The 288,358-nt window shown below is 32.0% G+C and overlaps 12 protein-coding genes and 2 long non-coding RNA genes across 18 annotated transcripts; 3 read left to right on the forward strand and 11 right to left on the reverse strand.

The window, feature by feature from the left end:
* Positions 1-1,811: 1,811 nt before the first annotated feature.
* LOC134689921 (VWFA and cache domain-containing protein 1-like) lies at positions 1,812-32,799 on the reverse strand. The gene is made up of 22 exons (XM_063549886.1): positions 32,785-32,799; positions 32,119-32,280; positions 30,769-30,977; positions 30,207-30,366; positions 29,550-29,772; positions 28,460-28,585; positions 27,564-27,643; positions 26,037-26,172; positions 24,300-24,579; positions 23,369-23,480; positions 22,625-22,790; positions 21,005-21,144; positions 20,251-20,423; positions 19,341-19,451; positions 18,429-18,542; positions 15,154-15,259; positions 13,559-13,654; positions 12,426-12,551; positions 11,523-11,632; positions 7,317-7,442; positions 6,198-6,340; positions 1,812-4,812 (listed from the first exon to the last, which is right to left on the reverse strand). Exons 1-22 carry the CDS (start codon positions 32,797-32,799, stop codon positions 4,403-4,405), a joined length of 3,324 nt encoding a protein of 1,107 aa, XP_063405956.1. The 3' UTR covers positions 1,812-4,402.
* Positions 32,800-33,347: 548 nt separating this feature from the next.
* Positions 33,348-40,223, reverse strand: LOC134689640 (uncharacterized). The gene is made up of 3 exons (XR_010101884.1): positions 39,990-40,223; positions 37,287-37,464; positions 33,348-33,410 (listed from the first exon to the last, which is right to left on the reverse strand). It is a non-coding gene; the product is annotated as an uncharacterized LOC134689640 (long non-coding RNA).
* A 37,187-nt stretch (positions 40,224-77,410) lies between these two features.
* Positions 77,411-80,827, reverse strand: LOC134690397 (uncharacterized). The gene is made up of 3 exons (XR_010101924.1): positions 80,731-80,827; positions 80,243-80,407; positions 77,411-77,648 (listed from the first exon to the last, which is right to left on the reverse strand). It is a non-coding gene; the product is annotated as an uncharacterized LOC134690397 (long non-coding RNA).
* A 1,460-nt stretch (positions 80,828-82,287) lies between these two features.
* On the reverse strand, positions 82,288-91,624 carry LOC134689922 (uncharacterized). The gene is made up of 7 exons (XM_063549887.1): positions 91,514-91,624; positions 88,221-88,289; positions 87,794-87,862; positions 85,682-85,753; positions 85,149-85,220; positions 84,618-84,677; positions 82,288-82,442 (listed from the first exon to the last, which is right to left on the reverse strand). The coding sequence occupies exons 1-7, from the start codon at positions 91,578-91,580 to the stop codon at positions 82,288-82,290; spliced, it is 564 nt and encodes a 187-aa protein (XP_063405957.1). The 5' UTR covers positions 91,581-91,624.
* A 2,042-nt stretch (positions 91,625-93,666) lies between these two features.
* On the reverse strand, positions 93,667-104,962 carry LOC134689641 (uncharacterized). Its single transcript, XM_063549608.1, has 5 exons — positions 104,934-104,962; positions 98,166-98,575; positions 97,447-97,524; positions 96,657-96,838; positions 93,667-94,827 (listed from the first exon to the last, which is right to left on the reverse strand). The coding sequence occupies exons 2-5, from the start codon at positions 98,478-98,480 to the stop codon at positions 94,395-94,397; spliced, it is 1,008 nt and encodes a 335-aa protein (XP_063405678.1). The 5' UTR covers positions 98,481-98,575; positions 104,934-104,962; the 3' UTR covers positions 93,667-94,394.
* Positions 104,963-109,100: 4,138 nt separating this feature from the next.
* On the reverse strand, positions 109,101-131,082 carry LOC134690955 (hydroxyacid-oxoacid transhydrogenase, mitochondrial-like). Of its 2 annotated transcripts, none has more exons than XM_063551130.1 (14): positions 130,885-131,082; positions 129,621-129,661; positions 129,004-129,047; positions 128,420-128,473; positions 127,236-127,390; positions 126,285-126,481; positions 125,449-125,526; positions 123,164-123,269; positions 122,682-122,837; positions 118,809-118,907; positions 117,932-118,010; positions 116,187-116,283; positions 110,943-111,100; positions 109,101-110,034 (listed from the first exon to the last, which is right to left on the reverse strand). In XM_063551130.1, the coding sequence occupies exons 1-14, from the start codon at positions 130,938-130,940 to the stop codon at positions 109,951-109,953; spliced, it is 1,404 nt and encodes a 467-aa protein (XP_063407200.1). In that variant the 5' UTR covers positions 130,941-131,082; the 3' UTR covers positions 109,101-109,950. The 2 variants fall into 2 exon arrangements, with proteins under 2 accessions (XP_063407200.1, XP_063407201.1); XM_063551131.1 differs by lacking the exon at positions 118,809-118,907 and adding an exon at positions 121,961-122,059 and having other exon boundaries at positions 109,104-110,034.
* Positions 131,083-133,779: 2,697 nt separating this feature from the next.
* Positions 133,780-147,366, forward strand: LOC134690956 (uncharacterized). Its single transcript, XM_063551132.1, has 9 exons — positions 133,780-134,048; positions 135,073-135,125; positions 135,750-136,444; positions 136,795-136,929; positions 137,634-137,764; positions 138,200-138,292; positions 138,773-138,985; positions 139,990-140,058; positions 147,065-147,366. The coding sequence occupies exons 1-9, from the start codon at positions 133,914-133,916 to the stop codon at positions 147,161-147,163; spliced, it is 1,623 nt and encodes a 540-aa protein (XP_063407202.1). The 5' UTR covers positions 133,780-133,913; the 3' UTR covers positions 147,164-147,366.
* Positions 147,367-154,289: 6,923 nt separating this feature from the next.
* On the reverse strand, positions 154,290-165,130 carry LOC134689642 (uncharacterized). Of its 2 annotated transcripts, none has more exons than XM_063549610.1 (7): positions 164,928-165,130; positions 163,484-163,637; positions 162,829-162,930; positions 161,204-161,236; positions 157,593-157,721; positions 156,609-156,737; positions 154,290-155,030 (listed from the first exon to the last, which is right to left on the reverse strand). In XM_063549610.1, exons 1-7 carry the CDS (start codon positions 165,003-165,005, stop codon positions 154,663-154,665), a joined length of 993 nt encoding a protein of 330 aa, XP_063405680.1. In that variant the 5' UTR covers positions 165,006-165,130; the 3' UTR covers positions 154,290-154,662. The 2 variants fall into 2 exon arrangements, with proteins under 2 accessions (XP_063405680.1, XP_063405679.1); XM_063549609.1 differs by having other exon boundaries at positions 163,484-163,673; positions 164,928-165,128.
* A 13,573-nt stretch (positions 165,131-178,703) lies between these two features.
* On the reverse strand, positions 178,704-183,734 carry LOC134690957 (large ribosomal subunit protein uL30-like). 2 transcript variants are annotated; one of them, XM_063551133.1, is made up of 6 exons: positions 183,673-183,734; positions 182,217-182,313; positions 181,284-181,450; positions 180,406-180,543; positions 179,465-179,574; positions 178,704-178,954 (listed from the first exon to the last, which is right to left on the reverse strand). In XM_063551133.1, the coding sequence occupies exons 1-6, from the start codon at positions 183,681-183,683 to the stop codon at positions 178,746-178,748; spliced, it is 732 nt and encodes a 243-aa protein (XP_063407203.1). In that variant the 5' UTR covers positions 183,684-183,734; the 3' UTR covers positions 178,704-178,745. The 2 variants fall into 2 exon arrangements, with proteins under 2 accessions (XP_063407203.1, XP_063407204.1); XM_063551134.1 differs by lacking the exons at positions 182,217-182,313; positions 183,673-183,734 and adding an exon at positions 181,778-182,099.
* Positions 183,735-183,903: 169 nt separating this feature from the next.
* LOC134690958 (epidermal retinol dehydrogenase 2-like) lies at positions 183,904-213,930 on the forward strand. Its single transcript, XM_063551136.1, has 5 exons — positions 183,904-184,322; positions 198,148-198,313; positions 202,634-202,878; positions 205,476-205,601; positions 209,561-213,930. The coding sequence occupies exons 1-5, from the start codon at positions 183,970-183,972 to the stop codon at positions 209,712-209,714; spliced, it is 1,044 nt and encodes a 347-aa protein (XP_063407206.1). The 5' UTR covers positions 183,904-183,969; the 3' UTR covers positions 209,715-213,930.
* Positions 213,931-226,578: 12,648 nt separating this feature from the next.
* Positions 226,579-228,437, forward strand: LOC134689643 (neuronal acetylcholine receptor subunit beta-4-like). Its single transcript, XM_063549611.1, has one exon. The coding sequence runs from the start codon at positions 226,674-226,676 to the stop codon at positions 227,928-227,930; it is 1,257 nt and encodes a 418-aa protein (XP_063405681.1). The 5' UTR covers positions 226,579-226,673; the 3' UTR covers positions 227,931-228,437.
* Positions 228,438-235,624: 7,187 nt separating this feature from the next.
* Positions 235,625-236,912, reverse strand: LOC134689644 (neuronal acetylcholine receptor subunit alpha-6-like). The gene has a single exon (XM_063549612.1). It carries the CDS (start codon positions 236,843-236,845, stop codon positions 235,670-235,672), a length of 1,176 nt encoding a protein of 391 aa, XP_063405682.1. The 5' UTR covers positions 236,846-236,912; the 3' UTR covers positions 235,625-235,669.
* A 32,185-nt stretch (positions 236,913-269,097) lies between these two features.
* On the reverse strand, positions 269,098-280,390 carry LOC134690959 (uncharacterized). 2 transcript variants are annotated; one of them, XM_063551138.1, is made up of 2 exons: positions 279,364-280,390; positions 269,098-269,249 (listed from the first exon to the last, which is right to left on the reverse strand). In XM_063551138.1, the coding sequence occupies exons 1-2, from the start codon at positions 280,388-280,390 to the stop codon at positions 269,104-269,106; spliced, it is 1,173 nt and encodes a 390-aa protein (XP_063407208.1). In that variant the 3' UTR covers positions 269,098-269,103. The 2 variants fall into 2 exon arrangements, with proteins under 2 accessions (XP_063407208.1, XP_063407207.1); XM_063551137.1 differs by lacking the exon at positions 269,098-269,249 and adding an exon at positions 269,270-274,223.
* A 5,237-nt stretch (positions 280,391-285,627) lies between these two features.
* LOC134690960 (neuronal acetylcholine receptor subunit beta-4-like) lies at positions 285,628-288,025 on the reverse strand. Its single transcript, XM_063551139.1, has one exon. It carries the CDS (start codon positions 287,937-287,939, stop codon positions 286,764-286,766), a length of 1,176 nt encoding a protein of 391 aa, XP_063407209.1. The 5' UTR covers positions 287,940-288,025; the 3' UTR covers positions 285,628-286,763.
* Between the last annotated feature and the right edge of the window lie 333 nt (positions 288,026-288,358).

Below are 288,358 nucleotides of genomic sequence, written 5' to 3' on the forward strand. Positions count from 1 at the left end.
ATAAATGTATTATAACACACGTGTAAAAACCAACAAAAAACTGCTTTTTTTAATAATATGCAAATTGTGTAAATAATCAAAGCCAAAAAAAAACTCTTCAAACTAGAAAACTCATAGGTAATTGTATAAAGAAATTCACAACGCTTGATAATATTTGATTTTTTGCTTAAATAGATAAAAAAAAATCCAAGGAATCCATGAATCCTAATAACATACAAAGGCATAGAAAAATAAAAAAAATCCAAAGACTAAACTAAGGCCAGGATTTTTTAATTTGTTGGTTTACGGATCCGCCGACCCGATTTTGCCGGTTTCCAGAAAAGAAAAAAAAAATGACTTTTCATGCTTTTTTATTCCCGCCGACCATATCAAATGCATTATCCCTAAAAATAATAATTAAAATATCCTTTTTTTATGAAATGAAATGCATTAATCACTTACAGAAGTGATGACACTTTCTGTTGTGAAAAATGAAACTTTCAGGTTACGTTTCTAAAAATAGACAAATCAATTATTAATGACCTTGAAATGTTGTTTGCGAATAATTTTGCGGAACGAAACCTGTGTTTAAAACCAGTTACACAATAAGTTCGTTTCCTTCATTTGTTACCAGTCCGTAAGATGTCTGTTCTCATAGAAATAGACTTGTCCAAATGTGGACAGGTGGAAGTTCAAGACATCGAGTTAAAGTACTGAATTTTAAAAATCATTTGAAGTTTTCTTGTTTTCATAGATGATAAAAATATATCGTCAATTTTGATAAAAAACGGGAATGCATGACAATGATTATTTAACCCGATATAATTTCTGTTTTTTACCGACCCGACTTTTTCATGGAGAAAATCATCAAATTAAAAAACCGTGGCCTAATTTACATTATTCAATGCATTCATCATGTAAATTCATACTTTTCTTTAAATCTATTTTTTTATCAAACAATTAAAACCTCTGTAAAAATGTTGATGGAAATTGTATTTTAATTTTTTAAATTTGTTTTAAGAATTTAGATTAGTACTTTATTAGTAAGTCTAGGAATTAAACATAATGGTAATATTCAATATGCTATATAAACTTATAACAAGAGTGCACACACTGAAATGTCTCGCCTTCTTTACTAATCCTTGATACTATCTTGATAGACCTAAATATAAAGCTTTATTACAACTGTAACATAAATTCAACATTAACCAAGAAAATGAAACATTGATCAATGAACCATGAAAATGAGGTCAAGGTCTGATGAACCATGCCAGGCAGACATGTTCAGCTAACAATTCTTCAATATTACAAATATAGTTGACTTATTGCTTATAAATAATGAAAAACAGACCAAAACACAAACACTTAAAACTTAGCAATGGACTGTGAAAATAAGGTCAAGGTCAAATGAAACCTGCGTAACCGACATATAGATCATAAAATATTTCCATATACCAAATATAGTTGACCTAATGCATAAAGTATTAGAAAAATAGACCAAAACTAAAAAACTTAACTTTGACCACTGAACCATGAAAATGAGGTCAAGGTCAGGTGACACCTGCCTGTTGGACATGTACACCTTACAGTCCTTCCATACACCTAATATACTAGACCTATTGCTTACAGTATCTGTGATATAGACTTGACCACGAAAACTTAACCTTGTTCACTGATCCATGAAATGAGGTCGAGGTAAAGTGAAAACTGTCTGACCTTGCAAGGACCTTGCAAGGTACGCACATACCAAATATAGTTATCCAATTACTTATAATAAGAGAGAATTTAACATTACAAAAAATCTTAACTTTTTTTTCAAGAAGTCTCTGAACCATGAAAATGAGGTCAAGGACATTGGACATGTGACTGACGGAAAGTTCATAACATGAGGCATCTATATACAAAGTATGAAGCATCCAGGTCTTCTACCTTCTAAAATATAAAGCTTTTAAGAAGTGAGCTAACACCGCTGCCGCCGCTGCCGCCGGATCACTATCCCTATGTTGAGCTTTCTGCAACAAAAGTTGCAGGCTCGACAAAAATAATATGTTTTTAATAGAAATTCTTTCTAAAACATGCACTGCATGTTAAGCAATGAAATAATGGTCCTTATCTTATTTTAATTTAGAATTATTCTGATATGATTAACATTTCTATAAATACTTGAATTAGATTAAGATTGGTAAATTATATTTTTTCTCTTGGTTTACATGTGATAAATCATGTTTCCCAAACTACTTTCATATTAAACCTCTGACTTTTATTCAGTTTGTGAGTTAACCTCCCCAGTTTACACATTAATAACCTCTAGAAAACATGTCTTTAATCCTTTATTAAAAAAAACATGCAAATGAGAAATATTTGTAGATGCATTTCTGCTTAATTTAACATGACTATACAAAAATTATCAAGTAACACATATCATAATTGTAGGTATTATATAATATTCTTCACAAAAACAACATTTATATCACAGTTCCATGTAAAAGAATTAAATATACACTCTTTACTTAATAATTGTGTCTATTTAAAACAAGGCAAATCACCAGTCAATAAAACATGAGAGGGGAAAGGACCTTTGAAGGGATTTTGTGATCAGGTGTTTTAAAGCTTGTGATTTCAGGATTGACCCGGTCGGGATACAGGATTTCTTTTTTTAATTTCAGGTTGTCTGGATTTAATATTTCTTAAATGTTGGATCTCTGAAATCCATGTTTTTTAAGCCCAGAATTTCCAAATCAGGACCCCTCAGACCCCCCTCAAACATATCTACAACAAAAATATTGATCCGTAAACATTCCACAATAATATTCAACTGTAGGACAAAAATATACACAAATCTAGATTAAGGTGGTACCTAACACTACATGGAGATAACTCTATAAAATCAACTAAATGTTTTAATTACGTTGTGTTGTTAAGGGTATATTAATTAAACTTCTCAATAATCAAAATAAGTGTTTGTCAAACTGCTATATAACCAGTGTTATTTTTCTGATAAAAAGTTTGGTTCAAATTTTTTGAATTTTTTATATTTTTGTCAATTAGGATCAAAGTAAATACTTTTTCAAAATTTGATGAAAATTAAACGAGCCAAATTATTTTTAGTTAAAGTGTTGGGTACCACCTAAAGTGTACTTTTAAAGTACAATTATGGTAAATGAATATACATAGTATATATTTTAGCAATTGTGAATATTTATTTTCAATCTCTAACATTTGAAAACAAACCCAAGTTTTATCCTTGTTATAATATTTATTTCCAATGGGGTGGGGTCTCAACATACAAAGTTGGTAAAGACATTTGGCTGCGGTTTAATTCCCCTACTTCCAGTTTCTATATGTTAATGGGAAGATCCTAGCCATCAATTTTTGTCATCATATTTAGAAGTATCATGAATTTGACATGGAAAACCCCATATCATCAATTAAATGTTTCAACATATTATGTCTTTTTGTGGACAAAGGTTAAGGTCAAATTTCAATCTCACCGAAGAAAATTCATAGCAAAAAGATGTCAATACTCTTAGTCAGATGCAGATTTCTTTACAGTGATAAGTATAAAAAAAAGAAGATGTGATACATTTTGTTGTATAATTGCCAATGTGACAACTCTCCACAAAAGACCAAAATGTCACAGAAATTAAAAACTGTAGGTCACTGTACAGCCTTCAAGAATGAACAAAGCCCATACTGCATAGTCAGCTATAAAAGGCCCCGAAATGACAATGTTAAACAATAAAACAATTCATACGAGAAAACTAACGGCCTTATTTATATAAAAAAATTTTTTTAAAGCTCTGTTGTGTCACAAGGCTGTGTATGGCATGGTGAGATCTATATAAAGCTTGAGAATAAATGTACTGCACATGTAAAAATGAAGTCTATACAAAATAAACATTGCACAAATTTTTCTTAGTCATTTAAAAAAACCCATCAATAACAATATTGGTGATAATATCAACGGACAATAACATGTAACTATCACATAGTTTTATCTAACATTACATTTTATAAATCAACAAAATAATTTTGTTTGAAATATATAACTCATCTTGAAATAAACAAAAAATCTGTCATTGTGTATACATGTACTCAATGTACTATCAAAATTTGAACTAATTTCAAATGAGAACACTGTGTTATTGTTTGTATGACTTGAGATTTCTCTATTAAACTGGTAACTCTGCAGGTGGACAGTGGAATCTATGTACACCTCTTTTCTTGATTTATAGAGATATGTCATTGTTTAATTAAATAACCACCCAATGAATAATCCACAACCAAATTACATCAAAAGATATCAAAATACTAATTTTACAGTATTCTCATATAAATGTCCATTCAAATATACAAATAGTGACTTGATACAAATTATATCATTTATTACATATATGATCTATTTTCCATTCCTGAATAGGAATTATTTGGATAAATAACCATGCTGTGGCTGACCTCCATTAGAAACCACTGAATGATATGACGGAGGTTGTTCTGTAGGGGCTGTTGGAACAGTGTACTCAGCACTTTGATTTTGAGGATAAAACATGAGATGATCCTGATTATGAATTGATGATTGCTGCTGAAGTGAGGGTCTCCCTGATGAACTTTGATTTTGGTGTCTAAATGCTGGATTGTCATGAGAATTTGTTTGTTGTGTATTGGTAGGTTCCGTTGAGAAAGACGATCTTCCATTGGATGATGACTTACTGGACTTGGCTCTGCTATGTCTAATAACACAAAAGGCAATGATGACAACCACTAACAACCCAATGACAATACCAGCTATAGCTCCACCACTTATGCCTCCTTCTTCATCAGTGTTACAGTTATCTTAAAAAAATATAACAACAATCAATAAATAAATTTGGTGTATTAACTATCTTCTAATTGGTTAAAAATATAACCTTTATTTTCAATGTTGTCAATATTCATGGCGAGACGCCCACTTTGATGTTATGTATTCATACACCAACATGTGTGTACATTGTTATTGTTAATATAAATAATATAAAACATTCACTGGGCCTTATTTTTTATAGAAATTTATTCATAATGAATGGCAATAATTTATTGAAACACTTAGTGGATTAGTCATTGTGAAGAGTCAAAAATGAATTTTATGGGTCAATAAATTCAAAATAATTAATAGCCATTCATTAAATGGCCCTGTTTTCCTGTAGGCAATAATATATATGTTGATGTTAAATGTGAACATTTTTCATATGCATGAATTATTTAATTTTGGATGTAACACGTCTTCTGATTGGCTGACGCTATTTTGTTATGAGCCCATAGACATAATTTAGTCATGTGACCGTGACGTCATCAACGATTTTCATGGTTTTCTACGGTTTAAAATGGATATAAGAATTAAATTATAAAGAAATGACTAATATTTTTTCTGTCTATTGGAAATAACATAAAAAATGTGGTGCACACTGTTAAAAACTCGCTACGTGCGTTATTCAGTGTGCACCAAATTTTTTATGTTATTTCTTCATAGACAGAAAAAATATTACAGTCATTCCTTAGATAGATATTAAATTACACAAAATCTCTGTTTTGCTTAGAACTGATTGCGTGTTTGATTTGTGTTTGCTTTACATGGCATTAAAACACAAAAAGGGCACTTAAAGGCTCTTGGGACTGATGGGACAGTAATAACAAACAACAAAAATTAACTTACATTAAGGATGGTGATCTAAGGTGATCTAAGGTAAAATTTTATGAAATCAAGAATTCAAAATTAATACTTTAAGCTTAAGGAGTATTAGTTTAGTAAAGGATCAAAATAAGCTAAAAACATTGATAGGTCATGGAGCTCCTTTTTGAGATATTTGATTTATAAAATATGGCAGGAACAGGCTGACTTGGACCTTTACCTTATATTTGCATTGGTATTATTTGGGTCTCAAATCAAAAGAAAGAAAAATCAAGAATCTGCTTACAATTTGTCAAATGAACTTTTATGAGATAATTAAGTCTTATGTTAAAAGACAGATAGGTGTTATGGGGCAATATATTTTACCTTGTATAGTATGGAAAAGCACCAAGGATTTCGAACATTTGACACTTATTCCAAAATCTCACCTTAGTACATCCTTAAGCTGAAGTGAAATAAATAAATGAGAAGTAATTTGAATTTGTCAGATCTATAAAACATAAACATAATCTTTGAAAGGTGAAACGTTTTAAAAATTAATATATGACATTACCTCCAACACAATTTTTATATGGGTCTTTAGATCCAACTTGTCCAAAGTAACAGACACTCTGTAAGGCACAATATGGCTGTTGTAGTTCCTTGTCATTGGAATTTTTGACACACCAACTACATTCTGCCACACCAAAACAATCACTAGAGGGAGTAGTAAAATAACATTTAATGTCACTAAACACTTCAATTTAATACACTGTTTCAAAGTGTTTGTGCAAGGACTTTTCTGTCAGGAATTAACATTCAATAAAACATATGAAACAAGTGAAACTGCAAGCTACTGTTCACTGATGATACCCCCGCCGCAAGTGGATAATATTAATAGTGTAAAATCATACAAGTGTTCGATAAACAGGAAGTTGTCAAGTGATCAATCTGAAAATGCATCACACAGTAAAGCTGACTTAAATAAACCGTGAAACCAGACATTGGAACCCCCCTTTTTTTTGGCCGATCAATGCATTTGAATGGGGATATATAGTAACAACCCACCCACCCTTTTCTCCTGGGTTGGGACCCCCCCCCTTTTTAAAATGGCTGGATGCGCCAATGCCTCATTTGTTGTTTCTTTTTTAAATTTTTTAATAAATATCTTACTAGAAATGAAGATGACTATATTGTAACATAATTGTTGAAGGCCATACTGTTTCTTATAATTGCTTACATACACTTTATTTGATTGTGGACAGTTGTCTCATTGGCAATGATTATTTTTATATTGAGACCTCTAACAATGACATTTTCAATATAATTACATTTCAAAGATACATAACTCTAATTCTGTTGCATTTCACAATGAATATTTAAATCCTAATAAATTTCAAAACCTCAAAATGACAAAAGTATGATAACATCTTTTCACCCTATCCCAATTAGCCGTCTCAGAATCTAATGCATCCTGGGTAACATTTTCAAAAGCGTACACCAAAGCGTTTTGATTGGTTTAATACTTTATAAACATTGGAAATTCAACCAATGATGTAACGTTATTTAACCTTGGGGTACAAACAATGAAATTACCCATTATGCTTTATATTCTGAAACAGCCAATTATACCAGTAAATATTGGAATTACTGTAGAGTAAAGGCAGATAAGCCATTTTTAAAGAAAACTTACGATTTCTGTGTTCTTGTTGAACATTTTGGATCAAAGCAAAATTGAAGATTTTTAATCTTTTCTGCGTCATTCAGATTTTCTGTCTGTAGTTCTGGGTCTCTAGGACTACATGTTTGTGCAGCATCACTGTGAAAAAAATCAGTAGAAAACTTTACATATCAGAGTTGATAAATACAGAAATATATATAAATAAAGTCAACCTATGTTTAAGGAAGCTGGCTTGTCATGTTTTGGAATTTTGGTCAGATTTTTGGAATCCTTTGGTATTATACATTGGAATGCATATATATTAAAACAAATTTTGCCTAGTGACCCTCCTTTTTCTTTTCATATGTATAGTTTTAAGCTGTCTGTTAAAGTCTTTTAAAATTTTAATTACTTTTTAATAGTTTTTGAGGACTTTAACTTGTCAATGATAAAGCTATGAAAAGTCAAGAGAGAATATTTTCCCTCCAAAATTTCAATGGCTTGACATATCGAAAACGAGTAAGGCGACCTATATATTCTATAGATTCCTTTATTAATCCCCTATCAATATAAACTAGTCTTTTGAAAAGTTAATTCCTTTGAAACTGAGAAGCGAACTCCCTTAAATAAAAGAAGAATGTGTCTGAAGACAAGAATGCTTAACTCAAGCTTGCATATATGCACAATATGAGTAAACTAATAAGCTAGAGTGTGGAAACAAAATATCTGCAATTCTTAAAGTTACTCACTGACTTTATATGAACTTGGTCTGGGATTTTTGTTTTTAGGATAGTGTATGAATTTCATAAAATTTGGATGAAAAAACTTTAACTTAGAGTTACAGCCCTTGGATGGTGTAAACTTCCCAAAAAAACGTGTATGGTGTAATGGTGTAATGGTGTATGGTGCAATGGTGTATGATGTATGGTGCTATGGTGTATGGTGTAAGGGGGATGGTGTAATGGTGTATGAGGAATGGTGTGATCGTGTAACGTGCGATCGTGTATGGTGTGAATGAATGGTGTACGACATTTGATTGGTTGAAACCGAAATTCGTTTTCTTTTAATTTTTCGGATTGTAAACATAAACAAAGATGGCGATAGAGCGCGTAAGTCGATTATCTATACAAGTAAGACATTTAATTTTGCAATACGCAGCAGCACTTTTGTCAACAGTAAGAATTCAACGTGTTTTGGAAAAAACTCATAACATTAAGACATCTAGACAAGCAATACGGAAGGTAATTATCACCATTAAAGGTGTTGCAAGAGTCCCATATTTCCCTACATGATTGTATTCCGTCATCATGAGGTATGTTGGTATACAAGGAGGTGACAAGGAGGTGACATCTAAAGTGACAAGGAGGGTTTCCGGAGGAAGAGGGTTCATGGATTCCATTTTGCGAAGATAATCTGTAGTGTCTTGAATGTGAGAAGGAAGATACTCAAACATTCACTTGCCACTCCACTATGCCAACAAATAGTGAATACTCAAACATTTACTTGCCACTCCACTGGGTCTGTGTACACAATATTTTGTAATGTAACTTGCAAAACCCAGAATGTTGTATACATTCTTCAGTGTCGATGTGGCATGCAGTATGTTGGCGAGACAGAACAGCCATTCAACAAACGCATGAATGGTCATCGTAGCGACTACACATGCAAGCCCGACCTCCCCGTAAGTCGTCATTTAAGATCACATGGGCACGCCCAAGCTGATCTTAAAAAACTTACCATCACTATCATAGATCACAACGAGGATTGGTCAAAGGCCGACAGACTTGCTCGGGAAAGTTTTTGGATAAGAAAGCTGACAGTTTCCCCAGAGGGCATTAATGAAAAAACATAGAAGAGTCACTCATTTTTCCTACCATCACTAATTTCCTGCCATCACTTGTGGCCAGTAACTACGGCTTCCGTACTGGACCCTTACACTTTTCAGGAATTTTTTAATTATATTAGTTTTGATAACAGTTGGCAAGGATGTGTAAGTACTCAGCCACGTTCTATTACTTAACCTTAGTAAAAATTTATTACTCAATTTTCTTATCATCAAGTTACTATATTTTTGGGATGTTTAAATATGCAGTCTCTGATACTACTGCCTTACCGTTGTCATATTTTAAATATCATACCAGTTTAGATCCGTCAGGACTGTTTTTTGGGACTGTATTTCCACGCAGTTGTTTAACATCTCAACTGTCAACACCTTTGGGAATTTAGAGTTGTGCCAGTTCACATCATAAATAACTTTTTTTATTTTTGGCATATTTTCGTCTGGCGTACTAAATTATAATCCTGGTACCTTTGATAACTATTTGCGGTGTGTTTGGAAATTTTAAAAATTGTTCCAGCGTTTGCTTAAATTGTATAAATCAAGATTTTGATAGAGTCTTAATTTGAATTGACATGATTCATTTTTCATCGTGCAATTACCAAAGAAGGATATCTGTTATCCGAAATATCTAACATATTGTTCGTTTTATTGTGTTTTTGGTGATGTTGTATTCTTTTAGACGTGTTATATATATATATATTACAGTGTAGCAGATTTGGACCCATCACCTATTCAACATTATTCTACTAAGTACACATGGTTGCCTATGTTTTTTTTCAAATTTCATTTTAGTGAAATTCGGGTAAAAAGTAAGAGAAACTTCACAAAGAACAATTTGTCCCTAATCGCAACCAAAGATAGTACTCCTTTTTACAACTAGTGGAGTAGCTATTAAAGGTAAAATGAAGACACTTTCAGGGGCAGAACTTATTTTTGATCTGGATGTTTAACTTAATGCTATAATCTGTGAATTGATGATTGATGCCGATTTATTTACGAATTGCTTGTGATTTGCTTGAGGTAGGAATATGATTTACTTCTGATTTGCTTGACGTAGGAATATGATTTACTTCTGATTTGTTAAAGATTTGATAACAATTTCTTCACGATTTGAAAACAATTTGCTTCTGATTTGTAAATGATTTCAAAAAAATTTCTTGGCAATTTGTTTATGATTTGCTTATGATTTGTAAGCAATTTGTTCATGATTTGTTATTGTGATTTGTTAGATCATTTGCATGTGAAATTTTATCACTTTCAAATCACAAAGAAATCATACGATTTGTTTATCATTTGTTACCATGATTTGTTTGGGTTACTTTTAAGAGGTGATATTTAAATGTTTGAGACACTGGCTCTGCAGCCTTAAAAAATATCAACACTTACATTAGCAGGAAATTAAGACTATAATAAAATATAGTAATACAGTTAAAGGAAGTATAAATGTAAAATATATTTTACAATTTTTTTTTTTAAATTGTATAAAGGTCTAAAAATAATGAAAAGTTATTTTTCAATATGTATTTAAATTTTATATTTCCATGATTTAATCTTTTTCACCCATAAAACGTAAATATAAGGAATAATTTTGAATGGTTACAAATAAGGGGAAGTTAAACTGTCTAGTTGAAATATGTTTGTTTACACACCAATAATGCAATTTATTTACAACCTAAAGCTAAGGTAATTGGTGTTAATTAACAGTGTGTTTGACACCAAAGCTGTCAAGTGAAGCCATGCACTTAATGGGTCACTTAATTTGACAGTTTAAATAGCTAGATGATCTTCCTGTTCATGGAAGAATTACGAATTTGACGATATTTCAAAGAAATATTACTTATGAAATCAATCTCAAGGCTAAGAAATACGGGTGAAATCGGGTCATTTTCAGAATTCCCGGGTCATTGAAATGACCCGGTGGGTGTTCAGGGTGATTCCCCAGAATTGTGAAAATCTCGTGTCACACCCGCAGAAAATGGGTCACTTGACAGGTATGATATAATTCTCTTTGAGTCTATCTCCAATTTACAAGTAATTTCATCCCTGTTTAGTTAAACAGGTTCTAGTTTATATGTAAATTGCAATTGTCTCCCTTTATAGATTTTCCTCGAGTCTACCTGCCAACTGTCACTATTTGTGGGGGATTTCCCCCATGGAGGCTCTCAAATTGAATTTTTTAAAGAGCAATTATGTCCAGAATTTTAACAAAACAATAATTTTTTCAATGAATTGAGGCTTATAAAAGTATGAAGAAGCCAAAAATACAACATTACACTGCCCCCTTGAAGTTTATTTTAGGAGTATGGCAGCCATCTTGCACACAAAACCCCCATGGGCATTTTGAAAACTTGGCAGGTATGATTTACAAGCAATTAAGTCAGGTTCTACTGTATACTTACCCTAACAAAGTGTATGTATTGTTGCAATAATCAAAATCGGCATCTTTATAACACAAACAATCACATGATTTAGAACTGCATTTATAGGAATCAGGAGATATTCCATAAGTCTATGAAAAATAAAAGATAATTATGTTAATTTGCTAATAGGCTCTACTGAACTAGTTCGAAAGTTTTAAAAGTACACATGTTGACCTAATATGAAGTCGTAACGTTTAGACTTACATTTGTAAGGGAGATAACTCTTGTTTAAAAAAACACTGGGCCAGCTGAAGGACGCCTCCAGATGCAGGAGTTAATCGCTACATTGAAAACCCATTGGTAGCCTTCGGCTGTTTTCTGCTCTATGGTTAGGTTGTTGTCGCTTTGACACAATCCCCATTTTCATTATCAATTTAACTGATATTGACTGATGTTTCAAATTTGTCAACATTTATTATGTTTATCTCATTTAAATCTGAGAAGAAGTGTGACTTGAGTGTGCTCAAAATATAGTTTCCATTGACATCACCAAGCCAGTGTTACGAGGACGGAACAAATTTTTAATTTAAAAGATTTAGCTTTTGCTCATTTTTGAAGGCTGTACAGTGACCTTTCGTTGTTTAAATTTTAGTAATTTGATCTCTGGTGAATAGTTTTCTCATCTGCTATCATACAACTTCTGTACATACTGTGTAGCGGGTTATTTTCCTGGGGTGTAAATTTTCACTTATTTTCACAAATAGAACTCAATGGCCAAAATAAATTTCGCCCATTTAAAAGTGCACATGCAAAGGTATTGTTAAAAGTTTTAAATGCGCCTAAATAATAACTGCCAACATATTTCATATACCTTATTCAATGAAAATCGCGAAATTTTACACACGCGAAAATAACCCGCAATACAGTATGGTACTGACTTACACTGCAACACCTTGTAGACGTTGTGTAGACTTTCTGTCTTATTACAATAAATATATTGCTGTTAGGAACTGGATCTATCTTGTATTTGGTATTTGAATTCATTCTATCCTTACCATTCGTCGCAACCTGAAACAAAACAATAGGTATATATAAAATTAATTCACTTGCTTTATTGTAGTTTTTCATTCATTAAATGCCACGTAAGCTTTCAGCACTATTGGCTATTTTGTGGCAGCCATTTTTTATTGGTGAAGGATTTTTTTAGCCTAATTAGTATCCAATGGGCAGAAAATTTAGACATCCCAGTAATTTAACCATAGAGTCAAACACAACTGCCATGTGTGGTGCTTGATCTCACTATCTCAATGTTGACAGGCTAGTGTTGCAGTAGTTGACATCTGGAACAAATCCACGGTAATTAAAGAAATACTACCATTGTTACTGATTCTGATAAATGAGATTTTCTTCAAAATATTACTTTATAGATGCTGTTTTTTTTGCTATATTTGGGAAACAATAAGCCTTCCACATCTTACTGAATACAGGGACATTTTCTCTGCCTATTCATTTTAACTATTTTCAAAAGATTGATGTATGAAAATAAAACTACAGCAATTCTCCATGTACAGTCAATTCATTGTAAAAATATTGGACGGGAATAAATATCATTTTGAAGTTCTTTCATTCATATTCATTTTTTAGCCCCTATATTAATGGTAAAACTAGAGGGATTTTTTCTTAAATGAAATATCTTGGCATTTGATATTTTCAAAAAACTTCTTTAAAATCATACTTAATATGGATAACAACAAAAGAATTGAAGACAAACACGAATATGTCCATAGTATACAGATGCCCCAATCGCACTATCACTTTCTATTTTCAGTGGACCGCAAAATTATGATCAAAAGTCTAATTTGTCATTAAAATTTGAAAGATCATATTCTACGGAACATGTGAACTAAGTTTCAAGTTGTTAACACTTCCATCTCAGTTAAAAACTACCTTGACCAAAAACATTAACTTGAAGCAGGACAGACGCACAAATTTACGAAGGAACAAACAGACAAACAAACAGACGGACAGACCAGAAAACATGATACCCATAAATGGGGAATAAAAATAAAATTTACCCGGTATGTAAACTGCTCATTGATAGTTTCAAAATCAATGCATGAAGCTTTATTCATCATATTCTGGTTTATCAAGTCTTCAGCTATTGCTCTTTCCTACAAATAAAATAAAAAAATCATTCATACATGTGTATGTAAAATATATACTTAAATATCAGGTAAAGTAATTCAATTTCTAATTATATTTTTTCATAGATGTGATTCTTCCAGCGGGAGTCAAAATCTCCCGCTTTTCAGACCCTCTTCCGTCCCTCCCGTTAAAATTTGAAATCTTCCGCTTTTTTAAAATGTAAACATTGAAAATTTCAGTAGACATTTTTGTTTACAAAATTTGGATACAGACAGAGAAGAAGTCGAAAAAACTCGAAATTGATATGGGAAATGTACGAGAAAACCGGAAGTCACTATTTCCTGTTTTGATTTTGTTTCAAAGGTAAAATGCAATTAGCGTCCTGTAATCAATGAAGGTGTTAAGGATTACACTGTGTATACAACAACAAAAGACAATTGACAATACCTGGTGATAACTAGCTAGTTTAAGACACATACCAGGATGATTAAAAGTGAAATACTGACAAGAGATTAGTTGTATAAACAACGACTTTATGCTTTAATTAATTTGATGCTGTTGATATCAATTCTGCAAGGATCAGTTACTGAATCTCAGAGACAATTGAAATCAACTCAAATATGATATTTAAGGCTTGTATTCCACCCAAGCCAATGGAATACCAATATGAGTATGTTTGCCTTGGACAACTCTAAAATTTTAATATTTGACAAAATGCAAACCATATGTTATCACCAAATACTCCAGCAGCAAATTAAAGAAGACCAATTATATAGTAATCAAATTCAACTCTGCCTGGAGATCTGAGTTCAAATGGTGCAAGTCCAGTGCCTAAGGTTAAGACCATGCTTACTACACATCATGCAAAGCTGACTGTGGTTGCCCTAATGACTTGACCAAATATGGAGACAGCTACCCAACAGAAAGCCCACTACAAGTTTATATCATTTCAACATCTTCTGTTACTGGAATGTTGTGGTACCAAAAGTTGACAATGTAGCTTAAGCAGAGATATGTTTTGCCAACTAGGTATCATGGCTATTCACTTAATCTTGAACTATACATAGTAATAAATATTTGAAAACCCCTTATCTTCTAATTTTTCAATTAAAAATGGCTATTCAGGTATTGAAGGGTATGGAATTATTGCTTTGTTAACAAAAAAGAAAGATATGCAGTTTGAACACACAAAAAAACAACATTGCGTAAAAATGTATGTCGATAAAAGGTCGATAAAAAATCTCCAGTTATGAAGCCCAAACTCCAGCTGAAAATTTCCAATTCTCCAGTTGTGGCTTGACAACTCTGTCACAATTCTGTTTTTTATATTTTTTGAAGGAATCTTTCAAATAGTTTTCAAGAATGATCCCAAGTTCTTAAATTAAGCTTTTATTTGATATCCTGAATAACCCAAACAATTTGAACGTTTATTTACAAACTTTATTGAACTATTTAAAGTGTGACACTTTTTTGCATGTTCTTTTCAACAGTGTCTGAAATTGTTGTTCTATTCCTATTAGTTTACCTTGTATATTACATGAACATTTTCTATTTTGGGTGAGGTAGAATCTGCAGGACTAACAAAGTCTTCATGTATAACTATGTAACCACTGCTGTCCATTATAAAACAACTGAAAAGTAGAATAAGATCATGATATAATTTGAATAACCACAGCTATCTTCTTCAATGATAATGATAATAGAAGTTTTTAGTGACCTTGACTGCATGGCTATACAGCCCTTGAACAGGCTGAATCTTCTGCAAAAATAGCAGTGGTTATTTTCACCAAATTTAATAAGATTATAAAAACTTGTAAGTAGTACACATTTTAATATAACTTATGATCAATTTTAATTATATAAGATAAAGATTTTTCAGAAATTTGTTTCTGGAAAAGTTACTGCAAAATTCAAATTAAAACAGTAAATAAGGGAGATTATCCATAAAAAAAATCTAAATTGAAATACGATAACAAGATATAAAGCATTTTGATATATCTGCAAAATGCCTTAAAGGATTAAGTTTATTAATCAATACATGAGTTTTACCAACAATATTCTTGATGACCTAGGATATTTCACAAAAGTAATCCTAGGCCACGTTTTTTTAATTTGTTGGTTTACGGATTTTTCCCATAAAAAAGTCGGGTAGGTCGGTCGGAAAAAAAAAGAAAAAAAAATATCTTTCAAAACGGAGAAAATATGCAAAATAAATATATATTTCACCTTACTAACAAAATGTTTGTCTTATTTGCTGTTTCTTAACATTTAGTTCAATGAAATATTATTAATCAGTGAAAATGAACATCGCATGGCATCGTTTAATTACTTCCTGTAAAAAAGGGGGGTTGCACGGACAAAGACGAAATTAAATCGTCATTTAACAAACAAGAAAAACAGATTCGCGTAGCTCTCAATCGATTCCAGAAAAATTGGTAAATTATGATCTTCAATCACAAAAACTAATAAAGAAAAAAAATGTAAAAACGTCGTACAAAAATAAGTTTAAACACACGTGTCGACTCGTCCACTGGAAAAACAACAATATCGGGTTAATCAGTTGTCATGCAATCCGGTTTTTATCCCAATGATTGATATTTATGAAACAAGAAAATTTCATAAGAATTCAATGGTTAATATTCAGTTCTTTAATTGATGTTTTCCACCTGTCAACATTTGGACAAGTCTATTTCTCTGAGATGATGCATCTTACGGACTGATGACAAATAAGGGAAACGAACTTATTTTGTAATAGGTTTTCAACACAGGTTTCGTTCCGCAAAATTATTTGCGCAAAAGACATTTCAAGGTCAGTTAAATTGATTTGTCTATTTTTAGAAACGTAAATTGGAAGTTTTATTTTTCACAACAGAAAGTGTTATCAACTTTGTTAATGATTAATGCATTTCATTTTATAAAAAAAGAAAATTTTAATTATTTTTCAGGGATATTGCATTGATAAGGGTCGGCGGGAATAAAAAAAAGCATGAAAAGTCAATTTTATTTTTATTCTGAAAGTCGGCAAAATCGGGTCGGCGGATCCGTAAACCAACAAAATAAAAAACCGTAGCCCTAGTATCCATGATGAGTTTATTTACAACATCTGGGTCAATGCTACTGCTGGTGGAGTTTTCTCCCTGAGGGTATCACCAGCCCAGTAGTTAGCACTTTTGTGTTATCAATGAATTAAAATTATCATTGAGATATAGTTATAATTATAAATTGACTGTTAACAAAAATTTGAAAGCTTCCAAATAGTAATACTCATGTTTTTGTACCAGCGGAGGGTCCAAGGGTTGGAACCCCCTTTTTTGGACAATTAATTAATGCATTTGAAATGGGAGATAATTGTTAAAACTCACCCTATATCCTTGGTTCCCCTTTTATCCTTGGTTGGGCCCCTCTTTTAAAATGGCTGGATCCACCCCTGTCAACCCCCTTCTAATAGATTACCTTAGCTGTATGTGTTACAAGCTTTTGGAAATTTGGGTCCTCAATGCTCTTGAACTTTATACTTTTAAATTTTTTTTAATTTTTTTTTAATTCTATTTGAGAGCGGCCACACACCAATGAGTGTTTTGTAGATTAAGGATTTTTCTAAATTAACTGTTTTGTTGTATACTGTTGTTAATTTTGACTAACCTATACTGATGTATACTGTTGTTGATTTTGACTAACCTATACTGTTGTATATTGTTGTTTATTTTGTTGTTTATTTTGACTAACCTGTACTGTTGTATATTGTTGTTTATTTTGACTAACCTATTCTGTTGTATACTGTTGTTTATTTTGACTAACCTATACTGTTGTGTATTTTGACTAACCTATACTGTTGTGTATTTAGACTAACCTATACTGTTGTGTATTTTGACTAACCTATACTGTTGTATACTGTTGTTTATTTTGACTTACCTATACTGTTGTATATTGTTGTTTATTTTGACTAACCTATACTGTTGTGTATTTTGACTAACCTATACTGTTGTATACTGTTGTTTATTTTGACTAACCTATACTGTTGTGTATTTTGACTAACCTATACTGTTGTGTATTTTGACTAACCTATACTGTTGTGTATTTTGACTAACCTATACTGTTGTATACTGTTGTTTATTTTGACTTACCTATACTGTTGTATATTGTTGTTTATTTTGACTAACCTATACTGTTGTATACTGTTGTTTATTTTGACTAACCTGTACTGTTGTATACTGTTGTTTATTTTGACTAACCTATACTGTTGTATACTGTTGTTTATTTTGACTAACCTATACTGTTGTATACTGTTGTTTATTTTGACTAACCTGTACTGTTGTATACTGTTGTTTATTTTGACTAACCTGTACTGTTGTATATTGTTGTTTATTTTGACTAACCTATACTGTTGTATACTGTTGTTTATTTTGACTTACCTATACTGTAGTGTATTATGACTAACCTATACTGTTGTATATTTTGACTAACATATACTGTTGTTTATTTTGACTAACCTATACTGTTGTGTATTTTGACTAACCTATACATTTGTGTATTTTGACTAACCTATAGTGTTGTGTATTTTGACTAACATATACTGTTGTGTATTTTGACCAACCTATACTTTTGTGTATTTTAACTAACCTATACAGATATGTATTTTGACTAACCTATAATGTTGTGTATTTTAACTAACCTATACTGTTGTGTGTTTTGACTAGCCTGCTGTTGTGTTTTTTGACTAACCTATCCTTTTGTGTATTTTGACTAACCTATACTGCTGTGTATTTTGACCTACCTATACTGTTGTGTATTTTGACCTACCTATACTGTTGTGTATTTTGACAATCTGAGTAAGTGTTCTGCATCATCTGATAAAAATAGTTGATTGTAAAATCTGTTCCAATCACTGCTACAGTCTGACCAGATGTTGATCCTCTATAAAGATTAAATGTATAATTCACATTGTAATACACATTGTAATTCACATTGTAATACACATTGTAATTCACATTAAACCAGAAGTCAGGGGCTTTACGTTGTTGAAACAAATTTGTGTTTTTTCTATTACATCTTTGGAAAAAAAAGGGTAGGTGGGTACAGATTTTTTTTTATTTTATAATTATTTTACTCTATTGTAGGGACATTCTGACTTATAAGATAAGAAAATGTATTCTAAGTCAGGTTACATGAAACACTATACAGTTTTATCCTGAGCTCTGTAGAGCTTTTTGTCCACATTTATAACAGAAACAATATATACAAATATAGACATATGATATAGAACATTTAGGACATATTCAACATACACAATAGACAATATATATAAAGACATCTATATTGCATAAGCTAAAAGTTCATATATACTTTGACAGTGCTTATTGTAATACGAAAAAAAAAAAAACATAAGATTAGGCTATTTTTGGCTTAAAAATGTGGGGAGGGAGGGGGTAGGATGATGGGGAAACACTAGACAGACAGACTGACAACTATTTGTTTTTGTTATCTAGTTATAGACTGAAGTCATTGGGTTGCTGTCAAATATCTATACTACATTGGCAATCATACCCATGTCATCATGTCTCCTTAATTAAATAATGGACAGACAGACAGACAAATATTTGTGTTAGCTATTTAGTTATAGAAGTCATTAAATGCACTCTGAAAGTATTGCCTTCTATATTTTGTAACAGTTTAACAATATAATTAATAATAGACTAAGACATAATGGCTTACCTCCCTTCTGTGATAGTTTTACTAAGTGTTATCAGGTACCCAGATCCCCAAAGATCCAGGTACGGAGCAGAGACCACATCCTGTCCTTTCAGTGCTATAGTTCTTTTATACCTTCAATAATATAATAATACTGGAAATTCAGAAATTATTTTGAGCTTTTATTAATGCCAATAATGTGACTGGAGTAGTATCGCAATATTTAGAACTCACATTTTAGTAACCGAAACATAGACCTGTGTATAGACTTTTCAAAAGCACATTGATTAAACTTGGAATTTTGTCCATTCATAAAAAATTGCAATTATAATAAAAGCATGCAATAATTTCAGCTGTAGACATAGTGTTGTTTTCTGTCAGTTGATCCATGCAGATCCAGGGTTCAAGGAGATAGGTATGTCAAAAATATTTGCATATATAGAGAGACCTTTTATAGCTGACTTTGCGGTACAGGCTTTGCTCATTGTTGAAGACTGTAGGGTGACCTATAGTTGTTAATTTCTGTGTCATTTTGGTCTCTTGTGGAGTGTTGTCTCATTGGCAATCATACTACATCTTCTTTTTTATATATGAACATCATGGCCCCACTTTTAAAATATAGGTTTAATTTATGTACAACTAATATATACAAATCGTACTTGTAAAATACAAATTAAATTAACACTATGTATTTGGTAAGGGTACATTTTTGATGATAAGGATAAAGTAAAGGTTATTTTTTGTAAAGTCTAAATTCAAGATGTATGTTTTATCCTAAAACTTAGCAATTTATTAAGAAATAAAACATATTCAACTATTCTTTAAATTTGAAGTATAGTATGAATTGAAAGGAAAAGGCAGGTTAAGGACAGTTAAGAAAATCTATAATGCAATATGATAACTAAACTCATATCTTCCTACGATATCAACGTACCAGGCCCTTCTTGTGTGGTCATAGTTTTTAGGTAGTTCAACACCAGGATATAGCCTCATCACTCCATCTGCTGTACCGATATATCTCCATACAACAAACTCAGATAACTCTCTACTAGACTTCCAGATACTTTCAGCAGGGTATGTTGAGGAAACAGAATTCAATATGGATTCCTGAAATATAATGTATACCTACAGTAATTTCAGAAACTATTGTAATGTTTTTATTGTTGGGAAAATTTTGACAGGGTTTTAATTGCAATAATTTAAACTCTAATATTTTGATTTTTTTTTTATATGAATTAAACAAAATTTTTATCAATATTGGAAAAAAACAAATCTCATTAGTATTTTAGTGGTGAATGACAAAATAACAATAGAAAATGCACACAATTATTTCTGAATCTACAGTAAATAAAATAAAATAAAATTGGTTGAACATTTTGGAATGACATGAACTAATAAAAGTATATATTTTTTCAAAAGAAAAAAGAACCATAATTCCTGAACAGCAAAAGTGAAATGGTAATTATTGATATTGACATAATTTTCCTTATTAGGAAACAACATACTGTATAAAAAATGGAAAACAATTATTAATTGAAAAGTTTAAAACTATTGACTGGATTTTATGGGAAGCCTCAGGTGACCAGCCTGTCTAGCCTTCTACTGTACTATCAAAATTTAATAAAGGGGTTTCTAACAAAACAATTACATGTACTTTAATTTAAAAACAAATGACTTCACATACAAACCTTTAACCCTGGATTATTCACGACATTTTTCCCTGTTAAAAAGTCTTCATACTTTGTAATCATTGGTTTAGTTTCATCTATATCCAGATAATTAAATGGCTCTAGAAATGCACCAGGGGTCAACATAACAACAGATTTATCTGTAACATAAAACATATTATTTATGCATCCTTCAAATACAGCTATAATATTACAGGTAAAAATAGAAATTTGAAACAAATAAATATTTTACTCAGCCAGAACAAATTGCCTAAAAGAATCATTTAAGCAATGACTGACATTTTAGTTAACATGCAACTTGCCATTTCCAAATCTAAAGGATCATGGTTAATTTGATTATTCTTTCCTAAGAATGAAAACACCTCCAACCATTGGTTGAATTTCCTTATTATTTGTTCTAAAGCATTCACATTGTTTTGGTAAATGCTTTTAATTTTTTTTACCGAGAAAGCACTTGATTCGGAAATGGTTAATAATATTGACTAAATGCTATTTAAATTACCAAAGAGTGTTTGATTAATACTCAATAGCAGATAACAATATATTGAGGAAATATCTTGCTGTCATGTAAAGATAATAAAACAGAATATATATATGGAAACAAGCTACACTTTTTTTGTGAAATAACAAGACAAATGCATTATTTGTCATGTATGCTACATTTGATAATAAAATCTATGATTTATATTCTCAAGCAAGAAACTATTGAAGATATGCCTTTAAATAAAGGGAGATAATTAAACTGGAAACTGAAAATAAGCACACTTTTGCGAAGCTATAAGAAAACAGAGCTCTTTTTCCTGAAAGTACCTAATATAAATATTGATTTATCATTCATATACTTTTGCTTATATTTGCAACAGGGACCTTTGAGAGGACTAGATATAATGTTTTTATTATCATTTGCGGTCACAAAAAGGCCTTTAAAAATAGCTTAGAACTAAATTACACCTAGAGAGATGGTAAGGAAAGGGAGAGCTACTTTTAAATTACAGAGAGTTTTACACATCACAAAACGAATGAGTTTTTATTTTCTGATCAGAAAGAAAAACATCAATTTTACTTTTTTTTTTGGTTGAAGGGTTTTTCTACAAGTTACCATTGTCAAAGATTCATGAGCCTTTGACCCTTCTATTGTGGTATAGTGGAATCAATGATAAAAAAAAACCTGTCTTGTGTAACAGTCTAATAAGGGGAGATAATTACCTTTTGTACCCAACCGTGTAAAATGTTGACAGTTTGACCCTTCTGCTGTGGTATAGTCCAATCGATGATAAACAAAACTATCTTGTCTAACAGTCTGGGGACCTAGTAAAGGCTGTTTAATAAGGGGAGATAATTACCTTTTGTACCAAACCTTGTAAAATGTTGACAGTTTAATCATTCTGTTGTGGTATAGTCCAATCAATGATAAACAAAACTATCTTGTCTAACAGTCTGGGGATCTAGTAAAGGCTGTTTAATAAGGGGAGATAATTACCTTTTGTACCAAACCTTGTAAAATGTTGACAGTTTAATCCTTTTGTTGTGGTATAGTCCAATCAATGATAAACAAAACTATCTTGTCTAACAGTCTGGGGATCTAGTATAATAGGCTGTTTAATAAGGGGAGATAATTACCTTTTGTACCAAACCGTGTAAAATGTTGACAGTTTGATCCTTCTGTTGTGGTATAGTCCAATCGATGATAAACAAAACTATCTTGTGTAACAGTCTGAGGATCTAGTATAGGCTGTTTATCATTATCACCAACAACAATACACACGGAAAAATTACTCTGACTGACCTAAAAAAATAGAGATTGATGTTTGTGGAATTCCAATATCAGAGCTGTTGTTGTGTTTTCTTGTGGCTGCTTGTAACTTTCAAATAAAAGTATGTACCTGATGTTTTTTTATAAATTTAAAAATTCATAAACTGGAGAGAGAATTTCTGAATAAGATTGTATGAGATAAATAATGTCCATGACAAAGCATGTAAGACCATTAAATTTTGTTTTACAAACTTTATTCTGTATGTTTTTTATGCCATGCCTATTTGATGCATGAAACTGAGATTTTATTGAAGTGAGCAAACTTATAGTTATAATACAAAGAGAGTCTAAGTATATATTTTCAAATAGAAATATTTCTAGCTGTAAAAGCAGACATTTTTGTGGAGGATTTAATTTCATTTACTTCCTGGAAAGAATAAATCCATGAAATTAAAAATCCCAAGATAATTCAACCTACAGTACATATATTAAACGTTCAATTGACTGGAAACCGCGAAACTAAATTCCAATAAAATCTTATATAAACACAAAACCACGAAATGTTAACCCCACAAGAAATTAATATTTGTTCAGTATCATAGATGACTTACTGGTTTCCAATAATAATGTGATAGGACGTCTTCAGTTTCAATTCCCTCGTACAGCATGTTACCCCTTGGAACTGTCCTTTTTGAATATAGTGTTTTATTTCCTGTTTTTCCACTGCAAAAATAGAAATGATAAAATTTTGAAATTTCTCCTGCCAATGGACATATTTGATCTATGCAAAGACAATATTACTCTTCAATACATTGTTTGGTTGTTTTAAACTTGCCATAATACACGTACATGAAATGTAGGTATTATGACATGAAATGTAGGTATTATGACATGAAATGTAGGTGCATATGTCACTGAGAACGCAATTTTCAACTTCTTATTTTTACGAGCATAACTTCTTTTAAATTGTTTAAAAAATTTATGAAAATCTGACACTGAATGTGCAAATGTAATGCAATTTTCCATAACGTACACAATATCTGACACTGCCCTGCTAGCTAGTATCTGACTCATGATACATGTATATTTGACAAAATAGTAGCTTACATGGGATAGTATCGCACAGGACATTTTCTGACTCAGGAAAAGTATCTTATGCAGGATTTTTTATCCCATAAGTTGAACTATAAAAATATGTAGATGTGGTATGATTGCCAATGAGACAACTCTCCTCAAGAAACCAAATGACAGAGAAATTAACAACTACAGGTTACTGCATAGCCTTCAACAATGAGCAAAGCCCATATTGCATAGTCAGCTATAACTGGCCCCTAAATGACAAATGTGAAACAATTCAAACAAGAAACTATCAGCCCAACTTATGTACAAACCAAGAATGAGTCCAAAGTACATGGATGCCCCACTCACACTATCATTTTTCACGAACAAAATGTTGTACGAACAGACTCACAGACCAGAAAATATAATGCCCCTAGTGAGGCATAAAAATGAACCTAAGAGAATTATGTTTATTTAACTTACATTTTCATAGATTCTATAACATTAGAAGCTGATGAGGAGCGTTCTAAATGTTCAATGTTTACATATATTGGGTCGTCCTTCACACTATCAGGTAATGGTAACAATGGATGAATGAGAGTTCTTCCTGTTCCATCAACAATGAATGCATATGATAGCTCTCCTTGTCTGAAGTATGAAATGTCCGACATAATGTCACTCACAGTCGCATCAGAACAAGCCACGCCCACCAACTCTCCACCACCAGGTCTATAGACAGGCAGGCATATAGAAGAAATCAAACCTATAATTGCAACATAATTAAAAATAATTATAACTACTCGATAGAAAGGTTGTCATTGATATTACACTTAACTTTAGTGGGTCTAACAAAAACCAACTCATTTAGCATTCTATTTTTTCTAAAGTTTACGTTACTGACAGTCAAATCAGAACAGGCCACATCCACCAATTCCCCACCATGTCAAAAGACAGACATACAGGCATATAGAAGAAATTAAATTATGATTAAATCATAATTTATTTAGACAAAAATAGTAATACAATAGAAAGGTCATTATATTTTTACAGATGAAGATTGGCATATTTTTTTTTTAAATCGTCTTAATCATTATTCAATACTCCTTTTCCCTGAACGTCATGAATGTGAAGTTATTATACTAATCACAGAGTTTGTACTTATATTATAAGCAACACATAAGGGATCACATGTGAAGCTGTTTATGTTTAGTACCCTTCAGGGGCACATTATTGTGATCCCTGATTTTTTTTGGGGGATCACATGTGAAGCTGTTTCTGTTTAGTACCCTTCAGGGGCACATTATTGTGATCCCTGATTTTTTTGGGGGGATCACATGTGAAGCTGTTTCTGTTTAGTACCCTTCAGGGGCACATTATTGTGATCCCTGATTTTTGTGGGGGGATCACATGTGAAGCTGTTTCTGTTAAGTACCCATTAGGGGCACATTATTGCTCTATCATTAGTTTTCTATCTTTTGTTTTGTATACTGTTGTTTATCTTTCAGTCTTTTCACTTTTATCGCCATGGTGTTGTTATACATTCCACATTTGAGTTTGAAAAATTTGTTTGGTAGCTTTTGTCTCTCTTCCAAAGACAGCTTGGTACCGGGTAAAATAACTCTAATATATATAACGCCAAAGAAAATGCAATGGAAAGTTTTTGTCTAAGGAAGAATATGTGAAGAACAAACAAGACTGTATCCGGCAAAAACTAAGGATATATTAAGTGTCAGATCTGTAATTGTGTTTCACAGTATAGCTTACTGATAAAAACTCTTTGTTTTGGTAGTTGCTTTTGAAAATGAGAATGGAATGTACAACTGACAGACAGGCAGTTAAATCATACAACTCTTTTGAGATATAAATAATGTCAAAGAATATTCAAGAACAAGAATGTGTCCATTCTACCACAATGTCCAACTCGAACTGTAATTCTCTATGTTCAGTTGGAAATGGGGTCACAACGAACTCTAATTTGGCACTTAAATTAGAAAAACTATCTTGACCAAAATATTTCATCTAGGGGGGTGCAAATAGACTGATGAAAGAACAGACAAAAGAACAAACAAACAGACAATAACACAAACATAAAGGGGGCATAAAAATATAAGTATAACTTTAAAAGTAATATATACTGTTGCCATGCATGGTTGTGGTAGTTATAAATAGTTTTTTAGAAGTTTTACAAACATTATAATTGTTATATTAACAAAAACATACCTATCCCAAATAAATCTTGGTATGGTACAGAAAATATTGGGTTCTGAATTTTTTCACTGCTACTGAAACGATTGTAATATGATGCCATTGAAGATCTCAGGAAGTCAGGATTAGAAATGTGCTTGAATTCACCACTCTTTACACATGTGAAAAGAAAAATACAGATGTTGGAATTTTAATAAATTTGGCGATAATGTAGGCTGTAAAAAAATATAGATAAGAACAATTTTAGCAATTCAATGTTGGCAGATGATTTCTTTTGTTTGATAAGTTCAAATGTTCAAATGTCATATCATCGAATACCAATTTAATATCTGGTTAAAAGATGGTACCTTGCATAACTGTTAATTCTCAGTATGTTAATTTGTCTTAAAGTAACAAAATAAACTCTATAAGAATGATATAGTCAAAACCTGTTTAACTTGCCACAATTTTGCGCCTGTCCCAAGTCAGGAGCGGCAAATAAGACTAAGACTACGACTCTGGCCTTTGTTAGTCTTGTATGATTTTTAATTTTAGTTTCTTGTGTATAATTCGGAGTTTAGTATGACGTCCATTATCACTGTACTAGTATACATATTTTTTAGGGGCCAGCTGAAGGACACTTATGGGTGCAGGAATTCATGCTACATTAAAGACCCATTGGTGGCCTTCGGCTGTTGTCTGCTCCATGGTCGGGTTGTTGTCGCTTTTGACACATTCACCATTTCCTTTCTCAATTTTATTAAACCCAACCTCAGTGGGACTTAAGATTTTGTTCGGTTTTGGCCTATGTTCTGTTTTATCAGGTTCACAAGACATACAATTTGAAATGGCAGTGCTTAAGAACATGTTTGGTTTATACAGGTTTTTGGTTTATGCCAGATTCCGCTTTGCCAGCTGGTTTTCTGTATTCATTTTATTCAAATCTGAAATTTGGACAAAAAACTATAATAGTCAATGAAGCCTAAAAATAAAGGTTAAAGCCATCCTATCATTAAGTACTATTTTGCTAATTCAACCAGCTACACCATGATAACATGGTAGGTTTTTCATAAAAATTACCAGTTTCACTTTAGAGTCTTTCATATAACTGACTATAAGGTATGGGTCTTTCTCATTTTTGGAGATCAAAATGAAGATGATGATAACCAAGGTCGTAGGACATTGGGCAAATACCAGAGTGCAGTTTGATATGCATTTTAAACCAAATGACCATGCAGTGAAGTTTTGTCTAAATGATATAAGTAAATGTTCTGTCAGTCAAGAAGAATGGTTTAATGGACAAATGTCCAATTGCTTTCCCAAAGACTTGTAAACCACTAGTACTCCTGACTTTTAATTGAAATTTACATCATAGTCATTTGAACTCTGGTTGGTATCAGTTGTTAATAAGTAAGTTAGTCAACATAATATACATGATAATAACAAACAAAACATAAGCTCTGGTTAGCTCTTTAACTGACTAGTTGTCTTGTTGGCAATCATACATACATACTCTATCTTCTTTTATAAGGTATCCCTAAAATATAAATAGCAATATAATACCTTTATTTCGCCATAACTAGCATCAGTCCTGGTCTGAGCGGCCATATCCTTCAACTTCTGTATGGCATTAACATTTAATTCTAAAATAAAACTATATAATGCAGTAAATTATACAGTTATATGCAGTATTTCAAAATGTTTGCTGAGCTGAATATATAAGATTTTGGAATAACATATACATATTAATGAAAATATTGTGATGTTTTTATCACTGCAAAAAATGCATAATTTACTCGCATTTTGAAAATTTTACATGAATTAAACAGGATTTTTCTCAATGTCACAAAAAATCAAAATAGCAATTTAGTATAACATGTATAAAATGACAAAATCGCAATGAATGCATGCAATAATTTCTGAATTTACAGTAAATGGTCTCCATTTGTTTTTTTAAATTATTCATTTAGAAGTCTACAGAACTCAAGTGACTCTTACCAGGTATTATACATGTTATACATGTTATATATGCAGTTTTAACATTTGTGTGATGTTGATTACTAAAAACTAAGCGTATTTAACAGTTAAAGTTTAGGTAAAATACTCAAACTTCTTTGCACAGATGCTTTTTCAGGAAGAAGCGATTGAGCAAACTAAATATCTGTTTCCAAAATTGGTGTTGAACTGAGTATATTTAGTTTCAAAGTATTTTACTGACCTAGGAACAAGTTTAAAGTTTATATTCTCTAAATTTAGAAATAAAATGTCAAAGTAAATGTCAGAATGATGCTACTGCATCTTACAATTTTGTCAATCTCAAGACTGCTTTGACGAGCTCATAAGATAATGATAGATCTCTTCAATTGTGAATTTTATTTTCAATCTAAATAAAACCATTTCTGGTAAAGTAAAGCATGTATCACAAAAAGGGATAGTGGTAAAATTGAGCCCATACTTACGTTGTCCCAGACCGTATGTTAATATCACCACACTGTTATTTATCTTTCTATTTTCTTCCTTTATAACATCAAGGGGTTCTCCACCAGCTGTTTTTTCACCATCAGTTAAAAACAAAACTACTTTTCCTGAAAAAGTAAATTTATAGGAATTAAAAATTTGCATTTTTCAGCGCTAAGGCTAACCTCCTCGACATTTTTGATTATGGCGTTAAATACTATACTTAATACCATCCTAATTTTCCTTATTTACCAATACATATTTGGATAAAGAAATGTATTCTACTACAAAAATATACCTTTTAGAATTATTTCAAACTATACATGTACAGAATAATTCTCTAATTTTTCCAAATTTTTTGACATTTTCCTACTGATTGTCACAAAATTGTTCTCCTCACTAGTGAAATATCTGTTCTCAGCAAAGGATTGGTCAAATTTAATTATGATGTAAAATTTTCTTGGCTTCTTCTGAGTTTCCTGTTGCGATGTCAAAAAGAAAGGCGATCCTGAGATAAAAAAATATCATACAAAAAGATCAAACTATCTATAAAGAAAACAGCAATTTGATAATGATTCATGATTCAGATCTGTTCAAGAAGGTTTTTTATGACATATTTAAAGTAGATTCCCCCATCTAGGTTTGTACAATAGTCGTACACAATCAGTTTTATTCTTTGCCTAATTACTTTCAAATTTTGAGACAGATTTGCAAATTTATGTGTAAGACTGCTAAAATTTGTATAAAGAGAAATTGATGACATTATATTATTCAAAATGTTTATGCTAAACCAAAATGTTTGTTTTAAGATTTAAGATAACTCACAAAGTAAAAGAAATTATATTAAAATGATAGTGAAATTTTCATTTTTTTGTCACTATAAGCAAGAAAATGATTTTTTTCTTATTATTCTCTTAGCACAAATCATGTTTGCAAATTGTGAAACCTGTTAAACTGAAAAACACATATTTTATTTCAAAAATTCTATAGCATAGATTTCTTTTGATTCACTAGAATGTGCTTTTTCATGTGCTATATATGAATTTGGGCATTATTTACTGATGATCCACCTTAACTTATATTCTTTAATACCTCTATCATCAGACATATCCGGCTTGTTCACAAAAAAATTGAAGGCTGCTTTCATTGCTGCTTCGTAATTAGTAGATCCGGCACTTCTGATAAAACTCACTTGACTCTTCATGAATTTAATATTAAGGGGTGTGGCTTTTGCTAATTCTGTTCCATGACACCCTCTGCCAATCATGCCAGATCCTGGGATGTAAGCAGAGGAGCTGAAAGATACTACCCCAAACTGAAAAAAGTAATGTTCATAATTAGGGTATAAAAATAGGAAGAAAAATATAACAATAGGGAAAATAAGTTTCATAACATTTGGTCATTTGGTTGTTTGAGGCAAACAAAATAATTCTAGCAATTTTTCCATTTTTCAAGGAGCATAATACCTGAAAGGTAAAAGTGAAAACACCCAAATTCACCATTGATCTGTGTTGTGTTGTAATAAGCATGTATAACATTCATAATATTTGGTTGAGAACGGAAACTAATTTTGGGACAGATATATAGCCTGACAAGGGTACACATGGTAAAACTTTATGTACCCTCTGTTACAGCTTAGGCAATTATTAATATTTGGAATAAGAGGTAGGAAATCTTTAAAGCTATCTCTCTTTTCCTTACTGGCTATTCTATGGTCAGTTCTTCCTAATCTTATCATTTCTACATTACCCTGTCATTTGGATTAAGTGTTTCCAGGACTGAGATGGCAGCTTCTTTGGCTATCTGCAGTAATGTCTTAGAATTATGAGTGTCACTCATGGATCCAGATTTATCAATAACAACCACTACATCTTTCTGAACAGGGGTTGCCGTGGAAACATAAAATGGTCTAAATTAAAAATATTAAATGGTATTATAAATATTATATCTTTCTAAATTTTTCAAGTTGTAGATGAATCTATATAAGAGGGTAGGAATGGTATCCCACATGACAGTAAAATATTAGTTAAAATAAAATTAAGGGAGACAAATCCTAAAACTTATGTGAGTCAAAAGCAGATTCAGACTTTTTTATGTCAGAATGTTCAAAATCTAATGCATTCTGGGTAATATTTTCAAAGTGTACACCAAAGCATTGTAATTGGTTAAAAATGCTTAACAATTGAAATTCAATCAATGAAATGAAGTTAATTTCATTTTTTGGGGTATAAACCAATAAAAAACAGTCCTTTATATTTTGAAAGAGCCAATTGCTAGAATAATTGTTTCAATTGATCAATAATTTAATTACCTGAATCTTGGATCATAATTGGAACAATCATTTAGTTTAAAGGAAGGATAGTTCAAAAATGTTCCATCTTCCTTCCCAAAGTACTGCCATTTTAGGTTTGGATTACGATTATGGTTATCTTTCATCACTTCTTGTATTTTAGTTGTTGGGAATGTCCGTTCTGGTGGGGAATATGATGATATTGTAACACAGGCTTGGTTCATGTTAACCTATCATTGAAATAAGAAAATAACAGATCAATCTTGAATCAATGTTGGATATGGTTGATAGGGTGAGAGTCTCAGTTTCAGAATATTAGAACTTCCCTTCAAAAAATATTTTCTTTACATTTGATATGTTATTTAACACTCAAAAGTAATTATACATGTTATATGAAAACTTTAAATTCTGTAGAAAAAAACACTAAGATATCACTGGAAATTTTAAATCAGTGTGCTAACAAAATGTAAACCTAGACACAAGAGGTAGATTTATGGGAGCGAACAACTTGTGACAAGGTCCTCACCCCGCCTTAAGGTGGTACCCAACACTACAGGGAGATAACTCTGTAAAAATGATCTAAATGTTTTAATCACTTTGTATTGTTAAGGAAAAATATTAATATATATTAATGATGAAAATTAGTGATTGTCAGACTGCTATAATATAACCAATGATTTTTTTCTGATAAAATGGTAAGTTCAATTTTTTTGAATTTTTTTTCAAAGGTTCAAAATAAACATTTTAGGAAAATTAAACAAGCCAAACTCATACCTGCCAACTGTCACTATTTGCGGTGGATTTCCCCCATGGAGGCTCCCAAATTGAAATTTTGAAAGAGCAATTTTGTCCACAAGTCTCAACAAAACAATTAATTTTATAATGACTATACTAAGGCTTATAAAAGTATGAAGAAGCCAAAAAACACCATTAAAATGTATTTGAAGGCCCCCTTGAAGGTTTTTTTAGGACTATGGCAGCAATCTTGCACGCAAAAACCCCATGGGCATTTTGAAAAGTTGGCAGGTATGCTGAAACTAATATAGGTCTAGGGGTTAGGTACCATCCTTAAGTGCTACATGTATGTTTAATCCATAGACATTTTACATATCTCACTTTAAATGTCGCCTACTTTCCCCACCCCCTCCCCCAAACACCACCAATATTTGAGAGTCCTGGTTTTGCAGCTAGACACTTAGTAACTATCTATCAAGTTGTAAATATTATGTTGTATATATATGTCACACAAATATAAAAAAGAAGATGTGGTATGATTGCCAATGAAACAACTGTCCACAAGAGACTAAAATGACATAGACAACAACAACTATAGGTCACAGCACAGCCTTCAACAATTAGTAAAGCCCAAACCTTTGTTCTGAATTGACTGTTGTTAGTTAGTCCTGTTGCATGACAGCATTGAGGTATTGATGTAAAACTTGGAAAACTGTTTATGTCCTCTTCAACAGCTTGTTTAATTCTCATCAAAGCTTGAATAGGTCCATCAAACTTGGTACCCAAAGAAGCTGAAATCTACAATATATAAAACACTTGTATTATTACAATGAAGTACATAATATATGACTTCAACGAAATAGCACAATTTCTCATTGAAACAGGTTGTTAACTGTTTTTACAAACATAATAAAATGTTATAAATTAGTATGCTTATAAATAAAACACTATACATTTGTATGTGTATGTGCATCAGTAACAGACTAAACGACCTAGTTTCCATCTGTAAAACTTATTTTCAGGGATACTTTATTGACTAAGACATGTTTCTCAATATTTTGCAGCAGTCTGTTTCATGATTTTCTAATTTTCTTGATGCATTTCTATAAACAAATATTCAAATTTCACTTAAATCACAACAATTTATGTTCATGTTATTTCTGTTTTCCCAATTGTGGGGAAAAATAAAAAAAATAGTTGGTATACAGTTTTTTGTAAGACATATGTAAGAGCCAGTCTTTTTAAGAATTGCTCAATTTAGAAGATATAAAAAAAAAACATGGCAGAGACCTGTTGACCTACATGTAACCTTCCCATTTTAGAGTAAAAATTAAAAGAAGTCCACCCTTAATCTAAGTTAATCTCATCCTGGGTTACTAATAGTAGGTCAATTGTTTCTTTGTGTCTGGTCATTTGAGAAATTTCAAAGTTAAAATAAACTTGTGGTTAAAAGATAGCAAAAAGAGTTAGTTCCCCTTAATTGTTTGTTTCTAATGCATTTTAACCAAATTATATCTTGAAATACCAGAACAGGTAATCAAGAAAACAATTATTATATATGTTTGATATAAATCAAGCATTATGTTACCGGTAACATTTAAAAAAGACAGGTATAAGGTTTGTGTAAATATCATTATGTAAAAAATCTACAAGAAAATCTGTATTTTGGTGACATAAATCATTTTTTGTTAAAAATCATATGTCTTATAATATCATTATTTGTTTCTGTATGTACCATTGTATCAATATAGTGGGGTTTTTTTCAGAATAAAATAAAGTATAAATAAACAGGTTTTTGATTGTCAAGTTTTCAGCACTGCCTATAATTAGTCTCAGGCTGATCTTGTCAGACTATTTTAGATTACCTCTGTTACCAGTCCTTCTCCATCCAATAATGAGTTTGTGTAACGTAGACTGTTATAATGTTCCTGAATAAAAATAAAAATATAATTGAGTGTTAATAAGAAAAAAAAACAGTACAAAGGAGTAAGGGCTATAATGGCCTAAAATGGCCCCAGATTTACAAGATAATAAAAGTTCTAACAGAGCAGATTTTTCTCCATAAATTATTAGAATATGAGTCAATGACTTGAAAAAAATGTTTTTATTTAACAAAAAAAGGTTCAATAACGTCACAATGGTAGGTGCAAATGACGTCATAATTGGGAAATAAGCAAAAATACAGAAATTTGGATGTTTTTTCTAAATTTTGACCACTGCACCATGCTCACTCAATTTGCAACAATAACAAATTTTAGCATTTTGACAAGTTCATACATATCAAATTTCGGATAAAAAATCTTTTTGGTGCAAGGTTGGTGCGATAGTTTATTTTATATTTTTCATTGCCAAGGGGAGCAATAAAAAGCAGGAGAGCCGTGGTGTAGTGGTTAGTGCATCGGACTACTAACACAAAGGTTCCTGGTTCGATTCCCGTTTGGGATGAAAATTTCAGGAACTCAATTTTCGGCTCTCCCTTGACACCATTTGGGAGTATGGTCTTGAGGAAACGATGATAGTCCGTCGGAAGGGGACGATAAATGGCTGCCCCGTGTTAAGAGAGAGCCATATCTCTTGCACGTTAAAGAAACCCTTGAAGATTTCGAAAAAGAGTAGGCTAATGCCGCTACAAGGCAGCACTCGCACCCGCAAAGTGGAGAGGGATTAATATAAGTTGCAAAACTTGTTTCCCAATCCACTCTAAATAAATATGTTTAAACTAATAAAAAGCTGAAATATGACGTCCAAATTGACCATAATTCATTTGACAAAGTTTAGTTTATACATTCTTATGCCTATAGGAACTTTATTTTTTTGTTTATGAATGTACCGTGTATTCCTAATATTATTTTCGTAAGTATATCTAGTTAAATGTCTTAAAAAAAAATACAAAACCAATGAACTACATATTGGAAGGGTCGAGTCAATAACATTTTTGATGACATTTTTTTTTAATTATGAAATTTTAGATAGACCTTCAATACAGTATCAATAATTAATCTATACATTTCTTATGTTTCTGCTAACTATCAATTCAAAATCTGGTGTTTGTATGGGGCAATCTTCTTCGGGATTTAAAAAGATTAGTTTCCTTTAATTTACATAATTGGCAAGAAACCCGAAATTTATTTTGAAAATGAAACTACAATGTGCCTATATTCCAATGGGTGTGTCTTTGTTGATAATGAGCATAGAGAAAGAGCAAGTTCTATAAAATTTGATGGAAAGAGAACGGAAACAACATAAGGTAGACTATCCATATATCAGTATATATACATGTATATATAATTTTGGATAGTTGAACTCGTTTCCCATGCATAGAAATAAGTGCATGAAGTCTGTTACCCTTATACAGGTTATGTTTTGAATAGTTTTATAATCATGTGTATAAATAAAGTGTAATTTAAAAAATTTTGTTATGCCCCATTTGTCGGCCTGTGTGTCTGTTTGTCTGTTCGTCCGATCGTCCTTGTGTCTCGCTTCAGGTTTAAGTTTACGGTCAAGGTAGTTTAACCTGACATCAGACTCAGACTTCTTCTGAACTAAGTTTTATTGTGCCTATTGTTGTGTGGTTTTTTTTTCTACTTTGGCTAGAGGTAAAGGGAGAGGGGGTTTAAGATTTCAAAATAACATTTTTAAGCCCGCCGATTTTTGCGCCTGTCCCAATTAAAGATTCTCTGGCCTGTGTAAGTCTTGCGATTTGGGCATCCATGTACTAAAGATATATTCTTGTTTTCAACTATTTTGACGTAATATATATATTGTATAATGATATTGTCATGATAATCAAAGACCAAGGTCATACGACACTATGGTTAGTGAAGGCGAAAGATAAACTATAAAAAAGAAGATGGGGTATGATTGCCAATGAGACAGCTGTCCACAAGTGACCAAAATGACACAGACTAGTCACAGTGACAAGCACTACAATAAAACAAATATATATATAATGAATATAGAAAAAATTTAAGAGTACAGATTTGTTTGAGATACAAAATGTAGTAGCATGTACAAGTTTTGCAATGCTAATAGAATGATATGGTTATTAATCTGGACATCTGAAATATATAATAAGAATAAGATGAATTTCGAAAAAATCAACCTAACGATCCTCTATATATGTATAGATGGGGGTGGGGATGTACTTTAACACTTAATTGATAGGGGTATACATGTCACTGTTTTGTTACCTCACCCAGATTACATTTTAAAAAAATATATACGTTTTCATATATATATATATTGCGTAGGAAAAAAGTTACCTTTGCCATATTGATTTAGTTTCATGTGGTTTTATGTAAAAGAGGAATACTTAAGTGTCAAAAGAGAAAAATTGGTTGACAAAGACACAGCGGGAACACCAAACAAGTTGACAGTCAATGAAGTTATGGGAACTTTATTGTCCTTATCTTATATCTGATAGTTTTCTTAACTTTTCACTTATTTTAAGCTTAAAAAGGTGAACTATTTCAGAGGCACGTCCTATCTCCTTGTTTATAGAAGTGGCCCCTCCAATCCCAACCCCTACCTAAAACATCACTACTGTAATGGAAATACGCCGACATTTAAAACACCATTTAATGCATGTGTCTGTATCTATTTATTTTTATATCATAAGTATTAAGATTTCTTAGCGCTATATATGTGTTCTTGTCTTTGTATTATTCTTCTTGTCGCTGATAAGTGAGACCACACCCAACACTAGATGCACAATCTGTATATATATATCAGCAATAACCGGTGTTTTCTTTTGTTTGTTGATGTTTCAATAATGCTTTCCCCCTTAACATTTACTTTGGAGTCTGTTACTTTTTACAATTTGCATCTCAAACTGCCATGCTGTTGCAACATATTTAAAATTAAACCTGGTAAAATAGAAAACTTATTGCGGTTGCCATGGGCACAGATGTGTTGCTAGGGAGAAACAACAGTGAATTTGGCAAAAATGTGCATTTAATTATGTAATACTTAAATAGTGTACATGTGTAAAGTTCACTACATGCTAAACAGGTTTAATATCAAATATAGATAAATTAAAGCTGTATAATAATCATATTTGATGAGTTTAACTCCACCATTATATATTGGTTGCTAGGCAACAGAATAAACAAGCTAGTCCCAAAATTCAATTATTTTCTCAAGGTCTATGGTAAAGACTTACAACATGACCAATTAAATAAAATTTGGGGTTTGGGCCAAAAATGGCCCTTATAGCCCCTATAGTCCTTTATTTTAAAAAATATAATGCTAAACATGCTAAATTTTACAAATATTTCAGCAAACTTAATTCTTAAAATTAATATTTGGCACTGCTGTGTGATCAAGTATTGACGGATCAAATATTATTTCTAGTTTATCCTGCATAATGATCATCTGATCACAGACGCTTGATGAACTTTAATAATGCAGGGATATAGGTGATCCCCTCTAATTGGTTAATGAAGTCACGAAGGACATAACTCGGAAGAGGTGTATTGTATCTTAATTGGTAAATCCATACAGTCTGCACCAAAAAAATGTTCAACTATTAATCTGAAGACCCATATTTTGCCATTCTTCTTACATGTCTTAGGTGCCTGAGACAACAAAGTTTGGCAAATACTTGCTAAAGTCTAAATAAAATTTTACTAGTCCAGGGAATCGGATAAGTGGCCAACGGTGCAGGCTGTCCATATGTACTTTACCTGTTTACTTTGTGGTTTTGCTGCAGTCTGTGCATAAAAGCCTATAGAACATTTGTACTAAAATCTAATACATCATTCTTAATCCACCCTGTTAACAATGAAACAGATTCATCAACATACCTGTATTTTATTAACTCCTAACGCGTTATTGGCTATGTCTGTAAGAACCTGTGAAAAGCTACCTCCATCAACATTTACCGCATGGCTGACACTACTTATGCACACTAATATAGACAAGTATTTTGTCAGGTATAAAGCACTAATTTTCATTATGTCTATGAGTAGCTGACTGATTTATCTAAAAATAAATATAATAACAATCTTATTTAAAAAAAAATCAACAAATACAAAATGAAGAAAATGTTATTAACATTTCAAATGCCAATTTAGGGAATAACAATGCTGTATATTTTATGACGAGTTGCCTCGACTACAGTTGGTGATTCGACAGGCGTATAAGCAGTTTTAATGGCAACTTGTTGCAGAAACGGTAAAATAGATATTTGGGACCATTAAATCAAATTGAAGGGGACAACTTTTTAACTACAGTACTGTTAATCTGATTCTAATGCATTACAAACAGAAATAAAATGTTAGAGCTTGGAAAAGTGTGCAAAAATCTTAAATACAAATTAAAAACTGTGAGTATATATTACTTTATGAATGATTTTGCCCTATAGTCATGATAGTGTTCCCAACCCACAATATTGAATAAAGAGGCCGTTTCAACAATGTCCCCATTCAAAGGCATTGATTGTCCCACCCCATCCCCCCTTTTTTCTGGATATGGCCACCACTTAGATTAAATTGTACATTTGTGCTGCTATCTAACAAAATTTTAAATTCTACCAAAAACTTCAAATAATCAACTGTAATTATTTGACTTTATTCAATTCTTTTTCTTACTATTTAAACTATTTTGTCCCTATGTAGGTCGTTTTCAAAAAATGTCGAATTTTCAGTACACCCATGCTAACTTTTTTATTTCTAATGGAAATTTCAGTTGTAATGGTTTAAATGAAAGCTTGTCGGATTTGTGAATCAGAACAGTAATAATAAACACACCTTGCATCTATTTTGATAAGATTAAACTGCATTTAAGACCCATTTTGGGGGTATTTGTCTGCGTACAGTGTCAGAAAAACACATTTCAAATGATTTTTTTGCGATTAACTGATCGCCTTGATATCTACAAAAGGGACTTTTTAAGAACGTTAAATATTACTCTAACGAAAATTCGTAGCTTCTATATCATTGTATGTAACATATTATCTACAAACTAAATTGTATCTGCGTACAGGAGGTTCATGTCTTTCCTGTTACCGCTACTTAAATCAGCCGTGAAATTATTCTCCCTATGAATATTGAATCAGTCAGTGTTGATTTCAAAAGTGCAAAGTAATCTTTACATTTAAAACGCCTCGTTTCTTGAACGACAGTGTAGAGAAAAGAAATTTCAAGACATTTAGTGAAAAAAATAGAGAGTATGCTGTTACCATCAATTTTGATTAAATACACCAACAGTATATTTGTAAAAAGTGCAATAACGTGTTGGAAACCAAATTCACAATAGAAAAACATAATCACTTCACCAAAGGGAGTAGTTATTTCACAACAGCAATCAAAAACGAAGAAATTTGTCTATCCTGTTATGTCTATCCTGTTACCATGGTTGCTATGGTTACAGTTAACAACATAGACAATTGTAGACAAAAACGTCGTTAATTTTTTTATCTTAACATATAGGTGCAAAACGAATGAAATATTTCGTTGTTTGAAGTCATCTTAAGGTTATAACGTCTTAATCTTCCCAATTAAGCATTCGCAGGTGCAATACTGATATCGGTAACAGGATAGACAAAAAGGTAACACGATAGACTTTTATATAGTAATATATCAGAAACGTACGTTCCTGTTACCAATGAAATATAGAGAAAAGTAAACTAACTTATGAGGGATTTACTTGATGTTGGGCTTATTTGAAAGGGTGAAAAAATGACGAACAATATAAATTGCTATCTTAGACTTGCATTACTGGTGGTAATTTTTACAACCTTTGAAAACCAATTTTTAGAGGCATTTTTCAGTACAACCTGGAAAATTGGCAAATAATCTATTATATTACAGAGTGAATATATATAGAAGTTTATTCTCTTGAAAACCATCTAATTGTCTACGTAAAACAAGCTTAACATTTTATCTAAACCTTTTCTTAATAACCCAAAATTTCTTTTGAAAATGGTAACAGGATAGACAAAATAATGTACCACTGATCAAAAAATGTTTCAACATATTCTTGTATGACATCATTAAGATTGCATCTTTTAATATGTTGTTCTTAAAGTACTGTTTGTTATGATTTGCTTATGTAGAGGATTGTTAGAATTTATAAGTAACTTTTAATATTTTTTTCAATTTCAAAATTCGACATTTTTTTAAAATGACCCATATTTGTCTTCTTCTCTTTAGTTTCCATGTTGCTAATTAGCAAATGATTAGTGAATACTGATAACTAACAGCACACGTACATCTTTAAAATGAGAACCTCATGCCCTAAACATGCTAAATAAACAAATTTTAGCCTGGAACATGTACAACGTAAAAAGTCCATGTATGAACCTATATACCTGTAGCTCACAGGCACTTGTTTCTATCCATAGGAGTAAATATACGTTGATAGTGGTTCTTCCAATGGATAGAAACAAGTGCCTGTGCTGTAGCTCCAGAAGGCACACTGTCACTGACTGAGTGACACCCCCCCCCCCTTTTTTTCCCCTTTAAATCAACCTATGTATATATTATATAAACAATATAAATACAAACCCTTATCTCGGTCTGTTGATATGTCGCAATGAATGAACGTTCTTTCTCAATGATTTGGAAATTTCCATGTTGTTTGACAAGTGCGATGAACAAACCGGATACGTAAAAACATGCAAAAAGTTATTTGTAAACAATTTTTCCACGACAGGCTCCAGTAAGTAATGGAAAATAACTCCGTCAAGCTTTTCAGATGTCTTCTCAGGAATGGCTTTTAAAACGCAATACCTGATCATATTTTACGCCAGGTGCTCGCGGTCTCAGGTATAGAAAATGATGATATTAAAGTACATTGTCAAATCTTACATGCATGTCGATAAGATATTTAAACAAGTTTATGAAAATTATGTTCGGTTAAGAAATCAAAGTACTGACATACTGTCTACTCGATGTGCTCCCAGTCTCCGCCGCGGATATATATAGAAAACCACTTGATAAAGTAAAGTTGCAAATCTTACATGCAAACATCGATAAGACAAAAAAAATCTTACGAAAATTTTTTCGAGCTGATAAATAAAACAAGGTACTGACACACTGTAATCCTCGGGAAATCGCGATACCGGTCTACTCGTATAATCCAATGTGTTTTTGTTTTATTTTCATATAGGAGTTGCATTGTGTCCATCTGTGTCCGCCTGTATAGTCACTTAAGAGATAACTGTATTGTATTTGAAGCTTATTAGGAGAGAGAAAAAAATAAGACTTTTGCTCTTTTTGCAGCTCTAATGACTGATACTTTTAATGTGTTGCATGGTAGAGGGAGAGCATTTCTTTTACTTTTTTTCTTGGGTAATGGACATAAAATTATGAAATGGTAAACATTTTTATGATAGATTGTTTATTTTACTTTAAAGTGTTTTTCATCCTCCAGCAAGTGCATAAGTTTAAATATATTCTATCCTTTCTGTGAATCTTATAATAGCGACCCCTGTGATTTCTTTACCAAGAATAAATACCATGGGAGTCGAGCTGTTTTGCCAATATGAATGCGCTTTGAAGTTAAGGATCTATATTTTCAGAATTTGGTCTTGCTAGGTAAGATAAAGACTATGAAAAAAATAAAATGTTCGAGGAGGAGTTTTTCTTGTTTTGCCCGGAATGCCATGTTTGATGCGGTTTTACTGGTACCCAGCAAAAATTTACAAAAAATAATGTTAACTTTTTTGAATGGAGTTGTATCAATAAACGAAAGTTTTTTTCTATAATTTCAATCAGTTCTAACTTAATATCTTAAATCTGTATCTTGTTTTATACAGCAATCCATAGACTAGTGGAGATCTCTGAGCTATTGTGATTCAAGGGTTAAGTTTGGTAGTTTTGGGTAACAACAAATCACTATCATACATTGAGTAAACCTAGACAAGTCTGAATCCATGTTAATAGAAAATAGAAGGTTTATATTAAAATATGCTGGGATTGGTCTTCTTCGGTCCCGACTGATGTTTCATTTACTGTTATCTGTTATTGTCCCTTTTCAATTCTTTGTTATCTGTTTTAAGCCATATCAATTTGCTGCTTTGCTGTTATTGGCACCATCTTGCCCCCTCATTATAGTTAGCATGCATTTTGTGTCCGGACACATGGACACAACAATAAATTACAAATATTGAAAAATTAATAGTAATTCAGTTTAAATGCTTGATTTCATACAAATGACCAAATGACAAATGATACAAATGAAAATTCAATTAGATTCAATTTTCTTAAATATAAATTATACTGTAAATTCGTTTTTCATTGTGTATAGGCACCGGACACATCCACATAGAACACTAAAGGCAATACTAATATTTAATATTCAAATCTTTCCTTGATAAAGGTGTGCAATATTCAAGATATATAGAGTGAACTAATCGTCAATATAATACAATACTATACTCTTATATGAAGTATGTGAAAGGACAAACTTGTGTTGACTAAATTCTTGAAAATTTTACTCTAATGAACTTAAAATACACAATGCGCAGGCGCACGTACAATTTATTAGTCCAGGGTATAGAGAAACCACTTGAAGGTTTAGATCCGACTTTCAAATTGGTCTTCATGACTATTGATAATAAAATCGAATGGCAATGCAAGTATTTCAAAGTAAGAATATATATTATATTCCTAGATAATTATCAGAATCTATAGAATGACAGAACAAAATAGTACTAAATTTCATTGACTCCCAAAAACCATTTGACAGTGTAATTAGATAATATATCTGGGACATCCTAGGAGCCTATGGAGTACCATCAACATTAGCCAAGCTGATAAACATATTCTACGACAAGTATGAAAGTAGACTGTATTGCACAATGGACAGCTTTCTGATTGGTTCTCGGTGTATACAAGCGTCAGACAAGGATGCGTAATCTCTCCTTTTCTCTTCTTAATAGTTGTTGACTGGTGTATGAGATCAACCTTAGGAAATGGAAACACTGGAATAAGATGGACAATGAACTCCTTTCTGTAAGATTTAGACTACTTTAGAATACTATGTCAAACAAACTTGGCCTCAACCTAAACATCGAGAAAACGAAAGTCATGTCAATCAAAGACCAATCAAAATATAATTCCAATACAGATTAGATCCTTAAAAATCGAGGAAATAGAAAACTTGTCATTCCTAGGCAGTGTAATAAGCAGTGATAATGGGACCACCAAATTAAGACATCAAAGCAAGACTGAGTAAAGCTAGAACATCCTCCTGTCAACTCAGACCAATCTGGAAATCGTCATCCCTTGCCAGAAACAAAAAAATAAAAATCTACAACAGTAATTCCTTCAATAATGAATTCTTCTCTGTCCGATCAGGTACTTCGGATGGAAATTTTTCAAGCCAAAATTCAAATGTACGAACGATCCAAATTACAGTTCGGTTCCCATTTCCACAAATATATTTTAGATAATTGGAAACGTTACTTAGATGACTGTTTTATATTGTGGACTTCAAGTCAAGAAAAATTAAATGAATTTAAAAATTTAATCAATGATATCAACAAATTATTCAGTTCACTATGGAATTTAGCGATAAACAATTACCTTTTCTGGATATCATGATAATTAAAAAAGATACAGAAATTGAAACCGATATTTACTTTAAACCCACAGACTCTAAACAATACTTACTTTTCAATTCTTGTCACCCAAAACACACAAGAACAAACATACCGTTCAATTTGGCGAGAAGAATTTGTACTATTGTCTCCAGTATTGAATTGAGAAATAAAAGACTCGAAGAACTTAACGAAATACTATTAGAGAGAAAATATCCAAAAACTTTGATCAATAATGGAATAAAAGGTGCAAAGGCTATAAATATTCAAGAACTAAGAAGACCGAAAAACACAGTAATTGATACGAATCAAATTTTACCATACGTCTCATCATATAACCCTAGAAATACAGAGGCGTATACCGTAATATATCAAAAGGTACCAACTTTGATGAAAGATCAAAGAATGAAAAGAGCCCTTGCTACACAGAAAATAATTAAGAGTAAAAGACAGTCAAAATCCTTGAAGAAATTACTCACCAGCGCGAAATTAAGCAAAGATGATACAATTCCTACTGTAAAAAAATGCGGACGTTCAAGTTGCGGTAATTGTCAATATATTATGGAAGGACAAACATATGAATTTAAATCAGGAGAGATTTTCACTTTCAAAAACTCTTTCACGTGTGCATCAAGCAATTTGATTTATGTCATCAAATGTAATGGGTGTAAAACAAAATTTATTGGACAAACAGGAAACCCTTTTACGGAAAAGATTTACTGTTCACCGACAACAAATCCGACATAAAGAAATTAGGATGATTAACGTAAGTGAACACCTGGATTTATGCGCTAGCAGCAAATCACCCAAATACTATGTTTTCCCATTTTACCAATGTGACGACCAAATCACCGAAGAAATGAGAATCAACAAAGAAAATATGTTTATACAAAAGTACAAACCAAGCCTAAACAGATAAGACGTTACTTTTGTAAGGGTTACGTCCCTTTAATGCATTGTTACAAACTTAGTATCGTGACGTTACGTTACCGTTAGTTACATTCATCCATGATTATCACAAAGATGTGAAACCGGTTGGAGAAAAATGTAGAGAATTAAGGACTTTAAGAGCATTTCGAAATTTAATTTTATTTATATATATATATATATATATATCCATAGTCTGCACTTTCTACAACCATTTATGGAAGACAAGGGTGGATTACATTTGTGTTTATAGCTAGCTTAACCTCCCACTTGTATGACAGTTAATGTCTATGTAAAGGCAATAGTATTATACCGCTGCTCGAAAGTCATAAATCGATTGAGAAAAAACAAATCCCGGTTACAAACTATAACTGAGGGAAACACATTAAATATAAGGGGAGAACAACGACACAACAGAAACACTAAGTGTGTCCTTTTTTTATAATATGTATGTTGCAGTATTGAAAAGGGAAAAGTAACATATTTCTTTCATTGATTTTGCTATTTGAATATTTTCAATGCATGTTCTTGTGATGGCGACTATTTGGCGTTCTCAAAGGACAAGGTATGAAAAGTACTTTTTTTACTTGTGTTTTGTTATAAGACAACATAATTATGTACAGCTGGTCATAAAGACGTCTAAATATAGTTGATTAATTCATTTTTGCAACATATTTGTAAATAATAACTTTGATTATGAATTTGCGTGATATTTAAAATTTGTTAAAAAGTAGAAAATACATGATATATTTTTTGGCCTTTATTAAGTTTAAATTGAGTCAATATAAGTATAATCTTTATTTTTTCTTATTTGGAGGCATCTCAATAAAAACTAAATACTATATATATATATAAAATTGAGGAAGGAAATGTTGAATGTGTCAAAACTTCCTGACCATAGAGCAGACAACAACCGAAGGCTACCAATGGGTCTTCAATAAAGCGAGAATTATTTTATTTTTTTCCATTTCTAAGCTTCATATTTGTTTTTTGGTATGTAGATTTATTACAAAGGAGCAACGACTGGCGTCAATAATATGAACCAACACACAATAAATTGAATTGTGTAAAAATGTTAAAAAAAACCTGTTCCGATAAAGACGTCAAACGCTTTTTGTCATAAATTATCCGACAAATTTAACAAAAAATAGGTTATATCAAGGTAGCGACTGACGTTGAATAAATAGATATTGGGCTAAATATCAAAATACTACTTTTTGATAAATATTCCTAAAGTAATGAACATAGAGAAGTTCTCGCTCGGACACACACTCCATACTCTAGTATAATATAAGAGCAAAACCATTAAGCATAAACCTATAGCATTATAGAGAGAGAGCCGATAGCCCAGAAAAAATGGTGGACCCCATATTATATTAACAAAATATACATAAATCATGAGTAGCAATGCGCAGTAAATTATCTTTCATTTAAGAAGTCAATAGGAAAATTAGTAAATTGTGTACAAAATTATGTTGCTTTGTCATCAACGGTCCCGCTGGCCAACAAAAAACCCGTGTCCTAACCCAAATGCTCGAAATACCGTCTTGACAGTTATAAGTGGAATGTATATAAAGTAAGTATACTATATGAGATAAGTAATACTAACATTAACGGTACCAATTTTCCTGCACCAGAGGCGCATTTGCACAAAACACGTCTCTTCAGTGATGATCATGGCCAAAATATTTGAAATCCAAAGATTATATGAAAGATGAAGAGCAAAAATCCAAAGGTCCAAAAAGTATATCCAAATCCGTGAAAGGAATAATAAGTTACTCTTTAGTAGAATGTTTAGTTCCTACTTAACAGAAATTAAAATAACAATTTGATTGAAAATGAACTTTAGTTCACTATTGTCGAGTCTCAGCTAGAAGTTACCAACAAGGGAAAATATTCCTACTTAATATTGATATCACGTGACATTTATACATCACCGTTATTTAAGTAATTTTCCAACATAATATCAAAACGTTGGAAATTTTTAGTACAAGGGTATACAAAATGGAAACAAAACTATAAAATTCTCTTGTGGCTGAATCACGAATCAGGTTCTTCCTGAACCAAGAACGCCCATTGTCAAAACACAATACCGGGATGTACGTTTTCTGTGAAAGTACACCTTCTATCAATAATTACTTGCACTTTGGAAACCTTTCAAGTACATCCTCCTTCAATCCATTCTTTAATTCTATTAATACAATAGAATATATATCATTTGATTGTCATTAAGATGACTGTCCTTCAGAAACTACCTGTTCAGAATTTAAGCATGTGTAGGTCACTGTCCGACAGTTTAAAGTCTGCACAGGCGATACCATTTAGTACATGCATTACCTAATAAAATAACCCGTAAAATATCTTAAAATTTCAATGAATTGATCTAAGTTTTGTCCCAAAAATAGCATAGCCAAATGTATACAACTGGGTATATTAACATGACCGAAGTAGATTTTGTTTCCTGTTTGTGACACATCCCTTACATCAGTATATATTTGTCTGCAAAATTTGTTGAAAAATTACAATTTCTAGTGTTCATTAGAACAATGTATATGTTGCAGTAACGAAAAGGTGCATTTTACCTTTAAAATTTGTAAAGATTGAATAATTTTCAATGCATGAACTTGACATGACGACCCAATGAGGTTATCACATGTCATAGCTTGTTTGTGTTGACTGGTACCTGTACTTCGGTCTTTGATTCTGAATATATCTCTCTGTTTTAAACTGCAATTTTAGTACCAAATAAAGTATACTTTGAAAACTCGTTTATTTTACTTGCGTTTTGTTATAAGACAAGCTAATTATGTACATCTGGTCTTAACGACGTCTGAACATAGTTGATTAATTCATTTTTGCAACATATTTGTAAATAATAACGTTGATTATGAATTTGCGTAATATTTAAAATTTGTTAAAAAGTAGAAAATACTGGATATATTTTCTGGCCTTAATTTAGTATAAATTGAGTAAATATAAGTATCAACTTTAATTTTTCTTATTTCGAGGCATCTCAATAAATACTAAATACTATATATATATAGCATTATAAAGAGAGAGCCGATAGCCCAACAAAAATGGTGGACCCCATATTATATTAACACAATATACATAAATCATGAGTAGCAATGCACAATAAGTTATCTTTTATTTAAGAATTCAATAGGATAATTAGTAAATAGTGTACAAAATTAAATTATGTTGCTTTGTCATCAACGGTCCCGCCGGCCAACAAAAACCAACAAAAACGATATACCTTGATCAACCCTCATGTAAACTGCAATCAAAAGACTATATTTTAAATAAAGTGTAACATGTTGGAAACCTGTGTCTAAACCCCAATGCTCGAAATACTGTCTTGACAGTTATAAGTGTAAGTATAAAGTAAGTATACTCTATGAGATAAGTAATAATAACATTAACGGTACCAATTTCCTACACCAACGCATTTGAACAATACATGTCTCTTCAGTGATGCTCGTGGCCAAAATATTGAAATCAGAAGCTTATATAAAAGATGAAAAACAAAAATCCAAAGGTCCAAAAATTATAGTCAAAATCCGTGAAAGGAATAATAAGTTACTCTTTAGTAGAATGTCTAGTTCCTACTTAACAGAAATTAGAATAACAGTTTGATTGAAAATGAACTTTATTTCACTATTGTCGAGTCTCAGCTAAAAGTTACCAACAAGGGAATATATTCCCGCTTAATATTGATATCACGTGATATGTATACGTCACCGTTATTTGAGTAATTTTCCAACATAATATCAAAACGTTGTTTCTGCACCAAGAACGCCCATTGTCAAAACACAATAACGGGATGTACATTACTGTGAAAGTACACCTACTATCAATAACATCTTGCACCTTTGAAACCTTTCAAGTACATCCTGTTTCAATCAATTCCTTAATTCTATTAAAATTAATAGAAAATATTATTTGATTGTCATTTAGATGACTTTGTTTGTGTTGACTGCTATCTGCACTTCGGTTTTTGATTCTGAATATATCCCTCTGTTATAGACTGCACTTCAAATAAACTGAAAGCAGTAACTCAAATATAAAGACAAATTGAAACATTATACTTGCCAACACAGCTGAAGCATTTCCAAACAAAAATCCTACCTAACACTCTACCCTTCCAAAATGTGTTAGTTTAGCCATCATGCCATCATGGAGTTAAATGAAAGACAGACATACCATTGTATTGTAATTCGTTTTTTAATTTGCATTGCATTCACACAGGATATCCGTCTTAGGTAATTGATTCATAATCACATATAACAATTATTTCGTTGAATAAGTTCCATAAAAGTGGTAAACAAAAATAAAATAACAATAAAAATTTATCAAAAACATAAAAAAAAAAAACTTAAATGTCAGTCTTGCTCAACAAAATGCAAATTAGAATAAAGTAAATAGAAACGAATACCATCACGCAAATGAATTAACAGCCTAAATAATTAAGTTATAAAAAGGGAATCAATCCATTCTTATTACATTTTTCTCAAAACACAAACTCGAACCTAATCGCTTTATGAATATTATCATGCACTCACATTATTCAAGAGATCGAGCATGTGAGCAAGCTGTCTCCTCAAAATGTCAAAATAAGGAGATGTGGTTTGATAATCAATGAGACAACTACCCATCTGAGTTGAAATAAAATTGATGTCACCAATTATAGGCACCATACGGCCTTCAATGGTTTTATTCAACAAACAAAACGAATAATTTGATTTACAAGACCTCGAAAATAGGAATCAATGTGGCAAAAAACATATGTATCTCCTTGAGGTGGTACCCAACACTTACACTTAAATTAATTTGGCTCGTTTAATTGTCATTAGTATTAACTTTGACCCTTTAACAAAAATATAAAAAAAATCAAAAATTTTGAACCAACCAAGCAGTTTGACAAACACCATTTTTTTATCACTGAGAAACCTAATATTCCCTTTGGAACACAACGTAACACAACGTAATTAAAACGTTTAGCTGACTTTACAGAGTTATCGCCCTGTAGTGTAAGTTACCACCTTAAAGTAAGATGAATATGAAACAGTAATAATCATGGTTTTTATCAAGAACAAACTATTTTAACTGTCACTTCTATTAATTTTTACTTTTTCTCGTTGTAGTCTTTATATTCCATGCTTTGTTTTGTTTTAAAGTACTGATAAGTGATAAATTTTGACAAGAATGACTGGAAATTGATCAAAGCATATATGTAGGCGGTGTTTTATTCGAATGATTTAGAAAGAAAAAAAATAATTATCATGTGAAAGTGTTTACGTCAATTTGTGACAGCTCGTACGTTGGTGTAATATATAACTACAATATGGCTGGTAGCTTGAGTATTTACTCTTACACCATTACTAACCAGCAGTTAGAATACAGTATAGTAAAACTAGAACGACATGAATACACCATTAGTCTTAATACTTTGCATTTTATTGGTAGCTAATCACTCAGTTGAAGGTAAGAATCCTAGCTAACATTATTTTTTTCTCGGAAATATAGAATTATGAAATTTTAAAGGCCAAGTTAGAAGTCAATATTATTGTGTGAATCTGAGATGAAATTTAAACCACGGTTATTGCAAATGACTATAGAAACTCATAAAATGTTTTTGCACAAACGACTTCCTTACAATTTGGTGTATCACAACTTACATAATGAATCGTTTGCGTCGATAAATTCTTTTTTTTTATTAGCATACTACATACTTTTTCTTTTTTTTCTTGGCTAGAAATTAAAATGTATGTGTTTTGTTTCTTTTTCTTATTTACAAACAGCTAAATTAGCAAACCATTAAAGAACATTGATTTATTCTTTTATAACCTTAGATCGCTGCCCTATTGACATTAGCCATTATCTTTTTCAAGTACGTTTGTTTAAATGATATTAGAACTAAACAAATGATATGATTAAATACAATATTTTAGGTTGTATTCCTGTCATGTGATGTTGTCATTTCAGCGATATATTTAACATTTCCATAAAACGCAACACACAACACCATTGGTTTCATGAAATATCCTGTTTCAAGTCAAGAATATGGCAGTTGATATAAAAATTCCGGTTTTTTTGTATGTTGGCCTGTTTGTTTTTTGTTTTTTTGCACCTCATAGCTTCTGTTTTTTCTAAGATTGATGTGTTTCCCTTGGTTTTAGTTTAAAACCCTGATTTGTTTTCTCTCTATCTCAATTTAGAACTTTTTAACAGCGATATACTACTGTTGTCTTTATTAAAAATGACAAAAAGTTAAAAAAAAAAATATAGTTATAGGATACATTTTCTAAATAGTTTAATGCATTAATTTTTTCTCGAAATTTGAAAGAAAAAAATACTTCTGTTTCCGTAGACTGTTATTTTTATCTAAATGTTACAGGTGAATGGAAATTATTTCATCATTCAAATTCCTGCTCTCATAAAAAACATTCGAGGACAGGTATGTACAAAACTATATTTAATTGACTGTTACAGGATCTGCTCACCCTTCTGGAGCACATCAGATCATCTTCAGTTTTTTTTGTGAGGTTCGTGTTGCTTAGTCGTTAGTTTTCGTTGTTGTGTTTTTGTACTATTTTTTTCCTGTTTATTTTTAAGCCAAAGCGTTGTCAGTTTATGTTCGGTTTATAAGTGTATGACTGTCCCTCTTGTATCTATCTCTCTTTTACAAACCCTTTTTTGACTTCAGTGACGTTATTTTATATTTTAAGTTGTGGAGAGACTAAGTGTTTAACTTTTTAAAGGTTAAAGGTGGTACCTAACACTACAGGGAGATAAATCTGTAAAATCAGCTAAACGTTTTAATTACATTGTGTTGTTAGTGAAATATTGAGTTCTCACTGTGTTTATCAAACTGCTATATAATCAGTGTAATTTTTCTGGTAAAATTGTTTAATTTTTTTTTATTTTTGTCAAAGGGTCAAAATAAATACTTTGTCAAAATTTTAGGAAAATTAAACGAGCCAAATTTATATTAGTGAAGCTGTTGGGTACTACCTTAATCGTTAGATTTTAAAGTTTTGTGTGTTTTGATTAATACTTGACAAGACATCTTTAAACTAAAAATATATATTTGTATCGCATACCCTCTATCTCCATAAATATAGAACCGTTTGACAGAAGAAATAAATATTTACAAATATTGAAATTTAAGCGATTAGTGACGACAGAAAAAAAGATCTTTAAATGAAAGTCATTATTTAAATGGAGGATATTTCTGATTTAATTTTAATACGAACAATTGCGAACCAAGATGGTGTTGATAACAATATCCTTGCAACATATCACTGTAGAACAAAATTATTTTAGCGGAAACTTTAATCCGGGTTTATCTCTTTCAATTCCACTTAGTGGCGATTTGATTTCACGACTTTCAAATTCACATGATGTAGTTAGAAAAGGACAATTTTAAGTAATTTTCTACTCGCGAAAATCGCGAAAATAAATCGCAAACGAAATAAGTTGCTTAACAGTATATGGAATCATTGAGATCCAAGATATTTAGCTCAGGTATGACAAAATTTGTTGTATATCATATTGGTTTTATTTCTTTTCATTTTAGATTCACCAATATCATCGTCTACCACAATGCCTACACCAATAGTATCAACACCACCAACAACACCACCAAAAACAACAATCCCTAGACCTGGATAAATATAGACGACTTCATGTTAATGACCGTAAACATTAAAGAAATAGTGTTAACAAGTTACAAGCGTATTCAGTTCGCATAAGCACATTGATTCATAAATTAAACAATGTTTTATTTACCGCCATATTCTGTATGTGTTTGCCTGTCCCAAGTCAGGCGCCTTTAATGCAATCGTTGTAGATTGTTTATGTGTTGAATATTTGTATTTGTTAATATTTAGTTCATACATTAGGTCGTTCGTTTTCTCGTTTAAATTGTTTTAAATTGTCATTTCGGGGTAATTTATCGCTGACTATGCGGTATTGGCTTTACTCATTGTTGAAGGCCGGACGGTGACCTAAAGTATTTAGTGTTTGTGTCATTTGGTCTCTTATAGATAGTTGTCTCATTGGCAAACATACCACATCTTCTTTTTAATATCGATATCATGAATTTAATCCCTGTTTATTGGTTGTATAACACAATTGTAATAAATTTCTACATGCTTTTTTCGAATAAATATTGTTTACTGTAATCATACATTTCAAATAAATTTTTCATTTTCTAATCAAACAAAATTTGAAAGATAAGCACCATTTAATTGTACACCTATGTGTTTATTAAATATTTGTAAAGGCCATGTTTTATATTGCCAATAAATGTATTCATGAAGTACTGTTTTGGCATCATATTTATATATTATTAGTTTTAATCTGTTTCTCATTTTACGTTTGAAGTTGGATTTATAACAAACTGGACATATATATATATATTACAGTTAATTGCTATTAATAAGTATTGCAATATGCATTTTGTTTAAATGAATTATCAGTATTTAGTTCTAAATCAATCCTAATTCTATCTCATTTTTGAATGATAGTTTTTCATATGTGACGTCATGCTGTTTCTAAATTTCATAAATTCAAATGTGGCATAACGTTTCTGCCTTTTCGCCATCGTATGTGACGTCACATTTTTTTAATTACGTTGACGCCTGGACTGATTCGGACGTGTGTCTATTTTTTGATAAACTCGGGTTTAGTTTTCTGTAATTAGTTAATACTTCAGTTTCATTATGTATATCTCTTTCATATTCATTTGTTAGAATTTACTGTTTGCAATAGCATTAAGTGTTCTATATAATAAGGATGTTCTTATCCCGTGCATAAAAACAATGCCGTATTTGTCAAAACCTTTTCAACTTTTGATCTTCAGTGCTGTACAACTTTGTACCTTTTTCACGTTCGATCTTTTATACCTAGGCGTTATGTATTCAGGTTTAGTTTTCTGTAATTAGTTAATACTTCAGTTTCTTTGTGTATACTCTTTCATATTCATTTGATAAAATTTACTGTTTGCAATAGCTTAAATTGTTCTATATAATAAGAATGTTCTTATCCCGGGCATAAAAAACAATGCCGTATTTGGCAAAACCTTTTCAACTTTTGATCTTCAGTGCTGTACAACTTTGTACTTTTTTCACTTTCGATCTTTTATATCTGGGCGTCACTGGTGAGTCTTGTGTGGACTTAAACCTGATGCTTTTTGTTATCTATTAATCATGTTTTTCTTTGTCTAATATGTTCTCCTATTTATTTGTATTGTAGTCCTGTAATATTATGTTTTCATTTCAATGTTATATTTAACTTTGCCATTAAAGTGCGAGGTTTGGCATGCCATAAAACCAGGTTCAACCCACCACTTTTATACCCCTTTAAAAGTGTCCTGTCCAAGTCAGGAAGATGAGCATTGTTATATTATTGTTCGTTTCTCTGTGTGTTGCATTTTAGCGTTGAGTCGTTTGTGTTTCCTCTTATTTTTGAGATATTGAGATGGGACGTGGCACGGTACTTGTCTATCCCAAATTCATGTGTTTGGTTTTCATGTTGTATTTGTTATTCTCGTGGTGTTTTGTCTGATGCTTGGTCCGTTTCTGTGTGTGTTGCGTTTCGGTGTTGTGTCGTTGTTCTCTTATATTTAATGCGTTTCGCTCGGTTTTGGTTTGTTATCCCGATTTTGTTTTTTTGTCCATGGATTTATGAGTTTTGAACAGCGGTATACTACTGTTGCCTTTATTTATCGCCATGTGAAATGGTCGTTATTATAATCAAAATAAAGTCCCGATTGGAAACATGTTATGCAGACAATATTGTGTTTGCATGTGCTTTTAGACCCCTGAACAGTGATCTTATTGGGTTTTTTTTTATTGTGGGCGAAACAAGAAGGTTACAACATTTGCTGTTAGGACACACACAATATGTCATAGTTTAATGACATATGACCAACCGAATGTGACATACCGAATTAGACTATTAACTGGGTTTTTTTTATAACATAAGCAACACGACGGGTGCAAGATGTGGAGAGGAATCTACTTACCCTTCCGGAGCACATAGAATCATCCCCAGATTTGTTGGTGCTCGTGTTGCTTAGTCTTGCTTAGGCTTGCTTAGTGTTCCATGTGTGTCTAGTGTACTCTATTTGTCTGTTTTTCTTTTTCTTTGTTAGTCATCGTTTTGTCAATTCATTTTCGATCTATAAGTTTGACTGTCCATCTGATATCTTTCTCCCCTCATTTTTAACAGTTTTCAGCAATCTTTATTCGATACTTCAATGTGAATTGATAGAGATAAAGGAGGGGAAAAATAGAATGAAAATAAAATAGGGTACAGCAAGTTTTATGCTTCTTTTGTCTGAATTGGTTTTACAAAAAAAGTTCCTCGTGAATAGACCTAACATAAACGCCTGATAATAACAATGAAGAGATACAATGATGCTACAGTAATGAAAATGAATATCATGTACTCTTTTAACCTTTAACAGATAGTTATAACAGCCTCAGCTCCGTCATTTTATATCAACCAATATACAGAGAAAAAAACAGAAGAAGAAACGAAACAATCACACACAAAAAAGAAAAACGAAATATGTATCTAGCGTTTATTCTTATCAAAAGTCAGCAACAGATTCATCAACTTAGAATAGAAGAGCCAGAACATACTTCTTACATGTTATTATCATAGTTTTAATAAGCAAAAATTAAAACGCCATCTAGGACGGAAAAACATTTAAAAAAAACATACGTTTAATGTTGATGTTACACATGAGGAAAAATGCAAAAAACGAACATAATTAATTATCCTTTTACTTTTCAAAAATCTTATCAAAATTAGTCCGTTAGTGTATCAGTTCATTTAGATATACATTGTTTATTCCATCTACTAGTATTTGTGTATGATTTCTAAAACGATTTTAATAGCGAAAGGTTACAGATAGCTATTATAAGTATAGTTGCCAATTGTCGTTTTCATAAGTCCGTCTTTCTTTTCCAAAATGTGATCTACTGTGTAAGACTCATTCATGGAATTGTACTTACAGAAATCACACAACGGGTTCCACATATGAAGATGCATCGGTCACTTTTCTCGAGCACATGAATTCAGAATTGTTTTGGGATGATTTCGAGTTGCTCAGTTTCGCGTTTCATACACGACACGCACGTCTTTTCCTGTTAATAGCACCAGAGACATATACTAATACAATGATAGCACATCCAACAAAAAGCGTGCTAACCTAAACTGTCCAAACTGTTATAATTCACAAGACTATTCACAAAACATTCTGCTACTTATACAAAACTTTAGTCAGGTTCAGTATACCATATTTCTCAATCGTCTAATGCTCCTGTAAAAATATCGTATACACATTAGGAAAACCGGTTTTGTTAAGATTTGTATGCTTTTGTTTCTTTTTCTTTCAACATGTTCAATTCTTACACATGTTACATGTATCATATTTTTTGTATGCTACACATGTTTATATTTCGTTCTTCTGAACTATAGTATATCATTGTAATGGTTTTTTTTTAAATTAATTATTGTTTGATATGATTCCTAAATAAACAAGTCTCCATTTTGAATATATCAAAAATGCAGGGTTGATTGTTTTGCTTCCTTGTTAATAAATTGACAAGAACGCACCATTGTGTGAATAGTCTTGTGAATTATAACAGTTTGGACAGTTAAGGTTAGCACGCAGGTTGGTTATATATATTTCGTGTTAACATCTTATTTTATTTACTTGAATTTTTGTAACAAAAAAACATTTATGAAAACTGATTGGCTTAACAGTATAATAAAGTACTTTTCGGAATTTGCGATTGTTGATTTAGCCTATCAACTTTAAAACTTTGAATGTATCTGGTTAGTCTTGTGTAGATGAATAAAGCGTATTGCGTATCAAATTAAAATGTTGTGCCTTTTCTGGCAATACGCACAATCTTAAGACGGAGAGATCATAGAATGATTTGAAGATATCTTATAAGATTTTTGAATGATCATAGTAGGTGTTTGATGAAAAGCTAACATTTTACGTTTTCGTAAATTTTAAGGTAATAGTCCGTATAATTAGTTATAAAAGGTACCAGGATTATAATTTAATACGCCAGACGTGCGTTTCGTTTACATAAGGCTCGTCAGTGACGCTCAGATAAAAATAGTTGTCAAGCCAAACAAATACAAAGTTGAAGAGTATTGAGGACTAAACATTCCAAACTGTTGTTCCAAATGCGGCTAAAGTGATTTATTCCTTGGATATGAAAATACAAAGTTGTGTAACAGGAAATTTATAAAAATGATCATATAATTGGTATTTATATCAACACCGTAGTGCTGACTACTGGGCTGGTGAATATAACCAATTATATATCTCCATTAAAACAATATGATAAATAAAGTAGAGAAGACGAATCCTTGATCGGACATGAAAGTGATAAGTCATAGCCAAAATTTAGTTAAAACGATATTTCATAAATGATATCTTAAACTGACCATGGTGTAATGAAAACTCATTATGGGTTATTCATGCGTAGAAGTTCCTTTGGATGCATTCAATTAAGACTAGGATATAATGACAAATCATTGATTTGAAATATATACAATAGTAGAACATTACCCGCTTGACAAACAATTATGAATGCTATACAATATACAATTACACATTCACTATTTAAAGTATGTCTTTTATCAAATGGAATTATTAAATGGTTAACTAAAAATGTCATACCCTCACTAGACTCAATACACAAGTAAATATCACATGCTTCAAGACATATGTGGTTATATTTATATTTATGCCACATTGATTTTGATATCATAGTGTATTTAAATATAATTTGCTTTGATAATGAAGGATATTTTTTGCAAGCTTAATCAATATTGGCTAAGTATATTTTTTTCTAATATTTTGATCTGTGATATGAAATTATTTTTAGCTTATCTTATCCAAAGCTCCAGGCAAGCATTTCTCATCAACAAGCGTCCGTTGTCCGTCCTCGTCGTCAACTTTAAATGACATTTGAAGCAACTTGGCAAAATTTAACCACATTTGCCCACGATCGTCCTTTGGGTATTTATGGTAATATGTCTAAGTGTAAAATCGAATATACAACACGGCTGACATTATTAACAACATTAATTTAATAGATTGAAATGCAAGGCTTGTCTTTTCATCTAAAATATATAGAGAATTTTTATCCGCAGCACAAATGTTATAAGTATTGTGACCTACATAATGTCTTTCTATGGCATTTAGAGCAATAACAAGTCGGGCAATACAAGCATCTTCTTTATCATTATAATGTAATATAATTACAATTTAAAATACTATGTATATGCAGTCTTCCGAAAAAGATTTTTTTGGCATTCGGGATTGAGATGGGTGTTGGAATGCGACGATGTTAGGTGTCATTTATATACAATGAAATTTAGTGAATGAAAAAAAAAAAAAAATGCTAAACATATGTTAGACGTAATCTAATAGCTTGCATGTAACACGAACAATTATCATGATTATGGAATATGTTTTATTTATGATATTTCAAAATGACAGGATATGAAAATAAGATTTTAAATTTCATTATTATTGATTTCATTATATAATTCAACATCCTTTGAGTGTATTCATTAGTATCCAATTACTAGAATATATATATACAAATGACAGGATTATAAAATTAAACAAACTTTAAATTGACCAAAGCTTTGATTCAACTGCTTGATTTACATGGTTGATATTTAAATAAGTGAAACATACGCAAACTACACTCTTACTCAAGTTGATGTGTTCAATGTGAAAGTGTGTAGAAATTATAAGATGATAGATATGACGCTTTTGTTTTAGTTATCAGCGGTTTGGTACGTGATGTTGTCAATTATCGTGGACATAATTGCAAAAAAAATCGAATGATTAAATATGCAAATGTAAACAATTAGCAATAGAAACGTTTCGACACACTGTCTCTTAAAACAGGAACTGAATGATTGTGGCGAGAATTAACATATCTTTGATGAATGACCTACATCATTTAAAATGTGCTTGACTAATCAATTTAGTACAACATGTTCTAAGAGAAACACGATTAGAAAAAAAATAAGACACAAAGATTAAGAGTGATTATATAGCAGTTAAAGTAAGTGGAAGCTTGTTCAAATTGTACAGTTTAAATTATTTTTATAGGCCCTGGTTTCTTGAACCTACCCATTTTGCATTAGTGAAATTATTGTGATGTAAAGTATGTCTGTCATTTTAAATATTTGGAATAGTCGTTGAGAACAAACACGCAGGGCATCATACATATTTAAAAATTCTAGAAGTAACATCGTTTCACATCGAACAGCATCCGCTGTTATAGTTCAATTCGACGAACAAAATTGAAAACAACACGTTTAATAATTTCTTGGTTCGAAACGCTTTTCTGGATTTAACTTCATCAGGAACGCTTAAAGCCAAACATTTGAAATTCGACGATATATACATGTTAGTACCGAAACCGTTGAAGACCTATATGTCAAAAATACCAAAAATAAAAAGCAAAATTCAACTAAGGCCAACTTTGCCTGAGAGAGTTAAAACCTGAGTTTTTTAATAATTTCAAAATTTATAAACGAAGAATTTTAGTAAAGTTTGTTGAATTATGTAATTACCGAAGTACTCACTATGTACTGTGCTGATGATACTCTCGGGGACTGATAGTCCACCAGCAGAGGTATCGACCCAGTGATGTAAAAAAAAATGAAAACAACACGTTTACTAACTTCATGCGTCCGAAGCGCTCTTCTGGATTTACCTTCATCAGGAACGCTCGAAGCCAAATTGTCAAAAATACCAAAATTAAAAAGCCAATGTCATCTAAAGCAAACTTTGCCTGAGGAAATTGAAACCTTACTTTCTTAATAATTTCAAAATTTATAAACGGACAATTTAGTAGATTTTGTTAAATCATGTCAGAACAGAAGTACTGACTTCTATGCTGATGATACCCTCGTGTCTCATCGGTCTTTGTATGATATTCGGCCATATGAATTATAGCAGGTTTGAAGTAGCCAAAATTAAGGTCAACTAACGTTGAAAGAAAGTAAATGCATGTCTTTCTGAAGGGTAATGTAATTTAAAAAATAATCGATGATGACAAACTTTTTATGTCAAGGCATTTATTATATTCATTATTAATTTAGATTTACGGATTATAAACCGCTAAATATTTTAAAAGATTTGTATCACATAGATAATACGATTAAAAACGGAGAATCTATATTTATTTTGTAACAAAAAACATATGCATTAACATATTGATGCTTTGACCTTAAACATATGTGTTGCAGACAGGAGAAAGGTTTAAAAGAAGAAAAAAATAGACGAAGTTATGGGAAGATGCCATGGACATCTGTATTGTAATAAATGTCATAAAGTATGTCAAAGATGCTTTCCTAGAGAACTCTCTCGCACTGAAACTACAATATGTGACGAATGTTACCTTACTGGTACATGCAAATTGGGTGATCATTGGTTGATCAAATGTGAACCTGGTGAGGGATACTGTAAAGGTTCTCAAGGAAAAACAAATGGTGGTAGTTCAGGGTGCGCCATTATATAACCATATGGAATTAAAATTATGTTTGTGAATTTCCTACTATTGTTTATAACGTCAAACAATTAATTAATACTACACTTATGTATACAAATAAAGGCAACAGTAGTATACCGCTGTTCAAAACTCATAAATCCATGGACAAAAAACAAAATCGGGGCAACAAACCAAAACCGAGGGAAACGCATTAAATATAAGAGGAAAACAACGACACAACACCGAAACGCAACAGCACACAGAAACGGACCAAGCAACAGACAATACACCACGAGAATAACAAGTATAACATCAAAACCAAATACATAAATATGGGATAGACAAGTACCGTGCCACGTCTTATCTCAAAATAAAGAGAAAACAGAAACGAATCAACGTTAAAATGCAACACACACACAGAAACGAACAATATTATAACACTGACCATCTTCCTGACTTGGTACAGGACACTTTTAAAGGGGAATACAAGTGGTGGGTTGAACCTGGTTTTAAGGCATGCCAAACCTCGCACTTTAATGGCACAGTTAAATATAACATTGAAATGAAAACAAAATATTACAGGACTACAATACAAATAAAAAGCAGAACATATTAGACAAAGAAAAGCATGATTAATAGATAACAAAAAGCATCAGGTTTAAAATTCAATACGCCAAAAACGCGTCTAGTCCACACGAGACTCATCAGTGACGAAAAAAAATTACAAAATTGTACAGCACTGAAGATCTAAAGTTGAAAAGGTTTTGCCAAATACGGCATTGTTTGTATGCCCAGGATAAATCCTACTTTGTAAAAATTCACTCTGATTCAAACAAAAAATTCTCTGAAACTGATATTATCAAGATGCTTGATTTCTCGATTGACAACATATTTGTTACGTTCGGATGACATGTTTTTTAACAGACTGTCGGCATTCCAATGGGATCAAACTGTGCCTCTCTACTTGCCGACTTGTTTCTTTATTACTATGAGTCTGACTTCAAGTCACATTACCTTTACTACACATTACTACAAGTCACATTACCTTTAGATCTGTGTAAGCAGTGAAGCGCTAGTAAAAGTTTTGAATTGAAAGACTAGTGTTATTATCTTTTATTTATATTCTTAGATGTTACCAGCATACTGAGTCTACTTGGGTTTTTTTTCTTATTTATATATATTTGTGTTTATGGATATAAAAGTAACAAGCATAACAGTACAATTTATTTATTGTTCTTATATCTTCTTCTGTCTGTATAAATAAAGGCAACAGTAGTATACCGCTGTTCAAAACTTGTAAATCCATGGACAAAAACAAAATCAGGGTAACAAACTAAAACCGAGGGAAACGCATTAAATATTAGAGGCGAACAATGACATAACACTAAAATGTAACACACACAGAAACGGACCGAGCATCCAAGATGTTTTGTATCAGAAAAAGTATAAACTATTTACAGGTTATCGATACGTCCTCGAAAGGGTATACTATACATATATACACGACACAATAGTCAAATTGGTAAATATTATCCTTTAAAATCTAAAGCTGGTCTCATCACTCGTCTCAAACTTGGTTTTAATACTCGAAATTGATGATGATTCGAATTATTCTCGTTGTCTTAAATTTTGCTCTATATTAATATATGCACTTCTACGCATGATGAGTCGATACATAATAAACGGTGCTAATGTTAATAACTGAGTACTATAACATGGTGTTATAGTAGCCTTATATACAAGCATTCAAAATTCTTTATCTATCTCTATCTTATCCACATATGTTTAAATGTGACCTTGGGGATTTAAATGGATTGCAGAGTTTATCTGACAATACATAATTTTGTGTGATTAAATGTAAGGTCACTGACCACTGTATCAATCTATAATATTCTTTGTCCAGGAGCTTTTAATTAAAATATAGTTAGTTATACACCGTGTTTTTGTAGTCTTGGATAAATGCCACAAGACCAAGTCCAACGCAACATTTTTGTTTCTTAAAATGTTCTGTACCAGGTCAGTAATATGGCAGTTATTATCTTACATAGACAAAGGGATATGTGGTATGAGTGCAAATGAGACAACCCTCGATCCAAGTAACAATTTAAAAGTACACCATTATAGTTCAAGGTACGACCTTTAATACGTAACATTGGCTCACATCGAACAGTAAGCTATAAGAGAGGGACGAAAAATACAAAAGGGACAGTCAAACTCACAAACTAAAACAAACTGACAACGCCATGGCTTAAAATGAAAACGACAAACATAAAAACAATAGTACACATGACACAACATAGAAAACTAAAGAATAAACAACACGAACCCTACCAAAACCTAGGGGTGATCTCAGGTGCTCCGGAAGGGTACGCAGATCCTGCTCCACATGTGGCACCCGTCGTGTTGCTTATGTGATTACAAATCCGGTAAATAGTCTAATTCGGTAGGTCATATTTATAAAAGGGAAGGAGATTGTAGTTACGACGTAAGGAACATATCATTTGTGAAACGGTTACAGCTACTGAACCACTCAAGTTTCCCGTTTTTCCGTTTTCGCTCCGTTTTTCATTCGTTCCGTTTGCGTGTTTCGTTCATTCCGTTTCCGGGTCATTCATTTCATTCATTTCGTTCATTTCGTTTGAGTTCATTCCGTGTTACATTCCATGTTCCATTCCGTTTATACACGACATAGAATGATATCAAGCGTGTTATTCGGTAAACGCGTGAAGCTAATCAGTTTGTTTTAGAACGTTTACAGCGTGTGTGAACGATTATATCATTCTAAAGCGAAGTATAATTTGGTTCGTTTCACAGTCAAATTTCGTATTTTATAATCACATCATCACATGTATTTTCTTCATCAACAAAACCGACGACCACCACAATGTCAACGACCATAATAGTTTATTCATTTTAAATGAAGCCATTTTTGTAACAATATGATTATTTAGTTAAACAATAAAAGCGATAAATATTGACTATTTGTATTAAAAAAATATTGATTAGAATCAGTTAAAGACTAAAAACGACTGCACACAATCTCTTTGGAGCACTAGCTTTTGTAAAATATAATACTTATAAATAATAAACAAAAACTTGAAAATTTTGCATGCCAAAGAATTGGTGTTCATTCCGATATCATGAACAATGTATGTTGTAGCTTCTGCTGAAATTTAAATGAATTGTCAAGGATGTATAATAAACTGTGGACACTTGTCTATATCTATTGGTCAAACTTGTCGTATAGATTTCTATTTTAACGTTAAATGTTGGATTGCTGTCTCTGCATGGAATGTTACACAGTATATCTTTATGGGATTGTTGCACATATTCATGTCAATAGGTACAATGTAGCAATGTAATATTTGTCACTGGGTGTTCAGATAACACCGTTAAGGATGATGATTAATTTATGTTTGATGTCCAGTGGCAAATATATATATAAATCAACGCGAAAAAAGTCGATGGGTTATAAATATGACTTCTACTTCTATAGGTTCACAAAAAGTCATACCAGTCATTTTTTTTTTTATCAATTATGATCAAACCCATGATTAGTAACTGAATACAAAAAAAAATTAACACGATCACAATGTATCAGTCGCCAATTAATCACACTGGTAACTCCTGACATTATAACGCAAACATATTACGAAAATTATTTGAAAACACATATAAACTTATATACTTGCTTTCGTATAGGTTCTTATACATTTTTCCGAGGTTTTCGTTAATTGCGGAAGATGTGTTTAGCAAAAAAAGAACCCTTGTATTTTATATTCTTATTGCAAAATTATGTGTGTTATTTTTCTTACTATAAAAAACTAATCTCAAATGTATGTCCATTGTTCAAATATACTTTAGACTACAGTATACTTTTCTGATAAAGATTTCAGTAGTTTGAACAAAAACACAACTCGATTTCTCTCTACTGTGTTTTTTGTCTCTCTCTCATGCACTTATCTAGCTCTTCCCATACGATTTATTATTGAAAATGTTTATCACTATCCTCAAATGTATATGTCACGAAAACACAAAAGTATAAAGAACGTGAAAGAAAAAAATCTAAGAACGTGTCTAAAATGAGGATGGGATTATAATTAAAGATTGGACAACGAAATTTCATTACAGTGAAAATGATGGTCACTGGCTCAGGTCTGAATAGACCGTTTATTATAATAAAATGATGTGAAATTTGGTAAAACTTTTTGATTCACAGTATAGCCATTAAAACTTGTTGAGACAAGGAAATATCTCGAGGGAAATATTATATATTTTACTTTCATATTGAGATTAAATTATTCACTGGTTCCTTTTTTTTTGGTAAAAAGGATGTTTTAAAATATCTTAAAGTGTATTATAAACATGGCTTATTGGATACGCTGAGTTTCAGCTATGGCTGTCTAACTAATTTACAAAAAAAAAAATGTACAAAATTGCAGTGTGGAAGTTTGTTTATTTTTCTTTCTATTTTAAATGAAGTAAATGCTAAATAAAATGTATCTACGATTGCTTAAAAAATAGGGACAATATTTCAGTAAGTCTGTGTTTCGTTAAATTAAACAAGGTAGATCATTTTTTTTAACGGAGTTACTGTTATCTTACTGTTATGGGAAAGTGTTTTTTATTTACCTATTATAAATATCATGCATATTATGAAACAAGTATATGCAGCATTGTGTTTGGGTTTAGTGGACTATTAAAAATAAAATATTTTTGGAAGGCTAAAATTACTCAACATGGCTATAACAACATTTTATTGCAACAGTTGTGTAATAATTAAAGTGTTGACAACGCTTTCGAGGTTATAATGCATTTTTGAATAAATCTAAATAACCAGCGGGCGAACTCTGCAGGACATCTTTAGAAAAATTGCCGGACATTTCACACATAGTTGTTAAACAGATAATTATTCTACCGCCAATCATCTTAAATTTCTCTTATCAAGTGGATCTTTTATTTTTGTTATTTTTAGCAAATGAGATATATGAATATATACGGATTTTGATTGTTTTTTGGTGTTCAAAATGTCGTTCAGTAATATGATTCAGTATTTTAATTTCTTTTATTCAAATTTTTTTAGCTTTCAGCCTATCTGACAATAACAGTGTAGTTATATAACGTGATACCTGTCAAGAGAACGGTAAACGAATAAAAAGTCACACAAAGTCCCTAAAATGAAGTCACAGGAAAAAAAGCCACAACTATAGAAGTCACATGAAAAATAATCACCGGGAGCTTACAATGTGTAATGGGTTTTGTTCACTGTCGAAGGCCGTTATATATATTATAAAATTGTAAATTTCTGTGTCATTTGGTGTCTTTTGGAGCTCTGAATCATCTCACTGGCAATCATACCACATCTTCTTTTGATATATATATATATGCATGATATGTGTTGTGTAAACAAAAAAAAAACATAACAAGTTGTCGATTTATTAACTGGCAGTTGCTTTTTCAGTTACTGAAACCTTTACTATAACCGTAATTTGACGCTTAAAATTAATTTGAATACGCATAGCATACCTGTAGATACATGTATGTAAGGGCTGTATAGCCAGTCAAGTTCGTTAAAAACTTCAATCATCATTAATGGGGGGGATTATAGCTTATGATGATTTTTCTAAAAAAAAAAATGATATTTTACAAAAAATTCCCATAAACCAGAAATTAGTATTCAGCCCTAAATTTTAGAAAACCATGAATAATGTAGTGTAGATATTTCAGCTTTGTCTTTAAATTTTTAATAAAAGAGTACCTACAAATAGTGAATCAAAATTGTTTGAAACAAGGAACTGGTATAAAAAAGAGTTTTTTCCTTTTCTAATCAATTGTACTCATGACTTACAGCAATGTGAAATTTACAACAAATCATCTCAAATATTGCACTTGTGTGTCAGTAAGGACACAAAGTCATATTTAGTGTAAAGGTCACAGTGTATTTAGAGTTTTGAATTTTCGTTTATTCATATATCATATATTATATAAGTAATATTAAGATTAAACCAGGATAACAAAAATCGCAATAATAGCGTAGAAAAGAATATTCAATGAATATGAAACAAACTGCGTCGTCGCAAATTCGTAAAAAACCGTAGAAATATACTACAGTTGCATTTTATCGACTGGTCAATACTCAAAGTGTATTGAGGACGAGAAAACGAATAAAAAAGCTATATTTTGCACGAAACAACTACCCAACCAGTGGCGGATCCAACGGGGGGGGGGGGGGGGGGGGGGTGGTGTTCCGGGGGTGGGAACCCCCATTTTTTTGGACGATCAATGCATTTGAATGGGAGCATATACATGTAGTTGGACCCCCTTTTTTACTCTGGGTTGGGACCCCCCTTTTTAAAATGGGTGGATCCGCCCCTGTCTACAGAGACCAAGCAAATGACTTATAGATATTAAACTGGTCCGCAATTCCATCTACAGCTTCATACTGTTCGTGTTGAGATAAGTGAACACAACAGGGATACAGTTTTTTTTAGATGTTAGTTGTTATAGGTCACCATCTCGAAATCCTACGCACGTTTGAGTTGAAATCTCGCGGTAATTAACTATATTATAGTACGTGACAGGGGTACATCAAAATGATATACAATTAATATTCATTAATTGTATATATATTCCGAAGGAATAGTTTAATAGTTTAATTATACAGAGAATGACATCAATCTAAAATAAAAAGATTTTGTATGATTGCAAAAGAGACAACTATCCACAAGAGTTGATGACAGATGAAAGCAACCATAAGTCATTATACAGAAAATCCATACCGAATAGTAAGCTCTAAAAAGGTTCTGACACAAAACGATTCAAACCAGATAATAAGTCATCCTGTTGCTGTAAAGACTTCATAATAGTTTATGGATTAAATGGTTCAATTAAAGTATCAATCTTTCAATTGCTTTCTTTTGCTTACTGCACTGCATTGCTGTGTGTCCAACTTAATTTTTCGCGAAAAGAGAAATATTTTGTTAAAAAAAGAACAGTCTAAACATCAGAGATAGATACATTTAATTTCAGTTCTGTTCCAGTATCTTTTCGCAGTTTTTCTAATGTTTTTCTCTTTTTTTTTCTAATATGCAAGGTGTTATTCAATAAACTCCCTGTTTTGAATATTTCTGTTTTTGTTGTCTATAAAACTGATGTTTTTATAAAATGCGAGAGACATATTTTATGAAATATGAAACGAAATGTTAATTATCTTCATTGGAGTTGTATACGTAGCACGCTTAAAATTAATTCCTGTCTCGCACGATATTTGGTCTATGGTCCATTCTATTTTCCACAAAATTATTCTTAACATTTAATAATAGTTTTGCCAAGTTGTTTTTCAATAATTTTGATAACCAAATGCATATAAAGTGTTTTGTGCTAAAAAAAATATCTTATTTATTATTATAAGTAAGTGTTTATATGACTATATCTTTTATTTCGAGTCTGTTTCCTCATTATAAAAAGAAGATAGATCGTTGATGATACTTGTCATGGAATTTGTCCCGAATATTTAACAAAATCTGTTAATTGGTCTTTGATAAAAGAAAACCGCCATTTGACAATTCTGAGAGCACCCTTTCCGCTTTATTTTGATAAATTATTATGGCTTAGATTTCGTCGTCTTCATAGTACATGCATGTATGTATATGTATAAAATGAAAAACATCATCGAACCTTCCAACTAGCAGTAAAACCAAATGCCGCGAACAGAGATATGAAGAGCAGGCAGTATAGACATCCATGTTTTGTTGAAAACGGACGCTAAAACCGACGACTCGTGTAACATCGAGTAGGTACATTACTGTGCACTATATGAGTTAACGAACCATTACAACAACACTTTGAATGGTCGTATATATATATGTGGCCTGTTGTACTCTCAAAATGTATGCCCCTTTATAATATTTCTCCAATGTTCAGTAGCTGTAAAATTCTTACCCTATTTTGATGAACACATTTTAGAATTGTAAGATTTTGTTATTACCACTATTTGATCCGAATTTACGTGAAATATTTGCCACTGTACGTTAGGAAAACGTAACAAAATAAGCTAAGAATCGATTCACAAAGCTATCATGCATTATGTTACATGATAAGAAAAAAAAGAATTGATAATTTGTTATTATTATAATTAATTTTTTTCGAAGTAATATGTTTTGAATAAGTTCCTATCTGTCGTAAATATAACGGAGTCTTTCAAATCTTATTCAGTCGGGTTACGGGGGTTGGAACCAACTTTTTATGACGATCAATGCTTTTGGATGGGGTCATATGATTGGAACTCTTCTGTATCCTGTGTTGGAACCCCCCTTTTTTAAAATGGCTTGCTCCGACCATGACTATTTTCTATTTTCATCATAGATACGTGTATGTAAATGACCATGATTTGAACATCCTGGATATTTCCAACTTAACATGACGTAAAATTGAGAATGGCAATGGGGAATGTGTCAAAGAGACAACAACCCGACTAACGAGTTGAAAACAGCCGAAGGCCACCAATGGGTCTTCAAGACATCGAGAAAATCCCGCACTCGGAGTCGTGCTTCAGTTGGCCTCCATAAAAATGTGTACTAGTTCGGTGATAATGGACGTCATACTCAACTCCGAAATATATATAAATGAGCTATTATTGAAAAGCATACAAGACTAAGAGGGTCCTGACTTAAGACAAGGGGCTAAACATGTTTCATATTAAAGGTACATATTAGAATGTCAAAGCTTACGACATGACAAATAACATACTAGTATGCATTCTATCTAACGACCAAAAAGACTTAATGTGTTATTTATGTTCAATTTCAATTTAGACTATATACAAATTTGCGAAAGCAAATTTACAGATCTTACATTGTTGGGTTGATGTTTAGACGAGTTGTATATATATATAGATCTGTAAATTTGCTTTCGCAAATGTTTAGTTCTCCCCTCGCCGGGATTCGAACCCATGTTACTGTGATATCGTGACACCAATTCGCCTGCACTGCAGCCGTCCCGCTAGACCACACGACCACCTGGGCTCTACAATAATAAAGCTCTCGGTGGCCGTGTGTTACCTTTCCTCGTCAGTTTTAATCTAGCGGCGTACTACAGTACATGATATATAAGGCATTGAGATGGTATTGTTACAAATCAGCTCAATTATCTATAGTAAATGATCTTACAAATTAATGTAAGATACAGTCACAATAAATAATTATATTCATAAGTACGTCTGAGTCAGTGACAACTCTACAACAGATTTAACCATTGAACCGCCATCAATGATGGAGAAACATGGCTGTGTATATAATGTATATACAACTCGTCTAAACATCAACCCAACAATGTTAGATCTGTAAATTTGCTTCCCTCGCCGGGATTCGAACCCATGCTACTGTGATATCGTGACACCAACTCGCCTGCACTACAGCCGTACCGCTAGACCACACGATATAGGAAGATGTTGTATGAGTGCCAACGAGACAACTACATGTATCCATTCTAATAACATTTTTTTTAAAGATAAACCAGTATAGGTCAATGTACGGCCTAGCTTCAACACGGAGTCTTAGCTCACACCGAATAACAAGATATGAAGGGCCCCTTTATATATACATGTATTGACATTTTGGCAATTTTTAAGTTTGCTATTACAATTTTGCAACGATTAAATCTTAATGAAACAAGAGTAAAAAAAAAAATTCAATTTTCTGATTTATCACAGTTTAAACTAAATCATAATATTGGTAAATTATCGATGATAAACGTGATTAAACTGTTACATTATTCCGATTTAAGTTCAAACACCTAAAAGTTCCCAATTGTGAAATAGATAGCGACTTGTTATTTCTCTCCCAAGGTGGGAAACTTCAAAGATTGACGATTTGATAGACGGATGCTAAAAATCAACATGTACATTATATGGACGAGAAATAAAAAGGTGTTACATGTATGAAGTTATTCTGGAAACTGTTATCAATTAGCGAGATTCCGATCAAAGCTTTGTATTTGCGGTCGGCGAAGAACGCAAAAAACGCACAATTAAAGAGTGATGTTATTAATTTAAAAGTTCATAAAGTTTATTTTAAACATGATTATTTCTATTTCCAAGCCAATCGTCACTTACTTGCATCAAGGAATTGTATATTTAAATATACAATTCCTTGCTTGCATATTACATAAAAACAAATATCTTATAAGAGTATATTTTTTCATATTTGGTATTTTTTTTTACTATCCAAGACAATTCCAATATTTTCATAGTATTTTTAGATATTAAAAGCAGTTTTATTTCTTTTTCAAAAACTTTTAGAATGACTCCCTTCTCTTGTTTCTGGTTAATTTACAGGTTGTTTCTTTATAGACGTCTGTTTTTAATTTCCGTTAGATAGATTTTCTAATAATATCAACCGAATAATTGTTTTGATCCATATAAGTAAACAGAAAGTACTATATATTGAATGATTATGTTCTTCACTGAATAGTCTTTCTAAGTATATCAGTGAGCGTAATTCGTCCTGAGCATGCATGATATATGTGCCACTGGACGTTAAGAAACCAACAACTAATCATTACCGGTGATTGTACTTGAATAAAAACAAATACATTGTATATTTAGATAATACTGGACTTGGCCTGCTTATGCAGATATATTAACAGAATTTGGTTAATGGTTTAATTGAAAAATGCAGTTTGCAGTATATTGTATTAGGTTTGAAAACGGTTAAATACATGTATACCGTTCATACGCTAATATAAAAAATGGGAGATGTTTTCACTACAGTCATCGTAAGACATGGTTTCCCTACGTGAAACGAAACAAGAAGATTTTTATTTTATTTTTTGAAAAACCGTAATAGGCGTTAGTTTAATTACAAACACGAATTCGGTCATTCATTTCTTTAATAAAGAAAACTATGCAAATCGTTTGACGTTGAAATCGAAAAAGATTGACACACAAATGTTTTGAAAGCTTAATATAATAATTTCTATTTATTTTAACCAGAGAGAGAGCGATTGTCACTAAATTATGTTTCTGAGATACTCTTTAAATTTGTTCACGTCTTTTACGATGTATATTTCACTAACTAATATGAAGATCCCTAAGCAAAAATAAATAGAAAAAATGACAACTTTAATAATAGATGTGAATAATGAAATAAAGAATGTTTGCGTTCAATTTTTTTTACAAGTAATATGCATTTTTTTAAGAACTTGTATAACAAGCCGGCAAAATAAGAGAAAGTATTTTAATATTTTAATTAGATTGATCTTGTTAGCCTTTCATAATTTAAATATTTTTTATGTTACTTGTCTTTTTATACATTAATTTCAGACTTATTACTTTTATTTTAAATGCAATAACGAAATAATGTAATGAGTAAAACTATTCATAAATAAATATAATGAGTAGTATAATATACCGATTACTTTTAGTATATTTATTCGTTTCATTTGGAAATTTGAAAACTAGCATAATCGCCAAACAACCAATCAGGTGAGGTAGTATCGTATCTGAACGGAATATGTTTGTTTACACGGAATATACTGATCGTTTCGTTCGTTTCGTTCACACACGACTGTGAGCGGAAAAACACGATTTGACTTCTATGAATGAAATGAGTGGAGAAACACGATTCTGACTGATTTAACTCGTTCGTTCTCATTCCATTCCATTGGCGTGTTCGTTTCGTTTTCGTTCCGTGTAAGAGGGAACGTTGAGTGGTTTAGTAGCTGTATTCCATAACGTTCAACCAACTCGTGATGGCGTCCGTAAAAATTACGAAGGGATCATTTCAACTTCACCATTTGGAACTCTTGGTGTAATAGCTTCCTTGTGAGAAGCAACCCTCTTTCAAGAAAATCATGATAGAAAATGCAAGCACGGGGATATCGTATCAATTCGGAGATATATACCCCGTATGCAGGTGCTGCTGGAATGTTCTTACTTAAAAATGGAAAGTTCACAATGGGAAAGCTGAAATCATCTTTTTTGTCGTAAAGTTTAGTTTTCAACCGACCCTCATTGTCATTTTCTAGATGTAAGTCAAGATATGAAGCCGACGTAACTATCCTTTATCTCTAGTTCGATGGGATAGATGCGTTCCACATACGTGACATAGTCACCAAATTTTGAATTGTTTAGTGAAAGAACATCATCTATGTAGCGGGAAGAAGGGTTAAAGGATATTGCTGACTTCTAATCTTTCTTCCTAAGAAATTCCTGCATGAAGTCAGACTCATAGTAATAAAGAAACAAGTCGGCAAGTAGAGAGGCACAGTTTGATCCCATTGGAATGCCGACAGTCTGTTATAAAACACGTCATCCGAACGTAACAAATATGTTGTCAATCGAGAAATCAAGCATCTTGATAATATCAGTTTCAGAGAATTTTTTGTTTGAATCAGAGTGAATTTTTACAAAGTAGGATTTATCCCTCCATAATGCGGGGTCGATTATTTCTCCCGTTTGACATCAGACAGCGATACGACACGAAAAGTGAAAAAGTCGGATAAGTATCCTCAATTATCTGGAATGTCCTATTATTGTCTGAACGCAGTCGTTTTGATCGTAACAGATTCCTACTGGTCGGGAAGGGTTCTTATAGTTCGGCAAAGCACCCCGACAGTTAGGTCCGTCCCGTAACATTCAGGAAACTCAGCCGATTTTGTCAAGTCGGATTACAATCGTGCCTATGTCGTGACAGACTCTGCTGTATCGGATCGAATTCCTAACAATGTTCTGTGTGTTTGGGACGGTGTCCTGTGGAACGGGAATGATCTGGAGAAATTTTTCATTGCTGTTTTTCTGCCGATTGAGTCCAGATTGCATCCAGATCTTGTCGATTGCGAACCGTTTTTGCCGAAACCGTTCCGAAACAGTCCCGTTCCGTTATTAATTCTAAATTCGTCAATGATACCCACGTCAGAGTCCCGACAAATACAGAATACAATACGACTGAGACCAGCCAAAGCCGTTTGTAATACGATAGAGCGGACCGTGATAGGATTACGTCCCGACAGTACCTGATCATCCCGAGTATGCCGACAGTTTTCGAACGGATAACTTCCGTCAGCGTCGGTTCACTGTCTGTCTCTGTCGGATTACATTTGGTAGAATCAGGACGCAGTCGTGACAGACTCGGTCGAATTTTACCTGGCGAAAGATACAAATCGGATTAGAAGCGGATTGAGAACGGGATTATCGGGATAAATTCGCTTGGAATCGGTTGAATATCGACTCTTCCTGAACAATATCTTATTGCTGTCGTGATTAAATTAATTTATTTTACAAATTTTAATTAAAGTTTGAATTTCCATCCACGATTCATAGGATCTTGACCAGACTTTTAATAAATTTTAATCGGGAATGGTCCTGTTAAGGATGGCAGTAAAAATCGTGAATGTGTGACCCCAGCTTAAATCAAGATACTTGTATCTACGTTGGCCATTCTTTTTTATGGAGCAAAGTAATACCAACTCTTTCAATTTGTCTTTTAGTTTGAAATGTGGAATACTTTTGTAAAGAGTTATTAATCAAATGTTTTAAGGTGGTACCCAACACCTGAACTAAAATTAATTTGGCTCGTTTAATTTTATTAAAATTTTGACAAAGTATTTACTTTGACCCTTTGACAAAAATATAAAAATTTCAAAAAATTTGAACCAACCATTTTATCAGAAAAATTGCACTGGTTATAAAGCAGTTTGACAAAAACTTATTTTGATCATTGAGAAGCTTAAAATTCCCTTAACAACACAACGTCATTAAAACGTTCTGCTGATTTTACAGAGTTATCTCCCTGTAGTGTTAGGTACCACCTTAATACTGTTACAAGATGAAAGAGAGTTAAATTGCATGTACTCTAAAAGATCTTTGGAATTTTTTAAGTATCCACATCTAAATCACGCCACCTCTAGAATAAGCAGTTTCACAATAACTTTGAAGCCCGTCTTTGATTGCTGATAAAAATAGATTTTAATCATTTATAAAGAGGCTTCTAACATGTACAAAGGGTCACACAAATGACTAGGGTAAAACCATTCAAACGGGAAAACCAACGGTCTAATCTATATAAAAATGAGAACGGAGAAACACTTGTGAACCACATAAACAGACGACAACCACTAAACATCAGATTCCTGACTTAGAACAGTTCGTTTCTGTTTGTTTTACATTGTCGTTAAGTTTATTGTTACACTTTAATGTAACTGTGTTTTCGTTATTCTCCTGTTATAGTTGGTATGTTTTGGCTTTTAGTTTGTAACCCGGATTTGTTTTCTTTCATTCAATTTAAGAATTTCAACCACAGCGGAAAACTACTGTTGACTTTATTTACCTAGGATTATCTTCGATCACAATCATAAATTATTAATTATACATATTTTACAGTTAATAAAAAAAATATGTTCTACTTGTAAATGTTTTAAAAACACTCAACTGCAATCATACACTTGTTAGTGTGGGTGTGTTAACATAAGACTTCTGTTTGTGATTAGCTGACACTTCTTTATTATATATATTTTGTAAATAGTAATTAAAGGTACCAGGATTATGATTTAGTAATACAGACTCATCGTTGACGCTCATATCAAAATATTTATAAAGACAAACAAGTACGAAGAGCATTGAGGATCCGAAATTTACAAAAATGTGACAGATACGACTAACTTAAAAAAAGGTAATCTATTCCTGTGATAAAAAAATCCTTAGTTTTTCGAAAAATTCAAAGTTTTTTAAACAGGAAATTAAAACAAAATGACCCCATAATTGATATTTACGTGAACACCGAAGCGCTGACTACTGCACTGGTGATACCCTCGGGGTTGAAACGTCTACAAGCAGTGGCATCGATCCAGTTGTGTAAATAGTTATCAAAGGTACCAGGATTATAATTCAGTACGTCAGACGCGCGTTTTGACTTCATAAGACTCATCAGTGACATTCATATTAAAATATTTATAAAGCCAAACAAGTACGCAGTTGAAGAGCATTGAGAATCCGAAGCTGTAAGCTAGATAACCCAAAGCTGATTCGACAGGCTCATGTTAGAGACAGTTGCATTCAAGCATGTTAAATCCCGTAGTCATTGCTTCGTGTCTGTCATGTTTAATAATTTTGCCGTTATGTGTTTCAAATTAATTGTTTCTTATTTTTCACGTCGAGGCCTTTTAAAGCCGACTATACGGTATTGTTTCTTTCGTTGTGAGGGTCGTCGTACGATTCACTATAACTGCTTACAGCCACTTCATTTGAACTTTGGTGAATAGTTGTCACATTGGATTTCATACCAAATTGCCTTTTCTTAATGTGATGTAAAGAATGATTTATTTTGATAAAAAGAAAGATAAAATATGAAGGAAAAGAAATTCCTAGATCTACCTACTGTCTTTTTTGATTCAATCTGGCTCTGTTAAAAGGAAACTGTACAATCTTGTTTTTTTGTGTCCCGATGGGTCATGTTATCTTTAACTGAATTTTAAATTTGGTTCTGATGTTGTGAAGTTGTGATGGTGTGATGTTTCACAAATATCCCAGTGGGGTTGAGTGTTCTATAAATTATTAACCCCATGTCCCAGTCTCTATATGGCTGTCACAAATCAGGAGTCTGTAATTGAGTGGTTGTCGTTAGTTACTGACTTTTATTTCATTTTTATAGTCTATTGTTTTGTTAGAAATCAGGCCGTTCATTATTTTTGTTTAAAGGTTCTCATGTCGTAACTTGTCACACCTGACTACGATATATGTGTGTATATTGTGTTTAAGGCCATACGATAATCTTTAGTTGCTTAAATATGCTTTGCTTGAGCATGTTGGTTATCTGAGACAACGTGGGGCCAAATGACATACATATATAAAGTAAGATATGTTTTATTTGGCAAAAGAACAAAATTGTACGGCCATGGCTTGACAAAGAATAGGACTGCCGATGAACATAATTGGCGATCCCTAGAATGTATTATTAAACCTTATTGTCAATTCCATATACCTAATTTCCACATCATTGTCCATTCCGTATTTCTTATTTCCACATTATTGTCCATTCCATATTTCTAATTTCCACATTATAGTCCATTCCGTATTTCTTATTTCAACATTTGTGTCCAATCCGTATTCCTTATTTCCACATTAATGTCCATTCCATATATCTTATTTCCACATTATAGTCCATTCCGTATTCCTTATTTCCACATTATTCTTATTTTTTATTTCCTCGTTAGTGTTATTCCTTATAATGGCATTTCCTTATATATCAACATAATATCCTTATTAATATTATAGCTAAAATATATCGGATGCTGGCTCTGGGAAACAGAAGGTTAGTGGATACATAATTCCATCATAAGAAGCATGATATATTTGTAGATTTTGTATCGCTATTTGAACCAAACGGTCGAAGACTTTGACGAAGGATTTGGTATTACAATCAAAATATTCTATCAATCATTTCAACCTGAAATATAGAAAAAAGAACAGCAGAAAATCGAACAACATGATATAATAAATTCGCATAGATGGATTGGGTATCTTTTAAAACATCATTTGTTAATTCATACAGAATCCAATTTTTTACGTCTTTTTCTCTCTATTGCAGCGTGGGAAAAAAAGAATAATATCACAGTTATCAACGTTATTTTGTGTTAACCATCCCATCGCCTGTCCCAATCCAGGAGCCTCTGGCCTTTGCTAGTCTTTTATGATTTAAATTTTAGTTTCTAGTGTATGATACGGAGTTTAGTATGATGTCCATTATCACTGTAAAAGTATACATATTTTTTAAGGGCCAGCTGAAGGACACCTACGGGTGCAGGAATTATCGCGTCATTGAGGACCCATTGGTGGTCTTCGGCTGTTGTCTGCTCTATGGTCGGTTTGTTGTCGCTTTGACACAGCATCCTTTCTCAATTTTATAGCCAAGCGGCAATGTTGCTCATAGTTGTGGCTGCTATGTTCGTTACTTGTTGGTGTCTACTATTTCTCCACTTAAATCGTGGAAGAATCTGGGACCACACAATGTTTGTTTTATGTAGTGTGTCATGTATTTTCAAAATATTAGACACCAAGGTTTTCTAAAATCGAAGAGTGATACAGCCCCTATATATTAACCAATGTATAACGAAAATTTAGAATTGCCAACTCCCAAAACTTGAGCCCACTTTCCTACAATAATCGGTTGTTCATAGAAATAAATCTTACTATTTGTCTCATTGGCAATCATACCATGTCCTCTATTTTTTTTATCATACTGTATCTAATATCTAACCAATTGTTTTTATTTTTGAATAATAAGTATGGGCACAGATCAGTGTGCATAGTAATAGTTGGTTGGTTGGAGTAATGGTACTTTTGGATTTTCAAGCTTTCAAACTGAATTTGTGAGTGATATGCATGATTCAAACAGAAACTTTTTTTTATGTTAAACCCTTTATTTCTTCCATCCTCTAGTATAATTATTGCATGCTATGTGGCTTGCATGTTTTTCTCGTTGGGTTCTATGTTTAAATGTGTTCCACTGGACGACAATCTTAGGTTTCTGATTGGCAAATAATACTCAAAATTGTATATTGTATTCAAGATTTGATTAAATGTTTGATATAAATAAAAGAAGATGTAGAATAATTGCAAATGGGAGAACTCTTCACAAGAGACCAATTGTCAACGAAGATAACAACTATAACTCAACGTACGGCCCTCAACAAGTAAATGTTGCTTATTTTATATTTTTCGGTAGTTTTTCACTCACTCAGGAAAAACATTTATCAAGAAAATAACTGAAGTTTAGGTACCTTTCTTGTGAGCCAAAACATTAGTTATCTTTGATAACTTCTATTATATAGAGAGTCTATAAAAGGGAATATACTACAGATGTCCGAAAATTATTTCAAATTAAACTGAAGCTTACAAATATGTTTCAAAGTGTTTTTATTTATTGGAGTCAAACTATAGTTTCCTAATCATCATAACTGAGGTCTTGGCCTTGTGTTTCCTGAAATGAGCCCAGTGTAGTCCCTTGCCGAAGCTCCCGTTAAGAGCACCATTGCAACATACTGTAAGCCACCATGGTCCACAATTATTTAGACATTTTTTCCACTTCGATCACTATTCTTGTCTTTTGTTGAAAACACCTTTCCGTTATGGTTGACCATATTATTCCCTACATGTATGAAAAATATTTGATTGATAGTTTATATATTAAGATAAACAGTGATCATATTGACCATTTGAATTGTATTTCTTTTTTCCAAGATCAAAACCTTGACAATATATCAACTCCGTAGTTTGATACTATTTTTCAATAAATGATATTTTTTTTATCTGTAAGGCTGGTCGTCATTATGAATGTCATGTCCGTATTTATGTGAACTTTAACCCTTAACTAGAGATTTGTACGGTCATTTATATTATATAAGATCCGCTTCATTTTTACTTAATGACGCTTAGTTGTATTTTGAAAAACCTGTCAGGGTGAATTGCTGTAAATATTTACAATGCACTTTCCCATAGGAACTCCTTTTACGGCTAAAACCGTACCACTTTACTAAGAAGATTTGGATTTTTTTTATCCTAGAATTGAAAGTTCATATGCACTACAATGTTTTCAAAGGCTAAAATATAGGGCTGCACGGCATATTTTCAACGTTTATATACCCTGAACTTTTCAGGGTTTAAACTAATACTAATTCTCTTAACTACTCCTACCTTTAATGAAGGGTTACCAAAGATTTTAATGTGGACAATACGCACATGTATATTTACTGGTAACATTCCCAAGTTATGTCTCTATGCGATGGAACACAGAGAGCATAACTGGGAACCAGTATGTAAACAACAAAATTTTCTATGAAGATTGAAAACCTCCCCAAAAGAGGCGTGGTTTGAGAAACAGCTGTATTTACTGAGAATAACGACTCGACAGAACACACAAAAATGCAACACACACATTAAATTTTACGGACGCCATCACGAGTTGGTTGACCGTTATGGAATAACCGTTTCACAAATGATCCCGGATATGTTCCTTACGTCGTAACTACAATCCCCTTCCCTTTCATGAATTTGACCTACCGAATTAGACTATTTACCGGATTTGTAATCACATAAGCAACACGACGGGTGCCGCATGTGGAGCAGGATCTGCTAACCGTTCCGGAGCACCTGAGATCACCCCTAGTTTTTTGTGGGGTTCGTGTTGTTTATTCCTTAGTTATCTATATTGTGTCATGTGTACTATTGTTTTTCTGTTTGTCTTTTTCATTTTTAGCCATGGCGTTGTCAGTTTGTTTTAGATTTACGAGTTTGACTCTCCCTTTGGTATCTTTCGTCCTTCTTTTAAAGAACTATAAGATATCAATTTTCCTATCTCGGTATAGGACATTTTAAGAATAATGGTGGGTTGAACCTGGTTGTGTGGCTAGCAAAACCTCCCGCTTAAAATGATGTGTGTCTTGCCAAACAGAAGCAATTAAATGAGTATTAGGTATCTATACTGCACTGAAAGTATTAGCTAGAAGATTTCCGAACATAATATAATATAATCTTTGAACTGTGGATCCGTTTTTGTTACTATGAATATACAATATGTTGTGTGTTGACACACTTTATATTATGCATATACACTTAAGTATTCTTCTATTTGTGTCCAAAATCAATTAACAATCAGAAGTGTACAGGACACCACATGTGACACATACAAATTGCATAATGGTACCACTACGTCACTACCGACTCTTTCGAGCTTTTAGCCAAAGAATATTATCTGCTTTATACGAAGTATTGTAGTACTGACATTAATAAGTTAAGGTGGTATGGGTGTCTTCCTCCATCTTGTATTGTAAAAAACAGTGAACCAAAGGTCAAGATTTTCTATCAAGTAAGCAAAATTTGATGCAGGAATGCAGATATTTTATATGAATTTTCATTTAAAAGAACAAATTTATAAGAAGATAACTTATGAATGTTGATTATTTTTGCTTGTTTTTTTTTTTTTTTTTTTTAATTGCCATTTTAAAGGGAGGTAACTTTAAAATAGTGCATTTTTTTAAGGATTCTACATGGAATTTTCCTATTTTGCGTTTTAGCCGGAAAAAACTCACGGTGACACTATATTTTCTTTTGAAATTCTCAAAGCATTGTTTAAAAGCTATCTTTTCCTTAAGTATTTAACAATTCTATCATTTACCACAAAATGGTGTTTTTTCCTGTATAATCCTTACAAAATGTGTCGTTTTGTCGCGTTCTGAAGCTTAAGAAAATGTGCGGTGACCTATCATTTTTATTATATATTTCAACATATATCAATAGATACTACGATTTGGCAAAGTACAAAATGTATGAACGAAACCTATCATTTTTAATTTTAGACTCCCAAACCACCTTAATATACTATTATTGAATCCTTTAGTTTTTCAAATTTTCTGTAAAACGGGCTAAAAGTATGTTGCAGTTTCCTTAGACACACGACTAACAATAATCCTAAGGCCGTCTAATATAAGATTTTGAAGCTGCATTTTTTCTGTAATCTTTTCAGTGTTTGACAAAGACAATAAATGTAGAAGCATGTTATATACACGTTGAACCCAATTTTCATTTCATATACTGTTATTACAAGCGTAAGTTGCTAGAATAGGAAATTCGAGAGATTAAAAAAAGTGAGTGTAATCATAATTGATATGAGTAGTACATATCCAACTAAACTGTTTTTCTATCCATTAAAATTCTCACAGTTCAAGGATGTGATAAAATGATTACCTGCATTGCCACTGTAATCACCAACGGTCAATTTATACTTGGACGCTGCATCGCCTACTACAAACGTCTTATATACAGCAAACTTTTTGTTATTGGACATGTCCGTCAGATCGATTCTCAGTTCATATTTCCCGCTTGATGTAAGGCTGTGTATGTTTTTATTCCCTTAAATATATATGATACATACGTGTCCTTCTTGACTTTATAAACGACAATTTACATTCTGGCAAAGTTAGAACGTTGAATTAAATTGCTTTCATTTATCCATTGTTGTTTTAAATGTGCTTTTTAGGAAAACTCCAATTATTTTTCCATTTCAAAATATTAAATGTAAAGAAAAGTACAGTATTCTTAGAAAATGGTCACCACTTTTATCTGCATACTTTGACGTAGCTTTTTGAACAATGAAGTTCTTACAGGCCTATCTTACCCGCCCATTTTTCATTATGTACACTTTGTGTGTTTGGGTTTTCTTATACTGTTCTTACCCAACCAGTATTCTCCAGTTTTTTTACCAAATCCATTCTCATAATCTTTCCACAATCGGTCGAAGTTTTCAGATCCATCGGATCGTCTCTGGATAACCTAGTATAAACGGCAACATAAATAGATATTTGTTTAATAATACAAAACAATATGCGGTTTAACTGTTTAGAATAGCAAAACTGTATAGAATTACTTTTAGATTAACTTGCATGCAACACGTTTTGATCCGAAAATGATGAAAATATCATAGTTTATCGGATCCGTTGGTTGTTGGCTTTTCAAATCACAATAGTCTAAATAATTGTGAACAATCATGAAAAACGACGATAATGCAACTTGTTTCGTCGTTTTAAAGAGGATTTACTTTCTGTAGAAAGATTAACACAATGTGGACTTAATGACCCTTCTCTTTCAACTACTTGTTTATGTAGCAAAACAATAGTATGACAAAACATTTTTTTTCCCCTAAGTATTGTTATCGAACTCGCTGCACCTTCCTTATTTTAGAATTCTTTTTAGCAGTTTTAATTTCTTAGGTCAAATATTATTTGAAAACCTTCCCTTTGTAATATTTTTCAAATATCTCGTTTAAAAGAAAATATTTGGCTTGAAAGTTTATTATGTGATTCCTACTTATATAATGTTTTTGTTTTTGTTTATATAGAGAAGATGGTATATGAGTACTAGTGAAACAACTCTCCATCTAAGTCACAATGTATAAAAAGTTAACGTTTTCGAATAATAGCATAATATAAATTACATGGTTAAAGACTATAGTAATACACACTTTAATATTTTCTCCTTTCCGAAATTAGAAAAAGATGCTGAAATTGGGATAATGAATTTATGAACACCTCATGTACATATTTGAAAAGGGTTGTTATAAAAGTAACCACCTTCATCATTATAATGATTCGTTGAATGTTGAAGAGCATTCAAAAAATTGTTATGAAAGGAAAAAAGCGTATACTTCCAAAAAAATTGATCTTCACGTTTGAGCTAAAATATGCGTTATACACCAATCAATCAATCATTTTCATCAATGATCATGAGCATTTACATTTGTTTTTGTGTATGTTAAGCTTTCACTTATCGTTTTACTTTAGACAATTCAAGTCTTGCACTGTTCATGCCTTTGCAGCCAAATGTAAATTTATTATGTTGTACTGTTATTATACTGTCCCAGGTAATGGAGAGGGTTGGGATCCTGCTAAAATGTTTAAACCCTCCTCACTATTTGTGTATGTACCTGTCCCAAGTCTGGCGTATGTAATTCAGTCGTTTGTTTATGTGTAACATATTTGTTTTTTTTTCTTTCATTTTTTTTATACAAATAAGGCCGTTAGTTTTCTCGTTTGAATTGTTTTACATTATCATATCGGGTTGTTCTTATAGCTGACTATGTGGTATAAGCTTTGCTCATTGTTTAAGGTCGTACGGTGACCTATAGTTGTTAAAGTCTGATTCATTTCAATCTCTTGTGAACAGATGTCTCATTGGCAATCATACCACATCTTCTTTTTATATATTGACATTGTGACCAGGTTTTTTTAATATCATTATATTAAACTCACAGTCCAGCCTCCTCCATCTGTTGTCATGTCACAATAAACTTTGACCTCAGATTTACCTATCTCTATGTCGTATACACCAGATTGTGATTTCGAAGTCTTCAATCTAGTACAATCCTTTGTTTCTTTCTCTCCACAGGTGCCTGAACCAATATGTGATAAATGTATAGTCATAAAAACAAACATGCATATATCTAGCTTTTGCTTGTCAAGTAAAATCACAAAAATACTGAACTTTAAGGAAAATCAATTCGGAAAGTCCATTATCACATGGCAAAATCAAATAACAAAACATATCAAAAACGAATGCCCAATAACTGTCATATTCCTGACTTGGTACATACATTTTCCAATGTAGAAAATGGTGAATTAAACCTAGTTCTATAGAGCTAACCCTCTCACTATAATGACAGTCTAATAAATTCCGATAAATTTACATTGATGCGTTAAATCAAGAGAAACAATAAATAAAATAGTCAAAATATGAGTACATAAGTCATCATCGTATAACAATATTAAAAGGGACAATTTAACATAACACAAAAACATCTACTATCTACATACACTTCATTGATTTGAGTGTATGACGTAAGAAAATTTTATACGTCACATAAATTTGTCGTTCAATGTGCATACAAACAATTTTAAAATTTACATAGGCAATGTTAGCATACAGGGTTAAAATCAAAAGGATGTTAGAATAAATTTCAAAAATAGACCGATATTTAAACTAGTCCAAACACAATAAATAAAATAGTTACAAAAAATTGGCACAGCAGGTATCATCGTGTAACAATTTTAAAAGGAACAATTTAACAGAACACTAACACATTTACTGATAAGCGTGTCTGAAAAGCAGGGATAGGTTGTTCGTAATCTGTAATCGTAATCGATTGTTACATAAGTTATCGACAATAATCTGTAATCGAAGACATTTTCGATTACATGTAATCGTAATTTAAATTTAAATTTAAATTAAAAATTAAGATGTAATCATCGATTTCATTTCGATTACATTTCGATTACTTTAGTAAACTAGTTTAATGAAAAATATCCTATTTAAGAGGAATTTATGTATATTATCACTTTGTAGTACAGATAAAATATTATGCATCAACACTACTTGAGAGTTAAGCAACTGCCTTATTTCTATCTATTGTCTCAAGCTGCATTATGAGCAACCAGATCCCCTACCATAATTTACTCGATATCTAGCTTTTGAAACAAATGGATGTATGTGCTTGTCACAAATTCAAGAGCTTCAATATCAATATAATAAAACAGATTTGAAATAATAGAATAGATTTGAAATAATAAAATAGATTTGAAATGATAAAATAAATTTGAAATAATAAAATAGATCTTAAATAACAAAATGTGTCTGTCTTTCATTAAGTTCTGTACTACATTTTTAAAAGTAGTAAGTTTATTTGTATTAAATTTCTTGAATACATCATTTTCAATCAGAGTTGAAATTAAAGCTGGAAACAGATAAACAGTTGATTTCTTAAATGTTATGAGATACATGTATATGAATTAAATTTAAAAAAAAACACCAATGGCAATGCATTGCATGTTTTTTAGCAATAGATGCATGCTTTGACACTATACATGTATTTGGTATATAATTTGTTTGGAGAAGTTTACAAATCTTAACAACATTCTTGCCTTTACAAATGAGATGATCAAAGTCTTCTAATCAATAACAAACATACTTCTCCTCAGAAACTAACAAAACCTTTAAATAGACTTATAAGTAGGGGATATAGTTACGATACTGTTGTCAGGTCATTAAAGATTGCATATTTTGGCTTTAATATTGATTCACTGATAGGGTCTTTGCATCGGAACTAAACACATTTATTTCTAAAAAACAGTTGTTGGCATGACACAGGTTATGATCTTCTCATATATTTTATGATAGTATGATACTAAACCCCTAATGGGAGGTATTGTGCCTGATATTCATATGATGAAGACATAATCTTTCAATCAGTTTAATTGAGGTCTGGAGCTGGCATGTCAGTTAACTGCTAGTAGTCTGTTGTTATTTATGTATTATTGTCATTTTATTTATTTTCTTTTGTTACATCTTTTGACATCGGACTCGGACTTCTCTTGAACTGATGTTAATGTGCGTATTGTTATTCTTTTACTTTTCTACAATGGATAGAGGTATAGGGGGAGGGTTGAGATCTCATAAACATGTTTAACCCCGCCGCAATTTTGCGCCTGTCCCAAGTCAGATATTTTCATGAATTTTGAAATTGAAAGGTATTTCATATCTCAACGTTACTTTAAACAAATACAAAACTTGCCTTTTACGTCAAGTTTCAACAATCCCAGTAGTCTATCAACTTGCTTTTCACCATGAGATTCTGAATAATATAATTATATTATTTTTTAATTCATCCACGTCAACTTTCAGCATTCTGCCAACGTATAAATCGTTTAAAAAGAGGATTAATGTATAGTTAAGTCAGGATTCGATCTCTGATTAGTTGTTAGTTGTATTGACAACGTTTATTTGTTCTAAAAATTATATAGGAAAGTTTTAGTCTTTATACAAAAATGATGAAATAAAAAAGACATTCAAAACCAAAATATACTACTTATAGTAAAATACTTTTGATGGATACAAAATAAAACTCATTTATGTTCCGGTAGTTTTTCTGGACCTATTTTCAAAACGTAAATTTATAAAAATGCATCTTAAATGTCATCCAAAACAAATAATAAATAAATACAATTTTCAATTTTATAAATGTGTTTCGGTTGTTCGTCTGAACATGCTTATTCGTCATTTATTCCTTTCAATCTAGAGATATGCATTTGCAGAATTATGATACCTCTGAGAATCCACATAAGATCGTTCTTTAATTGACCAGTCAGTTTGACAATATCCTTGTACACTGCCATATCTAAAAGAAAAAGCATAATGTTAATATAACTCGCCGCGATATAGCCTTTTTGTGCTAATGCGGCGTAAAGCAACCAACAATCAATCAATCAATATATATGACCATGAAAAATATCTCAAAATTAAAATTAAGTTACTGTGGATTCATTATTATTCGTTGGATACCAATTTTCGTGGGTAGAGTCTAACCACGAAATTAAATGTTCAACGAATAACGAATTTTCAATAGGCTTGTGTGCAGACTTCGGCAAAACCACGAAATTAAATATCCACGAACATGCAAGTTTTCATTAATCCACGAAAATTGGTACCCACGAAAATAGATGAATCCACAGTATGGACCATTTTTTTGACATTTGTTTTATAAAGAACTGTTGCTCATTACTGTTTGCAATTCGTTAAAATTTATATTCAAATATTTATTTTTGTTTACTTTAGTTATATCTTTGTTCTTCTACTTACTATTGATAATTGATTGTGTGTCCTTTTTAATGTCTTTTGCAGATTTTTGATGATTTTCCTGTAAACAGATTCCTACAATTGTGAAATATACACATATATGTATAGCTGACTATTTTGTATGGGCTTTGATCAATGTTGAAGTCCGTACGGTGAACTATAGTTGTTAATTTCTGTGTCATTTGGTCTCTTGTTGAGAGTTGTCTCATTGGCAATCATATTATATCATATTATATCATCTTATTTGTTTACACACTTGCATGTTAAGACCAACTATTTACCGAATTTTTTATCACATAAGCAACACGACAGGTGCCACATGTGGAGCAGGATCTGCTAAACTTCCGTAGCACCTGAGATCACCTCTAGTGTTTGATGGGGTTCGTGTTGCTTATTCTTAAGTTTTCTATGTTGTGTCATATGTACTATGGTTTGTCTGTTTGTCTTTTTTCATTTTTAGCCCTGGTGTTGACAGGTGTTACTTCATTTTTTTTATGAGTTTGACAGTCCCTCTGGTATCGTTCGTCCCTCTTTTCATATAATTGTATTTGTTTGTTTAAAGCTTTTACAGACACAACGAATTTTCATCAATAAATGATTGTATAAATTATAAAAAAATGGTCAGTAATTGGAAAAAAACATTGTGTTTTTTGTATAATTAAAGGTGCGTATTTTTGTTTTCTTTCCCATTTTGTCAAAGTTTAACAAAATAAGAACGAAAGTTATGGCAGACAAAAACAAAATCTCAGAAATTAAACAAAATAATTTGGTTCTCTAAAGTGTTGCTTTAGCAGTTTATGCCATAATGATGAATGATATTTTTTTTTGTTCCAATCATTCGATGTTAGAGGAATTTCTGACAACTTTTTTTCGGGGAGTTTTATTTTTGCATCTGTTCACTCAAAATTAGTTGGAAAATCTTAAAACAAGCCGCAACCGGAGAAATTATCTTAGATTGCGCATAGTTTGGCTTCGGCAAAACTTCAAGAATTTGATCACTCGTATTGCTAATTTTGAATTAACAAACATTATCATGTTGAATTGACAATGATTTATTATAAAGTCATATTTTCCATTTTTTTTAGGAAACCTAATAATCCAGTATACAGCTTAAAATTATTAATAAATGTTACATTCTGAAATATGTTAAAAATTTCGTTGAGACGTTTTTGCATTTTTACCATATGATTAATCTCCTTTAATTTAAAAACGCAATCATATTTGACAAAGAAAATTAAACTATTCAAAGAGAACAACAATAACAAAAAGAAAACAAGTAAACAAAAGAGAAAGAAAACACCTTAAATTCATAACAACTGAATGTATTTAGTATGATACGAACAATGTTGATATGTTTCTGTAATCTTTTTTGTCGGTTATTAATAAGACGGAAAAAGAATTTCCAAGTTGGAGAACTACTGGACACTAACGTTTACACAGATTCTGCAAACCTTTGGTTTATCTCAACCATACCGAACACATGTGTGTCCTTTTTAAAGATGGATAAATATAGCTTCTACCACTGCATCGAGTGTAATACGATATTTATTCACTCGAGACAGTTAAATTTTCAAATTTAAAGTCCAAGCCGCCTAGGCGAGGACTTTAAAATTGATAATTTAAATGTCGAGAGTGGATAAATATCGTATTACACGAGATTTAGTGGTGGAATCTGTTTCTCTAATGATTTTCTAACATTATACTGGCAAATTTATTCCTTCTATTCGAATGATCTGCATAAAAATGTGTGCTTTCTATGTGACGTCGTCATGCATGGTCGCGTTTTTTCATGCCGTCCCAATAAGAAATTCAGAGGAAAGCAAGAAAAGAAAATTCGACGTCACAATCGGATTTTAACCAATGAAGAAGTGAGATCAAACGAACCACACGTTGATTAAATTTTGTTTATACAATGGGTGCAGAAAGGGATAAATTGACGAAGAATTAAAGAAACTTCTTAATCTTTCTACATCAGCATTAATCATACAGCTATCTGGTTAAAGACAGTTATATTGTAAAAGAGTCAAGCACTGTATACATGGTAGAGTATAAAATTCACACATAATCAATTAAATTACAGAAAGTAAGTATATAAAATCAATCATTAAATTCTACCTTGCAATTCCTGAAGAATGTCGTCTACTCGTGAATCCTCCTCGCTTGATTTTCGAACATTTCTCACTTCTAAAAAAGAAAAAGTTGGCTTTAAGACTATATAACCGGAATTAGAATGACAAGTGAACCAAGTTGATGCTATGTTGCTATGTATATTTGAAACAAGTAATCTTAAAAACAAACAAATAATTATCTTACGACATAGTTTCATAAAACATATATAACTTGAACTTACCTTCAAATAATTTCAATTTTTCTCTCAATATATCTTTGCTCTTCTACTTACTTTATATAATTGTCTGGGTTGCTTTTGTGTCAATTACAGTATTATAATGATTTTAGAAAAAGTCAATATTGTAGATTATTAATCTTAAACATAATCAGAAAAATTGAATACTAGTATAGGAAATCAATAAATAAATTCTACCTTGTATTTCGTGAAGGATATTGTGAACTGTTGAATCCTCCTCGGTTGATTTCAGAATATTTCTCTTTTCTAAAAAAGAAAAAGAAACATTTTGCTAAAAAAAAAAATGGAATTTAAATAACATGTAAACCAATATGTTTTGTTTTGCTATGTGCATTTTAACTGTTTCATTTTTCATACATCCTGGCTTTCAAATAATCAGGTAATTCAATAATAAGCGCTTCGAACATATGATATTTATTATGAGTTGTTTTCAGATTTTTACAAATATTCCCAAACAAAATTTTTAATATTAAAATATGAAATAACTGTACAAAAAAGTTGATACTTTTATTCATAGATTTTAACATTTCATATTTCATATTGGCCCTTGTATCTACCCGTAAATAACTATGCACTAATCATGATGATATATGGACGTTTTGAAACAACATGAACAATACATGAACAATACAATCAAAATTTTATATAAATCAGAAGATGTGGTATAAGTGCCAATGAGACAATCTAATCCAAGTAAGAATGTATAAAAAGTAAACAATTATATATCAAACAATGGTTTTTATATATTTTTAACACTGAGAAACATGTCCATCCCCTCAAACGTTGGAAATGTTTGCACTGGACGTTAAGCGTCCAACAATCAATCAATATTTTGTCCTAAATATGCATACCATAATTGCCAAAAATATATTAAGCAAGCAACAATCACTTAAATTATTTTCTGTTAATTGATTATCTAAAGTCATATGAAACTTCAAATTGAAAAAATGATGCCTGTATTCTTTATAACTAAATAGCTAGTTTTTGTTTTATAACAATGTATAACTTATGTCCGTATACTTTTTCTGAAGTTAATTCTTTAATTTTCCAAATTTAGAAGATTTTTTTGGCTTCCCGACAACAACTTGCCGACATGTTTCCCGTATGCAGAAACCTCAGCGTGTATGACCTTTCTCGTAAATATCATTTAGGCGTAATACACAAGTGCGAAGGAGAAACACAACGTGGCAGAGAGAGTCAACAAACGTGATCATCCCTCCATCAATGAAATAAACTATATCTTATTGAACATGTTATAATCCTTAATATCAATGTCATTCTGTTGACTGTTTACAAAGGCTGCAATCGGAAAACTTCGGCTTCAAAACACGACAATTAATAATCTGCCATATGTTCACATCAACACTGACCGATTGAAATATTTTTTTTACGATTATACGGAATGGATGCGTCTTTAACATATTATAACGTTTCCTCTTAATTAATACATGTTTTTTTAACAATTATACAATATGAAACTGGTATCCGGTTTGTTTATGATACATGCAAAGTTATTTCTCCTGTTTATGTATCTCAAGTTAATTACCGGAAACGTTAATTAGGTCACTGAGGACCTATATATTTAGCGTTAAAAGTTTTAAGACGTTCTGTCGTTTAAAAGTGGACACGATCTGGCAAATAACAATTATCGGACACGTTTGGTGATGCAAAAATGGATGTGTTTAGGCGAAATGAACACGTATGGGGGAGCCGGGCACGTTTGGGGAAATTGACACGTTTAAGAATAGTTTCATTGCAATGACGCAATACTTGAACTCTTGATCAACACAAACAAAATGTTTTTTCGTTGATGGTGTGTTTTGTCATTTGAGTTTGCTATGTAATTAGGGACTTTCCGATTTGATTTTCCTCTGAGTTAAGTATTTTTGTGATTTTTCTTTTTTTCCTTTATCGTACCTTTAACCTTATATTAATCATATTATCGAAAACTAAATCCGCTAGACACATTGCAGTCAAAATAAAGATGGTGCATAAATTTTAATAAAAAGAAAATAATCTTGTGGCATTTTGACGCGACAAACAAACATTTTAGTATTTTTTCTCTTTAATTCTCAATATTTTAAGAAAAACAGCCAATCCCCATGTATCAAAATAACTAATTCCAAATGACATTTATGATTCTCTAAGAATAGAGAAAGAATATTGCATTTGATGCAGTATATGCAGAACTATTTCGTGTTGGTGCAAACTATGTTCAGACGCCAAATTGTCATCAATGATTTACAAGATCGCATCCTACCAACCAATGTAAAAACACGTACGTAAAATCTATGACGGCTAGTGATTTCCATCGAAATTGAAAAATATTCCTTTGATTTAACACAAACAAAAATTTAAATACCTTTATCATAGTATAATTCTCGTTTTATCAACATATTATAATTCAAAATGCCTGCTTGCAAATAATTGTACAAAAAGTCATCCGTTTACATAAAAAAAAGAAAGAAAAATAATGTGCTCTGCAACTTCGTACTTCATTTGGCCTTTTTAACATTTTTTTATTCGAGCGTCACTGATTTATCTCTGGAGGACGAAACGCGCGTCTGGCGTATATACAAAATTTCAATTCTGATATCTATGATGAGTTTATTTAAACAGCGATGAACAATGCAAACCAATTATAATGTACCAAAATATATTAATTTCCAATGACATTTTATAATTTTCATTTAAATGAAGAGATTGAAGCACTGTTATTCGTCTCGAACAAAATTTAAACTCCTTTCTTCCTTATATTATTCACATTTGTATGACTTATAACTCATCGATAAGCACAACATAGACTGATTGGAAATGACGGCACATCAATTTCTACACACAGAAGATATATGGGCATTCTTTAACAACGCAAACAACATTTTAGTATATTTTCCCTTATATTCACCATATTTCGTTTTAAAACAACCTATCCTGAAATACAAAAAGAACTGAAGACCAATGTTTGCTCATGATTTCCTTTCAAATGGAGAAATAATTGTGCTGTTTTCAACCGAAACAGAGGTATAAGTAAATTTAATTTTTCATGATATATAAAGAAACTCATCATTATTTAACTGTTTAATTAATGTTTGCGAAAGATGGTGTATGAAACTCAAAAAAAAGGGAGAAAGTATGTGCACATTTTATGCGATGAGTAAAATGTGTAGTGTCATATTCTACGAAAACCAACCCAACCTGACAAATTAAGGTATCAATACCAAATGACGGTATATGATTTCCTTTAAAATGCAGAAACAATTGCACTCGCAATCCACATAATTAAATAATCAAGTACATGTATCATAACTATTCATGTCAAACAGTACCGCCTAAAATTGGTACCTAATTCGTAATTAAAGTACATGAAAGAATGTGCGAGAAGATTTAAAATAAAAACAAACTTTATAACCCTTATGGTTCTTTTTTTAAAACTGTACATGTTTGAATCGAAATATCAATATACATCTCACCTCCGTTTTCTTCAATTATGGAACAATAAACTGTTGATATCAAGACACAAAATAATATCCAAGGCATTATTCTTATTTCGATTGTTTCTGAATGAGTACCGCAAAATAGAATGTGAATCTTTACCGTTTTCTGTCGTGCAAACTCTCATTAATATGGCATGATTTTTTCATAGTACCATATGTCACATTAGACATTTGATACGTTTTGATACGGCAAAATTTGATAAATGACATCTTATCCATCAATGATGTTGATTAAATTTCTGTAACAGAAATTGTTTGTTTAATAAATGTTTTTTTTTTTAATTGGTTGTATTTGTATCTACAAAACATATTATAATGAAATGGATGTGGTTTTTGAATTCTTTAATTTAGAATTATATAACAACCAATTCAAATTTTAGCTAAAATAATTGTGCTGGCGTAAAACAATAACTTTACGATCTTGCTATAGGATTCATGACTTGACACTGGCACACAAGCATATTACAGCATTAAATGTTTTGCTTCGTCTTTATTTGTTGAAGTCTCTGATCCACAACACACTTTCTGCTCAAAGACAAGCACGAACAGCAAGATTTATTCAATTTGCTACGGCGCAAAATTCTAAACTAGACTGTGTAAACGATTGTTAATGTAAAACACACACAAAATCAACCATGCAACAATGTCAATAATCAGAAAAAGCACGGACAGGTCGAAATACTTAAGAGTGAGACACATGACACATTTTTTTTTAAATCGGAGAATGTTATGTCATTTCGTTATACTATTTATGTGAGTTATGTTATAACAAATAATTGTCAACTTTGCGCGATGTTTTTATTGTTGATCATGCGTGATTCTTTTTGACGTACCGCTAATCAGCTGATTATTATCTTAATCACTATAAAAATATCCAAAACATAGAAAAACAAAATGGTATATACACACAAAAAAAATTCTGATTCATTACACGTTTTTATTTGTACGAAATTGACTTTAAGAATGGTGGATTGAGGGCTTAAAAAAACATTTAATGCTGTTACCGAATAGAAGGAAATAAAAGGCTCCGACAGGAAACATGTGAAAACAGACTGAAACCTGATCTATCGATATTAAACTTAAAGAATGACAATATTAATTTACTTTTGACCGAATCGTGGATCTAAAGCAGAATTGATGTCAACTTCATACGGAATCATGATCTGCTCTAATAAAACATGAACATGACAAAAGAAACTAAACGTAGTAAGTTTTAAGTTTATATAAAACGGCTATCAAACAGACGATAACTAATATGGTTTTGAAAATCACTTGCCAATTAACAAGATCATTCTATGTTTAGTATGAATATTGAAAAAAGCTTAATCTGCATTGCGAATTTTAGTTCCAATTGCAAGATTTTGACAAGAGTTGATGCCCACAATTATCTATTCCATGTCTTTATTTTTCAATTTAGTTTATACGGAAATATGTCAACTATGCGACAAAATAAATGCACATATAGATATAAATAGTTCTATTGAAGAAGCACATGTAAAACGGCAGATTTGAATAAAAAAAATACTATTGATTTCCATACAGAAGTAAAGAGCAGCTGAGATATATGACATAATCAATAAAAATTGGCACTGTCGTCGTATCGAAAACCTAAATACAATAACATTAAAATTGTATCATTTCAGACGAAATACGACACAACTCGATTGGCTTCTACCAAGAATTTATTTAGTTTTTCTTATTTTCCTGTCATTTTATATAGATGCAATACAAAAAATCTCAACAATAACGTTTTCGTCATTTAGGTTTTTGCATGTAAATGTTTCTGTTCAACAACCAGCACACAATTAATGACAGCTATAATATTCTGTTACGAGCTTACCCGAGCCAGATTAATAAATACCCCCAGGAAAACTCCACGTATACAACATCAATTTCTCCCGACATAACGAACAAGAAAATTAATGGTTTAAGAGCGGGGATCCCAACAACTGACAGGGGTGGGGATGATACGTTGAATTTATCCTGAATTGAAAAAAAAACATTCTTGACACAAACTTAAAATATATAGTAACTGGAAAAAAAAACTCAACATAAATACGAACATTTCTTTATTTCAATTTGATGTTTTATTGTTTTTAAATTATTTCAAAATTATGAAAGTATCTTCCTCATGTTTATCTCTAATTCGTTGTCCGTTTCTGGCTTTATTGTTTGTCCTTATGTTTATTAGCTTTTCAACACTACCTTTTGTATTAGGTTTTCGATAATCAAATATTTTGGCCTCCAGCATGACTAAAGTGACATGTATTGTTGAAATGCGCATATGGTGTAGTAAAATTTGTATTTTTAATGTTAATACAACACGTGTTTGAACGTTAACATATTATTCTATGTATCATGCAATGCATCTTGATATGTCAGGCAATCACAAGAAACTGTTTACGTGTAGTAATCTCAGTTCATTTTAACTTTTATTAATTTACCCCCTTATTACTTCACTTCATTTTTGTTGTAATGATAATTGTTTGGGTTTTTTTTTTTAGATTCTCAAATTTTATAACCTGAGGTGACAGGTGATGGTGAAACTATTTTGACCATATAGATCAATAATCATTGCTGAAGACTTTATCTCTCCATTATTTCTGTGTAAAAGTTATAAGAATAATCCAACAGCAACTAGACTAAATTTTACTTTTGGTGTGTATATGTTTTAATTTTGCATCAATTATAGTTTGTTCAGACCTTTTGTCAGTTTAATGAGAAACCATTTGATAAGATTTTCTAACTATTAAGTTGTAAAATTACATTTACGATGCTTACTTTGATTACGTATATCAGATTGAATTGGTATCATTTAGCAATACAACATAGCCAGATTAAGTCGTGATCCTCAATTTTATGTCATTTTGTTACACCGTTGTAGTGTGTTTTGGTAACTTGCAAGTACGCAAAATTTATGAATCTCGTCTGAGGTATGACGTTCAGAGACCGATGAATCACAATATTCGCTCATACTATTATGCTTAACATCGTCATTTTTAGATACCCCTGATATTTTTTGTCGATTGTTGGTGACATTTTCTTTCAGTCCCCTGCAATATAGATATGAAGAATCGTTCTCCATTTCTACCTCCATATTACGTTGGTAAAGGCATGTTGTTATTTTCCTTTTCTTTTCATCTTTCCGAGCTGCAGTGGTTTCCTCAAAGCTGCTAAATCGATGAGAATTTCTTCTCATGATTTCTTTCTGCTTGTTTGTTACATTAATAATTCTTGCCATTCTTCTTCTATATAAAAATTTAATCCTCTTTAACGCTGTAAACCATGTCCTTAATAAAAGAGAAAAAAAGGAAACCGGGTTTTAATTTTAATGTGCGTATTATTATGAGTTTACTTTTCTACATTAGTTAGTGGAATAGGGGGAATGTTGAGATCTCAAAAACATGTTAAACCTCGCCTCATTCAAGTCAGGAGCCTCTGGCCCTTTTTAGTCATGCATCATTTTTAATTTTAGTGTCTTGTGTATAATTTGAGTTTAGTATAGAGTTCATGCTCACGGACGCCTCCGGGTGCGGGAATTAAAGACCTGTTGGTGACATTCTGCTTTTGTCTTTTCTAGGGTCGGATTGTTTTCTCTTTGACAAATTCCCCGTTTCCATTCTCAATTTTATTTAACAAAAATTTAGTAATAATTAACACATTTTTTTATATATATGTTGTTATATTGATTAATTACTCGAATGATGACTGCTTATTTCAAAAATATGTCATACAAGTTTAGGACAAGAATAAATAAACAATAAATACAAAAGAAAATGAAAAGGTAAGTTCTGTAATAGAAAACGTCCGTGATGCAGGCCAAACTGCCACCTGAAAAAATGAAGCGTATATTGAATATGAATTTACCTCGTAAAAGGCTACCTATTTATCGTTTAAACATTTGTTGGAGGGGTTCTTAACGTGCAACGAGCGTGGCACTCTTTTTCACAAGACATAGGATTTAATGTCCCCATTTTGAGCGGATGTAAATGTACAACCCACACTTCCAAAAGGACATGCCACTTTGGCAAGGGTTTTTATTCTGGTCATAAAAATTCCAAAGTGACAGCATGTCTATTTTCAAGTTAAAGACTACATAATTGAGGAGATGAAGGCTTACAAGTATTTCAAACTTAAAAGCCAGTAAGCATTAAAAACATCCAAGGTTGCAAGGTTCCGTTGACAATTTTAAATTGTTCCTTAATAGTTGAAATATTAAAATAAAGACAATATAAGTATACCGCTGGTCAATAGTCATCACTCGATTCAACTGAAGCAAATATTGGTCTTAAACAAAAACCGAGGGTAACACACATATTAATAACTGTAAGTCATATACACGGCAAATCGCTGACTACTGGGCTGGTGATACCCTCGGGAACTGACATTCGAAATGGATGCATGGTGATGATAATCAGATGACTGTTGTTTAACCAGTACTTCGGTACTGGCACGAACATACGGATTTTTTGTGTTATTAAAATTTGCTGTTACAAAAAAATAGAAATTTTATAAATTAAGGAATGTATCTCCCTCATGTAAGGCTTGATTCCTTTCCTGGATTTGGCTTTACTTTTTGGACCTTTTAGATTAGAGCTCTTCATCTTTTATATAAGCTTTGGATTTCAAATGTTTGGCCACGAGCATCACTGAAGAGACATGTATTGTCCAAATGCGCATCTGGTGCAAGAAATTGGTACCGTTAATTTTATTGTTTAACTTTTGCTAAGATGACGCTTATCTGAATGGAACTGGACGGGAAGCAATACATTGCATTTTCAAAAGATCTAGAGTTCAAGACACTTTATTAACAAATATGCATAGCGTAATAACTTTTGTATTGGCAATTAAATTCTATTAAACGGATTCCTAAACTTGATTTTGATGATAAGTCATCCGATCATGATTAATCAGTTCGAGATGATTTGACTTGGACTAGAATTTATTTAATCAAGTACTAGACGAAATAAAGATGAGAAAAACATGTATTCATCACTGTACGCATTTTTCAAGCTGACCAAATTTTAAACTGACATGGAATATAGATAAACTGTGTTAAAAAAACTGTATACAGATTAAGAACAATAACTTTTATAGAATATCTTTAAAAGGTACCTACCCATTCTTTTTTGTTAAAAACTCTTCTATATCCATCTGACTTAAAACGTGAGACAAATGCATAGGCGAATTGTCGTAATTACGTATGTTATAAATCGTACATATTTCATCTAAAGTGTTGCTTTCATTCATGACGAGAGCGCCTTTTTCGTTTCTCCTAGCATTTATGCACTGAACACATGCCTATTATAAAAACAAGTTATAGTTATAGTTTGCGTTATATTTATGTGTTGCTAAAACAGCGTTTCACGAGAGTATGTAATTTTTATATGTAAGTAATACTACATGTTGAAAGAAAAGTTTGATATGTATTCTTATTTACAATGCACAAAAATTAAAAATAAATCAATCTTATTCATGTTATTATGTTTATGTTTAAATCATGTGTCAGAGGATTTTGGTAAGAATTCACAAGTATTATTCAAATTATAGCATTAGTGACCTTAAAAAATGTTTTCTTTGTTTAGGTCTTTGTCTCAGTTAACGTATCCCCTTAACCATTCTAAATTTTCTTTAGTTAAAATAATTTATGATACAAATGAATGCGGCTTTCGTAACCTTAATAAATGTCAATGTGTAATTGAACATCAAAGTATGCAAATATGACTTGAATGGATCCCTGCATATCTGGTGTCGTCATTGTTGGCTTCAAAACATTAACTTAAAAATGATATACTGTTAAGTTCAATTTTAAAGCTATGTACAGGATCAATATTTTAAGAAAATCTGTGACCTAAACTTATTTTGAAAACTGATATTGTCTGAAGTTACTCATGCATACAAAAATATACCTGTATGTCAAATATATTCTGAAGTTTGATTCCGTAATCTAACAAGCTTGTGAAGTCTGCTCTCGGATTAAATGTTATCTATAAAAATAATTTAAGAAATGCATATTTGTATAACCTTCTTCTATTGTAGGTAGCTTTCAGGTTATGGATTCATTTTTATAAGTTATATATGAATATAATGATACCTTACATACAAATATTTTAATTGTCAATTGTTTTGACATCCGAATCAACGAGTAAAGGACATAAAAACTGCAAGTTATAACCCCGAGCCACAGGAACAATCTGTTTAGTATACTTTATGTTAAAATATCAAGTTTTAAATAATGTTTTAACCCACCATATTTTCTGATAATGTCTAAGTCAGTTGAAGGCATCTGTAATCTACAGTCCGTTCATGTATATGTTGGCGTTGCTTTTATTGTAGTTTTGTGTTTCTGTTGTTCTGTTTCCTCTTATATATGATATGTTTCCCTCTGTTGGAGTTTTTTTTACCCTACCTTGCTTTTGCTTTATTAAAAATAACTATTGGATTATACTACTGTTGTCTTTATTGATAAGTCAATACAAGGGAGATACATTACTCTCTTTCAAGTTTAATACTCTGTAACCCTTGATGATAAAATGATGAATATGTGTCTATCTCTGAAAACATCAGATAGATACTAAATATATGTCTATGAGAAACATGGGTTGTAGAAAATTGACATAATACTAACCTTAGGTAGAGTGCTATCCTCAAGGATTTCTTTTATCTTTGAAAAAGTGTTTTTAATATCATTCTCTTCTATAGTCAAAACATTTCTGTCAAAAATCTTGCGGTTTTGTGTTGTTGCCCATGCGATAATTAGTGTTGTCAATGCCTTTGGTTTTGAATGTACTTCCGTCCAGTCGAAGTACACAACAAGTTTTTTACCTTCTTTCTTCATGGTTGTGATAATATTCAATAATTTCTCCGTAGATACGGTTTCAGAGGTTATTATTTCTCCCTCAAGCGTTAATTTGAGAAAAGCAGATTCTTTATCAACGGACATGTTGTAAATGCTGTTGGTCTATTCTCTGTAACTATTCTTACTTGGTAAGAATTATTCTGCAGGCCCCTCCAATACTTTGGTGACGCTAAGACAATCTTGAAATAAACAAAATTTAATTTATCGAATTTCCGATTAAAATAGAAAAAAGTTAAATTCAATCTTGTTGTTATGAAATTTTAGATTAGAGAATTATTTTCATATTGATGATATACTTGTTCATTCGTTTCTGTCAATCAAACTATTGTCGTATGAAGTAGTGTACCCCAAACCAAAATGTTATGACTATGTATTACGAAATTTGTTTTGAACTATAAAAAAATGTCTTAAAAAGGACAAATTTCAATATACAGCCTAAAAATCATAAATTACATTTTGTCATGGTAATGGGAAAGTATCCAAGGTTATATGTTTGTACATTAAGACAATATGTCATATATGGACTGTCATGAAATTTTTTCTAGTCAAATAATTTTGAATAATAACATCTTTGGAATGTTTCTTTGATTTGATAATTACAGCTTCACCCAAAATGGTAAATAGATTCAGTTAAAACAAAAAAACTAGTTGTGCTCATCATAGGTATATTATATGTTTTTCAGGTCTCAGACAGGGTATATACTGTGACATTCCCGATTTAGAGTTTATATAAGCCCTAATCCGGGAATGTCACAGTATATACCCTGTCTGAGACCTGAATTACACATATATTACGGATTACCCCAGACTTTATGTTATTTTCTAGTGCATGTAATTGTTGAACATTCACAATGCAGCATGTATATTCATTACATGTTTACTGTTTCTTTAATATTTTGAGTAATCCGTTTAAACTTTTTTTTAATCTTGACACATTTTTATCCGTTAAAAAATAGTTTCAATAAAGTTTTTAAATCATATTTTGTGTTTGTATGTGTGTCTGGGTTTGTTTTTTTATTTACAATACACATATTGAAACCTCAACCTGATATATATGTTCGGCATACGTAAAGTATATTCTAATTTGCTGTTAATATAATTTTATCGTATACACTTTTAACAATAAATTTAAGTATTAAAAGTGTAAATTGCGTGATTTTGTATTAAAAACGTATTTTTTACCGAAGCACGTCATTATTTTCCCTCTGTGAGCCTCTGATATTCCTTAGTGTTCTGTATAGCTTTTGACGACGTCACATAGTAACCGGTTTATGATGATGTTTTTGAGGTTCCAATTAGGGATAAAAACGTCGTATATACCCCGGCAGTTTCCTGAATATATACTGACATCTCTGTGTTATTATCCAATTACAAACCTCGACACATTTGTAATCCGTAATATAACCATATATTCATTGACATAACTTCCCTCTGAAAAAATATTCAAACCCGAATTTTCTGGACAAAGACATTTTTTCAAACTGAAATATTGTTCTGGACAGTATTTCATTATGACTATGGACAATATGACATATTGTCGGATATGTCGGACTGGCAATATATCATGCGAACATTATTTTACGATACATTTCATGTACTTTAAAAGTTATTTCTTAGTAATTAACCCTTTTACCAGTTGATAATAGATAAATAAAATAAAAGAACAACCAAGTTATAAGAGGCCAGCGCTTGATCTGGATCTTTCCCTATTATTGGCATTGTTGGCATTGTCAACCAATGATTTATAAAACAGAGGCAATAGATGCCAAAGGGATATTCAAACTCATGCGGCGGGAAAAAAACTGACAGTATCATATCAAAAATAATAAAATAGTAAAGATATTAAACAAAAAAAAATTCTTAAGGGTTCCGCGGAACCCAATGTCTCGCCTACTTATGCTGTTAATTGCAGGCTCAACAAAAGAGGAATAAAATCAATAAAAATATTCCTCTTGATATATCTTATGATTCTAAGAAGCTTCTGTCCAAGTTTGGTAAAAATACAGTATGTTTTGAAAACTTTAACTGCAGACTGTCTGTAACGTAAACTGGAAGAAAAACTAAGTCCATTTATAAGTAAAATACAGATACACAGGTAAAAAAAAATTTACAAAATTTTCTTAAAGCATTAGCTTTTGATCATAAACAAGCTTCTGTCCAAGTTTGGTACAGGTCCAAAATAGTATAAGAAAGTTATTAAAATTTTAAAAACTTTAACCACAGAGTGAATGCGTTGTTTTCTTGCAGAAAATCTAAGTCCATTTGAAGGTAAAATGTACAAAAAAATGGATTTATTTGTTAACAAAATTTACTTCTGGATACTATGTTATGATCATAAACAAGCTATTGTCTAAGTTTGGTACAAACCCAGGATAGTTTTAAGAAAGTTATTAAAATTTCAAAAACTTTAACCACAGAGTGAATGTTGTTTCCTGGCAGAAAAACTAAGTCCATTTTAAAGTAAAATATGGAAAAAATGGAATTTTATTTTTCCAAAATTTCCTTCTTGATACTATCTTATGATCATAAACAAGCTTCTGTATAAGTTTGGTACAAATACAGTATAGTTTAAGAAAGTTATTGAAATTTCAAAAACTTTAACCACAGAGTGAATGTAATGTTTCCTGGCAGAAAAACTAAGTCCATTTATAAGTAAAATACGGAAAAAATGGAATTCTATTTTCACAAAATTTACTTCTGCACACTATGTTATGAACATAAACAAGCTTCTGTCCAAGTTTGGTAGAAATCCAGTTTAGTTTAAGAAAGTTATTCAAATTTCAAAAACTTTAACCACAGAGTGAATATTTGTTGACGCCGACGACGACGCCGACGCCGACGGAATGTAGGATCGCTATGTCTCGCTTTTTCGACTAAAGTCGAAGGCTCGACAAAAATGAAATAGAAGACTAAACAACATGAGACCTTATTGGTGTCACATGTTCAGAAATAGGATGAAAATTTAACTGCTATTACAACTAATTCTACAAAGTAACAAAGCCTCATACGCACGCCGTTTCCACATTATTCGGACTTATAGGTTTGATATGACGAGGGGGGAATATCCCGTCACGACTTAAATTGATCAAAGGACATTTTTTGTCGACAACACAAGTTGCTCGGATGATACAAAAGTTTTAACTCCCGATATACCTTTTATATCGGTGCTTGATTTTAAGCCACCAAAAGGATTGTTATATCTATTAAATTACATACGAACTATTTGAGTTTGTTACATGGCATGTCTGAAGTTTTCTGAGGTCAGTTCAACTTCCTGGTTTGTTTTGTCTTTGTTTGTACAATAACATCGATTTTCGACTTTAGCAAACGCATCAGTAAACGACTTTGGTGTCTTATTTTGACATCCACTATGACGGTATTTTTTTACAATCGTTAATTCTAACAAGGAACAGGGGTGTTACGGATAATAAAAATCAGTATGCTCTTCTAATATTATGTGTCTTATTTAAAAACAAATGCCAGCAATGTTGACCGAACATTGAAGGATATTTGTATAATGATACAGTGAAATGGAACCAATGATGTACGAACGGAATAACTTTCACATTAAATCCCTCCAACCGTTGGGCACGTTAATTTCTGGTTGGTTATGAATAAATATGAGTAACCTTTTGTTTAGTTTTGAATCGTCTTAGACGAATTCTAGTGCATGGAGAGTGCTATGCGTTTTGTTTGCTATAGAACAAAGGCAGAAATTCCAAAGTGAGTAATAAGATGTGATACTAGTAATTTTTTTTTCTAAAACAGTTTAAGTATAGATTATATGTTTTTTTTCTAAGCATTGAAATCGTCAAATACTAGCCGCGACCTTATGTTAGCGATCATAAGGAGTGAACGAGTTACAAAGCTTCGTCTTATATACTGTAACGAAGCTGATAACTTCTATGACATTTTGTCGTTGTTGATAATGTGTGATCACATCTCAAAGACGTGACACAACTATTAGGGAATGACTGAAATAGATGATATATGCGAAGGGATTAACGATAAATAGTGCTATCATGACCTTTTATCACAGTTGTGTTTTACTCGATCAATAGTACCATTCGTAAAATTTATCTACTTTTTGATGTTCATAATTATTATTGCAGGCATTCATTGTTTTCTTTACTCAATTTTACGTATTCGCTCAATATTTAGATAACGTGAATCTAGTTACATTATGATGATATGACATTCTTAAAAAATTAACGTCTATGTTGACATGAATTATCATTGATATGGTCATAATTAACTGTTTACAAAACTTGGTGATTTTGAAATATTAAGGGTTTTAACCATGGGATTAAATAACCTTAGATGTGTTTGGCAAAACTGTATGCAGTTTTGGTCCTAAATGCTCTTCAACTTCGATCTTTATTTAGCTTTTTATTAAACTTTTTTTGGATTTGAGCGTCATTGGTGAGTCTTTTGTGGACGAACGCGCGTCTGCTGCAAATCCAAATTTCAATCCTGGTACCTATGATGAGTTTATTTGAGTAAACACTCATGGTTAAATTTGAATATATATTGTTTGTGCTGTTCCAATCATACTCCAACGTCATATGCTTTTTTTATGAATGAGCTACCCGACTTCATTGAACGATGACGTGATAATATAGCATTTTACGGGAAAATTAACTATTGTGAAACAAAAAGGTCAATACAGCAGGGACCGTAATGTGTTAACTTATAAGCCTATCGCTTGAGGTAAAATATTCAGCATCAAGAGCCAACCAGTAGTAAAATATGACAGATTCAAACTCCCTTGAAATATTTTGTAATTATAATATAGCATAGTCGATAATAAACTAACAAACGTCATGGCTAAAAAGAAAAAAAGCCAAAAGACAAATAAACGTTCACAAAACACAACATAGAAAACCAAAGGCTGAACATCACGACCAAAAGCTGGTGGTTATAACGTATTATTAAAAGAAATAACATGAATAAGTCATCGTATAAATATTAGTGCTTGTCCTAAATATGCGTAAACATGGTTAAGACCAAATTACCAATTCAACAAGCATAACACATGCATTACGAACATTTGATTTCTAATGTGGTTTTTCAAATATCTATTTCTGTTGATTGATTCTCATGTATTAATAGAAACGGAAATATGTGCCTAAATTTAGAAATAATTTCAAGAAATGGTTTGCATTTTTTCAAAATCTATTTGTCAGGTTATATGACAAAAACATATGCTTAAATGATTTATAGATTGTCCAAGACAAAATTTTCAAGATTCAAAATATAATGTATGACCTGTATTTATTGCACAAAACCACATTAATAGGTCATTTAACATATCTTTAAATAGAATATGGTATATTACTGTAACAATCAATAAATTGTATACAACTTCTGTGAAATAGTAAATATATATATTATGATTTGTGGAATTGTATTCTATATACATGATATACATGATAATGTGATAATGGGGAAATATGTTTAATCATGTATTACTAAGGTAATGAAGTCATCACATCTATTTGTGAACCGGGAAGTAAATGAATCATATGATATTACAGATGTAAATGGTAACAGAGGTTCCAACAGGGGTTAACAACTTCATGGACCATATTCAATAACAAAAAATGCAATTTTCTGGGGATAAAATTGTTGTGATTAGAAGAGAAATAATGTTTCATTTATCCTAAACTTGAAATATTTATATAATTAGAAATGAAAAACATCATTCGGGCAAATCTCTTCTCAACAGGGAATAGGAATTCAGTAAAGTCAATTAAGGTATCTTCACAATTTGAAAAAGATAATAATCAAATGAAATGACACAATAACATGATTATGGAAGGATTAACTCTGAAAATACTTACAGACGAGCAACATATCGTTGTTTTTTTTAAACAGTATAATCATTTTTCTTTAACTTTAACATGTTGAAGGGTGATAATTGTAAAGTGCAAAACGATAAAGAAACGACACGAGAACAAAGAACAGAAAAGAAAAGAAGTTAACGAATAAAAAAATGCAACGAGCATGAATTACACGAAATTGATAAAATTAAAACAGAACAAACATTAATAAGAATGAATCAAAACATTATATAATGATAACGAAATATGTATCTTTACTGTTTCATTTTTAAAATAGATGATGATTTTATATTTGAATTCATTAAATCAAAGTTATCATTTTTTCAAACTTTTTTCAAACATTGAGTTAAACAAAAGTCTTAGTTCTTCAAAAGTGTGTATAACAAGTAAGGCCATGTACTCCTGGGCAGCACAAAAGACTCAGTTTGCAAAGATCTTTACTTTCCCGTTTTAATTAGGGGTAAAACTAATAATACCAATTCAACTGAATAGAATAGAATGTGATGCACATATCAAAACGATGACAACCCCCTCAAGTTCACAAAAAAAAATTATGGCCATTTATTAATATTTCGTTAACTTTATTCACAGTTTTAGGCCCCCTACTTGTACCCCTATAAAATGAATGAACATTGTGTCAGCACAGGCTTCCATTTTTGAATAAAATATTATCAAGTTAAAATTTTTGTCTTACATATTGTTTTCTGCGACTCTGCCTTGTCCAGAAGAAAGACATAAATGAAATTAAAAAGATATATTTACTGATTTAAACAAAAGTTAAATCATATTATCAATGAATGCTATAATTAGAAGGAGAAAAAAATCGGGGAATTCACCGTATATATATTTTTAGCATGTGTATTTCCGAAACAACAATTGCCATGGAAAATCAATTTTGAGTTAAAAATAACATTTCTCTCAACATCGTGTAAGCAGATACAAAGTTCTGTTGGCATTGTAAATAAAAAAAAATACTCCTCTTGTAAAAATTAAATCAAAAACCAAAAAAAATTCGATGTATTTATATATATGATATATAATACAATCTATTTATAAATTGTATAATTCACATGGAAATTTCAAAATAATACGTCATGCAATGACTTGTGTTGGACATATAATAAGTGTAATTTGTGTATGTTTGAACTGTGTTATCATTTTTGAATATATACTGAGTGCCAATGAAAACGCAACAAAAAAAAATTTATAATTTTTATTTTATTTATATTAAAACTTTGTATAGTTGGTTTAAAATGACTTTTGAGACCATTGACGACAACTTTACGGTTGAGTGATTTTTGGAACAGATGCGAAGTAAGGGTTATTTTGAACGGACATAATCCGAGTTCACCGCTTTTAAACATACGCACCATTTTCACGATTTTGTCATTTAAAGCTTGGCTAATGTCATGAATTTTCCCGCCCTTATTGTAAGGAAACTGCAATAAACATCTGAGTAAATGCCAGGACTTTCTGACAACCAGCGACATGCAGTTTTGAGCATGATCCAATGAAGCCTTTCACTGCATACAATTACGAGAAGACTGAAGTTGTAGCATCTACAATAACCCAAATCATCCACAAATTCAACCAAAATGGATCATTTAATATTAGGCGGCATCCCGGGGTACAAAAAGCAAGAAACGTTCAGCCAGACCGATACGTTTGGTCTTAAACATAATCGATATTGACTCTGATGGGTGTACAAAGGTCACGAGAGTTCAATGGTGATCACGGTAGATCCTTTGGGACAATTTTAGTAAAGCACCATTTGCGCAGAAATTGTTAAAGAGCACCAAAGTCTTTCCTCAGTGACATCTTAATGGCCGTAAGGCGTAAATATTGAATTCTGTTGACCAAAAATCATTCAATGTTACCCAAACCCGTCAGTAATGGTTACATTGACATTTGGCACCAATCTTGGCCAAAAGTCATGTGTTTCGCCCGATTTTGGTCCGATCGAGCAAATTTTGCATCAGATTGGACATGGTTTAGACGATGAAAACCACCACCAATATCATAAAGTCAGCTTGAGTTTGATATGCGGGACAAGTGGAACAACATTCCTCGAGATCACATTAAAAGTCCGGGATGATCAATTTCACGGCGCTGTCGAGATTGCGCTGCACAACGGGGTTGTAACATGTTTTGTTAGGACTGTGAGTTGATGATTCGACATTGGATGTTTCGTTTACCTATAGCGTCTGAAAGATGACAATGAAACATTTTTGTTTGATATCTATCTTTTGTTAGAATTGTTAATTTTCAAGAACAATTTATTTTGAAAGATTATCATTTCTTATATAAATTTTATTTTGGAAAAACCAAGTGTTGCGTTTTCATTGGCACTCAGTATATATCTTCAAATGATTTCATGGCAATTAGTACAATTATATACAATAGAAAACTTCTAGTTTAGATGAAGAAAAAAAATCCAAAAAATATATACTTAAAACGTCGTTTTCATGTTCTTGAAAATATATAAATAAAAAATATTTCATATGATAAATTTAAACTTTATTTGACAAAATAAAGTAGAATTCAAAAATCAAAAATGTTAAATGAAAGTACACTGTGGAAAGTGCAAACCCTCAAATGCATATTACGGTAATCTATTCATAGTGGAGAAAATTTTCAGTAGTATATGATAGTTATCAAAGGTACCGGTACCAGGATTATAATTTAGTACGCCAGACGCACGTTTCGTCTACATATAAAGACTCATCAGTGACGTTCATATCAATATATATATATAAAGCCAAACAAGTACGAAGGTGAAGAGTATGAGGATTCGAATAATAAATTTGTGGACAGACGTCACATTAGGAGGAATACTTAGATTATTGATTATCTAAGAGATCTTTAAAATGTTTTAGTCCTCACACTCCTAGAGTAGTAAACAACAGGTACCACAATCAAATAAAATTTATATTTGATTGCTGATACATTAGAAGCTTAAAGAACTATAGTGTTGAGTATTACACCAGTAGCAATTTAAGTTGTTTATTAGAACACTTGTTTTATTTGGATAAATTTAGAGATCGAGGTTTAGATAGCTATATATAACACAAGGTTTGATCTACCATTGTCTCCATAATAAAATGTCTTCACCAAGTCAGGAATATGACAGTTCTTATCCATTCGTGTGATGTATTTGAGCGTTTGATTTCGCCATTTGATTAGTGACTTGTGTTATGAATTTTCCTCGGAGTTCGGTATTTTTGTGATTTTACTTCTTTTTAAGGAATAAATTTTTAATCTTTGGTTGAGTTCCAAAGTAAGATATAAACAGACCGTCCAATAGTTAATTTTTCATGTTTATTGTTATATAGTGTATTGTATATATCTATATAATGTATGGACATAAAATGATGTTGTTTTATTGCCTACTAATCAACTGTCAAAATATAACCCAAAAGAGAAATAAACATCTACGAATATCTGCCAAACTCAAGACAAAAAAAAGGAAAACCAAAAGGATAAACAGGAGTCTACATTTTTTGGGGGATGATCGAGTTTTAAGACGAAACGTGTAGTTGTACATAATCTTAATCCTAGTATCGATGATGAGTTCCATTTATACACTATAAAGTTATAGAAAAATAATACGTTATAGATTTGTTCAGTTGATCTCAAGAAGGTGAAGTATATCAAGGAATGAACAAAGGATTAAAATATACACTTCATAGTAAAAGGACATAGAGAAACATTCATTGACTTAAGAGAAAAGTTTACAAATCCACTTCAATTTGTATCTTTGACAATTCATAATAAACCAACTCTTACTACATTTTGACCAATTCCTACTAGCTATGGGTGCATTATTGGTGTAATTTATTTACCAGTATTTGAAACCAAAATATAATAATATTTAGTTTGAAGCAAGTTATTATGGTTTAGAAAGTATTGGCTAAGAGAGACGAAAGATATCATAGGGACATTCAAAAGACACACAATATAGAGAATAAGACATGCTTCAGAGGGGTGAGCAGATTCTCTTCATGTTTATTGGTGTCATTACTATGTTCATAGTTCATTAATAATCATATTATTATATAATTGAATACGGTATTTGAATATTGATGTTGTAGTGTAAAATCATTGATCTTGGTTTAAACGAGAGTTCAACAAGAATGTGTTCATAGTACACAAATACCCCATACACACTTTCATTTTCAATGTTCAATGGACCATGAAAATGGGGGGCTCTAATTTGGCGTTAAAATAAGAAAGATCATATCATCAGGAACATATGTACCAAGTTTCAAGTTGATTGGACTTCAACTTCATCAAAACCACCTAGACCAAAACATTTAACATGAAGTTGGACAAACAAAGGGATAGACGAACCCAAAGACCAGAAAACATAATGCCCATAAATGGGGCATAACAAATGAATTTGCAGGAACTCATTTAAACCTTATTTTGCGATGAAATATATATGCATCACTTTTTCCTATGTGGTTTTAAACAACAGTTTGTGATAAAAAATAGTTAAAGATTGACTGTCTAAATTTCTTTTAATAGAAATAACTAAGTTTTCCACAGGACCTGTATTTGTAATAAATCAATACTTATAAACTCATCATAGATACCAGAATTAAAAAAAATGAAAGTAGACACATTTTTTTCTCTTTGAAAGACTAACCAGTGAAGCTCGGTTCAAAAACATTAAAAGAGTCAAATAAAGAACGAAGTTGAAGACCATTGAAGACTAAGTTGTTACATTTTCTATTTGAGGTTTAGGAAAACATCAGGCATCAAATAAACACTAATCATTATTATCTATAAATTGTATTATATCAAAGTTCATAACAATTTTGTGATTAACAAATATATATCTATCTAAATTCTGATTTACATAATATATTCAAAACATTTTAAAAAGCAATTCAAATCTTTCGAATCAAACAAACAAAGACACTTGTATATATAATATACATAACAGCAAAGGTTTACAGTATACAATGTTACAATGCAACTATATACCACTGTAAAACAAGACTAGAATTTAAAGACAGACATAAAATTAAAATAAGCAACAACAGAAATATTAAACTAAGCCTTAACATTTGTGAACTATACAGAAGCAAAAGGGGCAATACATGATTGAACCTATTGAGTAATATAAAGCTTGATTATACTTTTTTAATTTAAGCATGCATTGAAAAGTAAAAATATAAATATACCAATGTGTTAGGAGAGAAAAAGAAAAAAAACACTGTTTCACAAACATATGAATGCAATTTTATGTTTCTTCTTCTCAATTGCTTTTGTTTGCCTGAAAACAACATTTGGTATGTTAAGATATGGATTTAATTTATTCACTGTGAGTAAACATACTGAATAAATTGCCAGAAAAGTCATGAAAAAAATAATTCTGGTATTTTTTTAAATTTATATTTTGTATATTATTCTATTCAATTTTTTAAAGGTTCAAAGGAATTATTTTTCTGTAAATTATCAAAACAAAATAAAATGAATAGATATTTTTGAAGAGTTAATAACACTGAATTGGATATGAATGTCAGAAATGTTGGCTTTACTTGCACTCCTCAGCCAAATATATATTCCTGTTCTATCAGACATGAGATTTAACAGAAATGAATAAAAAGTATCAGAACAATTACCCTGTATAAATTTGCTACATCTGATTATCTATAAAAATCACTACATTTGTTCATTGCATAAGAATTGTAATTACAATTTCATCAGTAATTCTTCATACTGTTTTCGAACAACATTGCAAAGTCGTCCTCTGTCTGTGGTCTTGGTGACAATTTGTTGACTCTATGCTGAAATGTAAAAAGAAAACTGTGTAAAGACAAATAAAAGTAAAAAGAATATTGTGTTAAGACAACTATCAGTAACAGTTCAATTTGAATGTTGTATGCAGGTCCGTAGCCAGGAATTTTCAAGGTGGAGGGTATTTGGACTCATGAACTTGACTTTAACAGTCATAATTTGAACAAAACGTTGACTTTAACAGTGCTAATTTGGTTTTACCAGGGCTACAGGTATGATATGATATAAATGAAGAGTTGTTCATTATGTTGAGTTAATGTCAATGACACTGCACTGCAATAGCATCTAGAGGTCAGAGTGTTTCTTGAAAACAAGAGACACTTGCTGAAATGTTCTGCCTTCTTTTCTGACTATTGGTTTTAAGAGGAAAGTCTTAAAGATAAAGGTTAAACTACAAGTTTCACATAATCTTCACATTTTTAAAGATACATGACAATGAGGTCAAGGTAAACTTAATACTGTCAGACAGACATGTTAACCTTGCAATTATTCCATACACCAATATAGCTGACATATTGCTTCTGGTACTTGATGAAATAGACCAAAATACAACAACTTTACATTAACAAATGAACCATGAAAATGAGGTTCAGATGACACAAGAGTGATAGACTTTTTAACAACTTAAAATCAGTCAGTAGACTAAAATTAGTTAGGGCTATTCCAGAAAAAAATGTATGGGGGGGTTGGAAGGCACTTTGTAAAATTATACATGGGTGATGGGTATCAGAGCAACTTTTCACACTACAATGCACTATAATTCTTAATTACAATTGTCTGGGTGGCGGGTGCTGACAAAAACTGCCTTCCAACCCTCCCATACATTTTTTTCTGGAATAGCCCTTAACCCATTGCTTTTGGCACTTGAAAAACCATATTATTCCTTTTTAGCACATACCTGTGGTAATGTCCCCTTGACTAGAGCAGGTATGTCTGCTGATGTGTATCCAAAAGCAGCCAGACCATCAGGCATTTCTAAGTCTTGCATGATTTGTCTAAGTCTGTCTGATAAAATTGGACCAGCATCTTCCTTTCTTTTATTTGTGATATCAACACCTGTGATGAAAAAAAAGTATAATTTGTGATCATGGCAAATCTATGTGTATAACTTGGTATATTTTTTTTAATTTTCTCTTTATTTAAATCATGTCATTATTGTTCACAACTGTTTTTCATAATTTCTATCATTCTATTACACATCAAATCATTTTTCTTTTTTCCCCCTTCCAAGCAATCATTAGTTTATCATTTTTTCTTTATTCCTAAATATGCATTAAATATTTGCCACTGGATATTAACCATCTAAAATTCAATCTATATTTATTCCTATCATGTAAACCATAGTTTACACCATTTCTCTGGTCACAAAACTGTTGTTAATGCAATGGAATTTTATGTGGCTGTCATACAGGTAATAGGTTTAGCTAGCTAGAAACCCACATTTAATCCACAAATGTCTAGATAAGGAAACGCCTGTACTGAAGGAATATGACAGTTGTTATCCATTCGATTGATGTGTTTGAGCTTTTGATTATGACATTAATATTTTTCTTGGAATTCCATCTTTAAGTTATTTTACTTTTTTCTTATTATCAATAGGTTACACAGTTCATGCTGTTTGTGCCTTTAGTAATATCATAACTTTCTGTTTCTTGTAATATTGAGCAAACAATTTATCATGTGTTAATTTGTTTACCTAGTGACATTTCATAGTTGGTTTGACTTAGTATCAAGTTAAAGTGTTAAGGGGGCTTGCTGATCTTAATCATTTTTTTTTATTTAATATAGGATTTGGCTTTATTTTTTCTATAAATGAACTTTATCTTATACTTAATAGAAAAATGAAATAAAACAAGAGGCTCTCAAGAGCCTGAATCGCTCACCTTAATTATTTTTGGTTAAATCTCTCATCAATGATTATTTTGGCCTTTCAATTTATTTAAATGTTCTTTGAATCGTCCTATTTTCTATTTTAGCCATAGGAGCTATGTTTCTTGACACACAAGGAAATAAAATATAAAATTTATACTAGATACTCTGAAACTCATTTAGCCCAAGTTTGGCTGAAATTGATACAGCAGTTTCAAAGGAGAAGATTTTTTAAAGTAAGTCAACATGATGAACAAATTGTGAAAAAAGTATTTAAAGGGCAATAACTCCTTAAGGGGTCAATTAACAATTTTGGTCAAATTGACTTATTTGTAGATCTTACTTTGCTTAACATTTTTGCTCTTTTAACAGTTTTTCTGTATCTATAATAATATTCAAGATAATAACCAAAAACTGCAAAATTTCTTTAAAATCATCAATTCAGGGGCATTATACCTGAAAAACCAGTTACCCAATTCGGCTGAAAATTTCAGGACAGGTAGACCTTGACCTAATAAATACTTTAACTTCTTGTCTTATTTGCTTTAAATGCTGGAGTTTTTGAGATATAAGCCAAAAACGGCATTTTACCCTGTGTTCTATTTTTAGCCAAGACGGCCATGTTTTTTGACGAAATATAAAACAAAAGGCTCTTAAGAGCCAGAATCGCTCACCTGAATTTTTTTGGTTAAATCTCTCATCAATGATTATTTTTGCTTTTCAATTTATTTAAATGTTCTTTGAATCGTCCTATTTTCTTCAAAAGCAAAAAAAAATCATTTTCTCCTATGTTCTATTTTAGCCATAGGAGCTATGTTTCTTGACATGCAAGGAAATGAAATATAAAATTTATACTAGATACTCTGAAACTCTGAAACTCATTTAGCCTAAGTTTGGATGAAATTGATACAGCAGTTTCAAAAGAGAAGATTTTTTAAAGTAAGTCAACATGATGAACAAATTGTGAAAGAAGTCTTTAAAGGGCAATAACTCCTAAAGAGGTCAATTGACAATTTTGGTCAAATTGACTTATTTGTAGATCTTACTTTGCTGATCATTTTTGCTGTTTACAGTTTATCTTTATCTATAATAATATTCAAGATAATGACCAAAAACTGCAAAATTTCCTTAAAATTACCAATTAAGTGGCAGCAACCCAACAATTGGATGTTTGATTCATCTGAAAATTTCAGGGCTGATAAATATTGACCTAATGAACATTTTTACTCCATGTCAGATTTGCTCTTAATGCTTTTGTATTTGAGATATAAGCCAAAAACTGCATTTGACCCCTATGTTCTATTTTAAGTAACGGCGGCCATGTTTTTTGACGGATCAAAAATCAAAGCACACACTTTGTGCAGGATAATCTAAGGAACAATCATGCTAAGTTTTAACCAAATCCATTCAATAGTTTCAGAGGAGAAGATTTTTTAAAGTTAGCAAATATGATGAACAAATTGTGAAAAATTGTCATTAAAGGACAATTACCCCTTAAGGGGACAATTGACAATTTTGGTAATATTAACTTATTTGTAGATCTTACTTTGCTGATCTTTTTTGCTGTTTACAGTTTATCTTTATCTATAATAATATTCAAGATAATGACCAAAAACTGCAAAATTTCCTTAAAATTAACAATTAAGTGACAGCAACCCAACAATGGTTTGTTTGATTCATCTGAAAATTTCCGGGCTGATAGATCTTGACCTAATGAACATTTTTACCCCATGTCAGATTGGCTCTAAATGCTTTCGTTTTTGAGATATAAGACAAAAACTGCATTTGACCCCTATGTTCTATTTTAAGTAACGGCGGCCATGTTTTTTGACGGATCAAAAATCAAAGCACACACTTTGTGCAGGACAATCTAAGGAACAATCATGCTAAGTTTTAACCAAATCCATTCAGTAGTTTCAGAGAAGAAGATTTTTTAAAGTTAGCAAATATGATGAACAAATTGTGAAAAATTGTCATTAAAGGACAATAACCCCTTAAGGGGTCAATTGACAATTTTGGTCATATTAACTTATTTGTAGATCTTACTTTGCTGATCTTTTTTGCTGTTTACAGTTTATCTTTATCTATAATAATATTCAAGATAATGACCAAAAACTGCAAAATTTCCTTAAAATTAACAATTAAGTGGCAGCAACCCAACAATGGTTTGTTTGATTCATCTGAAAATTTCAGGGCTGATAGATCTCGACCTAACGAACATTTTTACCCCTTGTCAGATTTGCTCTAAATGCTTTCGTTTTTGAGATATAAGCCAAAAACTGCATTTGACCCCTATGTTCTATTTTAAGTAACGGCGGCCATGTTTTTTGACGGATCAAAAATCGAAGCGCACATTTTGTGCAGGATATACTAAGGAACAATCATATTAAGTTTCATTCAAATCCATTCAATAGTTTCAGAGGAGAAGATGTTTGAAAAATTGTTAACGACGACAGACGACGACGGACGCCAAGTGATGAGAAAAGCTCACATTTCCTTTTAGGAAAGGTAAGCTAAAAATGGGGTCACAGTACATTTACGCTCACAATCTGCCTTCGAAAGGAAGCATACATTTTTTTAAATGTCCGATGAGTAGAAAAAGATATTTTAATTTTAATGCCAAAAAATGGCATTTTTGCACCAAAGGGAGATAATTTGAAGCTTTTTCAATGATATAAACATTTCAATAGTCATCTGGGGCCAACACATATTGATTTTTTGGAATGATTTTTGTACCATATATGATAAAGTAACAACTTCTCAAGGTAATTAATAAATTTGTAATATTGATTTTCATACATGTGAACCGCCCGACGGGAGTACAAAACTCCCGTTTTCAGGGGTCTCCTCCCGTCCTCCCGTTTAGGAGAAAATACTCCCGTGTATAAAATATTTCATGAATGAAAATTTTCAGACGCCATATTTGATCATTTCTTACTACTGTACAGGTGTAATTGACACCTGTGTTAAATTTTACCTGTACATCAAAGAAGATGTATAATTATATGGCCTCACTTGACAGCTTGGGTGTCAAACATACTGGTAATCAACGATGTTTACCTCTAGCTAACTGCCCTTGTGTTAAAAAAAACCGATGTGTATTGGGAATATTGAAATACATTTTTGTTACTTCCCTTTGTTTTATCCTGTTTTCAGTTATTTTGCTTTTAAAAATGTAAATTGTAAAAAGGCTATAAATGATTAATATTTTTATCAAATAATCATAAAAGGATGTTGATTAAATGAATTTAAATGTTTTGGGACAAATATAAAAATATAAATTTATAAATTATTTTATCAATCTAGACCTTCTTTCAAGGATTAAAATAAAGTTTATATTGTAAATCTGTTTATCAATTTGACCCTACAATTCGATATGTACATTTAGACTAAGGTAAATGAAATTCCTAGTAAAACCCTAGTAAAACCTTGGAATTAAATAGTAGGTGATGATAGTAAACATAAGATTTTATTGTGTAAGCTAGAAATAGCAAAACATATTACACCAATGAAGTCATTTTAAGTTTTCTACAAATATCTTTTTATATGACTTTCATAATGCTTAAAAGCCATACAGTACTACTGTTAGTGTTTGTATTTTTTTTAATTAATTTATGATGTTGCAAATATACATTTAGAGCTATTTCTTTCTTATTTGTCTATACATTTACCAATGATAAGGAGATGGAGACATGAATAAAAATCTATACAGATACATGTAAGCTGAATAAATATAATGATTAATTTGCAAGCAGTGAACAATCATTAATCAGAAACAAAACAAAGCAAGAAACAGATTCTTCTTCATATTTTAATTTATTCAAATAGAAAGGCAATATTAAGGGTACTATAAACATAACAATTTGATGCAAATTTGAAGAAAAAACACAATTTCTACATCATATGGTTAGTTTACGACAAAATTAATGTCGATAAAAAACCTCCTGATCTGAGTCCTAATCTCCTGACCAAAATTTCCAAATCTCCTGATCTGAGTTTCACAGTCCATCACATGTATGGATTTTTTTTCTCAAAATCTGATACCCGCGACCCTCCTTAAGTTTAACAGAAAGACTAGTGTAACCTGCCTTATCCGACATCTGAGTATTCCAACATCCTGCTTTAACCCACACATTTTCATGGTCCCAAAATATGCCTATCCTTGGAGAAAAAATCTTAATATTTCAACAACTTGCTTAATCTGACCTTTTTTTCAGGTCCCCCTGCGTGTAGGATTACCCAGATTACACTGGGGATAATTTCCAATACCTACCTAAAAACTCTGCTGCCTGTAGATGGCGCTCTGGACAAGCTGGGGCAGTGAAGTTGAACACAGCAGGAGCAGACACTATAACAGAAAGTCCATGTGGCTACAAGAAAATAAAACATGGGTGATTTAATGTCAATACTATGGTGAATTCACTTTTATTCTTTTAGATACCAATTTTCATTGAATTTGTATGAACAAGTGTATCATGATAAAAATGTTAAACAAATGAAAAAATTTCTAGAGGTAAGTATGCTGACTTCTACAAAACTATGAAGTTAAATATCCATTTTTTTTTAATAATTTTTTTTGAATAATTTACTGTATAATATTAAATTTTCATGTGTCTAATTTTTTGAAATTCTTATTTACCACAAAATGTTTCCTACCAGAACACTTCACGGCTCATCAAAAAGAGTCAATATCTCTATAAATGTGCTTTAAATTGAGGTTTTCAAATCTTATATATGTAAACAAAAAGTCTCTGTTAGGCCATAATAAATAATAGGTTTGTTTGCCCAAACGCTACCTACCCAGAAAAAAGCTGCCTACTCAAATTCTTTTATTGTCCTGATTTGAAGAAGTTTTTTTTTAATCAAATAGGCATGAAGAATTATAAACATCTGATACTTCAATTTATTTTTTTGAAGAAAAAAAAATGCCTACCTACCTACCCACTGTCTCAACCTTTGGGTAGGGTTTGGGCAAACCAAATTTTTTTTAAGTGTGGCCTAATAAGTGATAGTGGACCAGTTTAAACTTTTAACAAGTGACTGAGTGTGATCAATTGTGATAATATAAAACCAGAGCACTTTAGAATGAAGGTGTAAAAACTTATGAGTCATCAAATGTATTCAAAGAACTGAATTTTCAAAGAACCTTCTGTGTAAAAAAAAAGACATGTGTTACCACAAGAGCCTACATCACAAAAGGCTAAGTTGGACAAGATCTTTCAATTTCATTTTCTCTTAACCTTTTTTATCATATTAGATTTAAATTTTGTATGTAAAGTATTCAGGAGATAATTGTGTTGTATTTTAAGCTCTGACAGCATCAATTGGTGATTTGATGGTCACAAATTAAGTTTACTGGTGAAGTGTTAACTTAGTCAGTCAACAGGTTTTTGCGACCATCAAATCACCAATTGATGCTGTCAGAGCTTAAGGATGTACTTAGGTGAGGTTTTGGAATTTGTGTCAAATGTTCGAACTCCTTGGTTTTTTGTCATACAATACAATATAAAATATTTTGCCCCATAACACCCATTTATTTTTTCATATTTATAAGACTTAATAGCACATGAAAGTCATTTTCTGAAATTTTAGAAGATTCTTAATTTTCTTTCTTTTTTTTTGAGACCTAATAATACCAATGCAAATATAAGGTAAAAGTCAGAGTCAGCCTTTTCCCGCCATATTTTAAATCTCAAATATCTTGAAAAGGAGGTCCATGACCTATTAATATTTTTAACTTATTTTTATCCTTAGTTGATGCTCTACCAGCTAATAGTATCAATTATAACTTCTTAATTTATTAATTTTCACCTTACCTCACCTAAGTACATCCTTAAAGCACAATATTGTTAGCTTTACTTTCATGAAACTGATAAAAAACAACACTAAATCATACATCTTTTGCCCTTACATTTTCAAAGCATCAATTGTGAATTGATACCATGAAAATTTGTGACTTTATTAAATCAAAGCGATCGTTACAAACAATGATGCATTAGAATTATCAATGGATCTTACCACCATAGGATGATCGTCATCATAATCTTTGGATTTAAAATTCTTAACCAGTCCTGAGATTGGATATGACATACCATGGCTGTAATATAAAATACAAAAATATCTTCATTTCAAGGTTATAAGTTCACTGCTATACAATGACTTGTTTGAAAAAAGAATTAAATCTCTGAATGGTTTTTAAAATGACAATAAAATTAAGTTTGTTAACCAATTTATCAGATCTCAAATGTATAAAATTTCAAACTTAATAAAATTCATAAAATTCATATATTAAATCAAAAAACTTACTTCACAATTTCATAACAGAGTTAAATTACAAATAGCTTCATATATCATATTGACTAAGAATTGAATTACTGGTAGTTCTTATCATACTTATGGATAAAGTTTCAAACAGTTATAGTGGCTTTAGAACATGTTAACAACTACAATGCATAAGTCAACTCAAAGCCAAATACCAGCAGGAAAGCTTGAAGCATTGCATCAAGCCTAAACATCCCATTCCTACCAAACAGCTCAGAAGTAGCAATTGAAGAATTTCAAAAAAGCACTATTTAAGACAGAAGATCTTGCAAGGGAGATTACTCTTTCTCAATCTTTTATGTGTTTTACAATAGTAAGTTCCATCAATGATTTTTATGCATTAATATGAAACAATAATCTGTGTTATGTAGTAACTTAGAATATATATTTATTATATAAATAAGACAAACTTCAGAAATTTCTCATGCAAAAATAATACATGCAATCATAAACAGTTGTTCAAAATGTCGGTTTGATAGTAAACAGGTCATTTAAATGAACTCTTATTGTGTATTAAATTCTATTTGGAAACAGCTTATTCCAGTTTTTTAATTTGATTAGTTCTTATTCCTACCATAAATGGGTTCCACTATTACCAAACCCAATACCAGCATAACAGCTTGCCATGTGCATTTCTGATCTAGCCTCGACATCACCTTTGTCGTAAACAGCTCTGAAGTAAAATACGGGAAAGTCTCAAAAGCGAATTTTTGGGGGAAATATTTATGAATCCATTGATCACTGTAAACTGCACTTCTGACATATATTATTTAGATAAAATCTACATTAACTACACATTTTTGTTTCAAGAACAGCATCTTTCTAAATCATGATCTTCTGGAAAAAAGATGCAGAGAAAAGGCTGGAATGCATAATTTAATCATAAGTACTCAAATTCAGTAAAATGAAACAGGTACAAAATATATTAACACTAAACTAAAAGTATCAGAGAATCAAATGTTGTGTGAGCTTTATCATTTCAAAAGAATTTAGAAAATACTACATGCATAATTTAATCTTGCTATCAAAATTTTAAATGCAAGGTATTCTTTTTGTGAAAACTGTAATGTCATAATTTTTGGCAATTTTCACTGATTTATAATTTAAAATATCTATGACATGAATTTTAAAAGTCAAATTCCAAAGATTTGAATGTATATATAAATAAAAATCTATTTATTCCTTAATAAAAGTAAATTACATATTTTCCCTTTAAATTAATTCCTCCATACATACTGTGGATTCGTTTATTTTTGTGGGTACCAATTTTTGTGGATTAAGGAAAACTTGCATATTCGTGGATATTTAATTTCGTGGTTTTGCTGAAGTCTCTATACAAAACCTTAGGAAATTTGTCATTCATTGAACATTGAATTTCGTTGTTTACCTGTACCCACGAAATCCACAAAAATTGGTATTAAACAAATTATTATGAATCCCAGGGATCTCCATGGATGAAAATTGAACCATGGAGGAACTTTCACCATTACAAACTGTGTCTACGCTGTACAGTGTAGCGTCATCGGAAGTATTTTATCCCTCCATACAAGGAATGGTGAACATGCTAATTCATTGCTTATTTAAATTATTTTTATTTGAATTTTCATTATAGAATTAGAAGTTTCAATATTTTCATTTATTGCCGTTTTTAACCATTCAAATGCCAAGTCCTCATGGTCCCCCCTTAGTCGAGAATGACCAAAAGCTGTCATGAAGGTCCCCATGTAGATTTCTTGTGTTTTTGGTAATAGTTATGGCGGTTAAAAATCATATGATGTGCCATCATGTGGAGCTTGTTTTTCATGGACACTGAAGCCATTACCGGTATGGCTGATTTGCAGCAACAACAAAACGATTCGTACGGGTTATGATAAAGGTTAAAGAGATTTGTAAAGCAAACGTTGACAAATGAAGAGGTTTTTAATGACTTTATCTGGCAAATTGATGCTGTGCAACATGCATCTTTCGAGTCTGAATATAAACCGGAAACGCGGATGTATCAATTTGATTGTAACATACGAAATGAATTCGGAATAACGATACGATATTTCTTTACAGGAAATATTTAAGTTGTTACTTTTAAACTTTTAACGTAATTTTAAATTATCGTTACAGCAGTACTCGAGTTATTTGCGATGAAATAATATTTACTGTTTTCCGTCTTATTTTGTACTTCTTAAAAAGGGGGATGCTGATTGCGTAAGTGAAAATAAAGCACGTGTTCGACTTGTTAAACTATTTTCTTTGTAACTGGATTATTAATTAATTTATTTAATCTAAATTATCATAATCATTTGCTGAAACTTAGTTGATTAATTCCACAATTGGTCGTCTATCCTCAGATATTATTCTCCTGTCTGGTTTGTTGATCTACCTGTCCAAGCTCAGGTACAAGTGATTAGCGATCTTAACCCTCAGGCGTTAGAACTGTATTGGATTATAACATAAAAAGCCTAAGGGTTATGCAATTACATGCATTTGATAATAATTGATAAAAAAAATGGCGTCGGGCTACAAAAAACGATGAAGTTTTGAACGATGGCGGAAGACAGTTTAACGATGGCGCAAGGCAATTTAACGATGGCGCGAGTCATTTGACGATGGCGCAAGACATTTGAACGATGGAGGGGCGCCAACGTTTAACAGGCCATGGAGATCCCTGAATCCACAGTGGTACAAATGATGCAGATATTAAGTTGGTGACAATCAGTTACATACATGTATTAAAGGAAAACAGTCATGCTGTTAATCATGTTAATCAATATTAAAATAAAGAGAATTGGTAGGCTGTTAGTTTACCATCACATCTACAATTCTAGAAAGTATTAAAAGTACAAAGTCAAGGCAAGCAGTAACATACATAAACATGATAACAAATGCTCATGTAACCACACAATCAGAATTATTGCAATTGTCATTACAGTTTGGAATGACTTTGATGCTATCAAAGATATCCATTATGTATTTTCATTGAAAAAAGAATTTCCAAATTCTAACAAAAATTGTTGAATTTTTTGTAAAAAAATATTTTCCCAATTTGACAAACTTGAAGAAAAAAAATCAATTCCATTGTTTACCTTATTTTGGTACATTTTTCAAAACACTTAAATGATAAGAGCAATAAATCTATCAAACTATTGTGAATTCATTTATTTCTTCGCGAAGACCAATTCTTGTTGATTTTCAAAAAATTGCTTATTTGTTGCTATTCAAATTTGAAGTTTTACCAAAGTCAAAAAACAAGAATATTGAAATTTAGTATTATGTTGAACATATTTGATTTCATGATTTACCTGAATCCATGAAATGCAAGAAAATTGGAATACCACACATAAAAAGAATTCACAGTAAGCAAGCTAACCAATAAAAATGGAATACATTAAAAATATAGATTAATTCTTTGTAATGGTCAATCTTAAATAAAACACATTAAATTGGTCAATTCATCTAAGGATGAATTTGACCATGACAGTTTCAACCTTCTTTTTGAATAATTTCTTTATACTTTGATATGTTTTATTATAATTGGTATTGATTATAGCATCTATTTGGCAAGAACTGTATTTAAAAAAAGTATATTTTCTTAGCCATTAATTTTTGTTTAACTGTAAATGAAAATTTTAAGATAAATAATTAATGTATTCCATCTTATCACTTCCAACCAAAGAACCATTAAATGAGCAAAAAAAAATATAAAGAAACATGAATTGTGGTATTCAGTCGTACCACAAATGAACACCTCCATTACCAAACCCAATGCCAGCATACGCTGATGCTAATCCCATATTTTGTCTGGCTTCATCGTCGCCTGCATCATAAACTGCTCTTTGAATTGAAATATTAATTAATTTTATTAGCTAATATTCTATCAATATAATTTAAAAATAAAAAAACATGAACAACACTAAATAAAAAAATAACAAATGAAATACTGACAAATAAGAAATAAAGGTGTACATAAAGTTATATAAAGGAAAATTACCACTTAATATTGTGAATGCAAATTTTCATTTTTGACAATTTGAAACTGTCAGATAAATAAAAAACATTGTTATATTTTCTTGATTTACACACATTGATTTACAGAAGTAATTCTTTCTTCAAACTTCAGTCTATTAACTTTGACCCCAAAATTAAAAGAGTCTTTATCACTTTATGGGGAAAATTATCAAAAACAAATATATTGACACATACCTGCCAACTGTCACTATTTGTGGGGGATTTCTCACATGGAGGCTCCCAAATTGAAATTTCGAAAGAGCAATTTTGTCCACAATTTGAAACAAAACAATTAGTTTTTCAATGACTTTAGACTTATAAAAGTATGAAGAAGTAAAAAAAAAATATTAAAATGTATTTGAAGGCCCCCTTGAAGGTTTTTTATGACTATGACAGCAATCTTGCACGCAAGATCTTATAACCCAAGTTTCAGTTAGCATATGCCTACCTTTTAAGATATTTGTTTGTCATCTTTAAAGCATGCATGCACCAGATATCACTGATTGGATTGCAACCTTGGTAGGCGGGTCTTAAGTTTGGATTGGAAGGTCTTCCAGTTACTCTCTCTCTGTATGGTATTGCTGTATAAGATTCAATAGCATGACTGAAAAACAAAAAAATAACATTAATATTATGTACACTGTTCAAAAGTATCATGTTCATTAAATGATTCTCTCAAGTCTATTTTCAAACACTTGTTTCAAAAATTTCAATAGTAGTAATAAAATATTATTTAAGACATTTCAGCCACTGGCCTTCTTCAGTTTCTTAATCTTATTATTTACAACTTTTTGACACTGGCCTCCTTCTATTTTTTTTAGATAAATGGCTGAAATGTCTTAAATAATGATTTATTACTGCAATAATATTTTCTAATAGATTTTTATTCTTGACCAAATATCTAGGTGTTTTTTTTCTGAACTAACCTACCATAACACATCTATACCGCTGTAAGCTGCTACTCTTTCTGGCATAGTACGTAAATGTAGAGGGTCTACAATACCTAATGTTGGTCTAATGGCTCTGTTGGATATTCCTATAATAAAGGTAAAAGAATGTAAATCATAAAAGTCCTCATTCCATAAGTCAGAGTTATTTCCCTTGGATTTTAATATAGGCTGACCATACCTGCCAACTGTCACTATTTGCGGGGTATTTCCCCCATGGAGGCTCCCAAATTGAAATTTTTAAATAGCAATTATGTCCACAATTTTAACAAAACAATTAATTTTACAATGAATTGAGGCTTATATAAGTTTGAAGAAGCAAAAAAACAACATAACACTGTATTTGAAGGCCCCCTTGAAGGTTTTTTAGGAGTATGGCAGCCATCTTCCACGCAAAACCCCCATGGGCATTTTGAAAACTTGGCAGGTATTTAGCTGGTTTTAGTATTGCTTAGTTGAATAGGAGTAACATCCCTTTAGGATGCAGTTTGTTTTAATTTTTAATTGTTCTGTAAGAGTTATTTCCCCCTTAGGAAAGGCCTTTTTACTTACATCTTAAATTCATTAAAATACTATGGATCAGAGCTCCAGATAAGCTGCGTATTTGCGTGATCACGCAATAAAAATAATTGAAAACCCAATGCAAGTGTTCATTGCTGCGTTCTTAAACCCAATTCATTCAAAGAAAAACCCAATTATTTGTCAAACCATGAGTTCTTAACGCTTTAAGTCGATATTGTATGCGTTATTTACCCTTATCTATTACATAGTCGTCGCGTAAATCTATTTATGTAATATTGAAAATTTGGAAATGTCCTTTTGTTCTAAAAAAAGAGCGTTGTTAAAGGTACACATGGTGATGAAAACATTTCGATCTTCTCTGTCTTTATCTAATTATCGTTAGCCATTGCGTCATAATTCTTTTCGTACTCCTCGGGATTGAACATAACACTGACTTTGCAATAAATTAAAACGAAAGTAAATTTCCGGTAAAGATATTGAATAGAAGCTGTTCAAGCATGTTTGAGTTTCTTTTTGAGAGGATTATGATGTTAACAAGACTCAGCTAGTGTTGTCAGGAAGCGTCGCTTGAATGCACGTGGTCGTGCAATGGCGAATTCAGGCGTGTTTGCGTGCTTAAATTACTTATATGAAGTCAGCATCGGAAACCAAAAGTTCTGATATTAAAGGGACAAGTACATTCAGATTTATGTAAATAAAATTAGACAAAAAAAATGTTTATTTTTAGTTCAAGAGTATATATTTATTTCATTTTAGTTAATGAGTTAACACACACATTCAACATCTTCAATATCGATTCCTGTTAATAAAAAACCCAATACATTAAGGAGCTTGGTGGTGAAAAACCCAATTTGATATTTGTTTGAGGGGTGAACTGGAATTAATAATGCAATTAAAAAACTATTTCACTCAATTAAATAAAAAATGGAGGGGTAAAAACCCCAATTTGTGAATTCTTATCTGGAGCTCTGATGGATTCATTAAATTTGTGGATTCTAATTTTCATGGATTGATGACAAAAATGTAGATTAGGTGATATTAGATTTCGTAGTTTTTTGGTCAAAATCTGCATACAAACCTATAGTAATTTAGTATCTTGTTTAATATTTAAATTTGTTTCCCTATACCTAAAAAAAAACCTACAAATTGGTATCTTAAGAATTATAATGAAACCTGACAATCAAGATGATTGCAGCTCAAGTTAAGACATGATCTATAGCAGCTTATTGGTCCTTGTTCTTAAAGTTTTTAATTGAAGTGTGATCTTTAAATATTGTCATTATTGGTACTGGTATTGATTGTATTTTCCCTTAAGGTGGTACCTAACACTACAGGGAGATAACTCTGTAAAGTCAGTTAAACGTTTTTATTATGTTGTGTAGTAAAAAGAACATTAAGCTTCTCAATGTTCAAAATCGGTTTTTGTCAAAGTGTTATATAACCAGTGTAATTTTTCTGACAAAACGGTTGGTTCAAAATTTTTGAAATTTTTATATTTTTGTTTAAGGGTCAAAGTAAATACTTTGACAAAATTTTATGAAAAATAAACGAGCCAAATTAATTTTAGTGAAAGTGTTGGGCACCACCTTAAATGAACATTGATACAAAATATCCATAGTAATTTTAAACAAGACATGGTGAGTAATTAACAAAAGAGTGCTTATTCTATGTCAGGCTGTTGAAGACAACCAGTATAATAAAATCATTTACTTTTATTCATATATTGTAACAAAGTAAGATTCAAACCTGTTTTGGATTTCAAGGGGAGATAATCAAACACTGATGTTCCTGTTGTCTCACTCCCAGTTCCTGCTGTTGTTGTTACTGAAACAGATTTATGGAATTAATGTATTGAAACATTACTAGCAACAACAAACAAATACATGACAAATATTTAAAGAGGACTAGCTAACAAAATTATAATGGATACTGCCTGTACCCACTCTGTTAAAAATTGAAATTTTCTACAAAGACACAATTATATATAAAATTATATAGATTATCGAAATTAGTATGGCGTTCATTATCACTGAACTAGTATATACTTGTTTAGGGGCCAGCTGAAGGACGACTTTGGGTACAGGAATTTCTAGCTACATTGAAGACCTGTTGGTGACCTTCTGCTTTTGGTTTTTTTCTATGGTCGGTTGTTGTCTCTTTGACACATTCCCCATTTCCAATCTCAATTTCATCAATTATGATGGTCAATAATAATCATGAAATATTAATCATTGTTAAAAAATTAGTTTTGTTAGAATTCTCAAAATAAAAACAAAGCCAAATTAACCACATTACATTACCAGCTGATTAATACTGAAGATATCTATTATTGAAACTGTTATTTTTGTCCAAAATAGTTTGGTGGTTCACAGAACATTAAATCAAGCATAACATTTAACATAAAACTTCTTGGCAATTAACATTATAAAACAAAGCACAAAAAATTATTGGATGTTTGGGACAAAAAGGTCTCGTTCTATCGGTCCAATAAGAGTCACTGGTTTCTAATGACTAACTTGGTGTTCAATCCTTGGTTAACTTAGATCCTCCCAATAACTTTACTTTTTATTTTGTGTACTTACTTGCAATAAGTGGTTTCAAGGTATGAGTTACAGGTAAACCTTTGCCAATAGGGGCATTGACATAATCTAACAATTCTGCTGACGGATTGCTGGCATACAAATTGGCTGCTTTACATGTGTCCATCACTGATCCCCCTCCTACACAAATATACAGGTCAAATTGTTCTTCCTTGGCATAATCTATGGCGGCCTGAAAGCTGTAAAACAGAAAAGGATACACACATTTTTACAGAATTAAAAGATATTAATATAAATATAAGATGATGCCCCCCCTCTTGCATATAATATTATAAAGGGACATAACCTACGAACAATATTTTATTTAATTCTTGAGACAAACTAAAGTTAGAGAAGGGAAACGAAAATTTCAGCATGTTTTCTATTTGTCAAGGGGCATAACTCTAGAATGGTAAAAGTGACATCACCAAAATTCAAGTTTGGTCTGTTTTTTATTGTAATAATGTCATAACATTTAAATGAGGGAGGCAAACTAAAGATAGATAACAGAAACCAACTTTGTTCAAACAGACAAGAGTAAAACTTTACAGCAGGGGCATAAAAATATCATTGAGTCAGTGACTTTCTATCACATTTTCAAGTATGATGAATGTAAAATAAATTTATCAATTGTTTGTGTTTAACACGACTGTCCCCACTCTATGCTCTCTTCTTAGGACCAGTTTTCATTGGTTAAGGAACATATACACCAATAGATATAGGAAGATGTGGTGTGAGTGCCAATGAGACAACTCTCCATCCAAATAACATTTTTTTTTAAAAGTAAACCATTATAGGTCAATGTATGGCCTTCAACAAGGAGCCTTGGCTCACACCGAACAACAAGCTATAGAGGGTCCAAAATTACTAGTGTAAAAGCATTCAAACGGGAGAACCGACGGTCTAATCTATATAAAAAAAAAGAGTATATAAAACACAAGAGTTTGTACTTGCCTTTCATTGGTGGGTTCCACTCTTACATTGGAGTACAGTTTATAGTTGACTTTATGATCATCCAATGATTGTAGAACTGTTTTTACACAATCTAAATCAACCAGATGTTTGTCTGTCATTAAACATACTTTCTTAGCACCAAAGTTATTACAATCCTGTAAAACAAAAAGGCCTGGCATTACAATTATTATTTTGTACATGGAGGTTATCATGTCCTTGCTAAAATATATGTAAATAACCCTTCCCAAACATCACATGTATTACAGTAACCAATGACAACTACTAGTAACTGCTTGCCTCTGTCTGGTCATTCTCTAAGTAGAAAAAAATGCATGATAGTGCAGTCAGTTTTCTGTTGGCTGATTGTTAAAAATCAAAAACACTCATTATACTTTGGAAATTTTCATCAAATTTTCTAGGCTTCAATCAAAGAGCATGATAAGGCATAATTCAGTATACATGCATGTTATAATACACATTTGTTGACTCAATCATGTAAAACTTTCTCACCCTAAAACTTTACCAAATGAGAAACATTTTGAATTTGAATAAACAAATGATTTAAAAAATACCAATTAACAATATGAATGTTACCGGTAATAGATTCTGTGTCCACACTTCCCTTACAAAATTCTTTGTCCACGCTTCCCTTACGAAGTTCTTTGTCCACACTTCCCTTACAAAATTCTTTGTCCATGCTTCCCTTACAAATTCTTTGTCCACGCTTACCTTACGAAATTCTTTGTCCACGCTTCCCTTACGAAATTCTTTGTCCACCTTTCCCTTTTAAAATTCTTTGTCCACACTTCCCTTACGAAATTCTTTGTCCACGCTTCCCTTACGAAATTCTTTGTCCATACTTCCCTTACATAATTCTTTGTTCACACTTCCCTTACAAAAATCAGACACTGCTCTGCATTGGTTCTGGTAATTATTACATCAGACAATGAAATTTAAACTTTCGAATTTTTATTACAACAAAACTAAAGGATCCAAATAGGTCATAAAACAGAATAAGAATGTTGCATTGTCAGTATGTTGGTTCCCTCCATAAAATATTGAGTATGCCTTCAAAATATGCAAGCCTGTCAATTACAATTGTGTACCAGTCTACACTGTCAGATCCTTATTAGGTAAGTATGGTCACATGACCTTTATTTAAATCAGATTGACCTATAACCTACCATTCCTACTTCCTTTGTTACTCCTTCTCCATATCTGATGTTTGAGCAAGCCATCTGAAAAATATTATAAAAGTGCATCATTTCACATTCAGTGGTTAATTATGTGTTTGAAAAATCCTCGTGTAATAAAGGTGGTGGATTCTATATTTCATTTGATTTTTGGTTGATTTTTGGCTTTCCTTTATTTTTCTTAACCTATTGTTCTATACTTTGTATATCATTATATATATCCCATACCAACCCTTTTTCATGAGATCAAACTTTCTGCTAGATTTATAAAACATCATATAATTACAATTTTTTTTGATTTCATAAGTACATTTGAAGTACAATGTATGCAAAATATCTTACATAAAAAAGAAGATGTGGTATGATTGCCAATGAGACAACTGTCCACCATGTCCACAAGTGACCAAAATGACACACACATTAACAACTATGTATGTCACCATACGGCCTTCAACAATGACTACAGCCCATACCACATAGTCAGCTATAAAAGGCCCTGATATGACAATGTAATACAAATCAAAAGAGAAATGTCTTATATTTGTGTAAAAAGGAAAGAAACAAACAAAAATCACCTCAAATGCATATTCTTTCTCTGCAGCGGAAGTCCCATAATGACCTGAAAAAAAATCAAAGATTCATTTTTTACATCAGCATGAAACCCATTTTTGTACAGTAAATCCAGAAAATTGTTGTCTAGTGATTCAATATTAACCTTTGCACTTTTTGAAATGTGCTGACTTTGCCAAATTTTAAAACATGTTGGAGTCTTTAGTGTTTTTTACTTCATATACCATGTATACCTGGCAACAAGCCTTTGACATGGACCCATTAAAGAATCAAATTTTAACCTAATTGACAAAGTTGAATTCAGCATTTGTGTTTTGAGGGGACCACAAAATCAAAGAAAATTGGTACTTCACCAGCAATATGACTTTCAAAGATTTTTTTTATTGTTAATGTTGAAGACTCTATGATGTCCTCTACTTGTTTTCCTTTCTCACTTTGTTTTAAGTTTTCAAATCTGCACAATTTTGTACAATGCATATCCCTGTGGTAATAAAAATTGTGGTTGTCTAATTTGTTATATATATCTTAAGTTAACATCATGAACATGCTCTACATTAATCATATTTATGTCATTTGAACTGAAATAAAAATCAGATATATACTTTATATACTCTTGAAATACCTTTTAATTGAATCCCAGCTATCTCAGGTTGATGAAATTTTCTGAAATCATAAAAATGTATGAATGTTTTATTCATCTATCCTAGCTACATACAATGTATACAAGTACATGTACCATACATGGCTAATGTAATTTTCTTGACAAATATGGTTTTCAATGATTGAAAAAGGAAATACAAATTGCAATGTCAGCCATGTATAATGATGTAGTTGTGAGGGAAAATAAAGAATTGAAGAAGGCCTATGGTCGAAACATCTAAAAAATATAGTTTATTGATATAATAATTATATAAATTATAAAATATGGTTTTAGTTATACACATACACAATACTTTGTACCACATCTTCCTATATCTATTGTAACAAGAAATTGTCTTGCTTCATTGAAGACCTGTTGGTGACCTTCTGCTGTTGTTTTTTTCTTTGGTCAGGTTGTTGTCTCTTTCACACATTCCCCATTTCCATTCTCAATTTTATTGAACATGTTGAATATCTGGAAAGATATACAATGCATTCTACTGCTTTTAAATTTTTTAAAACATGTAAAATTGAGAATGGTATATGTTTGTAAGGCCAAGCAAAAAAGTATGTGTGATTACTGTATCCCTACCTAGCCTAAAGCTTTTTTGGCCATTTTTGATTAAGCACTGTTAACATGGTTAAAGTCACAATGTTGCTCCCAGTGATAAATGATCTACATGTAGGCTCAACATGCTAAATGTAAAATAAAATTAAAAATTAAAAAAAATCCCAACCTTTGTTACTACCCTATTTTTTCCCAGAATGTGACAGTTAACACACATACTTTTTTGTTTGGCCTATATGTGATCAGCAAATCAAGATTAAGAAAAGGGGGAGACTTAATTGAGATCCAAAACAAGTTTTTCTACAGGTATACACTACAATTATCTTTGATCTATGAAAACTAGTTGTATAAATCTGTATAGCCATATATTTGACATTTGAAGTACTTTACCATGTTTTATAATTCACTTTTGACTGCCTTTCAACACATCCCCCTTTTTTCACCTGAACTATATGTCTGCCCCTCCCCCTTTTGATAGTTCTAGATCCCTCAATGATAGCAACGAATGACATTTTTATAATAAACATTTATTGTCTGAAAGAAATGCACTACGATATAACTGTGCTATTGGCATGATTGGGCCATATGTAACCAATTTTTAAAATACTTTTAAAATAGTGAATTTTGCATGTTTTGCAAGAATCACCAACTTGTCAGAAATGAGCATCCTTGAATTTACCTTGTACAAACTGTGCGTAGTAGCCGAGAAAATCTGGAAACACTTGTAGAGGCCATTTCTGTGTGCTGAGACACTTATTCAGTAGCAGGGTAAAGGACAGGTAAACTAAAGATAACAGAAAATTTAGGTCACTAAAAATTTTAACAGCTGATTTTCATTGTGAAATTATCTCCCATTGTCATCGTATCAAAAACGGATGAAAAGTCATTTGGAAAACGTACGGTGTAATGTTCATTTAATGTTTGATTTGTTGTCGCTCTGGAAAAAAGACATACATTTGTAGAAGTTTGTGAAGACATAACTTTATTTCTTAGTTTCAGGTAGATTAATGGTATACCGCCTTCTTGGAATTATACTATCGCAGTACACAGTCAGTCTAGTTATTTTCTCAAATCTGCAAATTTAAAGATAAATGTTTGTATTTATAGGAAAAAACTTCCTGATGCATTGCATTGATAAAAATATTTAAACAAAAACCTAACATTGGTGTTTTAGAATATTTTTTTTTCAACTAAGCTATTTATTAAAGGGAAATTAACTCTTATAGTAAGAAAAATTATACTGGAATGATAGGGAATTTTTTATTTTTACATGTACCATTTTTAATCCTTTTTTTTCGTAAAACATATAAAACCTATATTTTCACAATTTATTTCAAAGTTCTTAGTCATCATTTCTTTTTATACACAAACATGTATTTTGTCATGATCATTCTAAGCAAAGGAGTAGGTCCGGTAAAGGACCAATTTTGGCCTCAAATTTCAGGTTCATCTGACGAAAGATTTTGTTTTAACTGATTTAGTCATTAAAAACGATCCGATTTAAGCTCAAATATGTTAAATCTACCAAAATTCCGAAAAAATGTCACTTTTCAGAAGGTTTTTGTCAAAAATGCAACCTTTATATATGTTATGTATTTTACATTTCAATATTAAGGATGAACACGAATGCGGCCACTTCCGTTTTATACGAAAAACGTCTGAAATCTATCTAAAATGCTATCTTGAATAGTGAAGATTTCCGTAATTTAGCATGACTTAACATGCTTAATGGTGCAAGTACGGCCGATAAATATGTACATTGCATTGTCAAAAAATGGCCATATTTATGTAGCAGAAGCATTCTACTGTCAAATTAATAACTAAAAGTTTCTTTTTTGGGACGATCAATGCATTTGAATTGGAGCACATAGTTGGACTCCCCTTTTAAAATGGCTGGATCTTCCCCTGCGATTTTATGCATACAAATATGTGTTTTCAGTAAATAATGAACATGTTCTTTATTCAGACCATCTTGATGCGCTTAGAACATAAAAATACCGGTAACCTTTTTTAATGAGGATATACCGTATTCTTCTATCACAGTTTCTTCAGAGATTACATTTATGTGAACTATATATTGACCTGGAAATAAAACTGTTATTAACCTGTACGTGTCCTTGAAATAATTAGGTTTTGTTTACCTAAAGTACCTCTAATCAGATAGTAAAAGATACCGGTCTATAAACCGACCTTGGTAACAAAATAATGTGTTGTCCCTGTAAGCTAGACCGTTGATTCCACTGAATCCCCGTCCGTGGGATTGGACACACGGTGTTTTTATTCACGATTTATATGATGTGTTTAATATTTTTCTCAGATTACATTGTTTCCCACACTGTGTCATGATAATTCCCGTGAAACCTTCGGCTGTATACATTCACGGATCCATGGATAGGGGGTCCGGGGGTTAGAACCCCCCTTTTTTCGACGATCAATGCATTTGAATGGCAGCATAAAGTTGGAACCCCCTTTACTCTGGATTGGAAACCCCCCTTTTTAAAATGGCTGGATCCGCCCCTGTGTATATGAATGTTAACTGCATAATTCCGGTCCAGTATTATTTCTATAATTTATTTAGTTTATGTTTTAGTTTAATAAATTTGTCATGTACAATTTTGTTCCTTGTGAGAAGGCCACAAAGTCCTACATTTGGTATATACTGAGATTGGAATTTAAATGTCATACTATATAAAACAAGACTAGAAGTTTTCTTTGTATATATTTTTTTTTCGACAAGTAAGACAGAATCTAATATAGGTAGAGGATTTAGGCCTAAAACATGTAAAGACATTTATGATGATACCATGCTCAATCATGGGCCGGTATTTGGCTTATATTTCAAATGTTTAATCAGCAGAAACCACAATGCCACTGGAAAAATTCTGTTACTTACATGTATTTGTAGCTACCGCCAGATGTAATTTTCACATATTAATTTCAAATGCAAAAGTCTTTTACGAAAGTCAAGTGATAAATTGGTGCCAAATGGAAGACGGATTGGATTTTTTTAATTACTGACCATTAAGAATTATGAAACTATAAAAATAAATATAGAAGACATGAACAACTTTAAAATGTGCAAGCGGGGCTTGTGGTCATAAGAATTTACAAATAATCAGGATATCATTACCTTCATTGTTATACATGTATTTATGCAACTAAGAAGGCATACATATACATGTATACATGTCTCTGCATATATGTTTTCAAAGTAGAAAAAGATAGATACGTGCTGTCTTCAATTCTAATCCTGTCTTTAATACCCCCCCCCCCCCCCCCCCCCAACAAAAATCATCTTGAAATCCCGAATTTGTATTACTGAAAACATGAATATATACTATATAATTGAATTCTCATTAAATTTGTTTCATCCAGATTCTTTGTTTATAAAGCTGAAATTAATGTTGTTGTTGTTTGGGGTTTTTTTTTTAAGAAAAGCATCCTGATTCACACAAAAATTAGATAATAGATTTCAAACGAAACCTACATAAAATTGCTGGTTACCATTTTCGAACACGGACGTCGTAGAAGACACCTAGAAATGAACACTTTAATGTCAACCTAAACAAAGGGAAATAACTAGTGACAGAAAAATGTGGGAGTATTCGGAATAGTCAATGAATCATATCAAATCAGATTAATTAGCATGATTAGAGATAAAACAAACCGATGACAATGCTAATGCTCTAAAGAATTTTCATTTTAACAATGACCGAGACTGATACAAACAAAAGTCAACCTGTTAATCCGTACATTACCATAGATTTCGATGCAGCTTCAACAGCTTCAATAAACTCCATTGACAGCTTGGGATTGAAAACTGAGGTCGTCACTAATAAACAGGTGGGTTCCAGATCATAAAAATAAACAAACTTAGTTTTAATAACGAAGAATGTAAAAGGTGGTTATTATAAAGGCCAAATCCACCAAGCGTGTAAGGAAAAGGACTTGATCCAAGCCTGGGTCAAACTGTATTCAGATAATATTGAAAATAACTATGATTCTTTCAAGGCCATTTTAACTTTTTTTCACTTTGATCGCATTAAGGTGTGAAAGCAACAACAAAAAATAAGCCTTTCAAGATGTCATTATTATTAGGACTAGGGTACCCGTAAAACCATAGACTTGATTTGTTGATTCTTGTTTGCTTTATGTCCAGTGGCAAATATTTCATGCATGCTCAAAACGACAAATACTTGAATATTGATATTTGCTTCTACTCAGCTAAGGCATTGTGCATGTTGTGGTGTAGCATGGTAGAGCAAAAGTAGGCAGGTAGGTCGACAGAGAGTCAAAATGAATAAAATTAGTGTAGGGAGTGTGATTTGGCAAGATAGAATTTGCAAAAGTAAAAAAAAGGACATAACCTTGCATTTCCAAAAGGAAAAAGGAAAAAAAGGCGATTCATAGTCCTCCTCACACTACACAGATAACTTAGGCTAAAAAAATTGAGCAACACTAACCTGACCAAAATTGGTGGGGCATACTTTTTAAAATGCCCAAGGGGGATTTGCATGCAAGATGGCTGTCATAGCCCCCCAAAAAACATCAAGGGGACATGCAAGTACATTTTAATGTTATTTTTTGGCTCCTTCATACTTAAATTGTAAAATTAATTATTTTGTTTAAATTGTGGACAAAATTGCTCTTTCAAAATTTCATTTAGAGAGCCTCCATGTTGGAAATCCCCCGCAAACAGTGACAGTTGGCAGGTATGCTGAGGCATCACTCTTTAAGCATGGCAAAGGTCATCAGCTCATGTTAATCTAATCATGCTTAATAAGCCTGTGATTTTCAGGATGTTGCATGTTATTTTGTTCATTCATGAGCACGATGAGTTTTAATATATATTTGCTATATATTTTAGGATTATGAAAGAACAAGGGCTGGACGCAGCAGATCAACAAACTTCAGAACTGGGTAATTAGTAGAATTAGATCAATACTAACATAATTTACTGTTAATTATAGTTGTTTCTACTGATCTGTGGTGATTGCTGAGGTAAAGGTTTAATAGCCAATGTGACAAAATAAAAAACCCAACTATAATAACTAAGCTTTAGGATTCTGTTCATATCAGTGCTGACATCTGTCTTGAGATTGCAATGAGATGAGAGTTTTTGTTCCTCACATTTATTTTACCAGTAAATGATGAAATAGGAGCAGATCATGCGGATAGCTTTAACAAAATACTTTAAGAATATCAAAAAGAAAAGGGGTACTTAACCATTGCTAATAAACACATGCAAAATGATGAAATATTCCCTTACTACTGTCATGACTGTAGGTATTAAAAAAAGAACTACTGCTTTATTTTTTGTAAGAGTTTATGCATACATGACAAGTTACCTTACTAAATAACTGTGAAATATAGTTTTTCTTAATGTACATGATCATGATGATGTACATGATGTACAGCCATTGGTATCCAAGAGAATAAATGAATCCACAGTAAATAAAATAAATCGTAGGAACAGTGCTTTTTATACCACTTTTCTTTTTAATGGTAAATACAGACTTTGTTTAAAATCTTTTCATTTTGCAGGCAAGGACAACATGAACATACAACAAAAAACGTTCATCCAGACTTCTTAGATTCTGTGGAAGCTGACCCAACTTACTTGTCAAACTTTTTAAACTCTGATTTAACAGAAGTAGAACCATCAGAAAAGTTAAATCATTCACAGAAAATTCCAGGATGGGCTTGGAAAATTGTGATCTATGTTTTAGGTGTAACATATTCTCACCTAGAAAAACAGTCAGTTCTATCCCGTATTATTCAGATCGTCACCTTATTATTAGGTCTGACATTTTCCGCTACTGGTATGACACATGAGATATTTGACATATTGAGTAATTTGACAAATACGACACTGTTGATGGGCGTGGTCACTATATTCTTAGGCTTTATCTGGATATGCTTGGGACTGTATTCTCAAAAACTTGCTGCAAAATTGTTCAGTAATCGTAACTTTGTGGAATGTGTAAGAATTCACTCCAGAACTTTTTTGAAAGTAAGCGTTGCAGGACTTTTTATATTTTTAGCAGTTGCTATTTATGGAATTAATTCATATGTGTCATTCCTGAATTTTGGACCAAACCATTGTGACAAGTTGAAACTATCCCGCTATGTGTGTCATGTGATGTACTCATCACATCTAGCGTTTACATTGATTTCAATGATGTGGAATGTTTTAGTGGGCTGTACATTATTTTCTGTCTGTCGTACACATACAGTTGGTAGGCAATATAAACTAAAATATATATATATATGGAATTTGGACTGGATCAACACCTGTTAATCTTTAGAGTCAAAATATAGAATGATTAATCTTGAAACTGAGTTGAAAGTGTGTTAAAATATTCATGTATGATATACATTTAGATTTTAAGGACATTTTATCTATCTTTGAAAATAATGCAAATTCTATAAATTATCTTTCTATTTGATATTTATTAATTAAATGTAAATGATTTTTTTTTTTATTAAATATCATTCATTTCTGCAGTCTGTAACATGTTACCTTTTCATTTATACTATTATAATCTATTATCATGTACATAATGCAAAATGACTATTTTATTTTCAGTGATCAGGAGATTTATCAGTGTCTTGGACAGAGAGGCCAAAGTTTTAGAGTTAATCAGCCGAGAAAATGCTAAGAAATTCCTAAGGATGACGTCTGCTAAAAGCATGGACTTTGTCTCTCTCACAGGTCAATCAGGTACCTTGTAATATGTCTTATAGACATTTTTGACAAATTTGACTAGCTTTTTCTCACACATCTAATTCCTAGAGAGTTTTTACGCCCCACCTACGATAGTAGAGGGGCATTATGTTTTCTGGTCTGTGCGTCCGTTCATTCGTCCGTCCGTCAGTCTGTTCGTCCCTCTGTTACACTTCAGGTTAAATTTTTTGGTCAAGGTAGTTTTTGATGAAGTTGAAGTCCAATCAACTTGAACTTAGTATACATGTTCCCTTTGATAAGATCATTCTAATTTTAATGCCAAATTAGAGAATGTATTCCTATTTCACGGTCCAGTAAACATAGAAAATGATAGTGTGAGTGGGGCATCCGTGTACTGTGGACACATTCTTGTTTTAAAGAAATCTTAGAACAAGTTTTTATTACTGAAAACAGGAGTGCACTCCTGAAATATACAATAAAATTCACTTTAATTATTATACATGTATACACAACTTCTAAAATTTTGGGGATTTTACAAAATTGTTTATTTTAAAACTGCACAGTGACCATGGTCATATATATTAATTATTAATATTACATGTAGTTTGTTAAGAACAGTCATGACAGTGATGAAAGACCAAATAGTATTTCTAAAATTTAGACCAACTGCCAACTGCAAATTTTAAATGAAGTGATATTGAAATAGAGTATTACCAAAAAATGTTTTATTTACAATTCAGATTCTGGCTGGTTTATATGGGACGATTTAGGTCAAAGTGGATCCCAGTATCATTTATTAGATGAGCAGCCAACTGCAGCATCAGTAGATGTACCACAGGAAACCAGTGCAAAACCAAGGGTCTCCATACAGGTATTACAACTGTTTGATATTGAACCTATCATTTTTTACAAAACATTGTACAAACAAATGCTTAGACATGTTATAGTGAAATCAGAGAGGGAAACATAGGTATTTTTTTATCTCCAGGAAGGGATGATGTTTGGAATACAACTGTTTGTCTTTTCATAGTTTTGATATTTTTGCCATGAATTTCAACATACAAGTGCTAACATTTATGCTTGAATAGCCCTTATGGCCTTTTCAATAACCCCACTACCCATGCTACCCATAGAATTTTCTTTTTATTAACTTCAAGATGAACCTGCTGTGGAAATGTATAGTCAAACATTAATGCATTCAAAGATCTCCAAATAATTTTTTTCTGTCACATCTGTTGGATAAAAGCTTCAATACTAAATTGATATTTATTTACATATTTAATATTTCCTTGTTTTGTTATTGTAGTCTGAATACAGTATTGACTATGAGGCCTGCAGAGATAACAAGTCCACCATTCTTACCAATGAAGAAATACTCAATGCCTACTGGAAAATTTCTGTATGTATACTGGTTAAATTGTTTAACATTTGTCATTTCAGCGTTTTTGATTGCTGAATATACAGCATAGCCTTTGCTTATTGTTTGTCTCTTGTGGAGAGTTGCTCATTGGCAATCATATCTTTTTTTTTATTAATAGTATTAGTAAAGATATTTCCTGTTCCTAAATATTGATGCTTTGCAACAGTTTACTGCTATTCTAATTTCGTAAATTGAATAGGAAAAGACAACTGAATATTTTTTAAGGGGACAGCTGAGGGACGCCTCTGGGTGCGGAAGTCTTCATTTAAGACCCATTGGTGGCCTTCAGCTATTGTCTGCTCTATGGTCGAGTTGTTGTCGCTTTGACACGTTCCCTATTTCCTTTCTCAATTTTAAAGTAACACATAAAATACTCAAACTAAGCAACAAAACCCTACTGAAAAAACTAAAAATTACAGCTAGCAAATATGATTTGATTTTATTGATTTTATTTTTTAGAAAAGAATGAGAGTGACTTCTCGCTACTTACAGAGATGGCTTGGTAGTTGGATCTTCTTTGTATTGTTATGGATCAGTGATTACGTCATCAACTGGTTGTCTCATCCCGCCAAAATATTTTCCATATTAGAATGTATTTTACCACTTTTTATGCTACTTTTACTGGCGTCAGCATTTGCAGAGGTCAATGGTGAAGGTCAAAGAATGATAAGGGTAAGTTAGCTATGTTTAGGTCAAAGGTCAAGGTCAAAGAATGATATGATGATGAGGTATGTTATCTATGCCAGTTTCAATATTTTATTGAAAACATGTTGAAACACAAGCTCTTTTGCATTTAATGTTCATAAGAAAAAAGCAGAATATAGTATGCTTACTAACAAAACCATCATGGTCTTTGCAAATACTTAATTTACTGTGGAACTTATTTAGATATATATATAAAAAAAAAAAAAATCAAATCGGAAAACTTTTGTTTCTGTAGTCAAAGCCATTAACCTTGAAACTTCTTTAAGCTAAAGAAATATTAGAGAGCTCTTTTAACAGAAATATTTTATCAAACTAAAAATCTTCAGCATTCTTAAGAATATGTATCAAGGATAAAACTTCAAACTGAAGACTAAAACAGTTTATTCTTTAAAAAGCAAATCTCAATTTAGATGTTCAAAGATGGGGTACATTTTCTGCAAGCATTATATAAAATTGAGAATGGAAATGGGGAATGCATCAAAGAGACAACAACCCGACCATAGAAAAAACAACAGCAGAAGGTCACCAACAGGTCTTCAATGTAACGAGAAATTCTCGCACCCGAAGGTTTCCTTCAGCTGGCCCCTAAACAAATATATACTAGTTCAGTTATAATGTATGTACACTTTTGAAAAATCACAAAATCAAATATAGACAAAGAATACATTTTCTCCTCAATCACCGAAAATAAATAAAACCACAGTATCTCTATTACACATACTGAAAACTAGCTAGGTCCTTAGTTTTGTATTTGTGCATGCTAATCAAGTATCTTTATAACATGAGCTGAAGACTGAATCTTTGGCTCTTAAGGGGTTCATTCTTATCAAGTATCTTTATAACATGAGATGAAGACTGAATCTTTGGTTTCCAAAGTGGTCCATTCTAATCAAGTATCTTTATAACATGTGTTGAAGACTTGACTCTTTGGTTCTGAAGGGGTTCATTCTAATCAGGTATTTCTATTACAGTGTATCTGTCCTACAGAGGAGAGACTCAAACTTCTACAGTTCCTCACCGTTCAACCTCTTCAAATGCAGGTATGGTAAAAATTGGTTACGATTTTGTTGCTTCTCTGCTTCTTCTAATTGATAATTGACACAAGTTAAAAAATTCTCTTTAAGGTTGTACCAAACACATTTATTGTTAAAATTTCATTGGATATATAGCACATATTTGCCTAATGTTTACTTTAAAAATCTTTTATCATTAATATTTATGAGTATTGCAGTGAATCAATGATAAGTATACATTTTCCTGATTAGAAATAGAATTGATAAAAACTGAAACTAAATTGTTATTTTTTTATTGATGGCTTTATTGATATTTGTTTTACACTCCCTCATAACAAAATGGGTATATTGTGGTGAATGCTATTTTGTAAGCACTTTTCTTAAATATATTTAAAGGGAGATAACAGTTCTTACAAAGTTTTTCACACAATTTTACAATGAGACTGTTTTACAAGTTAGAGGTTTAACTAGCTATAAAAAACAGGTTTTATCCACTATTTTCTACTTAAGGAGGCTCGAGGGTATACAAATTTCAGAAAAAAATCAAACATTTCTTTTTCATTACAAATTTTATTTGTTTCCTTTTGTAGTTGTTACTTTATCATATGGTACAAAAATCATTCATAAAAATCAATTTGTCGTTGGCCCCAGATGACTTTTCAAATGTATACATCATTGCAAATGTTCCAAATTATCTCCCTTTGGTGGAAAAATGCCATTTTTTGGCTTTAAAATTGAAATATCTTTTTCAACTTATCGGTGACCTATTTTTTATGATGTAATTTCCATATTAGCTGTACTTAAACTAAATTATTGTAAAATTTAAGCGATTTCTGTAATAAATTTCTTTTTTTTATTTCGATATTACCTTTATTTCTCCTATTACTTCAACAGAAAAAAAACACCTTTACAAAAATGTATACTTCTTTCGGAGGCAGATTGTGAGCGCAAATGAACGGTGACCCTACTTTTTTATTTTATTTTTCTATCAACTTTAAGATTAAGTTTATTTATAGAAAAATATAGAGATATCCTATATAAATGATTTAGACCCGCGAACCCTGAAGAAATTGTCTGTACCAGGTTATGACTATGACAGTTGTTATCCATTTGTTTGATTCATTGTCCTTTTGATTTTGCCATTTGATTAGGAACTTTACGTTTTAAATTTTGCTTGATGTTCAGTATTTTCTTGGGTGTCATCCCATTAGTCCAACAACCATTATTCCGACAGTCCATTACTCCGACAGCCCATTATTCCGACAGCCCATTACTCCAACAGCTCACTATTCCGACAACCCATTTCTCCGACAGCCCTATACTCCGACAATGCATCTGTATTATGTGTATGGGTAAATTTTCTTTAAACAGACCAACTCTGTTCTCTTTGATCATGTTGATATTTGGGGGTTGTCCGTTTTGATTCCTATTTTTTTTCCATGCGGGATATTGTCTCCCGTTATATTGGACTTGATACACATACTTATTGCAACTGCTCAGTCCTTACTTTGAAGCTTCGATCCTCTTTCGTTTTACGTGTCTGGGTATTTTATTTGTTTATATTTCGTCGTTTGTGTGTCAACTGTCAGTCTGTGCTGTTAAAATTCACTTGTTTTTTTTTTATGAATACGGTACAGTATCATGTTCGGGAATATGAATCCACGAAATACGGAGACAACTACAAGGCACTTCCAATAGCGATAGAACAGACATAGTCTGAGAGATGACACTCAATATACTTGTAGACTAGGGATACTAATTTTATATCCCGAGCTTATTTTAAAATCAAGAAAAATATGCCGCTTTTATAATGGTTGGGGGAGGTGCAGGACTTATGATTTACAGAGGCGGATTTAGGGAGTGGGGCCAGGGGGCCCAGGCCCCCCCTTTTTGGGAAAAAATTTGGTTGCTTATATAGGGAATCATTGAAGCATGACTGGAGCGGGCCCCCTCTTAGGTCAGTCAGTGGGCCCCCACTTATGAAAATTCCTGGATCCGCCACTGATTTACAACAAAACAGTTTTAAAGCTTCTCAATGATCAAAATTAGTGTTTGTCAAACTGCTATATAACCAGTGTATTTTTTCTGAAAAAAAAACGGTTAGTTAAATTATTTTTTTTTTAAATTTTTCTCAAAGGGTCAAAATAAATATACTTTGTAAAAATTGATGAAAATTAAACGAGCCAAATTAATTTTTGTGAAGGTGTTGGGTACATTTGTACTACCTTAAAGATTGTTTCAAGGAAAAACATATTTAGATATCATTGATTTCAAGAAAGGTAGTTCATATGTCATGGTGTGTTATTTGGCTTAAATTTGTGTTAGTGTTATTTTGGATAAAAATATGTTTTATTTTATGAAAGAAAATTTAATGTTTGTATTTTGTAAAAGTTTTAATTAATCTGTTTAATTAATTTTACCTATGCTGTGGCATTAGTACTCGAAATGTCACAGTTTGCTCAAAGCACTTAATTTTGAAAGACTAATTGTAATTAGCATATGTCACTTGGAAAGTTTACGTTTTTTATCAAAGCTGTAATCAAAACATTATAGGATTAGGCTTTGTTGATTAATGTCTATTTTTTGTTAATGAGAGTAATATTTACATGTCGAGTCATATTGATTTATATTTGGATTTAATATAAATAGCGTTGTGAAATTTAGGAAAATCAGTCACCTTTCGGAAACCTAACCTTGCACTGCTAAAGTCTGTTATACTGGGTCTGTAGGACTGTCGATCAGTCTCCCAGTTGACTTTGTAGTGTTTAGACAAAAATGTATTTTTTGACTCACCTTTTATTTTTGGGAATTTTAAGATAACAGTCAGTGTTTCGGAAGCGTAACCTCACACTACTCATGTCATTATACTGGCCCTATAAGACCAGTTGACTGTGTAGTGTGAGACAAAATTTATCTCTGACTCATAAATTTTAAAATTAGAAAATACTTTTGAGAAACTTTTATTTTGAGACTTTTATATTTTGAAATTGAGATTAAGTACATTTTATGATTTAGTAATTTTGGCATTTAGTTTATATCTTACATTTTAAGGAGAAAGAGTTTTACTTTGGATTTGATATTTAGATTTGATACTTTGTACTTTAATTAGATTATTATTATTATTTGGAATTGTTTACTAATTGATTTGTTATCATCATTCGTTTAAATTGTTACAGTAATTAAATTATGAAAACCTTCCTTGCGTTTTAGCTATGCCTATCAGAACATTAAGTCTAGCGATAGACTGACCCCCTGTCCCTTGGTTCCAGCACATACGAGTTAGCTCCCCCTTATCTTACAGTGCTCTCGAGGAACCTTGGTGACAGATATGGCGGAGTTGACCCGAGGCATGATTCAAATTAGATTCTGAAACTGCATAGCTAGAATGTAGGTTGGCAAAATTCATTCAAAATTATTTAAAAGTTAAAATTTCAAAATTGAGACAACAGCAGGAGAAACAATGAGAGGAAGAGAGAACCAGTAGCAGGAGAGACAAGTTGCAGATTAAACAACACATAACTAAAAGATAAGTACATCTTGCCTATTATAATACACTTTAATAACTTTTAAGTGAAAAGTATAGATGTATGTTGATTCTTGGTGTGAATCTGTTAACTTTAAATATATATATTTGTTTGTGCAAAAACTTTACAGAAGTTAACATTCAGTTGAGGAGAAACTGTACTTGTGCAAATAATTTTATACGATCTGGAAATTTGACTCATAGTATATAGAATTTAACATTTAGTTCAGGAGAGATTTTATTTTCATAATTAATAGAATATGATGAGTAACTTAAGGTAGAGAGAATTGAATATAAACAATATACTGACAAAAATACTTTAAGTTTCAGTTTGGTAATTGGAATAGAAATATCATCATGGGTAGAGAAAGAGAATCTCAAAAGGATAGTGCTGCCAAAAAGACAGATGTGCCAGGCTATCCAGTGTAATACAGGGAACAGCGGGTTTCCAGTTTACTACAACCGTGGAGAGGAGCTTTGTGTAGATTGGACTGGAGAATCACAGAGTGAGCTGTTTATTTGACAGTAGAGCATCTTGGAGCTGTATCGGTCGACGTCAGTTGCGTCATCTAGGCGCCACTGCAGCAGTGCACGGATCAACGATCAAGGATGCAATAGGTGTCCGTTGACAGGTGTTTGCCATTATCAGAGAAATAGTGCTTCAACTTTTGGACATCTTACCAGAAATTCATAATTCTTAAACATTACCGTCTTGCTAGAGCTTATTTATAGGATTAAACTTTTTGTGAAACAACAAAGCGAAAACAGACTACAAGAACAGAACTTTGACATTACCAACTCAGATCATTTAGACATTAGTGATTATCATGCCACCATAGCAACCTTCCCAAGACAGTAGGATATAGAAAACATTCAGTGTTTATCTTCTTTTTTTGTAGTGCTAGGTATTAGTAGGAGTGCACGCCTGTTGGTTCTTTTCACTACATCAATTTGAATTTTGGATTACTGAAATGTTATTTTATTATTCATCTGTTAAATTCGTAGAATACAGGTTGCCAGAAACTAGCAAGTTGAAATAAATTGCTGTTGATGTATGTACATATTTTGGCGCCAGGTTATATATAGTTTATTGGAGTGTATAAAGACTATTTTTAAGATGTTAATATGTGAATGTATATATCATGTTTGGGGACAAACATATTGGAGTAGAGGGGAATATGTCATGGTGTGTTATTTGGCTTAAATTTGTGTTAGTGTTATTTTGGATAAAAATATGGTTTATTTTATGAAAGAAAATTTAATGTTTGTATTTTGTAAAAGTTTTAATTAATCTGTTTAATTAATTTTACCTATGCTGTGGCATTAGTACTCGAAATGTCACAGTTTGCTCAAAGCACTTAATTTTGAAAGACTAATTGTAATTAGCATATGTCACTTGGAAAGTTTACGTTTTTTATCAAAGCTGTAATCAAAACATTATAGGATTAGGCTTTGTTGATTAATGTCTATTTTTTGTTAATGAGAGTAATATTTACATGTCGAGTCATATTGATTTATATTTGGATTTAATATAAATAGCGTTGTGAAATTTAGGAAAATCAGTCACCTTTCGGAAACCTAACCTTGCACTGCTAAAGTCTGTTATACTGGGTCTGTAGGACTGTCGATCAGTCTCCCAGTTGACTTTGTAGTGTTTAGACAAAAATGTATTTTTTGACTCACCTTTTATTTTTGGGAATTTTAAGATAACAGTCAGTGTTTCGGAAGTGTAACCTCACACTACTCATGTCATTATACTGGCCCTATAAGACTGTCTACCAGTCTACCAGTTGACTGTGTAGTGTGAGACAAAATTTATCTCTGACTCATAAATTTTAAAATTAGAAAATACTTTTGAGAAACTTTTATTTTGAGACTTTTATATTTTGAAATTGAGATTAAGTACATTTTATGATTTAGTAATTTTGGCATTTAGTTTATATCTTACATTTTAAGGAGAAAGAGTTTTACTTTGGATTTGATATTTAGATTTGATACTTTGTACTTTAATTAGATTATTATTATTATTTGGAATTGTTTACTAATTGATTTGTTATCATCATTCGTTTAAATTGTTACAGTAATTAAATTATGAAAACCTTCCTTGCGTTTTAGCTATGCCTATCAGAACATTAAGTCTAGCGATAGACTGACCCCCTGTCCCTTGGTTCCAGCACATATGAGTTAGCTTCCCCTTATCTAACAGTGCTCTGGAGGAACCTTGGTGACACATATGTTAATTAAGAATCGGTGCTCACCCATTACATTAGGAATTGAAAATGCCAGATACTAAAAAAATCGTATTGTACAGCTGATAAAGTTGAGGATGAGCGTCATTTTTCAATTGAACACTCCCTTCATAATAATTTGAGGGATGAACTCTTTCAGCACTTGTCAGAACTTTTAAAAGTTAGATGAGCATGATTAATCTTCGATGTTAACACAAGAAAACTTATCTACTATGGGAAAATGATGATTGTATTGTTAGTTCATTTGAATTATGTAGTACAGGTTTTGATACTGACTGTTATTTGATATCAATGTGTTAGTTCTTTTTTTGCTTTTTGTTTTGGCTCCGATTGTGACTGAGGCTTATGGTGAAATAAAGATAACTTACTAGTATATATTAGTATTGTAATGTCTTAATGTTGACCCAATCATTATACAGCCGCTTCGAAAAAGTGGGGAGTATACTGTTTTACCTCTGTCTCTGTCTATAAATTCGACCGTCCGCCCCGTGAATATTTTCGTTGCATCTTTTTCATCAACAACATTACAACTATTTCTGAAATTTGGTTTCAGGGTTTATTGAAGTCGGGTTAATTGTGTGATGCATTTTCAGATTCTTAACTCAAAAACTTTCTGTTAACTGAACACATGTTACATGAGATCTAAGTTGAACATTTTCGTCATATTTTTCTCAGAAACTACAATACAATGATTTCTGAAATTTGGTTTCAAGGTTTATATAAGTCAGTTATACTGTGAGATGCTTTTTTTAGATAAACATCTCAACAATTTTCTGTTCACCGAAATATTTGGGCAGGGTATCATCAGTAGCTCACACCATCACTGGTTGGTCTTGATTTAAATGCTCTTTATAGACCCTGTTATTTGGAAAATGAAATATTCTTTTCTGTTCTATTCTATATTCAGAATTCGAACTGAGTATATAGAAAGTATTTGAACTACCTTAGTCTTATGTTATATAAACGGAGTTATTTCTTAAAAACGTAATAATATATCATAATTCAGACAGACAAAAAAATATTTTACCCTGATACCCTGATACTTGACTTGAGAAGTGTCGGACTTATGGGTTGTCAGGGTATTGGCTTGTCGGAGCAATGGGTTGTCGGACTATTGGGTTGTCGGAATAATGGGTTGTCGGACCAATGGGCTGTCAGACTAATGGGCTGTTGGAATAATGGCGTGTAACCTTTTTTTGATATTACTTTTCACTATATATTTGTTTGATAATATTTTAATTTTAGACTTTTTTATTTACAGGTGTTTAATTTTGCCCTGAATTACAATGCTATAGTAGGAGTAGTGTTGGCATTCTCAATTGCATTTGCCTCTCGTCTTATCCTTGATGAAATTAAGTAAAATTTTGGCAATTTGAAGGTGTCATCAGTTTGCTGTCTTCAATTTTGTTCAAAAAGGAAAGGACTGAAAAAAAGTGTGGACTATACACGACCAAATACGGTAGTTATTGTCAAGAAACTTTAAACAACATTCCACCTCATATGCTGAAAGACTTTTCATTAAGACCTATAACCTTTGTACATTAGGAAGGCCTATACAAAAAAGACTTTCACAAGGCTCCGTGTTGAAGGCCGTACTTTAACCTATAATGGTTTAATTTTTAAATTGTTATTTGGATGGAGAGTTGTCTCATTGGCACTCACACCACATCTTCCTATATCTATTTTCATTAAAACACAACCTTTGTACATTTATTAGGCCTGTGCAATTTACTTAATGTATATTTTATATTGATATAGACATTTTACACACTTTTAATTGAGAAGTAATTACATGCATTTATTTTTATTTCATTTGTTATAAAATATATAGAAATGCTAAATTATAATTATTGCAGGTTTGGGAAAATTGACATTAAATATATGTATTGAATATAAGATGTTGCAATACTCACCAAGTCTCATTAATATCATAAAAATAAACAACTATAATTTTGAATTTACATTACATAATTTAGAATATTTTTTTGACATTTTCATATGCAGGTAAATCTGAAATTCAATGAAATATTTTATTAAAGACTTCAATTTATACTTCATCTTTAACATCATAATCCCTGAAGGAAGACTCAACTGTTATTTAAAATATTCTGTTATTCATTCTTAGCTGACACACATTTGTCTGAATTATTTTGTGTTAAACCATGTTTAAAAGTTTCAAGGTTTTAACTAAAGATTTTAAATAGTTTGTATGAACAGGGCATTCAATTTTATTTTACAAAGTTTTAATTATCTAGATTTTAATAATTTTGTTTTCACAGGGCAACAGTTTTATTTTACAAACTTTTAATTATAAAGCTATGAAAGATTTTGTTTGAACATAGCAAAGGTTTTGATTAAAAGTGTTTTAAAATTAATAGTATTTTGTATTTACACAGCAAAATTATATTTTACAGTTTTAAACTTGATTATTTTGTATAAACAGGGCATTTTATTATGTAACATATCCTTTTTGCTACATATTTTATTCAGTATATACCAGCAATTTGTTTTCAAAAGAGATTTTTTTCTTGTTTGGCATGTACATTTCAGTACATGTACATTTCACTACATGCATAACCAAGACCAATTTTAGTTGTAATTGTTTTTCAACATTGGTTTAGGTATGTGAATTGAAGTATTGGTTTACTGAATGAGGTATTTTGACCATAATCTTAGCGACTGTCAAATATATACAATTTTTAAAATAACAAATAAATCTAAAATTAATTTTTGTATATTTTAATTTCAACAACCTTATGAACAAAATTACTGGATAGAAAAACATGTATAAATTCTTTAAAGAATATTGCCAGATAGGTTGTGTTTTTTTTCTAAATTTTAAGGATAGAACATCTGCACCTTTTAAACTTATCATGTTATGGTCAAGATACCTTCACAGCTTTTTGTATGATCACATATTGTATGAACTCTTTATGAGTGGGGGCTATTTGGCATTTATCTTGTCTGTATATATCTTACGTCATATTTGGTCATCAGTAATGAGATGTAAAGCGTGATTACTTTTTAGATCTATCAGTTCAGTTCAGTTTCTTGTATATTCCTCCATTAATTGTGGAGCACTACCCAAAGGGTATAGTTTGAGCAACTATGTACACCTTGAAACATAGGGAAACAATTAATTATATACAGATGACTGAATTTGGTTATAATGATCACTAAATAATAAATATCATAATTAATTCATAGGATTGTCATCATAAAGTTTTAAAAATATATAATAATTTATATGTGCTGGGGTGTAGGAAAATGTTAAGAAACAACTGCATATATTTACAAGAATTTACACGGTCAAAAATTAAAATTACTTATAATTATTAGTTGAGAGTGCTATACATACATCAGGAATAATAATGATTTTTTTTCTTATCAGACCCCTACTTCTTGTTTGCTGACATTTAAAACATTCAATACATATTGAAGGAACTGAAAAATTGGGAACATTTCTTCTAGTACTACCGTACCATTCAGTTTGTACGTGGTTAGCCTGTTGATAGTGATAAGTTGTGACATACAAGTGCTTTTTGAATATGTGCTTTAATTTAGGACTGAGGGTATGCTTAACACTGCAACAAATACATTCTTGTTTGTGTTTACTTTTAATTTGTTAGTTTAGAATATTATATATTTTTCAGTGCTTTAAATGCATAATACTGTGACATTTGTTTTAAATATGAGATTTATTTAGTTTAAGTTTTATTGTTTGTCATTAAATGTTTTTGTTTCACAGTTGAATGGACTGTTTAACAGCTTAAAGGCTTTACTATACCCAAGTTAGTATGAATAAGAGGCAGTTGGACTATTTTTTTTAGGCTGCAGTCATTCACAAAATACTATTTACACTCCATGTTTATCTACTTTTGTCATAAAGATGATATAACCCTAAGATACTTTGTTCATAAGAAGTCACATACCTTGGCTAATATATGATGTTGTAACCTCTAATGGTGCTATGTATATATAGATTGCTGGTTTTCAAAAATGATAAAATTAACCATAATATGAAAAATTCTAGGATCATGTTTTCATTTGTGAATAAGTGTAACTATGAATGAGGCTGGGTAAATAGTAATTATCCTGTCATTTGTTATAATGTTTAGTTATATTCACCATGTTATTACAGAACATTCTGAACATAAATTTATCAGCTTTGTCTTATTTGGTAAGAATCATGACATTTCCCTTTTAATTATAAGAGAAACAGCTTTTTCATTTCTGAGCCATAATTTATAACTTTTATTTAGGGCTGATAATGATATTGAAATTATCAACTAAGTAAACATGTTAAAGTGGTAGAATTTACATGTAATTACAGCATGGACTGATTAGGTATACTACTTCAGGTTTACTGAATGAGGTATTTTGACCATAATCTTAGCGACTGTCAAATATATACAATTTTTAAAATAACAAATAAATCTAAAATTAATTTTTGTATATTTTAATTTCAACAACCTTATGAACAAAATTACTGGATAGAAAAACATGTATAAATTCTTTAAAGAATATTGCCAGATAGGTTGTGTTTTTTTTCTAAATTTTAAGGATAGAACATCTGCACCTTTTAAACTTATCATGTTATGGTCAAGATACCTTCACAGCTTTTTGTATGATCACATATTGTATGAACTCTTTATGAGTGGGGGCTATTTGGCATTTATCTTGTCTGTATATATCTTACGTCATATTTGGTCATCAGTAATGAGATGTAAAGCGTGATTACTTTTTAGATCTATCAGTTCAGTTCAGTTTCTTGTATATTCCTCCATTAATTGTGGAGCACTACCCAAAGGGTATAGTTTGAGCAACTATGTACACCTTAAAACATAGGGAAACAATTAATTATATACAGATGACTGAATTTGGTTATAATGATCACTAAATAATAAATATCATAATTAATTCATAGGATTGTCATCATAAAGTTTTAAAAATATATAATAATTTATATGTGCTGGGGTGTAGGAAAATGTTAAGAAACAACTGCATATATTTACAAGAATTTACACGGTCAAAAATTAAAATTACTTATAATTATTAGTTGAGAGTGCTATACATACATCAGGAATAATAATGATTTTTTTTCTTATCAGACCCCTACTTCTTGTTTGCTGACATTTAAAACATTCAATACATATTGAAGGAACTGAAAAATTGGGAACATTTCTTCTAGTACTACCGTACCATTCAGTTTGTACGTGGTTAGCCTGTTGATAGTGATAAGTTGTGACATACAAGTGCTTTTTGAATATGTGCTTTAATTTAGGACTGAGGGTATGCTTAACACTGCAACAAATACATTCTTGTTTGTGTTTACTTTTAATTTGTTAGTTTAGAATATTATATATTTTTCAGTGCTTTAAATGCATAATACTGTGGATAAAATTAACCATAATATGAAAAATTCTAGGATCATGTTTTCATTTGTGAATAAGTGTAACTATGAATGAGGCTGGGTAAATAGTAATTATCCTGTCATTTGTTATAATGTTTAGTTATATTCACCATGTTATTACAGAACATTCTGAACATAAATTTATCAGCTTTGTCTTATTTGGTAAGAATCATGACATTTCCCTTTTAATTATAAGAGAAACAGCTTTTTCATTTCTGAGCCATAATTTATAACTTTTATTTAGGGCTGATAATGATATTGAAATTATCAACTAAGTAAACATGTTAAAGTGGTAGAATTTACATGTAATTACAGCATGGACTGATTAGGTATACTACTTCAGGTGTGATACAATTTTGTATTTTAAAAAAGGGGGTTCTTGATTATTTCATCTAATTTTGTCAATTTTAAAGTGATTTTGAAGAAAAACATTTCAAAAGATTGGCAGTCTCATCCCAGCAGCATCTGTAATGGATATTCCAATGGGCTTCTTGGTCTAAATTTCTCACTATGAGTGCAAAAAATTCTTATGGATGCAAGATATTATTTTATAAATGATTCAAAAGTATGCTTAAGTCTGTCTTTGTTTGAAAAATCAATTGTACATTTTTTTGTATGGGTTTATAATGGTTGGTTTTGATTATTCCATTTTATTGATTTACATATTTTCGTTGATTAAAAAAGGTTATTATTTTTTAAAATTAAAAGGGCATTTGGTATGATGTATATCAGTATATGTAGGAATTGCTTATTGATAATAATCTCAAATTCAATACAGAAATTTTGTTGTGTCAATTATATATAATTACTTGATAAGCTTCGACAGTAATCATTTTTGGTCTGTCACATAAAATGATTCTTTTAAGAATGTTCGCTACTCTGTTAAAAAATAACAAGCTTTTTAAAAGAGTATTATGAATTGATAGTATATTAATAAAGAAACTAAAAAAGAAGAAAAAAATGGAGGGTCCGTGTGCTCGTTTTCAAGATACAAGCCATTGAAAATTTGTCGGGAAATAATTCTCTCTAGATTTTTCATATATTTAACATTGGCACCATATTTGTTTCAAAAACTATGATAAAATAACAAGAATTTTATAAAAAAAATTGAAATATGGCTTTTTTAACTTTATATAAAAAAAATTATGAAAAGAAAAGTAGGGGTTAGTGGGCAATCTTTTTTTAATAACCATACATGGATAAAACCAGAGGATTTCGAAAATCTGACAAACAATTAAAAAATGGAGGAGCAAACATCCTTAAGGCACTAGAAATGAAGCAAATATATTTGATTCTGTTCTAGGGTGTTTAAACTTGGAATTGGTTGAAACAAATTGTATATAAAACAGGTATCTATAAACCAAAATTACATAAACTATGTTTGCTTATGTATAATTGGTTGATGCTTCCTTTTATTGTTTTAGCTTAATAAATGTGCAATAAATTTTAAAGAATAAATGTGATAAAATAAATACTCTATAATATAATCTTTATTCTATTTATTAGCTAGGTTGCCTGAAGTAAAAGATGATGTATAGTATGAATAGTTATCAAAGATACCAGGATTATAATTTAATACGCCAGAAGTGCATTTTGTCTACATAAGACTCATCAGTGGCGCTCAGATCAAAATAGTAATAATGACAAACAAGTACAAAGTTAAAGGGCATTGAGGAAATTTATAAAAATGACCTTATAATTGATATTCATTTAAACACTGAAGTGCTGACTACTAGGCTGGTGATACCCTCGGGATGAAACGTCCACCAGCAGTGTTACCTCACTTGTTCAGATTGTTTATGCTTAATTCAATCAAAACTATGTGGTTTTGTTGTCCTTATATCATACTTCATGTTTTGAAAACAAACAAATCATCATAGAAGCCAGGCATTTAACTTTCTACACATGTTTCGGCTACGGGAGACTCACTAGTGGCTTTTTTTCCTCTCAGAAATCACTTTGCAGGAAAGTAATAAAAACAACTTAGCAAAAGGGTATATTCTATAAATAGACAGCGGTAGACTTTTGCGATTTGAATTCACATCAAATAGTTGATTTAAAAATATGGGAAATTTCAATGTACTACAATGTACTTGTTTTGCCTTTTAAAGAATTGCAACGCCTACAAAATGTAGACATGTTTATTTAAATTTGTTGCATTTGTATTTAGGATGCTGATCGTAAGTCAAAATGTCAAATATCTAGTCTAAGAAACACTATTTTTGATAAGTTTGATTGGTTTTGAATGAACTGTCAGTACATCCCAGTACTCTCAGATCTGTACTTTTTGTAAATACGATGCATAAATCTTGCCACGTTCTGTCTGTGTTTTTGTTGGAAGCTTTTATACTTTGTATCGTTTGTATTAGTTAAGCCCTTTTTAACTGATTTTGTAGTCGGTTTTTGTGTTGTGCTGTAACAACACTGTTCTAGGAAAAGAGAGGGTTGGTCGATCACAAACATGCACCGCTATATTCTTCATGTTTTTCAATCACAACTTTGTAGTTCATTGGTCGTCGTTGGTTCAATTGTTTTTCGTAATTGGTTTTGTTATGAGTTAGGCTCTTAACTAACTCATATGAGCTGTTTCATATTTTTCATGTCGGAACCTTTTATAGATTGACTATTAGTAAGGTTTTTCAATCAATCAATTATTTAAGGTCTTATAGTTGCCTAACAATCCTTAAATTCACTACATTTCAACTGTGTTGTATATGTCTCATTGACAATCAAACCACATCTCCGTATCTTTATTTTAACTAAGAATTGAAAATAAAGTAAATGACTTCATTGTCAATCATAATTCTCCGTCGCCACCACATATATATTTATATATTGTTATAGTTTTTGCACTGAAACCTAATAACGAGTTTTATAAGATGGTTAAAACATGTATTGTAAAAGAGAAGGTGACCTCCAGATTTCATAACAAAAATAGAACAAACCGAGACAGCTTCCTACATATGAATGGATAACCTAAGATGTATGTGGCTAAATCGTTGGGAATATTTGATTTTTTGTACTTTGAGTGGCACACATAGGTCCTATTGCATACACCATTTGAACAAAGGTATCAAGAATAATCGAGTTTAATCAATAGATATAGGAAGATGTGGTATAAGTGCCAATGAGACAATTCTGCTTCCAAGTCATAATTTATAAAAGTAAACCATTCTAGTTCCAGGTACGGTCTTCAACACGGAGTATACAAAATTGATAAAAAGAACTGAATACGTAATCAGTTTACCAAGGATTTGTATAGTTAACTATACAAATCCTTGAGTTTACTAATGAAAGTAGAATTACTACATTTAGGTATTAAAGGAACGATTATTACGTGTTGAGAGAAAAGATTAAACAGGATTAAAATCAACACCAATTAGAAATTATATGTTTTGTTCGTTATAGTCGTAAATCCTACAATGTTTTTATCCATTAGATTAGCCTTACTGGGGGGAACCAGATTCTTCATTTGTGAGACGTTGAAGGATGTTTCTCAAACTTTGGTTTATTCTTACGCCGTTAGTTTTGTCGTGTGGTCCCCTTGTTGCAAGAGACTTTGATGTTTTTCTATCAAATGGGAAAAATGCTTTCTGGGTTATCTGTTTTCCGCGTTTTCTAGTAGAGGTTTGACTTTGAGTATTAACTGGATCTTGACCCTCTGGAGAGCTACCGGAACTTGGATGGCTAATTGTACCAGGTTGCATTTCGCATTGTCCACCAAAATCCTCGTTGTCCCAATCTGTTTCCCTTATGAAGAAAAGTCTGCATGGAACGTTACGTGCTGCATTTTCAACTGCTTCCTTTAGATTTCCTGGAAGATAGCAAATCGCACTCAGCTAGGTGTTTACTATAAACTGACTTATTTTCACTGATACTTTATTTCGCGACTAGTCCTTTCATGTCAATTTCGCGATTTTCAAATTGACTAGATGCAGTATTATAAGCAAATATCCAAGTTATACAAGTTCGGGACGATTTATATTCGCGTGACTTTTTTACTCGCGAAAGTCTCGAAAATAAATCGCTCGCTGGTTCACAGTTTAGTAAAGGATATTTAATACTATGCTTTTCGTATACTAAGTTTACCTTAAAGTTAAAAAGGAAACAGTAACGACAAATCATTGTGCATTCATTATTAATTATTGGTTGTATTCCAGTTGTCGTGGATATAGGTGCATCACGGAATTCAAAATTCAATGAATTAAATTTTTTATATCTGTTTGTATGCAGACTTTGTCAAAACTACGAAATCAAATATCCACGAAAACAAAGTTAGTGTATCAAAGGTACCAATATTATACTTAAGTACATAAGACTCACCAGTGACGGTCAGAGCAAAATAGTAGCCTAACAAGTACAAAGTTGAGGTGCATTGAGGACCCAAAATTCCAAAAGCTTCCTGGGATAAGAAAATCCGGTTTTTCGAAAATTTCAAAGTATTGTAAACAGGAAGTTTTTAAAAATTACTATATAATTGTAACTATAAATACTGTAATTCCCCAATCCACGAAAAATGGTTCCATCACAAATAAATGAATCCACGGTATAAAAATATACAAACACACACTGTAAGATTAACACGATGCTGCTTCCAGAACATACATGAATATTGGGCTACAATTGCATGTGAAGGGTAATAAGATATAACCTTTTATATTACATATTGTAACAAACAGAGCGATGTTTTCATCATCTTTTTTCTAACATCTTAAAGTATTTTAATCTGTTTATTAACTGAAAATTTATCTTTGTTTCCTTCATTTTGGTATTTCTTGAAATTTAGATTCATTATTCTGAATTTTCTGAGAATCATAATACAAAACGTTTGAGACGGGACGAGACTAGCCACTAAAAGTGTCAGAAATATGGCAGTTGTTATCAAATGGTTTCTTTTGCTATATTATCCCGTCAGACTTTTAAAATTTGAGAATTAAATTATATCTTTTATGTTTTTGTTAACGTTTGAACAATGTGCCTTTGTTGGTAAATTTGTTTTTTCTACTTTTTTAAATTTGTACCTTAACTTAGATTTCTTACACTGTATAACGATCACGATAATCATTGATATTTGTCTGCCTCTTTGTCAAGAATGTTATCTGTAATGGAGGTTGACAACGCATACCTGCTATCATATAAATGAGTTTGTTCAATTTCATAAGTTTAATTTAAGAAGCGAGTTGTCTGGCATCTTTGCTTATTCCCATGCCTTTATAGATTGCTATAAATAAACTCATTTTAGATACAAGTATTGAATTCCTTTTGCGTCAGACGTGCATTTCGTGTACAAAAGACTTATGAGTGACGCTCGAATAACAAAAAAGGTTGAAAGGGTAATTAAAATACGGAGTAATAATAATGCATTGTATTTTGTCAATATAACGATACGTACCTGGGGTATACTGTGGACCTATTATCTTCGAGAATACATTCCAGGAAAATGCAACAGTCTCACCTACAGCACTCAATGAAGCAGCGATTTCTCGCAATAAGTTTAAAACTTGATCAGCATCTTCAAGATCTGTTCAAAGAACAAATACTAAATATGATTGTCAGTTAGGTCATTCTTTAGTTTTTAAACATATTTATTTTGTAGTGGATTAGGAAACAAGTTTTGCAACTTATATTAATCCCTTTCCACTTTGCGGGTGCGAGTGCTGCCTTGTAGCGGTATAAGCTTGCTCTTTATCGAAATCTACAAGGATGTCTTTAACTTGCAAGAGACATGGCTCTCTCTCAACACGTGTCAGCCATTTATCGTCGTTGATATGTATATTGAAATTGCATGTCTTCATGCTCATATTTTCTTACCAAAATAAATAACCATTGGAAAACAGAGATGTGACAGATACCAAAGGGAAATACTTATATTCCAACTTATAAGTCAAATGAATTCTGAAAATACCACTACCATGGCAGACATTTAAATAATACTTATTAATAAAAGAAATCCGGTAAAAATAGCTAACAGTTTTTAAATACTAGTAGTCCATTTTCATTTAACCGAATTTTGGACTCCGGTATTTATACTTTTTAGACATAACACCTACCATACACCTGTGTGGTGGGACATCCTGGTATTAAATCAAGCAAGATCAACGGCAATAAGTAAATTGATTGGTTTAACTTTCAGGAAAATGTAATTGTCTCAATGCTCTATATGCATGACGAAAGCATAGCAAAAACTATACACCCCCCCCCCCCCTTTCCCAAATAACACCAATCATATCTTTAATTTACTTCATTTGGTTGCTCGTAATTGACCGAGTACATGATGTCCTACCACAGAATATATGTAACCTGTCGAATAATTGTAGAATCCAAAATCAAAATTCGATATTATGAAAATGGTCTATTGGATAACAACTGTACTTACTTAGAGAACTGCCATCGATTCTATTTCGTAATGCTTTGAAAAATTCTTCCTCACAATCATCAACTTTATCGAACACTTCTCTTTGGACCTCCAGCTCATTTGGATTATCATAGTTTATTGTCTTTAGACCTGAATGGAAATTAAGTCAATCGTTAACTATCAAATCAATTTATTAATTTTATAGTGATTGAAATCAATTCAAATTACACGACGCTTTTACATGAAGTATATAGAGCTAAATTTGTACCTTGAAAATCATTCTTTGTTCAATTTACTAAAGTAGTGGATTGCTTTTTTATATTGATTACCACTTTATATTGCATACTCGATAAAAAGAAATATGATTAATTCGTATATTTTAACAAATTTGATTCGTTTAGGGATAGTCACATGTTAAACTATATTTTCGAAGGTAGAGAGAAAACGGCGGATAGAAAAAAAAGCATATTGACCGGCAAAAAGCATATCGCACGGTTATTTTTAGAATATCTAAAAACCGATATACTATGTGACGTCATGCCGTAATGAATTCAGGGATATTGAAACACATGATGTCTGTGATCGATTATTTGACGAAAAATATGGAACGCCGTAGCTGCCTTATGTGTTCTTGTTTTTAGATACGCTTATACTTTTCAATATATGCACATAGTTTTTCTATATATGCACATACTTTTTCTCTATATGCACATAGTTTACTTTATATGCACATAGTTTACTTTATATGCACATAGTTTTTCTATATATGCACATAGTTTTTCTATATATGCACATAGTTTTACTATATATGCACATACTTTTTCTCTATACGCACATACTTGTTCTCTATATGCACATAGTTTACTTTATATGCACATAGTTTTTCTCTATATGCACATCTGTTACTTATTTGTTTTTAATGCGCGGAGTATACGGTTGCACTTTGAATTAAATCGTTTTTCAATTGTGTTCATGTCTCTGGTGGTAACAATGTGTTCTTACAGATGAAATGACCCTATAAGCGCGATTGCAACCGTTCCAGTGCTCGGTTAATATCCTGTTACTTATTCACTTATAATACGTTTGTTGTACGTTGCACCTTTTAAAAAATAAATTCAATTGTGCCCATGTCTCTTGGTGTAACAATGTGTTCTTAGAAATGAAATGACCCGATTAGCGCGCATGTACCCGTTCCAGCGCTCGGTAATTAACCTGTAACCTATTCGTTACCTATTCACTGATAATCCATTTGTTGTACGTTGCACCTTTTAGAAAAGGATTTTCAATTGTGTCCGTGTCTTTGATGGTAACAAAGTGTTTTAAAAAATGAAATTACCCTATTAGCGCGCATGTACCCGTTCCAGCGCTCGGTTAATACCCTGTTACCTATTCACTTATAATACGTTTGTTGTACGTTGCACATTTTAGAAAAGGATTTTCAATTTTGTCCATGTCTCTTGTGGTAACAATGTGTTCTTAGAGATGAAATTACCATAGTAGCACGCATGTACCCGTTCCAGCGCTCGGTAAATAACCTGTTACCTGTTATATAAAATTAAAGTATTTACATGTTTCTGCTTTTGCACATATTTTCCTTGGAGAACCCTGACAACTATGGTTGAAAATCAAATATGATGAATAAAAGATAAAAATTTGCTCTTCGTAATGAACATTTATCATTGTCATAGAAAATTGTAGATTAAAGCAATGTCCCTATTTTTTGGTAGCAGCTTTGTGACAAGTACAGCTTTCTCTTAAATGTTAAATTTACTATTCTAATAAATTCAAACTCTGAATGTTTACACTGCCATTACACATGGAATATTTAAACAAAATCATCCAAAACGTACAAACAAAAATAAGTCTGAACATACTAAACTACACATAAAAAGTATTACAAATGTATTATAAGCGAATAAGTAACGAATAGGTAACAGGGTATTAACCGAGCGCTGGAACGGGTACATACGCGTTAATAGGGTTATTTCATCTTTAAGAACACATTGTTACCACCAGAAACATGAACACAATTGAAAATCCTTTTCTAAAAGGTGCAACGTACAACAAACGTATTATAAGCGAATAAATATCAGATAGGTAACAGGGTATTAGCCGAGCGCTGGAAACGGGTACATACGCGCTAATATAATAGGGTTATTTCCTCTTTAAGAACACATTGTTTATACCATCAGAGACATGAACACAATTGAAAATCCTTTCCTAACAGGTGCAACGTATAAAAAAATGTATTATCAGTGAATAGGTAACGAATAGGTAACAGGTTAATTACCGAGCGCTGGAACGGGTACATGCACGCTAATAGGGCCATTTCATCTCTGAGAACACATTGTTACACCAAGAGACATGGGCACAATTGATTTTTTTTAAAAAGGTGCAACGTACAACAAACGTATTATAAGTGAATAAGTAACAGGGTATTAACCGAGCACAGGAACGGTTGCAATCGCGCTTATAGGGTAATTTCATCTGTAAGAACACATTGTTACCACCAAAGACATGAACACAATTGAAAAACGATTTAATTCAAAGTACAACCGTATACTCCGCGCATTAAAAACAAATAAGTAACAGATGTGCATATAGAGAAAAACTATGTGCATATAAAGTAAACTATGTGCATATAGAGAACAAGTATGTGCGTTTAGAGAAAAAGTATGTGCATATATAGTAAAACTATGTGCATATATAGAAAAAATATGTGCATATATAGAAAAACTATGTGCATATAAAGTAAACTATGTGCATATAAAGTAAACTATGTGCATATAGAGAAAAAGTATGTGCATATATAGAAAAACTATGTGCATATATTGAAAAGTATAAGCGTATCTAAAAACAAGTACACATAAGGCAGCTACGGCGTTCCATAGAAAAAAATCTTCAAATACATAAGATGCACAAAAAAAAGTAAATGAAATAACAACTAATATGTTGGTATTGTCAAGGAGAGATCTATTAAATTCCAACAAACCTAAATGACGATTTTGATACAAATATGGTCGGAAATTAATAATATAACAAATATAGCCTTTGTATGAGGTCAATACAGGATATATCGACCCAAAGAAGTATATCAACCTCGGACTACGTCTTCAGTCAATATACTTCTTTAAGGTCAATATATCCTTGTATCGACCTCATTCAAAGGCTATATTTGTATAGTGTTTTCCAGAAATAAGTTTGATTTACTGAAATATTAGAAAATTATATTTTTCATCAATGGTGATTATCTGAGGATTGGTAGGGGTTTTCAGTTTTGTAGTTCTCTTTATTGTGGGTGGAAGGTGGCGTTATGTTTTGGTCAACTAATCTCTATTTAGGATCTAACTTTTAGTATATTGACATAATATATATACTGTTGAAGACTGTATGTTGAGTATATGTATATAGCTTTTCATTATTTCTGTCATCGGGTTGCTCTAATTGAGTTGTTTCACATAGCCCTTTCATGCATACGACATGTATCATTGGCACATACGCCTGTTACCCTTCCGATTACTCATATGATACGTTTATAGATATAGGAAGATGTGGTTCGAGTACCAATGAGACAACTCTCCTTCCAAATAACAATTTAAAAATTAAACCATTATAGTTTATGTCTTACTTACCAGCAAAACATGTAGCAGAAGCCAGTAATTGTTCTGTAAAAAAAACATTATGATGCGATTAAGAATATTTCAATATGTTTGTGTGTACAAATGTAATGTTTTCCTTGTTATACAACAATGATTAATCTAACAAAAAAGCGTGTTTCGTGTACAAAAGACGCTCAAATTAAAAAAAGTTACAAATGCCAAATAAAGTGAAAAAAATGAAGAGCATTGAGGACCCAAAATTTCTATACGTTTTCTAATATACAGCTAAGGTAAATTATACCTACTGTTTCTTTGGTATATTTACGACCCTTTCAGTGATAATTCGTGTCTACATGGTAACTGTGACACCCTTGCAGGGAAGATATCCAACGTCAAAAGATAGCAGGATTGAGGTTTTTATTTATTTCAACAATCATGACAATGTTGAAAGTAAAATAGAAAAAAATACCGAAGTCCAAGGAAAATTCAAAATGGCAAAAATCAAAAGCTAAAACACATCAAACAAATGAAACAAATGAAAAACAACTGTCATATTTTGATTTATTGACAAAAATATGTGAGCAAATCAAGCATACAAAAACGATAAACCTATCTTACAATAAAACAAATAACTATTTCAACAAAGAAAAATAAAATGGCAGAGACAAAGTAAAAATGAAAGAAAAGAATGCAAATATATTATATATACTTAATCCATAGATCTTTTAAGTGTTAGTTCATAGAATGCTTGGTATGCCTATTTACTTCACTTGAACCTTTTTGCTTGATAATGGTGCCACAAGATAAATATATGTTGATAACTATAAATTCATGAAAGAAAAAATTTGTAAGGGTTCCGCGGAACCCAGTGTCTCGCCTACTTTTGCTGTAAATCCCAGGCTCAACAAAAATGAGGAAAAAAATCTATAAAAATATTCCTCTTGATACTATCTTATGATTGTAAGGAGCTTCTGTCCAAATTTGGTAAAAATCTATGATAGTTAATGAATCTAATAAATGTTTTGAAAACTTTAACTGCAGACTGTATGTAATGTTAACTGGAAGAAAATCTAAGTCCACACAGAAAAAAAATGGAGTTATCTTTATACAAAATTTACTTCTGGATACTATCTTATGATCATAAATAAGCTTCTATCAAAGTTTGGTACAAACCCAGGATATTTTTAGAAAGTTATTAAAATTTTAAAAACTTTAACCACAGAGTAAATGTAATGTTTCCCCGCAGAAAAGTCCATTTATAAGTAGAATACGGAAAAAATTAAATTTTATTTTTACAAAATTTACTTCTGGATACTATCTTATGATCATAAACAAGCTTCTGTCCAAGTTTGGTAGAAATCCAGTATATTTTCAGAAAGTTATTAAAATTTCAAAAACTTTAACCACAGAGTGAATATTTGTGGACGCCGCCGCCGCCGCCGACGACGACGACGGAATGTAGGATCGCTTAGTCTCGCTTTTTCGACTAAAGTCGAAGGCTCGACGAAAACAGTATAAAAAAAGTTTTGATATCTTCAGATATCTTCCGATGACCTTTAAAAACAGAGAAGACAAGACAGTTTCTTGCATAACCCTGATTCATAAAGTAATCTGTTTGCTATGTAAGGCACATTTAATTTGTTTACATTTTCTCTTACCGTCGTGAGGCAACATAGACATCAGTTTATAGAATTCTCTCAGGAGCTCTCTTTCATCTGCCATTACTTTATCGCACATTGCATTTTCTTTACTCCAGTCAACTAGAATAGAATAAATGGGTACTTGTACAATCATTCTAATTTAATCACCAATTTAATAAAGAACTATATGAATTTAAAATTTCCATAACAAGTTTACTTGAGTTTAAATAGGAGTTTTCTGTGTGTCTGTTTATTTCATATTGGCATTTTGCGCCTTTCCCGAGTCGGAAATTCCTAGGCTTTGTTAGTCTTGTGTGTGTGTTTTATAATTTTTCTTCATTTGTATGTTGTGGTGCACGTGATTGGCGTGGCATTCATTTCGCTAAAAGAGTATACATTGTTGTTTAGGCCTAGCGAAAGCAAACCTCTTCGTGCCAGATTCTCTCGCTTCATTGATGGCCCATGGACTGCATTGCTCTGCTTTCTACTCTTTTTCGCGTCGGGTTGTTGTCCCTTTGACATATTCCCCGTTTCAATTCACTTATTTATTTTCACCTCCTTCCAAAAACATTTTATTCAACAAAGCCAATATTTTTGTTTAACCAATGCCAACTTTCTTTTTTTTTATTACTTTGCACGGCCTGTGCATTACAGAAAATTAAACATCACATACCACTTCGTAACTTAGAGAAAAGTCCTCCAATCGCGTTTAATTCTTTCTTCATTTCCTGAATATATGCGGCTTTATCTTCTGTAGGTATCTGGTTTATAATTGCCTTCATATCGTTTTCATCAGTCGATGCAAGACCATGTATGGCTGATGCCGTCTGAAAACCATCCCATTCACCAACGCTAAGTCTAGTCTGAGCGGGAAAAAACAATAGCAATAAACAAAAGTGAAAAAAGATTGGGAAAACAAATTTAAAGGGTCCAATTGTGAACTTCCCAATTCTTAGAAGCAACAATCCAGCAGCACCTGCATACCTATATATCTCCAAACTGATACGATATTACCGTGCTTGCATTCCCTATCATGTTATTCTTGATAAAGGGTTACTTTCCTTTTTAAAAGAGGGACGGAAGATACCAAAGAGACAGTCAAACTCATAAATCGAAAATAAAATGACAACGACATACATGTAAGATAGCATACAATTAAAAGATAGCATACAATTAAAGAGCAATATGACCAAAAAGGTATGAAAATTCATAGCTAAATCCATAGAATATCAACTCTGTCTGAGGCAGTTTAAACTTTAGTTTCTACAAGGTTTCTACATCAATAAACAGAGAATTTAAAAATGCTTGTTATAAATCATTTCAGTACACTCGGGGACTGATAGTTCAGCGGCAGCAGTAAAAACAACTCTTTTCAAATGTCATGCGTCCACCGAACCGCTTTCATTGATATGTCTTCATCTAGAAACGACTATATGAAAGCAAATAGTGATAAAACCGAAGCTGTTGAAGAAATATATGACTCAAACAATAGTTAGAGTTGACTTTAATGTGATCTTTTTTCCAATATTTACAAACCTAAAATTTTGATCTACCGATACCCGTAGAGAGCTATAATACAATATTTTTTTATTTTCCAAATTAAAGGGCCCATTAAGAGCATAACATTAATTACAACATGACATAAACATTACAGAGTGATTAAAGGAACATAAAATAATAATTCAAATGCATGAGGAAAGAATCAGTGGTCAAGGGGAGATAATTTTGATATCTTTTAGAGTATTTAAGTTAACTAATTTTCTGATTTTCTAAAGTTGCAGGCTATATGTACATTACTTGTCTACATATGAAAATGCCTGTATCAAGTCAGGAATATGACATTTGTTTTCCATTCGTTTTATGCGCTTGCGTTTTTAATTTTGCAATTTCGTTTTGAATTTTCCTCGGAGTTCAGTATTTTTGTTACTTAACTTTTTAAAAGGGCATTACTGCATAATAATCTAATCCTTTTCAAGTCAAGTAACCTGTAATATAAAATGTGAAGCACTCAATAAAAAACCATATTGCGTGGATGGCAAACGGATTCATTCCACTAATACACACTAATAAAATGTGCATTATTTTTAATCAAACTCACAAAGGCTATATAAAATTACCTTTAAAGATGTTTCCCTCTTAAAGATGCTTGACTTTACTACTGCTATTCCGACAACGATCAAAAATAAAGACTTCATCTTTGTCGTTGGTGATTCAATGACAAAAATGACTCTCTGTATATGGTAGTGCACGTTTTATATACTGCATCATTTGTAACTAGGGCAACCACTATAGAAAATCGCTGTTTGACAATTTAAAAACTATTTTTGTCTGATTTGAGACGTGGGGGATTAAAGTTTGTTAAACAGATGAATATGTTGAATTGAATTAGAAGTTAAATGTTAATTTCATCCTGCTTGGTTTCTTTAAATGAAAATTGGGATCTTTAATGAATTGACATTTCACATAGAAACTTGAAATGAATATCATCCATTTGTTGTATTTGCATATTAATTTCATAATTATTTTCAGTTGAAAATAGAAATATAAGCTCACAAAAAGCGTGTATATAGGCTGTTTCTACACATATCAAATGTATTTTATGTTCAGACCAACTCAGGTTTTAATTTCACATAGATTTAACATGTTTGAGGATATAAATATAATAGATTCTATAGCGAACAAATTTTAAATTTCATTTTAATAGGAATATATAAAATATTTGATAATGACTTATTGTCTATCTTCATTATAAACGTAATACTGGTTATTATAATTATGACGAAAGTAATTTTTTAAATGAATAAGTTCAGGCAACAAAATAAATAAAAATCAAACTTGCAAATTATGATTTTCATAGGGATTACATATTTAGGATTTTTTGGTCAAAATCTTCGCAATATTTTTCCCCCTCTTGACCTCTTGCCTAATAAGCCTAAGTCAATGCTCTTTAGATTGGAAAGGAGTAGGGGCAATAAGGGCCAACATCGGCCCCAATTTTCACCAAAAAAACAAAGTTCCTTCACAGTTATATATTAGGGCCTATAACTGACATTTGGTTTGATGTTTCTGAAATATTCATGAAACAATTTCAATTTTAATTTTAAACAGTTCTATTATTAATTTTTTTTTCAATAAGGAAAAATTTGATTCCTCCTATTTAACCTTATGAAATAACTTGTTTTTGTCGAGCCTGTAACTTTTGTTGCAGAAAGCTCGACATAGAAATAGTGATCCGGCGGCGGCTACGAAGACGGCGGTGTTAGCTCACTTCTTAAAAGGTTAAATTTTAGAAGGGGAAAGACCTGGATGCTTCATACTTTGTATATAGATGCCTCATGTTACGAAGTTTCCGTCAGTCACATGTCCAATGTCCTTGACCTCATTTTCATGGTTCAGTGACCACTTGAAAAAAAAATCAGAATTTTTGTAATGTTGAATTCTCTCTTATTATAAGTAATAAGGATAACTGTATTTGGTATGTGCGTACCTTGCAAGGTCCTCATGCCCGTCAGACAGTTTTTCACTTGACCTTGACCTCATTTCATAGATCAGTGAACAAGGTTAAGTTTTGGTGGTCAAGTTCATATCTCAGATACTATAAGCAATAGGGCTAGTATATTTGGTGTATGGAAGGACTGAAAGGTGTACATGTCCAACTGGCAGGTGTCACCTGACCTTGACCTCATATCATGGTTCAGTGGTTATAGTTAAGTTTTTGTGTTTTGGTCTGTTTTTCTCATACTTTATGCAATAGGTCTACTATATTTGTTGTATGGAATGATTGTAAGGTGTACATGTCTAGCGGGTAGATGTCATCTGACCTTGACCTCATTTTCATGGTTCAGTGGTCAAAGTTGATTTTTCAAGTTTTGATCTTTTTATCTAATATTATATGCCAAAGGTCAACTATATTTGGTGTACTGAAATATATTATGATCTAAATGTCAGTCCCGCAGGTTTTTGACCATGACCTCAATTTCAAGGTTCATTGCACAATGTTAAGTTTTGTGTTTTGGTCTATTTTTCTTAAACTTTAAGTAATAGGTCAACTATATTTGTTGTATGGAAGCATTGTTAGCTGTACATGTCTGCCTGGCATAGTTCATTTGACCTTGACCTCATTTTCATGGTTCATTGGTCTTTGTTTAGCTATCTTGGTTAATGTTAAGTTTATGTGACAGTTGTAATAAAGCTTTATACTTAGGACTATCAACATAATATCAATGATTAGTAAAGAAGGCGAGACATTTCAGTGTGTGCACTCTTGTGTTAATTCTAATAATTTCGAGAAAAAAAAACTAAGTTCTATGACCTAGGTTTTATCCTGCTGATATAGAAAATAAAAAATATATTGAACCAGAGGCCTTAAAAAATATATCGTCAAACATCTTAAACACCCAAGCTATCTCATGTATCTGAAAGCGCTTATCTAGGATTAGATTATTTTGGGAATGTTTATGTTGCCATAGCAACGGTATTTATGTTATTGTAAGTATAATGATCATCATGAATTGTAAACAAATATTATAAAATAGCATTTGTACACTGTACATGTATGATTTAAAAAATAACATTTCTTTAATCAACTGAATGTTAAAACAGTATATGTTGCACCGAAATTTCTAAACGGCTACAAATAAAAATATTCCATGAAAAAATACGATATTTTTATTTATCTGTCATCAGTTTTAAAAGATTTTTACGCAAACACGGCTGAGATATGAACATATTTTTTTTTCTGTTCTATAAAGTGTATAGTTTAGGCATGATTTCCAGAAAAATGCAATTGTTGTAGGCTGGGGTCGATTTTGGCCCTTATTGCCCCATCTCCTTTATTTGGCCTTTCTATTTTTATTATTCGAGCTTCTTTGAAAAGTATTTCATAGACGACACACGCGTCTAGAGTACAAAACAGCAAGACAGGTATATCTATGACGAGTTTAACAGCGAAAATGAGTAGCATTGAAAATTGAACAACATGCTTAATATGAATTATTTCAGTTGGCAAAAAAGTAGTATATTATATCGCATAATTATAATTAATACTGCTCCCGAATCTGATGTTGGTCAAACTTGCGTACTTACTATACAGACTAGTATATTTAACGTGTTTAATGAGTTCTTGTTAATCATATTAACAAACTTATATCAAATATGATTCTCATGACCTAACTCTTATTATAGGGTATAAAGAAAAGATGTGTAGTAGTTAGTGCATCGGACTACTATCACAAAGGTTCCTGATTCGATTCCCGCTCCGAGATGAAAATTTCAGGGACTGAATTTTTGGCTCTACCTTGACACCATTCGCGAGTATGGTCTTGAGGAAATAGTGATAGTACACTAGAAGGGGACCATACATGGCTGACCCGTGTTAAGAGAGAGTCATATCTTTTGCACGTTAAAGACACCTTTTGTAGATTTCGTAAAAGAGTAGCCTAATGCCGCTAAAAGGCAGCACTCGCACCTGCAAATTTAAAAGGATTAATATAAGTTGCAAACTTTGTATCCCAATCCACTAAAGATAAATATGTTTAAACTAAAACAAAGAATAATCAAGAGCCCATTCCTAGAACATACTTTTAAATTGGAAAGAAAAGGAGAGTTAGTTTTTGTTTCCATAATAGATATTCAGCATTTGTTTATCCTGTGCAAAGTTTTAAAAAATGTACGTGTACTACATTCTTCGGATATTTTGGTAGGATTTATCGGCTATTGATGTTCTTTAACCTCTGTGTAATATTATCTGCACGGTATTCGATTCGAGCTCGACTTATGAGTTTATGGAGAAGAGCGCTTTTCTGGCGTTACAAATTATAAATCTGTTATCTGTTGACACAACTTTCCTTACATGTGCATTCATCACTCTCCTCTGTAGGAATGAAATCCCATTTGGTCTGTTTTCTAGTCTTTGAAAAGACATATTTGATATAGTTGATCTAATGCTAATAGTTTAGCTTATAGTTTAAGAAAAACAAACAAAACACAAAAACTTAACACTGAGTAAGTAACCGTGAAAATGAAGTCAAGGTAAAATAAAACCTGCAAGACTGACATAAAGATCTTAAAATATGTCCATACACTTAATATAGTTGATGTATTGCATAAAGTATTAGAAATAAAGACCAATATACTCAAACACTTAACTTTGACCACTGAACCATGAAAATGGGGTCAATGTCAGATGACACCTGTCAGCTAGATATGTACACCTTACAGTCCTTCCATACACCGAATATACTAGTCCTTCCATACACCGAATATACTAGACATATTGCTTATAGAATCTGAGATATGGACTTGACCACAAAAACTTAACCTTGTTCACTGATCCATGAAATAAGGTCGAGGTCAAGTTAATATAAAAAAGAAGATGGGGTATGATTGCCAATGAGACAACTATCAACAAAAGACCCAAATGACACAGACATTAACAACTATAGGTCACCGTACGGCCTTCAACAATGAGCAAAGCCCATACCGCATAGTCTGCTATAAAAGGCCCCGATAATACAATGTAAAACAATTCAAACGAGAAAACTAACGGCCTTATTTACGTAAAAAAATGAACGAAAAACAAATATGTAACACATAAACAAACTACAACCACTGAATTACAAGCTCCTGACTTGGGACAGGCACATACATAATGTGGCGGGGTTACACATGTTAGCGGGATCCCAACCCTCCAACTAACCTGGAACAGTAGTTAAACAGTACAACATAAGAACGAACCACAAACCAGTTGAAAAAGGCTTAACTCATCAGATGGACAAAAAAAGTTGACGTGGCTTGGTACTTATACATCCCAACACAAAAAGACAACATAAACAGATCTGAGAGTACTCGTAGTTTTCTGACGGCTAGTTCAAAGCCACTAACAACTAATAAAAAAGCATGTAGTTGCAGACTCGACAAAAATAAAATCTGCCGCAGTATTTCTAAACAATATTAGAATCCACAATTATGGTGTGATTATGTGAATATACGGTTACATGTCCTTAAAAACTGTAATTAAAGAAATGAAAATATGTGCTTATTAATGCTTATCTGTGACACTTTCACTTAATAACCAGTCATGCGAAAATAGTCGGTTGAGTTATCTTATAATATATTAATTGTCACAAAGGGACGCATATCCTTATTCTCAAAGCAACTTTAAGCATATTTTAATTGAATTTTTATTAAATTCTACTTTTGGAATCATCGTGATATGTCCTTGGTTTAAAAGCAATAAGATAAATTATACATAAACGACTTCATATCAAAACCTATACAACGAAGATGTGTTGTTTGTTTGTGAAATGTATACGGTTTTGCTTTCGACTAATTAATTTCAAAACGAATTTGATAGTAATATCTGAAATTAAGCATGAACTGAAATGAAAATAAAAAAAAAGGTTACTTATTATAAGTACAAATCGTGACCGAAAGAATACATACTTATAACTTCTTACTAATCTTGTATGGATCAAAATCATAGATGCGTAAAAATCCTTTTACTTTTTGTTATGATCATGGTTGCAAGAGGGAGTCAATATTCGACTTTGCTAGCACAATATTACCAGGTTCAAATTTTTCTCAAATCATCAAGTATCATGTAAGGAACATGACAGTTTTTATCAACAAGTCCGTTTCTATCTATGTTGGTGTTTGTTTCTGTTTCTGTTGCAGTTCAAAGTTTCTGGTGTTTGTGGAATTTTTTCTTTTTATATTGGATGTGTTGTCTTCGTTTTGGTTAGTAACCGAGAATTGTTTCAGTTAAATCAATTTATGACTATTTAACAGCGGTATACTAATATTGCCTTTATTTGCCATGATCTGGTTAGTAAAGATCCTAAACGCAATTGAGCAGCCGTAAAAATAGAAATAACCCTATATGATAATTCAGAAGATAAAAGGTCTTGCGCAATATTTCATTTGGTATAATACTTTAGTTTAATTAATATGTGAATGTATGGATACAAACCAATCTAAGAGAAAAATGTTGTATTAGATTACTTCTAAATTATGTGATTCTTGTGATTATAATATTTTTTTATTCTTTTTTCGACATTTAAGCTTAAAGTCATTTTTTGAGTTTATATAATCAATTTCGAAATCTCCCCATCAATTTATAGTAACAAAGGGAAATTTGTATATGAATAAAATGAGAATGGAAATGGGGAATGTGTGAAAGAGACAACAACCAAACCAAAGGGCGGAAAACAACCGAGGGCAACCAATTGGTCTTCAATACAGAGAGAAAATCACGCACCGGGAGTTGTGCTTCAGCTGTCCCCTAAATACAAATGTGTACACATTCAGTAATATTTGACGTTTGACTTAATTCCGAAATATATATATTAAAGAAACTAAAGAAACTAAAATTAAAAATAAAACAAGACTAACAAAGGCCAGAGGCTCCAGTTTTTGGACAGGCGCAAAAATGAGGCGGTGATAAAGTTAACATGATTTGAATTGATATTTCAAACCCAACACCTATATACCTCTACCCAATTTAGAAAAATAAAACACACGGCCGTATGTATATGTTCCAGACCATATGAGTATTTGAACCGTTACATTACAATTGAACTTTTTTATATTAATTTGATAGTTAAGTTATGTTGATCTGGTATATGCATTTGTGTCTAATAAACTTGACCAACTTTTTGATATTAATTAGTCAGACCGTACGCGTACGGTCCGACCGTATGAGTATTTTTTATTGTTCCAGACCGTACGCGTACGGTCTGGACCGTATGCGTAATTTTTCAAAAAGTCTGACTAATAATAAGAAGATGGTTAAGTTTATCAGATACAAATGTAAATAACAGATCAACAAATCTTATATCTCAAATTAATATAAAAAGTTCAATTGAAATGAAACTTGATACTCTTTAAACTTTTTTAAAAAATCACGCTAGTTTAATCTGTTAATCTCCTGTAATTAACATGTTAGTTACGTTAATTAAAGGCCAGTATGCACATTGAAAATTGAGGTTAACGGATGTAAACAAAACGTACAAGGACAATTGTTTTATAATATTTGTGAACTTTAAAAAAGAAAAAAGAAAAAAAGAATGCGTATGCAAAGGAACATGCATGAACTGCAAACATGTAAATGTAAAATAATAAAAACAAAAATAACATTTCTTGTGGTAGTTAGTGTCAACTTGAGCGAGAGTACAAAAATGGGATGCAGATGTAGAATTAAAACAAATATTTAATTTCAATTGTACGCTTATTCACTTATCCATCTAATGTAAAAATAGCATCTTGGAAAACAAAAACTACATTTTTGGTAATTGTTTTTTTTTTTAATTTAACCCATATGATACCAAAACATGTATGGTCAGCTGTCAGCTGGACCGTACGAGTATACTCATACGGTACGACCGTATGCGTATGGTCGGACCGTACGAGTACACGTATACGGCCCGGACCATACGCGTTCAGTCCAAATACTCGTATGGTCTGGAACATACATACTATAGCTGTCAACATGTTATAATTACTTTTAAATTAAAATTTTAATTTTGGAATCATTGTCGTGATATCTCAGGTTTTTACTATCAATTAAATTCATGGATTAATGTAGGAAAAAAGTTTAATCAGTTGTTAGTTGTTACTGAAAGATGAATTAGCTTTTATATTGCATTTCAAATAAGTCTTTGCAAAACGTCTTTCATGGTGATGTTGAAAATTATATAAAATGTTTTTGGAAAAAAAAAGGACAAAGTCAGTCAGTACAAATCGTGATAAAAAGACGGAGCATAAAATAATCACATGTTTCGCTTATTTTACTTGATAAAAACATAATCATGCAATGATTTGTATTGGTATAAAGTATTTTGTTGTGTTTCTTTGGATTTATAATACCCTGTGATATATTGATAATTTGTTTTTGGTATTAGATAGTAACACATGTAAGTATAAGGATAAAACACAAACGAACAATTTAATTTCATTGGATACTAGTGTTCTTTTATTACTTTATTTGCGGCTTTTTAAAAGAAAAAAAGAGCTTCGTTAAGTGGAAAGATTTGATTGAAGTATACATTTTTGCTTTAAAGGTGTCTGAGCTGAAGCACGCCTCATGTGCAGGAGTTTCTGGCTGTGTTGAACACCCATTGGTGGCCTTTGGCTATTGTCTGCTCTTTGGTCGGGTTGTTGCCTCTTTGAGACATTTCCCACTTCAATTCTCAATTTTATGAAGGAAGATAACTCATTTAATCAATAATTCAGTCAGTCATATTATTTGCCTTTTAAGTATTCATATAACAAATAATTAAAATAATACGCATTAATTAAAACTTAATCAAAATATATTTATGATAAATGGTTGAAATAAACGTAGTAATGTTTTTTTTTATTATCAAAGAGTCATTGTTCGTCTAAACTTATTATAGTCTCTTCGGAGACGATATTAAGAATTGAACGAATGACAGTTAGTGCGCGAATGCTTTTTACTACCTGATTGGAAGATATTACGAGACGTGAATAATCAAAGTTTATATTGATTGGGTAGGACAATCCATGCCTAGTAAATGTCCTTCAATCCCGTAGAGGATCATATTTATTCTCTCTATTTTAGCAATTAGATTTTGTCTAATCATTAATCATACATATTCATGATATTGGTACATAGGTAACTTTTATCTATAAATTGCCGAATCTTCTGAAAAAAACCGTTAAACGATATATACTCGTATACTACTTCATAACGTGTGGAAAAATTTATCTACAAAGCGAGAACACTTTCCATTTTCATCAGCTTAGAGACGGCTAGCCCTTTCCGAACGGCTAATACTTGTTTCAATATAGAACTCGGATTTGTTTTATACTACATCGTATGAAATTATAATATAATCATGAGAGTATTATGAGAGTATTGGCTATCAAATGTGAGATTTTTTGGGTTCTTTTACTCCGTGTATGTACTTTAATGTATAATACATATAAAAATTGCATAAATCTGAACTTCACGGTTATGACTTGTATGTGTTTTGCATCAGATAAGATTTTACCAACCTATAAAACGTATGCATGACAATATAATTATGAAATTCTTTATAGTAATCATGAGTCTTCATTTGACATGCTACTGCGAATTTTAAGGTCAAGGCAATGTCACAGATCTAGAACTTTGTAAAGTTTTGCATACAACCTTGGCATAGGTTTCTCACACAGAATGAATGTGGTCTTCATGGTCTAATAAACTTTTTTTTTTTACCTATTATGATCCAATATAAAAAATTAATATCATATGTGTAAATACATGCCATGGATTGATTCAGCATATCAAAGAATCCTAAGAATTCATTATTTTTTATGAAACAAACAAGTTTAATTTTGGAACCTTTTTACCTCATTGTGGACCAATTTGATAACAGGGCCCACAAACCAAAAATCTAAATATACATGGTTGGATTTAGCAAATTTAAATACATGTCTAGATTCAGCATATCAATGAACCCCAAGAAATCATTTTTTGTTAAAATCAAATTAACTTTTATGTTTGACCTTTTCGACCTAAAAGTAATGTAGACGTTTTTGAAAACGGGACCCAAAAATCTAAAATAAATACACGGTTAGATTCGGCATATCAAAGAACCTCAATAATTCAAATCTTGATGAAATCATAAAAAGTTTAATTTTGGAGCATTTGGACCTCATGTGAAACAATTCATAAACGGGGACCAAATTCCAACCAGATGCTCCGCAGGGTGCAGCTTTATACGATCGCAGAGGTTGAACCCTGAACGGTTGGGGCAAGTATGGACACAGCATTCAAGCTGGATTCAGCTCTAAATTTGGATTGTGATTAAATACTTGACACAGCATAGGTTTCTGACACATAATGAATGTGGTCTAATGAACTTTAAATTTTTGGTTTTGCCTTTGAGCAATTCACTATGCTGTTGAATAGTAATCCTCTCAAAAAAATGTTTGAAGAAATTTTCTTTTTATTTATGAAATCTGAAATGAAAAAAAATTGACCCCCCCAATTTTTTTTTCACATCCCCCTTTCCCTTATTTCAAAACTGATCTCAATTCAAATTTCTAATGAAGTTTGCAACAATAACTACTCATTTAAATACATCATAAAATATTAAAATGTTTGGACCAAAACTCCCAAAATCAATACCAACCTTCCTTTTATGGTCATAAACCTTGAGTTTAATTTCATAGATTTCTATTCACTTATACTAAAGTTATGGTGCGAAACCAAGAAAAATGCTTATTTGGGTCCCTTTTTGGCCCCTAATTTCTAAACTGTTGGATCCTAAACTCCCAAAATCAATACCAAAATTCCTTTTGTGGTCATAAACATTGTGTTTAAATTACATTGATTTCTATTTACTTAAATTTAAGATATTGTGCGAAAACCAAGAATAATGCTTATTTGGGCCCTTTTTTGACCCCCAATTCCTTAACTGTTGGAACCAAAACTCCCAAAATCAATCCCAACCTTTCTTTTGTGGTCATAAACCTTGTGTCAAAATTTCATAGATTTCTATTAACTTAAACTAAAGTTATAGTGCGAAAACCAAGACAATGCTTATTTGGGCCCTTTTTGGCCCTTAATTCCTAAAATGTTGGGACCAAAACTCCCAACCTTCCTTTTGTGGTCATAAACCTTGTGTTAAAATTTCATAGATTTCTATTTACTTTTACTAAAGTTAGAGTGCGAAAACTAAAAGTATTCGGACGACGACGACGACGACGCCAACGTGATAGCAATATACGACGAAATTTTTTTTAAATTTTGCGGTCGTATAAAAATTTAATACACGGTTAGATTCAGCTTATTTAAGAACCCCAAGAATTCAATAAAACCCCTTTGAAATTAGTCAAGAAATAAGCAATTTATACAAAGTATTAGAAAAGTACTGTTTTCGTCCCTAATTCCTATAAACAGTTTATGCCATAACCCCCAAAATCAATCCCAACTTTCTTTTTCGGAATTGAACCTTGTTCTACAATTTCAGAAAGATACATACACTTAAACACCAGTTATTGCCTGGAAAGTAAAATAATACTTATTTTCACCCCTTTTAGGCCCCTTGTTCTTAAATTGTTGGAAGCATAATCCCAACCTTGCTTTTGTGGTTTCAAACCTTGTGATTAAATTTCATAGAAACCAAAATAATTGTCCGAAGACTAAGTGTCACATTAGTATATATGCAATTGCTGTTCTGTTTCAAATATTGTAAGTTCAGGCGTTGGATGTATTAGCAGAGGAAAAAAATACGATGCGAAAGAGGAACAATGTTATGTCATGTATTTTAATTTATATTCTGTTTCAATCGAAGAAATCTGTACAATGAAGTAAAATAAAATATTGTATCGCAAGAGAAAACAATGTTACTCGGCGAGCAACTATTAAATCCTATTTCTGATTTTTTTCTTGTTTAGAGCTAGTCGAGCCTATTGAATTTAGAGATTATATACTTTAATTTCAGACAAGCAGGCGAGAGATTTTATGACAATTTCAGCGATTCCCTATATATTGAACCAATGTTTTCATAGAAAATGCCCCACCCCCATTTCCGCCTCTGAATTTTTCAGAATGAACATTTTTGCAGCGTTTTTTAAAGACATCAAATAAGGCAAGTCTGTACATTGTGAATAATTAGATGGCCTACAAGACCACAGGATGGGTCCATATTGTTTTATCAATGAAACTAAAGAATTCACTCTCATATTTTTACCAGCCTATTGCAGAGAACAAGAGAGCTTACAAATATATAATGAAATAAGAAGTTTTAGTCATTATTAGAAGACAGACCAAATGCTCCGCGGGGTTCAGCTTTATACGAAGTATGGACACAACATTTAAGCTTGGTACAGCTCTGAATTTGGATTGTGATTAAAAAGTTGACACAACATAGGTTTCTGACACAGAAAGAATGTGGAACTTAAATTAAAAATTCTAAATTTAGATTCAGCATATCAAAGAACCCCAATAATTCATTTTTTTTGGTTAAAATCAAGCTACGTTTAATTTTTGACCCTTTGAACCTAAATGCCGACCATGTTGAAAAAAGGACCAAAATTTCAAAATCTGAATACACCATAGATTTGGCAAATCAAAGAACCCAAATAATTCATTTTTTGATGTAATCAAAGTTTAATTTTGGACCCTAATTCGTTGGGATCAAAACTCCCAAACCTTTCTATTGTAGTCATAAACCTCGTGTTAAAATTTTACAATGTTTTATTAACTTGTACCAAAGTTTCTGTGCAAAAACAAAAGAAAAATGCTTATTTGGGTCCTGCTTTTGGCCCCTAATTTCTAAACTGTTGGAACTACAACTCCCAACCTTTCATGGTCATAAACCTTGTGTTAACAGTTTCACAGATTTCTTTTAACTTTTAACTAAAGTGGAGTGCGAACACCAAATGTCTTTCAACGACGCCAATGTGATACCAATATACGACCAAAAACATTTCAATTTTTGCGGTCCTATAAAAACAAATGCTGAAATACAATTTGTCCACAGCTAAACTTTGTAAAATTATTGTTTATCTTAACAAGTTCAGCTTTTCCAGTCTCATTGAAATTACAATTAATTCTCAACTTAAGTAGTCAGTACATAGTCAAAATATGTCCGATAAACCTATCTTTTGACATCAAGTCAATACGATTGTTTCAAGGACAAATTTGGTAACCTCAAAAAATGTGGGCACTTTGTTTTCTTAATTGAATAGTTTCCTACATTTTATGTCGGGTCTTTCATAGCCGACCATAGGATAGTCTACAATAGGCCAAGTTCACTGCTATTTCTAGTACCCAATCTCTTCTGTGTAAACCATTTTGCTTTTGTTTTATACCTTACAATTGCAAGAGTCGGTGTGTTTTACTTTTTTTAGATGCTTTAAAGAGCGCAGCTTCCGAGTTGCATGTATATTTATAAATTGCTTTTTATGTTTAATTGCATGTTTTGTTGGTCTATCGGTTTTACAAGCTCTTCAGTAATACATTGTAGTATAGCATACAGACTAAATAAACTATGTGTTAGGTGAATAGTCTTGTTATTATCTCAATCGGATGTTAACCATGCCAGCTGGACAAGTACCTTAAATTCGATTCCATACACCAAATATATTTTTACTGTGATCTTTTAAGAATCTGAGAAACCAAAATCAACATAAATGACCAATTGCTTAAACATGGGAGTATCCGAGATATGGACCTTGACCTTGTGAATGTAACTTTGGCCACTTGAAACAAAATATGACAAACTTGAGTTTATTGGACACGAAGACAATAAAAAGATCCCTTTTGGTTGAGTAAATATCTTTTTTAACCATTTCCTCAATTGAATTTTTTTCACATTCTTGACCCACACAAGATTTATTAAATTGAAAAATAATCATCAGGTATGAAATATTTTAAGCATTATGAAAATGAATATTTCATTTAAGAAACTCCAGTCAGATGTTCACATGAATATCCTTTTTATAAACTTTATTAAATCTGATAGTGATTTTTCGCAAGAAAGACCTTTCAACTGAGGCACTACACAGGCGTCATTATAGAGTAAAAGGCTAAGACGTTTCTCTATACAGCTTTCTGAGCAAGATAAAATCCAGAAAAAGCTATCCACTCAAAAATGGTGGTAATAGAATGTAAGTAGATAGGACAATCAGAAGAGTGCACCAATTTGTAAATTTACCCATAGAGTATGGTTTTCAAACCACAACATTTAATGCATTTTACATGCTCATTCATGTTTCTCTTTGTATAGTCATATATAGCTATTAAAATTAATGTTTCCACTTTGCCCTGTAGTAAGAATCTCAACAGCATGAACCTGATCGTATTTTTAAAACAGTTTGAATTTTACTTTCTACTTAACAATTTTAAATGATCTTAGATGCAGATGAAATTAAACAAAATATTTTAGGTTTTTCTTTTTTTAATTTGCTTAAAGTCTTTGTATTTAGACCATTTTCCTCAATAAAGGATTGATCTGGTCCTCTCGGCATCCAAAGTCTCCACCATCATTGAAATGGTTATACTTCCTTCTCCAACCACCATTTGGTGTGTTTAGTTTGAAGGGCCACAAGAAGTTGGAAGCCTGTTTGAAGCTTGGTCCTACTGTCACAATTTCGTGGATCAAATCTTCCATACAGATGATTCCATGTTTACCTGAAGACAGAAAATAAATAATGATTGGTCTATCAAAGTACTTGCTTCAAAATATGAATTTATAAGACAATCTTCTCCCAAAGAATCAGATTGAATTTTAGGACAAGATGAACTTAAAAAAAAAGCTTCTATTGAAATCATTAAATATTTTGTTCTACACATTTGTGGATACACCCTCCGCAAGTGCCCCCTGTTTTAAAGGGGTAGTTTCTAAATAAATATAAATAACTTGCTATACACTGTTCCTTTGCTTACTGCATGTTTTTTTTATTTATTGTGCATTTACTAATTTCATGCCATGGATGGATTAGTTTACTATTATACATACAAATAAAATTTGTTAAAATCCAATATTTAATTCTCATTAATAGTGATTTTCAAAAAAAATATTTTCATCAAAAATAATGTTTATAAATCCTACCATGTTCTAACCTTATTTGGTGATTTTTGAGTTAACAGAAAGTGTTTTTCTTATTGAACGTGTAGATGTAGATATTATATATATATTACCTAAACTTTTCTCAATGATAGAGTTGTCTGTCAGTGGTATTCTCTGTCCTCTAACTTTAGCATATCCTCTCTTGTAGATCAATTCTCGTACACTCTTCAAGTTGGGATAGCTAAAATACAAAAAAATAATATAATCCACTGTATATGAAGTGTGCACCGTTTAGAAAAAGGGTCACATGCTGTATAAAAATTGCATTCTCAAAAATAAACTGCAAGACTCGAAAATCAGTATTTTTGGGCCTTTTAAAGTGCATGTTGTGCTTACTTCCCTTTGCACAAGTTTCAGACAAATGTCAATTCTGAAGTCAAACCCTTTAAAATTTTAATTATACAGGATTTAGTTTTGAATTTTCATACTTCTACTATTGTTTTAATACATGTAGGTCCCATTTTAAATGGATATTTTTAATTGTAATCTCTTTTTTAATACATGAAGATCCAATATTATATGGATTTTTTCAAAAGTGTAAACATCTGTTATATATACATTCAATAGTTGGGTGGGGGGGGGTCATTTTATGAACAAGCATTACCCAATGTTTTTTTGATTAAACCAGATTATAAATTTATTAAAAGTAAAATCTTTTGCCTACCTATTAACCTCATTTTTTCAGATAGCTAAGGCCATAATAAAAAATAGGTTTGTTTGCCCAAACGCTACCTACCCAGAAAAAGCTGCCTACTCAAATTCTTTTATTGTCCTGATTTGAAGAAGTTTTTTTTTAATCAAATAGGCATGAAGACTAATAAACATCTGATACTTTAATTTCTTTTTTTGAATAAAAAAAAAGAAAATGTCTACCTACCTACCCACTGTCTCAACTTTGGGAAGGGTTTGGGCAAACCAAAATATTTTTAAGTGTGGCCTAAAACACATTTGTTTGCCATGCATTCTTTTAGTACTTTGTAAGTTTAAGTCAAACATGTATATTTTGTCTTACCCCCATGTAATGTATGGCTCAGCAATTCTCAGCATGTTGATGGTAGCTTTGTTCAGTTTCATGAATGTACCATTGTTGATCTGTCGTAGTCGGAAAAGCTGCATAACCTTCCTTGGTTTGGGATGAACACCATTGATACTGAAAAACAAGGTATTTAAATGTTTAAAAGCCATATTTTATTGTTATTATTACTTACAGTTATAATTAGATCCTTAGATTAAACTTTGCACACACATGGTCTCTACACATTGAAACAATTCTACATTGCCAACAGATCCTCTCTGATTTTGTGTAGGACAGACAAAAATGAATTTAAACAAGTTCGAAATTTTAAGTCAAGTACTTGTTCACATGATACTGAGGAAATCACTTGTTGATTGTTCAAACTGGCTGACAGATTTGCTATGTACTCGATTTGTTATGTCTGCACTTTGTTTGGCCTATATTTGCACAACTAAAAAACAATGATTAAGGCCTATTTTTAAATCGGTTGTCATTTGAAGTCCATTCTTTTTTTATACTTAATGCCCGTTTCAAATACAGATGTTGCTTTAATTGACCAAGTATCGATATCACAAAAAAATACCTTTTTGAATGAAAGAGGAACAAAGTTTTTTAACAAGTGTGACAGAATGAAAATCTACATTGTGTGTTTTAACGACCCAGAACAGATAGCAGGATCCCACTTGCCAATGGCCCTAAAATTTGATGTGGACTACTAAAATTTCTGCTTTTCTTAGAACTAACTATATATATTGTGTATAAATATAAGATGTGGCCTACTATGCCAAAATTTTAACCTCCAATCCTGGACAGGCTCTGTGATCAGTTCTGATCTCTTGTTGGCTTTGTTTATATAAGCTGTAACAGAAACTTACCCTCTGATTCTGGTAACAAAAGCCAGTCTGGATTCTGGAGGCACATAGAAGTTGTTTCCTTTCTTGGCCTGTCTCTGGAGACGGATCTGGTCACGTTCCTTTCCTCTGTATTCTTTGACATATTTTTCTGCCCTTGTAAAGATGACCTTTTTCTTTTCGGCTTGTTTCTATACAAACAAATTAAGGCTATAAAAAGTAAGCACTTTCATATCTAATTAGCTTTAAACCTTTTTAATTGGTTTTGAGTCATAAATTGTTAACCCTCCTCCCCATATCCTACTTTTAACCCAAACATTAATTTGATTTGTCAATTTTGATTACTTATTCTTTTATCTTCTCAATTCCTTAATCATACTAAACAAGGACTACCTCAAATATAAAACACCACACATTTCTATCAGGACAAAAATGATTGAAAATTCTTGCTTCACCTACATGTAGGCCACTCCCCCCTTTTCCACACAAACAACACTAATCTACACAATAAATCTTACTTGAACTCTTTTTCCAGTCATTTGAAGACCAGTGTATAAAATTTCCCTTTCCTTAGGATTGCAGCTTCAATTCTAAAATAGAATAGAGCTGAGCATCCTAGGAATCTTTGAGCAGATCATAGCTGAGCATCCTAAATACCAAAATGAATATTTTGTTAGGAATGCAGCTTTTGCCTTCTTTCTTACTTTGAGCCATTATATGCATAATTTGACCTAGCATCATCTCAATTCCAGCCTATGGGTTGGTCCAATCCTGTATGATTGTAGTACCAACTACCTTTAAATTTTCTGATAGGATTGCAGCTTTTCTACTTCTCGCATTGATGTATGCAAGAAGAGCTGAGCATCCTTAATTCCTTTTCACCATTTTTAAGTTAGGATTGCAGCTCTTGTTTCTTTTAAAACATCAAATCCAACAAGAGCTGAGCATCCTTTTTACCTTTTTTGCCATTACGGCAGATTTTGCCTTCTTGGCTCGGACTTCTTCATTTCTTTTTCTTCTTTTAAGAAGAGTTTCAGGCACTTTTGGAGTCTTTCTGAAAAATAAAATATTTTTTTTAGCAATTGACATATATAAATAAGAAGTTGTACACGTTTACTTTTAAAGATCGACTTGCATTGTAACAAAATTAACTTATTACCAAATATACGTGTACATTGTACAATGCTTTGCAATCTACAATGTACACATGCCTTAAATGTATTTACATTGTATTGCATTTTGTTGAATTCATTATTTTTTGTTCCATACATGTACCAATATTCAAGGATACAGGCAAAACCATGAAATCAAATATTCTCGAATATGCAAATATTCCTTAATTCACAAAAATACCTTTATTGAGCCTGCTCAGAAAGACTCTGAAGACCTAGTTGGGCCATATAAAGATTTACTAGTATCTTATCACAAGTTTAATTACATGTACTCAGACTATTTTGTTGACTTCAACATTAATCAGTACAGGTCTGTGTAGTAGCATCATTGTACATGTACATAGTGTAAGCAGGACATGGGAATCAGACAAAACAGTAAGCGGGATTCGTACACCCCAATGAGACCCCCTTCCCAGTGCTGTGGTAGTCCATTCCCCAACCATTGTCTTCTATGACGAGACCTACCTACATGTATTGTATTTATTGTCAACTTGTTTTCTTCCTGAACAGGAATAACATATTTGCCACTGGACGTTAAGCAACCAATAACAATCGATCAATCAATTGAACAATCTTTGCATTGGGATAAATAACATACTTTTATCATAAAGCAGTAACCATTTGATTTCCTGGGGGGCTATTGATTTTTTTTTACAGACCAACTTTTTTTCGCCTTTGGCATATACAATCTATTATTTTTGCCCCAGGTTGAACAATTTTCTTTTCTTGCAATCTTAGCATTACACACAGTGGCAGCTGAGGGTGAAACAATTTTTTTTTTCTCAGTGTTAAAAACAAGTTATGTTTTTTCCAAAAACTGGAGACAAACTATTTTTTCTACACCCCCCCAAAACAAAATGTATGTATGTACTCGAGATTCCGCCAATGTAGACGCACCCAAATGGTTGCAGCCTAAGATTAATAACATGTACTCAGACTATTTTGACGTCTTCAACATTAATCAGTACAGGTCTGTGTAGTAGCATCATTGTACATGTCAATATAATTATAATGTTGTTTTCCCCCAAGACTTGCAAACTTATGTAGTTATATAGAGGTGTACACGTGAACCACCAGCATTCAAGAAGTGCAACTTAACATTTCTATGCTTAATTAACAAAAATAAAAATCTAGAATGCATAATTATAGTTCTTATTTTCAACTGAATATGTTTATTGACAAAATTATTAACAATTTAACAGCAGATTGATATGGATTGGGTTGCGCAAAATTTTACGTACTTATCCGCCATGACTGCCAAATTGGAAAAGGCCGCTTACAACAATTCTGAGATTGAAAAGAAAATAATCATTCAATTTAAATGGGACGAAATTTTGAAATTTTGAGTCTTAAAATAAGTTTTATTAACTAAAAACTATAATTATTCTCAAATAAATTAATTCATATTTGTTAATGTATAAAATATATAAAATTTATTTTTCTTCGTTGATATAAGGGGAAAAAATAAAAGTTCATATGTCAAAAGGTCACAGTTCAACAATGTTATGATTGACAGCAGGACTATATGAAAACGAAGGATGGTGTTACCTGATGCAGAAGACAACGGATCGTTGTCAAAGGAAGGTGTGCTGAAAAAAGAGACTAAGATGTCAATATTTATTGACTGCATTGAAGCTTTAAAGACATTTTTAGTTGCTTACATGACATCGATTTGGAGATTTTTTGTGTCTCCTCCAAACAAATCGGTGACGGGCGAGATAGTATTAATTACGGGGAGCGGTTCAGGTATTGGGAGACAGTTAGCATTGGAATTTGGAAAGTTAGGTGCTGTCCTTGTGCTATGGGATATTGACGAAAAAGCAAACGAGGAAACAGGAAATCTGATGAAAAAGTGTGATGCCAAATTCCATCTTTTCAAATGTGATGTTGGGTAAGGTACCATTTCATTTTTCTAATCATATTATATTTTTTTTAGTGACAGTATAAGTCAGTATAATCTTGTACTTTTTTTGGAACAAAATACAAAATTATTATTTATTTTAAAGTCAAATGTTTTAGAAATATTTTTTCTCTGTTATTATGTATATATATATATGATTATATACATTGTATGCCTATTCTAAATAAAATTTACTTACTTACTTACTTAAAAATAAAGTTCTGAATCTAACAGTACACAATTGTATCCTGATCGACTGTATAAAGTGCCTAGAAAATAGACGTATTTACACTTGTATGCAAATTTGTCCGCCATTACGTAAAATCACACAGGTTCCTGTAAACTTTGACATCATAATTTAAAATATTTGACGTCACAATTTTAAAGTAATTGTTGTTTGACATCAAAAGGTGGTTCGGAGTAGATCTAAGGTCATTCGGAGGCAAGATTCAGCTAAAAACCAAAAGTGTGAATACGTTTATCAACCTAACGATGTTAGAAAAGATTTGATTCGTAACTTAGTCCCCGGCGCCAGGGCTGGTACCTGCACTTTTTCTAACTTCTACAACAACACCGCCTAGCATTGCGCTGAGACCTTATCCCCTCCTCTATTACTCTAGCTTATAAAAATAAGCTTTCGTTTTGGGAGGTCAATACCTTCTGGTACATGATGAAGGAATTAAACCAGGATCTTTGATACAATACACAAAGTATTTATTACATATATATATGTTAACTTACAGCAAGGATTTGTATAGTGACACTAAACAAATCTTTGCTTACATGGAATGAAAGTTCAAAAACCTTTATTTCAGTCGGGGGTACTACTTGTACAAGTTATTTTTATTTACTTGAAGAAATAAAAAAAAACATACACATACATGTATAAGTAAATAAATAATGTTTGAATAATCTCCCCTTAATTTTCTTACAATTCCACAAAAGTTCTCAAGTTTTGAGAAGTAAATTTATGCTTAAATTAATGATTTTTCCCAGGTTTGCTCATTTTTTAGCTCACCTGGCCCGAAGGGCCAAGTGAGCTTTTCTCACCACTTGGCGTCCGTCGTCCGTCGTCGTCCGTCGTCGTCGTCGTTAACAATTTACATTTTGAACTTCTTCTAGAGAACCACTGAATGGAATGGAACCAAACATGGCATGAATGTTCCTTATGAGGTGCTGACCAAGTGTTGTTACTTTGTAGCCGATCCATCATCCAAGATGGCCGCCAGCGGGGGACTTAGTTTAACATAGGACACTATGGGAAATGCATACAAAAAATGACTTCTTTTAGAGAACCATTGAATGGAATGAAACCAAACATGGCATGAATGTTCCTTATGAGGTGCTGACCAAGTGTTGTTACTTTGTTGCCGATCCATCATCCAAGATGGCCGCCAGCCGGGGACTTAGTTTAACATAGGACCCTATGGGAAATGCATACAAATGACTTCTTTTAGAGAACCACTGAATGGAATAAAACCAAACATAGCATGAATTATCCTAATGGGGTGCTGACCAAGTGTTGTTACTTTGTAGCCGATCCATCATCCAAGATGGCCGCCAGCGGGGGACTTAGTTTAACATAGGACCCTATGGGAAATGCATACAAATGACTTCTTCTAGAGAACCACTAAATGGAATGAAACCAAACATAGCATGAATATTCATTCCTTATGGAGTGCTGACCAAGTGTTGTTACTTTGTAGCCGATCCATTATCCAAGATGGCCACCAGCGGGGACTTAGTTTAACATAGCACCCTATTGGAAATGCATACAAATGACTTCTTTTAGTGAACCACTGAATGGAATGAAACCAAACATGGCATGAATGTTCCTTATGTGGTGCTGACCAAGTGTTGTTACTTTGTAGCCGATCCATCATCAAAGATGGCCGCCAGCAGGGGACTTAGTTTAACACAGGACCCTATGGGAAATGCATACAAATGACTTCTTTTAGAGAACCACTGAATGGAATAAAACCAAACATAGCATGAATGTTCCTTATGGGGTGCTGACCAAGTGTTGTTACTTTGTAGCCGATCCATCATCCAAGATGGCCGCCAGCGGGGGACTTAGTTTAACATAGGACCCTATGGGAAATGCATACAAATGACTTCTTTTAGAGAACCACTGAATGGAATGAAACCAAACATGGCATGAATGTTCCTTATGAGGTGCTGACCAAGTGTTGTTACTTTGTTGCTGATCCATCATCCAAGATAGCCGCCAGCCGGGGACTTAGTTTAACATAGGACCCTATGGGAAATGCATACAAATGACTTCTTTTAGAGAACCACTGAATGGAATAAAACCAAACATAGCATGAATGTTCCTTATGGGATGCTGACCAAGTGTTGTTACTTTTTAGCCGATCCATCATCCAAGATGGCCGCCAGCGGGGGACTTAGTTTAACATAGGACCCTATGGGAAATGCATACAAATGACTTCTTCTAGAGAACCACTAAATGGAATGAAACCAAACATAGCATGAATGTTCCTTATGGAGTGCTGACCAAGTGTTGTTACTTTGTAGCTGATCCATTATCCAAGAAGGCAGCCAGCGGGGGACTTAGTTTAACATAGGACCCTATTGGAAATGCATACAAATCACTTCTTCTAGTGAACCACTGAATGGAATGAAACCAAACATGGCATGAATGTTCCTTATGTGGTGCTGACCAAGTGTTGTTACTTTGTAGCTGATCCATCATCCAAGATGGCCGCCAGCGTGGGACTTAGTTTAACATAGGACCCTATGGGAAATGCATACAAATGACTTCTTTTAGAGAACCACTGAATGGAATGAAATCAAACATGGCATGAATGTTCCTAATGTGGTGCTGACCAAGTGTTGTTACTTTGTAGCCGATCCATTATCCAAGATTGCCGCCAGCGGGGGACTTAGTTTAACATAGGACCCTATAAGGAAATGCATACAAATGACTTCTTTTAGAGAACCACTGAATGGAATAAAACCAAACATAGCATGAATGTTCCTTATGAGGTGCTGGCCAAGTGTTGTTACTTTGTAGCTGATCCATCATCCAAGATGGCCGCCAGCAGGGAACTTAGTTTAACATAGGACCCTATGGGAAATGCATACAAATGACTTCTTTTAGAGAACCACTGAATGGAATAAAACCAAACATGGCATGAATGTTCCTTATGAGGTGCTGACCAAGTGTTGTTACTTTGTAGCCGATCCGTCATCCAAGATGGCCGCCAGTGGGGGACTTTTGAATGAAATTAAACATGTTCCTTTTCTTATAAATGAGGTTGTGTTGTCACTTTTAGCCAAATTTTATATTTTTTTATATGATTTCAAAAACCCAAGTAGAATCAGGTGAGCGATACAGGCTCTTGAGAGCCTCTAGTTTTATTAGAGTTTAATGTTCCATCTCATTTATTCAACAAAGAAACTGATTGCTCAAAGATCCTTGCTTATTCTTTTAGTTTTATACAAGTATATATATGTATGTTTTGTCATGCATACTATTTGTTTGTCTGTTTGTCTTTTTCATTTTTAGCCATGGCATTATAATATCAGCTGTTTATTTTTGATTTATGAGAGTTGACTGTTCCTCTGGAATCTTTATAATTCCCTCTTTTTAGTTACATGTATAGTACATGTATATATATTTTATCCAAAATAGATATCCAAGTAGTAATATGAGTGCCAATGAAAAAATTCTCCATCCAAGTCACAATTTGTAAAATTAAATAATAATAGGTCAAATCTTGGATTGTAATTTTAGTTTTGAACATTGTAGATCTTCAATTCAACTAACAAGTCGCAAATCAACACAATGAGCATGCACTTCTTTTGCATCAGAATTGGTTTCACAAAAATGTTTTGAAACAATTTTGTAACTTGATTTATAAGTTGTCACCCAGTAATTTAAAACTGGGTATGTATACACAGTACATAGTTTTTGTCTCATCTGAGATTTTTGTTGATCTAGATCTATTTTATACTGAATTTAATTTATTAATAGCTATATATAGAATTCAGATATTCTGCACCTAAAATGCAACATAATAAGCTCCTCATTAAATAAAGCCATCATCCTATATTGTCCCTAGAAATATCTCTTCTGTAACCTTTAAGTAATATGTACACTTATCACATTCAATGCGTTAAGTTAGGCATGCTTTATAAAAAGCTATATTAGTATTAATTGTTTGAAGAAGGTGAAAACAAATTAGAACAAAAGCATTTATCTTAATTGTGTATAGATATGATGAAGTATTCTGTCATTAGATTCTAAGTAGTGATTATTCTTAAGCATGATATTAGATAATAAATCACTTGCATGCTTGATAATTTCCCAAAATTCTCTGGTTTCAAATTAACATTTATAAATTTGTGACTAAACCCAGGGGCTGATCCAGCCATTTTAAAAAGGGGTGGGGATGGGTTCCTAACCCAGAGTGAAAGGGGGGGGTTCCAACTATATGCTCCCATTCAAATCCATTGATCGTCCAAACCCCCCCCCCCCCCCCCTGGATCCGCAAATGCTCTAAACCACAACCTAATTTTCATAATGAATTGCATGCTTCCTAATTAACAGATTACCATGGTTACAAATACATGTAAATTCATGACTTTGAACCACTAGTTAATTTTCTTCAATTACATGGATCACTGTGCTATTTGTTAATGTATTATGATAAATATCTACATTTTTTTTTAAAATTTTATTCTTATGAAGAAAATGTTTACTACAAGTAAATCAAGTAAACTAGTAATAGAAGGGGAGTCCTAAACTTCAATTCAGTATTCTTTAAATTTTAAGGTATTTTTGTTCATCTTTAAAAATCACTATTATACATGTACATGTATATATGTAAATTTATAAAATTCTCATGAAAATGATTTTAATATACATTTTTATCTATAACTATAGATGATTTCTTTATTCTGTTCTGTAAGTTGTAACCTGGTAACTTCTTTTTTTTTTACAATTTTAAGAATTATTCTCTGTTAATGCAATGTAGACCCTCATGTAACCAGTTTCTTTCTGGTAATGGGCTTTATTCTGATTTTAATGATAACCAATATAAAATGAAAGTCTCTAAATTCAAAAATTATATATAATAGACGAAATTATTAGATCAAAATTAGTGATTTTAGAAAATGCTTTGCACAGGTCTGCATAAAGTGTTTACATAATAGAAAATTGGCCAATTATACTACAAAAAATGGGTCAACCAAATAGAAAATAGAAAAGAAAAGGCTTAAGAATAGAGGATAACATGGCGATAAATATAAAGAAAGTAAATAATGGGCACAAAACATAATTTTATAAAAAATAGACAAAAATTTAACCAAGTAATAAAATTGAGATTGGAAATGGGGAATGTATCAAAGAGACAACAAACCGACCATAGAAAAAAAACAGCAGAAGGTCACCAACAGGTCTTCAATGTAACGAGAAATTCCCACATCCTTCAGCTGGCCCCTAAACAAATATACTAGTTCAGTGATAATGAACGCCATACTAATTTCCAAATTGTAAAGTGTAAAATTTATAAGTGTGCAGAAAGCTTAAGGCACCCTCAGAAATGAAAATTTCCAAATTAAAATGAAATGTTTTTATTTTTGTGAATTCACAATTTTGCAATAGTAAAAGTATGGCAAAGAAACAATTGAATTTACTGTATTAGTAATCTATACCATAATTTTATTAGCTTTAACAGCTTATATAAATGATTGATTCACTTTTATTATGTTGATATTGATTTTATCAAAACTATATATATATAATTTTGATTTCTGATTTCCTATATTCACCAATATCGCACTCTTTAAATAATCAAAAATACATAATTGGAATATAACCCATTAAAGTCAACTACAACATGTACGTACTATGTACATTATTTATATTCATTATTTATTTTCATTGTTTTATGTAAACTGTATATTATGTATAATGTTTTAAGCCATTGGTCCATATGGGCGTAAAGTGCTTTTCAATAAAGAAATTATTAGAATTTTTTGCAAGATGAGAGTTAAACCTTTAAAATAAAAATAATGCCCCTTGGAATTTTTGAAAAGACAAAATTAATGAAATGTGATGCTATCCACAATTTGAAGGGAGAACACTGGAAATTATAATAAACATGATGGTAAATAGTTTTAGTGATGCCTAAATTGATGAGTCGCGATTTATATCTCAAACGGAAATACATTTGGTAATTTTTTTAAATCTTAGCAAGAATGGTCCTAGCTCAGATCCCTGTTGAGATGAATAGCAAATTGATAGGACATAATTATCAATAAAGAGAAATCGTGAAGTACTTATAATCAACTTAGCACTTTACGTCAAATGGAGTAATGTGTTCCCAGAATTTGTCATTACTGTTGCATAAAGAGACAGTCACGCAGCAGCCCACTTTACAATTTAAAATGATATTTATCATGATGCTTAAATTATAAGTAGGTTTAGTGATCTACATGACATTGGAGATAGGAATCACAATTTTATATGTCTCAAATGACTGTCACATTGAATGTTAATTGAAGAATGTAGAATAAACGTGATAAAGTCAAATTGTAAAAATCCAAAATTAACAAGATTTATAAGCATGTGTTAATACATGTCACACTTTAATATTGCATCTCTATTTAAAAGCTCTTCAGAGCTTATTTTTGTAATAGTAATGCATAAACGGACTCTAAATAAAGCTTTATACATGTATCTTATTTTTGTTTAATTCTTAAATGGAAATGCTAAATGTAAGATTCTAGTTGTGGACTTCAGTCTGGGGTAAACAAGGTTAGAATGTACACAAGAATCATGCATTTAATTTGGACCTACAAAAGTTTACATTATAATGTCTGTGTTAACTTTATGTATAACCTTGATAACAGACAGACACTGCTTGGATGTTACATATCCCCCCCCTCCCCCCCCTGTTTGGCAAGATATTATTTGGTTCAATTAAGCACTAGAGTTAAACAAGTACATGTAAGGGGAACTAACTCTGTAATTTGCTTACATTCTAACCAAAAGTTATATTTAGATTTCTCGAATTATCATTCACACAGAAACAAAAGACCACTGTAAACTAAACCTCTTACTTTTGTGGCGGATCCAGGGGGAGGGTTCTAGGGGTTGGACCCCCCTTTTTTTGGTTATTCAATGCATTTGAATGGGGACCAATGGTTGGAACCCCCCTTTATCCTGGGTTGGGAACCCCCTTTTTAAAATGGCTAGATCTGCCCCTGAACTTGTAGTAAAACAGTATACATATGTATGTACAAATGTAGCAAAAAAAACACCCGCTGTATATATATGACAATTGCAATAATGTGTGAACAAAACAAACAGACAAAATATGTAAAAAAGTTGGGTTACAGCATTCACCTTTTAATATTTTTTTTAATCTTAATCACTATATATATATAAAGAAAAGATTATATATAAATCACTGTTCAGCAAAGGTTTTAAGAAAGTTGTCTTATTGGCAATAATACCAAAGCTCCTTATACTTTTACAATGTATAATATATTATATATTGATTAAACATCTTTAATGATTTCTGTTTTCCTCATGAGAATCAAGTCACATGTCCCTAAAATGTGTCAGACAATTTGAAGTTCACAAGAAGGTCTCTGTAATGAATTATCAACAAAAAGTCATAAAAACAATTCTTATATATTATATTCATATTTATAATATTCCATAAGATGTTAAGATTATTAATTTCATATTTACTACATGTTAGTCTGATCATTTGATCTTTAAATTGATTTAAATAGCACATTCATGAATTCAATTTTATTTTATGGAAGCAATTGATAGAAATGTAATTCAGTTATGTATGAAATGATGACTCTAGCGCCTGTCTTTGGAGGGTATTTAGATTAAATATGTACATAAAATTTGTAAAACTAACCTAAAAAGTGCATAAATGTTCACATATGTGACGTATTCATAAAATTAAATTGAGAATGGAAATGGGGAATACTTACTTTCTTGCAATTCAGACAATTTTCCACTAGAAACCGATCAACTAGAGTCATTCCAAGCTATGTGTGTTTGATATATCCATAAATTTGGAACTTTACTACAAGAATAATATAACTGTAATATATATCCGTTACTGACAATTACTCACTTCAACTGATTATGACATTTTCTGATTTAATTTGCCTTTGTTGTTCAATTGTTTAATTTTTGTGTTTATCATGTTTATATACAGCTAGACAATTCAACATGCAACAAAGCATGACAAATAATTTTAACGTTTATTGTCAAAATGAAAACAAAATTGTTTACAATCACTTTTTTTTTTTTTACTTTTCAGTATTTAAATTCTTCCATCATGTTAAAATAACAAAATTTTGTTTAGTGAACGACTTCTTACTTTGACATGCCAAGGTCAAATTTGAGGTTAAGATTCATCTATGGAAATTAGAAATGATAAATACTATAGCCTATAGTGTTTGGATGTTCTTCCAATCAAACATATTTGAAATGAGCAGAAATTTACCACAATTAGGTACTGACAAAATACATATTTTGTTACTCTCAACACAAGTTTCACACAACTTGGTTTTAACCAATCAGATTAAATTCAGATCCAGGATAATGTCTTCTTTCTTTACTCACCTGACACTTGTACGAGTTAAGCATGGATCTAACATGCACTTATTATTTTAATCAGATTGAGGTTTAACTGAATTTCAGATGCACTAAGATCTATTAAATCAGATAGTGTACGTTATTACATCTTTTTTGGTTAACTCATGGTCCCATAAAACCCTTGCAAAGTCATTTTAAATCCTTTATATATATCAGCCAAGCAAAACAAATGGAATTTAAAGTGAGAAAAGTTGACAAAATTTATTATCTTGATTTTATACAGATGTGCCTGTCTGTTTGTAATAGTCAAGCACTGCATGACTAATTGTATAATTGTTTTTTTATTACTACTAAAGTGCTGCTGACTTTCTAGCTTTCTGTGGAGAATTGGCTTTATCCCCCAACATTATGTTATAAGGCTTAAAATGTTCTTACAAAGTTACAATACTGATAGTTTCATACCGCACAGAACAGCAGACATTTTTAATCAGCTTTAAATATGGTAAATAGGCTTTGCATAACGCTTTACAATGTAGATTGTCCTCAAATTTACTTCAATACACTCAGTTAGGTCTGGTAAGTGTTAGATCTATTTGGTGCATCTAATTTATTACACCAAGAAATTATGGTTATGCAAAAGGATAGATTTCAATAATTTTAAGGAGAGGCTGAACTACAGCAATGTGAACTTATTTTATCGAAATTAAAGCATGATAAATGCAGGATATCGAATTACAAAAATATATATTAAATGTCATCTTGGTGTGATGTTAATAATTACTACCATATACTTAGATCGTTTAACTTTCTATTAGCTTTGGATGTAGAATTGCCTTTATCACAAACCTTTATATCAGGCTGTAACAATCACTTAATACTGGTAATTTTATATGGCAGTCCGAGTCAGAATAGTATTGGAGAATCATTTTTAAGCAGCTTAATTAACATGGTAAATACCCGTTGAATGGAACTCTTCAAAGTAAAATGTAACCTCATACATGTAAATAATCATACTGGAAAACCAATGGGGTTGTTAGATGTGTATAATTTACACCAAGAAACTATATATAATGGATACATATATATGTGCAAAAGAATAGATTTCAATATTATTTTGGAGGGGAGGCTAAGATAATTTATTCAGCATTTTTTTCTTATTTTATGTTAAAAATTGATCAATAAATGTCATCTTGGTGTAAATTATATGATAATTATTTCCCTAATTATCACTACCTTACTTAACCCTGTTGACTTTCTAGTTTGTCATTATATGAGAATGATATGGCTCCTGAATTCACAGCTTGCTCAAACTTATTTATCAAGCTTTAACGCTATGCTAACTGGTGATTTCATATGACACAGATTGATCAGCATGCATTTTTTAATCAGCTTACAATTAATATGGTATTTTTAAAAAATGTCTCTTGAATTGAGCTGTTATACTGTTGTTTGCCTCCTGGTCTTTTTCTTCTTTTTTCTTTTGCCATGGCTTTTTTCTGTTTATTTCTGACTTGACTTTAGAGTTTGATTTTGATTGGTTAAATCTTTGGCCTATCTTTTTTCAATAAAGAATGTTGTCAAATTTCATATACATTAATTGTACTTTGTCATGTTGGAGGGGCCTCATGGGGGGGATCTCATCACGATTCACAAGTTGATTTTTTTGTAAATCACAATTCACAGAAAATAAAATTCCATGATCATGCAGGGATCACCAAAAAATTAAAATATAAAAAATCTGTAGAAAAACAGATCACGATAGCAAAAATGCGCCAATCACAATGAACGAAAATAACCCATCAGACCCCTCATGTTGGTGTTAATTACATTGTCAATTTTATGCTTATTGATTTTTTTAAAGATAAGTTGAAGATTTATTTAGCTATACTAGTATAGACACACTTTTTTTAGCAGATTAATGAAAAAAAAAATGTTGGTAAACATTTGATATTTCTATATGGATAGAGAATATGATTGTCATTTGGTCACGAGCATCACCGAAGAGACATGTATTGTCGAAATGCGCATCTGGTGCAAGAAAATTGGTACCGTTAATTTTATTAAGTTCAACTACTCCTTTTTCAGGTCCTTATAATGACAATGTTTAATTGTGCAAAAAACTAGAAAATAAGAAAAAAAAACATGCAATTAAAAGCAACATGATCAGTAAAACTTGGATTAACAAAGATCATGAGCAAAACAGGACCTATAAAAGTATGGTTTTGTCGAAATGCCAGTCCATTTCCAATATATAGGAGTTATTGCCCTTGAATAAATTTTAAGAAATTTGAGATTTCATTAAAAAGATACAGAAATGTACAAAGAAAAAAGTTCAACAAAAATTGATTTGAAAATGAATTATATATTCAACTTTTTAATATTGGAGATTATGAGTGTTCATTGTTGAAGATGCACAATTTATTAGTCCAGCCCTGGTGAACAAAACATATTCTCTGCCATGAGCCTATAGTTTTGATACAAGTGTTCCAAAAAATTGATTGCAAAGATATTTCATCTATATAAGGTATGTAACAACAATCATTACAAATATTAGGGAAGTGTTGGTGAAAAAAGATAACAATTATTTGATAATTAAGGCCAGGATTTTTTAATTTGTTGGTTTACGGATCCGCCGACCCGATTTTGCCGATTTTCAAAATAAAAATTAAATCGAATTTTCAGGCTTTTTTTTATTCTCGCCGACCATAAAAAATGCATTATCCCTGAAAAATAATTAAAATATCCCTTTTTATGAAATGAAATGCATTAATCACTAACAGAAGTGATGACACTTTCTGTTGTGAAAAATGAAACTTTCAGTTTACGTTTCTAAAAATAGACAAATCAATTATTAACGGCCTTGAAATGTCGTTTGCGCAAATAATTTTGCGGAACAAAACCTGTGTTTAAAACCAATTACACAATAAGTTCGTTTCCCTTATTTGTCACCAGTCCGTAAGATGCATGTTCTCATATAAATAGACTTGTCCAAATGTGGACAGGTGGACAGGCATCAAGTTAAAATACTGAATTTTAACAAATCATTTGATATTTTCTTGTTTTATAGATAATAAAAAAATATCGTCCATTTGGATAAAAAACGGGAATGCATGACAACAGATTATTTAACCTGATCAAGGATTTGTATAGTCTATACAAATCCTTGACCTGATATTCTCGTTTTTCCAGTGGACGAGTCTATTACGTTTTTGACACGTGTGTTGAAACTTATTTTCGTACGACATTTTTACTTTTTTTTTCTTTATCAGTTTTCGTGCTTATTATTTTTCACCATGTTTTGATTAAAAGCTAAGTCAAATAACAGACGTGAATCTGTTTTTCTTGTTTGTGAAATGACGATTTAATTTCGTCTTTGTCAGCGTACCCCCCCTTTTTTACGGGAAATTATTAGACAATGTCATGCGATGTTTACAGCTGAGCAATAATATTTCATCAAACTAAAATTTAAGAACGATGAAAAAATAGTATGACAAACATATTATTAGAAAGGTGAAATATATTTTTATTTTGCATATCAGTTTTCTGTCTTGAAAGATTTTATTTTTATTTTTTTTCCGACCGACCGACCCGACTTTTTCATTGAGAAAATCCGTAAACCAACAAATTAAAAAACCATGGCCTAAGCAATATATGTGAAATGATGACGGAAAACACTTTTGCAGTTTCAGAAGTCATACAAAATATGAATTATCAGATTTAGTGTTGATTTACAAAAATGTTCTATATAATCTTGAAAACCATACAAATTTGACAAAATTTGTGTAAGGATTACATCTATTTATGTTTGATTTTTATGTAAACTGTGTGTCAATGGAATGTTTATATGGGAATTATCAGAACAAGAATTATAGGAATAACATGTACAGAAAAGATAATTATGTCCAACTTTAATTATGCACCAATTATAAACTCCTTACAGATCTAAACCAAGATGTTAATTTTATATTCATTAGACTTGCTTTTTATCAATCTGGAATGCAAAGCAAGAAAATGAACTCCAAAATGAGTTGTTAAACTATAGTTTCTTAAGTTAACCAAAGGCACCCTGCTAAGATGGAAGTGGCTTTCATTATATTGAATATGAGTTTATGACATTTAATTGTCTGTAAATGATTTTCAATGAATGGTTAGCCATGATATTAATATTGACTGATCAATACCTGTGAGTGATAAAGTATCATAATATGCTGTTATTCATTATGATTTCTTGCGATTTCCTTGATTTGACAGTAAAGTGGTGAACCTGGAATTTGCACTGGTGGATCTCGAAATTTTCATAAGTATGGGCCCACTTACTGCCTAAGAGGGGGCCTGCTACAGTTACGCTTCAGTGATTCCCTATATAAACAATCAATTTTTTTCCCAAAAAAGGGGGGACCTAAATCCACCTCTGATTTGAACAATCAACAGACTCAGAGTGCAATTTTACTTTCTGGAGCCTTTTAAAAATAATGCAGACTTTTGCAAAACCAATCACAGAAATAAAATATCCACAAGAAAGAAATTTTTCCTCAACTTGGAAATTGGAACCCACAAAAATAAGTGACACATCATAATCTAATCCTGTTCTGTATGTTGCACCTCTCCATCGTTATTTGAGAGTAAATTTAAAACACTTAGGCAACTAGAACAGATACTATAGGGCATCATAAAGGACGCCTCCTATTAAGTTTAGTGTGTTTTTAATGATCTAGTAGATCTTGGATTTAAAATGAAATGAAATGAATAGGTTTATCTTTAAATTTTTTTTTAACCTAGTCAAATATTTTCACTCAAGTCTCATACTTAAGTAGGTGAAATATTACTGGGCCAAAAAGAGGGCAAATTACAAGGGTAAAAGTGAATGTTGTACTAAAAAATTTCATAGGGCATTTTGTGGAAAAAAATTGGATGATTACATAAGGAGTCACTGAAGCATGACTGAAGCACCTCCCCCTATTTAGGTCAGTCAGTGGGTTCCCCTTTTAAAAAGTTCTGCATCCCCCAGTGATATAAAAATTAAGTTCAAGTGTAAGATGGAGAGAGATCTGGCCATAAAGGCATAAAACTTTGCTCATGTGCCTTGAGCACAAAAATCATGCTCGAAACAAAAAATCCAGCAATTTATTTAGTTGATTTTCGAGTCCAAGTACAAAAATCATGCTCGAAAGTTTTATGACCGTGAGGCCAGGTCTATAAGTTTATATTTTTCTATTATAGAATAAAGGAAGAAGTGAAGAAAGTAGGAAGGAGAGTGAAAGAAGAAGTTGGAGATGTGGCTATTTTGATAAACAATGCTGGCATTGTATCAGGGACTAAACTTATAAATACTCCAGATGATATGATAGAAAAAGTCTTCCGTGTCAACCTATTGGCCCATTACTGGGTGAGTACATAATTTGTGTAATATAGCAATGTAGAGGGGGGATAGGAGGTGTCCTGATCCTGAAATTCCGAATTAAAAACACGAAATCCTGAGGTTGCGAAATTGGAAAAAAGAATTCCCGAATCTCGAAAGGGTCAATCCCAAAACCCAGAGCTTATAAAAACACCCCATCCTGGAGTCCCTATAAAGGTCCTATCACTATCCCCCCTCATTGTATCATGGACCAAACTAATAAACTACCCAGACAAAGATAATAAAGGTCTTCCATGTCAACCTATTGGCCCACTGTAAACTGGGTGAGTATACATATTTTGTATAATTTATAACATTGTATCAAGGACTTAATTAAATGAACACCTCAAATGATATGATAGAAAACATCTTCTGTGTCACCCTATCGGTCCATCCCTGAAGCCTGAGACAGATGAACAGAAGAACTGACAAACAAATTAACACACAGACACAGACCCATTGACGGAAAAATCACAAATTGTTTTGTTTCAGTATCTTAAAATTATATTAGGTATAATTTAAATGATTGATTGATATTTTACTTTCTAACTCCACTTTAAGCACAATTTGCAATAAATATAGTGTAGTAGCCAGTTGTTATTGGTGGAGGAAGCCAGAGTAACTTAGAAGAGAACTGCTGACCTTTGAAAGGAAAATTGGCAATCCTTTAAGTCAATAAAAATTACTATTTGCACCTTCCACATGAATTACCTGAAATTCCCAAAAAAGGTTGACCACTCTCATTGGCGGATCCAGGGGGTGGTTCCAGGGGTTGGAACCCCCCTTTTTTGGGCCAATCAATGCATTTGAATAGGGACATATAGTTGGACCCCCCCTTTTTTTTAAATTGGTTAGTTCATCTGATATCTAATTTCCACTTCAGATTTAAGTTTTTGGTCAAGGTAGCTGAAGACCTATCAACTAGAAACTAAGTGTCACTATGATATGATTTTTCTTATTGAAATGCCAATTTAGAGATTTGACCCCAATTTCACGGTCCGCTCAACATAGAAAATGATAGTGCCCTCTTTGCTGGTCAGTACTTCTGTTTATCTGTCCAGCTTCAGGTTAAAGTTTCTGGTCAAGGTAGTTTTTGATGAAGTTGAATTCAAATCAACTTGAAATTTGGTACATAATAATGTTCCTTATGAATTACGATCTTTCTAATTGTAATGCCAAGTTAGAGTTTTATCCCCAATTTCACTGTCCACAAAACATAGAAAAATGAAAGTGTTAAGTGGGACGTCTGTGCGCTATATGGACACATTCTTGTTACTCTCAGATTATATTAGGGAAGAAGATATAAGGTAAAAAAACTGACTACTATACGTTTGAGGAAAAAAATAATTTATAAAATGTTTTTAGTTATCTTCAGTGTATAGTTGAAAGTGGTTTTCATCTTTTATGGTTTTAAATAATAAAGGTCGTGATGGTTATTCGAGGCCGACTGTGGATAAATTCATTATCTATGCAATTTTGGGATAACATTTTTTTGTTGATTTTTCAAAATTTTATTTCTTGTTCCTTTAATATATTATTTCATTGTTTTTCCTGTTGGTCCGAGAACACAATTAATTCGTAGTTTCTTTTAGAACATTAAACTTAAAACACACCTGCGCTTTCTCAATGAAATTTTTACAGTGTGTTAATTGGACTACTTTTGGGACAAGTTATTTCAAAATTATAGAAAACTTCATCACCTCTAACTCAAAATATGGACAATTTTGTGTTTAGGGTGTCTCGAAATCTTTTGACAGCTTCCGAAGTGCTAATTTTTAACCTTTTGCAGCTAGACCAAATCACTACTTTCCTGTAAAATTCTGGACCCAAAATTTTTTACAGTGTAATTTCTCCCCCCTACTTACAATTTGAGGCATTAAACATGGAAAAATAAATTTGGATAGGGTATAAAAATTATTGGCAAGTAACCCACTGTTAACACTAGGGACTATATTCGTTGTACAATGAAAAGACGACAATTGTGGTGTCGGTCACTCTCGGACCTGTTTGAATGGTTTTACACTAGTCATTTTGGGGGCTCTTCATAGCTTACTGTTCCATGTTAGCCAAGACTCTGTGTTGATCAGATCTTCCTTTGACCTTTAATGATTTTTCTTTAACAAATTGTGACTTGGATGTAGAGTAACAGTCTATTTCACACTTATACCACATCATCTTATATCTATAAACTACAAGTTATGAAGACCTACATTTTGTCACCGAATAAATAATGATGATGAATTGATAACGTTTAAATGTATGTTTTTAAGTACAAATCAGTTTGTTTACTTTTATTAAGTACTGTTATGTTATTTTGTAGCACATAAACCAATTTAGTTTTCTGCAGAAGGAATTTAAACATATAAATTGTAATTATTCCAAAATTATGACCTTGCATTTCATATAATAATTTTGGTATGTTTTCTTACTTGTGGATTTTGTATACTCTAAATTCAGAAATTATTGAGGGAAATTATACAGGGTTATAACAAGGATTTGTATACTATACAAATCCTTGGTTATAATAGCAATAATTTAAACTCACATTTTGATTTTTTTTTTATAAAAATGAAACAGTTTTTTTTTTCTCAATATCCTAAACTGACAAAATCACAATAATAAATGCAATAAATCATTTTTGAATTTACAGTACTTTGAAATGTTAATTATGGAAAATATATCTGTTAACTGTAAATTCAGACTGAGTTGTAAACGCAATAATTAAAACTCGCATTTTGTAATATTTTAACTGAATTAAGCATGACTTTTCTCAAAATCGTAAAAATTAAAATCGCATTCAAGTGTAAAATGACAACATCGCAATAATAAATGCACGCAATAATTTCTGAATTTACAGTATTTTCTTCAGTTATTTCTATTCTATAATTTTTACATCTAATCTTCATAATTTATAGCACCCCAATATTCTCCACTCTTATTTTGTTGGCCTATTTAATTCTCCATTCTCTAAACACACTCCAAACCCTCAAATTAAATGTAAAATATAATGAAATCTTTTCAAAACAAAATATTCATAAATGGTCGTTCACATTTTAACACAAAAGGAAAATTTTAAGGATAATAAAATGAAAACAATTTCCCAAGATGGCAGGTGATAAACAGAGCTATCCATGTTAATTTATAAAAATATTTTTCTCTTGTTATTTTTTCATGGAGGTTGTCACAAACATAACAATAATTTAACTTGTCTGACACCTGGTCACATTCCTAGACTTACTGGTCAGTCCATGGTCAGTTTGACCTGTCATTTATACACCTTTACAGGTGTTTAACAACAGCTGTACCATGTAAACATGGCTAAATATGCTGTTGTGAACAGGTGACAAATGCATTTTTTTTGTCTTAAACAATAAACCATAAAGGTTGAAATTTTATAGTTATTTTACTAAAAAAAATATGCAAATTTAAAGAAAAAACTTTTGTAGTGGAAGTTTTTTATGAGAATGATTGCCATAAATTAAATTTTAAGTTTAAAAAAAATAAAAATATTTTGTTTCATACAAAATTAAAACATAAAAATGGAATCATTGCTTCAGACACAAGAAAAAAAACCAACAGCTATAGGTTACTGTACAGCCTTCAACAATGAGTTCAAACTACATAATAAGCTTTTAAAGGCCCCAAAATTGTATGGTTTGGCAAATAAATATGTAAGAAGAATTATAATTTTGTTTAGAGAGATAACCATAGGCTCTCCCTTGACACCATTTGCGAGTATCAGGTCTTGAGAAACGATGATAGTCAGGTGGAAAGGAACAATAAAAGGCTGACCAATGTAACAGAAGAGCCATATCTCTTGCACGCGAAAGACACCTTTGTAGATTTTGAAAAAAGAGCAGGCTACGTAATGCTGCTAAATGGAAGCACTGAATCCACAAAGTGGAAAGGGATTAAGTTGCAATAACTTGATTCCCAATCCACTTTAAATGAATATATATGTTTAAACTAAGGTACAATGTATTTTTGTTATATAGATAATGAATTAGAAAAAAGGGGAGATAACTTATAAGAAACAATTATTTTTTCACACACCTCTCAGGTGATGATTAATTCTTTGATTTTTATTTTAGAAAAAAAACAACACCACAAAACATGTTAAATAAGACATGTCCGTTATTCTTTATTTTTTGTAGATTCCAAATTATGTGAAAGGAGGAAAACTTCCGTGGATAATTAGTCAAAGTCTGTGTACAAGAGTTTGTAAAATGTTTATTTAGTTGAAAATTTAGATTTGTGGTTATCCCCCAAATCCACTGTATAATTTACAATATTTCATTTTATTTTCAGACTGTAAAATTTTTCATGCCTACAATGATTAGAAAAAATCACGGCCACATAGTAAACATAGCAAGTTCTACTGGATTGGTAGGTATCAACAAACTGACGGAGTACTGTGCTTCTAAGTTTGGCGTGGTCGGATTTACTGAGGTGCTAAGTTACGAACTAATATTTGGAGGTCATGATGGGGTTCATACAACACTAGTCTGTCCGTCTTATGTAGAGACAGGAATGTTTGAGGGATGTAAAATGAGGTACAGTATTCATGGCAGCTATGTATAGTATTTCCCCTTATGATTTTTACTGAAGAACTAAAAAGAAATTGCATAATAAATAGGACGCCTCCGGGTGCGGGAATTTCTCCCTACATTGAAGACCTGTTGGTGACCTTCTGCTGTTGTTTTTTCTATGAAGTCTCTTTGACACATTCCCCATTTCCATTCTCAATCTTACCATTGTATTAAAGTCTAGGCAAAAGATATCAAAGGGACAAGTTGAAAACAAAATGACTATGTCAATACAAAAAAATGAAAAACCATTAAAAAACAAATAGTATACAAAATACAAGTACTCAAAACATCCTGCTGTAATAAATTAAACAATCTCACAGCATTGATTTAAATTCTTAGATTGATTACATTTCAGATACCAGGGGCAGATCCCTGATGAAATGTTTAGGGGAGGCTTCTATAGCAAAAACGATGTATCTTAGGGGTCATTCATAATGGTCAACCATTTTCCAAAGTGTACAAAACGTACACTTTGGGGAGAGTCAGACAGACCTGGGTTACAAAAACAACATTTTTACAGTACGCTTTTTAAAAAATAATAAAAATAAAACAGTCAAATTTGTTTCAGTTTATTTGCAATGCAATTTTTTATATTAAACTAAACAATAAAAGACAGGATCTTCTTAAGACTGATGGATTCTTGTCTTCAAATCTGAAAATGGTTCCTTAAATCTTTTTGAGGGAGGTTGGGGGGCTCAGAAAAAGTGTGTATAATTGAACACTTTGGAAAATAGTTGACAGTTATGGATGACCCCTTATCCTATCTACTGTTTGTGCTCATACTTTTATTTATTTACATATATATAAACTCTAAATCAATGATACTGTAAATTCAGAAATTATTGAGATTTTGTCATTTTAGACAATAATGCGCAATTTTAATTTTTGCGACATGAAAAAAAATCCTGTTTAATTCATATAAAATATTTTAAAATGCCAATTGAAATTATTTCTATTATAACCCTGTCGCATTTAAAAATAAAAACATCCTAATAATTTCTGAATTTTCAGTAATCATTTATACAGCAAATTTAATTTCATTGTATATAGATTTTAACAATACTATTTCTTTAATCCATGCTGAGCATCATACTAAAATGATTCAGTACTATTAAGTTAAGAGTTTGACCAGGTAGGGAGAGTAAATTTACTATGATATCCATTACAAAAGTTAGAAATATTTTGTTACATTCTCTCGTTACTAAAAAACAATAAGATAAAAGTTATTGAAAACAAATCTCCTGTATCTTATTTCAAAGGACACCCTAAAAGTAAGGTAATTGGTCCATTGATCCACTTTTAAATTTATGGTCCACTTTGTGAAGAAATTTGACTATAAAAGACTACTGCAAGGTCAGGTATTCGAAACCAAGATGAAAAATATCAGAGATGAAATTAAAAGGACTTTTTTCATTTATACCTCAGAGCAGTGAGTGAATTACATTATTGATAGGAATCAATTACGTTTTCAGTTTTAAATAATTGTTTGACCTATTTGTGGTAGCCTTTTATTTTCTCTGGTTACATGGAATGAAAGATATAAGCACCTAAAATTGGCTCAGATTTTGTGTTTCAGGCATCTTATATTTTAGAATAAGGGATACATTTCTTGATTAAAGAGGTCACTGTAGGTTCAATGGAAATGTATGTATGTTCGTAATGATTCATGAGTGTTGGGACTAGACTTAAATATTAAATAATTTTAGCTTTCAAAGCTTTTCTCCTGTAAGGAAGCAGGGACAGAGGAATTTTCAAATTGTCTTAAACTTTTTTATACTGTAATTCACCTTTTTCAGAATCTTGGTGAATCATTCTGGGTAATATTTTCAAAAGTTTACACCAAAAGTTGTGATTGGTTGAAAACATCTTGAAATTAAATAATTGATGATCCATATTTTTTTCTTTTTTGGCTACAAGCATTAACATTGCCTATTATGAATTCTCTAGATTTTGAAATGGTGAATTGCTTTCAATATTTGAGAAAATTATAACTATTCGTTTGATACAACTGTCCACTAGAAATCAATTGACATTGATGCTAGAGACTATAGATAAGCATCTCAGGAGCCTGTAATTACCGTAAGTGATTGTCGTTTGTTTATGTGTTACATATTTGTTTTTGGTTCATTTTTTTTTACTTAAATAAGGCCGTTAGTTTTCTCATTTGAATTGTTTTACATTGTCTTATTGAGGCCTTTTATAGCTGACTATGCGGTATGGGCTTTGTTCATTGTTGAAGGCCGTACGGTGACCTATAATTGTTAATGTTTGTGTCATTTTGGTCTTTTGTCCAGAGTTGTCTCATTGGCAATCATACCACATCTTCTTTTTTTATATGATACAGTATTCAACAATGAGCAAATAACCCATACTTCATTTATAAGCAGGACAAAAATAAGGACACTCAATCTTTCCTTTGAATTTTTCACAGCATGATTTCATTACGGTTACTGGCATAACTTTAAATAAGTTATGAATTATAGTAATATTGATTAAGATTTTAAAACACATTATTTTAACAATTGATTGATATTCAATATGTTATTATTTTAATATTTCAGGTTTCCATGGATACTGCCCCCATTGAAAGTTAGCTATACAGTTGAAAAAATAATGCAGGCAATTCTGACAAACCAACAAATGATATGTATACCAAGATCTATATACTTCTTCACATTTCTCAAAACGTAAGTCTATAGTATAAGTACTGAAGGATATATATATATATACCAAGATCAGTTTCTTATAATGACATTTCTCAAATTGTAAGTCTATTAGTACTAAATGATTTTTATACCTAGATTTTTTTTGTCTTTACATTTCTCAAAACATAAGTACATTAGTACTGATGACACTGTATTTATTACCATGATTTGAATAAAGAACTTTATATCAACAGCAAGATAGGAAAGGTTTAGAAGCTATGAGGGTCTGTATGCATGATTCTTCATTTGTGTATTCACTAAACTTTATGGCTATTTCCCACTCTTTAAAAATCACGCTTATTCTTTAAAAATCTCCTAAAAATGATATTTTATCAATATTGAATTCTCTATTCTGGACATCATTCATTTCTGTAATCATTAATTTCCATGATTTGTATAAGATCTAAAGAATCCTATTGATTCACCAGTAAGATGTGAGAAGTACAGAAGCTATAGATAAGTATTTGTCTATTTATGAAAGATGCTCTAGATAAGGGATCCTTCTTTTCTGTATTCTTTAAATTTTAGATCATTTTTCTCTTTTTTTTTATACTTTTTGCCCATTATTTTCTGTTCTTTACATGTTAACAAACTGTAATTATTCTCTTTTCTTTATTTTTATGCCCCACCTACGATAGTAGAAGAACATTATGTTTTCTGGTCTGTTTGTCCGTCTGTCTGTTCATCCATCCGTCCGTCTGTTCGTTCGTTCGTCTGTTCGTTCGTTCGTCTGTCCCGCTTCAATTTAAAAGTTTTGGTTGAGGTAGTTTTTGATGAAGTTGAAGTCTAATCAACCTGAAACTTAGTATACATGTTCCTTATGATATGATCTTTCTAATTTTAAATGCCAAACTAGAGTTCTGACCCCAATTTCACGGTCCACTGAACATAGAAAAAGATAGTGCGAGTGGGGCATCCATGTACTGGGGACACATTCTTGTTTATCCTATTTTTCTGTTTATATAAAATTGAGAATAGAAATGGGGAATGTGTCCAAGAGACTATCTATCATTTTATTCTTAAAATCTTCTAGACCCCCATGAATGAAAAGGAGGTAAAATCTGTTTTTAGTTCAAAGCTGTCTTTTTCATTTTCATATACATATAATTCTTTTATGTTGACATTATATGAACTGTATAAAGATAAGTATATGTTGTGTGATTTTACATTTCCCCTGATAATAGGCACTTTTATACAGTATTTGGATAGGAGGTTCAAAATAAGACGAAGAAAATGCCAATGGTATAAAGATTTAGCGATGTGGTATGATTGCCAATAAGACAACTATACATCAGAGTCCAAGTGATGTAAATTTTAAGCAACTTGTTGCCTTATTCAGACATCTTTCGCATTGTTTTGTGTCTTATTCATCAGTGTCACATTTTTAAACAAGATAGAGATAAAAAAAAAACTGGACTATAAACACATTTTGCCTTTCTTTGCTCCAATCCAAGCTAAAATTGAGAATGGAAATGGGGAATGTGTCAAAGAGACAACAAGCCGACCATAAAACAGACAACAGCAGAAGGCCACCAATATGTTTTCAATACAGTGAGAAACTCCCGCACCTGGAGGTGTCCTTCAGCTGGCTCCTAAACAAATGTCTTTACTAGTACAGTGATAATTGACGCCATACTCAACTCAGAATTATTAAAATTGCAATATTTTGTTACTCTGATCTAATGGCTGCATTTAAGATTTTTCTAAAATTAAAAGGCATATTAACTTACAAAATTAAATAGTAAAAAAACAAACAATTAAAGTAAAAAACATAAAGTTATTATATAAGAGATAACTCCATATTTTCAATTATTTTACTATGGATCATTGTCAATTAAAAGTAGAATGTAAAGACGAGTTCTGGACTAGGGCTTTCTGACATTTAAATATTTAACGAGACAACAAAAAGTTGAAGGGCCATGTTTGAAACATTAATCAGCCATCAATTTGATGTAAAAGAATCATGTCTTTATGTTTTGTTGTAATTCATTTGGTTATCAAGAAACTTAACTTAATCTGAGTTATCATGCCCCACCTATGAGTATGGTAGTAGAGGGGCATTATGTTTTCTGGTCTGTGCCTCTGTTCGTCCGTCCTTCCGTCTGTCCCGCTTCAGGTTAAAGTTTTTGGTGAAGTTGAAGTCCAATCAACTTGAAACTTAGTGTACATGTTTCCTTTGATAACATCATTCTAATTTTAATGCCAAATTAGAGAATTTATTCCAATTTCACGGTCCACTAAACGTAGAAAATGATAGTGCGATTGGGGCATCCGTGTACTGTGGACACATTCTTGTTTTGAAACATATTTTCAAGTGTTGGAGTTAACTCAATATTTTCAATTAATTGTATAGTTCTACAATTAGACAGTGTGCAATGACTTGTTTTTGTTTCTAAGATGTAAGAACAATGTGGGAAAGCATTTTACACGTTTTTTGACACACAGCAGGAAATTGCCACAACTTCATTAAAAATATTTTACATTCATTCTAAATGCGCTATTCAGTAAAAATATAGAGATAATAATAAAAATCTTACTTATTTATATTGTCAATCAACTTTTACGCAATAATTTGCTTCTGTTCAGTGCTGTTACTAAAGTTGTCATGTTGGATTCTGTTGTGCTTGGTCTTACTGATTCAAATCAGTGAAGGAGCCACAATAACTATGGGAGATAACTCAATATTTTCAATTCGATTGTAATTATAAGGGAGATAACTTTATAACTCTGTATTACCAATTACATTGTAGTTATATGAGAGGATAACTCCATATTTTCAACAAGTTTGTAGTTATATGGGAGATAACCCCATATTTTCAATAATTTTTAGTTATATGGGAGATAACCCCATATTTTCAATAATTTTTAGTTATATGGGAGATAACTCCATATTTTCAATGAGTGTTGCCACAGACCACAATTAATTCCGCTATTAGTTCTTTATAACTTTTTGTCTCATTAAAAAAATTGCACCGAATCTTTTTGTCCAATTTTTTGTGTGTGTAATGTATAGTTCTAGTCCAAAAATATATCCAAAATTCAGAAAGATTGCTTTCACACATCTTACAAATTTAGCCAATACACATCCATACCCCTATTGACAAGTCAAGAGATGTTCCGAAAACTGTAAATACATTGTATTACCTTTTTGCACTTGGCCTAATCACTCATTCCATATCAAAATCAGTTTAAATACAACATCCAAAAATTTATTTCACCTCTCATCTTCCATTTCCACCCCAAAAAAATTAAGAAATGAGTGAGGAAGGACAAGAAAAAAAATTAAGACAAAATACACTCTAATTTAAAGGAACTATATTCGTGGACAACGAAAAGCGGGGTCATTAATTGTGGCCTTGGGCCGTTTGTAGTTATATGGGAGATAACTTATAACTTTATATTCAATTAGTTTGTATTTATATGGGAGATAACTTAAATGTATAATTCATATTCAATTAGTTTGTATTTGACCCAAGGCCCCAATTAAATACCCTGCTTTTTGTTGTCCACTAATATTCAAGTGTTTTTCCTTAATTTTTTTTCTTTCCCTTCCTCACTCATTTCTTATTTTTTTTGGGGTGGAAATGAAAGAAGAGGTGAATTTTGGATATATATTTGGACATTACACACACTAAAGAAAAATTGACAAATAAAGTGCATGCATGGTGCAATTTTTTTAATGATGCAAAAGGTTACAATGTATAAAGAACTGATAGAGGAATTAATTGTGGTCTGTGACCATTTATATGGGAGATAACTCATAACTCCATAATCAATTAGTTTGTAGTGATATTAAAGATAACTACATATAAAACAGTTAGTTTGTAGTGATATTAAAGATAACTACATATAAAACAGTTAGTTTGTAGATAAAGAGGAGACAACTCTATATTTTAAATTATTTGGGAGTACCATATAGCATTATATATTTTTTATTGCAGAATATTACCTGTTGAAGCATTTCATGAGATAATAAAATTATTTGGTGCAGCAAATTTTATGGACAGTTTCATTGGAAGACAAAATTCTGAAATAGAAGAGAAAACAAATGGTTTCCATAATGGACATGAGTCACATGACACAGTCAAAACTTGAATGGCAAGTGTGGTCAATCAGTAGAGAGGAAATTAAGTGTGCAATTGAGTGAAGAAAACTTTGAAAATCTACTGCAATTAATCAATTGAATTGAATGTGGTTTTGTACTGTTTGAAAAATTTCAAACAAACATTGTATATAGTTATAAGAAGATGTGATATGAGTGCCAATGAGACAACTCTCTATCCAAGTCACAATGTGTAAAAGAAATGTGTTCATTTTCACAAAATATTGTTGTAGTTTCATTTGTAATCATGTGTACTAATTGTGTCTTACTAGACGTTAAATTGTATTTTTTATAGATACTGTAAATTCAGAATTAGTTGTCAGGATTTTGATAGTGTATTGATGATTATGATTGTCACAATAATATAGGGTTATTGCATGAATATTGGGGACAATATTCCCCAATATTCATGCAATAACCCTTTTATTGTAAAGCAATATAATATTTGAAAGTAAAAATTTGTTTAAACTAAGATTTTGTCTTTGATGACGTCATGAACTTTGAAAATTAATTGCACTAGTGCAATATTGGAATTTATTGCATTCTATCTTTTGGTTACTTTCTGTGGGAAATATTATATTGCTATGCAATAATATTAGCACTAACATTTTGTCATCTGGGCCCAGAATATTATATATCTCCATTTAGATTTTCCTGAAATCAAAATAATTCAAGTCATATTTTTTGTGCATTTTTAAAAAAATGACAATAATTAAGGCATGCAATTATTTCTAAATTTACAGTAGTGCAATAAAAGCTTTTTTTCTAATTCTTCGTCAATGTATCCCTTTCTGCACCCATTGTATAAAAAAAATTAATCAACGTGTGGTTCTTTGATCTCAGACTTCATTGGTTTAAATCCGATTATGACGTCGAATTTTTTTGCTGTCCTCTGTAATTCCTATTGTGAGTTTTGTGACAGCATGAAAAAAGGCAACCATGCCTGATAACGTCACATAGAAAGAACACATCTTTTGACAGATCATTCGAAAAGAAGGAATAAGTTTGCCTGCATAATGTTAGAAAATCATTAGAGAAACAGATTCCACCACCAAATCTTGTGTGATACGATATTTATCCACTCTCGACACTTAAATTTTAAATATTTAAAACGCTCGGACAGGCCTTGCGTTTTAAATTTGAAAATTCAACTGTTTCCAGTGGATAAATATTGTATTACACTCGATGCAGTGGTAGAATCTTTATTTATTGCATAGCAATATAATATATCCCACTGAAGGTAACCAAAAGTTAGCGTGCAATAAATTCCAATATGGCACTAGTTCAATAAATCTTCAAAATTCATGATGTCATCAATGACAAATTCTTAGTTTAAAACAATTTTTACTTTCAAATATTATATTGCTATTCAATAAAAGGGTTATTGCAATATTGGGGAATATTGTCCCTCGTAGAACATAAATTGCACTCACAAGCTTGTGCAATATAAAATTCTACTCAGGACAATATTCCCCAATATTCATGCAATAAACCTATAATATAGTACACTGATTCAGTTTAAAAAATAAGAAACTAATCTCAATGTTACTACATGTATAACAATATTTATCAGTGAAATGTTTCCTTCTGTAAGAAAAAAACAACTTTTTAACAACTTTTTATTATGTTGCATCTATATTATTGTATAGTAATTGTTACTTATTATATTTTTCCCGTGTTATATGATGTTGAACATATTTGGCTGTGATGTTTGTTTTTATTCTCAATACTTCTCCACTGCTCAATTTCTTAAATGTGAAACTTGTCATGTTTGCCTTTGAAAACATGACATTTGCAATCTTGATTTGCTTTGATTCTTTTTCAGTTCTTCTAATGATATCATTAATAGTTCTTATAATTTAATTCTAATTTCCATTTTAAACTGTAGAAAACCATGAAAAAATGTTGACGACGTCACAGTCACATGACTAAATTATGTCTATGGGCTCATAACAAAATAACATATGCCAATCAGAAGACATGTCACATCCAAAATTAAATTATTTTCCTTTAAAACATGAGTACTTTAATCTTAAAATGAATAAGAGTTATTTCCCTTTGAGAGCAATAACCCTGTTTCTCTTAAATAATTACTAAAAAAAATATTTTTATTCCTAATGGAATTTGTATGTTATATTTGATTCGCCTAAACCAACCTCTTTTTTGGGTGTCTGTGCATGAGGTCTTTAACTTTTGACAAAGGAGTAGGTTTGATAAGGCCCTAGCATGTCCCTCTATTTACCTTAAATTTCAAATTAGGATTTATTCACCAATAACCAATGTTTCCTTGTCCTAAATTTGGTTGAAATCAGGCCAATTTTGTCAAATTTCTTCAATATCTCTTATTTTGACCTATTTTTGATGTAGAAACCAACGCTTTAGAATAAAACTTTGACATAAATAGTTCTTATTTGGTTTCTCACGTGTCTTCAAGCCAACTTAACACATATTTTATCATGTACCATTCAATTCTATAATTAGGGCCAAACATGGCCCTTGTCGAACTTACTCTTTTGTAAGCTAGAATGTATGTTAAACATAAAAGATAATTCATACTTTATAATATACATATACTACCATACAGGCCAAGTAAATAAATATGTGTGCTTCCTATTTCACTACCTACCCTATATTTAAAGCTTAGAAATAATCAACCTTAAAGTTTTATTGGGTTGTTATCCATAAACACTGTTAAAGTCAGAACTTCTCTCCCATAGACTCAATGTAAAAAAAATTGTAAAATAAAAAAAAGTTTTTGTACATAAAATTGAAAATGGAAATGGGGAATGTGTCAAAGAGACAACAACCCGACTATAGAACAGACAACAGCAGAAGGTTAACAATAGGTCTGCAATGCAGCAAGAAATTCCCACAACCGGGGACATCCTTCAGCTGGCCCCTAAACAAATATACTAGTTCAGTGATAATGAACGCCATACTAAAATCCAAATTATACACTAGAAACTAAAATTAAAAATAATGCAAGACTAACAAAGGCCAGAGGCTCCTAACTTTGGACAGGCACAAAAATGTGGTGGGGTTAAACCTACTTTACCTATTTTTTCAAAAAAGTAGTAGGGAACACACATATTATTTTATTTGGCCTCATATTAAACTATGTACTGTATTAATGTTGTTGAGATATTGTTATTTAATTTGTAAATATAAAAACACATATATATCAAATAGTGAATTCATGTGAAAAGAATATGCTATCCCATATGGGCTATGGTGGAGAAAAATGGACCTTATGCAAATAAATGTATCCTTTAAGTCTGTCACGGTATAGACATTCATAAGAACCTTTCAAAACAGACCGTATTTGAATGTTCCAAAACCAATCAAAAGTCTCATGCATATAGATAAGTATGTGCACTTGCATAATGTTGATTTCAACCCTGATGCAGCTCATTTGTTTAGTGAGGAGCTTTTGGTGATTGGTCAAAGTAGTCTCACTACTGTATCACTAGCCTGTCACACTGAGGTTGTCACATATCACATGTGGCAGGTAAGATCAGCTTAATTCTTTAAATAATTGACAAGGATTGTCAAGGTCAACAGTTTTTAGCTTACACTTTGGCTTCCTTCACTTAATAAAAATGCAGACCTAAAAATTGCACAGAAGTGCTGAAAAACATAAGTGCTTTAAACACCAGTCAATCAATGGTAACATGTATAAATACACTTTAATGTGGATCAATTTTAATCTTCTCATTATGTCCATGGAAAGACAACGTGCAATTGTATTCAGCAAATTACTGTGGATTCTTTATTATTTGCTGGATACAATTTAACATTCTCTTTCCATGGACATAATGAGAAGCGGGTACAGGTGAAACTCAATGACAAGGAAATACAAATTTGCTATAAAAGTTGATACAGACTTTGGAAGAACCATGAAATTGCATATCCACGTAAATGCAAGGTTTCCACAATCCACAGAAATTGGCACCTACAAAAATAAAATGAATCCATAGTATTTTGTTTTGGGCATAACAATAAAGATACAAAAAAATGAGTATTAGAAATGAAGAAAAGAGAATATAGCATTAGAACCAACATAATACAAAATGGAAATTTTATGTTCTTGTTATTCTGTAAATTTCAATTTATAATGAGGTTTATTGCTACTCTACATATATTGTTTGTTAATTGTTATAATATGTTATGTTGTAATTGGTGCTACAAAAAAATGTTTAGATTAAATAAATATATGTATATTGTTTACAATATTTTTTTTGTAGTAGCAAACTAATAACAGTGTTTCCCCCAGAATTTTCAAAATAGCTCCATGGAAATAAACAAAGCACCTGTTTTCCAAAACAAATATAGAGCTATGGCCCCTATACATTATATTATAAAATTATCAAATATATAATACCAAGGAACCATGGTGCTCTAATGCCAAGGGAGAGAACACTTAAGATGGTACCCAACACTTTACCTAAAATTAATTGGGCTCGTTTTATTTTCTTGAAATTTTGACAAAGTATTTACTTTGAACTTTTGACAAAAATGTATTTTAAAAATCTTTAAATATTTAAACGACCGTTTTATCAGAAAAAATACACTGGTTATATAGCAGTTTGACAAACACTTATTTTGATCATTGAGAAGCTTATTATTCCCTTAACAACACAACATAATTAAAACGTTTAGCTGATTTTACAGAGTTATCTCCCTGTAGTGTTAGGTACCACCTTAATATATCTTCTTTATAAAAAAAAGTTTGTCTTGGGAAAAAATCCATAGCCAGCCCCCACCCCCTGATAATCAAATGGTTGCTGCCTAAGTAGGGGATACTATCTTTATTTTCTTTTGTCTTTTAGTTGTTCCAGATGAAAAGTTAGGATAGTTCAGGAAGTTAGATTTCTAAATCAAAGCTGGGCATATTTTACATCATAAGATCAGTTATTTTAAAAGATTCTTATCAACCACAGAAACTATTAATGAATGAATAGTAAACAAGAATGTGCCCCTTCCGCACTATCATTTTCTATGCTATGTACAGTGAATAGTGAAAATGTGTTGGATTGCTATAGACAGGTTAAGTTTTTTTTTTAGTCATTTGAAAAAAGTAAAATCACAAAAATACTGAACTTAGAGGAAAATCAATACGGAAAGTCCATAATCAAATGGCAAAATCAAATAACAAAACACAACATAAACGAAGGGACAAAAACTGTCATATTCCTGACTTGGTACAGGCATTTTCAAATGTAGAAAATGGTGGATTAAACCTGGTTCTTTGGAGCTAACCCTCTCACTTTAATGATAGTCTCATCTAATTCCGTTATATTACATTGATGCGTTAAATAAACAGACACAATAAATAAAATAGTCAAAATATGGGTACATCAGTCATCATCGTATAACAATTTTTAAAGGAACAATGAAATTATACCATTCCTTAGTTATGGTCTTTGTTGGTTTGATTTGTTTGTCCAGCATGCAAATTCAGGCACCAGAGAATATGGGCGTAGTCAGAAAAAAGTAACCACATACCATGCATTTGAACTATGGCAAAAATAGTACATATTATAAAGCTTCACTGTATTTTGCTACCGAAACAAAATCATGATCTCTCAGCTGTGAAGAGTATATGTGATTACTATATCTCCTTTATTTAGTCAGAAAAGTTAGAAGATGTGGTATGATTGTAAATGAGACAACTATCCACCAAAGTTCAAATGAAGTGTATGTAACTTTTCAGTCTACCAATGCTACAGGTGAGTTTGTCGATTCTGTGAGGATTACTGTAGTCATGTCCAGGGTCGATAATGTGACCTAATATAACATAAAATAATATAAGGTCCCATGCTGATGTTTGCTGCTGCATTGCTATCAATTGCATTGGTGGGAAAAAGGGGGGGGGCAAAACATATTGTTTTGTCCTCAAGTACTTGTCACTGCAGCAGGCCATTTTCATGATACTAGACTATTTACTGGATTTATTAGAACACGAGCAACACGACGGGTACCACATTTGGAGCAGCATCTGCTTACCCTTCCGGAGCAACTGAGATCACCCCTAGCTTTTGGTGGGGTTCGTGTATTTCTCCTTTAGTTTTCTATTTTGTGTCATGTGTACTATTGTTTTTCTGTTGGTCTTTTTCATTTTTAGCTATGGTGTTGTCAATTTATTTTTCGATTTATGAGTTTGACCGTACATCTGGTATCTTTCATCCCTCGGAAAATACATGGCCCCAAGATGATCTATTGGCTCATGTGCATTCGCCTGAAGTGCAGGAGCTCGGAAAATACATGGCCCCAAGATGGTCTATTGGCTCATGTGCATTCGCCTGAAGTGCGGGAGCTCGGAAAATACATGGCCCCAGGATGGTCTATTGGCTCATGTGCATTCGCCTGAAGTGCAGGAGCTCGGAAAATACATGGCCCCAAGATGGTCTATGGGCTCGTGTGCATTCGTCTGAAGTGCAGGAGCTCGGAAAATACATGGCCCCAGGATGGTCTATTGGCTCATGTGCATTCGCCTGAAGTGCAGGAGCTCGGAAAATACATGGCCCCAGGATGGTCTATTGGCTCATGTGCATTCGCCTGAAGTGCAGGACCTCGGAAAATACATGGCCCCAGGATGGTCTATTGGCTGTGGTGCATTCGCCTGAAGTGCGGGAGCTCGGAAAATACATGGCCCCAAGATGGTCTATTGGCTCATGTGCATTCGCCTGAAGTGCGGGAGCTCGGAAAATACATGGCCCCAAGATGGTCTATTGGCTGTGGTACATTCGCTTAAAGTGCGGGAGCTCGGAAAATACATGGCCCCAAGTTGTTCTATTGGCTGTGGTGCATTCGCCTGAAGTGCGGGAGCTCGGAAAATATACATGGCCCCAAGATGGTCTATTTGCTGTGGTGCATTCGCCTAAAGTGCGGGAGCTCGAAAAATACATGGCTCCAAGTTGTTCTATTGGCTGTGGTGCATTCGCCTGAAGTGCGGGATCTCGGAAAATATACATGGCCCCAAGATGGTCTATTGGCTGTGGTGCATTCGCCTGAAGTGTGGGAGCTCGGAAAATACATGGCCCCAAAATGGTCTATTGGCTGTGGTGCATTCGCCTGAAGTGCGGGAACTTGTTGGTACGATCATAGGCCGAATCTAACTGAAGTTTTTAATATTTGATTTGGTATTTGCTACTACGCTTAACTTGAAGTATTTAATGAATGTAAAGAGAAATCTGATGTTCAGTAGTTGTCGTTTGTTGATGTGGTTCGTAAGTGGTTCTCGTTTCTTGTTTTTATTTGATTGGACCATTGGTTTTCCCGTTTGAATGGTTGAACCTAGCAATTTTTGGGGCCCTTTATAGCTTGCTGTTCGGTGTGAGACAAGGCTCCGTGTTGAAGACCGTACATTGACATATAATAGTTTACATTATTAAATTGTGACTAGGAAGGAGAGGTGTCTTAATGGCACTCAGGACTCATACCACATCTTCTTATATCTAAAGATTGGTTAGCATAGACTATTAGTGTCAAAGTTAGGGAGCTACCATTTTATTTTTATGGGGGGGGGGGGGGGGGGGGGCTAGGATGAAATTTGAAAAAAATAGGCAGTACAGGAGTTTTGAGTAAAAAGGCAGGATGAGACACTTGCAAAAAAAAAAGAAGTCAGCATGACAATTTATGTAAAAAAAGTCAGAATAAACTAAAAAAAAAAGCAGGACCGGATAGAGTGAAAAATAAAAAGGCAGGACAGAGATTACAACTAAAAAAAATGCAAGACACAATTTTTCATCCTAGCCGCCCCCCCCCCCCCCCCCCCATAAAAATCAAATGATAGTTCCCTTAGTGTGTGGTAAAAAGTTTACTTCGGATCAGTTCTTGTGAAATACAACACGTTACAATGCATACAGGATACTTTTATATCATATCAACATGTTCTCGTCCTTAATATGTATGTATGAAATACTTGCGGTTGGACTTTTCAAGACCTTCTTCTTTTCTAGTCAGACATGGCATTCAAAGGTTCTGTACAGACAAATTAGAGCCCGGCATTATTTTACGAATTTACAAAACCACTTATATTGATCAACATGCTTAAAATTTTATCACATGCCTTTCAGTAGCCTTATCGCATGGCATTCCGGTGATTCTCGGCAAATTCCGGAAAATACTCCTCAACGGTACGTTTTCAGTGAAAAACATTATTGAGTAGGGTACAGAACAAATTATTTGGATACAAAAAGTTTTATTGTGTTAAATAAACAAAAAACAAAACATATGATAAAAATGGTAAAAATGTTGACTTTTCCTAACTGCAGTGTTCATTATGTATAAAATTGCGAATGGAAATGGGGAATGTGTCAAAGAGACAACAACCCGACCATAGAAAAAAAACCAACACAACAGCAGTAAGTATTGTTGGATGCCTTTGTTATCGGCCATATCAAAATATATCATACTGCTGTTTTTCTTCTCTGTTGAGGAATTTTATAGAAAGTATTCATATCAAATGAACAACATTTGGGTCCGACGTCCGTGAATTTTCACTTTTTGAACTTCTATTTGAGAACCACGTAAAAGGATCAATATTCTTATTAAGAAATAATTCCTTCATGTCATGCTCTATGCTCATTTTAACATGGGTAGGCATTATATTTGTCGATATTTTTCACTGAGCGTTATCGAGGTGTAAAATGTGGTCAAATATAATGCCTACCCATGTTAAAATGAGCATAGAGCATGACATGAAGGAATTATTTCGATTCTAACATGACAAATACAATATATTTATAGGTCGAAGCGTACGAAAATACCGTAAGACTGTTTGTCTGTTCCCGTTTTCTCCCCGAGGAGTTTGTATATTACATTTCATATTTGAAAGTTTAAAAACTACAACCAGGGTAAATATATGTTGTTTGATAAAAATATATAATAAAAATTTATGCTTGCTGCTTAAATGTAAATATTTAAAAGATAACGATGGAAATAACGTTAATATAAAAAGTCCGTGCGCATGTGTCAAACATATTTTTTGTGCTCATTAGAACACGGCTTTGTTAACAAAGCGCGATAAGGACGTCATATTAGAATCTGTTATTTTTCTCAATTGTTGAAGCATAATTATAATAAAAAGATCATAACATGTCATTTTTCATATCGCATGTATTATCACTCCTCAACCAATACGCCATGCGGCTCTTGGGGTGATATCGAACATAGGGCTGATAATACATGCGATATGAAATATGCCATGTAATAATCTAATAATATTTCACATGTAGATTTGTTGGAAAATACAAAACAAGAACTACCCGTCGTCGGACAAAGCACAATATGACTTGAAATAGTCATCGTTATTTATTAAATATTCCTTTTTCCATAATTGGCAATAAAGAATAACAATAAGATAAAATAATAGCGATATTTCGGTAGATTTTTGAATCATTTTGGGGAAAATATCACATGCAACTAAAAATTATAAATCGTATCTGCAATCGGCTTCACATAAAAAATTACGACTAAGATTTATCGTAAGTCATGATCAGTCATGAACAATTCAATGTCACGATCAATCTTATTTTTTTTTTGTGAAACCGACTCCTGAATATTAAAAAATTAAGCCCGCAGCATTCTTCATGTGTCTGTTCCTAGTCAGGAACCTGTAGTTCAGTGTATGCCTGCAGCATTCGTCATGTGTCTGTTTCTAGTCATGAACCTGTAGTTCAGTGTATGCCCGCAGCATTCGTCATGTGTCTGTTCCTATAGTCAGGAACCTGTAGTTCAGTGTCGTCATGTGTCTGTTCCTAGTCAGGTACCTGTAGTTCAGTTTAAGCCCGCAGCATTCGTCATGTGTCTGTTCCTAGTCAGGAACCTGTAGTTCAGTGGTTGTCGTTGGTTCATGTCTGCCATATTTGCATTCATTTCGTATTTTTTTGTTTTAAGTAGTTAGACCGTGATGTTAGGTTTTCTCAATTGAATTGTTTGATATTTTTGTTTTATGTCGGGGCCTTTTTTATCTGACTAAGCGATCAGGGTTTTCTCGCTGTTGAAGGCCGTCTGGTTGCCTATTTTGGCTTGCATCCACTTTATATAACCTTGATGTATAGTTGATAGATGATAACCATACGACATTTACTTTTAATACGTAACTTATAAATTTCCCGATATTTATTCAAACAATGATGCATGAACTAGATAATTATGTAAGTGCATAAAATTGAATGTAAATGGGGAATGTGTCAAAGAGACAACAATCCGACCATAGTCAGAACAAACAACAGCAGAAGGTCACCAACAGGTCTTCAATAGAATGCATGTAAAAATCAATACAAATAAGCAAATTTCAGTTTTTAACTTTGAATAAGGAGTCTTGTAAACATGCATTTTGTTTAAATATGACATGTAATGTCTGTAAATGTTTCCGTTTCAATCATCGGATGTACAAATGATATGCGGTCACCGGCTATTTTTTGTCGTCTAAATTGTTTTAAGTTTATATAATATCATTGTAAAATAAGAAATATAGAAAAAACTACGCCAGGGTTTTGCAGTTTGAAGTGACGATTTAACAGATATGTTGCACGCGGCCGGTTTTGTGCTTGTCATGTTTGTGCCGATCTGCAGTTCCCTTGCGCCGATTTTATCTTTCACATTCGCCGGTTATATCTTTCATTTAAGCCGATTGTTATGCGGTATGGGCTTTGTTCATTGTTGAAGGCTGTACGGTGACCTATAGTTGTAAAATATCTGTGTCATTTTTGGTCTTTTGTGGACAGTTGTCTCATTAGCAATCATACCACATCTTCTTTTTTTATATATAATATATATATATATACCTGTCGCTCCTGCCAACAATGTGGAGGTAAAAGCAAAACAAGTGAATTTTAATGTTCGCACTTTTTTGTCATCCACTCAAAAATCTCGAATTATACCCCACACTGATACTTTAGCCTGATAGGGGACGGTGAAACTACTTTTCTTCGCAGCAAATAAATAAATTTAACAACAGTTACTGAAACATACTTTTACAAGTAATTAATTGACAAGGCGATATATAGTTCTCTCCGGACATCCGTGTACATGTACCATTTGGGCTTTCCTGGTAAAAAATATTGAAGTCAGTTTCGACATTACATAAACAAGCTCAAACTATTAAATAGCGGTGTTAGTATAATGAAGGGATACAAATGTATCCATATCCTTTATTCAAACCCATTGTCTTATGTTTGTTCTTCCCATAATAATTTTAAGAAAAATAATTGGTCAATACAGTGACCCATTGTCCACATTAACTTGCAGCTATATACTAGTAAATGTTGTCCACGAACAAGGTAGACTGTAACTTTTGTCATCGAAGTTTGCATATCATACAAAAAGTGCAACAAGAAAAGAAAAGGAAACACAGACAAAGAATGTATTTCTCTTCATCTGCCGACATCGTTACTGCATCATACATGTTCTTCACGTACATAACTATATTCAGAACGAGGTCAGCACACAACAAGGCGGTGACAACTATTGTGAAATCGGTCATCATCCAATCCGATAAAACAAGGTTATAAAATATAATGAGAACATCTAAAATGGTCTCCTGTATTCTGTACGTTAGCATGATTAGGATGTATGACGAATCGTCAATGGGTTCGTCGTCAGTGGCCATTGCGCACGAGGTGTAACCGGATATGCCATACAACACTACCATGAAAACGATGACGGAGGCGAATAAACCTATTGAAGCAGCTCCCTCTATGTATGTTTCTTTGTGCGTGGAACAGACGACTAATAAAACTCCAACATTTGCCAGAAATCCCAATAATAAACGACTGAGAAAAATTCGCATTTTCCATTTAGCAAGCGTCCAGTCGTAAATGGTCACATCACGACATTCTGCAACAATATAACCTGTATTGAGTAGAAAAGAGCACATGATATCCAAAAAGAAATCCATTTGTTCAATGTATATTTTGCTCAGTGTAAATTGTATAGATTAATTCAAAATAAGTGATTTTTATCCTGACAAGGTCGTTTACATGTATTTATTAGTAAGTTTCCTGTTTGTGTGGTATACAACTATAGGATTTTGACTACGTATTAAAATAACAATAAAATTTGATTTTTGATTTACTTAAATAAATAAAGTGCATAGTGTGTGCAATGCATTAACAGAAACTTCTAAACAGTCGAGGAGTATGAACTTTATATCCATCTACGCTAGCCAATGCTAAGGATTTTAAGAAAATATGCTTTTTTAACACTTTCCATAACATCGAAAATTCATGCCAAACATGCTAAAATTGTGGACTTGCATGGACAAATTATAATATAAGTATAAGCCACTCTTTATGAAAAATTAATAAAACGGACATCTTATGAAAAAAGTGTTGATAAAAAAATATTATGAACAGAGAAATATAACAGAGCGATATACTACTAGTACTTATATTTTGCACATCAAGAACTTAAGCATTTGAATATTGACGTAAATTTAAAAAAAACCAAGGGAGATAGATTACCAAATTACAACAAACAAATCTTAACGTGTAAATGGGGAAAAGAGACAGAAACAAGAAAAGAAATATAAATACAATTTTATTAGCCAAGATTGAAGACGTTTTCTTGCAAAGAGAACAATGCTAAATCTTAAGAAAAAGAAGAAACAGATAATACGCAAATAGTAAAAAAGAAAATAAGACATCGAAGGTTTTAAGCAAAGACGTCCAATGTGATATGTTGGAAGCACGCTCTTCCTAAGAGTAAAGAGGTAACCTCAGTTGATAAGTTTCAAAACGTTACAAGATGAACGTTTGAAAATTCCGTGGAATAACACCAAAATCATCGCTTTATTGGGAACGGCGTGTAACACTGAGTGGCACAAATACTGTGTGTAAGTTGTCACAACTATCCACAAGAGACCAAAATGACACATACATAAACACATATAGCTCACCGTAGGCCTTCAACAATGAGCATCTCTGTTTCAATAGGTGCTGTAGAAGGAAAGGAGGTCATGCTCTTTAGAAACAGATTTAGAGGGGACATAGATGGCATTAGCCGTATTTGACTATGTTCAATGAACTGCTTCAAGTTATCTTTAACTTTTGATATGTTGTGTCCTTGTAGAGTCGAAAGGCGCGTATGGCCTATTAAATTAGGAGCATACGTGATATACTTAAAATTAGTTATTCAACCAATGGGTCTTCAACATAGCGAGAAAATCCCGCACCCGAAGGCTAGCTGGCATCAGCCGTACCCATAACAAAAATGTGTACTTGTTTAGGGATATAATATATATAGATTTTATATTTTGTTTAAATTTCTAAAATTCACAATTTTAACATAAACTGCATGTTTTACCATGATTTCACAAATTGCTTATTACTTAACATATGATGTGATATCATCAATAATGTTTGCAACCAGATCACGAATTCTTGAAAATATATTATTTAAAATCATTTGACCGTTGACATGAAATCTTCATATATTCAGGAAAACAGGAATCAATTTGACCTGTGTGCTCTGTAAAATTGACAAATCAAGATAGTTATTCAACTGATCCCTTCGGTTAATCTTCAATAAACCCTTGAAAAATACAAATATTGTTTTGTTCTATTCAGAACGGGGACAAGCCTTATTATCTATATACATTTACTGTTAACCACGTGTTCTAAAAGTTTTACTTAGTCAAACAGCACAAATTGGCAAAATAACTGATATATGTATTAAATTTTCATAAAGCATTAACATCTGCTATTTTTTATTTTCTTTAAGAATTAAGTGAGAGACTACTTTCTATTTAAATATTTAAAATGTTGTCATTGAAATTTATTTACATTTATGAGATTATATCTTAACAAGTGATTTTATCCAAATTCCCACTATTTGAAAAATAAATTAGATTTATTGACATTTCGGCCTATGTTTTTGACGTCAGTTTTGTTTATACTGAAAATTTGAAGCGTTATGCTTAGTACAGAACTATACTGAATAGAGAAAGAATATCATCGACATGTCAACACGTGACGGAGCTTCATCAGCGGAAGATCCGGGGGGGGGGGGGGGGGTCCAGGGGTTTGAACCCCCTTTTTTAGACGATCAATGCATTTGAATAGGGACATGTAATTGGCATGCATTTGAATAGGGACATGTAATTGTCCTGGGTTAGGAACCCCCTTTTTAAAATAGCTGGATACGCCCCTGTCCAGGGGGTTCCGGGGGTTGAAACCCTCCTTTTTGCTTGAGAATTAATGATTTTGTACGGGGACATGTTCACACGTTGTATACGACTAGTATGTTTTGGAACACCCACCAAGCTCTCTTTAGTATAACTGGATCTGACTGCGCCTGCTTATTAAGGACGTTTACTGTCAGTGACGCGCGGTCTCTATCATATATATAAAGACCTACTTTGGAATTTTGTAACTTAGGTGTACTGTCTGGTCATTTAGCAGCAATTCAATAATGTGTAACCATGCTTTTTTTCGCCAAAATCCACATGAAAAATTATTGTACAAGTTATAAGTGAATTTTTGTCCTATTTTGTACAAATTGTAATTTGTGCAAGCACTTTTTGTACAAATTACAATTCGTACAAAGTCAAAATACAAATTATAATTTGTACAATAATTTTGTATAAATTATTATTTGTACAAAATGATAACTTGTACACAACATATACATAATACCTCAGGCTGACTCGCTGACATAAATGAGCTCCTGTGCATAAATGACATTTAGTGACTAATAGTTAATGGAATTGACAATGTTATAATTAGCATCTTGACCGCCTCTACCGATCAACACACATAATGGTCAAAGAAAACAAACAGCCGAACAGAGAAAAACAATAAGCAACAAAAATTGGACCAGAAAGTCGTATCTTGTAAATGCACAGTCAAATTGATCTGGAATTGGTTACTTTTACGACATTTAATCTCTAGGGAAGAGGTAATTGTATAATTAGCAATTTGTTATATCAAATCTTACTTTAATATAGATCTTGTGTTTAAAGTATGTAAAACAGGGACGGATCCAGCCATATTTAAAAAAGGGGGAGGTGGGGCTCCAACCATATGTCCCAATTCAAAAGCATTGATTGTTAAAAAAGCCAGAGCTTGCAGATAAAACCAACTGGCATCCAATCTTAGTTGCCCATAACAGCATAAAGCATAGAAAAAAATAGAGACTCTAAAGAGACTTATTCGCTCACTTTCATCTAATACAGTTTAAATCATTATTTAAGGGTATTAACTCTAAAAAGAATTCGCCTAAAGATTTTTAGTCAAACAGGTCGTGTCTTACTGATCTTATTTGATATTTAAAGTTTCTTTATATCTATTATGATTTTATGATTATTATAATTATAGATATAGCCAAATTGTAAAAAATGTAAAAAATACCTTTTATAGGGGGTCTCATTTGGGGGGGGGGGGGGGGGGTTCAGATCCCAGATCCCGCTTACTGTTTTGTCAGATTCCCGTATCCGCTTTCACTATGTACGTAAGCAATTCTCATTTTTTAGTCAATTTCCGGGTCCCGCTAGACCTCATTTCCCGTTTTCACGACACATTAATTTTAATTTCACGCTTACAATAAATCGGCAACCCTGCGTCACGCTTAGACTCCAATGAGACCCACTTTATAAGAAGTCGTCTAACAGTCTTGATGAAGATACAAAGATAGGTATAGAGCTCAACAGTCTGAAAGTTTGTGCTCCGTCAGATTTTCTCTATTTATAGCGGTTTCAAAATAATAGGCAAAACTTGCATTTTTCATCTTTGTTATTTTATAGCCATGGTGGCCATCGTGGTTACCAGTCGGGGTCATCAGACATATTTGTTTTTAAAAAAGATATTCGAAGATAATTGTGGCCATGCTGAGTAGTTTCAGAGGAGAAGATTTTTTCTAAAGGTTAACGGAAAACGGACTATTGACAACGGACGACAAGTGATGACAAAAGGTAAATTGGCCGTCGGGCTATCTGAGTCAAAAATGTAATTCAGATTTGTCAATGGGATTTCGTCTGTCCACATACTGTTTAATTCCAATAACAGTAAACAGAAAGGAAAAAAGAAAAAGATGTAGAGGACATTGGTGTTAAGGTGGGATCTAACACTACAGGGAGATAACTCTGTAAAATCAGCTAAACGTTTTAGTTACGTTGTTTAATAAAGGTATTTTTAAGCTTCTCAACGATCAAAATTAGCGTTTGTCAAACTGCTATATAACCAGTGTAATTTTTCTGATAAAACGGTTGGTACAATTTGTTTTTTAATATTTTTGTTAAAGAGTGAAAGTTAATACTTTGTCAAAAATGAAAATTAAACGAGCAGAATTAATTTTAGTGAAGGTGTTTGGTACCACCTTTTAATATGTGATATTTTGAAATAATTGAACCCATCCTGAAATAACGATAGCAAGAAATAAATGAAAAAAATAATTATAGCTTGTTGACCTCGGATATATTTTTTGGGCTAATCTTTTCGAAAGGACGATTCAGTCGCAATGAAGAAATTTGATATATGTGTTACCTTTTTAATTAAACATCTGGGATTTTTATGTTTTAAATTGTTATGCACTCTAGTAATTTTAAGGCCCTTTATATGCTAGCTTGCTGTTCTATGCTCTGTGTTTAAGGTTGTACTTTGACCTATTATAATTGATTACTTTTTACACATTGTGAATTGTTTCGTGGGCATATCTAACTTATCTTATTTCTATTTTATATAAGATTGTTGCCTCATGTTTTATATAAACTTTACATAAGGCAATATATCGAATTTTTATAGCACAATTTTAAATCACAGATATAACTACCTTATCTTGGGATAGACTACTCTTGTTTCGAAAAATACTAAAAACAATATTGTTATAGTAATTCAATATAATTTGAAGTAGTAACAAGCAAACTAAACAAATCAGTTGTACATTTACTTTGTTTAGTCTTATCGTCTTTATATACGGGGAAGGATTTCACAAGTTTTTTACACACTGAGATGAAGCACGTTTTATTTATTTTTGCTATTTGTATAGCATACGCTTACTGTCAAACGGATACAGATGTTAAAAATTTGCTGACGAATCTTTTTACAACACAAAGTTACAACAAATTGGTCAGACCAACAAGAAACCAATCAGAGCCAACAGCAATATGGATTGAATTTTTTCTCTATGGAATAAATGGATTCGACGAAATTCAACAAAAGCTAACGACAACTGCATATCTCGAAATCTACTGGTATGATGAACTTTTAGCATGGACGCCTTCATCCTACGGAAACTTGTCGGACATTTTTCTACCCCAAGAGGATATATGGAGACCGGATATTGCGCTAGAAAATGGTTTTAAAGATTTAGAAAGCCTCGGTTCGAAATTTATTCATGCGGAAGTTGAAAATGACGGACTCGTTTTGTGGAAACCGTTTCATGTTTTTAACTCTAGATGTAAACTTGATTCGACTTACTTCCCTTTTGAGAAACAATCATGTGACATTGACTTTGTTGCGTGGGCATTCGATGAAAGCGAGGTTTACCTGGAAGTAGGAACTGATGGAGTCAACACAGAAATTGCTATCGACAGTAATGGCCAATGGGAACTGGTTTCATCCTCGATCGTCTCGTTTTCTGATGAAGGCGTGTCTCAAATTCGAGCAACGCTGGTTATAAAACGGAAACCGCTTTTCTTCATAATCAATATCATACTTCCTATAGTATTGCTCTCAATTTTGAACATATTCACCTTCCAAATACCAGCTGATATTGGAGAGCGAATGGGGTACACCGTAACCGTTTGGTTGTCGTTTGCAGTGTTTTTGACCATCATTAGCGCGTCACTTCCGCAAAGTTCAGATACTATTCCCGTGTTATCCATCTACATAATAATACAACTAAGTATTGGTACATTCAGCGTACTGTTGTCCGCATGGCTGTCTCGTATAGTAGGTCGCTCAGATGATAGCCCTGTGTATTTACTGCTGAAGAAGATTGCATTGCTTAAGAGACGTATGCATTGCGCATGTTCCAGTAGGAAAGTTGATAATATAGTGCAACATTGCAAAATTGATCAAAATGGTGATGTACACTTCAATGCCAAGAATGAAACAGATTCTACCAAGAGAGAAAAATCAGACGAGTCCAAAATTGATTGGAAAGAAGGTGTTGCTGCCTTAGATTTTACATGCTTTTGGATATTTATTATAGTTCTTATTATATCAACACTCGCGATGCTAATGACATCAGCTTTACAAGACTGATAAATACGGGATTGGTAGCCAAAATTGTGATCTGAAAGAAAACCAACCCGGACAATCATATGACGTTTTAACTGAAGCATAAGGTACAATATCGAACAAAAAATTGGATAAAAAAAATTGGATTAAAAAATTGGATAAAAAATTGGATGAAAATATGGATAAAAAAGCCTGTAGAAATTCAAAATATATATGCTAGTATTTTTTTCGCCAAATCACGATTATTCCATCTGAAATCATATGTCAAAGCTCAAAAACTAGTAGCTTTCAAAGTTGCACTTAGGACAAAAGGTTCTTTTGCGATCCTTTACATGGAGAAAATAGCTTATAATATGTATGTTATTAACATAGGATATAGGGTTCACCCGTTGGACGACTGTATAACATCCAGTTGCAAATTAAATGCATTTGTAGGACGAGAACATACTTATAATACTGGCGGCATTTTGTTCAAGGTTATGTTTTTTTTTTTCTGAAATTGTCTAACATTTCACCCCTTGTTTTATTTATTTTGTATATATTTACATTGTGACATAGATAAAATTTATTCGTTCAGTGTATATTCATTTGTTTATGTGTCTTTTGATGAGTCAAGCCATATCAAGTATGTCTTTCTATGTTGTGATGTTACACTATTGTTTCAAATACGGATTAAAGGTTGGTACCTATTTAAACGTTTAAACCCTCTGCATTTGTTTGCACCTGTCCTAAGTCATAACATTATTTTCAGTGGTTGTCGTTTGTTATGTGGTTTCTAAGTGTTTCGTTTTTGATATAGATTAGACCGTTGGTTTTCCCGTTTCAATGGTTTTACACTAGTATTTTTTGGGGGTCCCTTATAGCTTGCCGTTCGGTGTGAGCCAAGGCTCCGTGTCGAAACCGTACTTTCATCTATAATAAAATACTTTTTAAAATTGTGACTTGGGTGGGGAGTTGTCTTATTGGCATTACTTCTGACCACAAGCCAACCAGTCCTAAATTCTGACTACCTGGCAGGGTATGTAAAAATGTTCAATTTTTAATTGTTTGATTTGATCTGACCAAGAATCAAATTTGTGGCCTCCAACACTTTTCAACGACGTTAGTTTAAATATAAGAAAATATGATATGCTTGCCAATGAGACAACTCGCCACAAGAAACCAACTGACGCAGACATTAGCAACTATAGATCACTTTACGGTCTTCAACAACGAGTAAAACCCATACCGCATAGTCAGCTATAAAAGGCCCCGAAAAATGTACAAAATTCAAAGGAGAAAGCTAACGGCCTTATTTATGTACAAAATAATGAAAGAAAAACAAATATTATATACAGAAACAACCGTCAACCCCTGAATTACAGGCTTTTGACCTGGGATAGGTACATACAAAATGTGGCGGGGCTCAGCTATTCTTTTGTTTTAGGGCACGACAACCCTCCCCTAACCTGGGACAGTGGTGTAACAGTAAAACATAAAAAAACAAACTATTAAAATCATCTGAAAAGGGTTGAACTCGTCAAATTGAAACAAAGCAGAACTGAAACACAAAACACAGAGTGGACGTGAAAGTGTACTCATATACTTCCGGGGCACCACAACAAAAAGAAACCAACTACAAATCTGAGAGTTACTGGCCGCTAGTTCAAGGACAAAAAACACTTATAAAAGAAATCATGCATCTAGACTAAAATATCAATCGTTACACAACCAGCATAACGAATTTAGTGTAAAAAGTTTATACGTCAAGCTTATAATTTAATAAGTCAGACGTGCGTTTCGTCTACATAAGACTTACCAGTGACGCTCAGATCATAATAGTTGTTAAGGCAAAGAAGCACAAAAGCAGTTAGGACATCGGAAAAAAAGTTATGTCGAAATATATATACAGATATAGACAGATTGTAGAGCCATGAATGTGCATATGAATATAAAAATAACATTTAGTTGGATTTTAATTTACTGAAAAAAAAAATCAATTTTGATACCAATAAAACAATATACTCAGTCCTAATTATAGTGTTGTCGAAGTGGTAACCTTTTAAAGAACTTAAGTTTATTGAAAGAATCGATAAGTTTTCCCGGGTCGTATCTAAATTCCGCACTCGGTAAACATCATCTCTGTAAATGTACATGATAATTTCGTATGAAAGTTACCATATGTTCGATTGTTAATGGTGCCGTTCAACATCGAAATTTGGCATTTAAACAAACGCATCCGAGCTCAACTATGAACATAAATGTAAGGCCGGATGTATGCAACTTAATGAGGCCGGACTCAATAAGTTGTAACAAATACCTCAAATTCAGAGATTTCCCCAAAAACACGACAGAAACACCGGGCCTAACATTTATGCTCATGTGTGAGCTCGGATGCGTTTATGTAAATACATGCAACTGCAGCATTTGGTGTATATTTACCATCTCTTAGAAAAAATATTTCAAGCTCTTATTATATATAAAAAAAAAGAAGATGTGGTATGATTGCAAATGAGACCACTCTCCACATGAGACCACTATTACACAGATATTAACAACTACAGGTCATCGTATGGATGTATGTATGGATTCGAGAATCGTGAATGATTGAATGAATGATCTTTATTCTCATACACTATTAACTCGAATGATTGAGCGCCCTCTATCAGCCAGTGTCCTCTCGAGGAGAGCGATTGATAGCAAGTCGGAATATAACGACTGGATTAGTCGGGTTAAGAAACCATATGATGATAGATACAGATAAGACAATATTACAATAATAACAAATATTGAATATACCATGAAAAACAGATGATTTTTATATAATATTATAATACATGTTTGGATAAAAGATAAATAACTATAATATAATAGTTGTTTTTAAACAGAAGGATATACTTTCACAGAAATATATCTACAGAGTTTGTCAACTTCAACACAATATGGGCTAAACATACTTGTTCGAATTTAATAACAATAACATTAATTTAGTATTACAATATTGTGGTAAATATTTGAAAACAATACATGACATCATATAATAGTATTCGTTACCGATGTCATATGAGTTGACCTTATCTATCAGATCATGTTATTCTCAATTCTATTTATACGTAAGTTAATACAATTTTGCTCATTGTGAAGTATTGATAAATTTGGAAAATATGCCCTCGCATGATCATTGAGAATAACACTATCATATTTAAATTTTCGCACTAAGTTATAAAAGAAATATGGGGTAGGTATACGTAATTTACCCAGAGATCAATCGTCCTTAACACGCATGAACTATTTGTCACTGGACGTTTAACAACCAACTATCTCACCTGAACTTTCCCAATCCTCATCTGTTATAATAAAACCCGTACTAAAAAGTTCCAAAGGAATGTGGAGATGAACAGATAAAATGTCGGTATAGGGACATTAAATCTGATCCCTCGTGTATATGGATAATGTGCCAAGCTCTCTCTCAGAAACTTTTCAAGTTCCGTCCCTTTGAATGCAATCGCTATCTTTCTTAGCTGTTATTAGTTGTTGGCTTGCTGTTTCATGATCGTTTATCACTATTCTCCCTTTTCTTTTTTTTTTTATTAAAGTTTTATAAGCAACTATTTTTTTTATACTTTGTAAAACATATACTTGATTTTCTGATTTTGTTAACCTAATTTAAAAAAAAATGTAAAGTAGTTCCAATCTTGTATCATTCAATCAGAAGCCGTAGAAGATTCTATTCCGAAAACCATCTTGAAAAATTACTATGCGGTATGGGCTCTGCTTATTGTCGATGGTAATTAGGTTACCTGTAGCTGATGATTTCTGTGTCAGTTGGTCCCTTGTGGAGAGTTGTCTCATTGTAAATCATACCACATCTTCTTTTTCCGACGTTGTCGGTATAGTTTCGGTTTGTGCCCTTTGAACTCAAGGACGCTTAACTATGGCAACATCATACGCATGCTCGAAAATCCTTTCTGTGATTGGACAAAATGCTGCCATTGGTTGTGTTTGAAAAAAACGTCTCGTTAAATAAATCGTGATGGAAAGCAAGTGAAAAACTATAAATATTTCAACTAGATCTACAAAGATTTATATTTTTATTATAATGATTGTTTCTCCAATAGCTTTTTGCATTCATGACAGCTGTTTATTTGAGACAATTATATAATTTTTTAATGTAAACATTGTTGTACGAATGTGCATGACTTTTAGAACGCACCTATTTTTAGACTTACAATGTATAACTCGAATTTGACATACACAGCCATCTCAGTACCAGAATCTATGACAAACGAGACGATTTTAGTTTTGAAATTATCAATTTCCCCCACCTTAGTAGTACTATACCAACTTCATCTGCATATGGAATATACATTTCCCAACTTAGATTTTGCGTACTGACGTTGGTTATCATCTTAATAACGTGTTATAGTATTCTTTTATTTGTCTTTATTAATATTACTTGTACTGTTCAGTCAGTTTTTTTAGATATTCTTTTGAAGCGACTCTGTGGTTATGTAAAACATCATACTTTGAACGACAAAATTATTTTATTTATTAATATTACTTTTACTAATTGATCTTGACATACTATGAATGACAAAACTATTTTATTCAATAATACTACTTTTTCTGTTAAGTCTGTTTTTTATGATATACACTTGACGTGAAACTGTACTTATGTATCCCGTCATACTTTGAACCACACAATTATTTTATTTATTATTATTAATTTTACTCTTAAATCTGTTTTTTTTTGTAAATCTACTTTACGTGACTCTGCATTTATGTATATGCCGTCATACTTTGAACGACAACATTATTTTTATGTCAATCTGTGCGAATTTTAAACGCGCAATTTTACACCAGTACTGAAAACCTTCTATCCTTTACGAGTAGACTTTACATAGATAAATTAAGTCGTATAAGAAAAACAAAATGAGTATGTTAAAGGAGTAGGTTCATTAAGACCCATTTTTGGCCCCAAAATATAGCAAATTTACAAAATTGTTATAATGTAAACTTTCAGTTATTTATTGAATAGTAGTATGGTTCTGCTATATAAATATGGGTTGTTTTTTTGTCAATACAATGCACATATATTGGGAACTAGCACCATTAAGTCATGCTAAATTCCTGAAATCTTAACAATTCCAGCATTTTACTTAAATTTTCGACGGTTTCCGTGTAAAACGAAAGTGGCCGCATCCGTGTTCATCCAAAATATTGAAATGGAAGTTGTATTTTATTATACATGTAATACATAACATATAAAAAGATTGAGGATGAACACGGATGCGGCCACTTTCGTTTTTCACAAAAACCATCTGAAAATTGACATTTTTTCGCATGTTTGGTAGATTTTTCATATTTTAGCTTGAATCGGATCGTTTTTAATGACTGAATAAGTTAAAATCTTTCACATAAATTAATTGAATCATATGAAATAGACACTTAAGTGTTTAAAAAGTGGTCAAAATCTTTCGTCAGATGAAACTAAAATTTGAGGCCAAAATCGGTCCTTACCGACCCTACTTCTTTGATGTATGCCCTTTGTGCTTCTTCGTTACATTTGTTGTTTTTATAGTGGTATTAAGATGATAACACAATTTTGACTGCTGTACCCCTATTTTTGAAATTTGTTCTCTTTGAGTATGTTTTTTTGGTTCATGCATCGTTGACAATGTAATGGAATTTGATGCGACTGTCAAACAAGTATAAGGTTTAGCTAGCTATAAAACCAGGTTCAATCCACCATTTTCTGCATTAGAAAATGCCTGTCCCAAGTCAGGAATATGACAGTTGTTATCCATTCGTTTGATGTGTTTGGACTTTTGATTTTGCCTTTTGACTTTTGATTTTCCTTTTTGAATTTTCCTCGGAGTTCAGTATTTTTGTGTTTTTACTTTCTACGCATGTGATATTTCCGCGGGGTTTTGGTGAATGTAAACAGAAAGATGCGAGGACAGAGAATACTGAACACAAACAGAGAAAACGTTATTTAAATGGTAAATCGAAATGATAGTTTTAAACATATACTCAAATTTAAATACGTCGGATATCTTTTTAAAGATAGTTCTTGTTATATATATATATAATTGTGTTAGGGTAACCATTAAAGAATGTATTAATTGAAAATAGAATATAATTTTTAAAAGATAATCCTTAACAGAGAAAAGGAGGCAGAAGAGAGGTTAAAGATGTCAATGTGATATTCAAACTTATAAATCGATGACAATCTGACAAAGACATCGACAAAGAAAAAAGCAAAAGAAGAACAACAGTACTGTACACAAAACACAAAATAGAAAACTAAAGACTGAGCAACATAAACAACTAAAACCAGCGGGTGGTGTCAGATGCTCTTAAATAAAATAACGAACTTATTTCAAATTTTAGGAGACATTTTGAAAAAGGGAGACTAATCTACATACAGTGCGGAGTTTTGAAACTAGACAATACCCCGTCCTCGCACAACTCAGTCAGAATTAGTGATAATAGATATATGTGTAACATGTACTCATAACCGGCTTCTATACGTTTCTTTTCGTTTCCGCACTCTAACTTTTAAAATAAATAATCATACCATTTATTTTGTGATCTTAAAGGATATTCTCTAGAAAAAAGTAAGATCACAAACTAAATGGTCTGATGATTTATGTGTTAAAATTGATGATTGGGGGTAAATCTATTTGATGGCATTTCAAGCAACAAAAAACACTAAACTTCAAAATTTTCAATTCAAGTTATTACACAGAATTGTATACACAAACTCTTTTCTTTATAAATGTGGTTTAATAGAAACAGAACTGTGCACTTTTTGCACTGAAACAAAAGAAAGCTTATTGCATATTTTTTGGGAATGTATATACAGCAAAAATATTTGGATAGCACTTCAAGATTTATTATTAACATGTGGATTTAGCCTTAAACATATAGAGGCAAAAGATGTTATTTTTGGTATTGGGGAAATTTTTGACACATATAATGTAGTACAACATATAATATTGATTTTAAAATTTTATATTTATAGCTGTAAAAATTCAGGAGAAAAACCTTATGTGAAAGGTAGTATTCCATATTAAAAATATTTTATAGAATAGAACAACAAACAGTAAATTTCTTATCGCTTACACAAAAAGAATATATAGATAAAAAATGGTTGCCATTACAATCTGTCCTAGGTGATTTAAATATTTTATAACTGGTACGAAAATTATAGTTATATTTTGTTGTATGTCTTGCTACTTAGAGTTGTCATGTCATATAATAATAATTTATTTAAGACCATGCTTGAAACTGTACTTGTGTGTAATCCTGCTTTATTGTTTTCTGTCTTTATGTAAAAAATAAACAAATTACAAAAAAAACCTTTTAAATAAAAAAGATTCCTTATCAAAATCTTATAAAAACACAATGCTTAGAACAAAAACTCACAGACAGAATGGAATAAGACATTGAATCCCTCACTTCTTTAAGAGTTGTGTCCTTTGACCATTTGGAAAATTGTTTTTCCTTTTATTTTCGTTTCCACACTCTTTATACTTAAAAGTTTCCCTCTTGCAAATGCTATGGGAGTTTGAAAATGCCGAGAATATCCAACACGCAGTCTACAGACTTCGATTAATTTACGGTCAGAAAGTTGTGTGTTACCTGCAAAACTTGAGCGAGGGCATTCGTGTCCTCATACATATTCTTCACTTATTTACCTATTTTTTGGTTATCATTATGTAACATTCCCTTAATGGGCCGATGATTGGTATAATAAAGTAATGGTATTTGTAAACATATCAATTATTGCTAAAAGCTGATATCATCAAAATAACGAAAGTGGTAATAGCAAGAAGGATAAAAAATAACCAAAAGAATAGTACATCTAATGCAGCGATACCACTTTTCCAATTCACTTTCTCTTCAACAATGTTCATCTTTTCAACAGCATTTGGTTTGACTCTTGATCGTCCAATGAGTGTAAGACGTTGTAACCATAACGTCACAGGTTTATCGTCCGATCTTGATACGAATCGAGATTGCACTGCCGATACAAGGACAGTTGCTGTGCCTATGCCAAGTTGCACCATGATATAAATAGAAATAATAGGAGTGGTATCAGAACTTTTTGGCAAAGAAGCGCTCACTATTGTAAGAAAGACGGCAAACGATAGCCAGACTGTGATTGTATACCCCATTCTTTCTCCGCAATCAGCTGGAATCTGGAATGTGAATATATTAAGGATGGACAAAAGAATTATGGGTATTATTATGTTCATGACGATAAATAACGGTTTGCGTTTCATTTTTATGGAAAAAATGACCTTCGTTTCGAATGACTCCGTTTCATCTGACGAACTAGAGGAGACCACATCCCATTGTCCATTACTTTCCATGGCTTCATTCATGTTAATTCCATCCGAACCTACATGCAACATGACGTCATCAATATCCAAACTCCAGACGACAAATTCTAAATTACAAGTTTGTTTATCGAATGGAAAATAAGTGGGGTCAAGGTTACATTTCGATTGAAAAATTTGAAATGGCTTCCAAAGTACGAATCCATCAGACGTAATATAGACTTGAATAAAATCTGAACCCAGTTCTTTAAGGTCTTTGAAACCGTTTCCAAGGGAAATGTCAGGTTTCCATACTTTCCCCTGGGGTACGTATATATACCATAAACCATCATATGAATTTGGATCCCATGATAAGAATTCATCCTTCCACTGGACTTCAATGAACCCAGTTGTGGTCATTCTTTGCTCGACTTCGTTAACATCATTTAGTCCATACAGAAAATATTCTACAAGAGCATCAACTGGTTCTGATTGGTTAATAATTGGTCGCACGAGTTTGTCGTACGACCTCGTTGTGAATAGTTCCGTCAGTAAATTTCTAACATCAGTGTCTGTTGCAGACTTTACAGTCCCGCAGAGAAAAATCCAAAATGCAAATGATGATAACCACATTTTGTTCTAGACCCTAGCTCGTCACTTGTTTCAGTCCGGCTACTAATTCAAACGATTTTGCCTTGCTCCACACACCTGGAATAAACAAACAATATCTACTTTTAAAAAAGAGGGGCGAAAGATACCAGAGGGACATGCAAACTCATGTATTTGAACTAAGGTGACAACACAATGGCTAAGAAAACAAAAGAACAAACAGACAAATAATAGTACACAAGACACAAAATAAAAACTAAAGACTAAGCAATACAAACCCCAACTAAATATATATATATATTATATAAACGAGTCTAAATTGAAATCTACGTTCAAACCTATGATTGCGTTGGATAAAAACCGCAATTTTTATACGTGTGCATGTTAAACAAATTTCGTTGTAGAAGGGTCTAAAAACAGCACAAACAACATTTTCCAAAAGACCAAAAAAGTTAAAAAGTATATTTAAACAAAACGCATTTAACTAATTATATATATATATAATAAAAACTATAACACAAATTCCCATACGTTTCGGCCATTACGGTATTCTTTATTGAGAATACATTACAACATTCTATATATATATGCAAATTTAACGAAAAAGATCAGAATTGTTATTCCTGCAATTAATTTTTGCCAGTGACTTTTTGGGGTTAGACAGCAGAATAGATACTTTTTTTATCAGTTGTGTAGTCTTACAGTGGTATTATCTTCCTGAATAAACGGCTGTTCGTTTTTGTAATATTTTCAACTGATACTCACTTTCTCAGTTAAACATATTCAAAATATATTTCTCATTTAGCATTTTTTTTTTATATATAAACCGCTTTCTATAGGTTTTGCAAAACAAACAAAATCAAAAGCTATATATATTTTTCACTGTATAGCTAAATGTACTTCGACATTCAAAGTATATACTTTAGATTTTAGATGCAGGATGGTTGGATATGTGGTTGATACTTGACTCTACATTTGTTTAAATATAGATCAGACTGTTGGTTTTCCTGTTTGAATTGTTTTACATTAATATTATGACCTTTTATAGTTTACTCTTCGATGTGAGTAACTTCAAGGACCCGTATGGAGGATGTTCTGTGACCCATAATGGTTTATTTTTACAAATTGTGACTTGAATGGAGAAATGTAACATCGACACTCATACCATATCTTCTATTATCTTAAATCCATTAGGTATACCGACCCCGTTTAATCACAAGTTCCCGTTTTTATTCTCCATCAATGGACATTATGTTTTCTGGTCTGTGCTTCCGTTCGTTCGTTCGTCCGTCTGTCCCGCTTCAGGTTAAAGTTTTTGGTCGAGATAGTTTTTGATGAAGTAGAAGTCCTATCAACTTGAAACTTAGTACACATGTTCCCTATGATATGAACTTCTAATTTCACCTCCAAATTAGAGTAACAGTTTTTTACATTTTTTACGGACCACTGAACATAGAAAATGATAGTGCGGATGGGGATGTCCGTGTACTACATTCTTGTTTCATAACGTTTAAATATCATGTTATGATGTAATTTAATGTGTTGTCACATTCACAAATATAACAAATTACAACTTTTGCAATAGGGAAAAAAGGTGTTTGTTGTATTGTACCGCCATAAGAGGGACGTTTATTATATAACTTTGGACATCATATAAACACCAGTTCGATATTTAGCTATAATTACTAAGAAAGAAAATTACGCGCTGATAATATGCCAACGTAACTTTCTTAGTTATCATGGCCAAATATTGAACTGTTGTTTGTATTATGCCCAAAGTTTTATAATAAATGTTGTCCTTCTTGTGGCGTTAATTGGATTCATATATCATTAAGCGATTTGTGCTATCAAGAAATAGTTAATTATTCATTTGTTTTAATCTTGGTATGATGAGAAAAGTGTCTTACTTAGCAGATACTTTAAACTATTATTGATAATTTCCAACTAAATATTGTAGTATTGATATTGATTTTTATAAAAGTAAAGTAATGGCTCAGACCCAGTTTTTATGCTTTCTTTAAGTTACATTATTACGAGAATAAGTAATTGAATATTTCTTAGAAATTTTGATTCGTTAAAACTTGATAGACTGCATAATTGGGTTACTGTTTTAACGCCAGGAGGTCTGAAAGACTGTCATCTAAGTGAGAGGGTTAATCCACCATTTTCTACATTTGAAAATGCCTGTACCAAGTCAGGAATATGACAGTTCTTGTCCATTCGTTTTTGATGCGTTTTGTTATTTGATTTTGCCATGTGATTGTGGACTTTCCGAATTGATTTTCCTCTCAGTTCATTTTTTTGTGATTTTACTTTTTACAGTTCCCAAATATCAATACAGAAGGTAATTTCAGTCTTCTTTAAAAGTAAAAAGATTATCAACAATACACCTTAATACAAAAAAGTACAAGATGCAATAATTGAACGTCACTTCATAATTATGATCTTTATCAAATAGTCTTTAATACAAAAATCAATAATAATCACTGGGAAGTTTCTAAAACGTGTCTGCCTTCAATTCTACTTTTCAGGAGGACTTATGAGAAGTCCCGTGAATTTAAAGAAACAACAACTGCGAAACAAGAATGGATTACGTTATATATCTCAATTAAATTAGAAAAACGTTCTTAATGTTATCAAAATCAGGGTAATCTCGAAACTTTTCCCCATTCATGACAAGTGTTTGAAACATTTGTTCAACATATTTAAGCCAATTATACTCCGTTCTTTTTCCTTGGATAACGTGTCTTAAGTTTCTGCTTTTTTTAGTAAACCAAAATCTTAACATAAAAAATAATAGATCATTTTATTCTCGAGAACCATTTAACTGACTACTACAGGTACAGAGAAGGAAACATTATAATATCATAGACCTGATTAAGGTAAAGATGATACATAGAGTAAATTTGTATTAAAAAAGATATATATATATAATAAAAGAATAAACAAAAAAAGAATTTGCATCATAAAACCACACAAAAAAAGATTTATATATACTTTGAACAGGAAACAATTTTGATCAACCGATAAATGCCTTATATACATGCCCATGTTCCATAATGGTACTCCAACTATATTTATTCTCAGTATTAAATGATATTTTCATTTCTCCCACGATCTCTTAACTACTTTTAACGAATATGTGTAACTATGACTAACTAAGTTTGACTTATATAACAATGTCCCGTAAATATTTGAAATTAACACAAAACAGCAAAGGAGTAGCTTTTAAGAAGATTATAAAGAGACTAATGACGGCGATGCTTAAACAAGCCGTAACATCTCAAATGTACACTGACTATTGACAATTCGTCAATTTTATTAAACTTATAACTTATAAAACAAAATACATTTGAATTCTACATTATTATGATTTATTTTAGTCACAGGGGAAATCATGGTATGTATGATTGATAATGATATTAAAACAATGCTGGCTGTTGGTTCTTTTCGAACGATTGTTTTCAAATTCAAATGTACAGTTTCATTGTACGCCAACCTTTGTAATTAAGATTTTTTCATTCGAAGATTCGAACTTATTTAACAGTTTAAATTCTTTAGCTGTATTTCTGCTTTTTTTGGTTAGGTTTTTTCCCCTAGGACATTCCCCATTTCAATTCTGAATTTTATTTTAGATATGCAAATATAGTGAAGGGTTGTTCCTATTCTAATGCACTGTAAACAAACTCAACATAGATACCAGGATTAAATTTCGTATTTACGCCAGAAGCGCGTTTCGTTTACATAAGACTCATCAGTGACGCTCGAATCCAAAAAAGATAAAAAGGCAAAATAAAGTACGAAGTAACTTATTGAACAAAATATAACGCTTGTAACAGATAACAATTTGACTTAAATCTGTGTTTATTTGGTATGAATTTCGGAACAATCTATCATCCCCCAATTCTAACGATATTTGGATAAAAAAAAAACAAAAAAACTAAGAACATAAATAAATACACAACATTAAATTTATATATCACCACATCGGCTTTATCAGGTTTTATTTTGACCATAAGAGATAAAATTTATAAACAATATTTATATATATAAGTCAAAGGACGATTGTCATACCTTCGAATTTGTCCGAGTTCCCACTTTGCTTGGATTCAAATTAAATGATGTTTCAGTTATACAGCATTATAGTCCGTAATTATATACATTTACTTGTTATTGATCAACCTTTCCCACAGAGACATAATACTGTTTTGGATTTCTGTTTCAATATATAAATTAATTAAAAAAAATCATTACTTCAATTAACAAATAATTAAAGATGTCTGAATTATTTGTTATTAAACAAACTAGTTTACTTTTTCTTAATTTTGAAATAACTGTGTTCTAAAATCATTAACAAATGTAAACATTCAGTGGGTGAGTAAATACTATGGCATGGCAATGCTAACTAACAAGTTGTCTTATTTATTTCTATTAATTAACCTTTCCACGAATTATTGAATAAAGATTAATCAAAAGTAAATCATGATGTGATGTAGATAGTATACACTCTTTATTGTTTTATTTGCAAAATAGATTACGTCACAAGACACTACAGTCTGAAATTCCATATTTCCCCTTGCATCAGTATGAAAATAAAGCGGATGAAAGGTACCAGAGAAACAATCAAACTAAAAGATCGAAAATAAACTGACAACGCCATGGCTAAGAAAAGAAAAAGACAAACAGAAATTAATAGACTGTACACAAGACACAACATATATAACGAAAGACTGGACAGCACGTAGGAGATTCAAATGAGGTTCAAATTAGTATATTCGATACCAAAAATAACAACAAATTAATTGTTTGCCAAACGGAATCTGGAAGCTTAAATTGTACAACAAAACAAAAACAAAAAACATTTGCACACAGCGGCTGTTTTTCATTCTCTACACTACAGTGAAGATATATTTAAATTAATCATCTCGACTTGTCCATACTCTGATTGGATACTGAAAGAGCAAAGGTTCTTGTTAGTCCACTTTGAATTGACCAGAACGCACATACCAATAAATCCGAAAAAAAATTATAAAAATGTTTCAACTACTTTTCCAACATATTGTATGTTTAATTTTTATCATAACCAAATCAATTTCTGGACTGTTTAAATAAAGGCAACATTAGTATACCGCTGTTCGAAACTCGTAAATCGATTAAGAAAAAATAACAAAACTCAGTTACACACTAAAACTGAGGGAAACACATCAAATATAAGAGAATAATAAACCAACAGAAACACTAAAGTGCAACAAATAAACAAACGACAATGCAACACACACACACACACACACACACACACACACACACATAAACGAACTATAAGATACCAATAGCTATTTTCCTGACTTGGTGCAGGAAATTTTAAGAAAAAAATGGTGAGGAGAACATAGTTCTCTGGCTAGTTAAACCTCCTGAGTTTATGGAAATGTTACGTTTTCTTACCTTAAACAGTAGTTTTGAAATCTATGATATCCAAAATATTGTTAAATCTGAAAGAATACTTCGGTTGATTCACCTAAATGCATCTTGTAGGCATACATGTGATAATCTATTAACAGTTTTGTCAATGAAAAATAATCAGAATTTAATCTTTTGCACCCTTGCATTGTTAGTCATAATAAATATTTAAATGCTAAGGTGTTTATTTTTGTTACATGCACAGTTATTTTGAAACCTAATAGTTTAATAGTTCAAAATTATCTTTAAATGATAGAATTTACCGCTAGCACAAAACTATTAACATACTCTATTTCGTACTATTGCCACTGGTGTAAAACTAAGCCCTTTTATGTAGCGAGAAACTCCCGCACCCGGAGGTGTCCTATATAACCTATTATATGCACTGATTGATTGAAATAGTCACCACCTCAATGCACAAATAATTCTTAATTATTCATTATCAAACAAACATTCTGTATTTGCCGGTCCCATGACGGTAACACGTAACTTAGTGCAGTTAAGTGGCATTCGTTGCAGTATATCACATCTGTTTTTCGATTATTGTTTTGTGCATAAATCAGTACGTTAGTTTCCTATCTGGAATTATTTTACATTCAATTTGATATTTCGGGTCTTTATAGCTTATTATGCAGTATGGGGATCGTTCATCGGTTAAGGCTGAAGAATGACATGAAGCTGATATAAGTTTACGTCATTTGGTCTTTTGGTCTCATAATTAATCATACCACATATTCTTATTTGCATATGATTTCGGTTCTTGACCTTTTGAAACTCATTAAGCAAATACAAAGTATATTTATCTAAGTAGAAATAAGATAGTGCAAAGCATATGTTAAGACCTTTATTTTATAATGAGAAATTGTTCACCGACACCAGTTTAAAGGTAATTTTTCCGAACGTGTGCGGATATCCAACTTTACATCCTGCACAGCTGAACTCCAAGAGTTTTACTGTCGGGCGGGAGAAGACAAGAGATTTTAAATTTGTAAAAACAGTTTATATATTTTATTATTTGATTGCCTATATATGTTATAGTTCTAGGTATGTTTAGGTCATTGTCATCGCTTTATGAGTGGTTTTATATTTCCTGCAGTACTGTCTCTAATTAGGCCTATTTCTGATGAAAAGGTATATGGGTAGAACAAATGATTAAAGGTGTTCCGATGGTAACCAAACCTTCTTTTTCTTCAATTTTGTTTTATGTTTTATGTTTCTTGTACAATAACTTCAAGATATTTATGTTAATTTGTTCACAAAACTGATATTTTTAAGAAATATTTAGCATTGAAATAACCAGAAAACCAGATATGCAGGTTCCATGGCAATGAAGTTACACAAAAAAATAATTATCAAGTAAAACTCTTTTTAAAATTTTTAAACACAGAGAATTGATTCTTGACAAAACTATATGTAGACACGAGTTAACAAAAATATTTCCAACCCTTACTGTTAACCCTTTTTAGATGCAAAAATGATCAATATGGCACGTTGTATGTCAAAAATAAATTAAGAAAATTATAAAGATCGTAACAGAAATTATTGCCCCTTACATGTTAAAATGAAATAAAACAAATACTTATTTGGAAAAAAAACTGTAGACTAGTAACATAAAACAAATAAATGCAAAGAACAACAATGCGAAATAAAATTTAAGAGAAATTTCCCTAAAGAATAATATCTTAGAAGACCCCATAACCTCCAAATCATTTTGAGTTTTGTAAAGATTTTCTAATGAGGAAAACACAAAAATAATCAAACAGTTTTGTAACAACAGAACTCAACTTGCAGGCGCGGATCTAAAAGGGGGGTTTAGGGATTGGAGTCCCTTTTTTCGACGATCAATGCATTTTAATGGGGACAAGTTGTTGACACCAACCCCCGCTCCCCTTTTCCTGGGTTAAGACCCCCTTTTCAAAATGGCTGGATCCACCCCTGACTTGCATATGTATGCGTAATTTCTGTGAGGTATCAAGGATCTGGGTAGGAAAAAGAAGTCTTTAGAATAATGAATATGTAGTCCTATGTACTTTCTGTTCTCCGACATTTGTTATCTTATTGATTTGCAGTAAAAAAAAACACCAATCGCAGTAACCTATCTTGAATATGGCGGTTTGTCGTTTTCTCATGTATTCATCATTCAAAAAGCAAATAGAATGACAAATAATCATCATACAAATGATAGCAAAATAAAACGAAGTTCCTTCGAGAGGATTTAACTGAAAAAAAATAATTGTTAAAATACCACCGAATACAACATTTTTGTTTAAACACAGTGTTTCACTCTTAAAAGAGGGTGGTAAAGGGTTGTTTTCGTGCAACGTTTTCGGCCTTTTTATTTTTGGATTTTCGTGTTTTGACGTTTGATTTCTCGTTTTCTCGTGTTTTGCTCGATTTGCGTGCTTCGTGTTTCCCCTTATTGATTTTCCGTGTTTCGTTTCTGTGCTCTTAATTTCTCGTGCATGTCCCACATTTGATTAAAAAGTCCGTGTGTTATACTACCTTCTGAAATTTCTACTTTTGCATTATGTATGGTATCAATGAAGTCCATCAAATTACTATGAATAATAATTTTATTTCAAATAAGATGCAAGTAGCGCCGCGGGATGCTGAAAGTTTACTGCAGGGTCTTTATGTTCATAGATAAAGGCTGCATGATCTCAAAGTAGGACTGAGCAATAACTACTGGTACTTTTTTCCTTAATAGTTACGATTTTTTTTTCTCGTGCTTCGTTTTTCCCGATTTTTATTTTTCGTGCAACGTTTTTGCGATTTTTATTTCACGTGTTTTCGTGTTCAGTACCCCCCTTTACCACCCTTTTAAAAATTTGCTAAGCTCCTCTTGTTTAACCGACGGTGAGTGTGCCGAACTTTCCAGGATAATAGTAGACAGTGGTGTCTCCTGGATATACTGTGTTACTGAATAGCGGAGTTGAACATTAATTTTTTTAGCCAGACATTATGTTAAAGATAATGCATATTTTAAGGATTTTCTTGTTGTAGAACACACCGAGGGGTGTCGGGATTGTTCAAATGAAAGACTGACCGTAGGGATCGGATGGTAACAATACATTTGTGTCTTACTTCATGCAGTTACATTAATATTTTTTATTGTGTATGGATAATAATTTTTAATGGTTTATATCTACATGTTTGTAGATAAAGAGCAATTCTCTGTAACCACCAACCGTTTTATATAGGGGGTCCGGCACGCATAGTCACCGATTTTTATGAAACTTAGCCAAAACATGTGATCATGTAAAAAAGTAAGAAAAATGCACCCTCAAATGTTGCTAGGTCATGGTTGCCATGGCAACCAAGTGAATTAGATTTCCTGCAAATTTTGAGTCATTTAGCATCGAAAAAACAACTACTTTGCAGTCATTCGTAATTAAAACTAGGTTTTATTTAATGATATTTGTAAATATTTTTTAGAAACATGAAACTTAACAAACAAAAAAGAAATGTCATATATAAAAAATATTTTGGCTGAATATCGTCAAAACTGCAGAAGCAGGGGTCATTTTTCAATATAGTTCCGGAGACAAATTTTACACATTTTGTATGAACAAAATAGACATTTTTGCATCCACCTCTATTTAACCTGCGGTTATGAATGAAAAGTATCGATGTTTCTTATCACAAAATTATAACAAAATGTTTGGGAAATTAGGTTCTAAGATGGTTGCTATGGAAACAAAAATATGTCATTTTTGCCTTTTTACCTATATTAAAAATGTAGCCATTTTATTAAAATAATCCACAAAAAGGAATTATTATTAAAATTAGTGAGTTTTATTTCACATTCTATATAAACCATGCAATACGATTTTGAACTTATTAGTGAAATTGTATTTTACGTACTTCATGGGAAGGAAACGGGAACAGCCTAACATTTGATTTTTGTTATCCGCCTCAACGTACAACGCTCACCGTTAAATATTAATGCCTAGACATATTAAAATGAGCAATGAGATTGACCTGAAGTTATTATTATTAGTGAAAATCATTGTAACGCACAGGACGTTTAGCGTGTTGAATATCAAATTTATTCGGATGAACTTCGTGTTTTATAAAAAAAAAGTCTCTGTTAATTTAAAACAAATATGGAACATCTTGTTTATAATTGAATTCTTGAATGAGTTAAGAATTTATTAATAAGACCTCTGCGCTTCTTATACCTTTGATATCAAACAAAAATTTAATGGACATACCTCGAGTAAATCAAATAAATCCTTAATGTTCTCTTCATCATGTTCATGTAAATACTGATTTGGTAAATTTTTCGACAAGTGACATATATATTCGAGTAGTTCCCACTGTACTTGGTTGTTTCCTCTTAAAGGTTAAAAATTGATTTAGCATACTCGCGTGAAACTTTTTTAATGGACTTTCATCCGCTAAAACAAAACACTGCACTTTTCTATTGAATATGACAATAAAGAAAAATCAGAATACATTTTTTTGTACATTAAAAACAATTAGAAAAAAACCTTAGAAAAGTTGCATAGAATCATAAGACAAAAGCATATTTATTCCCTAGTTAATGATAGATTACATAAAATGACAATTTTTTTCGATTTATTTGTAAATGTTATTTAAAAATGTTGTATCAATACAGGTAATCGTGCAAAACAAATATCTAACAATAGAAGGTTCTGTTTACCATTCGGTTTGAAGGGCATTATCTACGAGAGATATAAAAGACAATTTAATAAAAGTGAAAAAGAAATGTTAATTCGCTTTTAGCAGCCACTTAGAATCAATTTAGCAAAAAATAAGCTATCAATTTTCGCCGATGAACCTTTCACTTGCATGTGGATATTGCGACCAATCCGTATTATTTTTACTTTCAATGTAACCCCTTAGCTAGAGATGAGGTACGCATAAACTAAAATTGTCAACATTGAAAATAAAACAAGACTAAACCATTCGGTTGATTGATCCTTCGATCCACAAAAATAATTCTTCTACAGGAATATACGATAGTTAACATGAATAACCTATAATATACTGTGAAAAACACCCTATAACTCGTTGTGCGGGTAATAGCAAGATTATTGTCCCTTCGCATATTATCTATTGCTCTCAGCTTTGTCGGGGGAATAGTTGGTATCTCAGGGACAACAAACTTGCTTTTACCCTCACACCCAGTCAATTGGTGGATACTATTATATTCTGGAATTGTTTTTATGTCTTGTGGTCTTTTTATGACCTGTTATAATATTCGTTGAATGACAGAGCGCAGTAAGTTGTACTTACACCCTTATCCCCCTTTTATTCTACCACATCTTGTCTCTTTGTGCAATTTGTAACACAATGTTTATCATGCATATGATCCTTGTTAACTGTGTATATTAAACGAAATTCATCTTCTTATCTAATTGTATGCATACTTTGTAAAACATGAATGTGATTTTCACCTTTAAAAAAAATATTTCCAAACTGGCTCCTTATAATATTAATACTGCACAACATCACTAAAATAAATACAGATTCTATTTCGTTTTGACCCAACGAAACAATGACTGCGTTTTCATTTTCTTGTTATTGATCAAATGTTTACTCGGAGACATAATACTGTTTTGGTTTTATGTTTAAATAGGATGAATAAAAATAATCGTGACTTTAATTTACAAATAATTAAAGAAGTCTTGACAAACTAGTTTACTTTTTTTTTTTTTTTTGATAACTCCTTTCTCAAATCATTCACCAAATGTAAATATTCGGTTTGTAGGTAAATACTATGTCATGACAATGCCAATTTGTCTTATTTATTTCTATTAATTAACCTTTCCACAAATCAGGGAATCAGTGAATAAAGTTATATCAAAAGTAAATAATTCTATGATACAGATAACATGGACTATATTTTCTCATTGTTGAAGGCCGTATGGTTACCTATTACTTCGTATATCCACCTCATTTGAAATGTGGTGGATAGTTGTCTCTGATGTCAATCATACCACATATCCTTCTTTTTATATCTTTAGAGCTTTCAACATAATGCAAACAAAGATATTCACCAAAATACAAAGCACAATCATGCAAATAAATAAATAAAAAAAGAATTAAACATAACACTTATTGACTGGGTGTGCGGGTAATAGCAAGTTTATTGTCTCTTCGCATATCAACTATTGCTCTCAGCTTTGCCTCGGGCAATAGTTGGTATCTCAGGGACAACAAACTTGCTTTTACCCTCACACCCAGTCAATAGGTGTATACTATTATAGTGGGAAATTGTTTTTATGTCTTGTGGTCTTGTTATGAATTGTTATAATGCTTGTTTGATGACAGAGCGCAGTAAGTTGTATTCACACCCTTATCCCCCTTTTATTCTACCACGTCTTGTCTCTTTGTGCAATTTGTAACACAATGTTTATCATGCATATGATCCTTGTTAACTGTGTATATTAAACGAAATTCATCTTCTTATCTAATTGTATGCAAACTTTGTAAAACATGAATGTGATTTTCACCTTAAAAGAAAAATAATTCCAAACTGGCTCCTTATTATCTTTGTACTGCACAACTTCACTAAAAACATACAGATTCTATTCCGTTTTGACACAACGAAACAATGACTGCGTTTGATGGCATAATGCTACTTTATTAGATTCATTTTCTTGTTATTGATCAAATGTTTCCTCGGAGACATAATTGTGTTTTGGTTTTATGTTTAAATAGGATGAATGAAAATAATCGTGACTTCAATTAACAAATAATTAAAGAAGTATTAACGAACTAGTTTACTTTTTATAATTTTTTGATAACTCTTTTCTTAAATCATTAACCAAATATAAATATTCGGTTTGTGAGCAAATAATATGTCATGGCAATGCTAACTAGCAATGTGTCTTATTTATTTCTATTAATTAACCTTTCCACAAATCAGTGAATCAGTGAATAAAGCTAAATGAAAAGTTAATCATTCTGTGATACAGATAACATGGACTCTTCTTTATCATTGTTGAAGGTCGTATGGTTACCTATTACTACGTATATCCACCTCATTTGAAATGTGATGGGTAGTTGTCTATGATGTCAATCATACCACATATCCTTCTTTTTATATCTTAAGAGCTTTCAATAAAATGCAAACAAACATATTCACCAAAATACAAAGCACAATCATACAAATAAATTAAAAAAAGAGAATTAAACATTACAGTCATGGAAAAGATATTCTAGGTGTAAACGAGCAAGGTCATGGAAAATAAAACCAGTGAAATAAAATGAAAGCTTATCTATAAGCAGAATAGTAATATTTCTGGACGGTATAAAACTGTGGAACTGAGAAAAATCACTGCCAGTCTTCAAGAACCCGGGAGACTGTTATACATTGTAGCAGTAGAACATTTTTTAAAAGTTTTCTTACCGTAAATAGTAGTTTTGACATGTGTGATATCCAAAATATTGTTATATCGGAAAGAATACTATAGGGTTATTGCATGAATATTGGGGAATATTGTCCCGAGTAGAATTTTATATTGCACGAGCTTGCGAGTGCAATATATGTTCTACGAGGGACAATATTCCCCAATATTCAAGCAATAACCCTTTTATTGTATAGCAATATAATATTTGAAATTAAAAGTTGTTTTAAATAAGATTTTGTCGTTGATGACGTCATGAATTTTGGAGATTTATTGCACTAGTGCAATATTGGAATTTATTGCACGCTAACTTTTGGTTACTTTCTGTAGGAAATATCATATTGCTATACAATAATTCGATTTATGCATCTTGTAGACATACTTTTGGTCATTTATTAACAGTTTTGTCAAAGAAAAAAAAAATCAGATTTAATGTTTAGCACCTTCAATTATTTTTCATAATCACTATTTGAATGCTAGGGTCATTTTTGATACCTGCACTGTATAAACATAATCGTTTTGTAATAGTTCGAAATTATCTTTTAATGATAGACCTAACCGCTAGCGCGAAACTAATAAACCCTATTTTGTTATTTTTACATTTTAAAAGAAACAAATTGGCACTGGGGTAAAACTAAACCCTATTTTGAGATCTTAGTGCATTTATTGATAAAAATTGTCATCACATCAATGCACACTTTATCAATTATTCGTTATAAAACAAATTTTTGTTGTGTCGGTCCCATATCGGCAGCCTGTTATATAGTGCAGTTAAGAGTCGTTTGTTGCAATATATTTTATCTGTTTTGTACATAAATCAGTTTGTTAGTTTTCTGTTTGGAATTATTTTACAAATTTCTGGACTTTTTCAAGCTTTCTATGCAGTTTGGGTATCGTTCACTGACCATACAATGACCTATAATTGCTTATATTTGTGTCATTTGGTCTTTGGTGGGGACCGGCTCATAAGCAATCGTACCACATTCTTATTTGTATAGAGAATCAGTTCTTGACCTTTTGAAACTTATTTATAAGCAAATACAAAAGTACTTTCATTTAAGTGGAAATAACTTAATGAAAACCAAGAGTCTAGGGTTTGACATACAGTTATAGATATATATATATATATATATATATAAAGCAAATATAAAGCATATGCTAAGCGCTTTATTTTGTGGGGAATTGTTCACTGACACCCGTTTTAACTTCATTTTACCGTCCGTGCGCAAATAAGTTTTTTTAAATCCTGCACAGCAGAACAAGCGCAAATAATCTACTGTCAGATGTTGAGATGAGAAGAGATATTAAATTTGTCAAAACAGTTTTTATATTTTATCACGTGATTGTCAGTATACGCTTTAGTTCGAGGTATATTTATGCCATTTTCATCTCTTTATGAGTGGTTTCATTTAGTCTTCAATACAGCCTGTTTAAATGCTAATTTCTGTAAAAAATGACAATGTGTCAGGTATAGGGTATTCAGGTGTTCCCAGGGTAACCAAACATTGTTTTTCTTCAAAATTTTATTTATTTCACTTGTACATGAATTACTAGAACTTGTGTGAAGTCAAAAATATTAAGGTTCATTTTCTCACAAAAATAATTCTCTGTCATTAAGTTATAACTAAAAATAATAAAAGTGAGACCAGTTTGTGAACACTGGAGCGATTTGGTGTGGGGCGATCAGCCAGTGGGTCGATTTGTTCTGCTTCCCTAATTACTCATACTAAATGATTCCTTGGAGTAATGAAAGACGATATTCTATACATTTCTGGTGTATTTGTTTACAGTAGAAAACAATTATTTGCAATCGCATAAAAATACAGGAACTTTGTCTAAGCCTTGCGTACACGTATCTGAACAATGAGGCGTGTAAATTACAGTCCATAATTAGTTCACTACTTCCGCAGCTGTCAACAGGGAAAATGATTGTTAACTACAATGGACACAAATACAATCACAGACACAATCCGTGATAATAAGTTCCTACTTCAGTTCTTCAAATACAAGTATAGACGCACTGCATAACCTCAAAACATCAGTACTAAATGTGAGTGAAATCAGCAAGGATAAACCTATTATACTTGCAGGAGATTTCAACCTTCCTCATATTGACTGGTATAACAACACATTCAAATCCTGAAAAGCACAAGTAAAACATAACACCACCAAGAACTTCCTGAACTCATTCCTGTTTAATTTGTGTCGTATTAAAACAAATACATTTAGCGGTTAACCAAATGAATACTATATATCGATATTCAACAACATATTAACTATTTAATTGGAATTACATTTGAACTCAATAGATATACGAATGTCTGGTTTATACTTCATGGGAGGGAAACAGGAAAAGCCAACCATTTTTGTCATTCACATACTGTGTAGTTCCCTAATTTGCTTTCTCTTGTATATTCATCTTCTCGCTCGCTTTCTCTCGCTTATCCAGTGGGATTTCATCACCTGTCCTTCATTCATTTACTCACTCTTTCATTTATCTGTTTTGTATTAATATCTCTCTCGTTTGTCATTCATTCGACCTCTATAATCCACCCTTCACTCAACCATCATCAAACAAGCTCTCACATTCATTCATCCACTCACACTGTCACTTACTCATTCTATATATCATGAATATTATTCCTGTAGAAATTATTCTGCTGAAAAAGTCATAGTTTTGTTTAATTTCTAAATAACCAATATAATCAATTTGTAATCATTTGTATGAAATGGAACTTAATTGTACTGCTCAAATTATTGAGCGTCATAATAAGCAATAACAATTGTATTGGATTGTATTGCATTTATCCTTGCCTGTCATTTATTCCCCTTTCTCTCACTCTAACTGATCCATCCAGATTCTCTCTCACTCATCCTATCACTTACTTATTTAGTAAACCGAATATTACCTTTCCTTGACGTCCTTCTGAGCAATTGGCAGTCCAACAAGACTTACACTACTGCTATAGTATCTGGCAAAGGCAGTGAATGTTCTACTCCGCTGTGAATATACACAGTATATCCAGGAGAACACCACTTCTTAGAAGTACCGGAAACATGTCGGCTCCCTCACCTTCATTTTTTTTACTCTTTTTTTTTTTATCTTTATTATAAATTTGCAACATTTTTTTTACTCTCATCTTCAATAGGCGAAGGAGCATAATCTTCATTTTAATCAATATTTTGTATGATGAGGTATTTTAACAATTTGTTTCTTCAGTTTTTTAGGACCTTCAAGTTATTTTGCTATCATGTCCTTGATAATTGAAATACATTCTGTTATCTTTTCGAATGTAATTGACTAAATATTTTTTTAATTTGAGAATAATTAAGAACATTACAATTAGCCATATTAAAGGGTGGTAACTGAAATTTTTTTTAATTGCAAATTTATTAACATACCAAATAAAGAAAGTACATATTCAATTCCCCCTGCAAATTTAAGGTAAACTATTAATTTAGCATACTTGCTTTAATCGTGCATTATTATTCACATATCGCACTGTTTTTAATGAAAGCTTCCCCGCTGAAACAAAACACTATTACATCCTGTTTGAATATGAAAATAAAAAATAATCATTTTCTTAACATGTAAAACAAATGCAAAAAAAATGTTTAAAAAATCACAGAAATATTCTATTTATACAAGCTAGTTGATTTTGGTATAAATTGAAATAGCATTGTAACGAACCATTAAACAAATACATATCTATTCCCTAGTTAAGGATATGACAAGTTACAGCATATTACAAATTTAACATTTTATTTGTCATTTGTATTTTATATAATTGTTTCATTCAACCTTTTGAAATGTTGTATCAATACATCCAATCGTGCAAAACATATATCTGACACAAAACAGCTTCTGTTCATTATTGGTGTACAAAGGGCATTGGATCAAATATATAAGAAACGTCATTGTGTGGGCAATCATTTATGAAACTCAAACTTGGCGTCCTACTGAGCAATTGGCAATCCAACAAGACTTACACTACTGCTATAGTAACTGGCGAAGGCAGTCAATGTTCTTTTCCGCTGTGAATAAACACGGTATTTTAAGGAGTACACCACTGCCTATCAGTATCTGGGAGAGGTCGGCACCCTCACCTTCAGTTTTTTATTACTCTTTTTTTTATCATTTTACTCTCACCTTCATTAGGTGGAGGAGCAAAATCTGAGTTTTGAAGTGCAATATATAAAAAAGAAGACATGGTATGATTGCCAATGAGACAACTATCCATAAAAGACCAACATGACACAGACATTAACAATTTTAGGTCACCGTATGGCCTTCAACAATGAGCAAAGCCCATACCACATAGTCAGCTATAAAAGGCCCCGATAAAGACAAGGTAAAACAATTTAAACGGGAAAACTAACTTTCTTATTTATGTAAAAAAAATGAACAAAATACAAAAATGTAACACATAAACAAACGACAACCACTGAATTACAGGTTCCTGAACACTTGATTTCAATCAATATTTTGTTTGATGAGGTATTTTTACAATTGGGTTTCTGTCAGTTTAATCTTTTCAGGTAATTTTTCTATCATTTTCCGGTATATTGTTTCCCATTCTTCTACTTTTTGAATGAAATTGATAAAACATATTTTTAATTGATGAATAATGGAGAGAATTTCGATCAACCATATTAAAGGGTGGAAACTGAAATAATTTTTAAAATTCAAATTTTATGAAGATTTTAAACATCGGGGAAAAAAAACTAAAAAGTACATACTTCATTCTACAGACTACTTCATTTGACAACCCAGATCATTTGCCTTCACAGAAAACAAACAAATATATGCAAGTTGTGGTCTATTTTCCTTGAATTGCTTAATTATTTTTTTTCTCACCAGCAACTCCTTTTGAAAGTATTAAAATGGTATAGAGGCTACAGGGTCATCTAAAATATGTTTTTTCTTGTGTGTACTTTTTCAGTTATCTTGAACGACAAATATATGCGAGTTTCCTCTGCACTTGGCTTCCAATTTAAAGCGAAATATTAATTTAGCATACTCGCTTTAATCGTTTATTATTATTATTCATATATTACACTGTTTTAATGACATTTTCTTCCACTGAAACAAAACACTATAATATTCTGTTTAATATGAAACTGAAGAATAACCATTTACTTTACATTAAAAACAAATGCCCAAAAAAAAGAAAATCTCAGAAAATTCTTATTTCACAAGCTAGTTAATTTTAGTATCAATTGAAATAGCATCTTAAAGAATCATTAAACAAATACATATCTATTCCCTAGTTAAGGATATGAAAGGTTACATATTATTACAAATTTTACAATTTATTTGTCATTTGTATTTTATATAATTTTTTCTTTCAACCTTTTGAAATGTTGTTTCAATCAATCCAATCGTGCAAAACATATATCTAACACAAAGCAGCTTCTGTTCATTATTGGTGTAAAAAGGGCATTGGATACGAGATATATGAAACGTCATTGTGTGGGCAATCATTTATGAAGCTGAAACGTGGCGTCCTACTGAGCAATTGGCAATCCAACAAGACATACACTACTGCTATAGTAATTGGCAAAGGCAGTCAATGTTCTACTCCGCTGTGAATAAACACAGCCGGTATTTCAAGGAGAACACCACTACCAATCTGATCCGGGAGAGGTCGGCACCCTCACCTTCAGTTTTTTATTACTCTTTTTTTTATTTTTTTACTCTCACCTTCGTTAGGTGGAGGATCAAAATCGGAATTTTACAGTGCAATAAAAAAGAAGATGTGGTATGATTGCTAATGAGACAACTATTCACATAAGACCAAAATGACACAGACATTAACAATTTTAGGTCACCGTACGGCCTTCAAAAATGAGCAAAGCCCATACCACATAGTCAGCTATAAAAGGCCCCGATAAGACAAGGTAACACAATTCAAACGAGAAAACTAACTTTCCTATTTACTTTAGCATGTAAAAAAATGAACAAAAAACAAATATGTAACGCATAAACAAACGACAACCACTGAATTACAGACTCCTGGACACTTTATTTCAATCAATATTTTGTTTGATGAGGTATTTTTACAATTGGGTTTCTGTCAGTTTAATCTTTTCAGGTAATTTTTCTATCATTTTCCTGTATATTGTTTCCCATTCTTCTACTTTTTGAATGTAATTGATAAAACATATTTTTAATTGATGAATAATAAAGAGAATTTCGATCAACCATATTAAAGGGTGGAAACTGAAATAATTTTTAAAATTCAAATTTTATGAAGATTTTAAACATCGGGGAAAAAAAACTAAAAAGTACATACTTCATTCTACAGACTACTTCATTTGACAACCCAGATCATTTGCCTTCACAGAAAACAAACAAATATATGCAAGTTGTGGTCTATTTTCCTTGAATTGCTTAATTTTTTTTTCTCACCAGCAACTCCTTTTGAAAATTTTAAAATGGTATAGAGTCTACAGGGTCATCTAAGGTATGTGCTACGTGTGTGCACTCTTTCTGTTATCTTAAACGACAAATATATCGAGTTTCCTCTGCACTTGGCTTCCAATTTAAAGCGAAATATTAATTTTGCATACTCGCTTTAATCGTTTATTATTATTATACAATATATTACACTGTTTTAATGACATTTTCTTCCACTGAAACAAAACACTATAATATTCTGTTTGAAAATGACAATAAAGAATAATCATTTACTTAACATCAAAAACAAATGCAAAAAATATTTTAAAAATCTCAGAATATTTTAATTTAACAAGCTAGTTTATTTTGGTATCAATTGAAATAGCATCGTAAAGAATCATTAAACAAATACATATCTATTCCCTAGTTAAGGATACGAAAAGTTACAGCATATTACAAATTTAAAAACTTATTTGTCATTTGTATTTCTGAAAATTGTTCTTTCAACCTTTTGAAATGTTGTTTCAATACATCCAATCGTGCAAAACACATATCTGACACAAAGCAGCTTCTGTTCACTATTGGTGTAAAAAGGGCATCTGATCCGAGATATATGAAACGTCATTGTTTGTACAATCATTAATGAAGCTGAAACGTGGCGTCCTACTGAGCAATTGGCAGTCCAACAAGACTTACACTACAACTATAGTATCTGGCGAAGGCAGTGAATGTTCTACTCCGCTGTGAATAAACAAAGTATTTCCAGGAGTACACCACTACCTATCAGTATCTGGGAGAGGTCGGCATCCTCACCTTCAGTTTTTTATTACTCTTTTTGTTTTATCTTTTTACTCTCACCTTCTTTAGGTGGAGGAGCAAAATCTGAGTTTTGAAGTGCAATATATAAAAAAGAAGATGTGGTATAATTGCCAATGAGACAACTATCCACAAAAGACCAACATGACACAGACATTAACAATTTTAGGTCACCCTATGGCCTTCAACAATGAGCAAAGCCAATACCACATAGTCAGCTATAAAAGGCCCCGATAAGACAAGGTAAAACAATTTAAACGGGAAAACTAACTTTCTTATTTATGTAAAAAAAAATGAACAAAAAACAAATATGTAACACATAAACAAAAGACAACCACTGAATTACAGGTTCCTGAACACTTTATTTCAATCAATATTTTGTTTGATGAGGTATTTTTACAATTGGTTTCTTTCAGTTGAATCTTTTCAGGTCATTTTTCTATCATCTTCATGTATATTGTTTCCCATTCTTCTACTTTTTGAATTTAATTGATAAAACATATTTTTAATTGATGAATAATGGAGAGAATTTCGATCAACCATATTAAAGGGTGGTAACTGAAATAATTTTTAAAATTCAAAGTTTATGAAGATATTAAATATCGGGGAAAAGAAACTAAAAAGTACATACCTCATTCTACAGACTACTTCATTTGACAACCCAGATCATTTGCCTTCACAGAAAACAAACAAATATATGCAAGTTGTGGTTTATTTTCCTTGAATTGCTTAATTATTTTATTTTCTCACCAGCAACTCCTTTTGAAAGTATTAAAATGGTATAGAGGCTACAGGGTCATCTAAAGTATGTTTTTTCTTGTGTGTACTTTTTCAGTTATCTTGAACGACAAGTATATGCAAGTTTCCTCTGCACTTGGCTTCAAATTTAAAGCAAATATTAATTTAGCATACTCGCTTTAATCGTTTATTATTATTATTCATATATTACACTGTTTTAATGACATTTTCTTCCGCTGAAACAAAACACTATTATATTCTGTTTGAATATGACAATTAAGAATAACCATTTCCTGAACATCAAAAACAAATGCAAAAAAATATTTAAAAAGTCTCATAATATTTTAATTTCACAAGCCAAATTTTTTGGTATCAATTGAAATAGCATCGTAAAGAATCATTAAACAAACACATATCTATTCCCTAGTTAAGGATGTACTTAGGTGAGGTTTTGGAATTTGTGTCAAATATTCGGACTCCTTGGTGTTTTTCCATACAATACAATGTAAAATATTTTGCCCCATAACACCCATTTATTTTTTCACATAAGACTTAATAGCTGATGAAAGGTCATTTACCAAAATTTTAGAAGATTCTTAATTTTCTTTCTTTTGTTTTGAGACCTAATAATACCAATGCAAATATAAGGTAAAAGTCAGAGTCAGCCTTTTCCCGCCATATTTTTTTATCTCAAATATCTCGAAAAGGAGTTCCATGACCTATCAATATTTTTAACTTATTTTTATCCTTAGTTGATGCTCTACCAACTTAAAGTATCAATTTTAATTTCTTAATTTCATAATTTTTAACTTACCTCACCTAAGTACATCCTTAGGGTTATGAAAAGTTACATATTATTACAAATTTTATAATTTATTTGTCATTTGTTGTTCATCTAATTGTTTCTTTCAACCTTTTGAAATGTTGTTTCAATCCATCCAATCGTGCAAAACATATATCTGACACAAAGCAGCTTCTGTTCACTATTGGTGTAAAAAGGGCATTGGATCCGAGAGACATTTAAAAAAGAAGCATTGTTTTGTTCAATCTTTAATAAAAGTGAAATAGTGAAATGATAATTTGCTTTCAGCAACCAGTTTGCTTCCATTTTGTTAAAATAGTTTAAGAAACTTCGCTGATGGATTATTCACTTGCAAATAAATAATTCCACCTCATTCAATCCGTATTCGTTCGACTTTTATTTGAACCCCTTCGCGAGATTGGGTACGTGCAAACTCTGGCTGTTCGGCTGTTTAAAGGAAAAAAATGTCAACATTGATAGTGAAACAAAGATAAACCATCTAATTGACTTGTTTTACCTTTAAACTATTTGTATTGCATTTTTCTATAGGAATGGAGTGGTGTTAAACTTGAAAAAATGGCATGCAGTTCTTTTGACTATAGATCTCCTCATTTCTTTAACCAAAAAAACATATGGTCATACGCCAAAACTTGCCCTAAAACACAGTGCAGTTGTTATGAAAACTTCTAAATTCTGCACTAAATAGGAATTGATACATTATCTGAATTTGATTTTCACATGTTTCAAACCTAAATAATTGAATTTTGGACGTATCGCGTCTTCTGATTGGCTGACGTTATTTTGTTATCAGCCCATAGACATAATTTAGTCAAGTGACCGTCGAAGTTGAACGCGCGTTATTCAGTGTGCACTAATTTTTTTAATGTTATTTCTACATTCATTCCTTAAATAGATAAGCTTTCATATATGCAAACAAATCCCAACTCGGCATCATCCAATCAGGAGACTCAACATGTTTTATTCTGACGTAAGGAACATGAAAACTTGCCGATAAAATGTAAACGGTTATAATTGTGCCCTTGTAACCAAATGCTGCCGTTTCTAGTACGTGAAGTATCATATATTAATGAACGGAATAGTTTAACAAATGTATTTATATTTATTTACATAATGTCGATTTCTGTCCGACGCTGATCATGTGTACATTTGTAGTTGATCATACTTAAAGGATTTTTTTTATGAGAGTTATTCGAGTTATCTTAACGCAAGGAAACCGTTTGAAGCAACTCATCTGACCTTTTGGCAAAAAGATGTTCGTTCTATGCAAGATCGTTTGTCATCATGTATAACAGCTGTTTATACTATAACATAGTTTCGATTTGACATGTTTAATGGTTCGATACCAGGCATCAATTAAAGAAGAAATAACAAGATTCAACCAACCAATACGAGATCTATAAATGGAATTTTCACCACTGTGTTGACTAGCACAATTCTGAGTTCATCTCCTTCGAGACTATTTGTTTTTTACGGACTTATTCATAAGTCACCAGAGCACCCACTTCGAACTATTAATTTATGACGGTACTCCTCAGTACAATGCGATGGAGGAAATTTTGCTACGGTGATGAAACCACTATATATAATTGATGAGTTTGTCTTAGGGAGAGCCAAAAAGTGGTATCACGACAGGTGGTCTTTTAATACAGGTTCAATTTATTTAAAATGTACTATTATAGACGGATCTAAAATTGGTGGTCTTTTAACACAGCTTTTTGCTAAATACAGGTAGTCTCTAAAAGCAGGGTTGACTGTATTTGATTGACATTCAATAATATCAAATAAAATATTAACTTACAGTCACGTTTCATTAAGTGAATAATTAGTTGAATGTTTTCACTTTAATACAAATAGCTTTCAATTTGATAAATAATTTAGATAGATCTATATCAATGTTCGTAAAGTGAAGCTCAAAATACTCAAATGATTAATAAATGATGAGTTTTCTCTTTGTTTGTCTTCACGGCTCGGTTTTCAAGATCAAAATCGGTCATAAGCATGTTTGGTGCTGTTACACACAGAACAATGACAAATGTTTTGCAACTAAATAACATTTTTTTTTCGTTTTCATTTATCATACCACGCTTGTGGTAACATTAAAACAGTCGGACTTTTACTTTCAAAGGTTCTCCAGTTCTCATTTAAATATTTAACAAATGCATTCTATTTTTTTCAATCATTTTTTTCCGATCTGTATATCATTAATTCAAATTCCTATGGTGTCGCAGATAAGCTATTTATTGGAACAAACCGAAACAATCGAACAGCGCGTACTTTGCTGCATTATTTTTGTATTCGTCGAGGAAATTGTTTTTTATTGTCGATTTTATTTTCCATGCCTGGATTGCATGACTGCACAATTACCGGAACACGTTAATTGACTGTATTCATTAAATGTCTCATAACTTTAAATTGTTGCATGATAAAATCGGATCATGCATACAAATTTGAATAATATTTCTTCACATAGAATTTTCAATCTCCTTAAAATTAGTATTTTCCGTAGATCGACGAAATCAGAAACAATTGTATTATGTAGGCCAGATAGAATAGTATATATTATATGGTTTAAATAACATCTAAAAAAAGTTAGGGTATGTAGGTAGGGATTTCTTTTTATAAGTTGGTTCTTTTTTTTACACGGAGTCTACGGGAGCAACATTCTGACTTCAAACAGTGCTTAATGTGGTACCTAACACTACAGGGAGATAACTCTGTAAAGTCAGCTTAACGTTTTAACTACGTTGTGTTGTAAAAGGAATATTAAGCTTCTCAAAGATCAAAATTGGTGTTTGTCAAATTGCTATATAACCAGTGTAATTTTTCTGACAAAACGGTTGGTTCAAAATTTTTCAAATTTTTATATTTTTGTTAAAAGGTCAAAGTAAATACTTTGGCAAAAGTTTATGAAAATTAAACGAGCCAAATTAATTTTAGTGAAAGTGTTGGGTACCACCTTAATGAAACTTTAAATGACTGAAAAATCTTTAGGGAAGACGATTATTTAGACCAAAAGTAGTGTAGGTAGGTATGGTAACTGGAGCCACACATATTTTTGTTAGGCCTATGAAACCGATCGTTTCTGTTATTGAAATTTTATAATTATCTACACTGTAAAAACTGTTCTTATAAATATAAACTTTCATATTTCATGTTTAGTTCTAAACGTGTTTCGGTTTATGTTTAAGATCTTAGTCATTTCTTAAAGTACATGTAATCTACACATGTCTTGAATTTCAACACTTTTAAATGTGTTTTAGAATTACATAGTTCAGGAACAAAACACCCATTTTAAAGCTTTAAACGACCCTAAATACAATCATAAACACAATGCCAACTTATACATGTTTAGAACGTAGACACGTTTAGACCAAAAAGTAAAAAATGTGCATAAAGGATGTGCTCAGAATTGTGTTTATGATTTAAATTCAATGTGTATAGTGTCGATAAATAGCCCCTGATGACTATAACATTAGAATTATTGATAGAGTATTGCCTAATTAGTGTACAGTGTCATATAGTTCTGGCATACTCAGGAAGAGAACAAATCAACAATCAATATTCAAGGGGTACAATCAAAATCACGTGATGGATATACACACACCGGAAGTTACAGTTGTACTAATTATAGATCAAAGTACTGCTTTAGCACACATATATATTGGTTTCAACTTGAGGAGTGACGGACGTACATGTAGAGGGCGTTCGGAAACAAAGTTATATGCTTAAGTGGTATACAAACATTCGACTCCGTCCGATTGGCCTTATAGTTTCCTTCTATTTTGTGTCAATGACGCTCGTACCTCGGATCCTTTGTTCCACCCCTTATTTCTTTAAAAACCTGTTTTATCATTTGTCCATTAATTGATACAATTAGCAATTCTACGAAATGCATTAGTTTTTAATGTCGTTTTTTCAAAGAATGATATGTAGTTATACTTTTCAGTTGTTCCAAAAACTTGTTTAAAAACTTGTTTTTTTACAACCCTATTTCTTTAAAAGTTCCCTATTAATTAGAATTGAAACATTAATGGATCAATCCTTATAATAAAATAATCAAAAATGAAAAGAAAGACAAAATTTACAGGTCTGAATTTTCTGAAAATTTAAAGCAGGATCATTTCTTATATCAACCAAAGTTAGATATACTTATTGCAACAGAGTTAATCCACCGTGAAGAAAGAAAAAAAATTAATCTCGTTTATTTAATTGCCAACTGTTTCTTCTATTTGATATAACAATACGCCTTTGGATTAGTATTAGTATTTTCATCACATGTCAATTCAATATTTTATTTGCGTCGTAATTATTTATTTACTTCGAAATAATCATTTTACACCTAATATAATTAAAATTAACTAGAGTGTGACTTGAATCTCTCCGAAACAACAAAGGTCAACAACAACAACAAAAACCGAGAAATATATAGAGATTAACAGGCGGATGGATGAGCACTAATCAATATAATATAACAAACACGTACCCGATTGCTCAATTTTTAGAGACGTGGCAATTTAGAATTATAACGCAAACCAAACCCTCCCCTCCAAAAACAGGAAGAAGATGCAAAGCAGCAATTAAAAACCAATATTGATGAACAAACGGACTATCAAAAGAAAATTAACAAATGGTCTGGTCATGCAGGTCAATCATAGAAAAAACGAAGGTTAGTTTAGGCGACACAGAGACTAATATTATAATAGCAAATATAATATAACATAACGAAAGTCTTAATTAAACAGAACCATTACAAATTAACTGAAATCGCTGACAAAATATAATATATCATGATTCATGCACGGAATCATGGTTTGATGTTTGGGGCGCTTTTGAAAATTAAAAGAAAACATATTTTAACAAACAATTGGCTAAAATGTATCTATATATATATATATTCATATCACTTTATTCTGTTTAAGGGAAACGCGCCTTATTATTACAAAAATGATATTAAATTATACCAAATAACCCTTACGATGATGGGACTTATATTTTAATTAATTTAAATTTAATCGAAAAAGTTGTTTTTCATTGTCGTAGAACTTTTATTACCACATCTCCTTTTTTGAATTAATATCTTTGCACGGAATCAACAGCATGCTGGTTTCATAAACCATACAGGTGATAACACATGACCCCAGTGGTCATTCGGCAATCCTCGGTTTTTCCGCTACTATCCTTACGGAATCGACCGAGTTGAGATGAATGCAGAGTGGTTTGAAAATGTTTCAAAATTAATTGCTTTTCCTCAACTCAAAAGGATACCACAAAAGAATTAAACAAACGAAACTCAATATATTAAAAAAAATATCTATAAAGGGTTATTTAACTTTCGTGATTTCAATTTTTGTTCTCAAGGCAAATATATTTATAAAATATAAATACTTATTTTCTGCACAACACACCTCTCGAACATTTATTTTTTTCCAAATAAAATGATAATGAACGTTATTTCTAAAAAAAATTCTCTCTCTCTCTCTCTCTCTCTCTCTCTCTCTCTCTCTCTCTCTCTCTCTGTTTGTCTGTCTGTCTGTGTGTGTGTGTGTGTGTGTGTGTGTCAGTTTCAACATAAAAAAGCTATGGTTTTCGATAAATTCAAAATTAAACCATTTTTTTTAAACGAATCTTGCACGCCCAAAAATAAATGTTTGTATCAAATTCTTAAAAAATGAACTTATTTTATACTGAGCTTCGAAATTCTCAAGTGGAAATACGTTTCGACAAATTTACTTGTAAATATAATGAAATTACTTTTCATATACTGTCTTTACGTATCTAATAATTCTTTGAATATCCCCCCCCCCCCCCCCAAAAAAAAAAGAAGTTAATTTGTCATGTATATTATTAAAAATATAAATCAGACATACCTACACATGAACAATATAATCGTCAGATGATAGCATCCGGTTAAATCAAATCATAAGCAGATAAGAATTAACAGTTTGTTTTTGTATAACTATTAGTTATTTCTGGAAACGAAATCAATCAATGAAACAAACGACGTAATATAAATCTACGAGAATTACAGTTTATATTTTTTTATCACGATAATTCAGTGAAAATATACATAGATTAGTGAAGCGATATATTTATTCAGCGTCATATTCCTAAAGGTCTGACGGTCACGAACTACCATCACTAATTGAATAAGACAGGTCCCGCGATAATCTTTGGTTTTCTCTTTTAAGGGGGCTCGCGGGTCTAAATCAATTTTTTTATTTAATATAGGGTTTCGCTATATTTTCTCTTAATGAACTTTATCTTATACCTAATAGAAAAATGAAATTAAAAAATAGGGTCACCGTTCATTTACGCTCATAATATGCCTTCGAAAGAAGCATACATTTTTGTTAATGTCCTTAATAGCGGTGATATCAAAATACAAAAAGATCTAAATTACAGAAATCGCTTAAATTTTACAATTATTTAGTTTATGTACTGCTTATTAGAAAACAACAATGAAAACTATAGGTCGTTAAGTGTTAGAAATTGTGAATCTATCTCTCTATTTAAGAAACAAATTTGTAATCAGAACGATCGCGTCCCTTTATACTTTTATGCTGGATGTAGAAAAGGCCAAATTCTTCACGCGCGACTTAGAATGAATAGTAGTTCTTTAAACTGTCACTTGTTTCCAAGAAACTTAGTTTCTTCCCCTAAATGTCACTGTGGTGACTTAGAAACTAGCTCACATTTTTTACTTTTTTGTCCACTATACTCGGACATAAGACAAGAACTGATAATGTCATTTGGAAGCCTAAAATTAACGGCACTTATGGACACCGAACTTCTATTAAATGGTTCAGATACAATTTCGAATGAAGAAAATATTAGTTTATTTTTCATGGTACAAAGGTTCATTATCAAAACTAAAAGGTTTACAAACTAATGACTCACACAATTAACCTGTAAGCATTTCGTCTTATCAGTTGCATTTTTCTTTACTTTTCAGTTCATTATGTAACTCACTGACAATATCAATATTTTTATTATGTAACAGAGCATGTAGTTTTGATTTATTTGTGTATAATGTATTTAATTTACCAAGGAGACAGATTAATATAAGCAACTGCTGCTTGTTTCTGGATCCTTATTGTGAATATGTGTTTATAATTTATACTTGTATTTATCATAATAAAATATTGTTTACACTAACTATAGGTCACCGATGAGTTAAAAAAGATATTTTAATTTTAATGCCAAAAAATGGCATTTTTGCAATAAAGGGAGATAATTTGGAGCTTTTTCAATGAGATCTACATTTTAAAAGTCACCTGAGGCCAACACGTATTGATTTTTTGGAATGACTTTTGTACCATATGACAAAGTAACAACTACTCAAGGTAATTAATAACATTTGTAATGTAAAATAAATGTTTTATTTTTTTCTGAAAATGTTATACCCGCGAGCCTCCTTAAAGTGTTTCACATCTCTGCGTGTTGTGCGCATGTTTTTTTTTTTTTTTTAGCTTTCTTTTAAGACAAACGTTTTAACCCCAATCGGCAATCCTCGGGTGAACCCGCTACTCTCCTTCTATCCCATATGCATGCATCCCATATGAACATACGGAATCAGCCGAGTTGTACCGAATGGTTCAAACCCGCTGCATTTGTTTATACCTATCTAAAGTAAGAATATGATGTTCAGTACTTATCGTTTGTTGATGTGGTTCATAATTGTTTCCCTTGGATCTTTTTTATATAGATTTTCCCGTTTGTTTTCCCGTTTGAATTGTTTGACACTAGTCCACGGCCGACACTCGGCTAACCGAGAGATATGTCGGTTAATCTATATTGAGTATGTGGCTATATCGGCAGTGGGTCTGTTAATCGGGTTGGTTATACGTCTGTTAAGAGTAAAACTCACAATTTAATGTTAAACTCGGTTAAATAAACAGATTTTTTGGCACATTATGAGAATCACACCAAAAAAGAAAAGTGTCTGACAAAATGATATCTATCATAGAACATTTTCCACCATTAAAAAAAAATCATAACCTGGGCAATTTTAAGTAAAACGAAAAGGCGTCGCGCAAGTATGTGGTTTTTATGCTTGTACGCATATCAATATTTTAGATAAAAGGCCAAAAAAACCAATTTTAGACATGATTTAAAGGACACAAAGTAGTACTTTGGTTCTGAAAAATCAATTGTCATTGATAAATATTGCATAATTGTTATATAAGTTGAGTTATACCACATTTTAATGAATATTATGGGAATACAGTCTGTTAATGGGTTGGACAATTTAAATCGTGTCAGTTTAGAGTTATTTAGCCACGACAATAGTCTAACTACCTTGAGTTTATATTTTCACATTTAAGAATTGAATGCTTCTTTTTGTAAATTTATTGGGTGGTAAAAGCGTTGACCGAAGTACATTTTGTATGAAGCGCGGAAGCGCTTCATACTAAAAATGTGCGCACGGTCAACGCTTTTACCACCCTATAAAGTTACAAAAAGAAGCAATCAATACTTATAATTACATTTTTTAGTTATGATCACGAAAACACGAATTTTATAAATTTTGTATTTTATTCACCTGTGCACTTTATTGTGGGACCACGTGCTATCATGAATGAAAAGTTTTATTGAGTGATGCAATTGCTTACGGAATAACACGTAATGTGCAGTTAGCCAATCAAAATAAAGTATTACAATGAAACATACATCTAATGTAATTATTAAAAAAAATTATGTACTTGTGACGAAAAAATTACAATACGGTGCAATAGTATCCTTATAGAAAGAGCAGTTTTATTTTATTTTTTTATTCTCAGCATTTTATTCTATTAAAAGGGTGTGTCACTTCAACTTGCGTTATATGGACTGATTGGCCGCTCGAATTCGCATGGATTTATTATTTACGCCAAGTTATCAATCAGCCTTATTTTTTGTCTGTTCAAAGTCTGTAACATTTATGAATCTGTCATGTGTTGCAATTCAGATGGTTAAATTCCATGCGTTTTCTTTGGAATACTTAGGCTTTTCTACCTCAGGAATAGATTACCTTATGCCGGCGTCAAAAATTGGCGGATAGACCAGCGTGCACCAAACGTACAAAGAAAACTGACAAAGTCGGTATACGTTAGTTGCACGCCATAGGAACGCTTAGCAATCGTTCAAAGTGCGTTGCATACGTTTAAAGTACGTCAAAATACAAAGGTAAGATTGAGAAAAGAAATGGGGAATGTGTCAAAGCGACAACAACCCGACCATAGAACAGGCAACAGACAAAGGCCACCAATGGGTCTTCATTGTAGAGAGAAACTCCCGCACCTGTAGGCGTCCTTCAGCTGGCCCCTTAAAAATATGCATACTAGTACAGTGATAATGAACGTCATAATAAACTCCGAATTATACACAAGAAACTGAAAATAAAAATCACATAAGACTAACATAGGCCAGAGGCTCCTGACTTGGGACAGCCGCAAAATCGCCGAGGGGATTAACATGTTTATGAGATATCAACCCTCCCCTCTACCTCTAGCCACTGCAGGAAAGTAAATACTCTTGATTAACGTTACAACCCGAAGACATTTTTATGCAGCATAAAAAAAACATACAACATTCACCAACATACGTTTCTCAAACGCCGGATAAACGCTTAGACTTAGGTACGCTCCTAGTACGCTCAATACACGCTTAAAGCATATTGGCAGCGTAAATGAATTCTAACACGCCGGAGCTATACGCTGATGTGTGACGCCGGTATTAGTTGATTTCCTCAATGCTTTTCAACTTTGTTTTTGGCCTTTTAAATTTTTTTTCGAGTGTCACTGATAAGTTTTTCGTAGACGAAACGCGTGTCTGAAGTAAATATAAGGCGCAAATATCAAATTTCAGTCCTGATATCTATGAGGAGTTTATTTCCGGTATGTATTTTCCTTTGTACCGAGTCATCATTCTCATTTTCTACCGCCAAGGAAATGTCTGTACCAAGTTCTAAACCGTGGTTCTAAACAAGAAATAGACATTAGAAAGTTTTTTTTTATATTAGTGGTGGGTGCTGATTTAATGTGTAACAACAAGACAATTTTATATTCCTGTAAATCACAATAAATGCACAATATTAATTTTATTTTTTTAGTAATGATGTATTCCTATGATATCGTAAGTCATTTAGTCGACTCGCAGTCTGCAAACGTGCTGGTTTTTCTATCGAATGACCTTCAATGTGGTGTAGAGCAAGGATGATGTTGAAAGGTTTGTCTATATGTGTTTGCATTGTAAACATATTTTAGTTCATTTGATAAAAAAAATCAAAACATTAGGAAGTTTATCTCTGATATATGTACTTGTTAACTATGTAAATGACAAATTGGTGCCATTCATATCAATGAAACAGAATCCACATGATATATATGCGACCATTCTTTGATGAAATTAATATTACTTTGATTTTACACTTTTTAAAATCATTTCTATCAATTTTCGATTCTATTGTCTAAACTTATTTTTCATTGTTCATGTGTTGTTTCCATTTATTCTAGCCACTAATATTTGGCCTATCTCTTTATTCAGATAACACCCCATATAACATTTAAATTATACTTATAATGTCATTCATAACTCTTAACAGACCAATCAACAGACCGAGTTTTATACATCCGACCCATTAACAGACCATATTTTTTTTATTAAAAATTAATTTATGTCACTGTCAAACTTAGATTTTGGGTGTTTGTTGTTTGTTCTTTTGTGGTAGAGCTTTTTGAAGCAAGAGTGACAGGCAGATGCAGTGTGATTTTGACTGTATGATTTTCAGCTGTGACAAGATAATATTATCTTGTTGACTGGAGTCTTTTGACAGGCCTGAAAATAGTCAAATCTGATTTCTGAAGAATAGTCTTTATTTACTGCGTTCAATTTGAAAAGTCATATATATATAATAACAATATTACATAATATAATAAAAGTATAACAATGCAGTCAATATATGAGATACAATAACAAATCATGAGTAATTAATAATAAAGATGGAACTGTGAAGTTTCTTACTATTTCACCTCGAACGGTGTGAACTCTAGAGTGTTTGACTGGTTTCTTAATAGTGCAGCCTGACATGCATTGGATTTGCAGTAAACAATTAAACAAAATTATAAACTATTCATTTGTTCTCTTTTAACAACCAAATATCTCTATAAAAGTAATTTCGACTTATTCTCAGAAACTTTTACTATTAAAACATGTATTTACATTATAACATAGCTGAAGGCTATTATTTACAGAAAAGCAAGCAGTTGTAAACAAATTTGCATATTAAGGGGAGATAACTGTGAAAGTTAACACTTGGGACTGGGACTAGCTCACATACTAAAAATAAGAACATGGGGGACTTTATACATCTAGCATATAACACAATAAAGGAAGTTCAATAAACGCATTTACTTTGAACCAGAAAACTATGTAAACAAACTGGGAATCTTATGAAATAAGAAAACAAGTGCAACACTGGGCTTTGCAATGGGATAAAATAGAGAACATCAGTTTAATAGCTTCTAAGAGCTTTCTGTTACCTAACGACTATGAGAACTAATGCATAATGCTTTGAATAATAATGTTCTTACACCTACCATTGTTCATAAATAATGGGTAAACTGTAAATTGAGACATATTACTTGCTCATGAAATTGTCGCGGTAAAACTGGAGTTATCTCCCATATAAAAATTACTTCTGATGAAGCGTGTTCATTTTAGTCTAGTTTTGGCAACTAGTGTTCATTTACAAAAATACTTAATATGTTTGAAATTAATAAAAACTTTCAAAATATTAACTTGAAAAAGATATATACATATTTAAAATTGACCAACTGGTTTGGCGTCTTTCTCTAACTATTGAAAATGATAATTTCCTTTAAAAATAATAAATTGGCTTAACTCATTGGAATGAGCATTTAGAACTTTTAAATATACATTGTAAAAATGAAATAAATACTTTGAATCTATAAAAGAAATAGATTTTTAAAATAAAAATAAAACTTATTTTTCACTTACCTGAAAATAGTCAAATCTGATTTCTGAAGAATAGTCTTTATTTACTGCGTTCAATTTGAAAAGTGACGCTTTCTAGTGAATAAAGACTATTCACAGATTTGGACAATTTTGCAGGTTCAACCAATCAGAATTCGTTTCTACTTATTAATCCATGGTAACACAAAAATTAAAGTTACCACGTGTTAGGATTATCCCTTATATCGCTCAAAGAAGCTTTACGTAAGAGCTTAATTGAAACTAATGTAGACAAAGAATTTACATCTTTTTGAACAAAAGAGTGTAAGAGGATCTTATATAATAAAATATGTCACTTAAGATTTGACAAAGAGAAAAGTTAATACTTAATTGAACACCTGTTTCTTATGTCCTTAAGAATTTCTAAATGCGAAAAAGAATAAATAAATAAAGTAAAGAATTCTAAATATAACAAAGAATAAATAAAGTGTCCATTTGTAACAAAACTTCAAAATGTTTTTCATTAAAAATAAAATTATTGCAATTTAAAAATTCAAATATTAAAATAAGTCTTTTCTTAATAAAAATTCAAATAAGAATTTTTAAGCAAAATTACACTGTGACAACTCCTCCCTGGCCCAACTGCTTTGGACCCCAAAGCTTCAAAATGTTATATCATTAAACAATTTTTTTTTATTAAATGTCATCAATAGAAAAATATAATGTCTTTTGATTGTTCATTTGAAAAACACACATCTGCTGGAACAAAGGTTGACGGTCATCATGTTCATGGTTAATTTTGGGATGTCCAACGGTACGGTTTGAGGAAACATAATGGTCGGTTACGATATGAATTCCATCCTATGAATGTTCTTATGTATTTCGAGAATAAGTTCGATCCTACGGTTGATATGGAGTGTCCATGTGGATTTTGAATAGGTCCAATCCAACGGTTGATACGGAGTGTCCAAGTAAATTGATATGTATCCAATACTCAAGCTTTCTATTCACAACGGTTCTTTGTCGATGGTGCCTACTTTTCAGGTTGCTGTTGCCAATGGTGCCAATAGTTCTATATACATATATATAAACCAAAAAATATAATACCAGTAATATATTAAAATAATTTGAATGCAAGTCATGCTCATCAAGGTCATAATATCTGCCATAAAAGGGGGAGTTTTAGATAAAGTCATGTCTAATAACCAAAAATCAAGGGTCATATATTTACACATATATATATACATTCAGAATCATTGAATTGTGACAAACAAGTTACAATAATTAACTTTTTTGAAAATTAGTGGTTCACTAACTTAGGATATGAATTGAAAATTCATGCTAAAAGATTAGGATATAGTGAATCTGAATCAGCTGCTAATGCTTGAACTGTTTGCTTAGAAACATTTGCTGGCTGACTCAACATAGTGGCGAAACCTTGATGTGTCACATAAATATAGGCATTAAATGGCTGGGACAAAACTTTCTTAATTCTATAAGACTGAAGAAAACTTAGGGTAAGTGTGGTCGGAATCTTGACAAACTTTTCAGTAAGCTTGTTTGTAACTTCAAATGATGACCACACTGCAAACATTTTACATGAGGGGAATGAGGCAACAGTCAAATCTAAGACCGATGGTCTTGAAAATCCGTAATAAGATGGGCACAAGGATAAATCTAATATTGGGATGACAACACAGTCGCCACCACAGGTTACTTCCAAAACTAATGAGGTACACCGATTGTGCTTTGATTTGTACAAATAACATATTACAAATAACAAAAAGATTAAAACTAAAATACTTAAAATAACAGAAGCGTGTACCCATGAAAATTCTGATGAGAAAAATGACTTAACTCTATCCATAATATCATCTTGTTTCATTTCAGGAAGTTGATTGGGTTTAACATATATAAAAGAGGGTACACTCTGAGACTTGGTGTGCGACATTTGTTGCATAATTGTCATGGTCATTGCTATCTTTCTGGTTTTACAAAATAAAAATGCGAAAGCGAAAAGTGAAAGAATAGCAATGCCAAGTGAACAAAAACTAACAATTGTATTTGTATCCAGCCAAGAAGACTGCAAGCTTATATCTCCAGACAACAGGGGTTCAGTTAAAGTTTTAAAAATCATTTTATCCTTTTTAGCAGCAACAGCTATTTTCTTTAAACTTAAATGGGTCTTTGTGTCTGCTGCTAAAATGTTTGACATACTATGATTATAAAAAGAAAAATCTGGGATTGCTAATTGTACAGGCGTTGTAAAGAGGGAATCTGCTAAAAGTGAGGTAAATCGCTTTTCATCGAAAAATTCCTGTACAAGGGCTAAATTAACTGGGTGAAAAATAGAAAAATTTGAACTTGACTCATAACAATCAACTAATCTTGGAGAAAAATAAAGTTTCCTAGTTGACAATGAACATTTGCAGGGTATGTTGATAACACAGAATGTGCACCCAGGTATCTTTCTTTGGCTTTGAGGACAAATCAAGTCCAATTCTTCACTGTCGTAAACAAGCACCGAAGTTGGTGTTAACTCAATAATATCATGAGAAAGGTGATTTTCTAGAAACCTAAAATTGCAAAGTCTTGATACCTGTTTGACATTATTTTGGAACAATGCAAGGGAACAGTCAGGAACAGTTATAGGAATGAGTGCCTTATTAAAAGTACAGAAAACAATAGGTCCATGCACACAATTTGTTAGGTCATCAGTTGATAAGGGGAGGTAATAATCATGCTGATAGGTTAGTGCAAGGTATTGTGGTAAATCTAACAATTTAGTAGCATGCTTAGTAGTCTTATTAGTAGGGGTTGGTACAGGTAAAGATATGATTTTATAGAGTTGAAGAGGTTGTGCATGCGAGGATACTGGAAATTGCACCGTGATGAAAAGAGATGAGAAATTACGGGTAAATATAAAGTTGGATGTAGTGTAATAATATGAAGGATGAGAATGTGTTAAATAGAAACCAGGGTACTTCTTGTTTAAAGTGCTTTGAATTTGGTGAAGCGTGCGAGAAAAATCATGCTTTGGAATGAGGAAAGGTGAAATTCGCCCTTCTACCAAGGATTGAAAAGCATTCTGTAACTGAAGTAAGTTAGATTTCAAGACATTAAAATTGTTAGTTAGGGTGATTAGAATCTGTGAAATATTCACCATGGATTGTTCCGACGAAACTATTGCTAATTGAAATGAATGGGCAATTGTCTGAATTTCTAATGAATTGTCTTTAATACCCTGCATTAAATTGGATGTTCTTTTATCGATCACTTTCACAAAAGATGAAAGGTGATCACTATGTTGCTGGAGAGCTTGAGTGATACTTCTTGATTTTGCATTTAAAGCATTTATGTGATTGGCCAACAACTGAACATCACTCATTGTTGCCAATCCAAATAAACCTTTGGCCATTGAGCCAATAAAAGGGAGAATGGCACGATCATTTCTATTTGACTCAAATAATTTAGTCTGAGGAACTAATATTCTAATCGCTTGTATTGTTTCTTTCAAATCATGTTCCATTGAGTCGTGTAAATGCTGGATAAAATGTCTCATACTGTTCATTGAGGAACATATACTGGAGTGGTTCTTGTATGAACAAATTGGTAATTTAGAAATGTGAATTTCTCTGGGTCTTGGTATATCTATTTGGAATGTGTGTAGCCATGCTTCCTTGGCTAGGTACATCTTTGAATCTGGGCGAAACACTACTCCATAGTTGAGTCTTTGGATAACGTCTTGGGGAGATGAGGTTGTGGCACCAACAGAAAACATACTTAAAAGGACTATATAGGTGAGAAGGAGACTGTTCCAAATAATCAAAGAGTGGCCTACAACGATATCAAATGCAGAAAGTTAGATATGCCAATTTTAAGGTGACTGAAAGTTGACGTCTCAACATACAATCTAGCACTAAGAACTACAGAAATAACTGTAAAATAACATAAAAAGCAAATCCAAATTTCGAGATCTGAGAACAAGTAAAGCCACTTATCAAAATAGATAATAAACTAAGACATATATATTTAGAACAATAATCTCAAGCTAGCGTTTCTTCAACCTATTATTACCAAAAGGTATATGAGTCAAAAGTAGTAATTGGTTAACCTCAAAAGACATACAATAATATACTTATAAAACTAAGGTGAAAATCTCTTTTATACACTTTACAAAGGGGTGGGGTGATACTGAAGTATCCTTGTAATAAACAAGAGGTTGATACTGAGGTATCCTAATAAACAAAGGGTTGATACTGAGGTATCCTTCTAATAAACAAAGGGGTGATACTGATGTATCTTCTATGAACAAGGTGGTGATACTGATGTATCTTCTATGAACAAGGTGGTGATACTGATGTATCTTCTATGAACAAGGTGGTGATACTGATGTATCTTCTATGAACAAGGTGGTGATACTGATGTATCTTCTATGAACAAGGTGGTGATACTGATGTATCTTCTATGAACAAGGTGGTGATACTGATGTATCTTTCTTCACATGAATTTTCTTGGTCCTGGTATGGTCGTGGTCACGTTTGAATACTAAATTCAAGTAGAGAATTCTTTGCATGAAATGTAGAAAAACAATGACTTAAAACCTAACCAGAATGAAAAATAAAATAAGAGTGAAAACAAAAGAACAATTAGGTAGAAAACGAGAAAAACCAGTATCAATTAAAGTAGGATTTCCTGCGTTTTCCTTGTTTTGTCCATCTACTATTAATGAAATCTGACATCTCTTGGTCGAAGCATGTATCAGGTTCCCAAGTGCATGAACCATCAAGCCATTTAATATACATCTCTCTGCGTCCATGTTTTCGTCGACCTTTTAAAACTTTTTGAATTTGGTATCTTGTAGCAGGGTCTGGAGTTTGCTGAGGAGTTGGGGTGGGTTGTTGGGTTGCTTCAACATCTACATTAGGGTTTGCTTCATCATCTTGGTCAACTTCTGGGTCTGAGTCAGAGTCTGAGTCTGGATCTGGGGGAATATTTTGATCTTCTTGAGAGAGTCTTTGCCGAGAAGAATCAGGTCGTATGTATGGTTGTAGATTGGTAGCATTGACTAATGAAGCTTGCTTTTTGTGGTCTGAGATTCTCCTGATACCATATGTGTAATTTGGGCCAATTTCTTCTATTCGATATGGACCAGTAGCTTTGTCACAAAGTTTTCGTGATTGACCTTTGGGAAATTTGTGTACCTTTAGTAAAACAAGATCTCCTATAGCAAATGTGCGTACTCTAGCTGTTTGATCATGCCTCACTTTATCTTTTTCTTTTTGAGCTGCTTCGTTCTGAAGTGCAATCTTGTGTGACATCTTAATGTTCGACAAGAACTGGTCAATGTATACTCGTGTGTCCAGTGGCAAGGAGTCTTTTGGCTCTAAAGCAATATCAAATGGAATTTTCATCTCTTGGCCAAACAACATGTAAAATGGAGAAAAACCTGTGGTTGCACAAACCGATCTTCGAAATGCCATCATAATTCCTGGGATAAGAGAAGGCCACTTGTCATGGGTATCATTACAGTAAGTTCGAAGTGATTGAGCAAGTGTGTGATTTTGCCTCTCGACTGTGCCATTTGTGTTAGGGTGGTAAGATGTGGTATGATGCTGAGTAACTTGTAAGATTTCACACATGGCCTTGACAATCTTTGACATGAAGGGCTGACCTCTGTCACTTAGCAAAACTCTTGGGCAACCAAATCTAGATACAACTCCTGTGTATAGATTATCTGCTATCTCCTTTGCAGTTTGGGTTTTCATGGGAAATGCTTCACACCATCTTGTGAACGCATCAATGACCAATAAGATGTACTCGTAACCTTGAGAGTTTTTAGTAAGGGGGCCAAGAACATCTATATGCCATCTGTCAAAACGACCAACTTGGGGCATCTTGGTAAGAGGGGGTCTGTTTGGATTGCAGTTTTGCTTGGCTCTCTGACACCTATCACAGGACTTAACATAGTCTGTGATATCTTGATGCATACCTTTCCACCAATATTTTTGTATGAGGGAATTGTTGACTTTGTCTATGCCAAAATGTCCCCCTGCTGCCAATGAATCATGATATGATTGGAGTGCTTCAAGTCTAAGAGATTTAGGGAGGGCTATTTGCTTGATTCTTCTAAACTCAGGGTCCATGCCTCTGCAACGTTTCTGATACCAATGAAAAAGAACACTATCTGACAAAGAAAAATATTTGCTCTCTGAAACAACATTATCTCTGTGTTTTGATTCTTCAGGAAGGTCACCAGATTCAAGATAAGTGTAGATGGCTGAGAATTCAGGACATTGTTTTTGTAGTTCAGAGAGTGCAGGTTTATCCTCGACTATGTTTTGAATGTTTTCAGTATCTACTGCAGATATGATAGGACATTCTTGACAATCTGTTGCGTGTTCAGAAGCATAATAGAAATGCACTTCAGCTCCAAACTGTACTTCATCATCAGATTCAGAACTCTGGTTTTCTAAAGAAACATGGGATTCAATAGAGTCGAAAGAAGATATACCCTGCTCTTGAATTGGTATAGAACCAGTGTCAATTTGTGTGGCCCGAAAAGGATTGGGTACACGACTAAGACAATCAGCTACAACATTACTTTTCCCTGGACGATGAATAATGTCAAAATTAAGATCCTGAAGTTTAAGAGCCCATCTAGAAAGTCTACCTGTGTGTTTAGCTGACTTTAACCAAACTAGAGCATTATGATCAGTAATGACTGTGAAAGCACTGTTGGCCAAATAAGGACGGAAAGTTTCAACACCTTTGAGAATAGCTAAGCACTCTTTTTCAGATGTGGTATAATTACGCTCCTCTTTTGTTAAAGACTTATTACCATAGGCAATGGCATATTCCTTGTTATCAGAGTTCAGTTGTCCTAGTACAAAAGCAATAGCAGTATCAGATGCATCACATGTAAGAATAAAAGGTTTGTCTAGATCTGGATAACTAAGAACTGGAGCATTGACAAGGGCATGCTTGATAGTGTTAAAGGCTGTTTGACATTTTGGAGTCCACTTCAGTTTTACAGGTTGGTCTTTGTGAAGTAAAGAGTTTAAAGGAAAGACAATCTTAGAATGGTCCTTAATGAAACGACGATAGTAGTTTGCCATGCCTAGAAAGCTTCGTAACTGTTTTTGTGTTTGTGGGGTTGGAAACTTGCTGACAGCACTGGTTTTGGCTGGATCTACTTTGACGCCTTCTCTAGAAATGATATGACCCAAAAACATAATTTCCTTCACTGCAAAGTGACACTTACTAGGGTGAAGTTTCAAATTGGCATGCCTCAACCGATCAAAGACTTGGGAAAGATGGTTTAAATGGTCTTCAAAAGTTTGAGAGAAAATGAGAATGTCATCGACATATACCAATACAAATTTCCAGTTGAGACCCCTAAGAACATGAGACATCATAGCCTGAAAGGTGATAGGACTGTTCATTAAACCAAATGGCATCCTCTTAAACTGATAGATTCCTGTCTGTGTGATAAAGGCACTTTTGTGTTTGCTCTCTTCAGTGAGAGGGACCTGATGGAAACCAGATTTTAAATCGACACATGAGAAATACTGAGCCTTGACCTCTCCAATTGCATCAAATACACTCTCCATATGTGGTAACGGGAAGGTCTGAGGAATACTAAGCGCATTGACCTTTCTATAATCTATCGCCATCCTCATCTCGCCTGATTTCTTGAAGCACATGACAACGGGTGAAGCCCAATTAGAACATGAGGGTTCAATAATGTCATTGTCAAGAAGTTCTTTGACCTGCCTATCTTGTTCTGCTCGAACTTTTGGAGTTTGCCTATATGGAGGTGATCTGAAAGGTTTTGCCCCAGGAACTGTATCTATGTGATGGTTATATAAATGAGTGCATCCTAGCTCTTTGAGAGAATTTGCAAAGATAGATCTGTTTTTCTGAAGGAAAGCTAGAAGCTTTTGTTTTTCAATTGAAGTCAAACAAGCACTAGTAAGATCAAAAGTGATGTCTTCAGACTTAGATTTAGTAGTAGGAGAAAAAGAAGGAGTGTCAGCTGATTGCTTATCATCTATAGAGTGAATTTCTTCAGTGTTGACATGTGACACCTTGGCAATAACTTTGTGTGGTCTTAGCTTAATGTCTGTAGCAGTGGGGTTTAAAAGTCTTAAATGAGCCTTGCCATTATGAATTTTGACTAGACATTTTGCAACAACTACATTCTGAAGAAATTGAGGAGGAGCATCTAAAGGTTCTAAAAGTACTGTGCTATCTTCATCTTGTTTTGAGACAGAAACTTGGATCAACGTTTCAGAATGTTTAGGAATAGTAACCACCTTTTTAGTCCGAACTAAGCCTGAATTTAGAGTAATAGAACTAAGAACAATATTTGGGTTATCTTTCAACTCTAAAGTACTATCTTGAAAATTGACGAAAGCTCCATTTTTCTTCATAAAATCAACACCAAGAATGAGGGAATGGTGAAGTTGGTCAAGAACATGAACAGTTTGAGTAAACTGTTTATTGCCTACAAGAAGGGTAATTGAAAGCTTGCCTAGAACTTGTACATGATTGCCATTGGCTGCAATAACTTGCTTCATTGCACCAGGTTGCAATGGAACTTTAGCATAAGAGGTCTTATCTAAGAGATTTCTATTTATGACAGAAATATTTGCACCTGTATCTATCAAAGCTTTGGTTCTGGTTGTACCTATGGTGACGTAAGTTGTGCATTTGTCTGAGTCTAAAGAAATAATTGTGCAAACCTCATTGTTTGTACCAGTTTTGTCATTTTCATGACAATGATTTTTATCATCCTTGTGCCTACCCCTAGACTGCTGCCTAAAGGAAGGCTCGAATCCCTATGCCCTATTTCCTTGTGACACATGTTGGTTTCCCTTGCTTAAACAAACATAACTGAAATGACCTTGTTTGCCACACTTATGACATGACTTTTTGTAAGCGGGGCAGATTGACCTTGATTTACATGACTTACCACACCCAATACAGGATCCAGGTGGACCATTATTCATTACTGGTCTTTGCCTTTGAACTGGCATCATTGGCTGGCGGTCATTGTAAGTAGGCACCTGAAAAGATTGTGAATTTTGAAAGTTAGTAACATGGTTATTTCTTTGATTATAAGGCACATAATCAGATTGTTGTTTGTTGGAACTAATTGCAGCTATAGAGTCTAATCTAGACGAAATTTTGTCCATAATTTTATCTTCAATGGATGAAACCGCTTTAAGTATAGAATTTTCAACACTTGATTGTTGAGGTTGTACCATATTGACGGTCATTTCAGCTGTAATCGATTTGCTGAGTAAGTCAGACATTGACACAGGATTTTGTGGTACAACTATCTGTTGAATTTGTGGTTTCAAACCTCTATAAGCAAGTTTTACTAAAAATTGTTCTGAAACACTGTTCGTTTTATTGTAATTTAAGGCTCTGTGTATATATTGATCAACCGGTTCATTTTCTTGTTGGCGGAGATAAGTAAGACCAATGTCTTCTTGTTTGTGTTGTTTAAAACGGTTGAGAAAGGATAGTTTTATGTTAGCCAACGAGGCTTTTGTGGTTGAATCAATCATTTCAAACCATTGTTCGGCAATGCCACATAAATAAAAGGGAAGTACAAGAATTGCCTCCCATTCTGCCATTCGCTGAAGGGTAATGTAGGCAAGAAAACTTGCCCACCACTGAACGGCATCAGTGTCACCATTGTAATGCTTTAAGTTTACCATGATCTTTGAGTTTGAAAAACCTGGGGGCGTGGGTCTATTGCTACCCTGCCCTGAAGCTGAGGCCTGAACTGGTGGTGGCTGCACTGGAACCAGTGGTGGTTGGTCCTGCAATACTAGTGGCTGAATCTCAATAGGTGGAGGTGGTGGTGGCTGATTTTCAACAGGTGGAGGTGGTTGGTTCTCTGGCTGAACATGTACTTCTTCCATGATGGGTTGGTCCATTATAACTGCATTTTGAGGTTGCATGTTAGCAGATCTTAACCAGTAGCTCATCAACTGTTTGTCCTGAAGTTGCGGTCTGCTGTCTTTTCTTGCTGGGAACTTTGGGTCCGCCTCCAATTGTCAAACTTAGATTTTGGGTGTTTGTTGTTTGTTCTTTTGTGGTAGAGCTTTTTGAAGCAAGAGTGACAGGCAGATGCAGTGTGATTTTGACTGTATGATTTTCAGCTGTGACAAGATAATATTATCTTGTTGACTGGAGTCTTTTGACAGGCCTGAAAATAGTCAAATCTGATTTCTGAAGAATAGTCTTTATTTACTGCGTTCAATTTGAAAAGTCATATATATATAATAACAATATTACATAATATAATAAAAGTATAACAATGCAGTCAATATATGAGATACAATAACAAATCATGAGTAATTAATAATAAAGATGGAACTGTGAAGTTTCTTACTATTTCACCTCGAACGGTGTGAACTCTAGAGTGTTTGACTGGTTTCTTAATAGTGCAGCCTGACATGCATTGGATTTGCAGTAAACAATTAAACAAAATTATAAACTATTCATTTGTTCTCTTTTAACAACCAAATATCTCTATAAAAGTAATTTCGACTTATTCTCAGAAACTTTTACTATTAAAACATGTATTTACATTATAACATAGCTGAAGGCTATTATTTACAGAAAAGCAAGCAGTTGTAAACAAATTTGCATATTAAGGGGAGATAACTGTGAAAGTTAACACTTGGGACTGGGACTAGCTCACATACTAAAAATAAGAACATGGGGGACTTTATACATCTAGCATATAACACAATAAAGGAAGTTCAATAAACGCATTTACTTTGAACCAGAAAACTATGTAAACAAACTGGGAATCTTATGAAATAAGAAAACAAGTGCAACACTGGGCTTTGCAATGGGATAAAATAGAGAACATCAGTTTAATAGCTTCTAAGAGCTTTCTGTTACCTAACGACTATGAGAACTAATGCATAATGCTTTGAATAATAATGTTCTTACACCTACCATTGTTCATAAATAATGGGTAAACTGTAAATTGAGACATATTACTTGCTCATGAAATTGTCGCGGTAAAACTGGAGTTATCTCCCATATAAAAATTACTTCTGATGAAGCGTGTTCATTTTAGTCTAGTTTTGGCAACTAGTGTTCATTTACAAAAATACTTAATATGTTTGAAATTAATAAAAACTTTCAAAATATTAACTTGAAAAAGATATATACATATTTAAAATTGACCAACTGGTTTGGCGTCTTTCTCTAACTATTGAAAATGATAATTTCCTTTAAAAATAATAAATTGGCTTAACTCATTGGAATGAGCATTTAGAACTTTTAAATATACATTGTAAAAATGAAATAAATACTTTGAATCTATAAAAGAAATAGATTTTTAAAATAAAAATAAAACTTATTTTTCACTTACCTGAAAATAGTCAAATCTGATTTCTGAAGAATAGTCTTTATTTACTGCGTTCAATTTGAAAAGTGACGCTTTCTAGTGAATAAAGACTATTCACAGATTTGGACAATTTTGCAGGTTCAACCAATCAGAATTCGTTTCTACTTATTAATCCATGGTAACACAAAAATTAAAGTTACCACGTGTTAGGATTATCCCTTATATCGCTCAAAGAAGCTTTACGTAAGAGCTTAATTGAAACTAATGTAGACAAAGAATTTACATCTTTTTGAACAAAAGAGTGTAAGAGGATCTTATATAATAAAATATGTCACTTAAGATTTGACAAAGAGAAAAGTTAATACTTAATTGAACACCTGTTTCTTATGTCCTTAAGAATTTCTAAATGCGAAAAAGAATAAATAAATAAAGTAAAGAATTCTAAATATAACAAAGAATAAATAAAGTGTCCATTTGTAACAAAACTTCAAAATGTTTTTCATTAAAAATAAAATTATTGCAATTTAAAAATTCAAATATTAAAATAAGTCTTTTCTTAATAAAAATTCAAATAAGAATTTTTAAGCAAAATTACACTGTGACATCACCAAAATACAGTTTTTCGTGTAGATTTTTCACATATTGATGTTAATATGGTAAACAAACATAATGCCAGTCTTTTTTCAAAAGATTGCATGCAAGTAAACTCAACCAACTTGTCATTTTTGTGTACATTTTGTGTGTATAAAATGTGTATAAATTTACTTAACTCGCCTTTTCATTTTATAGATCGTTTATTGAAGCTAGAAAAAAAATAATTACACCACTGGATTCAGCACTCAAAATCATTTTGTCAGAAATGAATAGTTTTTATGATATAAATATAATTAAAAAGTTATACAATGAAACATGCTGACCATGCACTGATTTTCACGATAACACCTGATTAACAGACTTTAGCCAACCCGATTAACAGACCCACCGCCGATATAGCCGCATACTCAATATAGATTAACCGACCTATCTCTCGGTTAGCCGAGTGTCGGCCGTGTAGTCAACTTTGGGGTCCTTTATCACAAGCACTTGTTTCTATCCATACAAATCTATTTATATGGATAGTCGACCTTCCTATGGATAGAAACAAGTGCCTGTGCCCTTTATAGCGTACTGTTCGGTGTGAGGAAAGGCTCCCTGTTGAAGACCATACTTTGATTTACAATGGATATTCATTTACAAATTGTGACGGGATGGAGAGTTGTCTCATAGGCACTCATACCACATCTTTTTATATCTATGTATTCACTATTCATATAGTTGAAGTTCGTACGGTAATATATAGTTGTTTCATTGGAAATCATACCATATTTCCGTATTTTTGAATGCATCCATGAAAACTGCAATAAATATATGGGAACATACAACAAAACTGAAACTAAGGTTTAATCTTAAGTATGATCACCCATTGGTCTTCCTCCGATCGCAGTAAAACCCTGCACATCTGTTTAGTTGTCAGGGATGTTTAAGTTCCCAGACACGTCCGGCAAGAAGGTGGACGTTGAGGGCATACGATACAGTTACAGGGAAGGTAATGACGTTGCTAACGTAATTTGTTATTTTCGCGACGTCAAACTGTGACATATCGGGGAAAGATGCATATTTCGACTGATTTTTATCATTCAAACTGATTAAATTTGAAAACGAGTTCATGGACCCCTATTTTTCGAAACGGCATTTTGTTTCATTTTGCAGGGAGATTATGTGACCCAAATTTTATAAAACTGTAAATAGAGGATTTTTTTTAATTTTGATAAACATGCAGTAAAAAATGTCGTTTTTTTCCTCAATTCATGAACATTTGATAAATATGAGTTATTTCTGAATAAAAAAATGCATATTTTTAATGACATTTATAAAATACAGAAATTACCGATTATCTAACAAAAAACAATTTGTGTTTATCTTTTATAACAAAAAAGTTATGTCTTTCTTTCGAAAAAGAAATTACGGCCACAAATCTGAATTTTGAGCAAATATACAAAATTTCGACCTCATTTTACTCAAAAAGTAGCATATGAAGGTATATTTTTTATTACATATTTGATTTAATCAGGTAAAAAATAGCCTATGTGCAAATTTTCATGAACTTGTCAATACAGGATCAAACTGTATCGTGTGCCCTTAACACAATGTACCCTCATATTCCAGTGGCAATCTAATTCACCCCGACCTCTATCATGGACAGCCTCTTTCATCGGACTTACCCTTTGCATTTATTGTAAATTCGTTCACATTTGCTGAACATGCACGACATGAACAAATGTGCACAGGTTAAAGTAGGTTTACTCTCTTTTTATGATACTTAAATACTTACGGGGAGGATTGTGCTTGATTTTCATATGATATGTAATTAAGAAAAAAATCCAATGATCTAGAGCTGCCCTGACATTAACTTCTAGTAGTCCAGTCAAATAAATTTAGATTTAACATAAAACGTGCTCTGGATTAGGTTGTGGACCGAGGTTTACTGGGTTGCGTTCAGTATCGCTTCTATTTCTTAAATATATTTCTATGTTAAACGATATGCTACGTAGCAAGCCTATCAAAATTGCTTAATGAGTAATAAACTTTCCGATACTATTTTTTGGTTCTCCAGATAGCATGACTTCTAAACTAAAAAAGCAGGAAAAAATGGAGGATGAACGTCTTCTTTTCGAGATATAATATATTGAAATCAAATATGGCGAAAAATAACAATCTCTAGAAATTTTCATGCTTTTAAAATTGACATTGTTTTTTTCAATAGTTATGAAAAATTATCAATGATTTTATGATATTTTAAAAATAACGTTTTTATCCATATGTAATCAAATTCTGGAAAGAAAGTGGGTGTGAATGGCCATTTTTTTAATGGCACTATATGGATAAAACCAAACGATTCCGAATATCTGTAAATTAAACAATAGAAACGAAAATCCTTAATGATTGGGTAAAGTCAGTGAGAGGGGGAAATGTTAACATTGTCGGCAATGCAAATAACTATTTTATTTTAACCTACACAACAAATGACTTAACGCAGTATATCTGGTTAAAGGGAAACAACTCTATTTATATTACTTATGAGTTTATAATGGACAATTCCATTGATACCATTTAAGATAACAGTAGTTTACTATGTGTTGACCCTCTATTTCCATTTTCCACATAGGACCAGCTAGAAAACTAGAAAATACGCTTATTGTAAAATCGTACACTTCATACATTAAAAAACTGAAAATCACGAAGTTAAACACCAAAATCAAGAAAAAAAGAAGAAAACGAGAAAACAAAAAACAAAGCCCAAATTCCATTGCCTAAAATGCCTTTGAATACAACAAACTAATGTTTCCTCCTTTTTGAAAACACAACTCCAAAATGTTAAAAAATAAAATAAAATGAAAGTGGAAACTGAGTAATCTTGATTATCGGCAGTAAACATATTCAAGAGCCTGTAATTCAGTCGTTTGTTTCTGTATAACTTATTTGTTTTTTCGTTCGTTATTTTGAACATAAATCAGACCGATAATTTTCTCGTCTGAATTATTTTGAATTGGTCATCGTGGTCTCCAGCAAAAGTTGGTAATTTAGGGACCAAAACATGCTATTACGTGCATCATAAGTCAATAAGTGTATGAGATATAACCCGTTTAGTGATTTTGTAGGAAACACTATATTTTTATTTATTCTGGAATATTATTAATCATAAAATACAAAATGATCGACGTATAAAACATGAATCAAAGTGTTATACTGAAGTGGCTTACAGATAAACAGCACAAGTATAATTGATTTTATTAAGTTTACAAAGACAACACTGTACGATTGATAGTTTTACCGCTGAAAACTATTCAAAATAAATAAAAAAGTAAATAAATAACAATTAAAAACTGTAAAAAAAAAGTTGATTATCTGAATCGAGGATCCATTAGTTTAATTTTAGACCATTTTTCTCTAAATAAATTTATAATTTATTTGACATTTTTTTTTCCCATTTTCTAATCTGTTTTGCCTATTTTCTCTATTCTTTAATTTTATCGTTCTTTATTCTGGAACATGTTGCCTATTATTATCTCATTGGTAGCCTTCGGCTGTTATCTGCTCTTTGGTCAGGTTGTTGACTCTTTGACATATTCCCGATTTCTATTCTCAATTTATTATATGAAAGAAAACTACGGAAAGAAGAAGCCGAATCAGCTGAGCAGAACATTATTACTATATCAAATAAAAAGACAAACCTTACTATTTTAAAGAATTTTTATGATGAGAGAAGATAAGTTTTTGGTGTAGGACAAGTAAAATTATGCACTTGTTTCCTGACGCCCGGAAGAACAAAAAAGCGTTTGGGTAAACTGTTTTATTCTTTTTTTTTTTAAATTTACACAGATTTTAACGGAATATTTTGGATTTATAGGTTGGTGCTTGATAAACAATATTCTTCACACTTATTGTACCAAAGGATTTTTATAGTGTCACTATACAAATCCTTGTTGTGCCTCATCAAAATTGTACATAAAATTTAAATGGGTAGACATGAACATTAAGTATTGGTCTGGAGGTTGGAAGCACATTACTTTTTGCCTAAGGGAGAAACCATTTAACACCAAGGCGGGATTATGGTATTTTGTCTGTGTCAAACTTGATTTTTTTGTCTTCAACGCTATCAATCAAAGTAATTGTTTTCAAAATTTAGAACTATAAGGTATGGGAAAAATCTGAGTACAAAACGTTTTATTTGGTCATTTGCTTGTTGACATCAAATTGGGGATCAGAATATTTTTTTAATGAAAAAATCATAACTCCGCCTTGAAGTTAAATGGTCTTTCACAAATGAAAGTAAAGAATAACGTTTTTGATTTCCCAATAAAACAAATTCAAACCATTGTATTTGTCACTATTATTTGAATAAGTAAGATAAAAACAGTCCTGTAGATACAAACTGTATAGAAACTTGAAAGTTGTCATTTGTATTTCAATCCAGCAACTAGAAAAGCAATCATGGTGGATAGAACGAATATCGCAAAGCAAATCCAAAACAATAATCTATCCAATGCTGTGATAGCTTCTTTCCACGTGACATCCTCCTCTGCTACTGCATCTTTTTTGGATTCTTCTGAAATAGAAACCTTTTTACCACGCATGCGTATTGCAAGAATTTTCAATATCTTGTATACTGGTTCTTCCGATGAAAGAGTTATCAAACCAGATTCTACGGTCGAAATAAGCACAATGAGAGTTCCCATAACCAGTTGTATAATTATATAAACGGACATTATAGGGACCGTTTCTGAACTCTGAGGAAGAGAAGCTGAAACAATCGTCAGAAATACCGCAAATGACAACCATACAGTAATCGTGTAACCCAATCGCTCTCCAATATCCGCGGGAATCTTAAAAGTGAAAATGTCCAATAGAGAGAGCAATATGATGGGAAGAACAAAATTCATAATAACAAACAATGGCTTCCTCTGTATAACAATTGTAAATTTTACTTTAGTTTCGTAACTTTCTACCTCGTCTGTAGCGGACGATGTTATTATTTCCCATTCTCCATGAGATTGTAATTCTTCAGAAATTTCTATTCCGTCAGAATATTGCGCAAGAAATACATCGTGTCGATCAAGACTCCACGCGACGAACACTAGGTCACATGTTTGTCTATCGAAAGGGAAATAGGTCGAATCAAGACTGCACTTTGTACTGAACACTTGAAAGGGACGCCACGTGACTTGACCATCGCTCTGAATATTTACTTGAATGAATTTAGATCCGAGTTCTTCCAAATCAGTGAAACCATTTTGCAATGAGATATCCGGTTTCCAGATATTTCCCTGTGGAACATAAAGTTCCTGTAATCCACCATAACTGGAAGGTGTCCATGTCAAAAGGTCATCTTGCCAATGTACCTCCAACCATCCCGTAGTTGTAAGTTTCTGTTCAATCTCGTCAATTCCCGTTATTCCGTAAAGAGTGAAACTTATATAGACTTCTTTTGTCACTGACTGGTCGGTGCTAGGTCGGATCAAATAGTTATAACTATTTGTTGTGAAAAGTTGTGTTAGTAAGTTTTGAACATCCGTATTACTCTGACAAACAATACGACCAAAAACCGAAAACAGAAATATCCACCGTATCATCTTTATACTTTTGACGGTGTTGTCAAGAATGGGCTAGGGACAGTGATATAAATTGTTTTATATACTAGTTACTTTAAAGTTATAGTAATGTATCTAATTCAAGTGAATCTTTTGTGATATTTGTTTTTAATAGTTCTTTACTTGAGTAGCTTTCTATTATTTATTTATTTTAAAGATTTAATTAAACGGAGGAGATATTACAACCGTTTAAGATTTCATTTGATTTAAAATTTGATAGATATTTGAAACATATTTTAAATCACAAACTTGGTTTCTGTCTTTTTATTTGTTTTTCATTTAATCATGTATTAGACCCATTTATAAGTGCGTTTGGTTGAACCATTTTTACATTGACTTTATCATGTCGTGGCATTTTATAGTAAACTATTAAAATATATGTTTCCTATTATTTGAAGGTC

Source organism: Mytilus trossulus, chromosome 11 (assembly GCF_036588685.1).
Source record: "Mytilus trossulus isolate FHL-02 chromosome 11, PNRI_Mtr1.1.1.hap1, whole genome shotgun sequence".
Taxonomy (NCBI): domain Eukaryota; kingdom Metazoa; phylum Mollusca; class Bivalvia; order Mytilida; family Mytilidae; genus Mytilus; species Mytilus trossulus.

Bases quoted from the DNA above. Each gene is read 5' to 3' on its own strand.
- LOC134689921 (XM_063549886.1), bottom strand. The intron at 24,580-26,036 runs GTATGTTTTTGT...TTGCAATTATAG, and splicing joins CCAAGATTTATTTGGGATAG to GTTTGATTTCTTCTATATGC. The intron at 4,813-6,197 runs GTAATGTCATAT...TATTTTTTTAAG, and splicing joins ATATAAAAATTGTGTTGGAG to ATAACTGTAACACTGATGAA.
- LOC134689922 (XM_063549887.1), bottom strand. From the start codon at position 91,580: ATGCCTTGGATATTATTTTGTGTCTTGATATCAACAGTTTATTGTTCC. The intron at 85,221-85,681 runs GTAAGTAGAAGA...TTTTTCTTTTAG, and splicing joins CACACAATCAATTATCAATA to ATATGGCAGTGTACAAGGAT. The intron at 82,443-84,617 runs GCAAGTTTTGTA...ATATTGGTTCAG, and splicing joins GTTGAAACTTGACGTAAAAG to GCACCTGTGGAGAGAAAGAA.
- LOC134689641 (XM_063549608.1), bottom strand. From the start codon at position 98,480: ATGTCCGTTGATAAAGAATCTGCTTTTCTCAAATTAACGCTTGAGGGA. The intron at 97,525-98,165 runs GTTAGTATTATG...TTATTTTTATAG, and splicing joins AGGATAGCACTCTACCTAAG to ATAACATTTAATCCGAGAGC. The intron at 96,839-97,446 runs GTATATTTTTGT...TTTTTATAATAG, and splicing joins AGAATATATTTGACATACAG to GCATGTGTTCAGTGCATAAA.
- LOC134690955 (XM_063551130.1), bottom strand. From the start codon at position 130,940: ATGGCCTCTACAAGTGTTTCCAGATTTTCTCGGCTACTACGCACAGTT. The intron at 126,482-127,235 runs GCAAGTACAAAC...TCTGTTTTACAG, and splicing joins GTGGAACCCACCAATGAAAG to CTTTCAGGCCGCCATAGATT. The intron at 116,284-117,931 runs GTAAGATCCATT...ATTTTCTTGTAG, and splicing joins ATGACGATCATCCTATGGTG to CCACATGGACTTTCTGTTAT.
- LOC134690956 (XM_063551132.1), top strand. From the start codon at position 133,914: ATGACCGAGACTGATACAAACAAAAGTCAACCTGTTAATCCGTACATT. The intron at 138,986-139,989 runs GTAAGTTAGCTA...TTTCTATTACAG, and splicing joins AAGGTCAAAGAATGATAAGG to TGTATCTGTCCTACAGAGGA. The intron at 140,059-147,064 runs GTATGGTAAAAA...TTTTATTTACAG, and splicing joins TTCAACCTCTTCAAATGCAG to GTGTTTAATTTTGCCCTGAA.
- LOC134689642 (XM_063549609.1), bottom strand. From the start codon at position 165,005: ATGAAGTCTTTATTTTTGATCGTTGTCGGAATAGCAGTAGTAAAGTCA. The intron at 162,931-163,483 runs GTATGTGATGTT...ATTCTATTCTAG, and splicing joins TTTCTCTAAGTTACGAAGTG to TTGACTGGAGTAAAGAAAAT. The intron at 161,237-162,828 runs GTAAGAGAAAAT...TTTTTTTTACAG, and splicing joins GTCTATGTTGCCTCACGACG to AACAATTACTGGCTTCTGCT.
- LOC134690957 (XM_063551133.1), bottom strand. The intron at 179,575-180,405 runs GTAAGACAAAAT...TTTGTATTTTAG, and splicing joins GAGCCATACATTACATGGGG to CTATCCCAACTTGAAGAGTG. The intron at 178,955-179,464 runs GTAATATATATA...TTCTGTCTTCAG, and splicing joins TATCATTGAGAAAAGTTTAG to GTAAACATGGAATCATCTGT.
- LOC134690958 (XM_063551136.1), top strand. From the start codon at position 183,970: ATGGTGTTACCTGATGCAGAAGACAACGGATCGTTGTCAAAGGAAGGT. The intron at 184,323-198,147 runs GTAAGGTACCAT...TTTCTATTATAG, and splicing joins CTTTTCAAATGTGATGTTGG to AATAAAGGAAGAAGTGAAGA. The intron at 202,879-205,475 runs GTACAGTATTCA...TTAATATTTCAG, and splicing joins TTTGAGGGATGTAAAATGAG to GTTTCCATGGATACTGCCCC.
- LOC134689643 (XM_063549611.1), top strand. From the start codon at position 226,674: ATGAAGCACGTTTTATTTATTTTTGCTATTTGTATAGCATACGCTTAC.
- LOC134689644 (XM_063549612.1), bottom strand. From the start codon at position 236,845: ATGTGGTTATCATCATTTGCATTTTGGATTTTTCTCTGCGGGACTGTA.
- LOC134690959 (XM_063551137.1), bottom strand. From the start codon at position 280,390: ATGAGCTACTGGTTAAGATCTGCTAACATGCAACCTCAAAATGCAGTT. The intron at 274,224-279,363 runs GTAAGTCATGTA...ATATCGTTGTAG, and splicing joins TGGATCCTGTATTGGGTGTG to GCCACTCTTTGATTATTTGG.
- LOC134690960 (XM_063551139.1), bottom strand. From the start codon at position 287,939: ATGATACGGTGGATATTTCTGTTTTCGGTTTTTGGTCGTATTGTTTGT.